The sequence below is a fragment of the Drosophila bipectinata genome, chromosome 2L (assembly GCF_030179905.1).
Source record: "Drosophila bipectinata strain 14024-0381.07 chromosome 2L, DbipHiC1v2, whole genome shotgun sequence".
Classification (NCBI taxonomy): domain Eukaryota; kingdom Metazoa; phylum Arthropoda; class Insecta; order Diptera; family Drosophilidae; genus Drosophila; species Drosophila bipectinata.
This window is the reverse complement of record NC_091736.1, coordinates 11,779,108-12,059,499: the sequence shown is the minus strand read 5'-3', so window position 1 is coordinate 12,059,499 and position 280,392 is coordinate 11,779,108. Positions and strand designations below refer to the sequence as shown.

General features: G+C 41.7%; 31 protein-coding genes and 2 long non-coding RNA genes across 73 annotated transcripts; 16 read left to right on the top strand and 17 right to left on the bottom strand.

The window, feature by feature from the left end:
* Positions 1-7,351: 7,351 nt before the first annotated feature.
* Positions 7,352-29,905, top strand: Ca-alpha1D (Ca[2+]-channel protein alpha[[1]] subunit D). Of its 17 annotated transcripts, XM_017241540.3 has the most exons (34): positions 7,352-7,498; positions 8,438-8,858; positions 9,125-9,980; positions 10,728-11,995; positions 12,064-12,283; positions 13,218-13,323; positions 13,569-13,708; positions 13,929-14,035; positions 14,380-14,532; positions 15,328-15,509; positions 15,684-16,203; positions 16,270-16,495; positions 16,551-16,761; positions 16,819-17,031; positions 17,093-17,208; positions 17,265-17,323; positions 18,221-18,338; positions 18,758-18,887; positions 19,048-19,214; positions 19,305-19,392; positions 19,951-20,058; positions 21,556-21,663; positions 22,564-22,616; positions 22,673-22,819; positions 22,878-23,349; positions 23,406-23,489; positions 23,547-23,609; positions 23,671-23,859; positions 23,915-24,163; positions 24,224-24,883; positions 24,972-25,420; positions 25,912-25,952; positions 28,360-28,490; positions 28,546-29,905. In XM_017241540.3, exons 2-34 carry the CDS (start codon positions 8,849-8,851, stop codon positions 29,068-29,070), a joined length of 8,169 nt encoding a protein of 2,722 aa, XP_017097029.2. In that variant the 5' UTR covers positions 7,352-7,498; positions 8,438-8,848; the 3' UTR covers positions 29,071-29,905. The 17 variants fall into 17 exon arrangements, 15 of the variants coding, with proteins under 15 accessions (XP_017097029.2, XP_070132945.1, XP_070132944.1 ...); XM_070276844.1 differs by lacking the exon at positions 21,556-21,663; XM_070276843.1 differs by lacking the exons at positions 18,221-18,338; positions 21,556-21,663 and adding an exon at positions 17,541-17,667.
* A 39,669-nt stretch (positions 29,906-69,574) lies between these two features.
* Positions 69,575-79,733, top strand: Ca-Ma2d (Ca[2+] channel Muscle-specific alpha2/delta subunit). Its single transcript, XM_017241685.3, has 11 exons — positions 69,575-70,354; positions 74,050-75,379; positions 75,442-75,615; positions 75,672-75,749; positions 75,810-76,186; positions 76,243-76,394; positions 76,460-76,965; positions 77,018-77,260; positions 77,320-77,413; positions 77,477-77,898; positions 77,965-79,733. Exons 1-11 carry the CDS (start codon positions 70,194-70,196, stop codon positions 78,073-78,075), a joined length of 3,648 nt encoding a protein of 1,215 aa, XP_017097174.2. The 5' UTR covers positions 69,575-70,193; the 3' UTR covers positions 78,076-79,733.
* A 320-nt stretch (positions 79,734-80,053) lies between these two features.
* twe (twine) lies at positions 80,054-82,383 on the top strand. Its single transcript, XM_017241700.3, has 2 exons — positions 80,054-80,368; positions 80,432-82,383. Exon 2 carries the CDS (start codon positions 80,440-80,442, stop codon positions 81,775-81,777), a length of 1,338 nt encoding a protein of 445 aa, XP_017097189.3. The 5' UTR covers positions 80,054-80,368; positions 80,432-80,439; the 3' UTR covers positions 81,778-82,383.
* A 58-nt stretch (positions 82,384-82,441) lies between these two features.
* On the bottom strand, positions 82,442-83,903 carry EndoGI (Endonuclease G inhibitor). Its single transcript, XM_017241701.3, has 2 exons — positions 83,678-83,903; positions 82,442-83,610 (listed from the first exon to the last, which is right to left on the bottom strand). The coding sequence occupies exons 1-2, from the start codon at positions 83,741-83,743 to the stop codon at positions 82,600-82,602; spliced, it is 1,077 nt and encodes a 358-aa protein (XP_017097190.2). The 5' UTR covers positions 83,744-83,903; the 3' UTR covers positions 82,442-82,599.
* A 4,342-nt stretch (positions 83,904-88,245) lies between these two features.
* LOC122321695 (uncharacterized) lies at positions 88,246-88,367 on the top strand. Its single transcript, XM_043212567.2, has one exon. It carries the CDS (start codon positions 88,248-88,250, stop codon positions 88,365-88,367), a length of 120 nt encoding a protein of 39 aa, XP_043068502.1. The 5' UTR covers positions 88,246-88,247.
* A 2,089-nt stretch (positions 88,368-90,456) lies between these two features.
* Positions 90,457-92,406, top strand: PRL-1 (PRL-1 phosphatase). The gene is made up of 4 exons (XM_043212566.2): positions 90,457-90,596; positions 90,660-90,826; positions 91,945-92,076; positions 92,137-92,406. Exons 1-4 carry the CDS (start codon positions 90,477-90,479, stop codon positions 92,246-92,248), a joined length of 531 nt encoding a protein of 176 aa, XP_043068501.1. The 5' UTR covers positions 90,457-90,476; the 3' UTR covers positions 92,249-92,406.
* On the top strand, positions 92,380-104,009 carry LOC138925707 (uncharacterized). Of its 7 annotated transcripts, XM_070276786.1 has the most exons (4): positions 92,380-93,835; positions 98,092-99,690; positions 99,750-99,863; positions 99,934-100,085. In XM_070276786.1, the coding sequence occupies exon 2, from the start codon at positions 98,199-98,201 to the stop codon at positions 99,624-99,626; it is 1,428 nt and encodes a 475-aa protein (XP_070132887.1). In that variant the 5' UTR covers positions 92,380-93,835; positions 98,092-98,198; the 3' UTR covers positions 99,627-99,690; positions 99,750-99,863; positions 99,934-100,085. The 7 variants fall into 7 exon arrangements, 6 of the variants coding, with proteins under 6 accessions (XP_070132887.1, XP_070132886.1, XP_070132885.1 ...); XM_070276785.1 differs by lacking the exon at positions 99,934-100,085 and adding an exon at positions 103,391-104,009 and having other exon boundaries at positions 98,092-99,863; XM_070276784.1 differs by having other exon boundaries at positions 98,171-99,863.
* LOC122321701 (uncharacterized) lies at positions 93,813-103,875 on the bottom strand. Of its 2 annotated transcripts, none has more exons than XM_070276779.1 (5): positions 103,763-103,875; positions 94,819-97,718; positions 94,603-94,749; positions 94,230-94,541; positions 93,813-94,169 (listed from the first exon to the last, which is right to left on the bottom strand). In XM_070276779.1, exons 1-5 carry the CDS (start codon positions 103,823-103,825, stop codon positions 93,932-93,934), a joined length of 3,660 nt encoding a protein of 1,219 aa, XP_070132880.1. In that variant the 5' UTR covers positions 103,826-103,875; the 3' UTR covers positions 93,813-93,931. The 2 variants fall into 2 exon arrangements, with proteins under 2 accessions (XP_070132880.1, XP_070132881.1); XM_070276780.1 differs by having other exon boundaries at positions 94,047-94,169; positions 94,225-94,541.
* Positions 101,652-102,700, top strand: LOC108125293 (uncharacterized). The gene is made up of 2 exons (XM_043212598.1): positions 101,652-102,505; positions 102,558-102,700. The coding sequence occupies exons 1-2, from the start codon at positions 101,720-101,722 to the stop codon at positions 102,603-102,605; spliced, it is 834 nt and encodes a 277-aa protein (XP_043068533.1). The 5' UTR covers positions 101,652-101,719; the 3' UTR covers positions 102,606-102,700.
* Positions 104,010-112,381: 8,372 nt separating the features above from the next.
* On the bottom strand, positions 112,382-129,783 carry milt (trafficking kinesin-binding protein milt). Of its 4 annotated transcripts, XM_070276778.1 has the most exons (6): positions 129,492-129,783; positions 127,571-127,825; positions 127,302-127,511; positions 116,757-117,035; positions 115,081-116,695; positions 112,382-115,015 (listed from the first exon to the last, which is right to left on the bottom strand). In XM_070276778.1, the coding sequence occupies exons 2-6, from the start codon at positions 127,731-127,733 to the stop codon at positions 113,935-113,937; spliced, it is 3,348 nt and encodes a 1,115-aa protein (XP_070132879.1). In that variant the 5' UTR covers positions 127,734-127,825; positions 129,492-129,783; the 3' UTR covers positions 112,382-113,934. The 4 variants fall into 4 exon arrangements, with proteins under 4 accessions (XP_070132879.1, XP_017097037.2, XP_017097040.2 ...); XM_017241548.3 differs by lacking the exons at positions 127,302-127,511; positions 127,571-127,825; positions 129,492-129,783 and adding an exon at positions 121,807-122,746; XM_017241551.3 differs by lacking the exons at positions 127,302-127,511; positions 127,571-127,825; positions 129,492-129,783 and adding an exon at positions 118,468-118,603.
* A 177-nt stretch (positions 129,784-129,960) lies between these two features.
* Caper (RNA-binding protein 39-like protein Caper) lies at positions 129,961-134,841 on the bottom strand. Of its 2 annotated transcripts, none has more exons than XM_070277765.1 (6): positions 134,771-134,841; positions 134,555-134,705; positions 132,150-132,301; positions 131,675-132,082; positions 131,074-131,617; positions 129,961-131,010 (listed from the first exon to the last, which is right to left on the bottom strand). In XM_070277765.1, the coding sequence occupies exons 2-6, from the start codon at positions 134,606-134,608 to the stop codon at positions 130,372-130,374; spliced, it is 1,797 nt and encodes a 598-aa protein (XP_070133866.1). In that variant the 5' UTR covers positions 134,609-134,705; positions 134,771-134,841; the 3' UTR covers positions 129,961-130,371. The 2 variants fall into 2 exon arrangements, with proteins under 2 accessions (XP_070133866.1, XP_070133867.1); XM_070277766.1 differs by having other exon boundaries at positions 134,555-134,702; positions 134,771-134,832.
* Positions 134,842-135,006: 165 nt separating this feature from the next.
* Positions 135,007-136,893, top strand: Rab30 (RAS oncogene family member Rab30). 2 transcript variants are annotated; one of them, XM_070277768.1, is made up of 2 exons: positions 135,007-135,352; positions 135,504-136,893. In XM_070277768.1, exon 2 carries the CDS (start codon positions 135,545-135,547, stop codon positions 136,220-136,222), a length of 678 nt encoding a protein of 225 aa, XP_070133869.1. In that variant the 5' UTR covers positions 135,007-135,352; positions 135,504-135,544; the 3' UTR covers positions 136,223-136,893. The 2 variants fall into 2 exon arrangements, with proteins under 2 accessions (XP_070133869.1, XP_070133868.1); XM_070277767.1 differs by having other exon boundaries at positions 135,007-135,456.
* Positions 136,894-137,039: 146 nt separating this feature from the next.
* MME1 (Mitochondrial Magnesium Exporter 1) lies at positions 137,040-138,529 on the bottom strand. The gene is made up of 4 exons (XM_017241708.3): positions 138,069-138,529; positions 137,571-138,003; positions 137,331-137,507; positions 137,040-137,263 (listed from the first exon to the last, which is right to left on the bottom strand). Exons 1-4 carry the CDS (start codon positions 138,186-138,188, stop codon positions 137,091-137,093), a joined length of 903 nt encoding a protein of 300 aa, XP_017097197.2. The 5' UTR covers positions 138,189-138,529; the 3' UTR covers positions 137,040-137,090.
* A 707-nt stretch (positions 138,530-139,236) lies between these two features.
* On the top strand, positions 139,237-141,648 carry LOC108125284 (putative mediator of RNA polymerase II transcription subunit 15). Its single transcript, XM_017241414.3, has 3 exons — positions 139,237-139,843; positions 139,911-140,347; positions 140,504-141,648. The coding sequence occupies exons 1-3, from the start codon at positions 139,790-139,792 to the stop codon at positions 141,072-141,074; spliced, it is 1,062 nt and encodes a 353-aa protein (XP_017096903.2). The 5' UTR covers positions 139,237-139,789; the 3' UTR covers positions 141,075-141,648.
* Positions 141,649-141,984: 336 nt separating this feature from the next.
* Positions 141,985-152,779, top strand: Gart (trifunctional purine biosynthetic protein adenosine-3 Gart). Its single transcript, XM_070276944.1, has 7 exons — positions 141,985-142,756; positions 147,476-147,723; positions 147,782-148,431; positions 148,491-148,716; positions 148,921-149,342; positions 149,400-150,455; positions 151,330-152,779. Exons 1-7 carry the CDS (start codon positions 142,580-142,582, stop codon positions 152,631-152,633), a joined length of 4,083 nt encoding a protein of 1,360 aa, XP_070133045.1. The 5' UTR covers positions 141,985-142,579; the 3' UTR covers positions 152,634-152,779.
* Positions 144,155-145,073, bottom strand: Pcp (Pupal cuticle protein). The gene is made up of 2 exons (XM_017241674.3): positions 145,038-145,073; positions 144,155-144,966 (listed from the first exon to the last, which is right to left on the bottom strand). Exons 1-2 carry the CDS (start codon positions 145,047-145,049, stop codon positions 144,445-144,447), a joined length of 534 nt encoding a protein of 177 aa, XP_017097163.3. The 5' UTR covers positions 145,050-145,073; the 3' UTR covers positions 144,155-144,444.
* Positions 152,780-152,805: 26 nt separating the features above from the next.
* LOC108125207 (dnaJ homolog subfamily C member 28) lies at positions 152,806-154,138 on the bottom strand. The gene is made up of 2 exons (XM_017241325.3): positions 153,966-154,138; positions 152,806-153,911 (listed from the first exon to the last, which is right to left on the bottom strand). Exons 1-2 carry the CDS (start codon positions 154,059-154,061, stop codon positions 152,919-152,921), a joined length of 1,089 nt encoding a protein of 362 aa, XP_017096814.2. The 5' UTR covers positions 154,062-154,138; the 3' UTR covers positions 152,806-152,918.
* Positions 154,139-155,234: 1,096 nt separating this feature from the next.
* LOC108125002 (essential MCU regulator, mitochondrial) lies at positions 155,235-155,748 on the bottom strand. Its single transcript, XM_017240969.3, has one exon. The coding sequence runs from the start codon at positions 155,671-155,673 to the stop codon at positions 155,476-155,478; it is 198 nt and encodes a 65-aa protein (XP_017096458.2). The 5' UTR covers positions 155,674-155,748; the 3' UTR covers positions 155,235-155,475.
* A 1,254-nt stretch (positions 155,749-157,002) lies between these two features.
* On the top strand, positions 157,003-186,943 carry uif (sushi, von Willebrand factor type A, EGF and pentraxin domain-containing protein uif). 5 transcript variants are annotated; one of them, XM_017241023.3, is made up of 14 exons: positions 157,020-157,050; positions 158,736-158,994; positions 167,107-167,268; positions 172,316-172,397; positions 174,762-176,192; positions 176,258-176,460; positions 176,528-178,018; positions 178,080-183,398; positions 183,462-183,837; positions 183,895-184,020; positions 184,169-184,264; positions 184,547-185,934; positions 185,998-186,108; positions 186,172-186,943. In XM_017241023.3, exons 3-14 carry the CDS (start codon positions 167,154-167,156, stop codon positions 186,201-186,203), a joined length of 10,770 nt encoding a protein of 3,589 aa, XP_017096512.3. In that variant the 5' UTR covers positions 157,020-157,050; positions 158,736-158,994; positions 167,107-167,153; the 3' UTR covers positions 186,204-186,943. The 5 variants fall into 5 exon arrangements, with proteins under 5 accessions (XP_017096521.3, XP_017096512.3, XP_017096503.3 ...); XM_017241014.3 differs by lacking the exon at positions 157,020-157,050 and adding an exon at positions 157,384-157,480 and having other exon boundaries at positions 158,733-158,994; XM_017241003.3 differs by lacking the exon at positions 157,020-157,050 and adding an exon at positions 157,387-157,480.
* A 1,380-nt stretch (positions 186,944-188,323) lies between these two features.
* On the bottom strand, positions 188,324-190,373 carry LOC108125109 (probable inactive protein kinase DDB_G0270444). The gene has a single exon (XM_017241155.3). The coding sequence runs from the start codon at positions 190,109-190,111 to the stop codon at positions 188,480-188,482; it is 1,632 nt and encodes a 543-aa protein (XP_017096644.2). The 5' UTR covers positions 190,112-190,373; the 3' UTR covers positions 188,324-188,479.
* Positions 190,374-190,564: 191 nt separating this feature from the next.
* Positions 190,565-213,024, bottom strand: LOC108125084 (cartilage oligomeric matrix protein). 3 transcript variants are annotated; one of them, XM_043212535.2, is made up of 14 exons: positions 212,959-213,024; positions 212,234-212,533; positions 206,176-206,353; positions 204,894-204,960; positions 204,516-204,831; positions 204,323-204,452; positions 204,081-204,221; positions 201,562-201,753; positions 201,286-201,403; positions 194,750-194,871; positions 192,519-192,841; positions 190,981-192,464; positions 190,789-190,922; positions 190,565-190,721 (listed from the first exon to the last, which is right to left on the bottom strand). In XM_043212535.2, exons 3-14 carry the CDS (start codon positions 206,258-206,260, stop codon positions 190,651-190,653), a joined length of 3,183 nt encoding a protein of 1,060 aa, XP_043068470.1. In that variant the 5' UTR covers positions 206,261-206,353; positions 212,234-212,533; positions 212,959-213,024; the 3' UTR covers positions 190,565-190,650. The 3 variants fall into 3 exon arrangements, with proteins under 3 accessions (XP_043068470.1, XP_070133865.1, XP_017096632.2); XM_017241143.3 differs by lacking the exons at positions 190,565-190,721; positions 190,789-190,922; positions 190,981-192,464; positions 192,519-192,841; positions 212,959-213,024 and adding an exon at positions 193,287-193,755 and having other exon boundaries at positions 212,234-212,500; XM_070277764.1 differs by lacking the exons at positions 204,081-204,221; positions 204,323-204,452; positions 204,516-204,831; ... (2 more) ...; positions 212,234-212,533; positions 212,959-213,024 and having other exon boundaries at positions 194,750-194,869; positions 201,562-201,692.
* A 2,633-nt stretch (positions 213,025-215,657) lies between these two features.
* On the bottom strand, positions 215,658-220,400 carry AkhR (Adipokinetic hormone receptor). Of its 3 annotated transcripts, none has more exons than XM_070277566.1 (7): positions 220,259-220,400; positions 218,970-219,188; positions 217,940-218,212; positions 217,681-217,780; positions 217,081-217,572; positions 216,685-217,007; positions 215,658-216,129 (listed from the first exon to the last, which is right to left on the bottom strand). In XM_070277566.1, the coding sequence occupies exons 2-6, from the start codon at positions 219,116-219,118 to the stop codon at positions 216,690-216,692; spliced, it is 1,332 nt and encodes a 443-aa protein (XP_070133667.1). In that variant the 5' UTR covers positions 219,119-219,188; positions 220,259-220,400; the 3' UTR covers positions 215,658-216,129; positions 216,685-216,689. The 3 variants fall into 3 exon arrangements, with proteins under 3 accessions (XP_070133667.1, XP_070133665.1, XP_070133666.1); XM_070277564.1 differs by having other exon boundaries at positions 216,694-217,007; XM_070277565.1 differs by having other exon boundaries at positions 216,694-217,007; positions 220,264-220,400.
* Positions 220,401-221,669: 1,269 nt separating this feature from the next.
* Positions 221,670-223,337, top strand: Aatf (Apoptosis antagonizing transcription factor). Its single transcript, XM_070276741.1, has 2 exons — positions 221,670-223,120; positions 223,179-223,337. Exons 1-2 carry the CDS (start codon positions 221,739-221,741, stop codon positions 223,279-223,281), a joined length of 1,485 nt encoding a protein of 494 aa, XP_070132842.1. The 5' UTR covers positions 221,670-221,738; the 3' UTR covers positions 223,282-223,337.
* Positions 223,338-223,386: 49 nt separating this feature from the next.
* Positions 223,387-227,281, bottom strand: LOC138925702 (homer protein homolog 2-like). Its single transcript, XM_070276740.1, is given in 7 exon segments — positions 223,387-224,972; positions 225,024-225,158; positions 225,226-225,498; positions 225,699-225,777; positions 225,845-226,281; positions 226,340-226,628; positions 227,122-227,281. Coding segments are annotated over 7 exon segments (1,611 nt in total). The 5' UTR covers positions 227,127-227,281; the 3' UTR covers positions 223,387-224,579.
* An 83-nt stretch (positions 227,282-227,364) lies between these two features.
* Liprin-alpha (PTPRF interacting protein alpha) lies at positions 227,365-235,280 on the top strand. 2 transcript variants are annotated; one of them, XM_070276739.1, is made up of 15 exons: positions 227,365-227,542; positions 228,021-228,322; positions 228,383-228,484; positions 228,581-228,928; positions 228,998-229,099; positions 229,184-229,351; positions 229,411-229,530; positions 229,780-229,908; positions 230,450-231,373; positions 231,451-232,082; positions 232,145-232,347; positions 232,412-232,519; positions 232,580-232,899; positions 232,955-233,071; positions 233,135-235,280. In XM_070276739.1, the coding sequence occupies exons 2-15, from the start codon at positions 228,074-228,076 to the stop codon at positions 233,222-233,224; spliced, it is 3,612 nt and encodes a 1,203-aa protein (XP_070132840.1). In that variant the 5' UTR covers positions 227,365-227,542; positions 228,021-228,073; the 3' UTR covers positions 233,225-235,280. The 2 variants fall into 2 exon arrangements, with proteins under 2 accessions (XP_070132840.1, XP_070132839.1); XM_070276738.1 differs by having other exon boundaries at positions 229,780-229,920.
* Positions 235,281-237,262: 1,982 nt separating this feature from the next.
* On the top strand, positions 237,263-241,219 carry LOC138925746 (tubulin glycylase 3B-like; the record flags this gene model as incomplete). Its single annotated transcript, XM_070276977.1, has 5 exons — positions 237,263-238,598; positions 238,654-239,462; positions 239,527-239,672; positions 240,719-240,854; positions 240,908-241,219. Coding segments are annotated over 3 exons (2,274 nt in total), but the record flags the coding sequence as incomplete, so codon positions are not given.
* Positions 241,220-241,484: 265 nt separating this feature from the next.
* TTLL3A (Tubulin tyrosine ligase-like 3A) lies at positions 241,485-245,883 on the bottom strand. Its single transcript, XM_070277728.1, has 4 exons — positions 244,518-245,883; positions 243,144-243,211; positions 242,638-243,082; positions 241,485-242,581 (listed from the first exon to the last, which is right to left on the bottom strand). The coding sequence occupies exons 1-4, from the start codon at positions 245,881-245,883 to the stop codon at positions 241,485-241,487; spliced, it is 2,976 nt and encodes a 991-aa protein (XP_070133829.1).
* Positions 245,884-248,403: 2,520 nt separating this feature from the next.
* On the top strand, positions 248,404-264,116 carry meng (serine/threonine-protein kinase meng-po). Its single transcript, XM_017241264.3, has 2 exons — positions 248,404-248,920; positions 261,943-264,116. Exons 1-2 carry the CDS (start codon positions 248,908-248,910, stop codon positions 263,304-263,306), a joined length of 1,377 nt encoding a protein of 458 aa, XP_017096753.3. The 5' UTR covers positions 248,404-248,907; the 3' UTR covers positions 263,307-264,116.
* LOC108125181 (uncharacterized protein ZK652.6-like) lies at positions 250,408-251,054 on the top strand. Of its 4 annotated transcripts, none has more exons than XM_017241289.3 (2): positions 250,408-250,549; positions 250,612-251,050. In XM_017241289.3, the coding sequence occupies exons 1-2, from the start codon at positions 250,533-250,535 to the stop codon at positions 250,973-250,975; spliced, it is 381 nt and encodes a 126-aa protein (XP_017096778.2). In that variant the 5' UTR covers positions 250,408-250,532; the 3' UTR covers positions 250,976-251,050. The 4 variants fall into 4 exon arrangements, with proteins under 4 accessions (XP_017096778.2, XP_017096787.2, XP_017096795.2 ...); XM_017241298.3 differs by having other exon boundaries at positions 250,423-250,549; positions 250,615-251,053; XM_017241306.3 differs by having other exon boundaries at positions 250,434-250,546; positions 250,612-251,054.
* On the bottom strand, positions 251,074-252,014 carry LOC108125174 (uncharacterized). The gene is made up of 2 exons (XM_017241276.3): positions 251,609-252,014; positions 251,074-251,550 (listed from the first exon to the last, which is right to left on the bottom strand). Exons 1-2 carry the CDS (start codon positions 251,947-251,949, stop codon positions 251,142-251,144), a joined length of 750 nt encoding a protein of 249 aa, XP_017096765.2. The 5' UTR covers positions 251,950-252,014; the 3' UTR covers positions 251,074-251,141.
* LOC138925781 (uncharacterized) lies at positions 254,343-255,965 on the bottom strand. Its single transcript, XR_011441993.1, has 3 exons — positions 255,793-255,965; positions 255,352-255,499; positions 254,343-254,849 (listed from the first exon to the last, which is right to left on the bottom strand). It is a non-coding gene; the product is annotated as an uncharacterized lncRNA (long non-coding RNA).
* LOC138925831 (uncharacterized) lies at positions 256,365-257,428 on the bottom strand. The gene is made up of 2 exons (XR_011442064.1): positions 257,205-257,428; positions 256,365-256,884 (listed from the first exon to the last, which is right to left on the bottom strand). It is a non-coding gene; the product is annotated as an uncharacterized lncRNA (long non-coding RNA).
* Positions 264,117-266,017: 1,901 nt separating the features above from the next.
* Positions 266,018-278,661, bottom strand: LUBEL (Linear Ubiquitin E3 ligase). Its single transcript, XM_017241167.3, has 18 exons — positions 278,500-278,661; positions 276,665-276,783; positions 276,403-276,604; positions 276,210-276,346; positions 276,030-276,158; positions 275,483-275,815; positions 275,028-275,312; positions 274,708-274,978; positions 273,408-274,652; positions 273,017-273,186; positions 272,710-272,958; positions 272,100-272,655; positions 268,297-272,006; positions 267,959-268,225; positions 267,442-267,899; positions 266,998-267,369; positions 266,762-266,930; positions 266,018-266,378 (listed from the first exon to the last, which is right to left on the bottom strand). Exons 2-18 carry the CDS (start codon positions 276,716-276,718, stop codon positions 266,343-266,345), a joined length of 8,643 nt encoding a protein of 2,880 aa, XP_017096656.3. The 5' UTR covers positions 276,719-276,783; positions 278,500-278,661; the 3' UTR covers positions 266,018-266,342.
* Positions 278,662-280,392: the final 1,731 nt, after the last annotated feature.

Here is a 280,392-nt window from a genome sequence, read left to right as displayed (position 1 = left end):
CAAATTAGCGTTAATTTAATGACTGACATTACCGCCCCTTTCGCGCAGTCTGGCTAGATTTATTGGTTTCTACAAAACCTACTTAGATGACAGCAGGTTGGGCTCGGGCTTTGAAAAGGTTCCCGGCCTTAAGTCGAGTCCAACAAAAAGACGATTTGGAGGCCATAAATTCTATTTGATTCTGCTAGTCAGCACCAACTGTTGCGTGGGCGTGGTATGCTGGCTTTTGAATGGCAATAATGGTGACAATAATAAACTTGTCTTAAAGAAGAGATTAAAGAGTAATACATATTAACGTTTTATTATGTTAGATTAACATTAGACATGTCTGGAATTCCAAAGCTATTCATTTATTCCAAGAAAATATGTTTAAATGGCTACCCATGCTTGAAGACCAATAGTTGCAGATAGATAGCGACTTATGTTAATGATAAATTCCGAATATATCGAGGTCTGTGGCACCCGGAAGTGGCATAACCTCCCTCAAAACTCCGCCACCTCCCTCTGGAGTGTAAATAATAAATCTGTTGCAACTCTTTGGACAGACAACCGAACGGGGCAAGCATTCCTAGACAGGCTGCCTGCATTTTAGATGATGCTCCTAGTGCTGCTGCCGATCCCCCGGAATCCCGATGCCCTGGCTGATGTTCTACTTAAAAATCGTGACTGGGCTACCATATTCATACATTTGACATGCATATATTAAACTTTGCTCTCTAGCCGAAAAATTTAATAACACATAAAAAGGAGAGAGAAAAAGAGAAAAAGAAAAACTAAAATTGAAATGCTACTAACTTTGAGTGAGGGGGATATTATTTTTAAAAAATAATATACGTTCGTACAAGGGAGAAATATAGAAGTTTTTGAAAGCATTTTTTGCACAGGTGTGCACAAAAATTGTTCGCACCTTTTCAGTTGCTTTGGCAGTTCCTTAGTTGGGCAGAGAGTTTGCCGCTCAGCTGACAGGGCAAAACCATCCACAAATTCCTATTTGTTTGCTGTTGTTCCAGGTTCTGTTGCTGGAGCTGCCCCTTCTGCTATTTTACTATACATAAGTTGTGTTTCCCTTTACAGAAAACTTTTGCATACAACTAATGTGCACTTCCGCTTTTTGCGAACGCCATTTTCTTTTCAGCTTCGGTTTCCTCAACTCCAGTTGCCGTGCTGACAAAGGGGGAAAAATATGCGTTGTGTACGATATTATTTCGTGCTTCGAACTTTTGTTCGCCAAGAAAGGTGGCGGGGAAGTGGTTGAGGATGTGCCGGATGAGTGCAAGGATGCATGTATTTATTGCCAAAGTTTGTGGAGCCCGCAAGGGATTCGCTGGCTGGACAGCCAAAAGAGTTCAATCGGAAATATTACCCGAAAAAATGTACATTCGAGCATTAGCAAGGTCTTTAATTATAATACAAGTTTGAAGCTTTTTATTAGGAAGATACGCTGCAAATATCTCAACTTATCGACTTAAATTGTGATATGTTTTATAGACTTTAAGCTTCTGTAACTGGCACATAATACTGTTAAAGCACGATAATACTGTTTCATAAACTCCGTCCAAATCAGTTCAGTGCTCCCATAAAGTAAGCTTTAACCTAACAAATCGTATAATTGGTGAATGCAATGGGAGGATAGAAGTACAAAACCAGAGCCATTGAGAATTAACTGCCTGCTGGCGTAGAAATTTGCCACCGGGAGGCGTTTGAACAGGCGCCAGGGGTGCAGCATTCGATGGCCGAAGGTCCATAAAAATGGACTCAGGCAAGAGCACATCTCCATATCCTTGGCTCCATGGGGCAGTCTCCACACCCAGACTTTTTGCATGTTAAACAAAACAATCAAGGCACTTCCTGCTCCGTTTATTCCCTCAATGGGGAATGGTCTTCTCCGGGGCCTGTGTGGTTAGTCAATAAAAATACTGCCCAAATGGAATTAACACGCACTCGACCACGCATCCCAGCTGCAGCAAACGAATCTCAGGTTTTCCATCCGCCACCACGCCCCCACTGCGTCCCCAGATCCTGTCTAGGCCGTTGGTGCAGCTGGTCTGCAATGTCACAAAACACTTTGTCTCACTTAATTTTTTGTCCGTCTGTTTTTCCTCTTTTTAGTTTTTTCCTCCGGTTTCTTTGCTTGGTTTTGTATCTTTTTTTTTTTTAGGTTTAACTGCCTGCTGTTGCGATGCGGCAAACAATTTCAATTTAAATTGCCAGCTTTGCTTACCTTTTTGCCATACTCTGGGCACACTTATCAGTGTCAATAAAAGTCCCAGGGGAGAGCTCCTGCCAAAGAAGAAACCGGTCCAAAACGAAACCAAAGGAAGCAGGCAGATGGCAAAGACAGATGTGACGCATCCTGAGGCGCAACAAAAAAATGTCCAAGTCGCAACATGGGGAGAGATTTTCAATGATAATGCTTTATCCTACTAAAGTCAATACAACTCTTTTTTTAAAGTGACAAAAAGAATTTTTATTAAAAATACGTTAAAGCTTTTATTTCACAAGAGTTTGTAAAGACTAGTTTTATCATTTCATTTAAACATAATCTAAAATCCGTCTGCCCATGAAATGAACAAAAGCCTTAGAATATCTTTGCTGTCTGAGTGCCTACCCTTTTGTCTGTCTCCAAGGTAGTGCTCTCCTCTTCCCCTAAATGATTCCATTCCAATCCCTTTTGAAAAAACAAAAACATACAATTGCTGAAACACTGAAACATTTCCATTACTTTTATATTTTTTTTCCTTCAGCCCATTGCTGGTGTCTTTAAAAGCAATATTGAAGAGCAAATATGTAAAGCAAAGGATTGAGGGCAATATGAAAACCGCTTGGCGATATTAAAAAGGAATTACCATATAAAGCTGTAAGAAACGATTAATATGGGCGACCGAAAATTTGAGCCAATAAAATGTTAAGCTGAGTTGAAATAAATTACTGCAAAATGAAAACTGTCATTGTGGTGATGCGAATGTAATTAAGCCACTTTCAATTTATTACTGAAAATTCAGTGAACTGTACTTAAATATCTCTAAAGACATTTTTATGAGTCCGAGCTTCTCTTGTAGTTGGATTTACAGAGCGTCCCGTTTGAGATTTGAGTGTTTTTACATTAAAACGAAGTAAACACAGTAAAATCCTCATTTTCAACACAATTTTCACATTGCAACACAAATTAATTTCCTTGGAGATTTGACTTTTGCGCAACTTTATCGAGTGTCCTGTGAGTTGGCGAATGGTCGTCCTTGCTGCAGTAACGTTTATGTATATTGTTCCCCCAACTACCCTCGACGATGGCCTCAGAAAACCAGAAAGGTCGCAAAAGTATGAAATGTCACTTTACAGTTAAAATGTCCAGAAAATTATCAACTTTAACATTTTGTTGCTTGTTCGTCCTGCAGTGAGAGATAGGAAATGTAGTTGGCCAGTTATTTGCTTGGTTGGGCTCCTACTGCCCCAGACGGAAACTTATAATGAAGTCCTCCCGGACAAGGATCCCCGAAAATCTCTCACAGTTATTTTAACGCAATTATCTTACCAATTGCGACTTTTTGGTGGTGGGTGGAGGAGCTTCAGAAGGTCTCTGGCCATGCTACAGAACGCATTTTGAATATGTTTTTACTGGCGAAAAATTCCTGATAACAAGCAGTAAAAAAAACTTTTAATTAGCCTCGCAACTTAATAACGTGCATACGCTACGTTGAGCCACCAAGTATCTCTCAAATAATGTTACTTAAACTCAACGGAAATGGTATACTTGAAAACTCGAACATGTGTTAACAATTTTTTGATATTATGGAATTAAGAAAGATACTCAGAATTTTGTTTAGAACAAAAACTTTTCAACATACATTTTTTTATAATTTTATTATAAATATTTTTTTAAATAAGCAATCTTTTAACGAACGAATTACATGTATATAGGGAAATAAGGCGGTTTACCTTATAAAATTTAATTCACTTTGCCATTATATGCAAACAAATGTACGGCAAAAGGAATTCTCGCCACATCCTACCTTATCCTGCAGCAGGGAAGGATATTCCTCTTCCTGTTGGCGGAGTTTTGCTTACAATTTTCCCTCATGAAAATATGCTACGTGTGCCAAACGCATACAGCCAAAAGTTACAGTTGTAGTTACACTTTTCAGGGTTTTGCCGACATAATCATACGTTTAAATATTGTTCCTGTTTGTTTGGATTTGTAATCCTGTTTATGTGTTTTGTAACTAACATATAATGGCTCTGTTTTGGGTTACTTGGTAAATGTGTATATGTTTTGCAGTATTGTTTTGTTAAGTTAAAGTTCAAGCCTTTTAAGTATTTAATTAAAAATAATACTCATACGCACTGTATTCTGAATCGGAAGATAAATATTTTTTATAACTTTTATGCACTCTTAAGTCTTGAAATAATTAAGCTAAACCATAATCTTGTAACCTCTTGCTGTCAGTATCTGCGTTTGGCCACCACTACGTATGAGTAATATTTTTAAAGACCTAATGAGATGTTTTTTATCTTGATTTTGACTAGTGAGTCAAAATCAAGATAAAAAACATCTCATTAGGTGACTCACTAGTCAAAATCAAGATAAAAAACATCTCATTAGGTGTTAATGAGTTTAAAGTGTTAATATTTTTAATATTATATTAAATTGAGGGGGCCCAATATCCAAAAAATACCCAAAATAATTTCCTAAATTTTCCCGCCACAGTTTCGGAAAAATACCGCAGCTTTCGTTCACCAACAGGCGAGGGAAAATACAGGCCGTTCACCAATCTGACAGTTCTCGGCTGATCGTTCGCGTGATTTGGTTTGGGTCGGACCCGCGCTGCCAAACATCGCGCAACGCGCCCGTGTGTGTTCAGATTTATTTTTAAGCTAACCGCAGAAAATAGTTTTTTTTCTGCGAAGAAAAATCTAAAAAGATCCGTGGTTTTACCGATTTTAGTGTCAATTTTATACATTTTCGATCGTTTAAAGCAATCTGCATAAGTGAAATATTAAATATTCCAAAGAAAATAAGTGAAAAATTAAAAAAAAGTGAAACAGCATACATATAGAATATATATATATCTATATTGCGTGAGAAAAATCTATAATGCATATTAAACTGGCACAATGCGAGCAGCTAAAATATATATAAATAACAGAAGGAATTAGGTGCCTAAAATAATACAATTAAATAAATCAACAGCCTTAAAACAATAGTAACTAGTTCATAGATCTGATCAGTGAAAAGAAAAAGAAATCTTCTTAAGCGAAACAAAATATATACTAAGCGAATGAGAAATATCTCCCAAAAAGTTTAAAAATATCAACGCCACGTATGCTGCCTTTGCCTTCTTGGCTCGGATTGTTGGTACGCACGACTGCCCCTCAACAAATAAAAATCGCAGCGTGTTTTTATTGTTGCCACGCGAGGGAGGCACCGACGGATCATCTTGTAAGTGAAATGTTCAACAAGCAGGCCCCGCAATTAACTAGATCAAGAGTATACACTATATGCACCAATATAGCTGTTTAAAAATAGCAATTAAAGTGTTCCATGTTGTTTCAAACTTTTGCATTGTTCTATATAATTCGGTATTGCCGAATTCAGGAATTTTTGATTTACCCAAAAAAAGCATTTAAAGTGGAATTAATATATTTTTATGTTCGGCAACAATTTTTGTTGTTTCTCTCCCGAGATGAGGCCACAAAAGAAACAACATTGCCGCATTGACAGATCCAACTACGTGTGCTTGATCCAAATATAGATGGGGCAAAAACGTCTTCTGGCCCAAAAGAAAATTACCGAATACCGAAGATACACTTTTCTCATCCTCTTCAGATTCGCCGTCCAATATTCTCTGACTGATTCTAAACAAAGAAAAAAAGGGTCATAATTCACTTGAAGTCAAATAAAATAAAAATTCGCATACATTGTAGTTTCGGCCTTCATTAAAAATCATGAACATTTTAATGACTTTAATTAGGAGTCTAAAAACAAGATCGAAGCGATCACCATATTCTTAAATATTTTTTACTATTTGTTTATAAGCTGGAAGTAAACAAATCATAAAAGGCACGAGCAACTGAACTCCAAAACATCATAATATCGTTTTAAAAAAAAACATTTAGGTGGAAACAAAACAAATTAGTTGACTAAAAGTTTTCCTAATTATACGACAATTTGAACACATATATTTTCACAGCGTGTTTGAAAATTCCAACAAATCACTTTGCCACTTCGCACCGGATATATGTATATTTGTATATCGTTAGCCAAAATATCCCGACAAGAAACACGCCCATCGAAAAATGAAATGGTATTAAACATTATGATATACAGCCGAGCGTCAGAAAAAATTTTGCAATGAGTCAGACAATCGCCGTGTAAGTGAAGTTCAGTCCGGTGGGTGGGAAAAGGGGGACCAGTATTGCCCGGAAAAAGTCTGTTTTTAATTTTTGACATTTGCTCTCTGGCCTTACTCTCTGAAAGAATTGACAGAAGCTCTCCCCAACTGTCAAAATCCCAGAACGCATGCGTTCACCAACATCAGCTGCTTGACAACAAATGTGAGTGCGAGTGGGAGAAAGATACAAAAAACTCGGAAAACTCGGGAAATCTCTCGCGATCTATTCATAAAAGTTGGGGCAGCTTCTGATAAAAATATCTATAGCCACTGAGGGCGAAAACAAAAAAGACCACAAACATACAAATAGGTGAAATAAAATAATGCTCGGTTCCTGCTTTTCATTCTTCGGCACATTTTAGTATTCGGTTTGTTTGTAAACAAAACGGATGCATTTCTTAAACTGAGAAATATCACTGGGGTTTCCCTGTCTTTGTATTGAATTCATGTAGTGTTTATGAAATAAATTCAATGGTTGTGCATTTAGTTACATTTTTGTTTAGGTATAGGTACCTATACAATGAGCTGTATATCATTTTTGAAATTCAAGTGTTAAGTGATCGGCTGAAAAATGTACTCCTAACTTTGGGTATGTTTTTCTAATAAATTTAAATTTTAAAATAAAATATGTTTACTAGTTTTATAAAGCTAAAGTGCTACATTCTTCTACGTTTCTTCTTATGTGCTACATTTCTTTAAAAATATACCCTTAAAGATAGATTTGGATTCTGGAAATTGTAATAAAAGAGTCCTTGTGTTACAAATTTGTTTATTAATAATGAAACTTTATTTAGAAAGCTCGTTCAACTTCAAAAATATATGTTCCATCCGATTCCAAAACCTTTATAAAGATAAGCAAGCTCAAAAATGTAAGCTTTTCCTGAAAGCCTTGGCTTTGGTAAACGTCAACATTTTCGTAGTTGCCTTTCTGAAAAGCTGTATTTTCCTGCACAGTGTGCTTTTGTTGCTGATTCCTTAAACTCGTTCGCGTTGCTGCTGGTCGCGTGTGAAAAAAAAATAAAATACAACATATAAAGTGGCCCAGGAAAATATAATCCATACAAAATAATATAGAACGCAGAGTGTAATGTCCAAGGATGATTGCAGACCAAGTAGGAATCGAATAGGAATACGCGGAAACTGCTGGGAAATGGAAAATCGCTTTCACTTTCTTCGCAGTGCGCGTTTGAAATTTTTCACATATTCATATGTGTTGGTGCTTCCACGACTGGGGTGTGCATGTGTGTGCGGGGTATTACATTTACGTGGGTAGGTCAATCGGTCAGTTAGGACCTTTTAGCGTGGCCAAGAGGTTACTGCTCAGACAGAATACAGTAGGTAAATGTAATCGCCAGGATAGTCAGCGCACAAAAGTATGCTCATTGAATTTCCCAAGCGTGCCATTAAAAGCCAATGAGCAAATGAATTTTTAGTGCCGAAAGCGCGCACTTGACCTCATTTCGTTGCCGTGGGTATTCTGGCACATTCCTGGAACTTATGTACGACTGTGTTCCTGACATTTAGTCACATTAATCAGTGACGGATTGGGTCGGGATGACGGGGACTACAGCCCAACACACAACCGAAAAAAACACTCACTCCCCGTAACCCCCCCGATTTGGGCAACAAAATAAAACGAGAAATAGTATTTTATCGCTTTTTTGGCACTTTCGAAGAAAGTCTTATTTTGTTTGCTGCAAAAAGCTTTCGCTGCAAACAAAGCTTAGCGGAGAGAAAGCGAGGAGAGAAAGGCTCTCTCGTCCTCTCGACCAAAGTTGATTGGCCATTTGACAGTTTGTGTCCCAAAAATGTTGTTGCGACAACAAAGGTAAAACGTAAACATTGGGATTGTTTTTCCTTTCTATTTTGATGCTCACCACACACACATGCGCCACCTGGGTTATATATAGAAAATGATAATCAATGATAATTTATTATCTCTAATGGGAAATTTTGGTCATTCACTCAACTGGAATTAATCTAATTCCAATAAAGTGTGCGCTAAAATAACAAAACTTTCAAAAGGATTAATTCAAGCTCGGGTACTTTAGATCTCAACTTCAAAAACTCAACTGAATGCCTAACGCAGACTTAATACAATTGCCAAATTTTTCAAACCGTCGCTTTAAAATCGTCCAAAAAAACAACTAAACCAAAAGAATATACAAAAAATATATTAAGCACCACCGAAATATTTCTACAAATTTTTCCGGAAAATAGAAGCTTTTATGCGTATTAGAAACCCATGCTCACCCTGAAAGTAATCGTCGGTACATGTGGGGGTGTGTGTGAATGAGACCAAGCACACCTGTTGCCGCAATGCTTCCGATTTGGCCGCCTTGCTGACCGCGTGTTTCGTATCGGCCATTTGGCAGGGACCTTTCTCCACCAAGAGGCGTTCTGAAAAGTGCATTTTGAATGACAGGCAAATCAATATTGAGCGACCGAAGGAAACTTCAAATATGAATACAGGTACAAGGTGGTGGAGGGTACATACAGCACATTCATTTCGCTATTTAGTTTATTATTTTTAGAAGAATACTTTGTTGGAAGTTAGGAAAGTTATGTCATCATTTTGAATCCTGACATTTTTGTTAGTCATTTTCCCTTATTGTTTACTTCAATCAAAAGTTATGATTTTGCTCAGCACGCCACATCTTGTGGCACATTAAGGGCCTGTCATACAGAGCTAATTAATTATCCTCTTTTCACGCCAACTATAATAATTTATCGATCAGGAGACCATAAAGAGAAAGCCTCTCAACAACAGCAACAAACGCAACAAATACAGCAACAGCCGCAGCAGCAGCAACAATTGCCGCAGCATCCAGACCAACAACAGCAACAGCAACCAATTAATAGATATGATGCCTTGGACAATTCTAGTTCGAATAATAAATTAAATCGTAAATACAATAACGATAAGGATAAGGATAAATCTAGCGATAGGAATCGGGAAGCGAGCAGGGATTCGTCGTTGTTGCCCGCCAGTGTTGTCATCATCGATGAATCATGCCCTGTGAAGAGCCAGAAATCACCGACCGGCATCGAGCCGAGCTCGAGCATCATGCCAAGAGGTGGCACCTCCTCCTCGCAACGACGCCGCCAATTGCAATTCCAGAGACAAAAGGAGGCCACGCTTTATGACCGTGGAGATGAGGCAACAGCCTCGTCCTCATCCTCCGCCCCGCCCCCAGCCCCCGGCTCCGGCTCCACCCAGAGTGTGAAGGGGGGCGGGGAGCTGGTGAATTGTATAGCCTACGATGACAACACCCTGGTTATCGAGCGCAAGCCCTCGCCCACATCCCCCGCCTCCTCGCGACGCTATCTGAAGGCGGACACCCCGACGCGTGGCAGTCGGAAGTACAACCGCAAATCCTCGGCAGCCAAGAGCGATTTGGAGGTGGTCATGGTCAGGCCGGAACACCATCACCAGCACCGGTCACCGACGATAACGCTTCCAGTGCCCACGACACCACTGACCACATCGGCATCGGCGGGCGCTTCTCCAACCGGAGCGGTATTGGGTTCAGGACTGGGATCGGTATCGGGATCAGGCACGGGAACGGGAACAGGAACGGTCCTGCAACAAAGGTACTTGCAGCTCCAACTGGAGCACGAAAAGAAATACATTTTTCAAGCAATGCAAGAGTTTGATTATATGGAACAATCTAGGAGCTCTAGGGCATAGTAAGTCAGCTCCAGATACATTTATACCCCAAAACTGAATATCGTATTCCTATCGTGCCTCAATGTTGTTGTCCATTGTCCTGTGTGCGTCGCCTATTGTTTGTGTGCCCTGTCTGTCAGACTGTCTTGATGTGAGAGTTAAGTCGCATGCAAATCCAAATAAATGTGTAATTTTCAGACAATAGGTTTCTCCCTTCTTTTATGGGATAAGCGAGGGAATATATACAAGAACTTTATATAATATCTGCTTCGTGTTTCAAAGCCTACATCGCATATGATGGATGTGCCATAAAAAGAGGAATGTGTTTATATATGTTCAGAGAAATTCACAAAATTTGTTTACAAAGACTTTCTAAACTTTTTTTGTTTTAAAGAAACAGCCATAGTTTTTACGACAAAACAAATTTTAAAATTTGAAGGTAGTTTTTGGGGCTACATGTCGTATGAGTAATGATCCTTCGAAGTATACACATATTGTTTAAATAAAATATTAAGTACATGAACACATTTATGCCAAAACCAGAAACAAACCAGAAATCCGCAATTCTAAATGCCAACCTTGAACCTTGTAGTCGTAGCGTAAATGATTGATGGCATGTGCATCTGGAAATATGAAAGTTTAACAATGCCCTTCTCTCTGCCCACCCACAGTTGCAGTGCCCTCGACCAGTCAGAGGACGCCGGCCAGGCCACCACCTCGAGGAGACGACCCACCAGCACCGAGCTCGCCCTCAGCAACGTCACTAGTCAGATTGTAAACAACGCCACCTACAAGCTTGACTTAAAACAGCGCCGCCGCAGGAGCAACAACGGGGCAAGTGACCCGGCGGCGGGAATAGCCTCCGGATCCGGGCCTGTTTCCGGGTCGGGCACCAGTCCGGGCCAGTCGGCGGGTCCTTCGAACGGCGGAAGTCGGCGACGCAAGTCGAGTTGTACGAGTTGCGGGGGCGGTGGCATTAGTGCACCGGGACCCAGGCTAACGCCCGAGGAGGCGTGGCAGCTGCAACCACAGAATAGTGTGACCAGTGCCGGCAGCACCAACAGCAGCTTTAGCAGCGGGGGAGGACGCGACGACGATAGCAGCTACAGTGCCGTTGGCGGCGACAGCAGCAGCAGCAATAGTTGCAATTGCGACATCACCGGCGACAATAGTACGTTGCATGGTTTCGGGGTCGGTGACGTCAGCAGCTTCATCGGAGACGACGAGTGCGAGGAGGACGAGGACGACGCTAACCACCCAGATCTCAGTTCACAGACTCTGCGCACCGCAGCCATTGTAGCGGCAGTTGCGGCAGCGGCCAAGGAGCAACAGGACCAGCAGGATCAGTCTCTGTCGCTGGGGGCAGCGGCCACCGACTGCGAGAGCTTTAGCGAGCGACGGCAGGATGCCGATGAGGGCGTCCGGATCATCCAGGAAAGCGGCGGGAACAACGACTCACTCGAGGACGTCGGCGAGGTCGATGACAATGCCGATGTTGTAGTGAGAAAGAATTCGCGCAACCGACCCTCGATCAGGAGGACATGTAGGATTACCGAAGAGGACGACGACGAGTTCTACGAAGACGATCAGGACCAGCAGGGCGACGACGACGAGGAGCCCGAGGGCACCACCATAGACATTGATGAACAGGGCCATCCAGACCAGGACGAGGACCCCGAGGACGACGAGGACGTGGACGAGTACTTTGAGGAGGAAGAGGACGACACTCAGGCCTTCTCACCCTTCTACTCCAGCTCGGCAGAGTTGATAGATAATTTTGGCGGCGGCGCGGGCAAGTTTTTCAACATAATGGACTTTGAGCGAGGAGCCTCCGGCGGTGGCAGTTTCTCGCCAGGGGGCAATGGACCCGGCAGCGGTGAAAACTCGGCCCGGTACGATGGCGGCGAGGCGGAGTTAGGCGGCGGCAACAACATAATGGGTAAGTGCTTTATGCTCAAAACTAACAGTCTCTTGCTCCACTAACACCTTTGCGATCCCGCTCTCTAGGCATCGACTCCATGGGCATTGCAAACATTCCGGAGACCATGAACGGCACCACCATTGGACCCAGCGGTGCGGGTGGCCAAAAAGCCGCCCCTGGTGCCGCCGGTCAGAAACGGCCCCAACGGCGGGGCAAGCCGCAACCGGATCGTCCACAGCGAGCCCTTTTCTGCCTGACCGTCAAGAACCCTTTGCGAGCCCTTTGCATTCGCATCGTGGAGTGGAAGTATCCTTTTGAACAAAAAAAAAATATGCCGATTTGCTTGTAGATTTAAATAGAACTTACTAGATAATCAATTTACAAAAAGTGTAAGGTATTCCGATCCCAAATCAGATCAATTTTTATATAGATACAGCCATTAGGGAACATTTTGGGCACTTTCCCCATTTTTAAAGAGGATCATACAGGAAATTTGACAAAAAATCTAGGAATTATTTTTTTCTTAGATTTTGATGCAGATTGCAAGAGAATCGGTCCAGAAATCATTTAAGGTATTCCGCTTAATAATCGGTTGACTATTTTCAAAGATATAGCCATGGCTGGGGGCCATATTATGCCTCCATGCACTTTCCCCGTTTTTGAAGGGGATCCTAAAGGAATTTTGACAAAAAATCTAAAAAATATTTTGTTCTTAGATTTTGATGCAGATTGAAAGAGAATCGGTCCAGAAATCGTTTAAGGTATTCCGCTTAATAATCGGATGAATATTGGCAAAGATATAGCCATCGCTGTGGGCCATATTGTGCCTTCATGCACTTTCCCCGTTTTTAAAGGGGATCCTAAAGGAAAATTGACAAAAAATCTAAAAAATATTTTGTTTTTAGGTTTTGGTAGAAGTTGATAGAGATTTGATATACAAATCATTTAAGGTATTCTGCTTATAAAGTGGATCATTATTCGGAAAGATATGGCCTTCGTTTGGGTCACATACATTTTCCTAACTTTTGAAGGGTATCCTTAAAAAAAATTGGACCTAAAATATACTATATTAGGTTTTAATGGAATTTTATAGAATAAGGTTTAGGATATTGGGCCTTTGATTGGAATAAATATTGAAAAATATATGGGCTTTGCAGTAGGTCAGTTTGTCATGTTTTGAATATAATTTAAACACCATAAAAAATTTCCATGGCTTTCCCTAACTGCTTTTACTTTCTAGACCATTTGAGTTCCTTATTTTGTTAACCATATTTGCCAATTGTATTGCCTTGGCCGTTTATACGCCTTATCCAGGCAGCGATTCGAATGTTACGAATCAAACCTTGGTAAGTACTTTTGTTGCCCAAACTAATGGGTTTATTGAGTTGAAATCTTATCCATGATTTACTAATGAATTTGAATTTCTTTCATGTATCTCTTATATCCACTTCATCCGCATCTGCACTGTGCATCCATTAAATTCATAAACTCATCATCGATTCGAATCCTGAAAACAATCCGAAACCGAAATACACGCACTCCCAAAACAAAAACTCCAAAACCAAAAAAAAAAAAAAACAAAACCAAACAGGAAAAAGTTGAATATATATTCCTAGTTATATTCACAGCGGAATGTGTTATGAAAATTTTAGCATATGGTTTTATGTTACATAATGGTGCATATCTAAGAAATGGATGGAATTTATTAGATTTTACAATTGTAGTTATAGGGTAAGCATACAAAATATTCCAGTTAAAAGCGCTTAGCGCCCAGGCCCATCCCCGGCCTCGTTTTAACCATTTTCTATGTTACCTTATATCCAATTCAATCAAAATTTACCCAAATCGGATAAAAAAAAAAGAAAAAATAGCGATGAAAATTATGAAACAAATATGTATAGAGGTCGAAACTAAGACACGTATAAACTTTGTATGCCATACACTTTTTCAGAGCAATAAGTACAGCACTTTCTCATTTGATGAAGGATGCCTTCGATGTGAAGGCCCTCCGTGCCTTTCGAGTGCTGCGTCCACTGCGACTTGTATCGGGTGTACCAAGTAAGCGCTTCTTTGCACCATCAAAATTTCACTAAAGCTACAAAATTTACTAGCCCTGAATGTTAAAAAAAAAAATCTAGAAAAAACTGCGGAATGGTTCGTAGTTAAATGCTGCACAGAAATGTATAAAGTTTGTTAATAAGGGCGGACTTTTATGGGGTAAATGATGTGTCTAAATGTTAATATTACAATTTAATATGTATAGATGAAAGATATCCTGTACATCTGTGCCGTATTTCCCTTGCATTTAATGTTCGCACTAGTTATTTTCCTGCTAAACAAACTAAGCACCCCAAGAACCCAAATCCAATCGATTACTGGCTTTTCATAACGCTATTCTACAGGTCTACAGGTTGTGCTTAATTCAATTTTAAAGGCCATGGTGCCACTGTTTCACATTGCACTCCTGGTCATATTCGTAATCATTATCTATGCGATCATCGGCCTAGAGCTCTTCTCGGGCAAGTTGCACAAGGCGTGTCGCGATGAAATCACAGGTAAGCGGAGATTCTCGCCCCATCGAATCGTACAATATTTATACGTTGTGCGAATATCATTCAATGTCTTGAATGCCACCAGATATGTCGCATTAAAAAATCAAAGTCCAATGGTTCTATAACTACCAGATTAGGCCCACTGGAATTTGGAGGCTACAAAATTTTTTTTTTTTTTTTATCAATCAATCAATAGTTATATTTAAAATCTGTCCGAAGTTATGGACAATAATTAAATTGTATAATGGGACCTTAACTTAATGAAATATTGAGTAGTACAATGTTTGCTTATCCTAGGAAACTAATTTTAACAGTAGACCTTAGCGATAGAATTCAAGTTAATTATTGTCGGGCCCTTTAGTGGGCCTTGTTAGTTTTTCAACTGCAGCTCAGTCCCGTTCGCCCGAGTGGCAGAGGTCCAGTGGGTGGGTCCGTTTCAGCCTCCTTGTGGTGTAGCTGTTGTCCAGAAGAAAAAATAAAAATATACAAAATATTCAATTAAATTTACACTACAATTTCTAAACACCTAAAACAGATAAGAAACGCCTCCATTTCCGACTAATCTGTTAGTAAATAAACCTATTGAAACTATTGTTTGGGACAAGTCAAATATGCCAAAGATGCGGCATATTCCGCAATGACAATTGAACACTGAAACTCATAAGAAACCCAAATGGCATTCCCTAAAACAGAAACCGTATCCCAACAATATCATCTCACATCCATTACATTTCATTCCAAACCTTCATTCAAATGCACAAACCTAAACAAAACCAATCCAAACGAACCGGGATCTAGGTGAATATGAGGATGAAATTCGGCCTTGTGGTGTGGGCCGTGCCTGCCCGGAGGGCATGAAGTGCTACGGCGGCTGGGAGGGACCCAATGACGGCATCACGAACTTCGACAACTTCGGCCTGGCCATGTTGACGGTGTTCCAGTGCGTCACCCTAGAGGGCTGGACTGATGTGCTCTATAACGTAAGTACTGCTTAAGCCCGGTACTTTCTAAAAGAATTCTTTAAATTATATTTTTTAAATTTGTAAATATTAATCAGTTAATTTTCTCTTTGTGCAGATTTTTTTTTTAAATATATACATTTTTAAATCCCTTATCCAAAACCACTAACATCCCTCAAACTTTTCACTGCTCAGATTCAAGATTCCATGGGCAGCGACTGGCAGTGGATGTACTTTATTTCGATGGTCATCCTGGGTGCCTTTTTTGTGATGAATCTGATTCTCGGTGTGTTGTCCGGTGAGTTCTCCAAGGAGCGTAACAAGGCCAAGAATCGCGGCGACTTCCAAAAGCTGCGCGAGAAGCAACAGATCGAAGAGGACCTGCGGGGCTATCTCGACTGGATAACCCAGGCCGAGGACATAGAACCCGATGCTGTGGGTGGTCTGATACCCGATGGGAAGGTCAAGCAAATGAATGAAATGGACTCGACCGAGAATCTGGGCGAAGAGATGCCCGAGGTCCAGCTGACTGAGTCGCGATGGCGAAAAATGAAAAAAGACTTCGATCGGGTTAACCGCAGGATGCGGCGAGCCTGTCGCAAAGCCGTCAAGTCTCAGGCCTTCTATTGGCTTATTATTGTCCTGGTTTTCCTCAACACCGGCGTCTTGGCCACAGAGCACTACAGGCAGGTGGATTGGTTGGACAATTTTCAAGGTGAGCTTTTGAAAATAATCAAACAAGTTCTTGAATTCGATCTTTTTAATGTTTTCAATCCCTCAGAATACACGAACGTGGTCTTCATCGGTCTCTTCACCTGTGAAATGTTACTGAAAATGTACAGTCTGGGCTTTCAGGGCTACTTTGTATCCCTGTTCAATCGCTTTGATTGTTTTGTGGTGATTGGTAGTATTTCCGAAACACTTTTGACCAATACAGGAATGATGCCGCCTTTGGGTGTTTCTGTGCTGCGTTGTGTGCGTCTTCTCCGTGTCTTCAAAGTGACCAAGTAAGTTAAAATACGAGTCTGTGAAGGATTTCCCATTAAAAACTCTTTTTTTTAGATACTGGAGGTCTCTTTCCAATCTCGTTGCTTCCCTTTTGAACTCTATACAATCAATTGCTTCGCTTCTGTTACTGCTCTTCCTGTTTATTGTGATATTTGCTCTACTGGGCATGCAAGTCTTCGGCGGAAAATTTAATTTTGACGGCAAAGAGGAGAAGTATAGGATGAACTTTGACTGCTTTTGGCAGGCTTTGCTCACAGTCTTTCAGGTTGGTATTAAGGTTTACCTAAAAGAATTCAATTCAAACTAAAACTATGGTGTCCAGATCATGACTGGTGAGGATTGGAATGCTGTGATGTATACCGGCATCAATGCCTATGGTGGAGTGTCTTCTTACGGGGCCCTGGCCTGTATTTACTTTATAATTTTGTTCATTTGTGGTAATTACATTCTGTTGAACGTGTTCTTGGCCATTGCTGTGGATAATTTGGCTGATGCCGACTCCCTATCGGAGGAGGTGGAAAAGGATGAGGAACCAGTAAGTGGACTATTCCTTAAAGAAAACCGATTTTCAAGAAACTTAATTATATCATTCCTAGCATGATGACTCAGCTTTCAAGAAGTCCCATAGTCCCACTCCAACAATTGATGGCGAAGATCATCTGAGCATCGATATAGACATGGAACCTCATGAGTTGGATGACGAGGAGAAGATGTAAAACTCACTCATATAGTTCTAAGACTTTTATTTATCAAAAAACTCTATTACAGGGATCATGAAACCCTTTCCGATGAAGAAGTTCGTGAAATGTGCGAGGAGGAACAAGAAGGTATCATTCGAAATTTATATTTAACCAACCACCAAACTAAGCCGAGACTAAGATCTCTACATAATATAAGGCCTGAAAACTTAAGTATTTTAGCTTATGCTTAGACCCACTAAAGACTAACAAGTATCGAAAACGAACAAATATTTCCTAAAAAACACGCCGCCGATGCCTATTTTACTTGGAAACCACAATCACACTCGTTAATATTAATCGAAAGACTCCCATTCTGAAGTATCAGCCCATGCCACTGCACGACCCCGGCGTTTATCTGAAGTCAGCATGAAGAAGACTAAAAAGCCCATACCGCGAGGCAGTGCATTTTTCATTTTCAGTTATACAAACAGGTAATTCAATCAAACAATCAATCAATCAATCATCACTGACCGACAATCCGCAAACACTCTCGCTCACTTTTAATAAATGGTTATGTGTCTTGTGATTGGAGTTATTTTCTTTTGATATTATTACCATTATTTTGCACACTGGTTTAGCATGTGACAAAAAATTAAATAATTATTATAAACTGTAATTTCTTATCCTTAGCTGTGTCTAATCCATATTGTAATATTGCAAAAATGTACATAAATAATTTGTTAAGTTTTTAAACGAAACCCCAAACCACATAGAAACTTTTAATGGTTTCAACTTGTTTTATTTCTCTTTGGTTTTTGCATTTTGCCTTTAGGGTCGATCGGTTATAAGTAAGATACTATTTATTTTTAGATTTTTAAACAAGGAAACTGTTTTTTTTTAATTAGTCTAGTTTTAAGATAGTTGTAGATTTATTGTACAAATGGTTTTCGGTCAAATTCTCATAAATGTGTTTATTATTTTTTCCAAATTGGCAATTTGCATATATATCCGTAATATATGATAAAATTTGTATTGCATATATAGTGGATGAAGAAGGCATGATTACAGCACGACCCCGACGTATGTCCGAGGTTAATACGGCAACGAAAATTCAACCCATACCACCGGGCACATCATTTTTTCTTTTCTCACAAACGAACAGGTTTTTATATTATAGTTTTAATTTTCCACGAATGTGAAAATCGAACCAAAAACACTTCTATTTTGTGAATGTGTGTGTGCACTGTGCGTCTGTGTAAATCCTTTTTACAAAAATTAAATAATAATCATGTATTTGTCTTTTGTTTAACCAACTTTTGTGTATTGTCCCAAGTAAACAAAAAGATCCGAATTTATTTTTAGTTTGGTCAGTTTTTAGAAAACCCCAATATAGTAGTCGAACCACGATTAGAATATAAACCCTAGATGCTTCTTATATGTTACTGTGTTTTAGCTTTTATAACGTGTCTTGTGAGAAATCTAACTGCCTGATCTGTACTCTTGTTTTGTGAATTTTGTTTTTCTTCGTTTTTGTAATCCAAACATAGTTTTCCAAAAACTAACTAACTTAATCCTCGACAGATTCCGAGTCTTCTGCCATTGGCTTTGCAACCACAGCAATTTCGGCAACATTATCCTATGTTGCATCATGTTCTCATCGGCTATGTTGGCGGCAGAAAATCCATTGAGATCCGACGACGATTTGAACAAAGTAAGTAGCTCCAGTTCCGATCGAGAGAACGGACAGAAAGGTTACAAAATTTGTAAGTTAAAGATGGAAGCTCAAATCGAGTGGAAATCGTTTATTTATGAGCTATGGTAACAGCACTCACATGTCACTCAATGTCCTACACCATTAATTTATTTTTCAGGTTCTCAATAAGTTTGATTATTTTTTCACGGCAGTTTTCACAATAGAACTGATTCTGAAATTGATTGCATACGGCTTCGTTTTACACGACGGAGCCTTTTGCAGATCCGCATTTAATCTATTAGATTTACTTGTGGTCTGCGTATCATTGGTATCACTAGTGTTCAGGTAAACAAACATCAGTATAACTACTCTAACCCAGTAGTTGCGATAATAATTATATCTTGAACATAACAATAACGTCGATTTCAACTGCAGTTCGAATGCGATCTCAGTCGTGAAAATTCTACGTGTGCTCCGTGTTTTAAGGCCACTCAGAGCTATTAATCGTGCCAAGGGTCTCAAGGTAAGAACCCATCCAAAACTCCTTACTCTCACACAAATCAAATGCTTCAATTAAAAATGGGTCAATTACTTTTTATTTGATTTCGATTTTATTAATTTTGATTTTTATAATTTTTTTACAAAAGCACAAAAACAATACTTATAATTACTTAAACAAAAACTTTTTTTAATAACATAAAATAAGTTCTTTCTTGGACCAACCAAATAAATCCTTGAAATGCTGGGTGTAGGGTGCACCGAAATAAATAAAAAAAATATATTTTATTATATACCACAAAATCAAGAAATGTCTTATCCAACACACAAGCGACAAAGTAATCTATCTAATTTTGAGCTTTAACACCTAACGAAAATGGGCGTGGAATAGAAATGTATGGGCGTGGCTTGGGCATAGATAAACCTATGTAATAACCGATAATACTAAAACACACGACCACCCATCTGTACGCGCAAATACATACTATAAGTTAAAAAGCAAACAAAAAATCAATTAAATTATGATTAGTTTTATCTTTTATAAAAGCAATACTATATCTATATATTGTCGATTCACATACAGCATGTTGTTCAATGTGTCATAGTCGCAGTTAAGACTATTGGAAATATTGTGCTCGTCACATGCCTACTGCAATTCATGTTTGCCGTGATAGGAGTCCAATTGTTTAAGGTATGATTTTATTCTTAAGTTTCAATTCAGCTTTGTTTCTAGCTTAGAGTTTAGGCTGAAATATCGAACAGAACCCGTTCAAATTCCATAAAGAAATTTCTGTAAATACCTTTACTCTTCTAAAAAGGGTTTTAAGTTATTCTTTAAAATATCTACCAGTTTATACTAAAAACTCAGTCAGATACCTTCGCATGGAACCTTAACTCTTGCTTCCTTTTAAATAATAAGTAACTATAGGTATTATAAATACATAAAATAGAGTTGACTCAGCTTAAAATAGGTTTAGTTAATGCAGATATAAGCTTGTACAAATTTTTACATTGTTTTTTTTTGGGTGCACACACATGCAACTTCAAAAAATCTCCTAACATATTGATGTTTAAAGTTACTTTCCGTTTCCGTTTAAATTTTTGCATCAACTAATTTTGTTTCGAAGTTTTGTTCATTTTTTATTATCCAACAATTTGTACAATTGGTTTTACTAATCTAAAGTCTATTTTCCAAGTGATTAATACGGATATGTAAATAATACAAACTCTTGCTGCCAAGTATTGCTTATTAATGCGCAGCACAAATCTCAGGAAATCTTACCAATGACAGTTATAGCCAAGAGCCTTGTTCTAGTAAAAATATTGTTTACAAACCAATGGGACGGGACTATCGGGGTGAATCCTATTTTGATTTCATTTTGGGTTCTTTGCCACAAATCTAACACAACTCACACGACTTAACACACTACACATATTAATTGTAATATCAATTCGTATATATTCCACACCCATTTTCTGCATTTGTCCACGTCTAAATGCAACAAACCAACAATAATAGGTAACCAGAAGCAATCATGCACATTTATTATACATTACATGCTATGTATTTCAAAAGCACACACTGCAGCACATAAACTTTGGGTCTTTTCCTCAAACAGCAATCCAACCTTGCACCCTAGCATCAAGGCTAACCAGTCTCAACCGAAAATAATATCCTTTTTGTAAAGAACCTCTCGAGTTACGGACCTCCTGTTAACAAATCCCCTCCAGTGTCTTATTTGGAAAAATATTGATAATGTAAACTTTCCTGATTTATTATTTTATATTATTTTTATTTCCCTTTATTTCAAATATTTCAGTTTGATTTTCAGTTGAATTCTTTTATGATTCGTAAATTTGTAAACTACAAAACCAATTCATATATTTAGACCTTAAAGACCAAATACCAACCCTTTTTTACAAAATAATGCCCCAATATTATAAATGTATTTTCTTCCTTTTTTTCTCTCCTTGAACGTGCTTCGGTTGTTTTGAATTGAATTTTGCAAACCAAAAAAAAAATCTTTTTAATATTAACATTGACACCAAACCGTTTGATTTCATTTAAAAATAAATTTAAAAAAAATGCGACAACCAAAAAACAAACACACTAAACCTAAACGTTACAAAAAATTCGCATAATTCAACCAATTGGCCTACACTGAAACAAATTCTCAAACTTCAACAGTATGTGGTCAAGTGCGTTGTAGTCGCAATAAAAACCATTGGTAATATCATGTTGGTGACATATTTGTTGCAATTCATGTTTGCTGTTATTGGAGTACAACTCTTTAAGGTAATTTCTTTTGAATTATATTTGAAAAGTCATTGGTAAAGGGTATTATTAGACTTTAAAGGCTTTAAATGTGCGCTTCTATTTTTAAAGGATCAAGGATAATAAATATGCTGCATTATATATGTGTGCTTTGAATTTTGATGTATTTTTTTCAAAATGGGTTTCATGTGGTTAGGATTATTTTACGGGTACTTCAAATCGAAGGTAACTATTTTCAATGCTATATCTCTTGACCTAAAGAGACCAATTCTGAGTTACGTTTCTTTTCCATTTTCCTTCTAACTGATTCAAGATGCTTTGCAAACTATTTTTGGTAAACCGAAAACAAAAAAATACGCTCAAGTTTTATCAATCGGCTTAGCTCAGTTTCTAGCTCCTCTAGACTAACCTCAGAGCAAGTGTACCATTGTTAGCCAGCTCCCCGCTAACCCCATGTAATATATATTCCGTATTCTGTAATCTGCATATCCTATGTACCTAACACACTTACTAAGTACTTTCAACCCAGTAACCCCTCGTTGGTGTTTCGTCTGTAAATATTGTGCCGTGAACAGAAATAATACCGTTTCGTCCATCCAATATTTTGCGAGCGTGATGTAAATGTGTTTGTTTATGAAACACCCTGTACATGTGTGCATATAATACTCGTATATATATTTAGAGCTAGTCTATCGTATTCTGCTCTATAATATATCATAACTAGGTTTTAGAAAGTAGTCCGTACAGTAAAGCAGTTTTAATGATTGTGATTTCAAGTTGGCACTCTCAAGCGAAGTATACTTCATCTTGAGGCTGCCATGCCTAACAAATACTCATGGCACCTTCCTTATTCTAATCTATAATGTTTTCCATTCATCACGGTCATCTACGATCCCTCCTCATTCCATATGCAATATTTAGGGAAAGTTTTTCAAGTGCTCTGATGGTTCCAAAATGACCGAGGACGAATGCTTGTAAGTAGATACCTCATTTTCTTAAACTCAGTTACTGAAGTTGGAATACTTTCTAGTGGCACATACTTGGTCTATGATGATGGCGATATTCACAAGCCACGCTTGAAGGAGCGGGAATGGAAAAATTATGGTTTTCATTTCGACGATGTGGCTAAGGGGATGTTGACCCTGTTTACGGTCTCCACCTTTGAGGGTTGGCCAGGGTAAGTTGAAATTTAAGAGCTTGAACAAGTAATAACTACATTATAATCCTTCTTCCAGATTGCTATATGTTTCAATCGATTCAAATAAGGAGAATGGCGGTCCAATACACAATTTCCGTCCGATCGTAGCTGCCTACTATATAATCTACATTATCATTATTGCCTTCTTCATGGTGAACATATTCGTCGGTTTCGTTATTGTCACTTTCCAGAACGAGGGTGAACAGGAATATAAAAATTGTGATCTGGACAAGAATCAGCGCAACTGCATAGAGTTTGCTTTGAAAGCGAAGCCAGTACGTCGATATATACCCAAGCATGGTATACAATATAAAGTCTGGTGGTTTGTCACATCGTCATCCTTTGAGTATACAGTCTTTGTGTTAATTATGATAAACACTGTAACACTGGCTATGAAGTTTTACAATCAACCCCAGTGGTATACAGAGCTTTTAGATGCCTTGAATATGATTTTTACGGCAGTTTTTGCATTAGAGTTTGTCTTTAAACTGGCCGCTTTTCGATTTAAAGTGAGTATGATGCTTTAAAATTGGTAGAAATTGTATTAATTTTTTTGTGGTTTCAGAACTATTTTGGAGATGCCTGGAACGTGTTTGATTTTATCATTGTTTTGGGCAGCTTTATAGATATCGTCTACTCTGAAATTAAGGTTTGTAACTGAATAGATAAAATCTACAAAATAATAACATTTATTTATAAATTGTAGAGCAAAGATACTTCTCAAGCATCCTGCGATATTGTTGAAGGTTGTAAATCTAGAGCCAAAGCTGTAAGTTTAATAAATTAATTAATTCTTTATAACTTCTTACAATTTTCTTAAAATATTTAAGGCTGGTTCAAATTTGATATCCATCAACTTCTTCCGACTGTTTCGTGTGATGCGACTTGTTAAGCTCCTAAGCAAAGGCGAAGGCATTCGAACCTTACTCTGGACCTTCATTAAATCCTTTCAGGCCCTGCCTTATGTAGCTTTGCTCATTGTACTTTTGTTCTTCATCTACGCGGTGGTCGGAATGCAAGTAAGTATCTAATAGAGCTTTATTAAAGTCAATATTTTGTAAAAATATTTTGCAGGTGTTTGGAAAAATTGAATTGGATGGTGGAGGAGCCATTACGAGCAACAATAACTTCCAGACCTTCCAGCAGGCGGTACTGGTTCTCTTCCGTTCGGCCACCGGCGAAGCCTGGCAGGATATTATGATGTCCTGCTCTGCCCAGCCGGACGTAAAGTGCGATCCACGTTCTGATTCGAAGGGTGAACTCTGCGGCTCCTCTATTGCTTATCCATACTTCATTTCCTTCTACGTTCTCTGCTCGTTTTTGGTAAGATGATCTAATACTGGAAATTCAACTTTCATAAATACTTTTCCAATAACATTGCAGATTATTAATCTTTTCGTTGCCGTCATTATGGACAACTTTGACTACCTGACGCGAGATTGGTCCATCCTGGGACCCCATCACCTGGACGAGTTTATTCGTCTGTGGAGCGAATACGATCCGGATGCTAAGGGTCGCATCAAGCATCTGGATGTGGTGACCCTACTAAGAAAGATATCCCCGCCGCTGGGCTTTGGAAAACTGTGTCCCCATCGCATGGCCTGCAAGCGGCTGGTGTCCATGAACATGCCACTCAACTCCGACGGCACTGTCCTTTTCAATGCAACTCTCTTTGCCGTGGTCCGGACCTCCCTGAGCATCAAAACCGATGGCAATATCGATGATGCCAATGCGGAACTGCGGGCCACCATCAAACAGATCTGGAAGAGAACCAATCCCAAGCTATTGGACCAGGTCGTACCGCCACCCGGCAACGATGACGAGGTGACTGTGGGCAAGTTTTATGCCACCTACCTGATCCAGGACTATTTCCGGCGCTTCAAAAAGCGCAAGGAGCAAGAGGGCAAGGAGGGTCATCCCGACAGCAACACCGTCACTCTGCAGGCCGGTCTGCGGACCCTTCACGAGGTCTCTCCAGCGCTTAAGAGGGCCATTTCTGGTAATCTTGATGAACTGGACCAGGAACCAGAGCCCATGCACCGGGTGAGTTTCTCTTATTGGTTTATGTATAAAATGGACCTTGGAATAACGCAAAAATAAAATTTATATTTAATTTTTTATGAATTCACAGCGCCACCATACTCTCTTTGGAAGTGTTTGGTCCTCTATCCGCCGGCATGGCAATGGCACCTTCCGGCGCAGCGCCAAGGCCACCTCCTCTCAGAGCAACGGCGCCCTAACGCTGGGCGGTTCCCCCTCAGGAGCAGTTGGGGTGGGTGGAAGCTCCCTGGTGCTGGGCAGTGCTGATCCGGCCGGAGACTACCTGTACGACAACCTGAACCGGAGCGTGGCCGACGGCGTCAACCACATCACCCGGAACATCATGCAGGCCCGCCTGGCAGCGGCCGGCAAGCTGCAGGACGAGCTTCATGTGGCTGGCAGTGGCGGAGAACTGAGGACCTTTGGCGAAAGCATCTCCATGCGGCCACTGGCCAAGAACGGAGGTGCGGTCGGAGGTGGAGTGGCTGCGGCTACGGTAGCCGGAACGCTGCCACCCGAGGCGAATGCGATATCTTATGAGTGAGTATGGGGTTGGGAGGAGAGCGTCAGTGGAGCGCATTCATTAGGCCAAAGTTGGAGTTGATCCTTTGGCTTTCACTTAGCCAAAAGGACGAAAAAAAAAGAATACACAACGCTCCATTACCATACTACATGTTATTATGGCTTGCTGTTTAGTGAGTTGATCAATATTCCTTATTGCCAACAATGGTCGTTTTTTGTTTTATGGCATTTTGTTTGGTCACCTAGTGAAGAGCGCCTTAAAGTTTGTAATGGACAAAAGGAGCTGAGTTTTAGCGACTTGGCACCACCCAAATACAAATACGAGTTTTCAATTAGTTGACTTAGCGATTCTAGTTGCAATCACAGAATACCTTTAAAATCATACCTGATTCAACATAAACTAGCCGATTAAAACCCATTTGAAAAAAATGACCAACCAGCAAAAGTCTCTTTGAGAAAAATGCAAACATAAACCAAACTTTTACTCAATCCCCGAACATTAATTTCAGCAACCGCAATCGTGGTATTTTATTGCATCCATATAACAATGGTAAGCCTAAAATGCTGCAAATTGCAAAAAAAATAATAAAAATTAAAAACAAAACGTAACATATAACTTCAGCAGTAACTACAACAGCAACAACTAAAATGCACAACACTTTATTCAATTTGTTTAATGTGTTTATGTTTTATTCCTTTTTAAGCAACAAAATTCTAAAATTAATTCTCAGCAAATCGGTTCGTTTGTCGTTTACACACACTTCAAAATTGAACTTTTAACAAAAATGCAAAAAAAAAAAAAAAGAAAATAACACTTCCATATCTGGTTGTTTAACATTTTATTTGTTTCGTTTAAACTCCGGTTATGTAGCTGCTGCATTAAAAATATCGCAAATATAAAATAATGTACAGACTCTAGTTCACCGCGTTCTAAAATTTGTTATTGCCTGCGGAATGCCAAAGTGTTGAAAACAAAAAATTCAGATTAAATTCAAATGCAACATCATTAACTAATCGGACAACTATTGTGACTACCTGGCTGCTTGTTAATCGAGATTAAGTCGCAACAATTATGTTTTCATAACATTCGTAGTAAACATATACTCAGTCTTTAATAGAACATATTTAAATTAGAGTAGAACAGATTCGTAGATTAGTCGATTTGGAGTGCAGCTTAAACGTACAGCTAAAAATTATAATGCTTTCACTGCCACTTAGTTGAAATCAAGCCAAACACATGAACACATATCTTTCGATCCATAAGCATTTATTTTCGAGAATATTTTACTTTCAGAAAGGGCTCTCTAACAGGTAAAACCAAAGGAATACTTTAAATTTATTTTAAAATTTCAAAAAAGGTTTTGTAACGTGTTAACCTCTAAAAGTACAAGTGCTAAGGGAACATATTATCCGCAAAAGTATTTATATCCTCAGTTTATTTTATTTGAAACATAGATGCAATGTATACATCTGACATTTGAATTGGCTGATCTATCTGTCGATACTTGAAACTTTTCTATCCCGGTCACTCTTCTTCTATTAAACACAATTCCGTTCTCCGAAAATAAAAATTAATACCCCGCTATAACTAATTAATCCCATTAATCACAGTGCCTTTGGCTCCTTTTGTAAATTACAAACTAACCAACGGAAGTAAACTATCGATGAATTCGGAAAATGAAACCATGTCAATTGTGTCTGTTAAAGTAATTCGCCTTTATAACTTTCTCTTACAAAAATCTTTATTGTAGCATAAGTGATTCGAGTTTAAAGACCACCGAGTGCTGAAAAATTCTAGCAGGATGACTGTCCCAAAAAAAAAGAACAATCTGGTTTCCTTTCTTTGAGGAAACCATTCCATAAATTTAGTTTTCGTTTTGTTATGTTTTCATTGAGTTTCCGATGGGAAGAAATATATTGACCTATCCGCTGTCGGCTCAGATTATATGATATTTTGTGAAAACGGTTTGAGAGTGGATTAATGACATAACACCTACAACAAGTACAACAAACTACAAGTACCAGAAACAACTTTAACAACAACAATGTTTAACACTCAACAACAGCAACAAGAGAGAACGTAATTAAAATCAAAACCAAAGCCCGATATCAATGTCTATCTATTCCATATATATAAAATAATTATATATATACATATGCTATATAAACGAACCGTGATGTTGTGCCCATCTACTCATAAGCCTTGGCCTTGGCTTTAATGAGCCTTGTCCCCCGAAAATGTGTTAATGTGTGCCTTGCGTCCATATAAACCACATCCAGTATAAAACTAACCCCAAATTCAAATATTCAACCGAAACTCTAAACGTTGTCTCTTATTTAAATATTCCAACTTGCCGTTGTACTTCAATGTCGCATTATCGTCGCTTTTATTTTCATTTTTGTGTGCTGGTCCCTCAGGTTTCAGATATTCTTTTCGTTACGAACATTGAACTAAATGTGAATACACTTACACTGAAAAAAATACACCAATCAATCATCTGAAGACTATACACGTATACATAGTCGGGTCGCTTGCATTGTTCATAGAACGCCTAGTTTTAGAATACGTATGAGTGTTATGCCACTTAGAAAAAGTATATACTTAACCAATTTGTATCGGTAACTGCTTGCTTTAGCTTATCGAAGTTATGATTTATTTTAAGTTCTGCCTACGACATTCATTGTAAATTAAAGGCTATTAACCAGAATGAGAGTATTAAAGTGTCATGTATATATTGCTTATATTGAATGCCTAACTAATCATTAACTGTAACTAATATTTGAATAAAAAAAAATAGGGTTGATGATCCAGGATTATTAAAAATGTAATAACGAAACAGTAAGAATATGTTCAGTAGCTTCTGGATCATCAAGACCTATTCCAAAATGTAATACCTGACAAAACTTAACATTTTAAAGAATTCTTTAAATATTTTATCTAATTTTGAAACATGCAGTCTACGCACCCAATGGTGCTATTCCTGGCCACGAACGCATGATCCAATCGACCCCAGCTAGTCCATACGATCAGCGTCGTTTACCAACTTCATATGAAATGAACGGCCTAGCCGAGTCATTGATTGGAGGGGTAAGTGTCATAGAAATAAACAAAAATAGAAGGTCTAGCTAATCACAAATTTTAGGTACTCGCCGCTGAGGGATTGGGTAAATACTGTGACTCCGAGCTCGTGGGGATGGCATCCCGCGAAATGCAAGAAGCCTTAGATATGACGCCCGAAGAAATGAATCTGGCCGCCCATCAGATCCTCTCGAACGAGCATTCGCTAAGTCTGATCGGCAGTAGCAATGGTAGCATCTTTGGTGGATCAGCCAGTGGTCTGGGTGGTTTGAGTGGTGGCGGCGGCGGAAGTAGCAACATTCGGAATGCCTTTGGTGGAAGCGGAAGTGGACCATCCTCGTTGTCGCCGCAGCATCAACCGTATTCGGGAACATTACAGTCGCCACCGATACCGGACAATCGTCTCAGACGGGTTGCCACAGTCACGACCTCGAACAATAATCATAAGTCCCCAAATGGCCAAAACAGAACGAATAATTTAAATAGCAGCCAAGTGACCATGTCGCCCACAATGCAACAGCAACCACAGCAACAACCGCCACAAAAATCGCCACCGCGAGGTCAAGGAAACCACACCTTCTCCTCTTAGCACCCACATTGTAATCTACACATACAAAATGTCTTCTTCATGGAATTTTAAACGTACATCTACTAGAATCAGTTCAATTCCAACTGATTGTGTCCTTTTGTATAATTTTTAGCGAACAAAAAACAACACTTTAGTCTTAGCAACGAGAATTGATCTATTTATGTGGACCATTCACGGGCGAGTGGATGATACTAGTGTAGAGGAATTTGTAAAACTTGTAAAAAGTAATCAACATACTGTATATTAATAAAACAATTATTCTGTTCATTTGATTTTTGAAAAGTCTATCGTTGGCTAATCGCCCTTTAAAAAGAGCTACAAACCAAACAAAAAATAATAAAAACAATTTAGCTAAAAATCATAATTTTTGTTGTAAGCAACAAGAAAATATGTATATTTTTTAAAGCAAACTAAAGATTAATATCCCAACTGATAATGCCTAAATTTGATTAGTAATGGACCTAAAAAAAAAAAAACAAATAAAAGAAACAAAAGATTAATGATAAATAAGCAGACACAAAAACATAATTGATTAGGTAATAATATTCAATAATAAACATAAATTAATATACAAGAACATTGTACTCACATTATTGAACGACAATGTAACTACCTATTTCGATTTAGACGCATTTTATTTTTTAAGTATTTAATATTTGAAAACTAATGAACGGATTTGTTTTCTAAACACGGCAAACAAATATGAAATGTATAAAATTAATAGCAAAATTTCAAGAGACGGGATACCCCCTTTAAAAACTATAAGAAAACTGAATTTTAATTGTTATGATTGAATTTTATAAATAAAGTCAGAGAAATTTGAGCAAATTAATAACGAATATTGTGTTTTCTTTCCGCCACATAGCCATGTGAGTTTTTGGTTATGAATTTTATGGAATGGCCGAAACACTTTTCGCCATTTTCAATCAACCAATTTGAAATCTGTTCCAGCCAGGTCTGGACTATGCAAATAAAGGAACTTCCAGCAATAAAGCGTTTAACAAACCCGGTTGGCAGGGGCGGTAAAAAAAGGGAGAAAAACAGAAGTTTAATTAAAAAACTGCAAATTGATTTTGCGTGTTAAACGATTCGAATAGATTCGACTCGGGCAACGCGAAGAAGTATTAAATTTTTCCAAAATATGTATGCACTTGGTATACTATACATACACACGGATATTCCAATTTGTATACATTCCGGTGGCAAGTGACCTTCTGACTTATCTTTATTTTTTCCAATAGCCCCGAGAGCTTGCACGTGTTAATCTGCCACACAAAGGATTTAGAGTGCCTCCTCCTCCACAAAGGAAAAAAAATATAAAACAAAAAAAGGGAACTATAAAAATAAACAAATAAACAGAACCAAGCAGAGGAGAACAGAGGCAAGTGGCTAACTTTTTTTCATCGATTTTCTGTCTGGTGCATTTTCTTAACAACATTTGCCCCAGTCGCCCCATCTGCCAAGTCCGCCCCATCCTCAGCCTTCTGTTGGGTTCTGCACGTTGCAATTTGGCGCTGCTCTTCGGTTTGCCAATGCCATTGTTTGACTTGGGCTAATACGAGTATGAGCCTCAGCTCTGTGGACGCTTCTGCAGCTGCAATCGAAGGAAAAAACAACAGAGGGAGCGAGGAAAGAAAGCGGGAGCTGCAAAGGAATGGGAATTCAACTGAGATTTCCAAAGACAGGACAGGACAGCCCTGGCACTGGACAGGACAGGACGGGACGGGACACGCCACACCACACCACGTCCCATGGTCGAGGATAACGCAAGAAAATGTTCTTAAATTAAATATTTGCTCGCTCCAAATCGGGCTCAGAGCCTCAAAAGCTGGAAACTGCGAGCTAGGAGCTAGAAACTTCTAGGATTCTAGGAGCTGGTACTGGTGGGTTAAGAGAATATGCAACTAATCATCATGACATCCACAATGCCCCTCCATAAATATTTCACATGCTCTCTGGCGATTTCCGTGCAAATATCCAACGAAACGCATTGTCACTGTATGTGCGGAAATCTTTTATCACGTAAGTGGGTTGGATGGTGGGATTAAAATAAAGTTTTAAATTCAGTTTAGCTTTTCAAATAGAGGCTACTAAGCTAACGTAAGTATTTTACTTTAAAACAAAAACAAAGTAAAAATATTTATGCAATATATACTAACTATTAAGCTTATTTTTATCCTCATAGATTGTTAAAATATTTTAATAATCAGAAATGTTAAAAAAAATAAGGTTATATGAACATTGTACGTACATACTTATATATATTGGAAATGTGGATATATTAATATGAAAATCCAAATAATGCCTCATTTCAAAAGCATCTAAATCTACTTTTAATTACACATTTAATTCAAATAGCTGCAACCTTTATTTTTGTTTTCCCATCCTGTTTTGTATGCTGAATAGTTTTTAAATGCGGTGTAGATAGTTTTCCCCATTTTTGTAAGCCAAAACGCGCTTATCCTCCTTAAAAAAAAATGTATAGAGAATATCAAGATAATAAGATATAAATGGTCAACGATTGATAATTTTTAAGTCTAAAAATGATGATACTGAATTAATATCTTATGAATATTAAAGTTTATTACATTATTGGCCCTCTTAAGTTTCTGAAGTGAATGCATAAAAAATATATTCCATGAATATTGGAATATAAAAATTCCACAATAATGCCAATCAACCAATATTGCTACCATAAAAAAAACTTTGACTAAACGACATCCTAGCTATTTTTAAGTTACAGAAAAAGGGATCAACATTCGGTCCAAGACAAGTCATAAGACGTAAAATGAAACTTGAGGCAACTCTGGCCATTCAAATTGCATTCGCTAGTGAAAAGTTCCGATCCAAATGTGGCCATAAAATGGCGCATTGCCAATTGCAGGAGGTCGCCAGCAAGTCTGGGAAGCATCAGCATAATCCAAGCATCAAATTACTGACAAACAGCCCGAGATACATTCGACTGCTGATGGGAGTTGAACTTAAAGCTGCGAACGCCAATATGAAGGGTTTCCGGGACTACCGCCGGGAGATTTGAGGAAGCCTGCCTATCCGTAATTGCGAGGGAGTGTGGATGTTGTCTGAGGGGGGAACGCAGTCTTGAATATTACGCATAGTTAGGCGGGCCATTACACAAACTGCACACGGCATTTAGTTTTTGCCTCCAGCCTAATTGGCCTCATTATGAGTACAAGGAACGGAGCTGCTCATCTGCGATTAACCGCACGTAGAACATAACTACAAACAAAGCGTGGGCTAACCCAAACAATAACAAAAAAAACCACACAAACGAGAGAATTCCGGTTGAAAATCAACGGTGAGTTATATGCCACCGTATGTGAGGCACGGAAGGGGTCTTTCCAGTAGCCCCTGGCAGTATCTTTTGTGCTTTTATCAGCACAGACAGACCCAAAGCAAACAGAGCCCTACCCAAATGTATCTCGTATCTCTATTAGAAAACGGCTAATTTGGTTTTGGGCTTGGGTGCTAATACTTATTCACCCGCCGGATGTTCAGTGAAAAAATCAACGACTTTCGCAGGAGAAAGCATTCAGCATCGGAATACAAATTACATTCGCCAGAGGGCCACACAAAAAAATGCTTGATAAATGTATGAAAATTAGTTGGGAAGTCAGAAGGATCCCAATTAAAGGAGTTGCTCAATTACACGTGCCTGTATTCTTACTTTCATCACATTCTGCATAATTATTTTATATTTTATACAAAAACTGTCTCATAACTTGTCTCCATATTAAAGAACGTAAATTTTAGGAATCTCACAATTTAACATATTAAAACAATAAACCGCCCGGGGGATGATATATGCAACAATTTGAGAAGAGCACACACGCTGACATTGTTTATAAGATTAAATAAAAAACGATTATAAAGAAAAAAAACGAAAGATACAACGGAAGGAGAATAAGCCACAAAAAATGTGTCTGGCTGGAATGAAACTTATCACGCAGCGGGTAAAGGAGGAAAATGGCTATAGAAATATGTCACAGCAGGCGAAAGTGAAAGACAGCGGCAAAATCCGAGGTGTAATATCCTGCTTGACAGTAAAAAAAAAAAACGAAAACAACTAAAGAACAGAAAAGTGAGGTTCGCGTTCCATCAGATTCTGAAGTGGAAAAAAATTTTCCAAAATGACAACACAGCGACGGGTGGTGGACCCCAACCCTAAAAACGTTACAAGAGGGGGCTTAAGCTTATTTCTGCGGTCCTTTATTAAATGGGATCCCCATGCCAGTTTCCACTTCTAGTGTCATCCCTTGACAATCGAAGCAATCTTAAAAAACTCAAGTCTGCCAGCTTTTGTATAAATATAAATTTAAAATGCAGTTTAAAACTTAAATAAAACGAAAGCCAAGCTTTAAGAAAAAATCAATAACAAAAGAAATGCAAAAGGACATTCTATAAATACTTGATCTATCATCATTCTGGGTCGACGTCCCCACCCACACGTTCAGGGCTCCAGACTAAAAGCAGCTGGAAAATAAAACAAAATAAATAATGTAAGCTGTTGACGCCATCGAGTCGGCCATTCCGACTGCACCAAGCGAGGCCTGGGGCCCAAAAGGGGCAGCCTGGGCTGCATCGGAGCCAAATCCGCTTTAACAGGCCGCCATGTAGACCAGGCCAACAGGCAGCCAAGAGCAGGAAGGAGCACAACTCTCCATTCAATTCATTCATCTATCTACTCAGGCCAAATGAGAACGAATGATGCAAAGTTGTAAGCCGAGATGGTTGGAATGGTAGCTAAAAAAGCCAATACGAGTAGGTAAGTAAGTCGTTTTTCAACCATTATATATGTTTACATATATTTATTCTTTGAAAAAATGTTAAGAAAAAAACAACAAGATATTTAGGTAAGGAATAAATCAAAGGTCACCGAAACTATCAAGAAATATTACTCATACGCAGTGTCGGCACATACTTCCCAAATAATTTTTATTTCATTGTATAAATCCATACCCTCAAGTAAATCGAATTAATACAACAATAATATAATCATAAATTTTAAATATTATAGTTAATACCTGAATTATCTAAAGATATCTGAAGTGTTTAAAAATATTACTCATACGCCATGGGTGTCTACTCACTTTGTAATTCAAAATGTAAAAAAATCGTTTTTTTAATACATTTAAGGAAGTCAAGCTAAATATGTACATAAATATAAAACTGCACACCAGACGTCAGTACTTATTGACTGCCACTTGCCACTTGACAGTCATATTTACGAGGGAGAGATGTCTTCTGGTTCAGTGGCCGTTTATCACATTTGCAACACTAAGTGACTATTCACTTCTTGGCTTGATAAATCAATTTTCTCGCTTTGATAAAATTTGATTTCTTGTAAATCCGAGTAAATCGTGTTTACGGCATTACGGCTGGCTGATGAAAGAGGAATTCTAATAGATTTAATGCATTTTCTGTTTGAATTATTTGAATTGCATCGCCGTGGCATTACATTAATCAGCGCATCCACCCTGATTTTCCACTCACTCCCATTTAAAAAGGACATGGCTCATTTCCGTTTGCCCAAAATTGTTGAGTGCATTAAGACAAATTTCTTTTACAATTTTCCAACGCGTTTCTGCCTCCATTATACTTTCAGCTTGCTGCTTTCGCCCTGGCACGTGAGTTGATTTAAGATTTGGAGGAAAAAGGTTTTTGAAAGTCAACGTGAATTTGTGAAATCAAAGGTAAAGGCAAATTTAATTTTAACGGAAAAGAATTTTTGATGACCAGAGATGGAATTTTAGCGCATGTAGGTAATAAGGTTAAAAACAGAATTTTACTTGCATGAAAATTTTGATGGAAAAGGACGTATTTAGCTTTTCACTCAAAAACTAAGAATTAAAAAGACAATCCTTCAATTAATTTCAATCAGAATCTGACCCCAGCTAAAGCCATTTTATTTTCTAGCTACTCTGCCGATAGACATGTTCTGTAATTTATGCTCGACTTCCATGGGTCAAACCCAATTTTCTGGCTTTTGACAGAAATGTGCGAAATTCCAAACTAATTTTTGGTGTTTCCGCCGCGCAAAGTTTTCGGGCATGTAAAAGCGTTAGATGGCTGAAGGTGGCTCTTCAATTTGGTCCTGGCCCAGGGATATGCGTTCCATTGGCCTGCCAATGGGCCGGAGCGAAGTGCTAATTACAAACATGTCACTGTTACATTCAGTCGGCCGGTCGGTCTCTATTTTCATGTCCGGGTCATCATTTTGTGGCGCAGGACTGCAGCTTGTAGTTTTATTTTCTATGCTGGGTTTGCTGGTCTTTGATTTGTGTGTTTCGCTTGCGGTTGAAATTACATTTTCAATCACCAAGCATACTGCTGATTTAGATAATTATGATGCATGGTCCGGGCTCGAGTCAGCATGAAGACCATTGACCTGTCTGACTCTCAAAATGTAGACAAACAAACAATGAATGGCTTTTGTTCGCATTCAGCAAGATGCAGCCATTGTTTAGAATTTATTAAGTGCTTCCTGAATTGCCGGCACTTAGGATGCACTTACAGATGTTACAACTTGAAGTCTCACATATCACACATTTCGGGTTCAAAGTTCAACATTTCACTGGTCTTTTCCCGCCCCCACATCGCCTCCGGTGTCATAAGCGTGTAATGGAAATATCTAGTCCAGTAATGGGCACAGTCTGCTGAATTTCAGAATGAGGCATATTTATGCCTTGACAGGGACTATCTCAAAATGTTTTAGTTTTTTTCCTGGAAACTTGACAGATTAAGGAACATATTTCGGCAGGATTCCGTAGATGAACTCAAGCCGGAAAGGGTGGACACTAATTGATTTATAACCCAAAGTGAGCATATGAAAGGGCATCTGGTTTATAGAATTCTATTACATGCAAAGGACGTTGGCATTTAACGCCATTATTAAGTAAAATTATAGGTATAATAATAACAGAATTAGTTTAATCCAAGTCAACACTCATTAAATTCAATTGGTTAACTTCGTTTTTGACTTTTCCTTATTATACAAATATTCATATTGATGGCCAATTAATGCCACTTTGAGACATATTAGTGTTTTCGTCCAATAAGCCAGAAAGCCAATGGCAAATATTTACTAAAGGGTAAGCCCAAACAATGTGTGTGATTTGGCCAGCTTCTCATGGTCTGTCACATTATTGGCGGGCCATATATATTTGCATTCTCGATTTTACTGAGAACATGAGTTGCTAATTAGTTGCTATTCTGGCTACATAAATTTATGTTCATTGATCATATTTGGTCAGATTTTGGCTTGACTTGGCAACATGGTATTCTGTGTTTGCACATTTATGGCCACAACTATATGATGACAAAAGTTTCTGGCCAACGCCGAACTTCCGGTTGGTTTGTTTCAGTTCAGTTTTGTTTTCCTTCCCTGTGCATATATTTTATGATGGAAGTCAGGATGTGTCGAGCAAGGGGGCTCGGGCCAGTGCAAATTTTTGGGGGGCCATGTTAAATTAGTTTAGAAATTGTTGTCGCAATAAATATGGAGATTTGCATATCTCCGTGTCCCTTCATGTGGCCATCCTTCTCCCAGTGCTCGTTGGTTACATGTGTGGACTAAAATGAATATAAACATAACCTATGTTTGTGGTCTCCTTTGAGTCTGCAGAGTCATAGTTTTTATACATTTTCAATGTCTATGTATCGGTATATTTCACTTGATTAAATCTTAATTTAAAACATAAATTCGTAGATCCGTTCATGCATCTGTAACGGCTAAAGGAATAACCAAAAGGTTTTCTCATTGAAACTATTCATTTTTTTTATTTTCCCTGTCGCTCCATAACACTTTATTTCACCGGGGAATATCCTTTGGACCTCAATCCTACACACGGACAATCCAACAAACTTGACACGCAATCAGAAAGCCACAAGCGCCTTGCAGTATGCAACAAGTTTTCCGCATTTATGCTCATATTACGCAATTATTTGCGCTACATTTCGCAAAACTTTCGCCAGCGGCAACTTTGACTCCTGACTGCGTGACAGCCACAAAGGGCTTCGCATTTCTTTTCCGCCGTCTCATTTCACGTGACTGACGCCGGAGCATGAGGCGTTGTCACGTGCGGTGCACTTAAATTGTTTTTTAGACTTTCCCAGGGAAAGTATCCTGGGAAATGAAGAGGAACTATAGGATTTCAAATGCAACATCGGGTATCAGCAAGCAAGAAATTGCAAGCTCCATATGTGTGTCTTAGATTGCAATGAAAAAAGATATTTCTTAATTGTTCTTGAATTTAAATCAGAAACTAAAAACACAATTTAATTTTGAAATTCAGAAAGTATGCAAATGGAAAAAGTAGTTTTTAAAGCTATATATATTTTAAAACTCAAACCGTATTATAAAATTGCTCTAAGTAATGACTAAGTACTCTAAGTACATAATTCCTCTTGGAATAAATATTAGTTTACAATATTGGTTAGTAATTATTATTACTATTATTAGTTACATTAGTATTCCCCTTTAGAAACTGCTTGTTTCGAGAAGATACATGACCCGTCCTAGTTTTCTATAGATTTTAATGTTTAGTATCTGCAACTCAACACACCAAGCAGTTGCCTTTTCGAATTTCCCCTTACAGGGGAAACCTATAATGCTAGTAGCCCCAAAGTTACCCCCAAGGACTCCAGATTATTTTGCTCTAAGCCGGCAACCACTTGTTGCTTTCCTGTGGTGAAATGCAATTTTCCGGAGATGCCCCACTTTTAAGGAAGAGACTTTCGCGCATGCCTGAGAGTCTGAGGACTCGGAAACAAGAGTCATACGCTTCGTGTCAGAATTTTTGTTGGCTAAAAAATGTATTTTCTCAATGCGTTTGTCACTTCGTGGCCGGAATTCGGTTACCATCGTCATCATGGTTAGCGTTGCAGTTTTTCAAAAGAAGGACCCAAAAAAGACAGACGTAAAATCAATGCCAAAACCAAACAACCAAATCAGACTACCAAAATTATGTTAGTGTTTAGACAACATTTTATTTCAACTCTGACTTGAGTCAACAGCATTTTGGCCAATCATTTAAAGCAGACAACTGCACTTTCTCCTCAAAAACTAGATATTTAAGCTATGTATTTATTTTAAGGGGAGAATGAAACGAAAAGGGCTGATTTAATCTCACTTACACACCCATTTATTTTGCAAAATCCATTAACAAATAAGTTTGAAATCCTCTTTATTCGTTCCATGAATCGGCATTTAATTATATTAAATAAAATGCACTGCATTGCAAAAGCATCAGAACCGAATTCGATCAAAGAGGATAATACAATTGTTATGCCAGGGTGTCATTTAGGAAAAAGTTTTCGCTTGAATGTGATTTTCCTCATTTTTCGAATGTTCTTTCAGCCTTTTCTGCAGTTGTTTTCCATTTTCTTATTTTTTTTCAGACAAACTAATGCAATAACATTCGATGCTGTTATTATTTCCCAAGTTTTTTTGTATTGGCCAAATTCGATTGTTGTTGGTTTAATTTTTCCATGAGTGTGTGCCCCCAATACTATCACAGTTTTGGTTTTATTTCGTTTATTTACTTCTGTTTGATTATTTTTTGCACACAAGATTTTCATATAGTGCCAGGGCTTTTTGTTGCCAAAATTCTTTTTGGATTGTTTTCATTCGGTCTTCTCGTTTAGGTGTTCTTTTAATCTCTTTACGCATTCCATTTCCATATAAAAGTCAACGATTTCGCATTTTCGCATCTTTTTTTCTTTAAATGTTTTTTTTCGTAATTTTTATTTGCCAATTAATGGAAATATTGTTTGGGAAATTGCGTCGAATAAAAACATTTGCCAATGGTGAGACTTAAATTTTTTTTCCAAGAAATTAAGTTTAACCAAACCGATGATATTTTATAGTGTCACTTAAAAAGTGTGGCTTATCCTGTTTTTTTGTGAGTCGACTGATTGGTATGTACTTTTTATTCGAATCAAAAAATACGTATTTCTTATACTTCTATATCCAATTAATCAAACTAAAGAGACCCAACCCTAATGATTAAAATCGCAATAAATCATGAGACATTAAAACTAGTTTTAGCCAAAGTTCATCAATCTAATGAAATGGAAACCAAATTACCAAAAAAAGGGTACGAAAAACTATCGAACAGAATAAAACCCATAGAAATGTACGAACCCATAGAAATATTCGCGGTAGTAATCGTAATCATAATAATCCTAATAATAATAATGGCCATTAGGCAGGAACAGAGCCGAGCCAGCCGGCAAAATGATTTTGCCATTGAATTCAATTCGTGCGGAAATTATTCATTATGAATGAGAAGTCGAAGACAAGGCAAAGGCCAAAGGGGTAACCTGTGATGGTCTCTGACCCGACCAACTCCCCCCTGGGGGCTACCGCAAAAACGCTCGCAAATCAATTCACGAAAACGTGAACGTGCCCCACGTTTTTCCTTCAGTTGCATAAGCCCCCAAAACCCAAAAAACCGTTCGGGGATGGTCCAAGGGGGAAAAGAAAAGCTGCCGGAAGGAAGGAAGAGTTCGAAGTATTTCTGGAATTCGGGCAACTCAAAGTCGTGGCCCCAAAATGTCAACAGTCGGAAACAAATGCGTGCTTGTAGCCTGTTAAATGCAAATAAATATATTCGTAAATTATAGGCTTCTTTTCAAATTAAAACGCAGACAATACCCAAGCAAAGAAAATAATTTTTTTTCTATAGTAGGATTACATAGACTTTAAGGAACTGAAATATTTCATAAACAAGTTAAGAAATTTTTTTAAATTCAGTTTTTTATAGATTTTTTTTACAGTATATTTATCCCACTATAAAACACACAAACTTTCAAGACGCAACATAATGAAATATGCGTTGGTTTTATGGGCCAATGTGGTGATTATTTATATTTAATGGTTTGAGAGATTTTTGCCAATACGACTTTATAAAATACTATATATGTACAACACTGTATACCAAGGCATCACAGGTTTTCAATAATTTAAAATTAAAAAACATAATATATAATAAATGCATATTTTTCAACTTTTTTTGTTTAAATAAATTGCTTGAATAAAATCCTTTATTTGTTGGTATTTCGTTATGTCGAGTTTTGAATGCCAATGGTTGGAGAGTAAAAAAAATCGAGGAGAAGTTTAAAGTGAGAGAGCAGGCAGCGGTTTAGCAACATTATTCGCAGCATAAGTCAGGATTATCACTTAAATGTAGCCCGCCCCCAGGCACTTCTAGAGCTGCGCTGCAGGCACTCGAGTGAAAGTCGCGGGAGAAACTTAAAAGAAAGCCAACGCGAAGAATAGGAAAATGCACCCCGAACTGTTGAATGCCAAGTTACAAGAGAAATGGCCCCGCTCGCATTCCTGGAACGTGTTGAGAGACAACGATAGGAAGTTCGCCAGGATGGCGAGGCGGAGGAAAGCGCAGACCCTTAAAGCCCGACAACTAATAGTCGAGGACAGCGTCTTGGCCAGGCCGTAATCATCATCGTTACAGCTCCGTTGCAGCCCACATCGCTTATTCTCTGCCAGACGGGGGAAAAAAGACGGTCAGAAGCTTTGGCTTCTTCACTTCATTTAAAGGCCACTTGTCAATGTTGGATTGGAACGGAATGTAATGGAAAGAGGCTATCAGGACAATACAGGATTCTGCTCCTGGCATTCGACTGCCGAGAACTTAACCCGCCGCTTGTGTTTCGTCTTAATGTTTTCCTTTCAGTTAACATTCCGTCTTTTAATCTGTTCTCCGCCATATTTATCCGCAATTACACTGTTTGCAGTAAATAATAATGATTTTCTTTTTAAGGAATATAAAAATTAAGCAATATATGTATATCATGTAATTCCATCTGCCATTTGCACACAAATTTTAATGCAGATACTAAAACATATAAAAAATAGAGCAAAGACAACACATTCTAAATGTAAACTATAAAAAACACAGCTTTGTAGCTTTGTAGCTGTGGAACAAACACAAGTACAACAAAAACTTTTCAGACCACTCTTGGCTTAAAGTGCGCTTTCGCCACACGACTTTACAGGCTCTCCTAGCTAACCGACACCAACACACACAATTGAATTTAAGTGTTTTTGCACTTAAAAGTTTAAAGTTTAATCCTTCAATAATATTTTTGCCAGAGTGCAAAGTTAGATCCGCCGGCCCGCACCTGTTTGGGCCACGCTATCCCCCGTCCTCGTTCCTTCCCCTAGTCCCATCGCCATGAAATCAATTATCCGCCAGGTGAGGAATTTGAGAGCGTGGAGCGCATTTCCAACACGAATTTACGCGGCAACTCGTTTCCCAAATCAATGAGCTCAACGAAAAATGCACAAGCGAAAAACAATATCGAGCTTTGGAAAATACCAACTTTCAGGGAGAAAGGGCAGACCTGTTGCCAACTAATTTAATCTAAGTTTAAGTCGACTTAAATTTAATTTCAGCTTTAACTGAACCCTGCATCCATCTCTCTCACGCTGCGGTTGCAATGCGCCATAATTAGCTAATTGATTTCAATTTGTGTTTCGCGGCTTTTTGCGACAACCTCGATTGGCTTTTTGCATCAAAATGTGGTTAGCTGAGAGCGTAAGCTTTAAGAATGGCTTTTTGCGGCCTCTCCAGGTAAGTGCGTTTATCTATAAGGATTCATCCATTTTTAAACAATCATTTTTAAACATCAATCATTAAAGCATCATTTTTCTCCACAGTCTTTTCTAACGATCATATGCTTTTTCCTTGCATTCCATTCATTTTAAAAAATTTTAAGAGGAGAGTACAATGGCGCTCGAGAATCTGATGACTTTTCAATCGGACGATTAACGGCAAAGATATGAACATCGCTGTAGGCCATATTGTGCCACCATGCACTTTCCCCATTTTTCAAAGGGATCCTACAGGAAATTTGACAAAAACTTTAAAAAATATTTTGTTCCTAGATTTTAATGCAGTTTGAAAGACAAACGACCCACAAATCGCTTAAGGTATTCCGCTCAAGAATCGGATGGCTATTGGCAAAGATATCACTATCACCGTGGGCCATATTGTGCCACCATGCACTTTCCCTATTTTTGAAGGGAATCATACAGGAAATTTGACAAAAAATGTAAAAAAAATTTTCTCTTATATTTTGATCAAGATTGAAAGAGAATCGGTCTAGAAATCGTTTAAGGTATTCCGCTCAAGAATCGGATGGCTATTGGCAAAGATATCACCATCACCGTGGGCCATATTGTGCCACCATGCACTTTCCCTATTTTTGAATGGAATCATACAGGAAATTTGACAAAAAATGTAAAAAAAATTGTCTCTTATATTTTGATCAAGATTGAAAGAGAATCGGTCTAGAAATCGTTTAAGGTATTCCGCTCAAGAATCGGATGGCTATTGGCAAAGATATCACCATCACCGTGGGCCATATTGTGCCACCATGCACTTTCCCTATTTTTGAAGGGAATCATACAGGAAATTTGACAAAAAATCTAAAAAATATTTTGTTCTTAGTTTTTGATGCAGATTGAAAGAGAATCGGTCTAGAAATCGTTTAAGGTATTCCGCTCAAGATATCACCATCACCGTGGGCATATTGTGCCACCATGCACTTTCCCCATTTTTGAAGGGGATCATACAGGAAATTTGACAAAAAATCTAAAAAATATTTTGTTCTTAGATTTTGATCCAGATTGAAAGAGAATCCGTCTAGAAATCGTTTAAGATATTCCGCTCAAGAATCGGATGACCTTTGGCAAAGATATAGCCATCACCGTGGTCCATATTGTGCCACCATGCACTTTCCCCATTTTTGAAGGGGATCATACAGGAAATTTGACAAAAAATCTAAAGAATATTTTGTTCTTAGTTTTTGATGCAGATTGAAAGAGAATCGGTCTAGAAATCGTTTAAGGTATTCCGCTCAAGAATCGGATGACTATTGGCAAAGATATCACCATCACCGTGGGCCATATTGTGCCACCATGCACTTTCCCCATTTTTGAAGGGGATCATACAGGAAATTTGACAAAAAATGTAAAAAATATTTTGTTCTTAGATTTTGATGCAGATTGAAAGATAATCTACCCACAAATCGTTTAAGGTATTCCGCTTAAGAATCGGATGTCCATTGACAAAGATGTAGCCATCACCATGGGCCATATTGTGCCACCATGCCCTTTTGACATTTAGATGGTTATTGGTTTAAATCATGTTTTCCATCCGATAAAATTTTTACATTTTTGTAAAAATTCATTCAAAAAATCTCAGAACTAGTTAGAAATCATCTTCAATATTTATTCTCAATAATTATTGTAAGACTATTATACCCATCAATTAAAAAAACTTTTTTTACTTCAGAGAATAGGTACTGAAATCAAGTCCTCCACAGTTTCGATTGCCTATCTGGTGACCTTAACGTAAGTGTTTCATTTTTCTATGCTGGTCCAACTGCAGTTTTGTTTCGTAGACGCAGAAAGTGCAGGAGCAGCGCAGGCTGCCTCCTGACATCCTTTGTGGGCTTTCATCTCGGGTAATCAAATGCCTTGGTTTGTGGCTACTGTTTACGGTTGGGCTTACAGTTACAGCTACCTGAACTTTACTAAAATTTCACTAGGTCCTAGGTCTGGCCAGGCCCAGGCCTAAAAGCAATCCTGGTTATCGACTTTCCTGCTCGGAGTATCCTTGCAAGGCTTCGAAAAGCCCTGGCAATGGCTGGCTATCAAAAAGCAAAAATGCGAAAATCGTCTTTGTCATCATATGTCTAACACTCGCCTCACTCTGACTGACTCCACTCTGGCCTCACCTTCGTCCTTCGGCAAATTTGCATAGGCGTTGATTTTGGTAGATCCTGCTGTTCTGTTCTGTTCTGTTCCCGCAGCTGAGACGGAAGGACGATGGGCGGATAGGTGTTGCGTATGGGTGTGTTCGGTGGGTGTGAGTGGGTTGGCCCGTGCTTTGACGTTACGAGCATCAATCAAAGGATTACATATCGAAAGTTGAAAGGCTCTTTAACACACACATGCCCACGTACTCGCTCCAACTACGACAAAAAAATATGTACAGGTCGTCCTGGAACGCCATTTGAATGTAAAATAGACTACCTACTAGCTGGGATCTCTCAATCCATCTCCCACTCTATCTCCCCATCCCCACCAAACATTAAAAATTGTATGTTTTCATGTGCACGAGGCTTAAAGCTTTCTTTTCGTATTTTTGGTATGTCACACATTTGAATAACAGACACATCAATCATCAAAAAAATACTGAAGCAAGAATGCCAACAACAACATAACCGAATCGACTCACTGGGCTAATGAGTGTTGACAGATGTCAGTTACATGGGAGCCACTAAAATGAAGCCAGGGGAAAAAGCGGTCCTGATCCCATCCTGGATGATTGTTAACAAGCCGACTGACGCAACCGCAATGAAATTGAGCATTCCGGGGCATTAATTAAAGCTTTTGACATTTACCAAAAAAAGACTCAATTGGGATGTTGTGTTTAAATGAGACATGAGACAGACATTTTGTTATTTGTTTTGAAAGCGTTTAATCTTCTACCTTACATATGAGTTATTAAAGTTAAAAGCTATTGTTTAGTTCTACCTTAGATAGATCGTCTATTACCTTTCCAGTAAGTTAATAAATAAAATCCTTAACTATTTATGTATTCATACCGGCTATATATTTTATCCTTTGCCTGCAAGACCATTAGTCCAGTAACTCTTCTGTAATTTCCTCTAATTTCTTTGAATCATAAACATTTATTCCTGGCATTTCTCAGGATCGGAGAAACCCACACCACACAGCCGCATCGTTAATGACAAATGTGTGGGGTGTGAATGTAGTTACTTGCCCAATGTTGTGTTGTATGAACTCATCTAGGACGGCGTCACACGCAGTTTGCCAAATGTCCAATGTCCTGCAGAACGGTTAGCAATTGCCTCGGCCAGACGCACTCACACGCACATGCCCACGCACATTGTGCAGTCACATTAATCTTGTAATTAATTAAACCAAAGTCCGGGCATAAGCACAAAAAGTGACTACTTAAGCCATTTTGTCTCGGAAGCCGGCAGCAGCACATGGCCTGCCCCACACACGCACAACCAGAGGTCAGGGGTGGGCAGGTAAGGTGCGGGGGCTGGAGCGGCAGAGACGTGGCAGCTGCTAACTGACATATGGACAAGCTTGTTGGACATTAACTTTGGCCGCACACACACTCACGATGAGTGACAGGCAGCGGTTCTTGGGTTTTGGCCTCACAGTTCCCTTTACCGAAACGGAGCAGCAACAGTAACGGTAACAGCAACAAAATGAAACATTAAGTGAGCGGAAACGGAAACGGCGGCCTAAGTGCGTGGTTTAGTTTGCTTCGGGCATGGCGGTCGTAAAGTGTGATGGCGAGGAGGCCTACTTTCCTGACCACCAACAGAGAAAATTTACATCAAAGCTAATTTCGCATGTAGTCTAATTGAGTAACCTGTTGATTATTCCAAATTAGGATTAATTCTTTTAATTGTTTTTAATAAAAAATAACTTTGGTGAAAATTAAATGCCTGCTTTGCACATTCAAAATTTAATTCAACATTCTATATAAAAAGAATTTTTCTTGCAAAAACAGAAGAATATGGATGCATGCAAATATTTCCCATCAACATATTCCCAAATTGCATAGTTGGATAGCCATTTTTATTTGTTTAATTTCAGTCCAGTCAGATGTATTATTTTCAATGTTTGAAATTCATTCAATTACCATTTTCACAAGGCACACGATAAACAATATGCCAAGACCTTTTTCAGCAAACTTTCTTCGTTTTAAGAAAAACACACACACCCTATATGTACATATGGAGTTCAGCTCGAATGCATTTTACATGTTGCATGCAACCAAAAGAAGGAAATGATAAACAGAAATGTTCGTGCGAATGCAAAAGCCCTTCGGAGGTCACGCCCAGCATCAGTGTCAAATGGGCATTGTGGGGAGGGGGAGAAAGGCAAAAAGATGGGTGGAAAAAGCTGAAAAGGGCTGCCATATGCAAATGAACTTCACCTGCGGACATCTGAGGTGTTACGTAGGCCTTGGCAGACAGTGCAGTCAGTGGGTGAGGTGAGGGTGAGGGCTGCCCCGGGTGGTAATAAATCGGACAATGATAGCCCTACAGGATATGGGCGTTTGGTTAATGCAAAAGAATTTTAATGAAATATTTTGACTAGCATCAGGATGAGGGAAATTAAATTCAAGTGATAAATAGATTGAAATATCCCAGCAATGTTGTAAGAGGAATTGTTCTTCAGGCAAAAGTTTTCAAGAACATTTAAAAGTTTTATTGATTTTATTGATAAATATTTCATTTTTTCTTAGCTTGATAAAATACCATTTCATACTCTTAATATATTATTTACTTTTGTAAATATTTATCTTTCATAAAAAATACCCATTTGCTCTTTTTAACTCAACCAACTGTTCAGTTATACACCTCTAGGCGACCCGCACTTACCGAACACAAGAGTTTTTTGTTTGGTTGCCCTGTCATCCCATTGAAATCAATTGCAGTTCACGTCCATCGGAGGCGTAAACATTTTGCTGTCGGAAATTAACACACTTTCCGTTTCCGTCACAGCCACATACACACGCACATGCATACGATTACCGAGGAAAAGGTGGAACAGGCATCCATTCCTATATGTAAACATAATTTATTCATATTCTGGCCACCGACGGTGCCCTCGTGCTATTTTTCTTTAACTTTGCTGGGGAAACGGCGATTTTCCTGTCTCTCCTCTCCAGTTCGCAACAGCCTTTTCTCTTGAAAATTCGCTAAATAAAAATTAATGACTGCCGGAAGGGAATTGTAATCAAGGGGCCAAAAAAACCGAAACAGGATCCAGGAGCAATAAACTACGCCCCGAGCAACAACAATTGAACATTAATGACAACAACAGCGGTAATAGCCAGATATATCCAGATCCATTATGGCATTCACATAACCAATCCTTCGATTCACCTTTTTTTTTATTGCACGTTTTATTCAATGTACATCTCATTTCCCCATCCTTTTTGTTACTCATTTCCGGTGGCCATTTTTTTATGGTCGTGTCAATCAATTTGCATGGAATATATTGCAGCTATTCAGTCACTTTTTCATCTATTGTTTGCGACAGATTATTATTTATTGTTCTCTTGTGATACACGGAAGAGCGGGCCTGAAATCTAAATTATTAAAAACTGAATAAACAATTACTTAATATATTGCCAGCCACGAAATCGATAAATTGAGAAGCAAAAAAAGACATATTTTTAAAGTTTTATTATTGGCCTAAATAACCATATGTATAGCCTTGAACTCAAAAGGACATTTGTAAAATATAAATAACCACTAATCGGATTAAACATATTTTTAGAAATGATCAATCAAAAATGCAAACAAATAACATCATCGGTAGGCGGGGCTGTGAATACAAAATGAATGCAAATGACGGCCAGCAGCCGGAACTGAAAACTGAACCATCTGTGGTTGACATCCATTTTGCTTGGCCATTTGATGTTATGGCCTTGAGGAGAGGAGAACGGAATGGGGAATGGGAGGATGGGTCCCCATGGCCAGAAAGCAAACCAATTGCACTGGCAATCGCTGGCGAGCGACCTCAACTTCAACCAGCTGCCATTCAAGTGTCCTGGCAGTGACTTCGGGCCCCGGGAACGGGGTTAATCCAACCTGCCAGCTATCCTTGGCCATCTTTCCCCTATTTCCCATTCCCCATTCCCCATCCCCGATCCCACATCCCGCATCCTTGGCTGTCGCTCAAGGAGTCCTTGCCTGGCGGTACTCGTGTTGATGTGCCAAGCCATTGTTATCGGGGCTATTACAAAATTCTAGCCAGCCAGTTTATGGCATGGCGATGGACAAATTGCTTTTAAGGCCACTTCTGAGTAGACGGATGTTAGGCCAAGGCATATGCAATTAGTTTAGATCACATTAGGCAGTGGATTTTCTAATTTGAAATGTACTTGGCAGCAGTTTGTCAAATAAGGCGGTTTTTCCTTTCAAAAATGTTTCAAAGCCAAAAAAATGTTTTCACTAAAAGAAATCAGTATTCAGCATGCGTCGCTAACCCCACGCAGTCTGCCAATAAAAACATTTATTGTCTCTGTTTATTTACTTAAGCAGGGAAAATGCAAAAATAAATGTGTTTTTATTGAGTGGAATTTGTGGTTAATGGGGAAAGAAAAGGGTTTACCTGGAAACTCCATCTGACAAAGGCGCGACCTTGAATAATAAGCAAGGGTTTTCAGTAGAGAGCCTTGAGGCATAAACTTTAAATTTGAATAATCTTTAGAGTAATTTAAAATTGACAAAAATTGAGAATTTTTAGAAGCAGCGTATAGAAAATAAATAAACAAATAAATAAATCAATAGTAGTCATTTTAAATTCAAAACAAATAAAAAGTGAGGCTCTAAATTACTCTTCAATGGTATTATTTGTATGAATGAAATTCTTTGAATTTATTCAAGTAAGACAAACACTTTATTTGCTTAATTTTATTAAAACAAAGACTTAAATTTAAAATTCTAAGGAGAGGAAACTAAACACGAAATAAATTTATTCGATTGCATTTATGATTATTTTATTTTAGTTTAAAATGTGCTTTTGGCATGACTATTAAGCATTCATTCATGCTGAGACTCTCAATGAAATTAAATCAAAATGCAAATAGTTGTGTTGTGCTACCCAAACGACCATAACCACGACCACGCCCACTTCATCAGCATGCTCACTCAACGCCCACAATCAGAGCCAAAAGCAATCAACAAATATCAAAAACTTCGCTCATTCGTGTCATAAACAAAAAGAGCAGAATGCAGACGAGCGACGAAACCAAAGGCCAGTTAGCAGTTCGACCTTTCCCCTCTGGACCCGGGGAGTTGGCCCAATCCTTCCCCTCGTGCCCTTGGAGCCCCTCTAACCAGCCCGCCAGACACCCTATGACCCCCTCTGGCCGACAAACGGCATGGCGGGTGTCGACGCACCAGGCCATGAATATTTTAGTAAATGCCGCGCAAGGCTTTGACTTCACCACTTGGTCACCCTTGGTGCCTCACTATTTACCCAAAAAAACCAAAAACAAAAAAAAAAAGGGTTGAGAGGCTGGGAAGCTGGAGCTGCGGAGGTGGCAAAGGGTACTGTTTCTGGGGAAACCAACAATTTACGCCATTTTTGGAAAAACTTTTCCTTCTCTGGTCTGCTTGTGTGAGTGTTTATTTTCAGCTGTGCTCAGTTTCACCAGTCCCCTCCCCCTCCCCCACAGTTTTTGGATAAAAAAAAAAAAAAATATGTGAAAAGTTTGTTGGTGTCGTCGTCTACGGGCATTTGAATTACGTTATTGCCTAGAAGTATGCTTTAGTATTTTGCGGTTGAAAAAGTTTCAATTGCGTGGGTCGTCGACATCGCGTTTTTTATTAAATAAATTGCAATGCCGCACCATTCCATCCACCTCTCACTTTCAATGTGCCCTGGACCCCGGTCCCCCTTCCCCGCTCTATTTGCCGCGCTCTTTGTTATGCAAAAAAGGGTTTTCAGCCCCAAATATCCCCGTGTCTGTATCCTTCCCCTGGGCCGGGCCAAGTGTTGAAGTGAAAAAGCCGACATTGAGTAAACAAGTCGAAAGTTTTTCATGCATGGCCCAAACTGAAAGAAACTTGTTTTTAACTAGAGCACCGATGTCAAACAGAAATGAAGAAAGGATTGCCGCGGAGACTTAAGTTCATTAATTAATGAAACGAAATTAATTTTTGGAATTCTGGTTTGAGGAATCAAATCATATTTTGTGCAAAATGTATTATTTTTTTGGCATAAGTTTATTATAAAATTAAATTATTTATTCAGAAGTTAAAGGCCAAGCAAAAGACATTAACACTTTAATGCAAATAACCCCGCCGGGGCCGACTTTATATATCAATTTGATAATCCCCTGCGCTTAGCACATATCCGTGGCACGGCATCAGGACCTCCGTAGGCATCCTTTGCGTGCCCAGTTTATTGCCTTGGCGGTGGTTTTGTAATTGTTGTTGTTTTTACTGCTACTGGCGTTATCCTTGCTGCAGTCGGATGTCGGCTTGTGCCAGCGCCAGTGCCAGCGACTGTGCCTTCGCAGACTTTTGCCCAACTCCAGTTGTTAGTCCTAATTAATTATCGCAATTAGTTAAATGCAGCCAAGAAACTGGCGGCACGGCGGCATGGCAGCATGGAGGGGGCACAGAAGATAGCGTCAGCTGACTGCGGCAAAAAATGAATTCTCCGCTTTCATTTGCACGAAATGCTCAGATAATTTTCAGTTTTCTGTCTGCGTGTCTAATTTTCATTTTCATTTCATTTGTTCTTCTTGTTTGCGAAAAGTTCGTCTTTGTTTTTATTTTGCTTGTTTATTTGTTGTTTATACTCGTAATTGAATTGTTTAGAAAGGCCGAGAGGGTCCTGGGATAATCCTAGACTCAGTACTCCATTCTCAATACCCAATACTTAATGCCTTTGTTTTTATTCATTTCTGTGAAGAAGACTCATATAACATTGGAGGGCAATCGAGTGGGGTAATTCCTTCGATTGGTCGTCTGATGAACCACAGACTTTTTCATTTCTTTAATATCGCGTACATTCATCAACCAACAAGCCAGAGCTCTGCAGAGGAGCCAGAGAGCCCAGAAAGGAAAAATAAAATAAAATAAAAATAAAATCAAGGCAATTCGCATCGGAAATTCGAGACACTGCAAGAAGCCATTGAAAATAACATCTAACATCAGTAAACAATCTGCATTTTCAGAAACAAGACAATGCATATAGAATTTCAACCGAAGGATACACAGACTGCCTTCAGGACTCTTCCACACATAGACATGGTAACACGAATGTGTGCGTGTGGCACTAAGGAATCTTATGCTGCACACATGACTGAGCCCGAGAAATGCATAGAAAGGGCGGCGAAGAGGCAACAAAGTAGTTGCACAATCTGCACTGATAAATAATAAATCTTCAACATCAGCAAGTAGTCCCTAGAAGGCGAGTCCGCAGTCTGCCATCCTGGTATCCCGTCGTCCCAGAATTCTGGTGTCTTAGTGTCCTGCCGTCCTGGCGACGATTCAACTCAAGCATAGACAGGCCAAAGTTTTGATATATTTGCATTTTGCTACAAAATGGCAGGCCAGACAATGCGGGAAACCTTTAGTAATGACCTTTAATGGGGTCGTCATAAAATATTCGACATATGCACAATGTCTTCAATGGGAATTGGATCCTTATGACAAGTTTCTTGTATCTTAAATTAGCTGACAAGATTAAATGGACAGTCTTACAGAAAACCCTTAATAAAATTAACTAGTTATATCAATAAATGCAAGATCCTTTTTCCGTTATGGAGTATCTGTGATACTCACTTGCAAACATTAATAGCTTTTCGGTGTTTGCTCGGTTGCTGTGTTTTGGCACAGATAAGAAAGCAATGGCATTCCGTCCTTCCTGGGCATCCTCCAGCCCGACAAACCGCTCCGTCACCAGGACGCCCAAAACTTTTTGCGGCCATGCTGAAGACACGCCAGAGGTCCTGCTCCAGCTCGTGTTTTGGACCCGATTCCTGGAACTGTTACTTTGCCTTTGCTTTGACACAAAGCTGCAAGGCAAGCGGAAAGTTTTCGGTGCACCAAACTTTTGGTCAATGCAGTTGCTGTATTTATATGGCCAGGGATGTTTTCGTAGCTCCGAGTTTTGTGTGTAAACTGCCCAGACTGGCGTGTAATATGAGCCGTGCGGGGTCAGCTATCCTGACCATTTTGCCTGGTCCTTTCGTGCATACACATATACCAGACACACACACGTTCGCTTATAATTAAGCATAATATGAGCCAGATCCTAGCGACCAGCCTCCTACCAACTTGGTGGGCATTAAGTGTTGGCATGTGGTTTTTATTGTTGCCAGGATTGCGTTGTCCTCTTCGCCTCTGTTGTGGTGGCTAGTGCTCTGCCATGTTCTGCATTTTGTTATTTTCCTTTGTTTAGGACTTGCCCCCCATACGAACATACAAACATACATCCGTATGAGTATGTCCTTGCGCTTGTTTGTTTGAGGCTTGTTGGTCGGTCGGTATTCCTTTGCAGCATAATTTGCACAATTAACATTGCAATAAAGTTTTTACGCCAACAATTAAACGATGGCGAAAGAAAAGTTTAATTGGCGAATATTCGTTTAAAATAATTATAACACCCAATTAAAAGAAATGACAAAAGTTCTGCGAGGAATGGCGCGGCCCGGCATACGTTTCTCCATTAAGGTAAGAACTTTATTAAATTTCGGTAGTAGTTGGACCTCCACACCTTTTTATTTGTGAAAACATCTTAATTTACTACTCGACTTGATTAAGTTAATTTCCGACAACTCACTAATAAGCCAGACAAAGCAAAGCATTTTTCATCTTCGCCTGGAAGCTCTCCGGCTGAGAGCAAGAAGTGAAACCATAAGGCATTTTCAGCTTATAACGGCTCATTTCACAGGCATTTCTGGTCCATCAACGTGGTGTGAGATAAAAGCGGGAAAACTCTGGGCAGGAAAAAAGCACTGACAAAGGAAACCAAATAGAATGGGAGTGAAGCCAAAGTAAACGAGCCGTGCAGCAGCCGGTAATGGACAATGGCTCAACAAAGACATGTGAATTATGTCATCTATTGTTTCTAGATTACAGCCAGGATCTAAAGCGCACATGGCTACTTTTGCTTTTTCGGTTAAGAAAAAATTCTCATCCCATTTGGTTCCCTTCGAACCACTCCAATCCCAACTCAGCCACTCTGCAGCGCTTCGTTTCGTTTCGATTAATTAAATTGTGTTTTGGTTCACTCCTCTTATTATTGCAAAAGCCAATTAAATCGGCAATGAACCACGAAGAGCGTTAAATGAGATTTTAAGCTTTTGACAGATTGACTCAGGTATTGAATTCTGATTGGAAATCGGAGAGCCGAGAGTGGAATTGGAATTGCACTTTTAGTGGGCGAATTGGCGACGGTGGCATTAATAAATTCCCAAGTACTTGAAGGACTCCTGTGTTCTGTATGTGCCTCTTGGTGTGTGGTGGCCATTTCTACCATATATTTTATGGTCTGGACCACGCAGAAGTGTGTGAGCCAAGTGTGTGTTGGACAAACGGGGGGCGCGACAAGGATATTGTCCTGCCGTGCGTGAGGCCATAAAACACTGGAGAGTTATGGTCCTCCTCGGAACTCGGAAGGCTAAATGCATTGGTATGCGTAGCGTAACGAAAAACAATTAGCTGCGGCCAAATAAAAGTGGCTAACATATACCCATACTCATTGTTGTGCGTTGTGTTGGTAAAAACTTTTATATGGCTCGATTGGCTTGTTTCCTGTCCTGTTGCAGGATCAGACCTCTGTGCGTCCTGCCAGCACCCACCGCGGTGGTCTTATCACTCTGTACTTTGTCTGCCATCAGCCTGAGCGGATTGTTTGGAGGCAGTCATGTCCTGAATGACGAATTCCAGCCGGTATTATGTTCACGACTCACTCGCAAGGCAAACGAAATCGTTCGTCCTGAATTGTTTGCATTTTACTCACTGATATTCAATTAATTGAAGTTTTATTTGGCCGATTGTGTGATTGGTGCCCCCGACTGAGCCCCCGTTAAGTGGATAACGACGAACAATAAAAATAAAGAAATTGATTGAACGCAGCTTGAATGTTTCAACAGGTATTTGGGGGGCTTATCACTTGTTGAATTTCTTATATCCATCAGCATTTTAATTTAAGTTTCCATCTTAAATAAGCTGATGACATCTATATCTCTTTGGCATATATTATATTGCTTTTAATTTCCTTTTGTCCTTCGGGCATTTTATATATATTCCAACTGGCGGCGGATGGAGGATATAGATTGCAGGTTGCCAATGTCCCTATTATAGTAAATTCCAAACTACGTAATCCTTTAATGCCCTTTTAGCCGGCACTGCAGGAGACTTCGGGAGACTACGGGTACTTCAGCTGCTGCTTTAGATCCCTTCAGTGCCGGTTGAATCTCGAATTCCTTATTTACTTTATAGGTGAAGGCAAAGTAAACCAATACCGAAGCTATTTTAGTCGCTTACCGTGTTTCCTCATTTTTTTACTTTTCTCGTTGCTTTTTTTTGTGCTTTTGAGCTTCTTCTACGGCTGACTTTAATCAGTGGCATTCTAGGATGCTTCGCTTCGCATTCCGGTTTTTCCTTTAGGTCCTTCGGCACTACCTACCCCTACCCGCGATGCCGTTGTCCTGCACTCAATTCGTTTTCTTTATTTTCCATCAGGCGGAAGTCATGTGTGCCGGCTGCACATCCTTTTTGCCGTGAAAAGGAAAGGCAGTGGAGCTGGAGCCGGAGCCAAAGCCGGAGCCGGACTCTGAACAGGAGTCGTCTGGCTGCAGCACTGCAAGGACTTCAGCCGGACGGACTAGACACACACACACACACACAGGACACACTCATTTTTGAGTCATACATACAGATAATCGCTTTACAATCAGGCAGGAAACTATTGCAAGCATGATTGTTTCCGCGAAACGTGTTTGTTACCGAACAGTTTCAGCCAAATATCAAGAATAAGGAAATACAACTTTAAATGGCTATTTTCGCTGAAGAAAATATGAGCTAAGACCTCTGGGGCTAACGCACCTTCAGACTCTTAAAATATACCCACTATATCACCTGGAAAATAAACTATAACTTCTGACCTTACCAGACCCAAAGATGTGGAAAGAAACCGCAGACCAAAACTCAATTTGAACTGTCAGTCAAATAAGAAAATGGCCTGACGGAGGCCAGACCGAAACCGCAAATAAATTACGAGGCCACGTTAAAGATTTGTTAATAAAGATAAATTTACTTATCGTTTATCTTGATTATGCAAAAAGCCTAAGTGAAAATTCAAAGACCTTTGGCGGGGGGTCGCAGCAAGGCATCCAGAACTCCGGGATGGAGGGCATTGGGAAGCACGAAAAGCCAGAGACGCCTCCGGCAATTGAACGAGAGCGGCCGAGTAAGAACGGCAGATGGGCCTAAAACTTTTTCATTTCCTCAAGCCGACGAGCCAACAGAATGGCCAACGAGACCAAGTAGGATGTGTAGTAGGATGAGGATGAGGCAGCCACGACCGGCGGTATATGGGCCATGAATAAACATAATACATATTTCAATGTTTTATACTAAATTAAATAACTTGCCGGTCGATCTCAGAGAGGCTAAGCAGCAATTGCTACCATCCTCCATCCAATCTTCTGGACTAAGCATATTTGACCCCGAGGCCAAGGAATCTTTTTCCACAAAATCATGCTGGCTAGTGTCATGGGCGCACCAAGTCCTGGTCCCGAGTCCTGAGCTCCTTGAATAGCTGCTGCCCCGGCACTGTCAACAGCTTCTGATTAAGTCCTTAACGGGTCCTTGAGCCCTAGCACAAGGAGTTTTCTATAGAATGGCATTGGTTTTCTTGTGGCAAGCGCACAAAGAATGTTTACACTTTGGCAAGGAATTAGTGGAATGGTGAAATATTGCAGGAAATTGCTTATAAATTATGGCGAATTCTTTGCTTTTGGCTGGGTAATTTGTTTGGGCTTTGAACATATGGAAATTATGGCAATCTTTTAGTTACCTTGTTTATATTCAGTATAAAAATATGTTTTTTAGAGAATGGTGAAAGTTCTCAGATAGGCCACTTGTAGTAAAGTGTAAAGTTTAGCAGAGTCCATCTTCATTACGACCTAAACCCATACAAATTCTAAAAATAATTCAATTTTGGGGAGCATTTATTATGCAATCTAATGGCCAAAACCAAGTGCAAATAGTTTGCTGACAAAGCAAAGGACGAAAGAAGGGATACCCTTGAAAAGCCAACAGCTCAATCAACGAAGGCAACTCGGCCAGGGCAAAGTTCAACTAACAATTTGTTTGCATCTACATCTGGGGCTATCTGTGGGTCATTTAGGAAGTGTCTCGGGCCAAACAGATTGGTGGGTTCGCTCGGTTACAGTTTGGTGAACACACTTTAAAATGTGCTGCTTGGCTTGTTGTTTTGGGGCCAGGCCAAAGGTTTTTATTTATTGGCATATAAACCACAAATAGCAAACATGCCAAGATGGCAACGCACCCACAAAACTTTCGGGAAACCCACAATACATAAATATTTCATGTCTTGACTTTCAATTTCAGTTTTTTCCTCATCTAAGGTTTTGTCCTTTCCCGGTTTCGTCCTGGTTTGTTTATTTGTTTCCTTTCGTTTCCCTGCGTTCCGATTCGAATGTGTTTGAGGGTTTGGGGAGTAGACCACTTGATTTAAAATGTTTTATTTATGCGCACGATTATTATTTTGGGTTCTACGAATATCTTTCGAGAATCCTGATCCAAGTCCCTCCTCTCCCTTGGTGTTTTTTTTTTTTGTTTGGGCACTGTGGTCACCTAAAGGCATTTTATCATAATCGAATAGAGAAACCGGATGGAATGGGTCGGAATGCAGTAACTGTGGTCATGGACTGCCTGATTGCTTCAATGGTTTCCTTTTCTTGATGCGGGTCCATTGTGCATATAGCCACATATCTGTAAGCACAAATACACATAAATATCCCTGTCCCACCCGAGGGAGCATTTTGTGTTATAGTTGTATTTTCTTGAAAACATTTTATTATCGTATTTATTGACCATCATATTTACAAGGATTTTATGGCATGTTAAATCGCTTAAAAAGCTGGCCAAATTTCAATATTTCGGTCTCCCCTTTTTATTGATCTTTCTCTCATAAACGGGACATCATTTAAATCAAGTAGGTATTTTGGAAATTTAATATTCGTCTTGGCTAATTAAATGCTTCCAGCAGAGAGGCTGCCGAGTTAACAATTAGAAGTTTACAAATTCCATAACATAACCATTTAATAAATTTAACGAACTGCTCTTTACATTAGCACAAATTCCATATCACACATTTTCATTTGACCATGGTCGGTTGAGTAGATTAAAACCGATTTAGTTTGAGCTTTACCAATAATTGGTTACTAAAGTACTTAATGCAATTATGAGACTCACTTCAAGCTTTGTGTGCTTTAAATGAGGATTTTGCCATTTTTGATTATTGAAATATCCTGGCTTTAGGAACTCTAGATTTATTTATTTAACTAATTGGCCAGATTAAGAAAGGCCAGATTGCATTCGCATTTTTAAATTTTAATTATTTTTGAAAGTACACAATAAAAGTAATAAAAAAAAACAATTTAAATATTCATTCACTCTCCCTCATACCAAAATAGAACCGATATCAAAGCAAAAATTAGGTCAATTGATTTTTACAGCACAATGATTGGCAAACATACATATGCTATGGGAGATAAATTTAATTTTTTAAATCTATTTAAATTCTTGACCAAAGGTATAAGTGCATTTTTCTGGTGATGGTTGTTCAACAGTTTGATAGCCTTTTAAGAACTCAATTTTTTCGTTGACAGGCTCATTAAAACTAATAACTCTTTTATGACTTTTGTACTGGACGGGCAGTGTGTGAAGTTTTTCGAACACGCGCAGCAGGCAACATATGCCAAAAGTTCATGAAGGATAAAGTTAGCTAGGTCTAAGGACCAAGGATTATCTGAGGCCATTAAACCTAATGACCATGACTAGACCAACTTAATGGCTGGACTTTAGCTGACTTAACGAGTCTCTGTGTTTGGCACTTTTTTTTCAATTTAGACTTTGCAGATATAAGAAATTTTTATCATTTATTTGTTCATATTCCGATTTAGATTCTGATTCAGATTCACATTTTAGAATGCATAATTCAACCGTAATCAACAGCCTACACTGATTTGTTTATTTTCTATTTGTTTTTTGATTTTTTCTTCTCTGATGTAATCGTTGTATTGCTGGATTATTTATGAATTTGCTAAGCAACAGCAATGCATTTGACTTTAATTATGCAAATTGAATTCCATTCATGCATAAATAGACTGAGAGACTCATACTCCGAGAGTCTGACTTTGTACTCGGTGACTGCCACTCACGATTTGCATTTACTTTTGAATTTTTATTAGAGAATTAGCTCTTATGTAAATTTTTTCGAATTTAACTGCCTTCGAATTTCATATTTTCCCAACGTGATACCAGAGTGATGAATATTAAAATGTAGAAATTTTTATTGCTGCAAGTCAGCAAGAAAATTGTTATATAGTTTTCAATTCATCAAAGCATACACCCATAAATATTCAATGAGAAGTTATTCAAGGAGAAGGTTTAGACTTTGGTAAGCAAACATAAAAATATTCTAAAGAAAACTTAAACTATAAAGTCCTGTAACTTGAAGGACTTTTTATTGGCCTTTGACTTTAAGAGATTTGACTCAAGTGCCTGGCATTTAACTTGTTTTCATCCCAACCGAGGTCAAGGAAATTATTTATATTTCAATGTTCTCTGGTGTCTTTTATTAAAATCATTGGAATTCCTCCTAAGCCTCTTAAGTTAAGACATTCCAATGGGTTACTTACAGCTATCCTAGCAATCCTTCACTTACCAAAAGTGTCTTTGAAAAGAGATCAGCTTGCAAAGTAATTAAAGATTAAAACTTTATTCTAAATAAATTTACCAAATAAATGTAATTTTAAACAAACACGTACGTACAAAATAAACTAATAATCCCCATTCCCTTTTATATTATTATTTAATGGGTATTCCATTTCACATTTTTGGCCAGGTTTTAATGAGTTATTATTTTAATGGTTATTTAATCGCAGAAAATGGAATATTTGTTAATTAAAGTTGAATAATTTTTGCATTTTTGAACTGTTTATTTACACACGGGAATTACAGGTATTTTCGTTTGTATTTCATTATCGATTTAATCGGAGCCCATTGACCAAATTAGGGAAAGTAGTCAGCTTTGGGTTTTTTTGTTTAGTTTGGAATTTAGTGACTCTAATTCAATGGAATAACCAGAGCATATGCTTCTTGATTAATGATGCAGATTAAATGACTCGCTTAGCACTTGTTTTTGTTTTCATTTTTGTGTGGCTCTGTTTGTATTAGATATTTGGAAATTCGTTTATCGCTTTTTATATTAGCTTAATTGCCATTGGGCTCTGTACTGACAAAACCGAATTTGCATGAATTAACAATGAAGTGGGCATAGCTTCAGAATGATGGTGAATTTATGGTAAATTTACGGGAAACAAGCATATGAATTTTTGGCAATTATTTATAATTCAACAAGGGTAATATCAATTATAATAACGAAACTGGAAAATGAATTTAAAAGTCTTAATTAACAAAGAGATTATATTTTTATTGAAAAAGTATTTGGTAATACATCTCTAGCCAAGCCAACCTATTTAGGCTCACAGCTAATTGGCAATATTCTAGACACGATAATTATTTGGCAAAACTTATGATCAAATTAGTAAGAGAGATGGACCGTCTGGTAAATTCAATTCATCTACGAAATTTTCTTCAGTTAAACTTGGCCAAATGCAATTAGCCTTTGTGCCGGGGGGATGGGAAGGAGATGTGGTCTGATTTGGTTTGGCTTTTGGTGGTCTTGCATAAATCATGAAACCAGAAAACAGAAATTTACAAACGGACTACAGATACAGATACATTTATGCCGCACAGACCACACAGACACGTGGAAATGGCGCATATATAATGGCTTAGAAATAGCTTGACACAGCGGACAAAACGCTCATTGTGTGCGTTCTTGGTGAAACTGCAACGCATAAATCTCAGAGATTTGAAATCTCATTGACAATTGGAAATGTGACCAAAATCATGCATTTCCGCATCCCAGTCGCCCTCTTGGGTACAGCTACCCAATCATCCCACCTCCCCAGGACTGGCCAGGGCCTAGGCCAATTGAAAATACATTTTACACAATTACAAATTGCAATGAAATTGATTTATCACGCACAAATGCACGAAGGTCACGCAATCCTCATAAATTTTGACACACCAGAGATGGAGCCCGGTTGGTTGGCTTGTGGGCCGATACTGGGACCGGGTCTGAAGCTGAAACTGCAACTGGATTCTGCAATTTGCCACAGTTTTTGGGCCCTCTCGGTCTCCACAATTTACATACATATTAGGCTTATTACTGGACAACCATCTCTCGGCCCCACCCACGCGGCTCTGGCATTCTATTTAACGCTTTTAAGTCCATGAATTATGCGCATTGCACTTTGCCACAAACATCACTCCTTGTGTCGTATGTTTGTGCCCCGGTTTGGTGCACATTTTATTATCAGCTGCATTAAATTTCATAAAATATGTATGTTTGTCTGTCTATGACTACTATGTGGGTGGGTGTTCCGGTGGGGGCGAAAGTTTTCATCGTCCGATTCAGATGGTATAGCTGCTGCAACTGCAACTGCCACTGCTGATGCCCATAAAGTATGCCGAGTAATTGGGGAGGAAAGGGGCTAGCCTACGTGACGCTCCTGCAAAAATTTAACAAAAATAGGAATAAATGGTGGAATATAACATACGAATTCCAAATGTTGGCTACTATAGAATTTAAGCTAAATTAAATTATTTCAACGAGTTAAGTTACTGGGGAGAGTGTCTTCCTCTATTTATACTCTACAGTGTGATACCCGGTACTTCATAAAAAATATCAGCAAGTGCCATAGCTATTAATTCTTATGTTATATTTAATTCAATATTTACTTCTTTAGTATACTACTTAGTAGAATTTCCTTAATTAAAAATAGTTCTTGCTTCCAATTTCACATTTTTCGAGTTGTCGAAATATAAAGGATCTGGAATGTCAACCCACTTTTTAATGAGTCCTTCCACGTTAATGCAATTAACTCGGACTACTCCTCCCCCCATTGAAGCCTCAACTTGAGTTTGTCCAGCTGCCAGTTTGTGGACATCCCCAACCCCAAGCCAAACTCAAACCCAAAAACTCGGGGAAAGAAAAGTCCCATGTCCCGGGTAAGACTTGAATGACTGAGTTGTGGAGTGTGTGCGAGTGTTTGTTGTAAATAAATGATAATCGCTGTAGTTGTGCGCTTCCATGACTCGCATGCATTCAGTGACGGACTCTCTGTCTGTTCCCTGACTACTTTGGCTGATTGTCGGACGTTTCTACTGGCGGACTGGCAGTAGTGTAATGTGCCTCCGCACTGACACCAACTCCATTTTCCATTTCCCATCTTCATTGTCATGACGTTTTATTTTTATTTTTAGTACGTGTTGCTGCATACTTGCAGAGAAATGCTATTTATTATTGCAAAGTATTTTGTATGCCTGCCAAGGTATTTCACCGGCATGTATGATGAATGTACATTGTTCATTCTTTATTTTATGTTAAAAAAGAATATTTATGCCCAAGAAGCTGATAATATATATTTTATTGCAAATTGCATTAAATTATAGCATGCTTATTGGGGCACGAGGCAAATTACTATTTGCTGCCTTAAGGTTTTTATTAAAATCGAAAAAATTATTAAAATAAATATTTAGAAATAAACTCTTCATAAAAATCACAATTAATAAAATAATCAAAAGCAATTACTTTTTGAAATTCGATTACCTTTTATTTAAAGAAAACATTAATTGATTTTATTGTAGGCTTGAGGGTATCTTGGCCCCTGGCCTCTTAATACACAAAACACTTGAATAACAAATTATTTTGCACCAAAAACTTATCAAATGCAATTTCATTACGCAACCCAGAATTTCATTTATATCAATAATGCCGCTTTAATGAAAAATAATTGAATATTTGTCATGCATTTCACCTGCAAACGCATTGACACACATGCCTCGCTGAACTTCCTGAAAACAATCAAATTGAGGTCATTTTTGTAAATTGTTGTTGTTGCTGTCATTGACTTTTGTTTTTGTAATTGTTATTGTTGTTGTTGTTGCTGCTCGTATCGTTGTTGTTGTTAAATCTTTTGTGTTTTTGCTTTCGAATGAACCTTTTGAAATATGCTCGATTGGTTTTCATTAAGCTTTGCATGCTGATGATAATAACTTTTATTTGGCTCTTGTGTCATTTAAATATAATTAATCGAAATTAGTTTGAATCGTTTTCTGTTTGTAATTATTATACAATATGCATTTATATGAATAGGAGTTTTATTTCCAATGGTCTTACTTAATAGTCTTAGTGCTTAAATAAGTTAAATATTTAAATATACTCGCCTCATAAAGATTTATTTCTTAAAGGACTATTTAAAATTTAAATCTATATTTTGTATATATAGTAACTATTTAGCGTCCTCTGTTGACACATTTGAAAAGTGGTTGATTCCTGAAAGCTTATATTTAACGAAAGCTTTTTCTTACAGTTATAACTCTGTAAAAGATGGGTAATAAAAGCTTTATGTCTGGGCTACTGTTATCCTTCACAAAGCTTTAATGTCCTTCCATTGAGTGACCTTACCTTTTAAAGTAAAATGTACACAAATTGTCAAAAGTGTTTTTAGTATGTCAGTAGATATTTTTTGAAATGATGATACAAAATATTTAAAATTAAAAATCTTTTAGAAAAAATATGTTCATCTTTTATAAAACTAAAATAAGTCAGCGGATTGTGGAATAGATAAATTTATGGGAATAAATATCTATAGTTTTTACTATTTTTATTAAATCTTAAAACTTTTAAAATTCTTTAAAAAAAATGTTCTATTGTATGTGAGCTTATTAATGAACTCCAAAAACTTACAGTTCCATAATAACTAATTTAATTTTTTTAACAAAGTCTTCTTAAAACCAAACTACCTTTATAACCCTCTATAATTGAACTCAAAAAGTTTCTTTTTTTGTGGCAATTCCCAGAAAACCTTTTAGCATGTAACAATTTACTTTTTTCTCATTTTATCAAGAATTTCCATATTCAATTATTCTCAAATCGATTTTACGGCTCTTTCTGCACAAACTCTTTAACACACAAGCCTCACATTTCAGCGGCAGTGGCATTGTCATCCATTTCGTTGGGCTGGGCTAGTTAAACTCGGGAAATCCACAACCCATTGGTATTGTTGTCCTTTGGCTGCTCCTGCTGACGACTTTGATGACGACGATGATGCCACCATGCATTGCATAATGCATGAGCGACGGGATTTTGACTAGCCTATGAATATTCAGGCCGGAAACCCACACCATGGCACACCTTCCGCACCCCACAACGACGCCTAGAGGGAAGCGGTTTGGTCAAGTGTTGACGATTGTGCCAATCGTCTCCACAAAGGCGGATGTCTTTATGAGCACTTAGCCTTTCTGGTGTGTAAATTGCCTCCTGCAATGGATAGTTATGGCCTGAGAGGGTCATGGAAAAGCCAACGAATAGCAAATGCACTATATTTCTTTAAAGAAAAATTTACTTCAACAATTTCTTTAAGAACCTCGACAATAAACCACAATTAACAATTATCCTTATTTAAGGTGCATATAACTTAAGTCTTTGATTTCTCTGTGGTCTCTAAGTCTGTCATTTTGGAACCCCTGCAGCGCAATTGCAGTTGCAACTCAATGTGGCAGCTTTGTTCCTTCCCCTTGTGCCTGCCATTAGCATTGTTTACCCTTTAATTAGGCTCACAATGCAAAGGATTCTTGACACTTGTCAACTGTCTGGTTTCTCATTCTCTTTTCGTCCTTTACTTCAGGACTTTGTGCAAATGTCAGGTGTCCCTTTGCAATCGGCCTTCTTAGGCTAATGGGAGGGGGCAATAAAAGTAGCTCTGTGGCTAGATGGTCAAATGTCGAATGAAGTAAGCAGGTTATTCTTTTTTTTTTTTGGACACAAAGTAGAGATTTTTGATGATATTTCTTTGCCAAATGTTAAAGTAAAAATATCTCTTGATTAAATCCACAGCAATTTCAGTCAAAAACAATTGGATAAAGTCCTTGTTTCTTATTGGATTTGTCCTAAAGATCCCCAAAAAGCTATTTTCCCCATTGTTGGTTTCGCAGCTTAACCATTTTTGGCGTTTGGATTTGATGCGAAAAGAAGTGGTCAGGTCTCGACGCTTATTTTCTTTTCACTTCCGTTTTAATTAGGCGAAAGAGCTTTAGGCCAGAATTCTTTGTTTGAGCCCCTCGGTCCAGCACTCTGCTTAATTTATCAGGCCAACTTTGGCTCGTGGCTGGACCATGTTCCATTAATTCGACCCATTTTAAAGTCGCTCCACAAAAAACCAATTTTAGGGAAACAAAAGGAACTTTTAATGAAAAAGCAGCCGCCACTCTAGCCCAGAGTATCTCAACCTTAATGGGAAATTGTTTCGACAAGTTCATGCTAATTATTTCAAAGCCTCGGGGGTATGGATAGAGTCCACCCAACCAATAAATCGATAATTGCTTTTGTCCGACGCCTGATTCACAAGCTCAATTACGAGGAAATTTAATTCAGTGAACCACAAATTAGTCCCCTAATTGATCATGAGGTAGATCTTAGAGCATTGCTGTCGGTTTGCGGCCACTCCTAATGAGAACCGACTCAATAGTTCATCATTGTCAGGCATTTACGCAGGATTCTTAATTAATTTCCTGTGACACAACATCCGAAAGTCTTGCAACATGGGGCCGGACTTTGACACTTGCCGGCGAGTCGGAGTCCCTTCTGAAGAATCCAGAACGTTTAACCTTGTTGCTCGTGACGCTGACAGACAACCGAGAAAAAATGTTCCCCAACCGCCCACCATCCATCCAACGTGGGCTTGGCTGGGCTTGCCCACGTCCCGGAAGGACACGTCCATTGTCCCGTTGACTGATGATGGGAGCCGTATGATTTATGAGAAAGCTGCACAACATGTGGAGCTACCTTATTCCTCGCTTTTTTGGCATACATTTTTTGGCTGACATCGAAAAACCGTTAACTGTAGTTGGCTTATAAGCCGCCCACAAAAAACGCTACACTTTTTTACTATTTTGGTCACACATTCCTTACAAAGTGAAGTTGCCTTTCTGAAAAAAGCTATCGGAAATTGATGAAATGTTTGTTCAGGTTCGTTGGGTTTTATTTTAAGGAGAATGGAGTTCACTTCAATGGATATATTCAATAGCTAGTATAATCAAATTAAAGGTAAACAATTTCACAACCAATAACTTTAAGCTTTAAACCTGATTTTAATTCAGACAGTTTGAAAGCAAACCACTAATTAGTGGCTTAGTATAAAAATACTAACTACAAAAGCCCCCTAAACGATTAATAGCAAATGTCAAACTGGCAGTTGGCAGAGTTATGATACCGGCAGGCAAAATAATACGAACAAATACTAATTAGATGAGTTGGCCTGACCTTAAATTGCATCAATTGTGCCGGGATGCTAATGAGGGCATTTTCGCTTCTGCCACATTAAAGAGACAAATGTGAATGGGAAAGAGCAGAGGCAAATGTATCAGTGTCATTGTCAGTCGGATAGAGTATAACAGAGGATGCCAGAGATCACGTACTGGGGCCGTAATTTACCGGGAAACAAGAGGCCATGAAGTGGGCGCCATAGTCCATAAATTATGGCACTGGCTATGCCAGAATGTGTTTGACACTCCATTCGAGGCGAGGCTCAACTGCTGGCATTGTGTGCTCTACCGTTCTGTTTGCATTTGGGGTTTTTAACACGCTCTGCGTAATTGATATCCAATTAAATCAAATGCTAAACACGAAAGCCCCATAATCCCCAAAGTAATTAAATCACAACTGAAAATCCTAAAAGCCCTTCAGTAAGCCGCAATTGAAATGGAAAACCAGTCGACCACCATTTTGTCAATTTCATTAAAAGATCAACGATGTGATACCTGATACTTTTTAGCGTCTTTAGATAAAAAAAAAAACGATTTTTTGTATTATTTTATATCCTATAAGTAAAGAATTTAAATTTTTAATTATATTGTATCGAAAATATAGTGAGTAGAAAACAAATCTACCTCTTTGATCCCCTTTAAAGGTGTCACGTTTTAAAAACATTGAACAGGACACCATCGTTATGGATTATTCGAAACATGGTAGCTTGTCCAAACTCTTAACATGCTCTGGGTGCCTGTTATTTCCGCTCAGTGAACACACATACATATATCGATCAGGACCCATACTTTGTTGGAGAGATACACACGTATTCGGGGACAATTTCGGCCGAAGGACTTGCGGTCAAACTGTAATGGTGCTGATGCGCTATTCGACTATAAACCGTAGCCAGTCATCTGTGAAAAAACAAGGAAACGGATACCAAAAAAAAAACTAGACAAAAAAGGAAGCTCGTTTTCACCAAACAGATTATGTTAAAGTTGAAATAGAGCCTTTTTTGGGTTCTCAATTCCAGTTTATTAATAGTGACACACATTTTTGGACCCGAACCAGAGTTAAAAGAATTTAATATATAATAGCAGCTTGAAAACACAAAAGGCCATAAACAAATGAAATATCCACAAGGACGCTGGCAAAAAATGTTGTGCACCAAATTGACATAAAGGATATAACAACAAAAAGCAACGAGCAAAGGGAAAATGTTCGCGCAATTGGCACCAATCCAAACAGTAAAATGGAAATGACAACTGACACTGGTGTCAACCTATTTTCTTTATTTATTTTTTCCCCTTGCTCTTAAAGTTGCAATGGTGACCGTAGTCAACAGCAGCGGGAGGTAAAGGAAAATTGCTTTAGGTCCTTACAACAAAAAATTTACCTTCATAGGGTGTTGCTAAAGGCAAATCCACTCTAAAGAGATTAAAGATAAACATCTTTTAAGCACTTGGTATTTAAAGCCTCTTATAGATTTTTTATGATACTTATTCTCCAAAAAAAAATGAAAAACAATCTCCATCAGGAACACCCTGTTATAAAGAAATGGCAAAGGAGACAAAAGTTGATGTTGCGAAATATTGCCGAAGAAATTGCCGTCAGGGGTCCTTGCCTGGCAAAAAGTTTCCAATTGCCAAAAGTTGATTATATGCTCCAAGGCGTTCGACTCGATTGGAAATTCTTTTCTGGTCTATCTGTCTCTAATTGAAACGTATTCTCCTTTCCTGTTGAAACTTCCAAGTTGGTACTTATCTCTCGAAAAACACTTTCCTGAAGAAAACGAATCGAAAAATAAATTGTACAATTTTGCGTAACTCATAATTTTATGCAAATGAAATGCACATTGCGAACAGTTTGCGGTTTTTCAGCGCCTCGCATTTTGCACACTTGAACCACCTAAAAAAATGAAGGGTCTTTGGGGTATACAGGGGCAGATAGACAACACTACCTAACCACACACGAGTTCCCCCGCCTTCTCATCCGGCAAATGTGTGTTGTACAGCTGCCACAATTACGTACATTATCCGGTGGCTGCGGAGAGCTCCGCGCGGGTCGAGGATGGCAATGTATGCCCTCAAAAGTATGCTCATAATTTTACCGACCTGCCGGATAGTAGGTATACCTGTGCATAAACCAACAAAAAAAAGACCTGAAATGCCACTAGTACGAACTTTTTGCGCTTGTCCCTTTGTCAGCACAAACTGCAAGCAACTGCACTCCACGAGTACCCTCCATCATGTGCTCCTCTACTTGTTGTTTTTACACCAAACACCCTCCATCCAAATGGGTATGATATATATTTGCGAAATTATATACAAAAGGTAAAAAACATATAAACGAAAGTATTTTTATACAGAAAGTTTATCGAATGGTTGCTATTTAAAATATATACCCTTTGATAGACCAAGGTAGAAAGACCTAAACGAGTTGGGTCTGTATTAAATAGGGTAAGGATTTATAAGGATTTATTTGTAAGGTATTTAAGTATCAACTCTTTGAACTTTCTTTCTTTAAGAACTTATTTCCATATCTCAAATTACCAGGTATACCAAAGTCGTAAAAAACACTGACATTACTGGCTTTCTGTGAAAAAGTAAAACGTTGTTGAGTTCATTAAAAATTTGACTAAGTGCGTTGTCATCATCATCATGGCAACCTCCAACTCGGTCTCTGATGCTGGCTCCTCATAAATGTCGGCCCAGCTTCATGTCTGCTGTTTCCTAGCATCCTGCATGTCCTTGTCTCAATGAATGCCCCTACATGTATATGTTGGTATATGTGTGATGTGTGGTAGGCGTACTTGAACTTTGTCGTTTTGTGTGAATATTTTTTTCGGTTTCTCGGTCGCCAAAATTGGATTTTCTTGCTAAACGCACACAGAATGTTTGAACCCGGATTATGGCAAGATGATAGTCCCCAAAGTCTGTTTTCGGGCTCATGAAATATGCAGGAGGCATATGATTGTGACTTGGCAATTAATACCGTACTGCCATGTGTGAAATTCAATGAAATGAAGAGAATCATTTGGATCTTTGCAATGAAAAGTAAGAAAAAAAAAGACAAAATGCCACCAGAAAAATTGGAAAAAAATTTACAAAATATTTTATTGGTAGGTTTTTATGAAAATTGATAGCGAATCGATCTACAAATCGTTTAAGATGAGGAATCGGATGACTTTTTGGGCCGTGTTGTGCCTTGATGCATTTTCAACGATTTTGAAGGGGACCCTCCCAAAACTGGACAAAAAATTGAAAAAATAATTTGTTTCCAGATTTTGATGCAGATTTATGCAGAATCGATCCACAAATCGTTTAAGGTAATCCGCTCAAGGATCGGATGAAAATTGACAAAGATAGGGCTTTCGCGGGGGGTCATATTGACCCATATGCGTTTTTTCCATTTTTGAAGGCGACCCTCCAGAAAATTTGACAAAAAAGTGAAAAAATAATTTGTTTTCCAGATTTTGATGCAGATTTATGGAGAATCGATCCACAAATCGTTTAAGGTTATCCGCTCAAGAATCGGATGAAAATTGTCTTAAATATAGCTATCGCGGGGCCCATATGCGTTTTTTCCCATTTTTACACATCTTAAACAAATAATTCTGGTAAAAAATGTACCAACCTCCACATAAATCTTATTTATTTATAAAAACGTTGCATTGATATCACAGAGTACTGCGAACAAAGAACAATCCAATAATGGTTTTGCAATCAATCATGATAAATGATTCAAATGATTGTAACGACCTTCGCGGAACAGCGAAAAAGGCCAAAATTCACGGTTTGGCTTAAATCTCTTCAGTCATCGGACCTAAATATGAATTTCATTCAGAGCCTTTGAAAAATATTTATTTAAGCTCACACTGAAAGAGTCTCTCGATAGATACTCTTCTCGATGAAAGACTCTTAAAAAGTTTTAATAAAAAAATAAAACTAACAGAGACTTTCCTCTCTGTTGTGAATATGCGGCCTAAAGCAGACGCGGAAAATATTTAACGGATTCCCTTGTGACAAAATCAATAAGTAAAGGAAAGTTCAACCAGAACAGCTGTTTCTTCACAAAATTGTAAACAAGAAGAGACTCCAAAAATAGGACACAGAAGAGCGGCCAAAAGAGCGCCGGAAAATGTCGGAAAATGGGAGAGAGAAGAGAAAGCATTTCGCTGGCAATCCGATTGGGGAAATCCGAATGGGAACATGTTTGCCCCATTCAGTTGTTCGCAGCTCTTCATCATTGGCGGCTCGTGGCACGGAAAACGCGAAAAGCGGAAAATTTGTAGCCGCCCCGACCGCTCACACATACAACCGCAGCCCGTGACAGTGTGTTCCATATGTGTAATCACAGAACGTTCGCAGCCCCGCCGCCGCTAAGAGCAAAAGTTTATATATAGAAAATTTCAACGCAGGCATCTGAGGGAAAACTAAAATACGAAAATAAATTACGAAAATCGTGGCCACTTTTCAGAAGCGAATGAATAGATTTGGGTTTTTGGCTGGCTACGTGGCCTGCAGGCGATAAACGCCGTTATTATTATTATTACTCGCATTACGCATACGCTCCGTGTACCGAGTCTACCGTGTTTGTGTTGGTGTCAGTGCCGCAGAGAGCGAGAAGAAACGCAAAAAAAAAAAAAAAGGAAAATAAGAAGAGGAAACCCCGTCAGTGCTGCTGGCGTCGCAGTCGACGCTGCGACTCCACCCAAAATTGTATATCAATTTTGAAGGGTTTTCCGAGTGCCGTTCTTGACCAAAAACGGGGCCAAATGCTCCGATAGTTTATACAACCAATCCCCACCAGTGAGAATCGACGAAGCACAAAAAACAACAGGGAAAATGCGAGAAACATGTTTGGTTTTTGCGAAAAGTTGATGACACATTTCGCTGTCATTTTGACCGCATTTTTTCTCTCCCAGCCGATATTGTTGTTGTTGATTTGCGGGCCGCATGGCGGCTTTATCCCCTCATCCTCCACCATTTTGGCGGAGGCCTCGGCGGCGGATGAAGCGTAAGTTATCAGTCTCCCAGTCCCCCCATAGTCTGTTAGTCACTAGAATATACGCCCTAGAACTGGATGCGTCCAGTCGAAACAACTAAATTAAGGGGCGTGTTCCAATCATCCTTGTTGCCACCGTAGTCACACCACCCCCAGGCCCCCACCCACTGTGTTCGCCTCGTTGTCAACGTCGCTCGTTAATTTTTTTTAACATTTTATGCTAATTTCCTTGGCAGGCTTCACCCCCCACGTGTTTTTTTTTACGAAAAAATTCCCCAGGGTACTAAAGGGGCCTAATGGACTAGTACTCACTCATGGCTGTAATAAAATAAACACACACTTACTCATACAATGTCCATATTATACTTCTCTCATATAATAATACATATAGAATCTTTATTCTCTTAGCATTATAATAGTTTTATATACAACCCTATAAATATCCAGATAGCTTGTTTATCTTAGACCTGACTCTTTAGATTTCGATTATGTCTAAAGATTATAATTTATTAGAGATTAAGATTATGTTTAGTATTTATTATCAAGTAGACCTTTAGATAAAAGCCTAATAATCCCTTTTTTAAGGTACTCCCCTCGTCGAATCCCCATTCCCAATTTCCTATCATCACATATTGCGTGTTTTGTCTTCTGTTCCCAACATTCTTTCTACTTAATTTTGCGTCAGCATTTTCTACCTACCGTTACTCATTTCCACCATTTTCCCTTCTCGATGTCTTGGGTTCTAGCTCGAGGGTCGCGGCATTTCACATTTTTGTTTTGGGCCCCAAACGTTTCATAAAGTCACATCAAGAAATTATTAGTCTGACATTCTGACTGGGCTAGGGGATGCGAACAGGTACTACGTACGTACGGTTGGTAGAAACTCTGGCGCCTATTTAGGCTTAATGAATATTTTATTGGACATTTTGTTTGGACCGCTAAACACGCTGCCGAAAGTTGTGCAATTAATTTAAGTAAACGTGGGTCACGCGGTCGCATAATGTATGTATGTATGGTTTGCGGTATTTATTTAATTTTTCTTTAAACGGCCCATGAATAAAATATTATCAAATTGATTTTAAATAGATTTTTTCAAGAAATAAATATATGTACATATATACATATGTATATAAAGCTGCAGCTGTTTTCTATAGGGAATATCATTTGATTAAACAACAATAAAAGCGAAATGAGTCACAAATATATCCAATTAGCAATCTCTAAGGCAGAATCATAAATAATCAAATATTAAAGACCCCTAATAAAAATCTCCTAACAAAATTAGCGCAACTTAATAGCCAGAGAATGGTGGCCTGGACCGAAAATCATTCGTTCGCCTTACAAAAATAATAATAAATGGGATGTCTGAACTCGGCGCAATGCGGCATTAACAGAATATGGCCATTTAAGCCCATGGGAACAGTAATAAAAAATCAATCTAAATTGTACGAGCAAAACAATGTTGAAAATTTCGTTTGGCACAAAAACACCACAAAATGTGCACGTTTTATATTCCGGTCCGAACGAAAACACATTTTCATTGGCAGACAGATTAGATTGTAGTTGTTGTCGAACGTGGATAACAAGGGACGTCTACAACAATGACAGAAGAGATACTAAAAAGCAATGTGGCCAAATTAATTGAACAACCCCTGGATCTAAAAAAAAATAAATAAATAGAGACCCTATACAGTGGATATTGGTTACAAAAAATTTATATTATTACAAGAGTGATTATGAACTTTGTATTTCATTATTAGAAGTATTTTTAGTGTGACCAAAACAGTATATTTTTGTAAAACTAGCCAACTGACTCCTCCTCCATGTCTTAAACTATTAATTCAACCTATCACACATTATTTTTAATTATTTTCTATACAAGTAATTTTATTTACTGTAGCAACAACAAACATTTTTTCGAGCACCGACCGGGCCAAAGCACTCGAGTGGGTGGCCATCAGTGTGTGTGTGAGTGAGTGAGTGTGCCAGCGGAATAACTGTGTCAAAGGCAACGCCGGCGACAGAAGTGAAATGAAAATGGCCGAAGCAGCGCCGCCGGCGGCGTCGGCGACATCAAAAGCCACATCAAGAGCGAAAGAGAGCGAGAGATGAAATAGTGCGGTCATGCGCAGGCATCGCTTATATTAAATGTTTATAATAAATGCTGGAAACCCAAAATCTAACGCCTGCCAGGCCATCGTATTTCCCTAGGAGCTGCAATTTTAATTAGGTTCCAAAGCCATCAAATTATTCACGTGCAAAGGTCGTCTGTCAAATACTAGCAGATCAGTTGGCATAAAATTTGAAATATTGGAAGCACTTAATCAGTTCATGCTTGGGTCTTGTGATTTGATTTCGGAAATTTAATTCAGTAGGGTTTGTTGATCCCTACTGTTAACAGACATTATTTCTTGAAGAGGTTATGTCTAAAGGCTTATAAATTTTAAAATTTTGTTTAATTGTTTACTTAAATATGGGGATAACAAGAAGGGAATTTTTAAAAACTTGTTTTTGTTTTTATAAGAAAAATATACATATTTATGAGAATTGGTATTGAAAATTCCCATCCACTTTTTATAGATTTTATTTCTCATCAAAAACTAAACGTATAATGGTTTTATTTCAACATAAATTTTATAAAGAATTTCCCAATCACACCGTATTTTTAGTAGTTTTATTAGCCCTGTTTAAAGATACATGTATAACCTTTTAATATACAGTACAAGTATTGAACAACTTTTAAGATTTTCCCATTAAAACCAGTTGTTTATTTGAAAATTTTAAGACATTTTAAACAAAAATTTAGTGTACATAGTAAATTTAATTTTATGTATCGGTAGTAAATTAAGTTTATATATTCGTAAGTTACTAAGTTGTAATTAGTTAGTAATTACTATTACTATTACTAAAATATTAAGTATAATAATAAAATAAATTACCTATTTATAAACTTGTACTAATTTGTTGCATGAAAATCATGTATACCTGAGGCTTAACTTTATTAACCAAGTTAGTAAAAAGTTCTCTAAAAACTTTTCCAAATCGTTCTTAACTTATTAAATTCTAATCGCTCCCATTAACTAATCAAATCACACGACGGCACGCTATAAGCTAAGAGAGGACTAACTTAAGAGTCCAAACGACAAATAGGAAAATTTTAATATAAAAGAGAGGAAAACTGCGCACGCAGGCACTTGTTGATTTCTCTCGACCAGCTGTTTGTGGTGAGACGCTGGCGTCACTGGCCATAGGACGACATTGTCCCCTCGCCCAGGTGCGAACACACCTTTATCGTTAACCCCTGCACGCCTCTGGCAAACATATGCGATAATTGAATTAGTGGAGCTCGGACAGGTGGTTGACACTTCGCAGGAGCAATTGTGGCGACAACAAAGAGTTGATTACTCGTGTCTTTCAGAGACAGAAATTGTTTGACAAAATCTGGGATTTTATTTGATTGAAAATTTACTAAAGAAATAATTGAATTTAAAGAAATTATAAAGCTCTATTCCCTTTATCCTTTATATATTAATCCATGAAAGTAATATTTTCCAACGTTGCGTATACGTAATATTTTAACAAATGCTAGTTTCTAGACTAGGCGTATACTTAATATTCATTGAACACCACTGCGTATACTTAATATTGTTGATTAATTATTATTCTTTATATACTAAATAATCAAAATTTTCCTCTTATTTTTCCAGCGTTGGAAAATGGGCCACCAAATTTGGCGACGAGCTGTTCCTGCTGGCCCAGAAGATCACCAAGTCGCAGGAAATCAAGGAGAAGTACAAGGAATACAATGCCCGTGTCGAGCTGAAGAACGGAACCGAGCTGATCCAATCCATCACCGATAATGTGGGCAGGATGCTGGCCCGTAAGATGGACGCGGTGCGGTGCATCCAGGAGCGGGCGGAGAGTGTGAACGAGAACTTCGAGTTCAACCGTACGTGGGCGGAAACAAACTTCACGTACATCTCCAGCAAGTACTCGACCTTTAATGGCAACAGTTCCGAAGAGCTGCAGCCGAACGAGGCCGAATACGAGTATATGTACCGGAAGATGGACCTGAACCAGGACACGCACTTCTACAACACACCGGTGGATACGGAGCACAGCTCGGTGCATGTGCCCTCGAATGTCTGGGACCGATCGGAGCGGGTGCTAAAGACGATACAGTGGTCAGAGCAGTTGGACGAAGTGTTTCGCCAAAACTACCAATCCGATCCGGCTCTATCCTGGCAGTACTTCGGTTCGGATACGGGCATTCTGCGACACTACCCGGCAGCCCAGTGGACGGATTCAAGGGCGAACAGGCAGGATGCCGACACCTACGATTGCCGCAAGAGATCCTGGTACATTGAGACGGCCACCTGCTCCAAGGACATTGTCATTCTGTTGGATCATTCTGGTTCGATGACGGGATTCCGCCATCACGTGGCCAAGTTCACCATCCGAAGCATACTGGACACCTTTTCGAACAACGATTTCTTTACCATTTTTCGCTACGCGGCGGATGTGGAGGACATCATACCCTGCTTCAATGGAGCCCTCGTCCAGGCGACACCCGAGAACATTGAGGTCTTTAACGAGGCAATCGAACATCTCGATGATCCCGAAGGATACGCCAACCTCACCCTGGCCTACGACAAGGCCTTCCGCCTGCTCCGGACCTACTACGACAGTCGGCACTGCAACACTAGCTCCACCTGCAACCAGGCCATCATGTTGGTCACCGACGGTGTGGCCGGGAATACCACCGAAGTTTTTCAGAAATACAACTGGGGCAACGGCGAGAACGGCACATCAGAGATGAACGTCCGCGTCTTCACTTACCTGCTGGGCAAGGAGGTGACCAAGGTCCGCGAGATCCAATGGATGGCCTGCCTCAACAGAGGTTATTACTCCCACGTCCAAACCCTCGACGAGGTACATGAGGAGGTGCTCAAGTATGTCGATGTGATTGCTACGCCCCTGGTTTTGCAAAACGACAAGCATCCGCCCACCTGGACACACGCCTTTACAGACAAGACGGTGGGTTTTTATATATTTTTTTAAAATTATATTTTTAATAAATTAATTTTAAATATTTTCAGTATGATCCTAAGGAAACTGATACGAAACCCCGCCTTATGATAGCCGTGGGCGTGCCCGCTTTTGATCGATTCTATCGCCACGAGAACAGCACGAACCGGAGGGCACGTCTGTTGGGAGTGGCTGGAACAGATGTGCCCGTGGAAGATATAGACAAGCTGACATTGCCCTACAAGGTTGGAGTTCTATCTGGAGAAGATTAAAAACAGTAACATCTATTAATATTTTATAGCTGGGCGTCAATGGCTACTCTTTTGTGGTGTCCAACAATGGCTATGTTCTTCTCCATCCTGACCTGCGGCCCCGTGGAGTAAGTTTTCTTGATCTATTTTAGTTCCTCTCTAAAAGTTTCTCTCTATAACTCAACCAGGAAAATGGAGTCATCAATCCAAACTATAACAGCATTGACTTTACGGAAGTGGAGCATCTCTTTGAAGACCAGAGTCCTCGCGAGCCTGGAGACTCCATTCTGATGATTCGCAACGCAATGGTGCGGCATGAGAGTCAAGAATTCAAGGATATCTCTGTGAAGTTTCACTACGACAAGATGCGCCGTGTATCTGAGGAGAAGCAGGACTACTTCTTCGCCCCCCTGCCCAATACTCCGTTTACCTTGGGTATTACGATGCCCAGTGAATATGGCAAGACCTGGATAAAGGTGGGTGAGGAGGTCCTCAAGAACAAGCACATGAAGGTCAATATATCGGATTTCTTCGTGGGCGAAAACTGGAAAGTTCATCCCGATTGGTAAGTAATACATCTCCCTTTTAATTTAGATATATTTTTTATAATTTATAATTCAGGGTCTACTGCAAATATCACTATCTGGAAGGGCATGAGTTCAACAATTCCGAGGCAGAGTTGCGTGCGTTCCTGGGCAAGATGGTCAAAAGCGATTGGAAATGGTCCGAGCAGTACGACGAGGACGAATCTGATAGGAATGGAAACATTGATTGTAAGTATTTCTTTTCTCACAATTTTTTTTATAAAATTATATTTAATTCTCCCCATTTTTTGCAGTGAACTGTGGTCGCAAGACTCTCAATGACGACGCCTACTACTGCAACAAGGAGCTGGTTCAACTGCTCATTTTCGACGCCAAGGTGACCAATTCCAGCTACGGCGAGTGGCGGTTCGAAAACGAGGAGGAGAAGAGGCTAATCCAGCGCTTTGGTGCCGATCTTCGGTTTGTGGCCACCATGAGTGGCCTCACCCGCTGGCAGTTCATCTTCGGGGAGGTGGAAGTGGAAACGGACAGGGAGTTCGGTGACTATCACAAGACGGCCATCGATGAGACCTGGTACAAGAGCGCCATCCTGCAGCATCACGAGGATCGCACTGAGAGCTTTGTGTACTCGGTGAAGTACTACGACGATCCCATGGAGAACAGCGAGCTGAAGGTCACCGCCTCCCATGCGATTTTCCCGCGAGACGGTGGCAAGGAGGCGCCCGCCTGTGTGGTAGGCTTCCAATTCTCACACGCCCTCATGTGGGAGCAGTTCTTCGCCATTACCTCTGTGGATCATGTAAGTAAAGGTATCTGTCTCCTTGGGATTTTATTTAGAAATTTCTTCTTAGTGTGATGGCTGCATGCCCATCTGCACAAATGATGATGTGGACTGTGTGGTCATAGACAATAACGCGTACATCGTAGTTGGCCAAAACATCAACACCACTGGCAAGTTTTTCGGTGAGTTCCACGGCGATGTGATGGCTGCGATGGTGGAGAGGGGCATCTTCCTGAGCATCGAGGTCTACGACTATCAGTCCCAGTGCAAGGAGGAGCCAGTAACAAATAGCGAAGGTCATGGACTGCTTCATGTGGGTGTCTATATTATTATTTAATGAAGGATCTTATAATATCCTTTTGATAATTGCAGCCCCTTCGTTTATTAAGCTTAGGCTGGAGATGGGTTGTGGCCCAGATCTTCTTCCAATATCAAAGAGTTCAGTGGTGGGTGGATGGTGCTCCATGTAAGTCTCATCTAATAATAATCTCTCAAAAAGAAATGTTTAGTTAACATTATTTTATTATAGTTATGGAATACACTGACGAAATAGAGGATGAATACGTTGCTGTGGGTGATGGCGGCAAGGCCTCGGCATCCAAGCCCAAAAGTGATGATGACGACGAGGACGCCCTATTCGATGAACCCGAACCAGATCCGGTTTACAAGCCCTGCGACATGCGCCGCACACTGTACGTCCTGCAGCCCAACTCCCTGGTGAGCATCAATGACCAAGTAGAGGCGCCATCGACGAGGCCTTTCTTCGTCAAGAAGATACCCAACTCGAACCTGGTGCTGGTGGTGGTCAATGTCCTGATGCCTTCGCGCAGTGTCCGCCTGACCACGGAGCCCCAGCGCATGAACTATCAGACTAACTTCCCCTGTTACAAGCTCAACATGAGTTTCTACGAACGGCGACGCATCGAAGAGTGCTATACAATGCACGATGAAGTAAGTATCAATTTAAAAATTATTTTTAAAATATTATATAATTATTTTCTTATATCCGAATAACAGGAGGAACTGTACACCTATTGCGGCAAAGCCTCGCGGCTGGGTTTGACGCTTCAGCTACTGCCGCTGACCATGATTTTGATGTTTTACTTGACGCGCTGCTTTATGCGTTAGAGGATATATACACACAACTACTTATATATTTTACAACTACTATATGCGACTACGATCGGTTTGTTGTTTATACTAGATGAATATATATTTTATTTTGTTTTCTAGAGATTCTGAACTATGCCGTAGTCCAAAATATATGTCGAATGTTTAACAACTACGCTAAAAACAAACAAAAAAACAGGCACAATCTTCGGAACTAAAAACCACTTTTAGCAACAAAAACTTCAACTCTTAGACTTAAAACCGCGCCAAAAAAAAACTTAAGGAAACTGGTCTTACTTTATTTTAAAAAATAAATAAAAAAAGATGTAGAAATGTTGATGGATGCTGCTTCTGAAGATGGCGACTTGAAGACCAATGAAACCCTTTTAAACTAATGAGTTTCCCCAGCCGCTCCATCAATAGTCAGTTTCATAGTGAATTAACGAAAGATAAGTTTTTATATTTGTACCTACCTAATGCCTATAGCTAAAAAAAACCCACATTTTATTGAATATTTTGATAGTTTAATATGGTAAAACCAATGCCAAATATTAAAAAAAAAGGAAAGATAAAATAGTAAAATATAGCAAAAATAATTCGAATGACAATTATTTTTGTAATTTTATAAAACTTAGTTGAGTTTTTACAACAACAATGACTTATAAATTTGATAGTAGGAGTAAAACGATGACAACAACAACAAAGCACACAGACAGACGCACTTATATTATGAATATTTCGTCCTTTGTCCCAATTGAAAATATGGATAAATTAAACCATTTGTTAAATTTTGTGTACAATTGTTCACATATGTATACACAGCTCGTTTTGTATAAAACTAATATAAAATGTTGAATGTTTATATAGCAAAGAAAAAAGTGTTTCCTCCGTTGTTTTGTAATTTGTAAAAAATTGTACGGTTTTTTAATGGAAAACACCTTTAAAACGCAACAGAAGTTTAAGAAACCACAACTATAGGACCACCTGTAAAGTATGCAATACTTTTTGAGTTTTTAGTTCAAATCCCGCCTAGTACATTTAGTTAAAGCTCCTTTCTTAGCCTTACTCTTAGTCGGAAAACTTTAGCAAGATTTACACGACGATGAGACGGAAAAACTAAAAACATAATAAATACCAAACCTAAATGCCTTTGTATCGTATTTCGAATGTGGAAACAATTTATGAACTTTATGAATTTATGCATAGAAACAAAGAAAAAAAAACAAAAAACATAATATTATGAATGATGAAGACAATTTAAATTAAGATTATTTTCAAGGAAATGAAATCAAAATGAGGACGGCGTGTTTATGCTGAGCTAGGAAGAATGGAAAATTGAAATGAAAACAGTTAACTATTAAATGTAATTTTTTAAACAAACTGAATTACTAATATAATATTTATTTTTTGGAGTGTTTAAACGTTGTAAAATGTAACAAAAAAAAACAAAAAACGGAAATATTATGAAATTTAATCTAGTCATAATGGTATACGTGGATTCTCTGCAATTTCATCGTCCATATGAGTTTCTAACTCCTTTCTAATCAAACTTGTTTCAATTTCGACACGTATACACATTATAAAAAAATGTCCACTACAAATTAAAAGAAAAATGAAAACTATAACCATTTTAAATTTCCTTAGCCAAATAAATGATCTAACCGTCGAGTAATAAATGGGCACATTTTTCATTTGGGAGAGGGAATATACTATTTAAATACTAGATACCATTTAATGATGGTGGCACGCACACCAACATACTTCGATCCATACCACCATTTTTGATCGAAAATTCAAAATGGCTTCCGCCGGTGTTATCGAACTTGAAGCGATAAATCCATAAATTAGTGTGGCCGGTCAGTGAGAAAGAATATCACTAAAGAGATGGCACCATTTTTTTTTTAATTCAAAAAACCTAAACTTTAATTTATTATTTAAAAATTTATGTATTATGACAAAAGGAAAATCTTTTAATTTTCAAACTCAATCTTCTATAAACGTTCACATTTCTGACAAACAATATTAAAAAAAAATGAAAAAATCTCAAAAGTGATAACAGATTCAAACAATAGATTTCCACCTCGATCAGGGGCGACTTCGGTGTGGTGAGTTCGCCTCCGAGTGGTGAGGTTCTGCGGCTCCAATGCGCTAGAACGTGATGGAGGAAGGAAGACAATAGGCGGGAATAGAAAAACCGCGAAAAGCAATACTCGGAAAAGCCAACCGAAATCACAAGTTGTACAAATTGGCTGCGGATTCGATAGTGAAAACCTTTATTGCCATTGATAATTAGGGGCGCAAACCAACCCAAGTGAGTGAGACGGAGGAAACCGGCTGGCTTTCTGCCTTTACAGCTGATTACAAACTTTTCCAGCTGCCGCCATGGCCAGCAAGCGGCTGATGCTCGAAGAGGAGGAAGAAGAAGATTTGTGCGGTTCCGAGAATGACGAGCAGCTCCAGGAAAATCCATCGGCCAAGCGCCACAAAAGCGGAGCCCTGGAGACTCTGATGCATCGCCTACTTAAACGTCAAATTCCGGCCGCCGGATCTGGGTGCAACACAATCCTTTCGCCCATTACCGAGCTCTCGCAGAACATGCGGTGTACAACCTTGGAGCCAGGAGGCGGAGCAACGCCCAAATCCACTCAGCGTAGCTCCAAGACCCTCAGCCACTTCAACAGTGTATCGTCCAGGACGCTGAGCAGTTTCGACAGCGTGTCCTCCAGCTACGATTCGGGAAACTCACTGGACGACGAGTACATGGCAATGTTCGAGCTGGAAGCCGAAGAGGATCCAAAGCTGGGGCTGCCCGGGGACCTGGAGCTGCTCATCAGTGGGCAACTAAAGACCTATCAGTTGCCCGACGCCGAGGAGCCTTCAAAACGGTCCGTACGTCGCTGCCTGAGCATGTACCCATGTGACCAGCAGCGCCAGGCTGAAGGAAAGGAGGAGTATCCCAGCACAGAGCACCTGGGCCACAAATCCCCGGGGCGGAAGCTGCAAAGAAAAACGCTCTCCATGAACGATGCCGAAATAATGACTGCCTTGGGCGACGAACCCGAGTTGATTGGAGATCTCAGCCGGCCGTGTGCCCTACCGTGCTTGCTCTCCGGCACACGACACCGCGACCTAAAGACGATATCGAGTGACACCCTGGCCCGTCTGATGCAGGGTGATTTTGCCGAGCAGCTGGGCAGCAAGGGAGGCTACCAGATCATCGACTGCCGTTATCCGTATGAATACCTGGGCGGTCATATACGCGGAGCCATGAACCTCTATACCCGAGGACAGATCCAGGATGCCTTTCCCAGCTTCGCCGAGCAGCTGCAGCGAACCGAAGAGCGTCGCATCTTTGTTTTCCACTGCGAGTTCTCCTCGGAGCGCGGACCTAAGCTATTGCGCTTCCTCCGGAGCAACGACCGCAGCCTGCACGCCCACAACTACCCGACTCTGGACTACCCGGAGTTGTATCTACTCCACAATGGCTATAAGGAGTTCTTTGGGCTGCATGCCGAGCTCTGCGAACCGGAGGGCTATGTGCCAATGCTGGCACCTGACCACAACGAGGAGTTCCGCTACTTCCGGGCCAAGACCAAGTCCTGGCAGTGCGGCGAAGGCGAGGGCGGTGACAGTGGCATCGGTGGGGGCGGTGGAGGCGGTGGAGGCGGTGGCTCCCGCACACTGAAAAAGTCGCGCTCTCGCCTGGTCTACGCCGAGTGATGGAATCCAATCTCCAAAAGAAAACCAAATACTTATCTAGGACGCAAATTTTTAGTTTCGTTCCGTTGCGTTGTCCAAAGTGTTATAGTCCTTTAGATTTAATCTATGTTGTATTCCGTACTTCAGTTATTAGTTCAGCGTTCAGTGGAAAGGATAGGGAAAGTCTAAGCAATGGGAACAGAAACGGAAAATGAAAGTTGTTCTCTAGTCAGTGAAAGTTAAAATTTCGAAATTTCATCTAGTTTGTATTTTTTGTGTTTCTGGCATTTTTTTTTTTTGGTTAAGTTAACAAAGTTATTCATATTTAATTTAAATTAATAAAAAAAAACAACAAATTTATAAAAATATTTAAACAATAAGTTAAAAAAAAAAAGGAAACCTCAACAAGAAGTCATTTAAGTTTAATTATCTCACCAAGTAGAAAGGTAAGATTGATTTAAGAATTAAGTTTAATTTTAGGAAAAAGACTTGAAGATTTGTGATTAATCCATTACCAATTATAAAATACTCTAAATATATTATATATTTTTAATTTCACAAAATTACTCTGAATAACATAAACAGTATATATTATATTTTAAAGAATTAATAAAAATTTAAACAATATTTGAGCATTTAAACAATACCTGTTAAGGACCCCCAGCAGTAAATAAAAGAAGAGCTATTTAGAGAATCCACTCTTAAAACATTTTATTCTCAAAAGTTTCTATAAGTCTATAATTCGAGATACAAAAAGGTTAAATTCAAAAAGCCTTAAAATAATACTGAATAACAAAAAAATTAATGAACATTTTTAGAAAACCAAAAACAAGAAATCAAATCTTAATCCTCGGAAGCTGCTTCGAAGGGCGCCTTGCAGCCAGCCTTTTCATAAAAGTCCAGTGGCAGGGGATCCTCATGGTCAAAGTAATCCGAATCGCGGGAACAACACGGTCCCAGCTCTAGCTTGACCATCTTCTCCCGCCAGAAATCCAACAGCTCCCGCTTGAGAACTTCATCCCGAAGCGTCACAATCCATTCATTAAAGCCCCACGGGCTGTAGAATCCCGCATCGCCCTTGTACTCTTGCAGGAGCTCCGCCGCCTTGTCCTGATCCTCCTTCGAGGGTGTGCCGTCGAACAGTAGCTTCCAGATGATGTCCCTGGCGGCCGTAGCCACCTTATCTACACTGGCTTTGTGCACCTCGTCCGGCACGATGATGTTGACCAGCACAAATCGTTTCATTAAGGTGCGGTATTCCTCGAGAGGATTTTCCTTGGTCAGCACGGCTTCAAACTGTCCGGTTAGAGCTGCCGTTTCGTCCGGAGTACGCTCTCCGGGTGTGGTGGGCTCCTGAGACGCGGGCTCCAGTGAAGCTTGATGTTGCAGGGCCGCACGCACCTTAAGGCTAGCCGCGAACGGGGCAGAGCACCCGGCGTGAGCGTAGAACTCTAGCGGTGGCTCATCATCGCCGTCAAATAGATCACAGTCCCGAGACCAACATGGTCCCAGCTGGTTCTTGACAATGGATTCACGCCAGAAACCGAGGAGCTCCCTCTTGAGAATCTCATCCCGCAGCTTCACAATCCACTCGTTGTAGGGCCAGGGCTCGTAGAAGCAGGCATCACTGCGGTACTGTTCCAATAGATCTGCCGCCTTCTTCTGCCGTGACTCATCCGCAGCCGTTGCATCGTCGAAGAGCAGCTGCCAAACGGCTTCCCGAGCAGCTGCAGCGGTGCGTTGGAAATTCCCTTTGGTGACATCATCATCGACTATTTCGTCGACCTGAACTCGCGTCTCGATCAACTTCTGATAATCTTTAACTGGATCAGCTAGGCCGATGGTGAAGTCATTCTGTCAAACATTCCAATCGTTATTATTGTTTACTAATAATGAAAGAATGTTAGTTTTATAAAAATACCTGTGCATCCTCTGCTGAAGCGGCCATAGTTTCTCCAGGAGTGTCCTGTGCTTTTCTCTTGGGCATTAGCTAGGGTATTATGAAAAGGTTACTTTGTTTTTTAAAATTTTAAGGTATTTTAATTGTGATGAGTTGATGAGTCTTGTTTTGGTCGGCGTTTAATACGAAAACCTATTAAATGAGTCATCATCGAGTAATTGTATAGATCACCATTATATCAGTGTGACCACACTTAAGAGAACAAAATTTAATTTCAATATTTAAAAATATATAACAATATATAATTTTTTTTGTACTCCATAAAGATAATTTAATAACATTTTTAAGATATGTTTAATTTGTTATGAAAACTTTTTTAATAAACACGTTTGATTTTTAGATAAAATGAGCAGTATAAATGACTGTAAATAAATTTTTTTATTTTGATTATTTTATTTATTACTTTTGTTTATTTTTTTTCTATTACTAAGTCGATAATATATAGATTTCACTATTTTGTTTTTGTGATAAGTTCCCCCCTAATCCTTCAGTGTTTCCACACCAAATTCAAATTCGAAATGCCCATCAAGAGCTTTGGTATTTTGTGGCTAACCAAATACAGCCACACTTGGCACAGATTTTTCGGGACAATTGTTAGCAGGTCGCTGAATGTTCTTCGATTAAACCTTGACATCTAGGAAATCTGTATTAATTGTGTAATTACGGCGTCGTTTTAAAAGCATATCTTATTCGCGTGCGCCCATAAAACAGCTCCTCGAGCCAGATCCATTGATATCCGCTCGTCTGCTGCGTTTTGCCTGTGTGTGTGCTTGTGCTTGTGAGTGTGTGTGACAAAGAAGTTTTGAGGTTAAGCAGTCGCTCACGGCAGACACGAATATAGCGTTAATGTCGCCCAAAACCAATCAATTGCATATAATATTCAGCATAAAACACTATTAACACAAAGGACAAGTGTCAGGTAGAAGGAGAGGCAGGACGACGTCTGGTTGAACAGTCGGTGGAATTGTGCATTCGTGGAAATTCATAGTGTCTGTGAGAGAGTATCTCGGTGACTATAACTGTGACTGTGTCGGTGTCTGTGTCTGTGCACGAAAGGCAACGAAAAAGCTTCAAAAGTTATACTCAAATGTGTATGGCAATTGTGGTAAGTGAATGTGAATGTGGGGTCTGGGTCTGGGTGTGGGTTATGGTTGTGGGTGTTGGCAGCAAAATAAAAAAAAAACCACAAGACTTTCAATTCAAAATCCAGTTACTGATAATCGGGAATCGGTGGAATTTTTGGCCAACTTTTCTATAAGGAATATATGTATAATGGCTAGGTTAATACCGCCTATTACCAGAAAATTCCAACCAAAAAAAATAAAATTGATGAATTTTTTACTTTCGTTGGCCCAGTTACCTGGTTAGGTCAGAGTTCACTAATTGCCTATGAAATGTCAGTAGCAGCTGACCCAGTTTATCAGTCCAAAGTGGAACTAGGACAGGCCACTAGGAACTGCGTTTTTGGCCCAGAAAATGCTCTACAAATTGTGATGATTTTTTTTTTGCTTTTGACCGTCACGTAGTCTAAAAGATATATCTTATCTGTTGGAAGAGACAGATTTATCTAAAAACCATACCACAGAGAGAGTGCTATTTGAAAGCAACATCAGTTTCCATTTCATCCAAAGCTGAAGAGGATGCATACAAATTTTGGTAAAAAATCAAAAAAAAATCATTATCTTTAAAATATTCCAGGTATCTCTACCTCTGATATGCTTTATCTCTCCAACTCTGTCATGGTCAGATACTTGAACTTTTATCTATATGGCAGTGTATACTATTAGATTTAATTTAAAGATAAAGCATATAATTGCGTCAATTGGAGTATCCATTTTGGAAAGTATTTATTTTAAATCCCAGCCCTTATCTTAACCCCTCTCTTAACCTTTTCTCATAAAAGCCCCTTGTCCTTGAAAAAGTTCAATGATTTTGCAAACAAAACACACTCACACTGTCTGGGTGGTTCTCTTATAATGCCTGTTTGTTTATTTTTAATAAAAATCGAGAGAGATATATAGAGATTTTATATGAAAGTAATATTACTTTGAGAGATAATTAAAGGAAATATTGAAATATTAATAAATAAAATAGGAATATTCCTTAGTATATTTCTCCTTTTAATAAAATTCCTTTTATTTATAGATCTTTTCTATATGTACATATGTTTATTTTGAAGAAATTTTCCATCTATTTCCATTTATTTTTTACTGTACATTAGTTTGTATGCAATAATTGCCTTTTTCTGGGCTTATCTGCTTTCAGCCAGTTTCTCAGGCCAATGTGTGCCATATTCCCTCTTCAGAAGAAAGCCCCAATGAAGAAGAACGTCTTTTTTAAACTGTCTTCAATTAGTTGCGAGGTCATTTGGATTTATTGAAATTTATTAGAGTTCAATTAATGGCTCCCTTTTATAAATCAACTTCCCTGCTTATACTTATATATATGGTTATATATATGTATATATCTGCTGTCACGTTTTGGCAGCTTGTGTGCAGAATGTTCACCAATACTTGTCATTTCTAAAAATATACTGAAAACAAACAACAAAACATGCAATACGATTTACAAACGTCAGTGAGGGGCCGTGGGCCGATAGGGGGATGGCCCAACCACCCAACCACCCTACCACCCACCGCCCAACCACCAATAGATTCTATATTTAGGTTCGATAAATGCTGGCAGGCTTGTCCTCAATAGTTTTGGTGGAAAACCAACTCAAAATAATAAGCTAGTCTTTTCTCTTAGCCTTGAAAGACATGCAACCGAGTTATAGAGTAATATTTTAATAATTGCAATAACAAGATTTTTTTTTTTATTATCAAAACAAACAACGTCAGCAGCTCTCACTCCCCCAACCCCCTCCTCGACTGGATGACGCATAAGAAACCCAACAGCGTCATGAAAAAAATTCAACCACTTGGCAACTAAAAACACGGATATATTCTAGCTTCCTGTGGAAGCTTCCTCCATTTCCGGCTCATCTCCATTATGGTGAAATGACTGCAGGACGAAAAGGACATTTAAAAATCAATAATTCGCAGACTTGGAGGAGGTTTTCTAACAATTCCCCATTTGTTTAGTCTCTCTAATCGTATATACATATGTATATATTTTTTTTAATTTCTTGTTTATTAAAGCCCTTGTCTGGGTTATGTCTGGGATATGTGGTCTGTTCAGCACTTTCTTAGCTTTCTTTGTTGACACCTGTGGCCACGAGCCTAGTCGAATTTCAGTTCCCCAGATTACATTTCTTGAAATTCCCAGCCACGTGGGATTGGAATTGGAGAATGGCAGTACCTTGAACTCTGTCTGGGTTCTCGAGTGGAGGAGAGTGTTCTTCCCTTATGGTTCCCTTTCTTCCTGCTGGAGTTCTTTGTTTCTGAGAGGTCCTTTTGTCTGGTCCTTGTCTCAAAAAAAAAGGAGTCCAATCAACTTTACCCTTAGAAGTACTCCTCCAGCTGCTGGGTTATAATATTTTTAATATAATAATATAGTAGAGTTATAATAATACCCTTTTAAGATCAAGATATGATCGATTATATAGATATAGATATTATTCATGGAAATAAAACCTCCTCTTAAGATAACTACTGATTAGATAAAGAAAAAGGCAACTAAACCAAGTTTCAAGTGCTTATATACTTATCAGACTTTTTAAAAAAGTATACTATTATTATGTTATATAGTATAAACTATAAACTATAGCTATGCACATACATTAATTGTGGTATTGGTTGGAAGTGGTTTCAACTGGTTGAATTATTGTATTTTTCAGATAAGGTTACCAACTTAAGTTACAGCTAGCCTTGATTAGCATATACATATAGTATATATTAAGCTTTGTTTATTTTCATTAAATAAACCCTGACCTTGAAGAGTTACTCAAACTAAGAATTATAAACTTTTTTTCATTTGAAACAATTATTTTATCCCCTTTTTGGATCAAAGCTGATAACAAAGAGCTTGTTTGATGCCATTTTGTTTATTTAAAATATTTATTTAATGTTTGTATGTATTTTTATATAATATATAAACAATATATGTATATAGTTTACACGGCAGACACTTTAAAGAGCTTTAAATATGCAGCAGACTGTAAAATGATGATTGTGGGTGGTGAGGAGGAGCTGCGAGGGAGGAATTTGCGTCATACAGAGAGAGAAAAATAAAATTATAAAAATATATAAAATAATTAAAATAAAATACAAGAAAATCTTAAAAATTAAAATATTTTTAATAACAATTTTTTATTTTTTTAAATTAAATTTTAAATAAAACTAAGTAAACCCTTGTCTGTGTAGCTACTCAGGCAAGTGTCATGACACTCTCCGGCAGTTCGTCACCGGCCCACCGCTCTACATTTCTCTCCCTCTCTCTCTGCCAAGCTCGCTCTCTCTTGCTTTTGGCAGTAAGTTTCCACCTTGTTGGGGCTTTAGCTTTCTCCCAATTTCTCCTACAGGTCGCCACTGAGAGAGCCCCGTACATATGACAGAGTATAGTGACTTTAATAGCCAGTCGATAGCAAAACATGAGAGAGGGCTCATCGCGCAACAGTTCGAATCTTAGTGTGATAATCGATCAGCGCTTGAGAATCGACACCTGTCGGTATTTAATCGAGATCCTGTCGCGTCGCATAACCGGCGATTAACGGTCGATTGATCCTCCCTCCCCCAATTTGAGTGAAAAAAACTCTCCAATTGAGAGAGAAGAGAGAGAGAGTGATTGTGGCATATTCTGAGAGCGGGTGGTGGTGATGAGTGGTCCATTTTCAGTCGCGATCATAACATGAGACAGAGCTCATCGAGGAAGAGCCTTCTTCGGATCGATAACTAATCTAGATCTTATCACCTCCAACCACAAGCCGTTTTTGTAAAATCGTGTCAGTGTTGATACTATATATTTGCGGGTTGAAAAGTATATAGCTGGTGTATAGCTAGCGTATTTATTTTTCGCATTTGTGTGAAAATTCAATTTCGCCAAGACGCAAAACACAAAAAAATACATTGCATAAGTCAGAAGCTAAAAGCCGTCAGCGAAATAGCATCAACAAAAACTGTGTGTGTCATGAGGTAAACAGACTCTGTGAAAACATTCATATGACTTATCTAGTATGTACTAGTAGTCTATTTAGTATATAGATCTCTCTATAGTGAAACTTTCAAGTTAGTCTAGCACTCTTTTCCTAATTTTTTACACGCGCCCGGCATAGTTCCTTACCGGCTAGTTGTCTACCTTTGTGTTTCAGACAAACAATGCAAAAATAAACACCTCCAGTGGCTATAAAAAGTCCAACTCATATCGCTCTCTTTTTTAGATATTTCTATATCTTATAGATATATCTGTATCTTTCGTATGGTGTGCGTGGGAATACATATATTATACAATCATTGTTCTGGTTCGTTTTTATTTGTAGACACGTATGAATATGAATATGCTTTTGTTTTTTTTTTAATGGCCAGAAACAAGCAAAATTAAAATAATGTAAATCTTGGAAATGAGTTCCCCCCCTCTCCAACAGCCTTTGGGGAAAATATTTTAAATGCTTCCGTTCCGTAAAAGTTGGGGACGACCCACTTATCGGGCATCTATAGATTTTAAAATATTCTTTTGAAATGTTTCTTCAAGACAAAGGAAATGGGATGTATTTTTGAGATTTTCTTTTTATTTTAGTTACTTTATTTTAATAGATATTTTATTTTTTATCTTTACAGCTGGCTAGACCTGTTCCCACATCTATGGAGTTTCATCTAGACAGTGCAGAATACTGCCAGGCACAGCACAAATAAAAAGTAAGTTTTAGTCTCTAAAAAGATGACCATTTTCCGCGTTTCATTTTTAATTAATTGGCTTGCGAGGGCGTTAGTGGGTGGTTGGTTTCTCTAAAGGTCACCTGACTTACACACAATGGAAGTATAAGCTCGGTGACCTTTCTGGCCTTTCAGGCCACTGAAACAGTGAAGCGTGTCTGAACGAAAATTGCAAAATTCTCAATTATTTTATTGCGTGTAATTGAGCTAAATTGTTATTTAGTTTCCACCCGAATTGTCATCAATTAAGTGAACAATGCGAGAACCCTTCATACAAAGAAGCCCATACCGATTAGAACCAGATTTTTCCAAGCCGAGACTAACTTTGGATTTCATTCCATTGCAGGTAATTGATCCTCAAACAAGGCGGTGGAAAGCCAAAGGTCGCCTCTTCGGACGTCGGAGCATTAAAAGCTTAAGGATCAGGAGCTGGAAAACAAAAGATCTAGCAGATCATATCACAGAAAGGATAAACATTAAATTCTAGCATCGAACTTGAAGAAGAAGCTACTTGATTGTAACATTTTCTACACCCCCCCGGGAATCATTTTGATTAGATTGTGACACTTAACAGGGAATACTACTATTGTGTGTGTGTTTACGTCAAAGAAAACAAATCAATTTTCTTTGTGATAGAAGAAAAAATCCAAAATTGTACTTAATTAATTAAAGGATAATTTTTGACTTAAGTAACTCTATAGAATTCTGTCTTGATGTAAATCCATTAAGTTAACGATAAGAGAGCGACTTTATTATATTTTTGTACGAAACGAAAATTTTAATTGTGAGCCACCACGAAATCGTGAATTTTTAAAATTAGAAATCAAACTACTTCCTAAAAAACTAACTTATTTTAGTGTAAAACAAGATTTGTGAAGGACAAACCGATACCAATTAATTACAACAAACACACACACGATCCTTCTCCTGTACTGCTTTTGTAATAGTTTATGAGCATCAATATGCGTCAAAAAGATCTGCGCCCCGCCCCCGCTCTAATCGAGTACAAGGGCATGAAGTTCCTAATCACCGATCGACCATCAGACATAACAATTAATCATTATATTATGGTTAGTATACTTACTATACCGATACTTTCTTTCACTTTCTAATCCGATATTTCTCTCTGGCAGGAGCTTAAAAAGAACAATGTCAACACTGTGGTGCGTGTGTGCGAGCCGAGCTATAATACCGTTGAGCTCGAGGCACAAGGTATTACCGTAAAGGACCTGGCCTTTGAGGACGGCACCTTTCCGCCTCAACAGGTCGTCGACGAGTGGTTTGAGGTCTTGAAGGATAAGTAAGTAATACAGATAATGGCACTATAATGTAGATTTGTCGACTCAGTTTTAGTCTCATTTCTTAAATGAGCTTGAGCCTTGATTATATTTATTTTTTGTAATTTAGAATCTTACTAAAACAAGGCTCTAGTTCGAGTACATACATTGCCTAACCATAGCTTAGATTTAAAAGTATTGTATTATTTTTTAAGAATTTAATTTGCAAAATGTCATAACTCATTATGCGAATTCTCAGCGAAAAAAAAAACCTCAAGTGATTTTTATCAATTTAATCAGTATTATTTATTGCAAAAGAATATGTTAAAAAATTAAAATAAAAGCGCTGCTAGCCAAATTCAATGAAGAAACTCAATTAAAATGTATAAAAAAATATTTAAAAAACACCTGCTTTTAGTAATCGCCGCCGCCTTAGATGCTAAAAATATTTATTATTTCCCCAGTTGCTGTACAGTTTTTATTTAATTTTTAAAACCAAACTCGGCACATCCCTCTATCTCTATCATACTTCTCGCAACCTTTTCGGTTTGTAAATTTTCGTAAATTTTAAATCCACAACCACCAAACTTTTGTATAAAATCTAGGAGATCTAAAAAAGAGAACTTACCTTACCTTACCTTTTATGATTCGTTTTGTATGTGTGCTACTTTTTTATGATACCGCTGCTGTGCTGTGCCCTAGTTTTAGAAAGTCCACAAGCGCTACACTATCCTACTACAAACATAAGCGTTTCTCGCTTAGACACATACCAAAAACAGATCCACAACCAACAACAACAACAACTATAGTAAATGCAACAACCATACGAACTTCAGCGACCAGAGCCAGTCTCTCAGCAGCATCAGGTCGAGCAACCGATACCCTTCCCCTAACAGCCAATGAAAAACTCAATGATAGTGGCGAAGCAACATCCGCAATTTATAATAATACTGCATTTGTTGATAATGAGACTTGTCGGTAAGCGTAGATCCAGAATAAGAGATCCAGAATAAAAAAACTAAAACAAGCTAGCCAAAAACAAGTAGTTTATTATTTAAAATTAATTATAAAAATATATGATATGTAGGAATAGCTATCTATAGATTGTATCTAATATATTTTTCTATCTATTTCCATTCAGATATCAACAAACCCCTGAGGCATGCGTCGCCGTACACTGTGTGGCTGGTCTGGGACGAGCTCCTGTCTTGGTTGCCTTAGCACTGATCGAATTGGGCTTGAAGTACGAGGCAGCCGTTGAAATGATCAGAGAGTAAGAGTCTTAATCTAAAATATATATAAATTAAATCTAATGAATATTTCATTTTTTTAGTAAACGACGCGGCGCCATCAATGCCAAGCAGCTTTCATTTTTGGAAAAGTACAAGCCAAAGGCGCGGCTAAAGCACAAAAATGGCCATAAGAATTCATGTTCTGTGCAATAGATTTCCAAAACCATTTGTATATTCCCACCAGATAAAAAGTGTTCATTTTTTCAAAAACAAAAAAAAAAAACAAAACAAAAAACGCAAGCATAAAGTACAGAAATATTGTGGGAGGATAGGTGCCGACATATTCTAGTACCACAGAAGAAGAAATTGAATCACAGCCCCAGTAACTCTATTAAACAATTAAACCTCCAATCTCAACTGTAAAATGTATTGGCATTCAATTATGTTATTTGTATGTATTAATTAATGTAACTATTATTATTATTTAACGATTTGATTTCGCCTAATCGCCACACCTAATCCGAAAAGCAAAGAGAATATTCGTTTTGTATCTAATGGCATATATATATATGTAAACAGACTTAAACACATAATTGTGTGTGTGCGGCCCGGATACCCCATAAAATGGTTGTAGAAGGTGCGCGCGACATCATTGTAGTTGAAAACTATTATTCTGGGTCAAAATATAATGGAATAAACCAAATACTTAAAATGCAACACATAAACAACACCAACACCAATCGTAAAATGAATAAAAAGATATCCAGTAGGAATCTAATCAGAAGCAAAAGTATAAAACGATAAAATATTAGTCGGTTCAGACGAACGGAAAAATGTACTTAATCGCATCTTAGTTCGAGCTCAGCACCCCGAGAGAAAGCTTTTAATATATTTTTACTGTTGATATTTTTTACTCTGAACAATCTTTAGCTATCAACGATGCAAAGCAGATATCTATATATATTGGTTTTTTGAAGAATACATATATACTTATATTTGCCAACTTTTTTAAAAATGCTAAACACAATGCTTATTTGAAGGATAACAGTACCAATCAGCTTGCACATATATACATAAATGGGTGTGCTTAAATATGTATATATGTGTAATAAGGGATTATATATATAAATCTATATATATGTATATGTATTATAGAACTTAAAAAAAATTTACATTAATGACTACATACATTCAAACTTAAAAACTAAACAGCAATAACCAAGAAAATAAGCAAAATTACTTCAACAGCAGACAGCAAAAAAAAAAAATACAAAAACAAAAATTGAGAAAATGAACATGAAAAAAAAAATTAAACCTTATTGTATACAACAAATTAACAAATTATAGTTTGTGTGAAAATAATAATGATGAAAAAAGGAAAAACAAGCCGAAAATAAAAACAAATATAATGCTTACAAAACAATTTATCCAAAATATTAAATTGTAATTTTTTAAAATGTTAGTCATTACAAGGAAATAAAAATGATCTATATTAAACATTTATCTGTTGTTTGACTTTAACTTTAAGAGTAGCAATACTTGAAACTGAAATCTTTACTGGATTTCTCTTCAAATAATATGGATACGCTTCGGGGACCTTAATCTATTCGATTTACTAAGATTTAGTTTAATTTTGAATAAAATCGTGGTTTAGTTTTACTTTTGCATTTGACAGAGTGCCACACAATGTTGAAATGGACACCATATAAGAAATCCCTTCTATAATCCATCCAGTACTAAAAGCCAGTGAATCCCAACCGGATCCGGTTAATATCCAACCGGATGATATCCTCCTATTTGGTGGGTACTTCTAGTAATCCATATCCATGGTACTACACTTCAAATTGGCGAATAATTCTCGATCTTGCTGAATTTTTGAATAATTTTTTTAAACATTTATTTATCCAAAAACCAATTCACTGATTTATTTAAATTAGCAACCGTTGGTAGACTGATATTTCCAATTTCATATTGGTCATAAATGTCCTCTGAGAGATTCCAAGGTTCTGATTCAGAAAAAATAGATTCATCTGTTGTTGTAGACTTGGTAGTAACCCAAGTAGTAGAATCCGTAGATTCTGAGTCATTCAATGGGAAATAGCTCGAATAATATTGATTTGTAAACAGTGGTGACCTGAAAATAAAATATTAAAAATATTTTGAAAAAGTAATACTTCAACTATGTATACCTTACCCAGTAATTGGAGTTAAGGTTGATTGTTCCAGATACGTTGTGTTTGAAGGAGACATGGATATCTTTTGAGATTTTTTGAAAGATCTTGAACTGCTACTTAATTTTAAATTGTAAGATCCACTTTTAATTTTTGTATCTTTGAGTAAAGTTTTAATTTTGTGTTTAGTTTTTCGAGTAGATGATTTTAGAGTGGGCTGTTTAATATTTTGCTGCACTGTGTTGGTTTGCTGAAGGAGTTTGGGATTTAAAGAAGTATTCTCTACATTTAATTTGGATTTTAATTCCATAAGTTCACGGGCTAGTTCTTTCCACCTAAGAAGCAGGTGGAATATGTATATTTTTGTTATTTAAAATTTTCTAAAAAAAATCTTACCTCCTTTCATTTATTTCTACTTGACTCCCGTATTTAAAATCCTCAGAATTTCTTAATTGGGTTCTTGGTTTGGCAATAGTTTTGGTCCTCTTGTTTAAAGATTTTACTTCCTTTAAATCTTGCATTAGTTTCATTATTTTTTCCATTCTGTCAAGAGTTAAAAATAAATATTTAGTTTAAGATAAACGTTAAGTGTTAATTAAATGCAAATTTTACCTATCTACTTGATCTTTTTTGAATGAATCGAAGTCATGATAGATTGCCATCTTCAACTGTTGGATTGCATCTACAATGGGCTTGAGATTTAGGTTTTCGGTGACAATGTTATTAATGTTGGTTGTATTATTTCCTGATGGTGCCCCAGAGGGGTTTATGGTACTTTGTGTGCTATCTACACTTTTAGAAGTTGTAGTGGGGTTCTCTGTTGTGGAATTGATTCTGGTTGTAGTAGTTTCTGTCGACAAAGAAGTCGTTGTTGTGGAAGTCCCTGTTGTAGTTGCTGAAGTCTCCGGTGTTGTTAAAGGAGTCTCTGTTGTTGTAGTAGGGGTTTCCGTTGTTGTAGTGGTGGTTAATGGAGTTACTGTTGTAGTGGTTGTTGGAATCTCCGTTGTTGTTGAAGGAGTCTCTGTTATGATAGTTGTTGGAGATTCTTTTATTGTTGAAGAAGTTTCTATTGTTGCTGTTGAAGAAGAAGTCTCTAAGCTTGTTGAACTAGTTGTTGTAGATTTTGTTGTCGATTCTGTTGTTGAAGGAAGCTGTTCTCCTAATAATTGCTGATATAACTTTTCAAAATTGTCCACAAGTTCAATCAATTTTTCCTTCGTCAAGTCTGGTCCCTTTGATGTATTTGGTTTCATGGTTGTAGAAAGTAGTTCCTCCAACTCAGCAGAGTCATTTTTTGTTAAATCTACATGGTTTGTTACGATTTGATTCAGCATTGATCGTACTCGCTCTATAAGGTCCGATGAAATCTTTCCATTCGACTTTTCGACTATTGTGTTCAGTATTTTGCGCAATTTTTTCAAAAGATCGAGTATTTTCTTAAGTTTTGATATTGAAGATTCATTGGGATTTGGAGTCTCCGTTGTTGAATGAGATGTGGTAGATAGAGGCTGGATAGATGTGGTGGATGGGTTTGTTGGTGTTGATGATTCTGTCATTTTGGTAGAGTCAGATTCCGTTTGTGTTGACGTAGGAGCTGTAGATGTTGAGGATGTAGTGGGACTACTGGTAGTATCTGGAGATGGAGATGAAGTAGTTGAAATAGAAGCGGAGGAACTGGTTGTTGTAGATGTAAGGATTTTAGTATCCAAGGAGATGGTAGTAGTTGTCGAGGAACTTTCCGTTGTAGTAACCGGAGGTTTATCAGTTAATGTTGAAGTAGACAAGGTGATAGTTGTAGATGAAGTAGTTGGAACAGAAGTCGAGGAACTTTCCGTTGTTGTATCCAGAGGCTTATCAGTTTTTAGAGCAGTAGCCGAGGAGATGGTAGTTGATGAAGTAGTTTCAGTAGAAGTCGAGGAACTCTCGGTGGTCAGATAGGGAGTATGAGTTGCCGGTATTTCTGAAGTTGTGGATGTTGTGGTTGAGCTTGAAGCTACTTTCTGTCCATTAAGATGTTCAATTAGTTCCCGCAGCCTCTTGATCAAGTTCTCCATTATTTCGATTTCACTGGCGTTGCTTTCCAGAGCTGGCTTTCTTTCCTCCGGCTTGAGGCCTGTTAACTTACGAACTGCATCTAAAAATGAATCGATTAGAGTTTTTTGGGTCTCTATCCACTTCTGAAGAACTGCGTTGACATGTTCCTTTGTTTCCTTACTCGGGCTACCATTTGAATTATTTTCCGACTTATGACTAGTATCTTCCCTTAGTTTTTTGATAGAGTCCACCACTTGCTTGAGCAAGTCCTCCATAACCACTAATTTCTCCTGAGGAACATTGTTACCTGGGCTGGGATTTACGTCGTGTGATTTCAAAATTTCAGTTATTGCTTTAGCGAAGGAGTCCACCATGAGGCGTTGACTTTCTGCCCACTTTTGGATCAGATTGGTGGCCTTTTCACGAACACCTAAATGTCCTTCCTGGGCTTTTTTACCGGAACGGAATATCCATCGTCCTTTACTTGGACTAATTTGTAGAACTGGATCTTGTGAGGTCTGGCTTTCGTTCTCTAGAGATTTATATTTTGTTCCTGTCTGTAAAGTTCTTTGTATTTTTAAAATATACTTTTGTGCTTCACGTATTTTGTCAATAAGATCCTTGTGTACCTTTGCACTCTTTTGGGTTTTATTGATGTTTTCTAAAGATTTAACTTTAGGAATCCTGTTTTCTACATTCAACTGTTCCTGAGATGGTTGGGCTGATATTTTTTCTAAATATTTCTTAAGTCTTAGGTTTTGGTGGATGTTTTTCCATTGATGTCTGATGCGATGATTTCTACGCGGTTCGGATATTCTATTATTTGAGATACGATTTCTTTTGGGAATTTCATGTACAGATGAATATCTATGATTATTTGGCTGATGTTGATTTCTATTTTGTGAAAAATAAATTTTTTGGCGTTTATTTAATTCATTTTTTCGCCGATTTTTATAGAAATTACGTTGATGGCGCTCCCTTGGAATTATATATTCATTCCAGTCTGGATAATATTGGTCTCTATTATTAAATCGATGATTTTGTTGTTTAGCCGCTATATCCTCATCTGAGTTGGTTAGTTCTTGTTCTTTGTGGTGATATTGATCTCGTCGAGTTATAGGTTTATAATTATGTACATCTTCCATTGATTCCGATTGATTTTCTTGAAATCCTTGCTCCTCAACGTTTTCCAATTTTTGTGGTTCATCCTGATATAGACTTTGATCAAAGTTTCTGTGACGTTGATGTCTTCGGTTGTGTTTCTCCTCTTCTAATGAATTTGGTAGATTTTCGGTCGATAAACTGTCGTATTCATTAAATACGTTTTGATCTCGATCTGTATCAGCTTGGTATATATTTTGACCTTCGTTTCCTGGATAAAAGTTCTCGTCACTATTATAATTATTTTTATTGAAGCGAATTGCATGGTCTCTTCGAGAAGGATACTGTATCCTTTTTTGACTATAACCTTGGGGATACTAAACAAAAGTCACATTAATCTATGGTAAACACGCAAAAGTGAACAATTTATGAAACATTTTCTCAGTTTCTCAGTTTAAAATTTAAAAAAACTGAGAGACTATGGTAATTTGCGTAGAAACTTACAGACAGACAGACGGACATGCTCATATCAACTCAGGAGGGGATCCTGATCAAGAATATATAAACTTTATAGGGTCGGAGATGTCTCCTTCACTGAGTTGCTCAATTTTGGAAAACATTATATTAGCCTCTTAAAAGGTATAAAAACTTAACTAAAGCCTTAGTAAAGCCCATGTTACTTTTTGTAAATTATATTATTTTTGTAAAATTATAAAGATAACGAAAATCAACAATTGATTGATTTTTAAGCTAGTCTAGTTCCAGTAATCCTTTACAAAGTAATACAGAACGCAGTCATATTGCTGTCAGTCTGTTTTCGATTCTCCAGCTGTCAAGTCCAAGCGAGCTGAATAAGTATGAGCGAATCGCCTATAAATGGATCTTCCTCGAGTGCAAAAAAGCGCAAAATCAGTGAAAATAATGCAGAAGATTCAACTGGGCACTCTTCAAGCTCCCAAAGAGTTCCATCCAAATCGTCGTCCAATATTTTCGTCCTGAACAACGATTGCTTAGAAAGAATATTCTCACTTCTGAGCTTAGAAGATCAGTTGAAAATTTCGCGTTCCAATCGCGAAATAGAACGCATGTTCAGGAACTACGCCCAGTGGAAGTACAAACACATCACTGAAGACATCACCGACAGCCTCGAGGGGTCTGATCTGGAATATCTAATGGAACAAGTCAACGAGCATGTGATCAGCTATGAGTCACCATTTGATACCTCCTCCAGAGACGAGGAGGAGTTGCGGTTACTAGGAATGCACTGCCCTATGCTGCGGCGCCTCTCGATGACTTTCAGCCGGCTCCAATGGGAGGACTTGAACCAATTGAAGAATTTACACACTCTTGATGCCTCTTTAGAATTTGGTAGCACTGATGACTATAAGAAGTTCTTCTTAAATCTATCAGAGAATCTACCGTGTCTGAGGAAGCTAGTCTTGAAAGCTCCCGACTACAATGGGAAAGGACTCCAAGTGCTGGAGAAACTAGAGCATCTAGAGATATCTGACTTTTGCGATTTAGATGCCAAATACATAATCAAATGCTGCATCAAGATGAAAAATCTGCACTTTCTTAAAATTGGAATGTTTACCAAAAACCTGACCAACGAAAACTTATCCGTGATTGTCGCGAACTGCCGGAACTTGGAAACGTTTGTGTTCTTCGATGAAAAACTCCCCAATGATATTGAATTCGAAAGGTTTTGTGAGCTGCCCCGCTTGAAGCACTTAATAATGGACCTTCAAAGACTTGAAAGGCCGGGTTTAATCGAGGGACTTGTACGTAGGACTGGCACTCCTCTAGAGAGCCTTATTCTGTTTGGATCGAATCTGTGTAAGGAGCAGATAGAGCATATCTGCGACATTACTTCTCTTAGAGAACTCTGGCTAGGCAGCGAAGACGATGATATCAATGTGGAAGGCTTTACGAAGCTAAAATCTCTTGAATACCTACATCTGCGTATGCGACGCATTACTAATAAGCAGTTGTTGGAACTGCTGCTCGGATGCCCACGCCTACGGGTCTTGAATGTGTTATGTACTTGCCCAAATATTAATTCCGATTTCCTTTCTTTACTAAATCGTTCTTTGAAGAAGCTTAAGGAAACAAATCGTGACAAAATTTCAATATATTTAGCAGACTCTTCTGTGGATTGGGAAGGAAACTCCAGCTTTAAACTCGACAACATTCAAATCATAAAAGGCTCTCTATGGGAAGCTCCTATTTTATACAAAAGGAGTTCAATACTCCATAACAATTATTCCGACGCCGATAGCTTTTAATATCAGTGAGGATTATTTCATTCATACCTGCAGCCAGCCCAACTCACAGTGAAATATTTAAGAAGTAACAAACATTAAATTACGCATTAAACTTATGGGTTTTTTTTAATGCCAAGACCTTAGAAACTCCCCAGACACTACCCGAAAGCAAGACACAAGCTCTTGGCAGAGAAAATTCAATTCAATTCAAGGGACCGGGACCGGGACCAGGCCATGGCAGAAACGGAAACTTGAAAGGTAAGCACCCGCACCGATCTCAACCACACCCGGGATGTACGACTAATTTTATATTCATATGCATATTTAGACCAACTGCCGGACGAGGATGCAGGATGAGGAGCCGGAGACCCTTGGAGAAAAGCAACAACCCAGAAACTATAGCCCAACACGTTTCAAAAATCAAATATCTTAAAAATAATGTTAGAAAAATGCGCCAAATAAATAATTTTTGTACCTAAACCCAAAGGCCCACTACTAGAGTACGAAATGAGGATGAGGATGAGGTAGGTTGGCCTTGGCTCTATGGAGTATGGGGATGGATATTATCCCCATTTTGTTGGGCAGTGCATAAACAAAGCCGGGAAGGCTCTTCTCCTTGTTAGAAGAGTGCGATGCCATGTGTGTGTGGTGTGTGGTGGTGTGTCTGTTGGACAGGATTTATTATCAAATGGATAATTCAACAATCTGAATTGAATTATATTATAGGATATAGTTGGCCGATCGTAATGAGAACTTTATTATCAAAACAACTTATTAGAATACCAAATTTAAAAAAAAACAAGAAAGGAAAGCAAACTTCGGGCGGAGCCGAAGTTTATATACCCTTGCAGTTAAAACCGGATATATATCGCAAACATCGGATATAGTTGGCCGATCCCTATGATTACATCATAATAAAACTAATTAACTAAAATAAAAAATCTAAAAAAAGTCCCAAACTTCTATCTTCAAAAATACGAAAGTTGGTATTTCTACCAAAAACCATTTCCGATCGTTCTTCTTAGTTATATGGCAGCTATAAGATATAGTCGGCCGATCGTTGTAAAATTTGGTAGGTCGGATGATCTGGCCAAAAATATAATCAGTACTAATTTCCAGCTTTCTATCTTCAAAAACACGAAAGTTGGGTCATTTACGATCGTTCAGTTATATGGCAGCTATAGGATATAGTCGGCCGATCCTTACGAAATTTGGCATGTCGTATTATTTTGCCAAAAATAATGTAAAATTTGAATTTCTCTAACTCTAAAAACACCAAAGTTATACCATTTCCGATCAATCAGTTATATGGCAGCTATAGGATATAGTCGGCCGATCCCGGTCGTTCCGACTTATATACTGCGTGCAAAGGAAAGAAGGGTGTGTGCAAAGTTTCAAGTCGATAGCTTTAAAACTGAGAGACTAGTTTGCGTAGAAACAGACAGACGGACAGACAGACGGACAGACAGACGGACAGACGGACATGCTCATATCAACTCAGGAAGTGATCCTGATCAAGAATATATATACTTTATAGGGTCGGAGATGTCTCCTTCACTGCGTTGCACACTTTTGACCAAAATTATAATACCCTCTGCAAGGGTATAACAAACAGGGTAGCGTTAAAGTAGAAAAGCAGCGTAGAAATAGACAGACAGACGGACATGCTCATATCAACTCAGGAGGTGATCCTGATCAAGAATATATATGTATAAGGTCGGAGAAGTCTCCTTCACTGCGTTGCACATTTTTTGACAAAATTATAGTGCCCTCTGCAAGGGTATGAACACTTAACTAAGTAAAGCCCATATAACTTTTTTATTTTTGTACCTTTATAAAGATATCGAAAGTCAACAAGTCAGACCCTTCAAAAAACCAACAACCTCACATATTTGTCATCACTGATTCTACCTGAAGCTACAAGTAATCTAATCTACTAATCTAATCTACTTTATATGTAGATGTCCACTCGGCAATATACAAACACAAAAGAAAAGTACCCACCTTTATTGCACAAAGTACATATACCAAATGCGATTATAATGCCGTCTCGGCATAGTCAGTCAGTCGGTTATCGAGTTTCCAGCTGTCGAGTAAAAGCGAGCGGAATAAGTATGAGCGAATCGCCTATAAATGGATCTTCAAGCTCCCAAAGAGTTCCATCCGAAGCCTCGTCCAATATTTTATTCCTGAACTACGATTGCTTAGAAAGAATATTCTCACTTCTGAGCTTAGAAGATCAGTTGAGTTTTTCGCGCTCCAATCGCGAAATAGAACGCATGTACAGGAACTACGTCCAGTGGAAGTATAAACACATCACTGAAGACATCACCGACAGCCTCGAGGGGTCTGATCTGGAATATCTAATGGAACAAGTCAACGAGGATTTAATCAGCTATAAGTCATATGTGTATGCCTCTTCTCGAGCCGAGGAGGAGTTGCGGTTACTAAGAATGCACTGCCCTATGCTGCGGCGCCTCAAGATGACTTTCAGTCGACCCTATTGGGAGGACTTGATCCAATTGAAGAATTTAAACACTCTTGATGTTTCCTTTTTAGAGTTTAGTAGCACTAATGACTATGAGAAGTTCTTCTTTAATCTATCAGAGAACCTACCGTGTCTGAGGAAGCTAGTCTTGGAAGCTCCCGACTACAATGGAAAAGGCCTCCACGTGCTGGAGAAACTACAGCATCTAGAGATATCTTACTTTTGCGATTTAGATGCCAAATACATAATCGAATGCTGCATCAGGATGAAAAATCTGCACTTTCTTAAAATTGGAATGAACACCATAAACCTGAGCAACGAAAACTTATCCGCGATTGTCGCGAACTGCCGGAACTTGGAAACGCTTGGGTTCACCGATAACGAACTTCTCGATAATGTGGCATACGAAAGGGTTTGTGAGCTCCCTCGCCTGAAGCACCTAATAATTTCCTTTCCGCGTCTAGGACCGTGTTTCATCGAGGGACTTGTACGTAGGACTGGCACTCCTTTAGAGAGCCTTATTCTGTATAACTCGTATTTGTGTAAGGAGCATATAGAGCATATCTGTGATATTTCTTCCCTCAGAGAACTCGGGCTAAGCAGCTGGAACGTTAATTTCAATGTGGAAGACTTTACGAAACTAAAATCTCTTGAATACCTACATCTGGAAATACGAGGCATTACTAATAAGCAGTTGTTGGAACTGCTGCTCGGATGCCCACGCCTACGGGTCTTGCATGTGTACAATTGTTGGAATATTAATTCCGATTTCATTTCTTTACTAAATCGCTCTGCGAAGAAGCTTAAGGAAATCAATCGTGGCAAAATTTCAATATATTTAGGTGAATCTTCTGTGGATTGGGAAGGAAACTCCAGCTTTAAAATTGAGAACATACACATCAAAAAAGGCCATTTAAAATCTCCTATTTTTTATTATAAAAATTGAGGAGCTCAAAATTCAATAACAAACATTCCGACGCCGATAGCTTTTAATATAATTCAGGATTACTTCATTCATACCTGTAGCCAGCCCAACTCACAGTGAAATATTTAAGAAGTACAAACAAACATTAAATTACGCATTAAAATCATGTTTTTTTTTTTTATGCCAAGACCTTAGAAACTCCCAGACACTTCCCGAAAGCAAGACACAAGCTCTTGGCAGAGAAAATTCAATTCAATTCAAGGGACCGGGACCGGGACCAGGCCATGGCAGAAACGGAAACTTGAAGCACCCGCACCGATCTCAACCACACCCGGGATGTACGACTAATTTTATATTCATATGCATATTTAGACCAACTGCCGGGCAAGGATGCAGGATGAGGAGCTGGAGACCATTGGAGAAAAGCAACAACCCAGAAACTAAAGCCCAAAACTTTTCAAAATCAAATATCTTAAGAATAATGTAATAATTTTTGTAACTAAAGCTAAAGGCCCACTACTAGAGTATGATATAAGGATGAGGATGAGGTAGGTTGGCCTCTAAGGAGTATGGGGATGTACCATATAAATATTGGGCACATTTCATAAAACATCTTTAAAGTTAAGAACAAAATTATAAAACATTTTTTAAACAAAATGGCACACCAATTTTATGGGTTTTTATGAAATGACATTTCAGAAATGTACCTCTAAATTTGTGTATTGAAATTCTTGATTCTCTTACCCCTGCGTAGATTGTAGCATGCATTATATTTAACAATAATATTGCCTTTTCAAAATAACACATATTATACAATTGGTGAGATAACTCAACAATAACTGGTTGCAGTTTAAAACGGAAGGAAACTACTACGAAAAAAAAAATTTAATTGCCGAAGTAATTTTCAACAAACTTTATAATTGTGGAACCGCAGCAGAAAATATCATTATGCACACTTCTTTAAAGTATAATTAAAAATTGTATTAGATTATTTTGTACATTGCTACTTATTTTGTCAGAAACTGTAGAAGCCGATTTTTCGTCCAATTTTCTAGAGGGTCCCCTTAAAAATCCTGAAAAATGCATGGATGCACAATATGGCCCACAGGGAAGGCTATATCTTGGCCAATATTCATCCGATTCTTTAGCGGAATACATTAAACGATTTGTGGATCGATTCTCTTCAAATCTGCATCAAAATCTGTCAACAAAATATTTTTCGTCCAATTTTCTGGAGGGTCCCCTTCAAAATCCCGAAAATTGCATGGGGCACACTATGGCCCACAGGGAAGGCTATATCTTGGCCAATATGCATCCGATTCTTAAGCGGAATACCTTAAACGATTTGTGGATCGATTCTCTTCAAATCTGCATCAAAACCTTTAAACAAAATATTTTTCGGATTTTTCGTCCAATTTTCTGGAGGGTCCCCTTCATCCTGAAATTCTGAAAAATGCATGGAGGCACAATATGGCCCACAGGGAAGGGTATATCTTGGCCAATATTCATCCGATTCTTAAGCGGAGTACCTTAAACGATTTGTGGATCGATTCTCTTCAACCCTGCATCAAAATCTGGAAACAAAATATTTTTCGTCCAATTTTCTGGGGGGTCCCCTAAAAAAATATTTTTCGTCCAATTTTCTGGAGGGTCCCCTTCAAAATCCCGAAAATTGCATGGGGCACACTATGGCCCACAGGGAAGGCTATATCTTGGCCAATATGCATCCGATTCTTAAGCGGAATACCTTAAACGATTTGTGGATCGATTCTCTTCAAATCTGCATCAAAACCTTTAAACAAAATATTTTTCGGATTTTTCGTCCAATTTTCTGGAGGGTCCCCTTCAAAATCCCGAAAATTGCATGGGGCACACTATGGCCCACAGGGAAGGCTATATCTTGGCCAATATTCATCCGATTCTTAAGCGGAGTACCTGAAACGATTTGTGGATCGATTCTCTTCAAATCTGCATCAAAATCTGTCAACAAAATATTTTTCGGATTTTTCGTCCAATTTTCTGGAAGGTCCCCTTCAAAATCCTGAAAAATGCATGGAAGCACAATATGGCCCACAGGGAAGGCTATATCTTGGCCAATATGCATCCGATTCTTTAGCGGAATACCTTAAACGATTTGTGGATCGATTCTCTTCAAATCTGCATCAAAACCTTTAAACAAAATATTTTTCGGATTTTTCGTCCAATTTTCTGGAGGGTCCCCTTCAAAATCCTGAAAAATGCATGGATGCACAATATGGCCCACAGGGAAGGCTATATCTTGGCCAATATGCATCCGATTCTTAAGCGGAATACCTTAAATGATTTGATAATCGATTCTCTTAAAATCTGCATCAAAATCTGTCAACAAAATATTTTTCGGATTTTTCGTCCAATTTTCTGGAGGATCCCCTTCAAAATCCTGAAAAATGCATGGATGCACAATATGGCCCACAGGGAAGGCTATATCTTGGCCAATATTCATCCGATTCTTTAGCGGAATACATTAAACGATTTGTGGATCGATTCTCTTCAAATCTGCATCAAAATCTGTCAACAAAATATTTTTCGTCCAATTTTCTGGAGGGTCCCCTTCAAAATCCCGAAAATTGCATGGGGGCACACTATGGCCCACAGGGAAGGCTATATCTTGGCCAATATTCACCCGATTCTTAAGCGGAGTACCTTAAACGATTTCTGGATCGATTCTCTTCAAATCTGCATCAAAATCTGTCAACAAAATATTTTTCGGATTTTTCGTCCAATTTTCTGGAGGGTCCCCTTCAAAATCCTGAAAAATGCATGGATGCACAATATGGCCCACAGGGAAGGCTATATCTTGGCCAATATGCATCCGATTCTTAAGCGGAATACCTTAAATGATTTGATAATCGATTCTCTTAAAATCTGCATCAAAATCTGTCAACAAAATATTTTTCGGATTTTTCGTCCAATTTTCTGGAGGGTCCTCTTCAAAATACCGAAAATTGCATGGGGGCACACTATGGCCCACAGGGAAGGCTATATCTTGGCCAATATTCATCCGATTCTTAAGCGGAGTACCTTAAACGATTTGTGGATCGATTCTCTTCAAATCTGCATCAAAATCTGTCAACAAAATATTTTTCGGATTTTTCGTCCAATTTTCTGGAGGGTCCCCTTCAAAATCCTGAAAAATGCATGGATGCACAATATGGCCCACAGGGAAGGCTATATCTTGGCCAATATGCATCCGATTCTTAAGCGGAATACCTTAAATGATTTGATAATCGATTCTCTTAAAATCTGCATCAAAATCTGTCAACAAAATATTTTTCGGATTTTTCGTCCAATTTTCTGGAGGGTCCTCTTCAAAATACCGAAAATTGCATGGGGGCACACTATGGCCCACAGGGAAGGCTATATCTTGGCCAATATGCATCCGATTCTTAAGCGGAATACCTTAAATGATTTGATAATCGATTCTCTTAAAATCTGCATCAAAATCTGTCAACAAAATATTTTTCGGATTTTTCGTCCAATTTTCTGGAGGGTCCCCTTCAAAATCCTGAAAAATGCATGGATGCACAATATGGCCCACAGGGAAGGCTATATCTTGGCCAATATTCATCCGATTCTTTAGCGGAATACATTAAACGATTTGTGGATCGATTCTCTTCAAATCTGCATCAAAATCTGTCAACAAAATATTTTTCGTCCAATTTTCTGGAGGGTCCCCTTCAAAATCCCGAAAATTGCATGGGGGCACACTATGGCCCACAGGGAAGGCTATATCTTGGCCAATATTCACCCGATTCTTAAGCGGAGTACCTTAAACGATTTCTGGATCGATTCTCTTCAAATCTGCATCAAAATCTGTCAACAAAATATTTTTCGGATTTTTCGTCCAATTTTCTGGAGGGTCCCCTTCAAAATCCTGAAAAATGCATGGATGCACAATATGGCCCACAGGGAAGGCTATATCTTGGCCAATATGCATCCGATTCTTAAGCGGAATACCTTAAATGATTTGATAATCGATTCTCTTAAAATCTGCATCAAAATCTGTCAACAAAATATTTTTCGGATTTTTCGTCCAATTTTCTGGAGGGTCCTCTTCAAAATACCGAAAATTGCATGGGGGCACACTATGGCCCACAGGGAAGGCTATATCTTGGCCAATATTCATCCGATTCTTAAGCGGAGTACCTTAAACGATTTGTGGATCGATTCTCTTCAAATCTGCATCAAAATCTGTCAACAAAATATTTTTCGGATTTTTCGTCCAATTTTCTGGAGGGTCCCCTTCAAAATCCTGAAAAATGCATGGATGCACAATATGGCCCACAGGGAAGGCTATATCTTGGCCAATATGCATCCGATTCTTAAGCGGAATACCTTAAATGATTTGATAATCGATTCTCTTAAAATCTGCATCAAAATCTGTCAACAAAATATTTTTCGGATTTTTCGTCCAATTTTCTGGAGGGTCCTCTTCAAAATACCGAAAATTGCATGGGGGCACACTATGGCCCACAGGGAAGGCTATATCTTGGCCAATATGCATCCGATTCTTAAGCGGAATACCTTAAATGATTTGATAATCGATTCTCTTAAAATCTGCATCAAAATCTGTCAACAAAATATTTTTCGGATTTTTCGTCCAATTTTCTGGAGGGTCCTCTTCAAAATACCGAAAATTGCATGGGGGCACACTATGGCCCACTGGGAAGGCTATATCTTGGCCAATATTCATCCGATTCTTTAGCGGAATACCTTAAACGATTTGTGGATCGATTCTCTTCAAATCTGCATCAAAACCTTTAAACAAAATATTTTTCGGATTTTTCGTCCAATTTTCTGGAGGGTCCCCTTCAAAATCCTGAAAAATGCATGGATGCACAATATGGCCCACAGGGAAGGCTATATCTTGGCCAATATTCATCCGATTCTTTAGCGGAATACATTAAACGATTTGTGGATCGATTCTCTTCAAATCTGCATCAAAATCTGTCAACAAAATATTTTTCGTCCAATTTTCTGGAGGGTCCCCTTCAAAATCCCGAAAATTGCATGGGGCACACTATGGCCCACAGGGAAGGCTATATCTTGGCCAATATTCATCCGATTCTTAAGCAGAGTACCTTAAACGATTTGTGGATCGATTCTCTTCAAATCTGCATCAAAATCTGTCAACAAAATATTTTTCGGATTTTTCGTCCAATTTTCTGGAAGGTCCCCTTCAAAATCCTGAAAAATGCATGGAAGCACAATATGGCCCACAGGGAAGGCTATATCTTGGCCAATATGCATCCGATTCTTTAGCGGAATACCTTAAACGATTTGTGGATCGATTCTCTTAAAATCTGCATCAAAATCTGTCAACAAAATATTTTTCGGATTTTTCGTCCAATTTTCTGGAGGGTCCTCTTCAAAATACCGAAAATTGCATGGAAGCACAATATGGCCCACTGGGAAGGCTATATCTTGGCCAATATTCATCCGATTCTTTAGCGGAATACCTTAAACGATTTGTGGATCGATTCTCTTCAAATCTGCATCAAAACCTTTAAACAAAATATTTTTCGGATTTTTCGTCCAATTTTCTGGAGGGTCCCCTTCAAAATCCTGAAAAATGCATGGATGCACAATATGGCCCACAGGGAAGGCTATATCTTGGCCAATATGCATCCGATTCTTAAGCGGAATACCTTAAATGATTTGATAATCGATTCTCTTAAAATCTGCATCAAAATCTGTCAACAAAATATTTTTCGGATTTTTCGTCCAATTTTCTGGAGGGTCCCCTTCAAAATCCTGAAAAATGCATGGATGCACAATATGGCCCACAGGGAAGGCTATATCTTGGCCAATATTCATCCGATTCTTTAGCGGAATACATTAAACGATTTGTGGATCGATTCTCTTCAAATCTGCATCAAAATCTGTCAACAAAATATTTTTCGTCCAATTTTCTGGAGGGTCCCCTTCAAAATCCCGAAAATTGCATGGGGGCACACTATGGCCCACAGGGAAGGCTATATCTTGGCCAATATTCACCCGATTCTTAAGCGGAGTACCTTAAACGATTTGTGGATCGATTCTCTTCAAATCTGCATCAAAATCTGTCAACAAAATATTTTTCGGATTTTTCGTCCAATTTTCTGGAGGGTCCCCTTCAAAATCCTGAAAAATGCATGGATGCACAATATGGCCCACAGGGAAGGCTATATCTTGGCCAATATTCATCCGATTCTTTAGCGGAATACCTTAAACGATTTGTGGATCGATTCTCTTCAAATCTGCATCAAAATCTGTCAACAAAATATTTTTCGTCCAATTTTCTGGAGGGTCCCCTTCAAAATCCCGAAAATTGCATGGGGCACACTATGGCCCACAGGGAAGGCTATATCTTGGCCAATATGCATCCGATTCTTAAGCGGAATACCTTAAACGATTTGTGGATCGATTCTCTTCAAATCTGCATCAAAACCTTTAAACAAAATATTTTTCGGATTTTTCGTCCAATTTTCTGGAGGGTCCCCTTCAAAATCCCGAAAATTGCATGGGGCACACTATGGCCCACAGGGAAGGCTATATCTTGGCCAATATTCATCCGATTCTTAAGCGGAGTACCTTAAACGATTTGTGGATCGATTCTCTTCAAATCTGCATCAAAATCTGTCAACAAAATATTTTTCGGATTTTTCGTGCAATTTTCTGGAGGGTCCCCTTCAAAATCCTGAAAAATGCATGGATGCACAATATGGCCCACAGGGAAGGCTATATCTTGGCCAATATGCATCCGATTCTTAAGCGGAATACCTTAAATGATTTGATAATCGATTCTCTTAAAATCTGCATCAAAATCTGTCAACAAAATATTTTTCGGATTTTTCGTCCAATTTTCTGGAGGGTCCTCTTCAAAATACCGAAAATTGCATGGGGGCACACTATGGCCCACAGGGAAGGCTATATCTTGGCCAATATTCATCCGATTCTTAAGCGGAGTACCTTAAACGATTTGTGGATCGATTCTCTTCAAATCTGCATCAAAATCTGTCAACAAAATATTTTTCGGATTTTTCGTCCAATTTTCTGGAGGGTCCCCTTCAAAATCCTGAAAAATGCATGGATGCACAATATGGCCCACAGGGAAGGCTATATCTTGGCCAATATTCATCCGATTCTTTAGCGGAATACATTAAACGATTTGTGGATCGATTCTCTTCAAATCTGCATCAAAATCTGTCAACAAAATATTTTTCGTCCAATTTTCTGGAGGGTCCCCTTCAAAATCCCGAAAATTGCATGGGGGCACACTATGGCCCACAGGGAAGGCTATATCTTGGCCAATATTCACCCGATTCTTAAGCGGAGTACCTTAAACGATTTGTGGATCGATTCTCTTCAAATCTGCATCAAAATCTGTCAACAAAATATTTTTCGGATTTTTCGTCCAATTTTCTGGAGGGTCCCCTTCAAAATCCTGAAAAATGCATGGATGCACAATATGGCCCACAGGGAAGGCTATATCTTGGCCAATATTCATCCGATTCTTTAGCGGAATACCTTAAACGATTTGTGGATCGATTCTCTTCAAATCTGCATCAAAATCTGTCAACAAAATATTTTTCGTCCAATTTTCTGGAGGGTCCCCTTCAAAATCCCGAAAATTGCATGGGGCACACTATGGCCCACAGGGAAGGCTATATCTTGGCCAATATGCATCCGATTCTTAAGCGGAATACCTTAAACGATTTATGGATCGATTCTCTTCAAATCTGCATCAAAACCTTTAAACAAAATATTTTTTTGGATTTTTCGTCCAATTTTCTGGAGGGTCCCCTTCAAAATCCCGAAAATTGCATGGGGCACACTATGGCCCACAGGGAAGGCTATATCTTGGCCAATATTCATCCGATTCTTAAGCGGAGTACCTTAAACGATTTGTGGATCGATTCTCTTCAAATCTGCATCAAAATCTGTCAACAAAATATTTTTCGGATTTTTCGTCCAATTTTCTGGAGGGTCCCCTTCAAAATCCCGAAAATTGCATGGGGGCACACTATGGCCCACAGGGAAGGCTATATCTTGGCCAATATGCATCCGATTCTTAAGCGGAATACCTTAAATGATTTGATAATCGATTCTCTTAAAATCTGCATCAAAATCTGTCAACAAAATATTTTTCGAATTTTTCGTCCAATTTTCTGGAGGGTCCTCTTCAAAATACCGAAAATTGCATGGATGCACAATATGGCCCACAGGGAAGGCTATATCTTGGCCAATATGCATCCGATTCTTAAGCGGAATACCTTAAATGATTTGATAATCGATTCTCTTAAAATCTGCATCAAAATCTGTCAACAAAATATTTTTCGGATTTTTCGTCCAATTTTCTGGAGGGTCCTCTTCAAAATACCGAAAATTGCATGGGGGCACACTATGGCCCACAGGGAAGGCTATATCTTGGCCAATATTCATCCGATTCTTAAGCGGAGTACCTTAAACGATTTGTGGATCGATTCTCTTCAAATCTGCATCAAAATCTGTCAACAAAATATTTTTCGGATTTTTCGTCCAATTTTCTGGAGGGTCCCCTTCAAAATCCTGAAAAATGCATGGGGGCACAATATGGCCCACAGGGAAGGCTATATCTTGGCCAATATTCATCCGATTCTTTAGCGGAATACATTAAACGATTTGTGGATCGATTCTCTTCAAATCTGCATCAAAATCTGTCAACAAAATATTTTTCGTCCAATTTTCTGGAGGGTCCCCTTCAAAATCCCGAAAATTGCATGGGGCACACTATGGCCCACAGGGAAGGCTATATCTTGGCCAATATTCATCCGATTCTTAAGCAGAGTACCTTAAACGATTTGTGGATCGATTCTCTTCAAATCTGCATCAAAATCTGTCAACAAAATATTTTTCGGATTTTTCGTCCAATTTTCTGGAAGGTCCCCTTCAAAATCCTGAAAAATGCATGGAAGCACAATATGGCCCACAGGGAAGGCTATATCTTGGCCAATATGCATCCGATTCTTTAGCGGAATACCTTAAACGATTTGTGGATCGATTCTCTTAAAATCTGCATCAAAATCTGTCAACAAAATATTTTTCGGATTTTTCGTCCAATTTTCTGGAGGGTCCCCTTCAAAATCCCGAAAATTGCATGGGGGCACACTATGGCCCACAGGGAAGGCTATATCTTGGCCAATATGCATCCGATTCTTAAGCGGAATACCATAAGCGATTTGTTAATCGATGCTTCATCAATATTTATCAAAACAATTTTCAAATTAAGGAATTTTGTAGTATGTTTTAGTTTACATTTCCCAGAGCCCAGGCTGAAAAGACTAGAAGAAATAAATACGTGGGTTGTGTTTAACGATGTTCTCTTTATTTTGCAGATATAAATAAATATATTCGTAATTAAAACTAATAACTTTTACATTCTGTATTCCGCTTTTCTTTAAATGTACTGTTTGAGGAGCACGTACTCAAAGGAACAACATCCTCATATGCCAACTCCTTTTCAAAAAGACTTTGAACAAAAATCCTCAAAAACGCGTAGTTTCTTTAAACGTATGATAATTATTGATGTATATATTAGATTTCTTATTCTTGATAGTTTCGTTTCTCAAATGAAAATCATAAAAAGTAGGAAAAACAAATGAAAAAAAAAAGAATTCATTTCGATTTTTGCACCTTTAAGATGTGGAAATCCAAACAATAGACTGCCACTGCCATAGTGTGTTCGTGTTTCAATAACATGTGTCTGTACTTTAATGCTAATGCTTCGATAGCCTTCAGTGCATTGCTCTACTGAACAGCAGTAATATATATTTTTTACTGGATATTGCTGTTGTCTTCTCTCTAATACGCTATACTTTCACACAATTTGTTCAACGTTGTATCTTTTTTTTTTCGAGTGTATTGTGCTCCGTTTATCCGAAACTATGCTTTACTATATCCGCATAGCTAAACGAGCACTAACTGACCCAGAAAAGGACTAGAAAAATAATAGTTTCTCGGTAGATTTGATGTATTTTTTTCGTATGGCAGTGCAAAAAAAGCACCAAAATAAAAATTGTGATTCAAAGCGATAAGTATTTTGTGATTTATATATTTTGGATTGGAGTGTTGTGGGCACGTCTCTCGTTAGTGGAAAGCAATAATAGGAAACTACTACGGGTGTAAAAAAATATATATATATATACGTATGTATGTATGTACCTCTTTGCTTAGCCACTTTCCAATCAAGTTACAAATTGGTTGCTCCTCTCATTTTATATACAAATTTGTTTGCATCTGCTTCGACTCTATACATAAATCATTAGCCCATTTAGGAAAATTATATTAAAATAAATGTATACACACGTTCGAGGTGTCGTTTAAGTCGTAATAAACACAGGAAAATAAATACAAAATTGGCAAAGTATTTTTTTAAATTAATAGTAGCTGCTTTGGAACTCGGTTTTTCAAACTGGCCATCGTTATGTTCTTGTTCCTCAATATACGTAGTATGCCGGTTGGTGGTTAAAGCGAAAAGAAAATAATAATTATAATATGCAAAGTACTTGATTAATAACTACTAAATATAAACATTCCTCTAAATGTATTTACAAATCACAGCTACGAACACTAAAACATCCTTCCAGTGTTACTTAAGGTTGCGATGACAGGCATTTGTGGGGCTTTTGAAACGGCTGGGGGCGGCAAATAAAAATATAAACCTAGTATACAATACACACGATCGATCGATTACATTACAATTCGTTATTCAACTCGTTCCGCATTGTGCCTTAAAAATAAAAACTAATTGCATCTTGCAAAAGGCGCTCTCCTTTAGATTAAAACTAAACTCTATATAGTCACCAGCAAGCGTTAGAATAAGGTTGTGAATGTGATCTGATCTCAGCACCCAATCTTTACAGCCAACCGCCCTTGCGGCCGAACAGCAGGGAACTAACTGAACCCACAAACGCCTGTGTTATGCTCTGTGGCGCCGCCTCCTCCTCTTCCGGCGCCTTCACATCCTCCCGCTTCCCAGCCATCTTGCTGCCGTCCGACACTCTTCCCAGATCGGGACGCACTCTGCCGCCACCTCCGCCGCCGCCCCCACCGGCAATCGTGCCCAGGTCGGGTCTTTGGCTAGCCATGCCGTTCTTCAGCTGCCTTCGGGATTTCTGGCGCTGCATCTGCTTCAGTCGCGTCTCGCTAGCCGTGGCTCCAGGTGCCGCTCCAGACGTTGGCTGACTTTGTGCTGCCGCTGTTGTGGTTGGGGTCGAGCTCTTCGCCGGCTTCATCTTCATCACCAGGCCCTGATCGTCGCTGTCGTCGCTATTGTAGGCGCTGGTACTGCTGCTCGTGGATATGGCTACGCCTCCGGCAGCAGCACCTGGTGCTGATGACGATGCTACAGGCGTCGGCGACTTCAGACCGCGATGCAAGACACCCTTGATCTGGGCCCGATCGAAGTGTATGTCGTCCACAATGCTGTTGGTGCTGGTGTGGAGACTCTGCAAGCTGCCACTGCTCAGTGGCGAGCTGCTCCTGTTCGCGATTCCTGCGCCCAATCCGCGCTGTGCGCTGATTATGTTCTCCAGTCCAATGCTCTCCACCTTCTCAATCAGATTCAGTGATCTTAAAGCCCGCCTCTCCAGGTGGGACAGCATGATCTTCTGCTGCTGCTGTTTGCTGAGACTGCTGCGTTGCTTCTGTTGCTGCTGTTGGTGTTGGTCGCCAACGATCTTGCGGCGGAGTAGATCCGCCCCAGAGGACAAAAGACCAAAGAGCGGCTCTGGCGACTGGGCACGCGGCGGTGATCCCTCGGGACTGTTGCATGGCGTCACCGTGGGCGAGTAGTTGGGACCGGCGGGCGTATTTAGGGCACTGGGCGTCACTGCCTTGATTCCACGCTCATTCAGCATTCCGGCGAGTCCAAGGTTCACCGAGAACGTGGAGCAAGAATTTTTGCGCGAAAGTCCACCGCGTGGCGTGGCAGGACAACTGAAAAGAATCGGAAAACCAACTATTATAGATCCATAACCTTTCACCAACTACGATGGGCTTACCTGGGCTGTCTCGATGTCGATGTTGAAGCCATGCGCGAGGACATCTGGGACTGGGAGAGGAAGGACAGGTCGTTCACGAAGCCATCGTCCGGATGCATAACCATGCTATTCGTGTAGGTGAAGGTGCAGCCGGGCGCATCGAACTGCTTGCCGGGCAGGTCCTCGCTGACGTCTTCCTCCACGTCCGACAGCGTGTAGACCTGCATTCCCAAGTCATCCAATCCCCGACCACCTCGAATCGTGACGCCGGGTCGCTCGTCCAACAAACCGCTCAGGGTTGGGGTGGCTAGACGCGACCAGTGGTGCAACGTTTGGGAGCCCTCCATCGGTTTGATGATCTGCAGCTTCTCGGGCAGACGCCACTGGTGCGACATAGAGGCGGACATGTGATTCGACGAGCCGGACATTCCGGACGAACCCGTGGACATAATACTGTCCGGCGTTCGCACGCCCAGCGGCAGGTTCGAGTTTCGATCGTGTCCTGCTCCCCCAGCTCCATGGGTCATGGGCTCGTCATAGTTATAGGTGCCGGCTGGGGCGTAGGAGAGCATTGCACGGCGGGCGAGAACCTCCGCTGGCGTCAGCCGCTTGAGGGCCGCCTCCAGCTCCTTGGCGCCGGGCGCTCCTGGCACACCAGAGGGCTGGGCTGGATAGCCGTCATCGGACTGGGAGTTGAGACTTTCGCTGGATAGAGTTTTAACGCCCAGCGACTGATTGCTACCGCCCCGATAGTACGAGCCCGCTGGATACGCCATAGAGGCCATGCGTGATCCCGAGGAGCTGCTCATCGACATGGCACCCAGCTGGGTCATCGACACATTGCCGCTGTCCATGTAGTTGCCGCTCTTGCCGGCACATCGCACGGTGTCGAACACCCGCTTGTACGGCGGCACGTTTCCGGCGCCGGCATAGATGCTGCCGCCCATTCCCGAGGAGCTCATGCTGCCCGGCGGCATCTGCATCATCATGCGGTTGATACGGTCGGCCGACCTCTGGCTGTCGCCGGATATGCCCGAGTCGAGACTGTTCTCCGAGTACATCGACGACTCCATCAGTTCGCACTTCAAGGAATCGGCCTGGAAGAAGCCACCGCTCATGCCGGCTCCGCTCGTTCCCAGGCCCCCCAGGAAGGAGCTTCTTGCCTGCGGCTGGGATCTCTTCCTCTGCTGCTTCAGTTGATCCTGCGCCGAGTGCAGCAAAGCCAGCACCTCCTCGTACCGCTGCTTGAACTCCACCAGCTCCAGGGCCAAAGCATTCTGGTTCTCCTTGGTCACGTGCAGCAGGGATAGGTGTTCGTCATTGTCCTGCGTCAGCTGATGCAATCGCATCTCCGCCTCCGCCAAGCGAGCGGTCAGACTAACGATTTGCTCATGCTGCAAACGATTCTCCTCCCGCTGCCTCTCCAGCTCCAGACTGAGGTTGTCGTACTGCGAGTTGGCATCGTTCAGCTGGGCACTGATGTCCGCCATCAGCTGGCGCTCGTGCTCCTCCACCTCGTCCGTCTTGTGGGCCAGCTGGGTGGCCTCACACTTCAGCGACTTGTTCTCATCCAGCAGGGTGTTTACCTTTCGTTGGAGCAAGTCCAGGGTAATGGACTTGGACATGGTGGGAGTGTCTTCAAAAAAAAGAAAGGGAATTTAGTTAATTTTTCCAAAAGAGACTCCAAAGGCACTCACCTGCATCCGTGCCATCATCTGCATCGTTGGTCAGCACCGAGATGAGCTCATTTTTCTTGTGCAGCTCGTGGACCAACTGGGCCCGATCGTCGTTGGCCGACTTGAGATCGGCCTCCAGGTCGGCGACCCTGGCCTCAAGGCCATTATTCTGCGTTAGTAGCTCCTTCCCAATCTGGACTGTTAGCTCCAGATCCTTTTCCTTCTCCTCCAGCAGTCGCGTCACGGCTTCAATATCATCGTACGCTCGAGTCATCTGGCTAACGCGGTTCCCACATAGAACTATACATAAAATATACAAAAATGGGAAACTCTGTTATAACAATTGTTTATAGTTAGGAGTAATATATACTGATAGTTGGAATAAAACTAGATATATTTGACAGAGGGAGAGAGTTATCGATCATCGCCATGCCAACTAAGGGCACCCAGTAACCACCTTCCATTAACAACTGCTCGTTTTGGTGTTCTCCGGATGTTAGAGATTCCATTGGCACTGCTCCTCCTCCTCCTGCTCCACTGTGACTGCTGCTGCATAATGATAGCTCATCATCGTACTCAAGTTCATCGTCCATGATGCAGAATTCTTCGTGTAATTCCGACCAGCTCTGGCTCTGGCTCTGACTCTGACTCTGGCAGGCCTCAAAGGCAAAGTCTTCCAAGCAGGTTATTGTTGTGGCAGTTGCAGCATCCACCACATTGGCTAAAAATCGATGTTGCACCTCACTGCCGGCAGCAGGCGCCACACTTGTAGTCTCTATCTCTTTCTCTCTCTCTAGCTCCATCTCCATCTCCCTTCTTCCTTTAGCATTGTTTACGTGCGTCATGTTAGATTCTCTTCTTAGTCACCGCGCTGCTTAATTGCAGCATTCTTTTCTTGATTTAAATTAGAATTAAATTTTTAAATAGCTTTGTTAGTGCTACGGATGCGTTCTCTGTGCTATTTCCTTTTCGCTTTGTATTATGTAATTTTTAAAGGCATTTTACAAATTTCTGTCAAGGCACTTTTTCGCATTTTGTTTCGCTAGCAGGGCTAAGGGGTGGAATTTTTTAAATATTCCCCATTGTTGGTTCTCTTCCGATATCCGTTATTCCCCTCGGGGGTCACATGATCTTGCCCCTTGCCGTTGAACACTCTTTTTTTTTTTTAATTTCAATGATAGTCATAAATGTAAACATTAAAGTTTAATTGCTAAATTAATGCGAATCGCCGAGTCACAAGAGAAACTGACTGGCCAGCCAGCCAGGCTGTCATCTACTGGCGCCGCTCTCTCGCCTGTCACTCTCTCGGGCTCTCTCTCTCCACCCACCAGCTGTGGAGCATGCGCAGTCGTTAGTTTTTTTTTTTGGGGAGGGGGGGGCTTTTTGCCGAAATTACTCGCTTGACTGGTCAATGTTGTCTTTTATTTATTTTTTTTTATTAATAGCCATGAGCGCAGCTTGAAACACCACCACTCTCGCACGACACACACACGTAGACTGAGGGCTGCGATGCTGGCAGCGGCAGAAGAGAGCCGGCAGAGCAGGCAAGCTGCTGCATAGGAACTCAAACAACAACAAAAGACTCAAACAAGAAGAAGAAGAAGGCTGGCTACAAGGAGCAGCCGCATTCAAAGTAAAAGGCGTTTTCCCACCACATTGCCAAAGTGAAAGGAAAAATGGCAATAATGGAAATGGAAATTCTTGCTGAAAAAACCATAAAAAAAAAACTCACATGTTTAAAAATAAGCTGCTTCCTCTGTGTTTCACTTCACTTCACAATAAGTAAAATACCAGCAAGACAAGGCTATCAAAGGTCCAAAGGTGAGAGGCATCAGCGCCACAACAGAGAGATACGAAAAACGCGAAAACCTCCAATCTTAGCCGAAAGACGGAAAAAGCTAGCAATAGAAAAAAAAAACTGCGCTCTAAAAACTCGTGACGAACTACAACGCACACACACACCACCACCAAAAAAAAACACACGCACAAATACAGACGCCAATTAAGTTGCTCTTTGGGGGTTATTCTTCCTCTTCTTGGTCAGCTATTTTGCGTGCTGTTTTGCTTAGTTCTTTGTTTATTTCATGTACTAATCACTAATACACATACTTTGGCACTCTATTCCTTGACTTTGGCCACTTTCGCGAATGGCTATGTAGCTGCACTTTGAATTTTGCACAAATTGTGTAATTTACAGATTGCAGATACTCGAGAAACGCGAAAAGAGAGTGAGAATTTTGATTAAACTGTTTGTTTGAGAACACCCTGTGTGCAGAGGTTTTGCAGCAAACGCCCTGTGCGAGAGCACGCAAAGAGAGAGAAATAAATAGTGTTGCCAGCATATAGAAAAAGTGTAACAGGGGTCGAATATTTGATACTTCTTAGTTAATAATTAATTAAATAATGATTAAAATTAGTTCTTTAAAAAATGTGTTTAATTTTTTCAAAAAGCATAAATAATTTTTATTTATTATTTTTAAACATATCTCATAATATTTCCGACATAGGTCTAGAATTTTCCAAAATTTCCATGTTTTTCCAAAGCGTTTCCCAATTGTTTTTATGTTTCCATAACATATTTCCTCCTTTTTCAGGTAAAAGCCATCAATGCTATTGAAAACTTCAACCTAAAACCGGAACCATTTTCTTTATAATCCTAATCCCATTCATGAATAGGGCGCGAAAAACTACCCGTGGAATTTTCCGCGTACTTTACAGATACAAAATTCCGCGAATTACCCGAAAAATACAATAAATCAGGTAAAGATACTTGGAGTAGAATGAAATCGCAGGGATTAGGGATACGTATTCAATTTTATGATAACTTCAAACTACGTTCTAGACCCGAAATGGAGTTTGTGAACTTAAAGATCCACTTAAAGATTTACAGCACGTGTCGGCCAGTCATAAAAATCGCCGTAAAAACTAATTTATTTTAAGTCTGTGGTTAACTAGCATACTTATATAATTGTTCTATATGTTATAAGAAAATAGGTCTTGTAACTATCATAAAAATATAAATAGAATTCAAAGAAATAACACTTGTATTAATAACCAAAATATAAACCCATTCTATAATGTTATCTAGGGTCATAAAGATTTTGAAGAAACGATCCTATCAGGTACTTTATCTATACTACAAGTCTGGAATATTGCTTTATAGAATTACCATCAAGACATGATAATCATTAAAGCCTAAAATAAAGCTCCAAAAAAGGCTAACTACCTCAAAATCATAAAAGTGTTAATTAAACTTCAATAATGATTAGTAACGATCATGTGTTTTTGGCCATAAAAGGCAGAGGTAGAGGCAGAGCTTTCGTCTGATTCAGAAATCAATTACTCAAGATAGTTTGCTCGCCAAACACATGATAAGCAATCATTAAAAGCTTCTCCCGATCATTAAAATTAATACAAAATTGCGATGATAAGTGCCGGCCCTAGGAATATAAGCCCCAGACGCAAGATGAGATCATGTGCTATTTGCTTTCTTCTCCCCTACGACCCTCCGGGAACTTGATAGTTTTTTTTTTTTTTCTAACGAACTTGCTAAAAAGTCGAAACACCATCATGTTGTGCAAATATCGAAATGGCAATAAAGACTCTAATGATATAGACGCACGATCAACATATAGTATATGGAAAACAAGTAAAAAGTCTGAAATACACCCCATAAAGTAAATAAATATAAAGAATATTTTCAAGCCTATAGCTCCACTCTAGGTAGTCGTGTTTGTTGACACGTCGTCCACAACAAAGGAACTTTAACAATAAATAAAGTCTATTAATTGCAAGTATACTAAATCCATCGATAAGATAGTAAACTAAGGTAAAGCTAGTACCAGATGAGTGGGCCAAAGCCTAAAAAAAAGGCCAACTTGCAGGCTGCACTTGAGTGATAAGAAATCGATTTTTGAATTAAAAGTCATTATCGGAAAGTCTTTATCGAAAGAGGCTTTTTTTAGGGGATTTTATTAAGACACTGAGCGAAATGGATAATGAGGATTATAATATATAACATGTATATAATAATAAACCTTTGTTTACTTCCTCAGGCTTTACTTTCATTGATGAGTGTTGGGTTTAATTTATTGAGTGATTCATTTTATAAATAAAGGTCTCATTTTCACTTAATTTGAAGTACATTTACGTTTTTTGTTTTCCAAAAATACATCACATTTCGTTAATAAGTGATTAAAGTTCATTATCTGATATCCCCATTATCCATTATCTTATTTTAATGAGAAGACTTCCATTCATAAATGTACATATCTGAACTATTGAGGTAAGCTATATATCGCAAATATCGGATATAGTTGGCCAAATCTTATGAGATCTTCATATTAAAAACAAAGTTTTTCAAGAAAAAATTAAAAATAAAGAGTCTTAAGCTTTTATCTACAAAAATAACAAAGTTCCGATCAATCTGATGTATGGCAGCTACAGGATATAGTCTGCCGATCCCTATGAAACTTGGTATGTCGTAATATTTTACCAAAAATAGAATCCATAGAAAATCCCAACTTCATAACTCGAAAAACACCAAAGTTATGGCATTTCCGATCAATCTGATGTATGGTAGCTATAGGATATAGTCGGCTGATCCTACTGAAACTTGGTATATCGTATTATTTTGTCAAAAATAGAATTCATATAGAATCCCAACTTCCTATCTTTTCAAACACCGAAGTTATACCATTTCCGATCAATCTAATACATGGTAGCTATAGGATATAGTCGGTCGATCCTTATTAAATTTGATATGCCACATTATTTTACCAAATATAGAATCCACAGAAAATCCCAACTTCCTAACTCGAAAAACACCAAAGTTATAGCATTTCCGATCAATCTGATGTCTGGTAGCTATAGGATATAGTCGGCTGATTCCATCCATTTCAACTTATATACTGCATACAAAGGAAAGAAGGCGGTGTGCAAAGTTTCAAGTCGATAGCTTTAAAAGGACATGCTTAAATCATCTCAGGAGCTGATCCTGATCAAGAATATATATACTTTATAGGGTCGGAGATGTCTCCTTCCTCCTGTGCTCCCTCGATCTCTGGCTTACCTTTATTAGTCAGCAGACTGCGCACAACCTTTAGACAATTCTTGCCATCGACATTCTTGGAGGCGTAGTACATCAGCTCCCCGGAGTTGGCGGCCTGCAGCAGCTCCAGCGGCAGCTCGAACTGTGGCGCCTCCAGAGGACCAGCGATGGGACTGGGTGCTGGAGTACCCGGTGTACTAAGACCACTCTTCCGTTCACCCTTGGCCGCAAAATCGTGCAAGAGGGACAACATGGGAACTGACACCCCCAAGGGGGGATCCTTTGCCTTCGGCCCGGAGAACTTCATCTGCCGGATGATGCAGCGCATCCGATCCACCGCCTCCAGTTCGAGTTCCAGGCGGGTGGGCGGCGGCGTAGTGCCATTGACGATGGCCGACATGGAGGAGCTGGTGCTCGAGATGCTGTCAAAGTCACTGCCCGACCGCTGGCCCTTACAGTCCAGGTGCTGGCCCAGCAGCTTGTAGGTGTTGTCGAAGTGCTTGCTGGAGTTGGAGGGCTGGCTGGTGATCAGGGTGGTGGTGTTGAGTGACTCCTCCGAGGCGTTGGAGCACAACGAGGAGCTGGACTTGCTGGACACCATAGAGTCCGCATCATGGCAGGTGCTATTCAACTGCCCTCCGTTCTCAAAGTCTTGGGCATACTCGTCCGCCTCTTGTTCCACGATGATGGGCAAGGAATCCAGCTTCTTGGAGGGGTAGGCGGGCGGTAGAAGCTCATGCTCCTGGTTTGGTTCTTGCAGATTGGTTTTATTTCTCAGCGAATTGTTGAAAAGTGGCATTTTGGTTCAAGGAGCATTGTAAGCTTGACCTTTAGTTCTTTTTTTTTTTTTTATTTTTTATTTTTTAAATCACAAAACAAACACTTAATAAAGTTAAGACGAAGAATTTAAAGTTTTTGGGGTTTCTGTGTGATGGAGTTTATTAGTTAAAGGTGTGAGCGAGTGTTGTGTAATGCGGCAACTGTCAAAAGTTCAGCCGGGCAGTGTTGGACAACTCTAACGACCGGAATTGCAATTATCGATATTCGCCACTCTGGAAACTCTATCCGAATTATGAGGTAAGCCAACCGGAAGGTTTCAAAAAAACGAAAAAAAATAATAATAATACCACACCAACAATAGAAATTTTGTAAACATGTTGAGAGGCCACACATAATTCCCAAACATTTACATACAATGCTAGTCGAAAAATAAATCACAAAAATATTTCAAAACTGGTATCCCAGACTGAAAGATTGTTGCTATAATTTTGTGGCTAGCCAACCCTATAACTAGTTTCAGAGATGGGCTCTCCAACATGGCCAAGATCACGTAGGTTGGCCCAGAACTCTTTCAAATGAGTGGGAAATGGTGCACATCATTCCCTCTATGGACCATCCATGCTCTCAATGGCCATTCGATCATAATTTATATGGCCACTAGCTGGGAAGCTGAAGTGAAAGAAAATTGAGCTGAACCTAGATAGCCGAAGATGCTAACGGTTGTGCCAAATGAACGGTAATCATGAAGATGACCAACATAAAATCTGGCCAAAACAAAAAGCCATCAGATGATTCAACCAAAGACCCAGCTATGCGTTTTTTTGCGCAAAAAAAAAAAAAACATTTAAATCCCAGTTTCTCAGGTTCATCGACATGCACAACTCGTACAAAATCGTATGCATTTATGAGTCATGTGTTGGGGCCTTTAACGACCCCATCCGAGTCTCGAAACTTTAAAATTCATTCAAAAGGTAAGCAAAAAAAAATATTATCGAATAGATAAACAATATGTGGCATATGACAAAATGGGCTTCAAGAATAAACACACACGCCACTTGATTGGTTGATTGGATGATTGCCTGATTGACCGATTGGTTTTTTTTGAATAAAATTTAATAAAGAGACAGAAGACAGAGGGGAGGATAATTATGTAAAGAAAACTGAATAAATAGCTGAGGGGAAAAGCAAGAAAAAACATCCCAAAAAGGCCAATCAATTCATACACGCGAAAATAAAACGAAAATGGCAACTCTGTTTTCAAGTCTTTTTTTTTCGATGTATTTTTAGTTCACAACGACTTAAACTTTCACAAATGTTGTTTGTTTGGTAATTAATTAATGGCCAATGTTTGGTGCATTTTAATGGTCAGTACAAGATCAGCATGATGGCATTTGAAAAATCAATAAAAAATACATACAAGATTATAGAGCCATTCAAGGAAGTTCGATGTCCGAGGCAATTGTTGGATCACCTGGCAATTAAGTGGAAAACAGACTATGAGCCACATTTGTGGCACTAATTAGTGGCAACAATGTGAATGTCCTACTCAATAGGCCAAGACACACAAGACACCGTCTGCAGGTTGCGTAAATGACGCAATGAAAGTATGTCAATCTTAACAACAAAAAGAAAAGCCAACAAATATTTGCTAAAAAAAAAAAAAAAAGTGTAGCATGACCAGTGGGTCATAATCGGCTTTGCCTAGTTCGCCCATCTCTCGTACATGACACAAATTTCGAGTGCCATTTCCATTTAGTTTGGGAGAAGCTTAGCGCCAATAAAAAGAACAATTGCGAGACCGATTATGACTGGCCATTTAACGTGCCTGATAGCTAATACCATCCATACCATAGCGGTTGGTATACCTCCATACCCCCATACCATGGTATCCAGCGGAACACCAACGGAACGCTCTCTGGAGTCTAGATAAACCGGTGATTGATGCGGAAGAGCCACTAGATGATAATGGCGATCAATCAAGCCGAGCCATCAGAGTACAGTAAGCACTTGCAGTATAAGAACACAGTGATAACGGGTCAGGTCTAGTCAGATGAGTTTAAAGAAATTTTTATTACGAGTTTTAATAAAAAAAAAAAATATGAATCATACGTTTAAACTGGGGAATGCATAATATATTTTATTTTTATTAATGAATCATTTCTAGTCTCTGGGTAGTGAGGTATTTAATAATCAAACCTCTATAGGTTATTATATTTATTTATAAAATTAGTCTGAAGGCTCTAGTGCACTGCCTAGATAAGCCACAAATAATTGAAATTAAATAAAGATAGTATATCTTTGAAAAAGCCTCTTAAAAATTAGTATTCTCCCAAGTGGAATACTTTAACATTTCTTTTATTTATTGTCATAATTTTAATTTTTATTACCCCTACTTCCATTAACCCGTGAAATTGTCCAACATTTCCAGTTCTATGACCTTCTAATTAGCCAGAGATCACTGTAAACCGGCTGCACTCCAAGAACTGGACGGGTGGCATTCGTGTAACGGTACACACCCAAGACAAACATCGGCAAACAGCTGGCTGGAATAGAAGAGCAGGACAGAGAATCGAAACAGATTGGGGGGAGGAGGAGGGCAGGAAATTCCGATAGAGGGCTAGGCCAGACTAGGCTATAGAACGCTTATCAGCGTCTGAAGCGAAAGACGGAATAAAGACGGCATGGAAAAGTGATTATGTAAAGAGTGGAGGCGACAAAAAATAAAAAGACGGCAGAGACAACAACTGCAGGCAGTAAAGTAGCCTTACAAGGGCGACCCCTTTAGCTGACAGGCAAGCCCTGCCCGTGGCCTTAGCCCACAAACCACCCACTGCTCCCATTCATTAATCGCAATCCCTACAAATATGTTTACAACCGAAACAGTTTTCGTTTTTCATAAAGAAATAAAGTTTAGCACTCGGATACAAGAAACACACACACTCGCCCACTAGTTGTCCTAAAAATAAATTCAATTTGTATGACGGCACGACCGAAAACACTTGGAGAAATTCCAAATGTGTATGAATAATACACTACAAGTATTAATAATTTTGCGTTAATGATTTTCAGTGGCTTTCAGTTTCGGTTTCGGCACACATATTTCTGTATATTTTTGGCGAATTATGCCAGACGCGCACGCACAATTTCACTGCCAACAAAACACATAATTGTATTTTTTTTTTGCTTTTCTTTTCCCGATCTAGTTTTTGGGAAATTGCTAAACAGCGACCGCTTACATTTTTGTTTGGCACACAATTTCGCGTTTATTTGAGGGGCGACGGCGCGGCGCTAAGAAATACGCTTTTGAAATCCGCACACATGCTCCATCATTTCCTTTCTTTTCCCCACCGGCGCGTTCAACAGACAGACTCAGTATTGCCGGTTGGCCCCCAAGTACAAAACGCCACACAAAGCGCGTGGCAATTATGATGTTGCCTGGTCTCACTACCATTAGTTGCATCTCTTTTTGTCTTGTGTTGGAGCTGGTCAAACAGCTGTTTGGGGGGGATAACAGCTGTTATCAAATGGGCAGCTAACAACACTGGCCAAGCAACAAGTGTTGAATGGTGGCATAAATAAGACATTTCGGAGTTATAGAAAGTGGGCGGGAAAATTTAAATTATCGATCACTCCGAAAATAAAGTTATAGAAATTAAAAAAAGTAGTTACAAAATATGAAAATAAATTGTCAGTCAAAGACTATTTATAATCATTTTGAGGAACTTTTTTTTTTTATAAAAATGGAGCAATGTTTTCCAAAATATTAATTTTATATGGAAAATAAATATTCAAAACTTTGTGATACATAATACAAGATAATACTACTTCAAAGGCTCGTGCCAGATATATAGAATATTCTCATTCCCGACATAAACAAAGAAATATATCATCTTCCTTTTTTGTCAACTCTTAGTACATAGCCTTTGAATTATTAACAAAAATATTGGCACAAAGCTTAGCAAACAACAAAAAAAATCTAAAATATTTTGCATGTGATACAAAAAATTCAGAATATAATATATTTGGAAATGTATTTTTAAACTGTTTGCGTAGATAAAAGAAAATTGCGTTTTTCTTCAAAAGTGAAAGTGGATAAACAATCTGAAGAATACTTAAAAACCCATAAAATTCAAACGAAGAAAGTATTATAACAAGGGAGATGACAAGCGGACATGTCCATGAATACACTGGCATATATATAGGATATGGAACCAAAAGATTGAATAACACTCTAGGGGAATACTGGCCTCTATAAAGTCTGCTGATAAATTTGTAGTAATTGAGCAATTTTATGAGCAACGCTAACCACCAGTGCTATAAAAATATATCTATTAGGAAACAACCCGTTCCCTAAAAGGCTACAAATGGGTTTGATTGCCCAAAACTGTGGTTGGAATAATGAACAACTTTTAGGTTTGTTTCACCTTTTCTTCAACTATTTTAGAAGAAATAGGCCCTCGAAGTTAAAGAAACATGTTCTTAAAATAAAGAAGCTCAAAGCACTGGCTTTGATTCACAATTTAAAGCCTTTAAATACATTATTCAAAGTAGATTTTCCTATATTCCTATTCTTACAGTTGACAGAACATCAATCATAGCTAATTCACGCAAATAATTGAGTCATTTTTTAAAACGAAAACAAAATATAGGTTTCTCTTCATAATAGCTTACAGATACAGGTCTTAAAATTAAAATTAACATTTTTACAATATCTTAAAAACTAAATATAAACTTACGAAAATAGTTGAGGCACTCTCTGGTCTGTTCCTTCGTCAATCCGAGGCCCTCTGCCGGGATGGGTAAAGCTGGAGCCGGAACGAACCAATCCTCGTTAGCATAGCCAGAGAAGTTGGTGAGGAAGTCGTTGCGCACCTTGTACTTGGGTATCTGCTCCTCCAGCAGCGAAAAGATCTCCACTTCGGGCAGGTTCTCGCTACTGCAGAGCTCTAAAAAAAAAGGTTTATAGTTCGAATATTAGTGTGAAGATCTTAATTAGTTAGCTCACCCGTCAGGCAACTGGCATCGCAGGTTTGGGGCTTTGGTGCTGGGGAGGCCTGCATCAGACGCTTGGAGGCCTGGAGGCGCGGCAGATGCTTGCTGAGCGTCGCCTGGGCGGAGGGACTGAGCGGCTGTGGGCCGCCATTGGCCCCCAGTGTTGCAGATAGCATTAAATGGTGAAGGAGTTCTGTATTGTCGTCAATTGGTTGCACTTTTGATTGTGGTTACGGGGGGTAGGGGGGATCTCTGCTCTGCTGCTTAACTGAAATATATAGACAAACAGAGAATGAGTGAGAGAGAGGCGATAATTGTCTGGCAATCACATGGAACTAATAAGCCAACTGCCAAAGCTACTTTTTTCCATGAGTATATGGGGGTTGGGTATGAGTTCATTGTAGCTTATCTTTGCTGATAAAGTCGTCGGTTGAATGATGATTATTAATACTATAAATATTGGCGAAATGTCAAAGGACTTATGGCTAATATATATATCAACTACCAAACCGTAGAGGAAGCTCTAACCACTAACGATGTTGGTCTACTAACTGGTCTTGCCCCTCTGATGATCGATTGAGCCGAAGAGTTTGTAGGAGCTTTCGAGGTCGGAAGCTGGCTAGAGAGTCGGAGGCACTCGAGATCCAAAGAGATCTGGCCCGAAAATAAGTGAAACAGACAGAGTACGTGCCTGGAGGCGCGTTGGCTGCAACGCCATGGTGATAATAACGCGGAGGCGAATGAAAATGTGTGTAATTGGGCTATAAACATGATACGATAGTGGGGAGGGGAGGCGGTTTGGGGGTGTGAATTGGAGTTTTTAATTTAAAACTTTGTGTGAAACACAATGACGCACAAAGAGCAGAGTCTTGAATGCAAGTGACGTTGAAAAATAACCTTCTAGTGGGTGTTCCCGCGATATGATAACACGAGGAAATCAATGGCAAGTGCTAGTCGCTTTCTTTTTCCACCTATTTGGCTGCAATTTGCCGACATCGGGGTATTGCGTAACACAAGCAAAAAAAAACCAAAAAATATATAGAAAACTAGAAAATCGAAAAGCTAAAGCTAAGAGAAATATAGCTTGGGGGGGATATAGCCAGAAATAACAACAAAACACACAGAATTTCGTGAATGGAAACCGGCGGATGGTAATAGTTTGCTGCTACTGCGCTGCAACTGCGACGCGATGACGCTGCCAACTGTCAAGCAGACTTGACCCCTTACCCTTACCACCACCGCTCTCTCTCTTTCAAGCACTCATGTAGCGGAAGGCATTTTTCATTCCTGAGGCGTAAGCCCGCCAGAAAAGAAAAAAAAACACTAGAATGGATGGCATAATGCTCTAAAATTAATTTCGAATTTCGAAGCAACGCCAACCCTCAGAGACGCTTGCCAAAAAAAAAAAAGCGAAAATTTGTTAAAGTTGCCGCGTTCCTTGTCGAATTGTTTTGGCTTTGGTGGATGGCTGATGATGGTTCTGTTGTTATTTTGGGCTATTTTAACGCCGCACATACGCACACACACACTTTCAGTCCACTTATATAAGCCGCAATGTTTGCTGCCAGTGGGGCAGGGTCATTATACGACACCAATCAGTGGAGGGGCAGAGCTGCATGAATCAGCTGGATGATAAGACGAGACGGGGGGTGCGGTGGGTGGATGCCGTGGGGGAGGTCAAAAATGAAAACACACACTCTTGCGTGGGCGCAGCTGAGAGGGCGCGAGGGGAGAGAGGGGAGGGAAATTATAAAACACTGTCATACTGCCTCAAGTCCTCTCACATTTCATAATAGCTTTTCGCTCTCGAAAAACTAACCTTTCGAGGGAAGAAGAATAAAATCAACCAAGGCGTCCGTCCGATTATTGAATTTTCTAGTTGACCCTACTACTCATACTATTATTGTTGTTGTTGTTTCCACTCTGGTACCTACATTTGTTGTATTTGTGCGCTTGTGTTTGCCATTTTTTTTTTTTCGTCGTGCTGCTTTCACGAACACACTCGCACACACACACACGAAATGGTATTGATGGGGTCACATGGATTTTTCATCTATTTCGCGCCACTCCACACGATCGTCAACGATTGGAAAATAATTTTAAATGGTTCAACTTATAAAAGATAAACGCCGAGGGTCTGTGTGCGTGCCCAATGGCAGAGAATTCAATTAAAAACTTTAACTATGCTCCCGATTTAACTAAATTTTGGTTACAGTATGACCAGATTGGTAGGAGCCAAATATACCAAATCCATACCAAGTTTAATATACCAACAGTAATAAAATACTAACTTGCGAAAAATACCAGAATCGCAAACCATACCTTGAAATTTAAAATCATTTTTGTTTTTTTTATTTTATTAGTCTTTTTCTAAAAATATTAATATAGAAAAACTACAGAGACTTTATGATTTAAAATTTTACTCATTTTTATACTTAAATAGAACCCAATATTTTCTTTTATTCCTACATTTTTGGCGGTCAAACAGAAAAATAAAACTTAGATCGGTAATCAATAATAAATTCAATAATTTGCAGCATTTTCAGGCGATTTACAAAAAAATTTCAGAAAAAGTTCAACAATGTGAAGATTATTTGGAAAGAAATACCCAATAACAGCGATTTTGCGTGTTAGGAATGCCTAATTTACATAATTTTTGTTTTGTATATATTTGTATAGGTATATTTTGTATCTTAAGATGTGCCCCTAATTTTTCAGCTTGCTTCGAGTCTTTAAAAAAATTATAAAAAAGGTGTTTTTTCGACCAAAAAGTATTTTTGCAACGAATAATAACAATTTCCCTTCGCCTGCCGCCTAGTCGTCGGTGTTCTTACGCGTGGATGCAATTAGGTCGGCGGCACTAGTGGCTTCCGGAAACATGGAGTGGTAGTTGACAAGGGGGACATACGCCGCTGTTATGACCCGTCCGGCGAACCAGCGTCCATGCAGAGCGTTCACCGCCAGTACAGCCGTCGTGGTGCTCGGACATTTCACATAGACAGTGCCTGTCGGCGACACGGTGTCCACATGTATGTGCAGCACACCGCCATGCTTGGCGCACTCTTCCAAGACGTCGTCCCGGATCTCAGCATCCCAGGTGGGGTTCGTCTCCGTGCGTGGATCGAACATGTTGGACAATATGAAGCACTGTGTAGCTATCGATGGTGCCTGCTGTTGTTGCTGCACTGGCGCCGGTTGAGGGGCAGTCGCCAGCAGAGCGTTGGCAGCAGCCTGTGGCACCGCAAGTCCGGCACCCTCGGCCAGTTTAAACATCAACTGGAGTCGTCCTGTGGCGCCCAGGTCGATGCCGGTGCGGTCCATTTCGTCAGTGTCTAGCGAAGATGTGTTCATGTCCAGGCGTTCAGTCACGTTGCCCACCTTCATGAGGCGGCCGGCCAGCTCAAATCCGTTCAGTTGTTCCAAAGCCTTTTTAGCATCGTCAGCATTGTGGTACTGCCATAAAAAATTACATTAAATATTAAACTAAAACTTAAATATTTTCTTAAAAAAACTAACCGTAATAAATCCGTAACCCTTGGAGCGACCTGTCTCGGTATCCATGATCAGTTGAATTGCATCAATCTTGCCAAACGGTTCAAATATACCCCTCAGCATGTCCTCGGTGATGTTAAAGTGCAGCGATCCCACATAGAGACGCATGGGTCCTGTGTGGCTCTTAGGCTGGAATGCGGGAGCAGCATTCTGGAGACGATTCTTTTCAGCCTGCGTATGTTGTACCATGATCGGTACGCCCAGCAATCGCTGGCCCGAAAGACCCAAAGCCAGAGCCACTGACTCTGGGTCTTCGAATTCAATGTAAGCAATGCCTTTGAAGCGCTTGGTCTTGTTGCAAAGGATCAGTCGGACATCCCGAACCTTGCCCACGCTGGAGAAGAACTCCTCCAGATCCCGGGCTCGAACTCGTTGGGACAGCTGGATGCAGAAGACAGTACGGGCATCGCGCTCCTCAGGGCTGAGCTCGGTGGGAGGAGTTCTATCGCCACCAGCTCCATTGGCTGGTGAGCGGCGGCGGGGAGAGTAACTGCCTCTCCGGCGGCTGCTGTAATTGGAAGAGGATTACTTTATGTTTGAGAGATGGTTTAAAATATATCCTTACTTTCTATCCTTTGAGCGAGAATGGCTACGTTTACGTTCACGGATGGGACTCAGCCGTTTGCGTTGGTCACGAGAGCGGCTTCGGCGACGCCTGTCTCTAGACCGATCCCTCTGCATGGACTTGCTACCGCCGCGACGGTCTCTAGAGCGTCGTTCTCTCTCCCGATCGCCATAACGCATGCGACGATCATCGCCGCCGCCGCCGCCCCTTTCATCGCGGGATCTACTCCGGCGAGATCTGTCGCCCCTGTCGCCACGCTCCCGCTCTCTGTCGCGCTCTCGATCTCTGTCGCCGCCGCCAGCGCGCTTGTCGCGATTTCGGTCTCGCTCTTTGTCCTTGTCCCGGTGACTGCTGCGTTCAGTGCCGCGATCTCGCCGGGATTTGCCATCACGCGACCCACTGCGACTGCTGCAAGGAGATAGACATATTAGCCTTTGGTTAAGGTGTTCTATTTGGAGCATAGTGAGACACTTACCGGGATCGCTTGGTATATTTTTTGTTAGAACTGCCACTGCCGTTGCGTGCTCCACCGTTGTTCTCGGCATAGTCATCATCATGGCCACCTCCAGGACTGTTGCTGCCGCTGCGCCGGCGTCCACCACGTCCCACGCTGCCCGCACTGACATTCTACACAGATAGGTTTTGGTTTGTTCGGGTTTGGTTTTTGGTTTTTTTTTTGGGATTGGATGTGGATTGAGGTGGGTATAGAGGAGGTGGGTTGACCACGTCAAGCAATAATTTACATACAAACACAATTGAATTATTGAAGACGAAGGCGAAGGGGAAGACAACGGGAGGAGAGTTGATCGTTCGTTACGATGTCGTTGATGTTGGTTGATTTTTCGATTATATCATTTGAGTTTGTTATGATATATTTATAGTTTCAGTTTCGTAATTATTTTATACGTTTTTTTTTTTTTTTTTTGAATAAGAGAAAGCAAATCAAAGTAAATTAGTTAAATTTTGGAATCTGCAAGTACATAAAATAGAAATGCTTAATTCAACAATGACCATGAGGGGATCATTGCCAATTTATAGCAAGTTGATAATAGATAGATAGAGAGTATATAGAGAGATATCTTATACGTATTCTTGATTGATCAATATATATAGATTAGATATATAGATATTGTATATATATATGGCACACACACAGATGGTTCACGACGACGAGAAATGTTGTCTCCACATGGGCATGGGCAAATTTCTCATAGGCTCATTCTCATTCTTTGTCAATCAGTATTGGGATATGTTTAGCGCTGGCTAGTGGAGTGGAGTGGACTGGACTGGTTGATTGGACTGGTTCTCAAAAAGACGTCGTCTATATATATATAGGACATAGACATTATATAAGTAAGATTGTAATAACTATATATAGTTTAAGAATTGCTTATTACTTTTTTTTTTTTTGTTATTATTGTATATATTTGATATTTGATTTTTCAAATAGGTTTTTTTTGGCTCTCTGACTTTTGTGTTGGTCATTTACTTTCTGTTTATGGTTATATGGTAATTTTTTGCTTTTAATTTTTGAGCGATACTTTCTTTCTTTCTTGTCTGTCTGTGAGTGAGAGTAGAGTAGTAGTGCTGCCTGCTGCCCCAGACAAGTTAGGAGGAGTTTATCTGAAATTTAGTGCACGTTCAGTTTCATTTGTTTACAAAAAAGAAGCAGTATAGTAACGGAATTCAATTGGATTGTGTTTCATTAAAAAAAAAACTCAAACATAAACAGATTATATGGAATACAAATGCCTAGATATGTTTTGGTTTTTTTTTTTTTTTTAATTATATTTTGTAGGTTTTTTTTTTTTGTTCAGTTTCTGGCACATTCAAAACTTACCAAATGGTCTCCAGCTTATTGTGTTTAGAATGACCAAAACAATCTCTAGCAACAATATTGAGCTTATACGATTCTCTGCAAAGACATTTTACCCTTAAGGATTATTCTAGCTTTTTGTTTTCTTAATTTTTTTTTTTAATGGTGATTGTGTGAGGGTATTTTTTTGATTGTTCTAAGTGAGACAGCAGAGAGGGAGAAATAAGAGCATTTAACTCAAATATTTGAAGATTTTGGGACAAGTAATTCAAAAATTATACTATTTTTTTGAACGCAAATGTTGTGTTTAAGTTATATGTGATGTTCAAGTCGGTAATTAAACCTCAATCGGACTATGATTTTTCCGAGAATCATTTTAATAATTAGTAACAGCTCTTTCTTCCAACTAATATTGTTTTAAGCTATAAATAATTGTGCTAAATTAATTATTAATTATTAATGAACGCAGCAGAGTCTTGAGCCAAGCCATCCATTATTTTCCACGAACGTTTGCCTTATCTGTGGACCTAACCTTTTGCCACCCACTGTACCCACCCACCCTCCTTTAATCGGATACCTATCTGGTTACCTGAACAAAGTAAACAACGTGCCCCGATGCACAGAATACACACACAAAATAGACCTTTCGACCACCGTGGGCTTGCCGAAAATTTTTCGCTCGCTCGCTTGCGTGCTGGTAACAATTGCAAAAAAAAAAAAAAAAGAAAAACCTACGACGACTTAATTCAGCAAGAAATTTAGGCTAAAAATCGATTCAAGACTGGCGGCCAGAAATGCACTTTTGGTGTGCACATACATATGTATGCATGTACATAAATAAATAGGTTTCGGCGTGTGTGTGCCCCAGACGACTTACATACAAACACAAATGCACGTACGACGGCGCGCGTGTGGGTGTCTATGTGGAAAAAGTATACAAACAGACATATGAAGTAACTGTTTTTTTTTTCTTTTTGCAGCAAAACAACCGCATTAATTGGTACAAACCACTTTTGGACTTAATTTAAACATAATCACCTGATTCGGTGGAATTGGAAACTTACATTCTTCTGGTATGGCGCCTCTAGCATCGCCTCCACATCAAAGTCCTCGGCCATGTTTGATTTCGGATCGTTGATACTTTTTCTTTGCTAACCAACCTTCCGCTTGGGGTGCGGGGGGGGGTGTCCTTTAAAAGTCTGGTCTGTCCGGCTTCTGGCACGTTTTGGAGAAATCAAAAAGTGGTCGAGGTGCACAGCGCTATTCGCAGATCCACTTACGAGCTTCGTTTACAATGATAGCGCTTATTAAGTTGCGATTCTTCAACTTTTTCACCAGATTTTTTCTATAGCGTGGCTTCTTGTTTTTGGCTTCAGAGATGCAATGAAAACTATCGATTTATCGGCATATCGTTAGGGGTGGGTAAGAAAAATACTGTTCTAATCAAAACAACAGTATTTTACGGTATATCTTTAAATTATGATACTAGCGCGATAACATTTACTTTGATGGAATCTTATATCCGTGAAATGGCTACACTAAGTCCAATACCATCACAAAAATCGAAAAACGGCAAAAAATTCTGTTGGTAAACATATGCGCAAAAAACGTTGGCAATTAATGCACCAGCATGTTATCAGTCGACTTGAGTGAAACACATATTCCTAAAGCGACCGAGGCATTTTGAATGGATTTCTCCGATTTACCTGTACTGAGATACGAGAGATAAGCGCACCTGCAGCTGCCGTTGAGTCATCAGCCAAATAAGCCAAAAACAAGAGCAACAGAGCAGCCTTGGCGCCGTACGTTAGCACCACCACCCGCCTCCAGGAAGAGAGCAGGTGTTGTAGTAGTAGCCCCAGGTGAGAGGCAAGGCGTAGTCTCCAGTCGGATGGCGTAAGCCGATCCAACAGCCACCCCACCGACAAAACTCATAACTATCTAACGTTACGCGTCGCTGACTAAGGTGTGTCTAAACTCCGAATTGGGACCAACTATCGTCTACGTTTGCAGCTCGAGCTCGAAAGCGCAAGCACAGACAGGGAGGGTTAGAAATGGAAGACTACAAGTTCCTCTTTAAAATCGTCCTAGTGGGAAATGCTGGCGTGGGGAAGACCTGCCTGGTGCGACGGTTCACTCAGGGACTGTTCCCTCCGGGCCAGGGAGCCACCATTGGTGTGGACTTTATGATCAAGACTGTGGAAGTTGAGGGCGAGAAGATAAAGCTGCAGATCTGGGACACAGCCGGACAGGAGCGGTTTCGGTCCATCACACAAAGCTACTACCGATCGGCTCACGCTCTGATCCTGGTTTACGACATCAGCTGCCAGCCCACATTCGACTGCCTGCCCGACTGGCTGCGCGAGATCCAGGAGTACGCCAATTCCAAGGTACTCAAAATCCTCGTGGGCAACAAAACGGATCGGGATGATCGTGAAATTCCTACACAGATCGGTGAGGAGTTTGCCAAGCAGCATGACATGTATTTTCTAGAGACATCCGCCAAGGAGGCAGAGAACGTGGAGCGACTGTTTTACGAGATCGCCGCTGAACTGATTGGCCAGGCGCGGAGTAAGGACGGCAGCAGTGCTGCTGCAGCGGCGGCGGCCCATCGACAGTCGGAAGGCAGTTCCATAGGCCTTGGGAGTTTCAGTGCCAAAGCAGCCCAAAGCAATTGTTGTGGCGGAGGTGGAGCTGCAGGCGGTGGCTCGAGCTCTAGTCAAGCAGGCTAAAGATGAGGCCAAAACTAAGAACCCTTAGAGTATACATAGTTTAGACTTAATCGTGATATTCCATTGATCTTTTAAGACCCACTCTTCAATCTCGCCTCTATTCTAGATACCTTATCCATGTTGCTAAATATTATATATTATTTTTAATCAGAGATTAACTTACAGAACTGGACAATTTAATTTTTGAATTCCGATTCCGAATATCACGATTAAATCCACTCCAAAACTAAATGTCAATGACTATGGATGCTAAATATTTGTGTTAAAAAAAAAGAAAACAAAAAACTCCATTGGATGTGTAGACTTAAAGCGCCTGATTTTTATGATTAGTATTATTAAAAAAAGATATTGATTCCAATTGTGGATCAGATACCAAGTGAGCATCACACGCAGTGCTTCAATGAATTTATGATATCAGCAATGCTATGCACAGATTTCTGTTTTATTCAAATTGTTTCCTAAGTAGTATTGTATATTTTATAAATTGTATTTTTTTTTTGATACATAACATATACATTTTTTGCAATATACATATTTATTTAGTTATTTTTTTAAATGTTATGATTAATGTGCAATTTTAAATGGTACTCAGAATAGCAATTAAGGTGATTTTATGACATTCCAAAAATTAAATATGTAGTTGAAATTATGAGATAGGTCATGATGATAAATGGAAGAAAAGAAATAAAAAATAACTTCTATTGTAATTGAATTTTTTAAGTGTTTTCTTAGTTTAATATTTCAGTTTACCTTTTATAAATCACCAAAAACCTCCATGTTTCTAAGGGAAATGAAAGTAATCTATATATTTTAGTAACAACATTATTATTCTATAAAACAGCCTCTCTAAAATATAAAATTTACAAATCTATGCTTTCAAAAAATCATTGGCCAGCTCCACACCAAAGAATACAGCAGCGGTTGATGGAAAGGCACGTAATAATATTGGCAAAATGCCTCGAAACAGAGCTCTGGGGCCTTCGCTAGCCATGAGCTTCCGGAACACACTGCGAATGCCGTGCTTATAAGTGCCTTCGGGTGCTGTAAATCGAGAATGATTTATTAAAACACTGTAATTATCGGAAAGTCTGATGAAAAGCTGACTCACCTGACTGGAGGCGACTTTTAAGTACGTCGAACGGAACGGCCAAAGTCCAAAACACCATACCAGCTGTACCGCCAGATAGAATAGTGGATGCAGTGCTGATCTTTCCCGTTTGAGACTTCTTTCTGGCCAAGTCCTGTAGGAACTCGTAGGTCACAAAGTAAAAACCAGTTGGGGAATCTGAAAAGTGATGAAATTATTTAATAATTTTTCTTAAATGCTACTAGAGAGTAGACCCCATACCTCTAAGAATACAAGCACAAGTTCCCTTAAACAAGCTCCTGATGCCTCCCTGCCTGTAGAGCTTTACTGCGGTGTCTAATGTGCCATGATAGAGCATGGGTCCACCAGAAACTGTTTGCGTTTGCAGGAGCACCTTGATTCGATCGGAGGGCACGGTGACCAGAGCGGAACAAACCCCCGCCAGAGCTCCCGCTACGAAGATCTGGGGATAGGTGAGGGCTACATTGTCGTCCGTTTGAAACATTCGCTTTCCCGCTGCATAAACCGCAAAGTCAACAGCGTAGATGGGTGTAACCCCCATTAGGGGAGCGGAAATTCCTCTGTAGAACCCTCGGATTCCTTCCTTTCGAAATGTCTGGACGGCACAATCGGCGACTCCTTTGTATCTGGGAGGTTGTCCTGGTAAAGGCATTGGCATGGTTTGAAGGCGAACCTTGTTTAAAAAAATAAAAAAATATTTTAAAAAATTAAGAATTATAACTCTATTTTTAAGCTCACTTTAATCGTGTCCAGCGGATGGCCCACAACCACGTTACACATCCCGCCAAAGCCTCCAGCAATAAAGGACTTGACGGGATTGGCCTTTTGGGCTGAGGTCTGCGTGGTGTTTTCCATCATTTTGTAACTGCGACTATTTACGTAAACAAAGCAGCTTATCCGTTGGGCGCACGTGTACGGGCTTCGAAGACTCTCAACTGGCGCCTATGTTATCTTTTGGCAAAGCGTGAGCTGACCTATGCTAATAGAGTTGGTTTCGGCTGGCAGTAGCGCTACTTCCATGATCAGTTGGCGGAGCTGTTATCTTTTTAAATATTTCATTTGATTCCATGGAAATTGCAGCGGCTACAGACCTGCCAACCCAGGCGAAAATTCAGAGGCCCACAGTCTCCATTAAAAGTTTTGGTAGAGAGCAGGTTTTGTATTCAAAACGGAAATTTATATTTTAGCTTGCTATTTTTCTTATTTTACTTCATACATGAACTTTTTATTATATTATGTTACTCTCTTATTATGAAGAAATATTATGGAATTGTATTATTATTATGAAATACTAGATATTTATATGTATATGTCCTACGATATTAGTAATTTTATGTGAAAGTCGCATCCTATCCAAAACTCTTAGTATTTATTGGCATTATTTAATTTACAAATTTAAATAAATCTGGTTAAAAAAATATATCTATTATAGTCTTATGTTTCTCTACTATTATGAAGAAATATTATGAAATTATATTATTATTATGAAATACCAGATATTTACATGTATATTTTCTACAATATTAATGATTTTAAATGAAAGTTGCATCCTACAGAAAACTCTAAGTATTTATTGGCATTATTTAATTTACAAATATAAATAAATCTGGTTAAAAAAATAGAAATGTTTTAAAATCTAAGAATAAGTGCTAAGAAATATCTTTTAAGAAGTTACAGTCTAAGAAACTGAAATGCTGAAATATCTTTCTTAATATTCTGGAATCAATATTGTGAAATTAAAGAGTATATAAACATAATGCGTCATTTTGGCTATTTTAAAATTATATTCAACTATAATAATTGATCGATTTTTAGTTGGTAAAATTATTTTAAAACATCGATAGTAATTTATTGCCTTTGTCCTAGAAGGCGATTTAACGAGTTGTTATCTCTTACTAAAATGCCATCGCTAAGATACAAACGATAACCCTATCGATATCTTGTCATCCCCATGCAGAAAAGGAAGAATGTTTTAAAATTAAAACTGAATGCAAAACAATTGTTTTCATCTGAGGAGCAAGTGTAAGAATACGTTCGGCATCACGCATGCTGCCGTTCCCGCCGCTTTCGTTTATCCAGTTGCTATTGAAAACATCAAATTCCACTGCCATTTGGTGCTGACGCAGAGGAAGAAGAAGCAGCTGAATACCAACAAAAACAACACGAGCAGCAGGCCAAATTGTTGCGTATTGTTTTTTTCATTGGCTGTCGGGAACGGATTTCGTGCAAATAGTGGTGTCCAGCATATGCATAACTTATGTCTGATAAAAGTGCGAAGGAATCATGTATCAGTCGTAGTGCGATCTGCAGCAGCAGGCGCAAAAGAAGAAAGTGAGGCGTGGAGTAGTGTGGACAGCGAGGAGAGATCGAAAATCAAGCAACGTATATATATTGAAGCGCTAGCAGGCACGCAACGTGTTCTGACTGCCATCAGTCAACTCAACGAGCTGTGTTAAACAATGACCCATGTCGAGGATGTGCTAGACAACTGGGAAGAAATCGACGAGGCAGGGGTAAGCGAGCTACTGCATTCAAAATGCGAATAAAACTTAAAAAATTTTCGATATATCATTATTTCAGCTCTCGAAGACATTGCAAACCAAGTTACAGACAAGTGACGAAAGGCCCGCTCCCAAAATGAAATTGCTCCAGCGCCCGCAGAGTCTCCAGGAGAGTAACGCCAGCGGCAGTGCCAGTGGCAGCAATCCCTCGCCAAGGCAAATAACTATTGCCCGCAAACCGCCTGTAACGCCGCAAGAAGTTGACCAGCCGGCTCAGCCCGTCGTGATGGTGCTGCACAAATCGTCGAATGAGTACGATGCGGCTACCTACGCCACTCCCACAAGCAATCAGACGGTGAAGATTCTGCGACGCCCCGCGCAGGCTGAAGAGCGCAGGGACCCGAACGGCATGCGACCAAAGCAGCCGATTAAAACGCTCAAGCAGCGCGAGCAGGAGTACGCCGAGGCTAGGCTGCGTATTCTGGGTGCGGCCAAAAATCCAGAGGATGACAAACCGTTAGTGATTTTTATATCTTAGACGTTATTCCTTTTCTTCGCTTAGACTTTGGAAGTGATTTGACTTCCTTTAGTTAACATTTGCATGCTTTACCCTTAATTTAAGGTTTTTTCTAATTAAAATAAACCATTAATGAAAATTATGGTCTATTTCAGAGCCACCACTAACCCCCCAGCTGGTAACAATGGCCCCGCAGCTTCCGTGACCGCGATGCCACCTATCCCTCAACCTGCAGTCAGCAGCAACAACAACGTGAACAACAACAACGGCAGCCATCCGGCCTCTGGAATGCATCGATCTAGTTCGGCACCCAAGATGTCCCAGGTGTCACCCATGTATAATAACTACAACAACTACTTCCCGGGGCCGCACAATCAGCCTGGTCTGAACTATTACTACCCGCAACAGCAGCCACAGCAGCAAGCACCTTCGCCGCACTACAACCAACGTTTGCCGCCGTACGGAGTTGGGGGCGGGCCTGTGGGAGGCGGTGGGATGCAAGTCCAGGCACAGGCACAGAACGCGCCAAATCCCCAGCAGAGCTGGTCGCCCGTGGTGGGTGGCAGCGTGTCGGCCGCCTTGCTGCGTCAGCAGTCGCTGCAATCGCCACAGCAGCAACAGCAGCAGCTGCTGGCTCAACCTTCACATCCCTACAACGACAATGTCCTTCGACTGCCTCGAGGTCCATGCCCAAATGGATCTATTGGCTTCCAGATGCGTCGGTAACAGACTGCAACAGACGGTAACAGAATGTGGTGTCTCTAATTCAAGAACTTCTATTATCATCTTGGTACATTGATTCCAAATGCATGTTTTTACATAAAAACAACCGAAAAACCACCCAAAAACAATTCATTTTGAGATTCTGTGGCGCTAAACAAGGAGAGCGTTATACGTATGTGGCGATACGGTGTGACGTTTAGTCGATGGTTTAGCCACAGGTTGCAACCAAGCATCAACAAACTATCTAAAACAAATTTTATGACGGACTATGGTAGATATTTTGTAAATTTACAACTCACACCACACAATTTTTGTATAATGCCTACTAATAAAATAAAATTATTATTTTAAAATATTCAGTTGGACGTTGAACCGATGCTAGCTTGAATTAATTAGTAAAATGATGATGAAATGACAAAATAATTAGTATAATTATTCGGTAGAGAGTATGAAAAGTAGTTTTTAGTTTTTGTTTAAATTTAAAATGAAAATATTCAATTGATCTACAATAACTTTCGATTTGTTTTTTTGTTTTGTATCCTAAAGAGTATTAAAATTCTGTGAATCATCGAATATATTTTCCGCCTTTCACGAAGTTTTGATTTGTTTGGGACAATGATCCCTTGAATTCTTGACCCCAGAATTTGATCTTGTTTATTGCCTTTTTTGTATTCGATGCCTAATTAATCACAATCTGTTGTGACTGAGCTTAAAATATTTGATAAATACATAAAAAAGTAAGTATCTAGACTTGGTAGATTGTATCTTTTTTTTGAAAAAGTATCTTAGTTCTGGCCAGTGTGACCCTACGCTAGAATTTATCGAAGCTTTAAGCCTTTCTCAAATCTTCTGAGAGTAGCTTTCACCGCCAGCTGATTAGCCAGCAACAGTGCTACTTAATTCTAGAATCTAGATCTTTTCCAGATCCTTTACTGATAAGGACTACTCCTAGCAATTACAGTTACATTTACCCCCAGCGATCGTTCGGTGTTTTTTGGGGTCTTGGGAGGCTATCGACGTGTTTTTGTTATTTATTCACAATTTCCACAATCTGCCGGTTGGAAAGGAAAATAACAAACTGCAATCGACGCCCATGGAGACGGGCTCTTATCAGCGCAAAAAAAAAAATTGAAGCAGAAAAAACAAACATAATCGGACGCTGACGTCGCAGTCTAGCGACTACCTAGGCCTAGGCGATGGCCCACACATGAAAATATATTCAACTCGGATTCCAGATTTCAGTTCAAAACGAGGCGTCGAGCGGTGCGGTTTATTTAATAAAAAATTTGAACAAAAAACTGGGATCCAAGACAAGCATAGTCGTCCAAAACATATACATATCTCTCTCAGTTTGAAGCTCTCTCGCGGGTGTTTCGTTTCTTACTCACTCTCTGGATTTAGGAAAGGCACGCTCAACACGTGGGCGCCGATTTATAAAGAAATTATAATCATTTTCGCTTTGGAAACGTGATTAGTGCGATAAGTTATTGTTGTATCCGACCCGAAAGATGTCGCATCGCGTGTTGGTCATTGGCAGCGGCGGCCGGGAGCACGCCATTTGCTGGAAACTCTCCCAGTCCCCAAAGGTGGCCCAGATCTTTGCCCTGCCCGGGAGCTACGGCATTCAACAGGTCGCCAAGTGCCAGAACCTGGATGCCAAGACCCTGGATCCAAAGGATTTTGAGGTATGTCCAGCAGCTAGTCCTCGCGTCCTTGTCTCGACCTTCACCTGGAGCTTAAGTTACAGAAGTCCGGTGTCTGGGTTCAAGTTAATTAAATCCCCAGTTGGGGCGAAAAAAAAAGATGTTTGTGTTTGGTTTCTTTTTATTGCCTCCAGTCTGCTTTTTATGGCTTCCGATCTTAATGAATATTTTATGCTGGCTGAGAATCTTAAAGTCACTATAAATCCGCAATCGAGATGCTGGGAAAGCGATGCAGTTGCTGTGGCTTAACCCTTTGGTAGACCTGGGGGCTGGCGATTACGAAATGTGCTCCATTTACTGATAATTCCACTGATTAGTGAGTTGTGGGGGCTATAATCTTGAAGTGAAATCTTATTTCCATGAAAATGTGCAACTGTGATCTTGTAATATTTCATTTATTTTTAAAATATTAACAGTGCTTTTATTTTTATGCTTCTATTTTTTCTTAAGTTCCTCATAAAACTTTAAAGTTTTTCATATCTTTAAAAGTGGCAAAGTCTTTAGTATGTTAAAGATTTAATATAAATACTAAATGGATTTGTTGCTTTACATTTCTTTAACTTTTATATCAAATTTGTGTTTATTTTATTTATCAAACTTTAGAAAGCAAAAATTCCTTGTTTTATTTTTTTTGTTAGTTATTTTTAACTGAAATAAATCTTTGTTGAAACAAGTTTTTGAAGTTTCATTTACCAGTTTTAACATAATTAATTGCACCCAAATGCTTGGCGACAGCTTCAGTTACAGGTGCTTCAAAAAGACAAAAAACTTTCATTTTTTTTAATATACATATATTAAGAAATTTAATATATTATCTGTCCTTCTGTTGAATAAGTTTCACAATGAGTTTTAAAATAAGTTAAAATTTTAACCAACTGGTTCAGCTCCCTTCCTTCATAATCATTTCCGTTCCTCTAATTTTTCCATTAAATTTTTAAAATATAAACAACCCAATTATGATCTTCCGTTTGTCTTCCATATAAAAAGGTCAATAAAAAATATTGATATTTTTAGTAAGATTATTTTTATTATGCGGAATTTAAACATCCACTTTTATTACGTATTAAGTTCTCCCTAGATGGCTTAAAGACTCAAATGAAAATCTGAAAGAACTTATTAGGTTAAAAATGTAAAATGGGCTTAATCCTTAGTTTTAATATTGTCCAAAATTGTATGACCTTGGTAGTTTCCCTTACTATTATAGGAATTTCATGGAAACTTTTTTTAAACTCCTACAAAACCTAATAACCTCAACCAATGTATTGTAATCTACACTAAACCGTCTCTGTATTTTCACCTTAAGTATTTCTATAACAATCTTCGGATAAACAAAGAATGTTATGATTTATTACTTGAGCAGTAAAACCAAACGACTTCCCATATGAAACGTAAATCGATCGAATTTCATAAACAAACACCACTTTATCGTGATCAGTGATTCCCAGTAACATTCCAGCAGGTTGGCTAACAAAGACCGTCTATTTTGTTCATCTTCACACTTTAGCTTACGTTTGCTTAACACTTCTATTTATTGTTGGTGGCTTAATTAATTGTTTAGATCAAAATTCACAGATTCGCACGGTGGTTTGGTAGGAGACCGGCCCCTGACCCGCCAAGTGACAATAGCGACGCCCGGCCATCAGTCATCAATGTCGCGAGTAGCTCCGTCTCTAGCGCAGAGGTCGCAGCGTTGTCGTGGGCGGGTGGGTCAGGTAGATGGTCTTGGGGGTGGTGCTGGGGCGGGAGCGCGGAGTGGTGGCCTCCTGGAAGTTGCGGGTGTACACATTAAAGGCGGCCGCGTCGTGCTCCACCGTCTTGAGCTCCCCGGTGTAGTAGTCCTTCACCTGGTAGGGATGCGTTCTGATGTACTCCAAAGCGCGCAGGATGTAGTCCGGCACTTGGGGAATGTGCTGGCCCACCGGATGGTATCCGTACTCATCGGCCACGTAGTTCACACTGATCACCTCGCCTTCGGGCGAGGTGTAGCTGGATCCACCCTGAACGGAAACGCCGCCCAAGCCGGCCTGCGAGGCGGAAATGCCGTTGGAGGTCTCGTAGGCGTACCGGTAATTGCCATCCCGCTCCACCTGCAGCTCATTCTGGAGCGTCCGGGTATCCCGATCCGAGTCTGGAACGTAGGAGGCCGCCTGCACCTGCAGGGTGACTAGCATCACAACAACGATGGAATTCAACTGCGGGGGTGGACAAGAGACATCGATTATAATCCATTTTGGGGAAGTCCCAGGCGACTTGATGGTCTTACAAGCAGATACATTTTGGAGCTGCTGCCGCGTTCAAGTTTGGTTCTAAACTGATTGCCTGCTTCTCGGACGCTTTCGTTTTTATATCCATCCGCTTGGCAGCGAATTTTTGGGCAATTTTTCGACTCGGAAACCCAGTCGTCGTCGCCGCCGTCGCCATCAGACGTCTCCACCATCAGCCCGTCGTCATCATCTCCCCATCATCGCCGCTGGTTGCCTTAGTCAGTCATAAATAAAATGATTTTATTTCTTATAAGTATTATTTTATATAGGTATCAACGACGTTATTTGTCGCTGTTCGCCGTTGCAATTCCTAAAGTGTGGGATGGTAAAAACCAACAAATAAAAAATCAAGACCCAGTAAAGAGTCAAAGTAGAGTCAAAAACATAATGAAATGATTCGTGAATGGTATGCCCTACCCGAAGGTTGGGGCACTTACAATATGATCTTGAAAACTCCATACTACCAGGCTTGGCTTACATTCTCAAGGAACTCTAAATACCAAGCCGTTCACTGAACCCCAAAAGTCGTAAACAGTCGATTTTAATTTTTAATTGAATTATTCTAAATATGCATTTTATGTTCTTACCATTTTTACCAAAATTTTTGTTAAGAGTGTTCTACCCCAAAATGGAGAAAGTGTTTACTGCTTGGACATTAGGCGGTTACTTTGTAAATTTGTTGGGTTTCGTAAACTTGTTTTATGAGAATAATTATGGAAAATTCTGGTGCTTAAAAGCTTTGGATTAATGGTGCTTAATTATATTTTAAAGCCACTCCGGCGTTCTGTCGCAGTCTTTGTTTGTTTGGTTGGATAATTTTAGAAATTGCATAGTTCAATCATTAAGCTCGGCTCAGCATAGTTATTCTGATAAATGATCTCTGAGTTGGTATCTCTAAGCATATAATTCAATCGTCTCGCAGAGTCTTTTTCTTAAAAAATTTCAACAAACTCCCAGCTGTCTCCAGCTTGATACTTTTTTTTGGCCGATTCCCCAAAAACCCGTCCGACTAATTCAGCAAAGCGTATCTAATTCCTTAACTTATCCGCAAACAAATGTGGCAGCATTCTTTGGCAGCCTCGCCGCCCCCTCCAGATCCCATACTATCACCCACTTAATTTGCATATAATACAGTAAATCATGAGCGCACTCTGTAAAGCATAAAGACGAAAACGTTCTAACCAAATTTGGCAAGTCCCGGCTAAAAAGAAACAACTCAAATCCAGTATAAAATGCTGTTGATCTTGCTCCATCACCTACACCACCACCACCACCTCCTTCCTTCCCCCTTTTCTCGTGGCCAAAACAGCCCGTTATAGGCCAAAAGTATTTTGGGAAGCCTTTCGCTTCTTCGCAACCTTCGTTACGGGAAATTAAAGCCTTGGCCGGGTCTTAATTCGGAAAGCCAAATAGCTCAATAAAAACGTCATTTTTTGGACATTATCCACCGTGATCGTGCGAACGTTCTTGAACTCTGAGAAATTCTTGAATCAGTCGGGGATCGGACGGGGTTTGGACGTCAGGTAATCGGGATGAACCTCGCCAGGTGCTAAATGGTCTGGAACGTAGTCCAGTGCACCTGATCTGGTAATCCGCGTTCTGCGTTGGCGCCAATTCGAATTAGAGCTGAGTAACGATATCGAAGTCACGCCAACCACGAAACCGGATGAGCCAGCTCCAAGCTGGAGCTGTAGCTGTAGCTGGGATTAACTTGGTTTATTGACATGACTTGGTCGGCATAGCTGGCGCCTGAGTCAGTTGCTTGGATTCACCCGGTGGTGGAAAGACAATGCACCCACCGAGACCGAGACCCAGTTTAATGGCAAAACAATTAGGAAGGCATTTAGTATTTTGGCGACAAATTGGCGATGGAACCGGTTGAGTACTTAGAGGAGTGTTATCCCCCCACTTGGAATGTGGTTACAAAAATCAAAACAACCCATCGGTTGTGCCAAAGAAATCGGCACAGGCTTCTGACCCGGTTAGATGGGAAAAACCAATTATGATTCCAATTTCAAGATAGTCTTGTAAAGATTTGAATGCAATTTATAAGATTTCAAAGTCTAATGACTTTAATAGGTTCATTCAAGACTTAATAGCTATGTATTTTTGACAGTGTAGAATTTATTAAAATTAAAATCATTGCCAATTAAGTAATTTGAACGCAACGGTTCTTTCATTATGATTTTAACGCTTGCATTTATATGTCTTAATTATTTTTAAGACTTTGGATATTCCCGATTAAATGTTTTGTCAGATTTTTGCGAAACTGTATCACATTCCACATAAAGTGATGAGGTTATAAGTTGAATTAATAAAAAAGACACTGATTAGTGCTTCTTTTTTTTGTACATTGTGTAACTCCGTTTCTGGTTTTAAAAAATAAAATAAAAACATATACCATTAAAACTAATACTTTATGTTTCTTAATTTTTAGGCCATTGCCAAGTGGAGCAAGGACAACAAGATCACCTTGGTAGTTGTGGGCCCCGAGGATCCTTTGGCTCTGGGCTTGGGCGATGTCTTGCAGAAGGAGGGTGTGGCATGCTTTGGACCTGGCAAGCAAGGTGCCCAAATCGAGGCTGATAAGAAGTGGGCCAAGGACTTTATGCTGCGCCATGGTATTCCCACCGCACGTTACGAGAGCTTTACGGATACGGACAAGGCCAAGGCTTTCATAAGAAAGTGAGTCTAACCTTAACCCTATTTATTTTGATGAAGATTACAAAAAAAACCTTTCCAGTGCTCCCTACCAAGCTTTGGTGGTCAAAGCAGCCGGGTTGGCCGCCGGAAAGGGTGTGGTGGTGGCCGCCAATGTGGAGGAAGCCTGCCAAGCCGTCGACGAAATTCTGGGAGACCTCAAATACGGCCAAGCTGGAGCCACGCTTGTGGTTGAGGAGCTGCTGGAGGGCGAGGAGATCTCCGTGCTGGCTTTCACGGATGGCAAGAGCGTACGTCCCATGCTCCCAGCCCAGGATCACAAGCGTCTGGGTAATGGAGACTCCGGACCGAACACCGGAGGAATGGGCGCCTACTGTCCATGTCCGTTGATCAGCCAGCCTGCTCTGGAACTGGTCCAACGGGCTGTTCTGGAGAGGGCTGTCCAGGGTCTGATCAAGGAGAGGATTAACTATCAGGGCGTCCTCTACGCGGGACTCATGCTAACACGCGATGGTCCCCGTGTTTTGGAGTTCAACTGTCGGTTTGGTGACCCGGAGACTCAGGTCATCCTGCCCCTACTCGAAACAGATCTATTCGAAGTCATGGAGTCCTGCTGCAGTGGCCAGCTGGAGAAGCTATCTTTGCAATGGCGCAGTGGAGTCAGTGCTGTGGGTGTGATTTTGGCCAGTGCTGGTTATCCGGAGACTTCTACCAAGGGTTGTGTTATAACGGGTAGGATTTAAAGACTCTCTGGTGGAATCTCTTAATTAATATTTCATTTCTTTTTAAAGGACTTCCTGCTGAAAATACTCCTACACAGCTGGTATTCCACAGTGGCCTGGCCGTCAATGAGAAAAAAGAGGCCCTGACCAATGGAGGACGTGTTCTGATCGCTATTGCCTTGGACGGAAGCCTGAAGGAGGCTGCTGCCAAGGCCACTAAACTGGCCGGCAGTATCAGCTTCTCCGGCACAGGAGCTCAGTACAGAACGGACATTGCCCAGAAGGCTTTCAAAATGTAATGAAAAGTTAAAGAATTCTTACTAGGATATCAAATGAACTTAAAGACCATAAAATATATATTTTAATCTGAAATTTAATAACAATGGAAACTCATTTTATTTGCTAAAGACTTGTCACTAAGGGTTTCTATTAATTTTTCCACCTCCTACTGATATCTACTACTGATCTATTTCTTTTTCCATCTATTAATCCTAAATAGAGCCAAAACCAATGCTCCGGGCTTGAGCTACAAGGACAGCGGGGTGGACATCGATGCCGGGGATGCTCTGGTCCAGCGCATCAAGCCCCTGTCGCGCGGCACCCAGAGACCTGGCGTCCTCGGGGGTCTTGGTGGTTTTGGAGGGTTGTTCCGCCTGAAGGAGCTTAGCTACAAGGAGCCCATTATCGCCGAGGCTACTCAGGGAGTAGGTGCCAAGATTCAACTGGCACTGCAACATGAACTCTACGAGAACGTGGGCTATGATCTGTTCGCCTTGACGGCCAACGATCTGCTGGAGGTGGGAGCTGAGCCAGTGGCTTTCCTGGACTACATAGCCTGTGGCAAATTGCTCGTTCCTTTGGCCGCCCAACTGGTTAAGGGAATGGCCGACGGATGCCGGGATGCCCGGTGTGCTTTAGTAGGTTCGTTGGTACCTTATAAGATTTTAATACCTGTTATTAAAACCAATTGCTCCCCAGGTGGCGAGACAGCAGAGATGCCTTCTCTTTACGCTCCAGGACAGCATGACATGGCTGGCTACTGCGTGGGAATCGTGGAGCAGTCACGGATTCTACCCCGTTATGATCTGTACCAGCCGGGGGATCTGCTCATCGGTCTTCCATCGTCTGGCCTCCACTGCGCCGGCTTCAACGAGATACTAACCCAGTTAACCGCCGCCAAAGTGAATCTCAAGGAACTCTCTCCTGTCGAAGGTGGAGAGGACGGCCTTTCCCTAGCTCAAGTCCTTGGCACGCCCACCCGATTGTATGTAAAGGAGTTGTTGCCACACCTACAGAAGGGAGGCGAGATTAAGTCATTGGTGCAAGTGACACATGGTCTTATCAAGGACGTGCAGCGCCTCTTGCCTGAAGGATACGAGACAACACTGGACTTTGGTGCAGTTCCAGTGCCAAAGATCTTTGGTTGGCTGGCCGGAAAATTAAAACTAAGTGCCCAGACCTTGCTGGAGAGGCACAACTGTGGCATAGGCATGGTGCTTATCCTTCCACAAACCAGTCAGCTATGGAGGACATCCCTGCCGGGAGCCAAGGTACTGGGTATTCTCCAGAAGCGGGCAAAAACCGCTTCCAGTGGCTCACCAGTGCAGGTTAAAAACTTTGTGGAGCAAATACAGTCGGTGGCCACCAAATTCGGCGGTCCCGGTGAACGAATACTGCCAGAGGAACTGAAAGAGCTATCGGCGAAGAGCTCCCCAACTACTCCTCGCGCAGAGTGCTTTGAGAATGCCGCAGGACGAAGACTAACTCGCATTCCAGATAACTACAAAGATCCCATTCTCATCCTGGGCACTGACGGCGTTGGAACAAAACTGAAAATAGCCCAACAAACTAATAGAAACTCGAGCGTAGGTATCGATCTGGTGGCCATGTGTGTTAACGATATCCTCTGCAACGGAGCCGAGCCCCTCAGTTTCTCCAGCTACTATGCTTGCGGTCAGTGGCAGGAGGAATTGGCAATAGAAGTGGATGCCGGAGTCCAGGAGGGCTCCCGTCAGGCTAATAGCAGCTTTATCAGTAAGTATACAACTTAAAAATATATTTTTTTAAATTAAGATTTAGACGAAAATTGATAGAAAATAGAATTATCATCCGTTAAAAGTATTGCGCTCAAGAATCGAATAAATATTGGCCGAGATATAGCCTAATCTGTGGGCCATATTGCGTCTCCATGCATTTTTCGCATTTTTGAAGGGGACCCTCCAGAAAATTTGACAAAAAATCTTAAAATTTTTCAGTTTGTATGTTCTAATAGAAATTGATAGAGAATCAATCTACAAATCGTTCAAGGTGTTCCGCTTAAGAATCAGATAAGTATTGGCCGAGATATACCCTTCGCTGTGGGCCATATTGCGTATCCATGCATTTTTCCCATTTTTGAAGGGGATCCTCCAGAAAATTTGACAAAAAATCTTAAAATTTTTAAGTTTGTATGTTTTAATAGAAATTGGTAGAGAATCAATCTACAAATCGTTCAAGGTATTCCGCTTAAGAATCAGATATGTAAGTATTGGCCGAGATATACCCTTCGCTGTGGGCCATATTGCGTATCCATGCATTTTTCCCATTTTTGAAGGGGGCCCTCCAGAAAATGTGACAAAAAATCTTAAAATTTTTTAGTTTGTATGTTTTAATAGAAATTGATAGAGAATCGATCTACAAATCGTTCAAGGTATTCCGCTTAAGAATCGGATAAGTATTGGCCAAGATATAGCGTTCGCTGTGGGCCATATTGCGTCTCCATGCGTTGGTTGAAAATCGATCCTCGAATCGTCTAAGGTATTCCGCTTATGAATTAGATGGTTATGGTCAAAAATAAAGACTTCACTATGGGTTGTTTTGTGAATATATTGGAAGTCATCCATTTTAATTCATTTTCTATTAATTTTAGGTTCCCACAGCGCAGCCTTACCTCTTCTCTATGAGCCAAAGGTTTATGACTTGGCCGGTTTTGCTCTGGGTATTGCGGAACGCTCCGGAATCCTGCCCCTCTTGGATGCCATTCAACCGGGAGACGTGCTCATCGGGTTGCCTTCCTCAGGAGTACACAGCAACGGCTTCAGTCTGGTCCATGCGGTTCTCAAACGCGCTGGTTTGGGACTCAACGACAAGGCGCCTTTCAGCGTGAAAACTCTGGGAGAGGAATTGCTGGTGCCCACCAAGATCTATGTCCAGGCCCTTGTCGCACTGCTCACACGCCCAAATCACGGCATCAAGGCACTGGCTCACATAACCGGCGGAGGACTTAGTGAGAATATTCCAAGGGTTTTGCGAAAGGATCTGGCTGTTCGGCTGGATGCCAACAAGTTCCAATTGCCGCCTGTATTTGCCTGGCTGGCCGCAGCCGGAAACATCAGTTCCACAGAGCTGCAACGCACTTACAACTGTGGTTTGGGCCTGGTCCTAGTGGTGGCTCCCACCGAGGTGGAGAAGGTTCTCAATGAGTTGAGGTATCCTCAGCGTGCCGCCGTCGTAGGAGAAGTGGTTGCCCGAAAAGATCCCAAGAAGCCACAGGTCGTGGTGCAGAATTTCGAGGCTTCAGTGACGAGGACCCAGAAGCTTTTGTCCACACCAAGGAAGCGAGTGGCCGTGCTTATCTCGGGAACCGGCAGCAACCTCCAGGCACTCATTGATGCCACGCGGGACTCAGCCCAGGGAGTCCACGCCGACGTAGTTCTAGTGATTAGCAACAAACCTGGTGTTCTTGGACTAGAGCGTGCCGCCAAGGCGGGCATACCTTCGCTGGTCGTTTCCCACAAGGACTTTGCCAACCGCGAGGTCTACGATGCTGAGCTTACGCGAAATCTGAAGGGAGCCCGCGTGGATCTCGTTTGTCTGGCCGGTTTTATGCGAATCCTGAGCTCTCCGTTTGTCAAAGAATGGCGTGGCCGTCTCATCAACATTCATCCATCCTTACTGCCAAAATACCCCGGTCTTCATGTCCAGAAACAGGCTCTGGAGGCGGGTGAAAAGGAATCTGGCTGCACTGTTCACTTTGTGGACGAGGGCGTTGACACTGGCGCCATTCTCGTCCAGGCTTCGGTACCCATTTTGCCCGGCGACAATGAGGAAGCCTTGACGCAACGGATCCACAAAGCCGAGCACTGGGCATTCCCGAGAGCTCTGGCACTGTTGGCCAATGGCTCAGTTCGCCTGAGTCCAGAGGGAAAGTGTCTCGGCAAAGATGGCCAGTAAATCCGTTTAGTTTGTAATCTTGTAATTGTATAATCTTTCAAACCCTATAGGGGTTAAATCGGACATCACAGGAATGAATTTATGTATAACTATCTTTTGACATTCTCATTTTGTTATAAAAAGATTTTGGCTAAGACTGCACATGATTTTTTATAAATATCAATTATTTACAATATTTGGCATTATTTTAAGGGGTCAACCCTACATTTTTACTATTTTGGGACTACTCTTTATCAATTACTAATTTGGGGAATCTACAAACTAATATCACGATTGGGTTCCTCATCACAAGAAGTGACTAAAAAGTGAAAACAGGCTAGAACCGGAAGTGGCCTGTGTTTCCACCTGTTGACTTGACTTTGAATCCACCGAAGGCCGCTTGACATTACGCTGCAAATCCGGATCATTGAATATGGGCTCTGCCATTCTGTCCAAGTGAAGCCGAAAGAATTGGTTTTGAAGGACGGGTACAATCAGATTGTACTTGTCGATGAGCTTGTTCAGCTGCTGGATATCTTCCTGGTGCTTTTCATGAAACTTTTGCCAAGCAGCTAGCTCTTCGAGACTCTGCAGTGGCCATTCTCCGTAGTATATGCGCTCCTGACGCAGCTGCTGCTTGAGCTGACCCGCAGCATCGCGGATGTCCTTGCTGAGGCTGATCCACTCCGGTGTGAATCCATTGTCCAGCATTATCTTGTTCAGCTTGTGGGTGGTAAAGTCCAGATATGGATTTTGCGACTGAAGGGTGGAGAGGGGCTTGCCAGAGCCATCGAGATTATTAAAGTCGCCCTTGGACATGGCCTCCTGGATAAGATCCTCTACGACGCGCTCGATGCCGTACTTGGTTTTGATGGCATGCTTGCGAAAGTGATTCCCGCCCTTAGACATTAGAGTTTTCTCGCCTGCGGCGGCCTTGTCGATGCGATGTTCCAAGACCCTTTCCTGTGCCTTCATGGCGCGCACCTGTTGGTATTGCTTTTGGCGCTGGAAGGGCGTGCCCACGCCGATACCCTCGTTGGACAGATACTGACGGTGTTGTGGAGCTGTGTGTTTGATGTCAAACTCCATGGCTTCCTCCTCATCCTCTGAGATATTACGTCGCCCCTTAGCGAACTTCTCCTGCAGCACTCTGAAAGCCTCGTCCACCTGTTGGAATCGTTCGGCGCTGGCCTCCTCGGTTCCAGAGTCCGGGTGCACCCGCTTTACCAGATCCAGGTATGCATGTCGTACGGTGTTCTGATCAGCAGATTCGTGCACTCCCAGGATGCGGAAACATTCCTACAAAATGGATGTTGCATAATTGATTTAAACAGAGGTAGATGCGTTACTCACCAAATAAACCTCCCGGCGTTTAAGGTGCAACAGGCGATTGGATCCCCCGGCAAGTGTTCGAATGGCCCCGAAAAAAAGGCTTCCCGTTAAAAACATTTTTCCTTTTTGAAAACGTTAGATACTTTTTCCTTTTCTGATCTGAGCTGACATAAAATTATTTTATATAAGGTTGATTTTTAATTTTTGTAGGTTTTTGATTTTACATATCCGATAATATCGATCAATGCTGGTTTTTAAGGACCTTTATTATAAATTAATCACGTAATAAACAAAGATCAACTAGATAGTATCTGAAGATACTAAAAATATAAACAAAAATCAGCTGATGATTTGAAACAATGAAATCCACACCACATTTGGTGTATCTGGCAGATACAGTCCACAATCCCATCTAGTGTGTTTTGGTATTTTTTTTAGTATTAATCGTTTATTGCAAAAGAAAAATTATATAAAAATATAAAAAATATAAAAATTATAAAGATATATTAAACGTTGTTTACTCTATTTTGCAAAAATTTACTATTCAGCAAAACTAAATTCAATTAAAAATAAAAAACTTAATTTTAAGTACTTAGTTTTATATTCATTTCTTTTTATTATATGTACATATATTTTGCTAACGCAGGCTAACACAATTTTAGTTATTTTAGGTTCAATTTTATTTATTTTTGTCAGTTTTTATTAGTAGTTAAAGTGGTTAGCCTAATAATGTGTTCCCCATATCCTTTACGTATTATTTTTTTAGTTTTCTTGACAATTATTTGGATATTAGAATTGTTTACCAAAACATCTCGACTATTTTGGATATAATTATTATCAAATTAAACTTGAACTAATTAATTAAACACTCAAACAAAAAAAAAATTAAAAAGGGAATTTGGCCTACAAATTTATTGGAATGTGCCAAAGCTTGGAAAGAAATAATGTATGTTAGAATGAGATTTGTAACGCGTGTTTATTTCTCATGATTCTTTAATCCAAATCCATAATTTAACTTCTACTTAAAAATATTTAATAAAAATATAAAGAGTGTCGATTATAAAATATTTAAACAACCTTCATGCTCTGTTTAATTTGCAAACAAAAAAATGGTAACATTTATTATCTTTTTTATATAAATAATAAAAATTGCAATATGTGTACCTGCCAGCCAAAATTAGAGCACGAAAGTGGGCTAAGTGGGCTTTGGCTAAATGCACAATTATCAAGATCAAGTTTTACAAGATTATATTATCAAGAACTACTCTAAAAATAGGAAAACGGCTGTCAAATTTGTAAAGTTTATTACGAAATCCTTGACAACTTATGATTTTGGATGTTAAAATACAAGAAGTGATTTATGATTCTTGGCTTGACTCGCATTATTTGTGGCATAGAATATTTTTTGCAGCATCCCGTTTGGCATGTTTGGTGTGGCACATTAGCATATATAAAAACAGGATGGGGACAGGCTTGCTCCAAATTCTCAAAGTTTATCATGCCACATCAGTTGTTCTGTGCCACATTGCATCTAGTCGTCATCGACAATATCGGGCGTGAACAAGTTGCAGATTTCAAGGAAATGAGCCAGTTTCTTGCCAATATAACCACCCAATAAAATGCCTGGTAAGATCGTGACAATTAGACCAATTCGCGAATATTTGTTTCGCCTGCAAACATCCCTGACTTCGATGTAGTCAGAGTGCTGATCATTGCGACCCCTAGGCATATTAAATATTTTTCAAAGAGGTTTTTGTTTTTATTTATTTTTTATGAAATGACATACAAAAGTGTTCTGATGGAAATGTCAAGACTTTCTCCAACCAAAAAGGGACAGGCACGCCCCAAAACCTAAACTCAAACCCGAACCCAAAACCCTCATCGAGTATACGTGCCGCTAGAATATTTGAGTGTGCGCCCTATATGGGACTTCCGTTCTGGTGGCCCAGCCGCTTGATTTTGTAGTCTGTCTGATGGTAACTCCTCAATTGTCTTGCAATTGTCTACATTTCCCCCTTGGAAGCGGTCAATTTTAGTTTCAATATTTGGTGTCTTGAAGCCGACCAGCAGAAGTCAGTCTCCACAGACCGTGGAAAGGATGGTCGAAGGTAAGGGATAATGGTGTTTCCCACAATGGGATGTGCAATTAGAGGAACCACTCGTTAGAAATTTACTCCTCGTGTAGTTTCAAAGTCATTAGTTAGAATTTGTTCAAGGGTTTGTCTATTTCTTCTAACATAATCACATAAATTGGTGTAAATCACGTTTTTTAAACCAATTTCTGAGCAAAGAGGAAGTAAAATGTGGCATAACATCTTTGAAGATTGATTGATGTTGTTTCCTATTATAAGGTAGGTTAAGTACTTTCATGTGTAAAGTGCATCATTTAATCTAATTCATATTTGATATAGTTGAAGAGAAATCATAATTATGATTAAGAGAAAATGGAAACGGAAGAATTCAATTATTTGTAAAAGATTATCTATTTTGAAAGGTACTTATATAGTCAATTTTATTTGCTGGAGGAAATTCATTGCATAAAACCTTTTATTGTTACCTTAAAGCTGGCGTCAGGACACTTGATATTCTAAAAACTACAAATCCCAAGGAGTAATAAAGGTCTGTTAGGGGTAAGTGTAACAACAAAGCAAATTTTATGGCCCAACCCTTTTAGCAAGTTCGTTGCTTGAGTCTTTTGATTGCCCCTTAGTGGATTCCGCTTCCGTTTGCCATTTCACAGTTTTCCGAGTTTATGGCTCCGTTAATGTTTGAAAACATGTATCGGGGGAGGGTAAAACCCACCTAGATAGCGCACATGTCCCGTGCAATTAGAGGGAATTTCGTAGGAAACAAGGACGACACCGCGACTAATCCACCGGCAGTGGGTAAGCCCACGTACTGGACGAATATGGCGAATCCGTTAGGTAGCTGTTCTGCTAGTTCGCTGTTAAATCGACTGCCGGCTAAAAACTCCGAGCCGTCTTTTAAGCCGAACGATCGCCGGCAGCCGGCTGGAAGACATCGGGAAGCTTTAACATTTCAGTATGCCTTCGACTGTGGTGGACGACGGTGTTGAAAACGGCGGATAAACGGCAAACTCGTAACCGTATGTATCATCGATCTGCAACAGCAAAAGCAACAGAAGAAGCAGTAGCTTAAGTGTGAGTGTATCTGTGTGAGGCTGCCCGAAAGCCGTTAAGAAGCCGTCGTCTGAGCCGTCTGAGTGGGCAAAGACATACTCTGTAAGCCGTGCTGCCACAAGAAAATCTGTAAAACGGGCACGTTGAGCTGTTTTATTTTCTTCGCTTGCCTCACATTTCTACCTATTTTTCTGCCTTGGCTCTACCTTCTTTTTCTCTGTACTACCTTTTTCTCTTTTACCTTTTTTGCTGTCGTGTCTTCTGGTCTTTAGTGGCACGGTGTGTGTTCATGTGCCTGAGATTGTGTGCGTGGACTGAAACTTCAGGTGCAGGCCGCGTTGATTTTTCTTGAACAAGTTTCAGTCTGAGTTTGGCCTTCGTGTGGTACAGTACATGGTACAGTAAACGCTCTCTCTATCGGATTTTTACATCTCTAGATTTAAACAATAAGTGCCTATGCCAGTGGCTGTGCCTGTGACTGTGCCTTTGCACTTTTGTGAATGTATTTGCCTTGAAACTGGATTTTATTCAATTGTTTTTTCCAACCAATGTGATTGATTTTGTGTGTGTGCCGCAAAAAACAAAAAGGATTTCTGTGCATTTTAATCGAGGCGCGTGCTGAGATCGTGTGTGCAAAATAAGGAAACTATCCATTAAATGGCAAAATCCAAGGAATTGTTATAAAAGTGACTGCAATATTAAGAGTGACTCTTCAGGACAAAATCCCTTTTTTGAGAAGACCACAAGAAGACTATTCAAAGTCGTACAAGCCAGAGCCGCTATTATATTCTTTTTTGTGTTGTTTGTTAGTCAGCCAAGTTAGTTGAACTTCTAGTATAATTTCTTCTTACCATTTTCTTTGCTTCTTTATAGTGTGGCTGCTCGGTTTTTACCACTCCATTAACTTGTCTGTGCCTTTTGCACTTTACTTTGTAGCTGACATTAGTCTGCTGCCATGGAGCCTACCATAGATCAGAGCATATGTGGTACATCCATCCATAGGGAGTAACACACTCTGGTACTCACTTCACATGCCAGGTGCGCATTTACGCTCCCATTAACCGGGTAGAAATAACAAAGATTTGGGGTAACAAGAAGCAACAACCGATATACAGAGCACCAACTGGCCAGCAAGTGTTTTGCGCAATGGCCAAAAAGAAATGGTGCGGCCAACAAAAAGCAACAGCAGACCACAACACACAACAAGTTACCAAAAAATAATTAGGGATACAAAATTGCAGTGTTGCGGTTGAAGTTAGTCCATCAACAAGTGCATTTAGCTTGGTTAGGTAACTCAAGCCCCACCAAGTTTGCGGCCTAAGTCTTTCGAAGCACAAAAATCTGGAATAGGAATTTTTGTTGGTTCCCCTCTCAGGGGACAGGGTTTCACCTAATTAACATAACTATTTCTTCGAAGATTTTGGTGAGCTCAAAACCAAAATGTTCCCAACACATTCCGAAGACGTGCTTCGACTTGAGACGAGAACTCTTGGCTTGGCTTGGTTCGGTTGTCTTCCACGGCATACATAATTAAACAGACCCAACCCCGATAGGGAAAATATAGATAGAGTCACTAACCAAACGGATCATAAATTACTTTTATGTGTCGCGTCTCTTCCAACTTTTAATCAACTCAAATATCTCCCAGCAGTGCAACACTGGCCTTGTCCACTAAAAACTTTATATAAATATTAAAAAATAAGCACCGAAAAGTTGCCATATAAAACGGAAACCGAAACCGACCGAGTTGTCGGGAAAGGGAAAAGAAAACGCCGTCGTTGTGGCTTTTGTTGACCCCAAGGATAACCAGCTGACATGCCACATAAATTGGAATACTAAGCATTCGCGAAACGATACATAACGCACCTATAAAGTGGTTATATTTATACCAACAGCTGCATTCATAAGAGGTGAGTTGCATATTGAAATGGCGGCGAATGAGCCGGTATAAGATGGACGAGTATATAACTGGGGGACTTTTGAAAAGTACAAGAGAAAGAATCGAGCTTTTTCATATTTTTAGAGATAATGGAGACTGACATCATTATCTACAAAACAATAAGCTTCCAACTATCAATCAATAATCAATAAAAACCACAAACTACACTTCCAAGCCACGCCTCGTTTTGAATTCAGTCATTGCGCAAATATTCGATTATAAACAAACGAATGCTTTCGTTTACGCCAATGATTTGTAATTAAACTTTGCTTTTATTGAGTTTATTAATTGATCGATTCCTGCTATTATTGGTAATAGTGTAGGCCACAATGCAGTCCCACATTAACCCATAAAAAGTAGCACACACACACATCAGCCGCACAATAAGAACAATTTCTTTTACTTTCTATTAAACAAAACCCGAAAAAAAGCTTCGATTGTCTGTCGGCCGTGTCTGACGCGCCTTTGTTGTCACATTCATTCAATAAAGGCCAAGTCGGCTTCCCTCAACTGCCGCCCCACGACCCCGCGGCACTCTGGGGGAGTCGAAAAGCGAGAGCTACCAAACAGTTAACCTCAATTTCAAGACGCACTCGGCAAGCTGTTGCCTTTCTGTTGTTGTTGCTTAATAACAGAAACCGAAACAGCCACAATGCCGCATAGAAGTTGTAAAAAATTTCACTCAAGTTAACTTAAAGTGAAAAGCAGAACAAATGACGTACAAACCAGCACAAAATCCCACTCATCCGATCTGTAAACAGCGCACAAAAAATAGCTTTTTTTTTGGCAAAGCTATTTGGCAAATATAAATAAACTCGTTTCTATATGGAAATTTATGCCATGATTAAGAAAAGATCTCTAAAGAAATGAGTTCTACTTAAGTCATTTCCATAACTCTGCTAAAAAGTATCGAAACAAGTAAAACGTGTTTTAGCGCGTGCTTTATGGCTTAAATCGCTATGGCTTAGTCATAACTACATTTTTGTATTGGCATTTTACCTTAGAGCATCTAAACGGAAGTTGGGGCCAACATTTTAAAGTAGGGAATGCAATGTTTGCTTTTTTAAAACTTTAAATGCTTGCAAGTTTGTTGCCTAAGTCTTTTGATTTGGCTTGAGTGTTAAGGGAGTTAAACATAAAAGTAAATGTTACCTTTACCCCATTATTTACAGCAATATAAAAAAGTAAAGAGGGTTTCGAGTTTCCTTCAAGCCACTGCTCTGGGATGATCTAATCCTGAAATTCAGAGAAATCAAAGACAAAATCAGATCTATGGGCTATGATGAGTATTGTACAAATTCTTCGACCTTTTCCGAGGGTTTATAATTGGCAGTTGACGCCGATGTGCCGGCAGGTAGATATACACAACACACCCTAAAAAACACAATAATAGCAGAAATAAAAATCAATTCACCAAATTCCCAGGTAACAGGCTTAGAATGGATCCATTTTCAAAACTATTTTGAAAGTGCGAGAAGTCATAAGAAGTCAGAAGACGGGGTTTGTTGTGAGGCTCCTTTTTTTAAGGATTAATGGAGCCTGAATTACGGCTAAGTAGAATGATTAATCTCCTGCCACAAATCAAGCCGCCATTACAAGAATGGAATGCCAGGGCGTGGTTGTGTTAATCTCAAGGGAAATCCATCAATGAGGTACAGATGGTTCAAATCTTTACCGACACGCGAGAAGCTTTTCACAGAGACGCATGTCTCGCGATCATCAAATTATTAAATAATTACTACAATTTGATTGGGTCAATAATTTTCTAATCAACAACTTTTTCTCGGTAACGAAAGTTTTCATTGGATGTATTTTTTGGATTTTGTTTTTCAATTTTGTTATTTTCAAATTCTCAACTTCCGCCTCATCAACAGTGAAAGTCCGCACGAATACCAAACTCATACTAAAAGCGAATTAATGGTCATCTTTTCGCTCTCTATTTCTGTCTGAGGAAAAAATACAGAAAGCAAAAAAAAAAAATAAAAGAGCTTGATCATGTTGAAAAGCAGTTGACAATTTCATAAGTTTTCCAAGGTGGGCGCTTTCACGGCGCCATCATCCATTGCCCGTCGATTAGTTACAATTGCCACAAATTTTCTTTATTTTTTTTTTCTATTTCCATCGGCAAGTGCGAGTGCGTTTTCTGTTTTCTTCTTATGTTTTTAATTGTGAGAATTATTTGGAAATGTGGAGCTCTCTCGCTGGGAAAAGCGAAACAAAACAAAAAACATTTTACACTGTCATTGTCGACAATTGTTGGAAATAAAAAAAAAAAGAAGTGATTAGGCTTTGTGAAAGAGATCCGATGTTTTCAAGACTTGTAGAGTAGTCTTTATAATCAGGCCGCACTTCTTGTTGGCAATTCTTTAAAGTCACTCACTCATAATTCCCATTCACTTTCAAGATTATCTTCTGCGTTTCCTGAGCTGCCGAAACTTCAAATGCTAACTCAAAAAATATTTCACATGACTTCTTCGCACTGTTTGTGTATCTCTATGTATACGAAGCTTCTTTAAACTCTAAGGCAGACTGTCTGACTCTTGACTCTGGTGTGCATATTTTCGTTAACCTGTTTTGGGTTTGTTGCTTTTGCCTTTTTGGCTGCATTCTTGATGGCTTCACGTCTTCGGGCCACGCAGCCAGCGTCTTCAGTTTCAAAAAGTCGTTAACAAAAGCAACAAATAAAGAAACTGATACTTTGGCCTGAAGGGTTTTGGTGTGCGATAGTGATACTCTTTTTGGTAGGGTGTTTGGTATTTTTGATAAAATAAAAATTCTTACTGAAAAGTAAACAAAGGAAGTTTGAAGAAGAAATAAGTTCGTAAACCATATTATACGTTTTCAATAGAGTATTTGGCATTCGTTGTTCTTTTTAATTAAAAATGTTCATCATTGTTTTGAATTATATATCCCAAGATATCATGGGAGTGCCTTTCAGCCCTGGTGGTTGTTTGACGAGCCGCTGACTTCATTTTGGCGATTCGAGTGCTTTTGTGTCGGTGGGAGTAGCTGTGAGGTGCGGCTGGCTCTTGCATTTCAATTTCTTTGCTCGACCAAGTCATTTATTTCCAGTTACAAAACCATCAGCAAAACAAAACTTTTCCTTGTCTATTTACGAATTAAATATTAATTGCACTCGGCACCCACTTTCGGCCCCCCGCCGCGCTTCTTTGCGTTTTTTGCTTGTGAAAGCGTTGGCCAGTAGAAATCACTTGACCATTTTGTGCCCAGCTTTCGTCGGCTCTGGCTCTTGCTCTGGCTCTAGCTGGACATGAAAACAAATGGATGTTGTAGCAACGCGTTGCTGTCGGTGGCAAGTTACCCGAAAAAGATAAATACAAATATGAGTATAGTGAAAAGTGTTAAGTGGTCAGCCAGACAGGCTGAAGGAAAACACCAATTTCGATGGAAGATCAAACAAGTTTATCAACTGCCAGTGATAAGGAACCAATTTTCTTGTGGTTAAGTGCAGTTTAGTGGCCAACCGCAGGTCAGCCTTCATAGCTCATTAGGCCCCTTTTTTATTGGCCTGGCCGATAGAAACCCCATTAAAGTCTCATTGGTTTGGCCGCAACTTTGGCCACAAACACAATTCATGTAACCCAAATACCAAGGCATTCAAAAAAAAAAAAAATACAAAAAAAATCAACTTACATGCCACAGGCCCGAAACTAGTTCAATGGGTCTCTCCACCGATCGGGCCAGCTGCCCCAGCTGGTTTTCTCTCCACAAGCTCTGCTCCCTGCGGCTCCAGCTACCTGACCAACAAAATTAAACACAAATTTTTATGTTCGGCCAAAAGATCAATAGCAGCAAGAGGCAAAAGAAATCACGAAGCCCAAAAAGAACATTAATTTACATAAAGATCTGGTTTTCTTCTCCATGCCTCCTCTCTCTTTCCTTTGTGGCATGAAATGATACCCATAACGGTGGTAAAATACTGGATTATGGAAAGATCTTAAATCCAATGAGAGTGAGTCTGATTGGAGAACAAAGAAGCCGACTTGATAGTCTATATAGTATATATTTTATCCAAGTAGATCAAACAACTAATTTCTTCTAATCAAATAGATCACGAAAGTAGTGAAATGTCTTGATTATTTCATTAAAGTCAATCACCATCGATCTGAATAGTAAATTGATCTTTTCTCCTGCTTAAGATTCAATTAGATCTGAAATCTAAAGAAAATCTGTATTTATCTTGCATTAAGCTGTCTAGTTCAGATCTATCTAGTCTCTTGAATGGCTGTCTGCAAATTAAATGTTTCTCCGACTGATCCTCATTGATACACAAATAGCCATCGAATTAAAGCCGGACACTGATGCTCTCTCCCGCCATTTACTAGATGTCCCAGTTTCTCTGCCACGCCATTGCCATAAAAAAGCTTAACTCAATTTGCTGGAAATGGTAAAAAACCAATTGACCTTCAGGCCAAAAGGAAACCAAAGTAAAATAATATTTGGTCATTAGTTGGGCAGACACTAAAAAAACGTGTTTTCCAGCATCGATTTGTGTGGCCAATATTGGCAAAAACAAAAGAAAAACCAGCTAAGAAGAAAAAACACGAAAAAGCCAAAATGATCGGCAGACAAGTGCACAAGTGAAAGTCTCTGGTCTTTGGTGGAAAACTGTGAGCTCGTGTGAAGAAATGAAAATGGAAAACTTAAGCGTTGGCCATAAAAGGCAAACATACCGGCAGCAGCGGCAGCCTTAACAGCAGCTGCATTTCCAATCACCTAAAATCGAAAACCAGCAGCACAAAAAGTTCACCAAAAATTATATGCACTCCGGTTGACTTTTACCATTTGCTCAACTTAGTCATCATCTTCAGGTTTTCGTTTTTGAGTCTTAGGTTTTGTTATTGTTTTCGTTTTTGTTGTTGGTCTTTTAACCCGCTAAATGTCGAAGGTGTCATCAATGGTGGCAGAGCCAGGTATAACGAAAACCGGTTTGGTCACAGATCGTTCCGTTTCTTGTTTGATATTCAGTTTGCATACACACATGTGTGCTCAGGAAATATTTGAATTTTGATTGCAACTGATGCAGCAGTGATGCTGATGTCGATTGCAAAATCTCTGCATTGGCGGATGAAAGAGCTTGTCCAAGTCTTTTGTTCTGTACGCTTCTCTTCGACGGTGGCTGTCAAGTTCGTTTCCTAAGTCATTCGTTTTCTGCCGGTCTAATATTATTTTATCTGCAGGAAAGTTAATTAATATGAGCATTTATCTAACCACCTTACCTAATAAGCTTCCATTTGCCTATCTGGGGCTTAATCAGCCTCTTAACGATTTCTGTCATGGGAATTACGAAAATCCACACGAGACAACAGCTTCCCATACCGCCCATTTTGATGCAAATTTTTGGGGGAATCTTTCGAAATGATTGTTAAGCCATTATGTTGGGCGTCTGCATAATAAAGACACACACAGACATGTAATCAAAGACAAATCAATGGGCAATAAACCGTAGACGCTAAATCAAATAAAATGCTGCCATCACAGACCTTTCACTCTCGTCGTCGTGCTTTTGCTTATTTACATGCTAAATGGCTGTTCATTTTACTTTTGTTTATTATTATTTATTATCCAAGACAACATTTGCATACATTGTGTGTATGTCGAGTGCAATCGGTTGCAGTTTGCATTTTTCAGTTTGCAGTGAAGAATGGAAAATATTGCTTTGCTTACTTGTGCAAGGCTTTTGGTTCGTATCGTGCTTTCGTCATTAGTCGTGATTATATAAGGCCCTGATATTTTGGCCACAAATTTTGGACTGCATTTTAGCCCCACAGGCTAGCTATCAAGAAATTAGGAGCCTAAAAGCATCCACTATTGCTGGTATTATGATTAATGCTTTGAAATTTAAGAAATTATTCTATTAAACAATGATGATGATGAAAAATTATAATCTTAAACATATTCAATTTTAATGAATCTTCACCAAAAGCATCTCGTGCTAATGATGATGCTGTTTAACCTTCAATGAATTCACAAATTCACAGTCTTCACAGACAGCTAATGACAATGCTGTCTCTTGGTTGGGTCAAAGCCTCCCACCCACGCCCTTGCCACCGGCCCCCGGACCGTCCCCTTTTGGCCTTTTGTGTGCGCTTCATTAAACAGCAAAGTAAATAAATACTGGGTAAAGCTGTATAATTTTTGGCGCCTTTCCGCTGAATGCTACCAGACATCGAGTTGCCTTTAGTTTGGTTTGACTTTACGCGACATGGTTAAGGCAAACAATGCCAACTTCACCCACACACAAATATCTTGAGTCGCTGGACAAGTAGATAAACAACGAAAAACAGTTAGCCATCGAACAAGTTTGTGGTTTGGCGGCTGCAAGTTGCTTTCTGGGCCAAACCGCATAGCCAACTAATTGCACAAAAAATGTGGCATGCCGCAGCCGCAGCAGCAGCAACAGTGTGGCAGGCAGCTGCTGCAGCTAAATTTTCAAACTCTAAACTGGGAAAATGCCATGCGAAAGAAAACAACAACGCATTGCATAATTCGTTGCCCTTTTGCTTATATTACTATGTATTTTAATTATAATTTCTGAAAGACGAGAAAATTATAAGCTAAAAAACAAACAAGAGCTGCCATCGCTATTTTTCTTAATTAGTGTCGAGAGGTGCGTGCAGTCTTGGGTTACTTGCAAATTTATTTAGCTGTCTTTTTTTCTTCAATAAAAGCCGCCAAGACCTGTCTGGAGTTTAAGCCGCTTTTCAATGGCTTTTATTCATTTTTTTTTGGCCTAAGCCTCTCGTTCGCATGCAACAAAGTTATCTAACATAATGTTTCGCTTTTGTTGATACTTCTCCTGGCGATGTTGATGTTGCAGAGTCTGTGTATCTTATTGCAAATGAAACATGTGGCAGGGCGTTTGCCTTCGCGTTTGACTAAATTTTAAGCCAAGATTGAGATTTCCCCCACAGACAATTTCCGGATGTTGTTAATGGTTTTTGGTCCGAGACTGGTCTATGACTGGTGTGTTTTATGGTTTTGTATTACAAATGCAATTGTGAAATATGACTTTTGGTTTATTAGAGACATTTAATATCTTTATTAAACTTTAAAAGGTTAAATCATAAAATTTGATGCCTGCTGACAGTCTTCAACCCCAATTAGACTAGCCTTAACACAGCCTCCACCTCAAATGCCAAGTTAGTTAACAAATTTCAATAAAAAAGTGTAACAACAGCAACTGTACATCTTGTGTTAGCTGGTCTATAATTACTTGACAATAACGGCAACCTTGCGCCTCGATCTCCGTTTTCAAAAGCGGTAAAAGCAATGGCAAGGGGTTGGGCGGTTCAGACACGAATATGCCTCACCCGAGACACCTCAGAAACCCCAGACAGACTGTATCTAGCTTTGGATATGAATGAAAAGTCACACACGCACACCCAAGCACACTACTGAATGCAAACGAGTTTGGACAAATAAACGCAATCGTGATATTTGACAATAATGTGATTTAAAAAAAAAAATACGAAAAAACCTTAAACTTTGTGTCAAATATTTAATTGCTAATTAGAGAGTTCAGTGTAGTGTGAAGTTGAAACCTAAAATTAAATTTCTAAACACATCCAGCTCTTGTTTGGAATTTCCAAATTAATTTCTCTTGCTCGAAAGTCATCTTACACGAATACCATTTTCAATTAAAAAGCAACGCATTAAACTAAGCATTAACATTATTTATGGCACACACTGTGTTAACAATCTTTAAGCGGTGAGGCTAAGGGGAGGTGTAGAGACAAGTGTATGCAAATTCTTTAGCTAGCTGCGGTTGGCAGACTTCTCGAGAAACTTTCTAAAACCGCATTCACTAAACGCGAAAGGCCGCAGAAACACGTGCTCAGATCGCTGGCAAGGCGGCGTCTGAGTCATCTTGGCATAAATTTGCTAATCATTTATTTTTGTGAGTGAGGTGTGAATGAGGCAACCAGTTTTTATCGATTCGAGGCCATAAACTAATCTCCCATCGATTATTTCGATCGATCTAGGATGTTGAAAATGACCGAAAATCAAATGGCATTAAAATAATATTTCTTTTCCCTTTTTATTTTTTGCTCGATTTCAGATTGGTAACCAAACTCTGGGCTTAATTGGGATTTAAATCGGGCCAACATGAACCAACCGACGGCAGCCAATTCGCATTGGCTGGCCGCTTTGCTGTCGTCGTTGCTGCTTTTCAATTTGCTGCACTCGATCGGAGCCGACGAGGCGTTTTCCTGTCCAAATGGTAAGTTGGCCAGCTAAGCCTGGCTTTAACCCTACATCTACCAATAACCGAAATTAAGTTAAAATTCCGAATTGCATTCCGACAAACACGTGCGTGGCTAGCGGACGCAGGTGTGGCAAACCAAAAATCTTTTTGGGCAAATACATAAATCAAAAGCGAATATAATTAAAGACAAGCCAAGCTGAGCCAATTGGGTGTCTGAGTTGGGTGTGCTTCTACCACTGGCAATTATGTCTTTAAGAATGTTTTGTCTTGTCTTCTATAAAAGCTTCTAATTACGTAATTGAATCTGTGATTGTGTGTTCGAATCGTGGTATGATTAACAATTTCCGGTTGTTAAAGTGTCTAAGGAAAATAAAAAGCTAGGAAAGTCTTGGCACTTCTAATAGCCATCACTATTGATTTTTTCTGTTGAGAAAAGTTTATGATAAACAAACGGCCATAAAATGAAGTTTTCTTTATAAAATTCTTTAATCCGCTTAATTTTATAAAAATCAAAACAAATTAATCATACTTAAGACCATTATTTGGATTTACACACCTCAGAAATATTCCCAAAATACTTTTCGTCAAGTCATTAGTATTTCCTCAGTGTAGTTCTTTCCATATTTGTGTCATAAAGATATCAGCATGCGTTTTGGCCATAAAAATTCTTAGGCTAATGACAAAATCCACAAAAGCCAATAAGCAACCTGCTAAACGGGTTAACACTCAACGATACCAACAGAATCCCATAAAGAATAACAATTCAGTGAGCTGAAAAGTTTGCAGAAAATGTAGAGATGACGGAAGTTATGGCCAAGCTAATCAATCAATATGTGTTGGTCTCTTTGGTAATGGATTGGGTGGTCGGGAGGGGGGTGGTCCTCCCGTACTACACATAACACTGCCTTTCACTTGGCTTTGCCACCTACAACACCTGGTGGTGTGAGATATAGATAACGGTTATTACATATGCCAAAACTTGTTTCTCTCTTGGCCGATTACCATGTTTTCTTCTTCTTCATCTGTAGAATTCCATGACAGCATATACTCGTATATAGTAGAATGCTCCAAAAGAAGAATTTCCAACTCTAGACCGCAAACAAGATTTCTTAACGGTTTTCCGCTGCCGCTTTTGCTGCAGTAGTTGCTCATTTTTTTTACTTTTTCCTCACTTGGCCGACTGAGTGAATGAGTGAGTGAGTGACTACCTCCAACTGGCTCTGGCTCTGGCTCCTGGCATCTCTTAACTATCTGCAGCCTGCTTTACTGATTAACACTTGTGCATGCTTGCACACACAAAGCCAACAAAGGCGCACACACACGCATACTGTGCCACCGCCAAACAAGTTCGTTGCCTAAGTCTTTTATTTTTTAAATATTTTTTTTTTTTTCATCGCACTTAAGTATTTTCCATATGCAGGTGTCTGGGTATCTGTGACTTGTTTTTAGGTGCAGTCAGTTGGTACACACACACACATAGTGTGGCTCAAAAAATAGGCCAAACTCTTGCCAGTTATTGCAGTTTTCCTCACCACACCATATTGCATATTGATCGTTGCTAATAAACCGAAATCGACCAAGATATGGGCCAAGAACCGATATTTATTTTGATTTTGTGACTCAACTAATGGAATTATGATGCTTAGCTATTAGTTGGGTTGTCAAATACGATTGCCATTTGGCGGGTGACAAATGGTGATGATATTATGGCTAAGGGAGTCTTGAAAAAATTAATTCTTTTGCGTGTCTTGAAGCATTTCCCAACTAATTTCCAACACAAACAGAAGTCTAGCGCTGCCATCGGCCTTTGTCGGCCACTTTGGAATCACGCCTAACTGTAAAAGCCTCAAATTGATGATGACCAACCCGACTCAGCTGACAGGCTGAAAAATAGAAAATAAAGAACATAGCTCACGGCAATGCGGAGTCGATCGTGAAGACTTAGAACAGCAACTTCCACATTTTTGGATACGCTTGAGTAAACGCTGCCAGGCGGCCGAGAGTTTCAAGCCAATTAAGTTAGCATCTCTCTGGCTCCCTCCCTGATGCCTACACTGCCAGAAAATCAAGTCGATTTGGCGTTTGATACAACATTTTCTAGGTCGGTGAGCACACACCAAAGTGATTTATGGAATAGCGACAATGTGTTACCACCTTATATGTAAAGTTTTGTTTTTCGGTTGGAGGTATTATTTATTATATTGAGGTATTTAGTAAATCATAAAGCGTGAAATGCGCGTGCGCTTGGGTTAGATTAAACAAAATTTTGTTTATTTTTCGGTGGCATATGTGTTTTTTGTCGGTTTGTTGGTTTGTCGGTTGGAAGTCAACGCTATTTCACTTGACTGACTTCTGTGTGAACCAAACAAATGTGGAAGTAATGTAAACAAAATGAAATGCATAGGGATTTAACTAATCAAAGACCGCATAGAACTTCCCAGAATCTCTGGCTTAAGTGCCCTTACTTTTCCACCAAGCTTTCTACGCACTTACTAAAATTGAGATCTCATTTCGTAGAGATTTAATGTGAAAGATACTGGGTAGCTATGCCGGCAATGGGGTTAATGAAATGAGCACAGAGAAGAAGATTTATTATTGCTAACCGCAATCAGGTTTTCACTTTTTCTTTTCCTTCAACCAACAGAACTACTGCCATTTCGAAATGAGTAGTTGGCCAAAAAACAGGGCATGGCATATTTATGTTTTCCAAAAGTGGGTAATAAACCTGGTTGGCCAAAATCTGATATGCTTATAAAATTACACGATTAGGGTATTAAAGCCTTAAGAGTGGAATAAAACGGAAGAACTGGTTAGCTCTTTTGAAATTCAATTACCATACCAAGATTTTGATTCTCACACCTTGACATGATCCAAAAAATGCCAATTTGCTGATGTTCATTAAGCCATTAACTTTGACAAAGTGAAAAATAGCAAAGGCCCTAATACACCTGAAGAAAATCGTATGCATATTAGGCTTAATACACCCAAGAAATAAAATCCCACGTGCTGGTAAATAACTAGATGATTTTTACGTAAGAAATTCTCACATTATTAATTTGGTATTGTTTTCACAAGATCTTTCCTATGCTGCAATCACTGAGCTTTGCTCTGCAAATTATATATCCACATATATACCCGTATACTATATAGACAATGATCGGGTGAAGTCAGAAACAGCAATGGATTACCAAGACAGAGACTGAGATAGAGAGGGCGAAACACTTGGCCAAGTCACGCAGCAAACATTTGCATAGGTAATGGAGCAAAAAGCAGGAGAAGCAAAGCTTCCTGGCAAGAATTTCAAATATCTGGCACACAATTCAATAAAACGAAAGAAAAAACACCAACCTGGCTAATGCAAAAGCCAAGGCACAGTCGCGGATGGAGTCTGCAACAACAACAGAAAACTGGCTAACCTTGTCCAGTTTCTCGGGCTGCACCCAAGTGGTTGAAGACCAAAAGAATTTCCGAAGCCAATTGGCAGTTACGTGGCTTTAATTGCCCTCCGCAAATCGAAGCACTCCGACGAAGTTCTCGGCTGTCATGTCACCGTGACATGGCCCGAAGGTGCAGAATTCAACGCAAAAGCTCAAGAAAAGTATCTTGGCCGTAAAGATGTGTGAGATATTCGGCGAAGTGTATTTGCAGCCATTAAAAACAATTACGTGAGGCTTCTGCGCTGATTTAGATTTCAATTGAAGCGTGTTAGGTAACCCAGAAAATAACCGCAATTCCCCCCAAAAAAAAAGAAGTCCAGAAATGTCCATGTCTTCCGTCTTCGTCTTTGTATCCACCTCCACCCCCGCATTTTCTCTGCCCCCACTTGTAAGTGGAACACCTTACAGTTAAGTGTGGTTATTTTGGCATTGAAGCATGGCTAACACAAAAATTGGTAGTGGTAAATGGGCAGACAAATAAATAAATTCGAACAAATTGTGTGGCAAATAGCGGTTCACTCGACCAGTTAGCCAAACAAATAAGCCACGAAAAGAACGTTGACTAACTGTAAACTGGGTGGAGCTGATTATAAAAATTGGTAACAGCCATAAATTTTTTGGTAAGATCGATAAGGTGATTGGAAGAAGAATTTGTTGGGGCGTAAAAAGTTATATGATAAATTAAAGAAAAGTAATGGTTATGATAGGATCTATTAGACCTGTTGTATTATTAATTAATGAATATTTAAAAATACAAATTTTCTAGTGGGCTTGCCTTATCGACAGGATATACCCATCAATTTGGAAAGCCCGCCTTTCATTCGAAATCGTCACGGAAATCGTGAAAGTCGCCTGAAATGATGTGTGGTTTTTGGCACCCATACGAATTACAGTGCCCCGAGACAAGGCGGCTTTTCTGAAAAATCTGTAACAACTCATTGGTTAGCCACAGAAGAGACCAAATATGCACAGCTCCTTTGGCAAAGACAACATTTTCCGGCGACGACTGCGACTTTTAAATGCTGGCGCGTGCTTGTGCACATAAAAACCACAAATTGCTTAAATACTTTTGCTTTTTGTTTTGGTTTCGCTTTGGCTTTGGAGCACATATATTTGTCGATTTGATTTTAAATGAAAGCTGTCAATCAAGCTGACTGCGAGGCGGGCCGTGTCCACGACTAGTGTGCAACTTTCCCATTTTTTTGTTTGGAAAAACTCCTAAAACACTTCTGCAGGAAAATGAAAGCGACAGATCGTGGCCCAAACGGGGATCAGGTTAAGAGTGCCCACAAATCTAATCGTGGGGATCACAGCTTCTCTACTAGACAGTTGCTGGAAATTCTTGTTCTCATCGAAAAACTCGAATGAGATGCAAAACAAGTTTAAGCACCGATTGGGGACACCGATCTTTCTCTTTCTCCAGTGATATATAATGATTAAAAGCATTTAATTAAATTTCCATAAAGTCTCTAGGGGGTCTGTAAGCGGTTTAAGATTAACATAACTTAAGAATTCAGGTGGTCCAGGAATTATCAATCGTGTAATAAGGGGAAACACTTAACTTTAAGAATATTATTTCCAAAATTCTTGACTAATTTAAAAATATATTTTTCCTTATGTTTCAGGCTGGGAACTGCGCGGCTTAAATTGTTATAAATATTTCAATATTAAACATTCGTGGGAGAAAAGCGCCGAACTGTGTCGAAGGTGAGTGGAATCACAACCATAACTATATGATAATTTCTGTAGCCCAGTGAGATGATGATAATATTTTTGAAGAGGAAGTGAATGGAGGGGAAGTCTATACGCCAACTTGTGTTCCGCTCTTAGCCAACAATCGAACCAGAGAATAAGGCAGAAAAAGCAATCAAGTTTGCTTTTTTTTCGCCATCCACGCTTGAACAAATGCGCTACCTGTTGTTCTTGATGGATAGAGATGGCTGGATCGATGGTTGGTTGGTCAGATATAGATATATATATGTTCTTGTTCCAGCAATTGCCGTTACACCACCGCATTGCATTTCCGTTGCCGACAGTTAACTGTCAATGCCAAAGTGGGCAGCAGTCAGAGCCAAAAAATAAAAGGCGAAAGAAGAGAAACAAGTCTTTGGCGGCTTTGCTGACCAAGTTAGCAATTGCTTTTCTGCCCGACTGGGCAGGCAGGGCCATCAATATGCCAAATCGATACTTGGGTGATTCATAATTGTGTTTTCCTTTGCCGGCAACTCCCTCCATAAACTTCGATCCAAAAAGAAAGTCGCTGGAATGCTTCCGGCAACTTGTTCCAGGCTCGTATAATTTTGTTTTTTTTTTGGGTGTTAACCTGCGCTGCTGACCCAAATATTTGTGGAGTGTGGATTGGTCCACCTGATCAAGAATCGCCCAACCCCCCGGAGTGGCCCCTGGAAATTGAGAGTGTTTTGATAAGAGAGCTTGAGATTTCTGGTTGCGGCTTAATGAACGTGAGAATCGTGATCTGGCCCGCAGGGCGATGAGTGTGTGGGGTGAAAGTTTGGCTCTCCCGACTCCGGTTTTTTGTTGGCTTGGCTTGACCAGTTGGTGTTTGTTTGGCATAGACGGAAAATATTAATAAAGCTATTGGCGTTTGGCGTTTGGATGATTAACCCCCGGCGAATGTCAATGCCCTACGCAATTTCTCCACACCATCAGCGGCGTTAAATGCCACTTAACTATGCCCGGCACATCGTGGCTCCAAAGACACCACTCTGAGCCGACTTTGCCACTCGAAGACCACTGCTCCTAATGTAATTTACATGCCATAGACCTCGCCCCAGTCAAGTCCACTGTGTTTTGTGTTCATTTGAATGCCAGCAACGTGGCTACTTGGGTTCAACAAACGTCAGCTAGCCGCCAATTGTTGGCTCTGTTTCTTCAAATGGTCGACTTGCCAAAAAGTTAAGTGTAAGGTCTGGCCAACATCATATGGCCAGGAGTATTGTGTTTATCAGCGATGGGCGATTGCGTTGACAGGTGTCATTGGCCAGTCCAAACTGTGAAATATTTCCGTCCTCCACCTTTGGTACTTTTTTGGTGAAATTTCTTTTTGACGTGCCCAGCATGAGAATCCATGAAAGCCTCTGAAAAAGGCGGTAACATTTCCAGTTAACGGAGTTGAAAAATAAAACTGTTGGAATGGCCCTCAAAGCTTTTTCACTTTTTTAACAAGGCTTTTAAAAGGCAACTTTAATAAAAAATAAATAAACTAGAGAGTAAACAGTCTCCTAAAATCTTCCTTAAGTTAAGCGTCTTGTCCAAAAGTTTCTTAAAAAGAATTTCAAAAGTAAATACACATTTTTGCTAATTAAGAAATTTCTTTTGGCGAAAATCGTAGAACTACGCAAGTCGATAAATGGTTATCCAAACAAATCTTATCCGATTTGGCTTACCTTTAAATCACACCCAAACCCATATATGTACATATAAAAAAAAATGTACAAGAAATAATGTTGACTTATGGGGCCGCGACTGAAGTTTTCACTCTTGTGTGGCACGCAACGGGTAATTGATAGCAAGGGAGTGTCTCACATACATAATTTTGTATGATTTTTTTCCTCCATTTTTGTTTTTTTTGTTTTTTTTTTGGCATGCCACAGCTGCAGCGAATAGCCAAAGGCAGCCACGTCCCACGTGGCGAATGCGTAATGTCGCAATGGGCTTCGGAATGGAAACTCGTTTTTCATTCGATGGGCTTGCGCAGAACTTGGAGTTATGAGATTGAAATCAAAGAGAGTTTTGCGATTGGAAATGAAAGTTTTACTTGGTGCAGTGTACTGTGTATATTGTGTGCTGGATTTCCCCTGATCCACATGGAGCACCATAATTGAGATAGAAACCGAAAATAGAAAGTAAAGCGCAGCTGCATAATTGAAGTTGCATTACGCCCGGCAGCGGAAGCTTGGTCAACACCAGCTTACTAATCGTTTACATCCTGTCTTGGTTCGAACATTATGAAAAGCATTGTATGGAGTAGAATATACTTTTCTGATAGACATGTCCAATAGACTATTTAATCTCTGAGAAAATGTATCTAAACATGATTTTTCTTTACAGATACGGCGCCGAACTAGTGGCCATCGATAGTTATGCGGAGAACAACGAAACCTTGTCCATTGCCCGGGCCAGTGATCCCAACCAAAGGGCTTCGGACAAGTACTGGCTGGGACTGGCCTCCCTCGACGATCTCCGCACCAACACCCTGGAGTCTGCCTCCGGGGCTTTGATCTCCCAGTACTCCGGCTACTGGTCGCTGAATCAACCGAATGCCGATTCCGGCGAGTGTGTCGCCGCCGGGTTTGCAGGAAAATCACAGAGCTGGGACCTGGGTACGTGCGAGTCCCTGCTGCCCTTCATGTGCCGCGCCCAGGCGTGTCCCCAGGGTGCCCTGCACTGCGCCAACGGAAAGTGCATCAACCAGGCATTCAAGTGCGACGGCAGCGACGATTGTGGCGATGGAACAGATGAGCTGGACTGCCCGGCCCAGTGCCACTTCCACATGCAGTCTGGAGGAGATGTGATCGAAACCCCCAACTACCCGCACAAGTATGGAGCTCTGAGCAAGTGCAAGTGGACTCTGGAGGGCCCGTTGGGCAGCAACATCATCCTGCAGTTCCAGGACTTCGAAACCGAAAAGACCTTCGACACCGTACAGATCCTCGTAGGCGGACGAACTGAAGACAAGTCTGTGTCCCTGGCCACTCTGAGCGGCAAGCAAGACCTGACCACCCAGCCCTTCGTTTCGGCTTCCAACTTCATGATTGTCAAGTTCACCACGGACGGCAGTGTGGAGAGGAAGGGTTTCCGGGCCACTTGGAAGACGGAGGCCAAGAACTGCGGCGGAACCCTGAAGGCTACCCTGCAGCGCCAGATCCTGACGAGCCCCAACTACCCGAAGCAATATCCCGGCGGCTTAGAGTGCCTTTATGTGATCAAGGCTCAGCCTGGTCGTATCATCTCCATTGAAGTAGACGATCTGGATGTGGCCGAAGGACGCGACTACCTGCTGATCCGTGATGGGGAATCGCCCATGAGCCGCACCATTGCCAAGCTGACCGGAAAGACGGCCCAGAACGAGCGCGTAATAATCTCCACTGGCAATTCCCTGTATCTGTACTTCAAGTCCAGCTTGGGAGAGGCCGGCAAGGGCTTCAGCCTGCGCTACATCCAGGGCTGCAAGGCCACGATCACCGCCAGGAACGGCACAGTCACCTCCCCTGCCTTCGGATTGGCCGACTATCCCAAGAACCAGGAGTGCTACTTCACCATCCGAAACAGTGCTCGTGCTCCACTCTCGCTGAAGTTTGACAAGTTCACGGTTCACAAGAGCGACAATGTCCAGGTGTTTGATGGATCCTCGACTTCCGGACTGCGACTGCACTCCGGCAATGGCTTCACGGGAACTGCAGCACCCAAACTCACCCTGACTGCCTCTTCCGGCGAAATGCTCATCAAGTTTACCTCCGATGCCCTTCACAATGCAGCTGGGTAAGTTCTATAGAACCTATTCTTTAGTTAAAAGCCCTTTCTAACTAGCCTTTTCTGGATTTCAGTTGGTCCGCCACCTTCTCGGCGGATTGCCCAGAGCTGCAGCCTGGAATCGGAGCCTTGGCCTCCAGTCGCGACACCGCTTTCGGTACGCTGGTCAGCTTTACATGTCCCATTGGACAGGAGTTTGCCACCGGCAAGACGCGTCTGGTTACGGAATGTCTGCGCGGTGGCAACTGGAGTGTCTCCTACATACCCAAGTGTCAGGGTAAGTCTCGAATGATTCATTTTCTGCTCAAAGATCGATTAATATAACTTGTTATCCCTTAACACAGAGGTCTACTGCGGTCCTGTGCCACAAATCGACAACGGCTTCTCCATTGGCTCCTCGAACGTGACCTACCGCGGCGTCGCCATGTATCAGTGTTATGCCGGATTCGCCTTCGCCTCTGGTGCCCCCATTGAGAAGATCTCGTGTCTGCCGGACGGAAAATGGGAGAGGCAGCCCAACTGCATGGCCTCCCAGTGCGCCCCGCTGCCGGAGGTGGCTCACGCCAATGTGACGCTCCTGAATGGAGGTGGTCGCAGCTACGGAACCATCGTCCAGTACGAATGTGAATCGGGATACGAGCGGAACGGTCATCCGGTGCTGACCTGCATGTCCAACGGCACCTGGAGCGGCGATGTGCCCAGGTGTACACGCAAGCGTTGCTACGAGTTCCCCGACATTGACAACGGATTCGTGGTGGACTCCACCAGGGAGTACCTGTTCGGAGACGAAGCCAGGGTCCAGTGCTACAAAGGATACAAGCTCATCGGCAGCAACATCATGCGCTGCAGCGAGGCCCAGAAGTTCGAGCAGCCGCCGATCTGCGAGGACATCAACGAGTGCAGCTCCTCGCAGTGCGATCTGACCACCACCGAGTGCCAGAACACCAACGGATCCTTCCACTGCCAGTGCCGTGCAGGATTCACAGCCACCACCGAGTGCCGACCAGTCGCAGATTTGGGACTAGGAAATGGTGGCATTCCCGACGACAGTATCACCACTTCCATAAGTGAACCAGGATACAGCAAGACGCAGTTGCGATTGAACACCAACGGCTGGTGCGGCGGCTCCTCGGAGCCAGGTGCCAATTGGATCCTCATCGACCTGAAGGCCCCAACCATCCTGCGAGGCTTCCGCACCATGTCCGTGCAACGACCGGACGGCAATGTGGCTTTCAGCTCCGCGGTGCGTCTGCAGTACACCAACGATCTGACAGATGTGTTCAAGGACTACGCCAATCCTGATGGTACTGCCGTGGAGTTCCGGATCTTGGAGCCCACTCTGTCCATCCTAAACCTGCCCCTGCCAATCGAGGCACGTTACATCCGCTTCCGCATCCAGGACTACGTCGGTGCCCCTTGCATCCGCATGGAGCTGATGGGATGCACCCGTCTGGACTGTGTGGACATCAACGAGTGCAGCAAGAACAACGGTGGCTGCGACCAGAAGTGCATCAACTCTCCCGGAGGATTCGCCTGTGGCTGCAACACTGGCTACCAGCTGTACACCTCTAACGGAACTGCCGGCTTCCACCTGGAGCGCTCGGAGTCGGGTGAACGTGACGGAGATACCTACCAGCGCAACAAGACTTGTGTGCCCGTCATGTGTCCCGAACTGGATGCCCCCGAGAACGGCCAGTTGTTGAGTGACAAGAACGATTACCATTTCGGCGATATAGTGCGCTTCCAGTGCCACTTCGGTTACATCATGAGCGGCAGCTCGTCGGCTTTGTGCCTGTCCAGCGGTCAGTGGAACGCTAGCGTACCAGAGTGCAATTGTAAGTATTTCTTAGGGATTCTTTACGGTTCATAAAATTAAGGGGTTTATCCTTTTTGCAGATGCCAAGTGCGTTTCCTTGCCTGATGACAAGCTGGAGGGTCTTACCGTGGCCCGCCCCGATCCCGAATCCGTGCTTGTTCCCTTCCGCGACAACGTGACCATCACCTGCGGCTCCGCAGGTCGCCAACTGCGTGCCACTGCCTCTTCTGGCTTCCGTCAATGCGTCTACGATCCCAAGCCTGGTCTGCCGGACTACTGGCTATCGGGAATGCAGCCTTCCTGCCCCAGGGTAGACTGCTATGCCCCTATGCCCACGCCCGGAGCTGAATACGGACAGTTTGTGGACACTCGCTTCCAGAGCAGCTTCTTCTTCGGCTGCCAGAACACCTTCAAATTGGCCGGCCAGACCGGACGCAATGACAACGTGGTGCGATGCGGTGCCGACGGCATTTGGGACTTTGGTGACCTGCGTTGCGAAGGACCCGTTTGCGAGGATCCTGGCCGCCCAGCCGATGGTCGCCAGATTGCCCGCAGCTACGAACAAAGCTCGGAGGTCTACTTCGGCTGCAATCGTCCTGGCTACATCCTGATCAACCCACGACCCATCACCTGTATCCGCGAGCCCGAGTGCAAGGTCATCAAGCCCTTGGGTCTGAGCTCTGGAAGGATTCCCGACTCTGCCATTAATGCCACTTCGGAGCGACCCAACTACGAGGCCAAGAACATCCGCCTGAACTCGGCGACTGGCTGGTGTGGCAAGCAGGAAGCATTCACCTACGTGAGCGTGGACCTGGGACAGATCTATCGTGTCAAGGCCATCCTGGTCAAGGGTGTGGTCACCAACGACATTGTCGGTCGCCCCACGGAGATTCGATTCTTCTACAAGCAATCCGAGAGCGAGAACTATGTGGTGTACTTCCCCAACTTCAACCTAACCATGCGCGATCCTGGCAACTATGGAGAACTGGCCATGATAACCCTGCCCAAGTACGTGCAGGCCCGATTCGTGATCCTGGGCATTGTGAGCTACATGGACAACGCCTGTCTGAAATTCGAGCTGATGGGCTGTGAGGAGCCGAAGAATGAGCCTCTTCTGGGCTACGACTACGGCTACTCCCCGTGCGTGGATAACGAGCCTCCAATCTTCCAGAACTGCCCTCAGCAGCCGATTGTAGTCCGCCGGGATGAAAACGGCGGAGTGCTGCCTGTCAACTTCACCGAGCCCACGGCTGTGGACAATTCCGGATCGATTGCTCGTCTGGAAATCAAGCCACAAAACTTCCGAACTCCCAGCTACATATTCAAGGACACGGTGGTCAAGTACGTGGCCTTCGATTATGATGGCAACGTGGCCATTTGCGAGATCAACATCACTGTGCCGGATGTCACTCCTCCGCTGCTTCAGTGCCCCCAGAGCTATGTGATCGAGCTGATAGATCGTCAGGAGAGCTACGACGTCAATTTCAACGATACCCGTAAGAGGATCAAGACCTCCGATGATGCCGGAGAGGTGAGGCTGCAGTTCATTCCGGAGAGAGCCACCATCAAGATCGGAAACTTTGAGAATGTGACTGTGACGGCCACAGACAAGTTCAACAACCGGGCCTCCTGCCACTTCCAGGTGTCCCTAAAGGCCTCGCCCTGCGTGGACTGGGAACTGCAACCGCCAGCCAATGGAGCCATTAACTGCCTGCCAGGAGACCGAGGAATCGAGTGCATTGCCACCTGCAAGCCCGGTTTCCGGTTCACGGATGGCGAGCCCCTGAAGACATTCTCATGCGAGACATCGCGTTTGTGGCGTCCCACCTCCGTGGTGCCCGACTGTGTCTCCGAAAACACGGAGCAAGCCGCCTACCATGTCACCGCCACCATTACCTACCGTGCCAACGGAGCCGTAGCCCAATCCTGTCTTGGACAGTACCAGGATGTCTTGGCCCAGCACTACACCGGACTGAACCAGCTGCTTTCCCAGCGATGTTCCGCTGTTAATGTGAACATGAACGTTACTTTCGTCAAGTCGGTGCCCATGCTGCTGGAGGAGAATGTGGTCAAAATGGACTTTATTCTGTCCATTCTTCCAGCAGTTCGCCAGCCGCAGCTCTACGACCTTTGCGGATCTACTCTGAACCTGATCTTTGACCTGAGTGTTCCTTATGCCAGTGCCGTGATCGATGACCTCTTGAACATTGCCAACATTGGCAACCAGTGCCCGCCCCTGCGAGCCTTGAAGTCGCAAATCTCTCGAGGATTCAGCTGCAACGTTGGTGAGGTTTTGAACATGGACACCAGTGATGTGCCTAGGTGTCTTCATTGTCCTGCGGGCACCTATGTGTCCGAGGGTCAGAACAGCTGCACCTACTGCCCGAGAGGATACTACCAGAACCGGGATCGTCAAGGCACCTGTATTCGCTGCCCCGCCGGAACTTATACCAAGGAGGAGGGCTCCAAGTCCCAGGCCGATTGTATTCCTGTTTGCGGTTATGGTACCTACTCTCCCACTGGTCTGGTGCCTTGCCTAGAGTGTCCACGCAACTCTTTCACTGCCGAACCCCCGACCGGAGGATTCAAGGACTGCCAGGCATGTGCTGCCCAGACCTTCACCTACCAGCCCGCTGCCTCGAACAGCGACATGTGTCGCGCCAAGTGTGCTCCGGGAACATACTCTGCTACTGGACTGGCACCTTGCTCGCAGTGCCCCCTGCACCACTACCAAGGATCTGCAGGATCGCAGAGCTGTAACGAGTGCCCTAGCAACATGAAAACCGACACAGCCGGCTCCAAGGGCCGCGAACAGTGCAAGCCTGTGGTCTGCGGAGAGGGAGCCTGCCAACACGGTGGACTGTGCGTGCCGATGGGTCATGACATCCAATGCTTCTGCCCGGCTGGATTCTCCGGACGTCGCTGCGAACAGGACATCGATGAGTGCGCTTCTCAGCCTTGCTACAATGGAGGCCAGTGCAAGGATCTGCCCCAGGGCTACCGTTGCGAGTGCCAGCCAGGATATTCCGGCATCAATTGCCAGGAGGAGGCCAGCGACTGTGGAGCCGATACCTGCCCCACGCGGGCCATGTGCAAGAACGAACCTGGATTCAAGAATGTGACCTGTTTGTGCCGCAGCGGATACACTGGAGACCAGTGCGACGTGACCATCGATCCGTGCACGGCCAATGGCAATCCTTGCGGAAACGGAGCCAGCTGCCAGGCCCTGCAGCAGGGTCGCTACAAGTGCGAGTGCCTGCCAGGATGGGAGGGCATCCACTGCGAACTGAACATCAACGATTGCTCCGAGAATCCCTGTCTGTTGGGTGCCAACTGCACCGATCTGGTCAACGACTTCCAGTGCGCCTGCCCACCAGGATTCACGGGTAAACGTTGCGAACAGAAGATCGACCTCTGCCTGTCGGAGCCGTGCAAGCATGGCACCTGCGTGGACCGCCTCTTCGACCACGAATGCGTCTGCCACCCGGGATGGACGGGAGCTGCCTGTGATGTTAATATCGATGACTGCGAAGGCAGACCCTGTGCCAACGAGGGCACCTGCGTGGACCTGGTCGATGGCTACAGTTGCAACTGCGAGCCTGGCTACACCGGAAAGAACTGCCAGCACACCAGCGACGACTGCGCCTCCAATCCTTGCCAGCACGGAGCCACCTGCGTTGACCAACTGGACGGGTTTAGCTGCAAGTGCCGACCCGGATATGTGGGCCTGTCTTGCGAGGCTGAGATCGACGAGTGCCTGAGCGATCCTTGCAACCCCGTCGGCACTGAGCGCTGCCTGGACAAGGACAACAAGTTCGAGTGCGTGTGCCGCGATGGATTCAAGGGCCAGCTCTGCGAGACGGACATCGACGACTGCGAGGCTCAGCCTTGCCTGAACAACGGATTGTGCAGGGACCGCGTAGGTGGCTTCGAGTGCGGCTGCGAACCAGGATGGAGTGGAATGCGCTGCGAGCAGCAGGTGACCACTTGTAACCTGCAGGCTCCTTGCCAGAACGATGCGCGCTGCATCGACCTGTTCCAGGACTACTTCTGTGTCTGTCCCAGCGGCACCGATGGCAAGAACTGCGAAACTGCTCCGGAACGTTGCATCGGAGACCCGTGCATGCACGGAGGCAAGTGCCAGGACTTTGGCTCTGGCCTGAACTGCAGCTGCCCAACAGACTATTCGGGCATCGGTTGCCAGTACGAGTACGACGCTTGCGAGGAGAAGGTTTGCCAGAATGGAGCTACCTGTGTGGACAATGGCGCTGGATACAGCTGCCAGTGCCCACCCGGATTTACTGGACGCAATTGCGAGCAGGACATTGTTGACTGCAAGGACAACTCGTGCCCGCCGGGAGCCAGCTGCGTGGATCTTACCAACGGCTTCTACTGCCAGTGCCCCTTCAACATGACCGGTGACGATTGTCGCAAGGCCATCCAGGTGGACTACGACCTGTACTTCAGTGACCCGTCGCGATCCACTGCCGCCCAGGTCGTGCCCTTCGCCACGGGCGAGGCCAACAGCCTGACGGTGGCCATGTGGGTGCAGTTTGCCCAGAAGGACGACCCCGGCATCTTCTTCACGCTCTACGGCGTGGAATCCGCTCGCATGACCCAGCGCCGACGCATGCTGCTCCAGGCTCACTCTAGTGGAGTCCAGGTATCGCTGTTCGAGGACCAATCCGATGCCTTCCTGAGCTTCGGGGAATACACATCCGTGAATGACGGCCAGTGGCATCATGTTGCCGTGGTCTGGGACGGTATTTCCGGCCAGTTGCAGCTCATTACTGAAGGATTGATCGCAAGCAAAATGGAATACGGAGCGGGAGGATCTCTGCCTGGCTACCTCTGGGCAGTGTTGGGTCGCCCGCAACCCTATAGACTCACCAACGAACTAGCCTACTCCGATGCCGGATTCCAGGGAACCATTACGAAAGCCCAGGTGTGGGCTCGTGCCCTTGATATTACCTCTGAGATCCAGAAGCAGGTGCGCGACTGCCGCTCGGAGCCGGTCTTGTACCCTGGTCTGATCCTTAACTGGGCCGGCTATGAGGTCACTTCCGGTGGAGTGGAGCGCAATGTGCCATCTCTGTGCGGACAACGCAAGTGCCCAGTGGGCTATACCGGTCCCAATTGCCAGCAACTGGTCGTGGACAAGGAGCCACCAGTGGTGGAGCACTGCCCTGGAGATCTGTGGGTGATTGCCAAGAACGGATCTGCCGTGGTTACCTGGGATGAGCCTCACTTCAGCGATAATATCGGTGTGACGAAGATTTATGAGCGTAATGGACACCGCTCCGGAACTACTCTGCTCTGGGGCTCTTATGACATCACCTACATTGCCTCTGATGCTGCCGGCAATACTGCTTCCTGCAGCTTCAAGGTTTCCCTGCTGAGTGAGTATTATTATCCTCGAAATCCGGTTTGTATCTGAAACTTACTAATTCGTTTTTTTACAGCCGACTTCTGTCCAACGCTGGCCGATCCCGTGGGTGGATCCCAGGTGTGCAAAGACTGGGGAGCAGGCGGACAGTTCAAGGTCTGTGAGATTGCCTGTAACACTGGTTTGCGCTTCTCGGAGCCTGTTCCTGAGTTCTATACCTGCGGAGCCGAAGGATTCTGGCGGCCAACTCGTGAGCCCTCAATGCCACTGGTCTACCCCTCGTGTTCGCCCTCAAAGCCCGCCCAACGTGTGTTCCGTATCAAGATGCTCTTCCCATCGGACGTTCTCTGCAACAAGGCTGGTCAGGCGGTGCTCCGCCAGAAGGTCACCAACTCGGTGAATGGCTTGAACAGGGACTGGAACTTCTGCTCCTATGCCGTCGAAGGCACAAGGTATGTTCTCTTTATATTCATATCCTCTTCATTTATTAATGGACTTTATTCTACCAGGGAGTGCAAGGACATCCAGATTGATGTCAAGTGCGACCACTACCGCGCCGCCCAAAACAATCGCGTCCGTCGCCAGGCCAAGGATGGCGGCGTCTATGTAATGGAAGCCGAACTGCCAGTGGTCAAGTAAGTATCGCATGAAACGGGCAGGTGACCCCCGAGGGGTCAAGCATGTCTCTTGTCTATGTATTGTTGTGTGTGCACTCTGTGTATTGTATACATATGTTACATGTTACATGTTATATGTTTGTATGTTCGTTAACACAATTTGCAGCGAGGATGATGATGATCTGACATTGACGGGTCGCCAGGGACGCCAACAAACTGGCGGCGATACGTATACCCTGGAGATAGCCTTCCCGGCTGTAAAGTATGTCTAGCTCTTGTTCGTTCGTTCAGCCTACGAATAACACCAAATCCTCGACCAATTGCACCCGATCTGCCAAGCATCAATTCTGCACCTAGTACTACCAACTACCAGCAACCGTCTCAGTCTAATCCCAAGCCCATAAAAGCAAAAACACCAAACCAAACTAAATCTTATGCTTAGCTAACCTCACATTACATGTCCTTCGTTCTAACCCAATTTGTTTCTCAATATTCCATCCAATCTCTTCAAACAACTAATTCCCACACTTTCGTTATCCTCCAGTGATCCTGTGATCCACACATCGACGGGCGAACGTTCCAGCGTGAAGCAACTTCTGGAGAAACTGATCCTCGAGGACGACCAGTTCGCCGTGCAGGATATCCTGCCCAACACAGTCCCAGATCCAGCCTCGCTTGAACTGGGCTCGGAGTACGCCTGTCCCGTGGGCCAGGTGGTCATGATCCCCGACTGTGTGCCCTGTGCCATCGGCACCTTCTACGACAGTGCCAACAAAACGTGCATACCTTGCGCCCGAGGAACATACCAGTCGGAAGCTGGCCAGCAGCAGTGCAGCAAGTGTCCGGTGATTGCCGGACGACCGGGAGTCACGGCCGGACCTGGAGCCCGTTCGGCGGCAGACTGCAAGGAGCGTTGTCCTGCCGGCAAGTACTTTGATGCGGAGACCGGACTGTGTCGCTCTTGCGGCCATGGATTCTACCAGCCCAGCGAGGGAGCCTTCGGCTGTGAACTGTGCGGCCTGGGCCAGACTACTCGCTCCACGGAGGCTACCTCCAGGAAGGAGTGCCGCGACGAGTGCAGCTCTGGCCAGCAGCTTGGCGCTGATGGTCGCTGCGAGCCCTGCCCACGAGGAACTTACCGCCTGCAGGGTGTCCAGCCCTCTTGCGCTGCCTGTCCACTGGGCAGGACCACCCCTAAGGTGGGCGCCTCCTCGGTAGAGGAGTGCACATTGCCGGTGTGCTCGCCTGGAACGTATCTGAACGCCACGCTGAACATGTGCATCGAGTGCAGGAAGGGCTTCTACCAGTCAGAGTCACAGCAGACTTCCTGCCTGCAGTGCCCACCGAACCACAGCACCAAGATCACCGGTGCCACCTCGAAGAGCGAGTGCACCAACCCATGCGAGCACATTGCCGAGGGCAAGCCGCACTGCGACGTGAATGCCTACTGTATTATGGTGCCGGAGACCTCGGACTTCAAGTGCGAGTGCAAGCCAGGATTCAATGGTACTGGTATGGCCTGTACGGATATGTGCGACGGTTACTGCGAGAACTCGGGCACTTGTGTCAAGGACCTGAAGGGTACTCCCTCTTGTCGCTGCGTTGGTTCCTTCACCGGACCCCACTGCGCTGAACGATCTGAGTTCGCATACATCGCTGGCGGTATCGCCGGTGCTGTGATCTTCATCATCATCATTGTCCTGCTGATTTGGATGATCTGCGTTCGGTCCACGAAGCGTCGTGATCCCAAGAAGATGCTGACCCCGGCCATCGATCAGACAGGTTCTCAGGTGAACTTCTACTATGGCGCCCACACGCCCTACGCGGAGTCCATTGCACCCTCGCACCACAGCACCTATGCCCACTACTACGACGACGAGGAGGATGGCTGGGAGATGCCCAACTTTTACAACGAAACGTACATGAAGGATGGTGAGTAGATCATCAGATCTAGCTTTTTTTTAAGATTTTAATGTTTATCATATTGAATTCCAGGACTTCATGGCGGTAAGATGAGCACATTGGCCAGGTCCAATGCCTCGCTCTATGGAACTAAAGAAGACTTATACGATCGACTGAAACGTCACGCCTATACAGGCAAGAAGGGTGAGTTCATTACAGAGACCTAGTCCTAGTCAAATAATAAAATTATTCTGTTTCCGATTCCAGAAAAGAGTGATAGTGATAGCGAAGTGCAGTAAACAACAAAATGCGCCTATTAGCAATGATAAATTACGGATAACCAAGCTGCTTTAATGTAAAATGTGGTCATAAACAAATCGAAAAGGAAAGGAGGGAAAATACCGAAGTGAAAGCAGCTAGCACAGCACTGTCCATATAAGCCGTGTTCCACGAAAGCACTGCCGGCGCCCACAAATACTCACTGAATAGAGCCTTGCATTGAATCAACGTAATAGCTGTGACAGCTCTATTCCGGTCCGAACTTCAGTCCCAATCTCGGATATTACGTGGCTTAATGCAAGGCTTTGGGAGCTGCTCGAAAAAAAAAAATAAAAATAACTTTAAAGAAAGACGCAAGACCTTAAGAAACCTTTAATTAGTAACTCCAACATGTGCTCTTTAGGTATGCAAACTAAATGAAATTAAGTCGAACTTATGCATAATGTAATGAATGAAATATTGTTTTAATCTTAAGTATTATTTACCTATACAAGATTATCGAAATTTCCCTGCCTGACAGGGTACCAAATTGCAATACACATATACTTATATATACTTATAGTAATAGATTTTTCGGACCACTTCCACTTTGTCAAAGCTTGTTGAACAAATTCGCGAGTGCTGTAAAAAGCAAATCAAATATAGTCGTTATTTTGTAATTTAATAAAAGCAATTTAATTATTATGTATGACACTTAATTTTACAAATTCTCTTGTATAAAATAAAATAAAAAAACAAACGAATCTAATTAAACAAAAAATAGTTATTTCAATGAATTATTTTATTCGGTTTAGTCGATGCTGTTGCATGTTTCATTGGGAAGTTTTTGAAAGATCACCACGTTCTTGGAACCATTTCTTTGGACTTTCGATAGCGAATCAAGCTGTAGATCCTGTTACCATTTCTGTAGTCCTGTTCGGCTATAGAGTCTCAATCGTCAACTCGTAAAAATTAGGTCAGATTTTACATGGTTGTCCCCGGTTTGATATAGAATTATTCTACTCAAAGATCTAAGATCAGGAAGGTATATTATTCAACGATCAGATAATCGTTGATACAAAATGTATTTTGTGAGCCTTGTGGTCCAAGTTAATATCATGAGTGGCCAAATATACGAACATTGTTAGCTTCAACTGCGCTCAAAATCAGCTTTTTATTCTTGTAGCATACTTTTTGGGGCCGCGTAAATCTGATGTACCATCTTACAACAGCTCCACCTTGCGGCAGGCGGTGGAACACAATGAAGCGCGTTATTCTAAATACAAATAATTAAAAATTAAATATTTATACTTTATTAGTTCCGTTCGCTCTGGTTAATATTGGGCCTCCATGCATTTTCCTCGGCTTTACGCTCCATAAAATTCGGCTTTAAGGGTACCCTCCATAAAATTTTACAAAAAATCTAAAAATTATTCTTTCTCTAGATTTTGATGCAGATTGAGAGGAAATCGATCTACAAATCTTTTAAAGTATTCCGCTTAAGAATCGGATGGTTATAGGCAAAGATAAAGACTTCGCTGAGGGGCATATTGGGCCTCCATGCATTTTTCTCGGTTTTGAAGGGGACCCTCCATAAAATTTGACAAAAAATCGAAAAAATATTTGGTCCGTAGGTTTTGGTGCAGATTGAAAGGAAATCGCTCTACAAATCGTTTAAAGTATTCTGCTCAAGAATCGAATGATTATTGGCCAAGATATAGTCTTCGCAGGGGGCCATATAGGGCCTCCAAGCATTTTCCTCGGTTTGGAAGGGGACCCTCCATAAAATTTGACAAAAAATCGAAAAAATATTTTGTTTCTAGCTTTTGATGCAGATTTAAAGAGAATCGATCCACTAATCGTTTAAGATATTCCGTTCGATAATCGGATGAGTAATGGCAAAGATATAGACATCGATGTGGGGCATATTGTGCCTCCATGAACTTTCCCCATTTTTGAAGGGGACCCTCCAGAAAATTTGACAAAAAATCTAAAAAATATTCTTTCTCTAGATTTTGATTCAGAATGAGAGGAAATCGATCTACAAATCGTTTAAAGTATTCCGCTCAAGAATCGGATGATTATTGGCAAAGATATAGACTTCGCTGTGGGCCCCATTGGATATTAGGAAATTATCGGCAAGTCTACAATTTAAACAATGTTTTGGTTTAATTTTGAATTTTATTTAAAAAATAGATATATTTTGAGCAACCCAACGCTAATAAGTTCGTGCGATTTTGATGTGTTCGATTGGTCGTAGTATTAAGTGCGGAACTGAAGAATGTCAGGTTGCGTTTTACTTAAAGCCTTAAAGGTTTTAAACCTTGCGCGAGAGATAGATCAAACTGATTGCCAGGCCACAAAACAGCAAGGGGTAGCTGATTCGGGCCATCTTATTTCCTGCGAGACGTTGCATCATGGCGAAGAGGTAGCTGGATGGTTTTTCAGTTTCGGAATCAGCCTTCATCATTTCCTCCTCCGTGTTTTCGGATGCCACCTCGTCCCCGGTTACAATTTCATTTTCGTTTTCGTCCTCGTCGTCGTCCTCTTCAGTCGCGATGGAATCCGTCTCCTCACTGTATGCCTCCGTATCGGTGATCATATCGGATGCAGCTTCATCCACATCGGGTCCACCCTGGAGTAGTTGACGCAGCAGCTCCACATTACGTTCGGCATCGAGCAGCTGCTCCAGGCTCACCATCCGGCGGTCACTGCCTACTGATCCATCCATGTGGCTGACCTGCGATGGGCGCTCCACCAAGGCCACCTCCGAGGTCGCGGACAGGTCCTCATCCGCAACCTCCGTCGATGCCACTTCAGGCACAACTTCAGTGGCTCCATCTGCCTGTACCTGGTGGGGGAACTTCTGGCCCAGGAATCCGGCTGGGCTTGCCGGATCAGAGTTCTCCAATTGTTCACGTTTGAACTTCTCCTCGTCAGTTTCGGGTGCAGCCCGCAAAGCCACTTGCAGCTCTTCGATTAGCTGTTTTGCCCGCTCCAGGCAGGGATCCACAATCGACTCCTCCACTGACTTTTGCAATTGCTCCTCGATAAAGGATTTTGGAGGGGCTCCTCCTCCAGAGGTCGTTGGTTTCTCGGTGGAAGCTTCCGAGTCCAACTGCTCAAACAAGTCCTGCGATGGCTTGAACTCCTCCAACTTCACTGATTCCTTCGATGCCTCCTCGGCTGCTCCAGGATCTGGCTCGTGCAGTGACTTGAGCTCGGCATATCCCAAAGAGTTCTGGATACCCTCCTGGTTGGCCTCTTCGACTGCCGCCTCCACCTCTGGCAGTACCTCGAAGATTGGTTGTTCATCTGAATGCGTTTCATCTTTCTGCATTTCCTCTAGATCGTCTAGGGCCACTTCGGCCTCCATTTCAGCGACCACACGTTGAAGTTCCTTTAGAGTTTGCTGCTCGGCTAGCTCCATTTCCAGTTCACTGGTGGTGGTCGGAATCGCTTGGAGAATTGTCTCCAGTATGGGACCACTTTCCCCGGAGCACGACGGCTCCACGTCACTTATTGAAAACTCCATGTTTATGCCGGAATCATCGGTGGTGTTCTGGCCAGAACCGTTGCTTCGATTCTGATCGCGTTCTAGATCTTTTCCACTTGCCACCGAGGTGTGGCTCTTGGCCAGGCGCAGGACGCTGCTGTAGTGGCGTTTGGTAGTCTGGATGAAACTTCCGCTGGGTCCCGGCAGTACCGGTCCAGGAATTTTGGTCATTTTTGCGGTAGAACTGACGGATCGCACCTCACCCTCCGATATGGGCGACGGATCCGTTTCAATGGCCGCCGCTGCAGCCAAAGCCACAGCCGCTGTCATTTCATCTTGGGAACTGGCTTTGGCTTGGTCACGTTCCTCCGAATTTTTAACATTCTTGATTGTTTCTTTCTGCTTTAACTCCTCCTGGGAGGGAGAAGACTGCACATCGCAGCTGGCCATCATAGCTATCTGGACGCTCCAATGGACTCAACTTAATTTTGGAACAACACTCTCCCGCTGTAGGGCTCTGTTTTAACTTTACCCGTAACAATTTCTAGCGAGACTGACGGAATTTTATTTGGTTAACGAGTTGACTGCTATGTGTAGGGTGTTTTCGTTAAAAGTCTGTTTGGCTTTTTTTTTTAATCAGAAATCAAAATAAAATTTCCCTAGCTGAGGTGTTGGTTCCTATGCAAATATAGGCTGGATGAATAACTGATAGTGACATTGTTTGCCAACACTATTGCCCAATCCCCTGGCCTACTCAGAAGAATAGTATTTTGTTTTAATTAAAAAGATTGTGTCGACCCTAGTAAGTTCCTTATTTAAACCTTAAAACATTCTGTGTGGAAATATTATATATTCTCCCATAAAGAAACACTCCCCCATATTCTTGGGCAGTTATACCTTTTTTTTTTACTTAGTACATTATTTAGTTAAATGTTAAATAGTAATTTGGTTAAAAATGATGGCAAGGGAGGCTCTAGCCCCTGAAGGCATCTTCAGTTCTGCAACTCAACTTTCAGCTTGAGATGATCAGGCAGCTCATTGTAGATGAAGGAGTCCACATGGTCTGTTTTTGAAGGATGGAAGGGAGTACGAATGTCAATCTGAAGGGCTAGAGACTCTTCTATACTCACTGTTGCACTTGTAGTTTAGATTCGACCATATAATCATCTCCTGGGAGAAGCAGAACACGCCCAGTCGTCCGCCCTTCAACGTGGAATCGTAGACGTTGCCCGAGTCGATGATTAGCCGATGGCCCTCGAACATTCTATGGGAGATGGAGAATGAGTATTATGGGAACCTGTCATAGAAAATGTATGACTCACTGCAGGCGGATGAGGCCGATGGCCGGGCGATGCACCAGTGACCAGCGGTAGGGGGTGCGCTCTTTCCAACCGGTGTTTCGCGGCTCCTTCCACAGTAATCGCGCCTCGCCAGGAGTATCACCTTCATGCCACAGGCTATTTCGCATCCTGGACCCCGGGCCCGTGAGGCTATCCACCAGCTTGATCTGGATGCCCGGGGAGGCGGACGCAATGAATGGTTCCGCCTCCCAGTAGGTCTGGGAGCCCTTTTTCCACTGCACCACGTAGTACTTGTGGTTGCTCTGATAACTGAACACAAACCCGGCATAGTCATCGTCTGTGTCATCGTTTACGTAGAAGGTGCCCTCGAAGTCCACGCCACCGAAGGAATCGCGACCCACAGCCAGGCCAGGATCCGAGTTGAGGGTCTGGACGATCTCAGTTCCATTGGCATGGACCACCCAGTTGGGATCCTGCTGCGAATCGCCATGCGGATCCAAGGCGATCGTGCGGAGGGTTCGGAAGTCCGTGTGATGGATCATCGAGTTGTTGGGGCAATTGTCTATAATGTTTGGCACACCGTCATCATCCTCGTCCTCCTGGCAAAGATCCCCTTTGCCATTGCGATCAAAGTCTAGCTGCTTCGGGTTCTTCACCAGCGGGCAGTTGTCCCTGTAGTTGGGAATACCGTCGCCATCCATGTCGTCATCGCAGGCGTCGCCCTTGCCATCCTCATCAGTGTCCAGCTGATCGGAGTTGCTTACCATTGGACAGTTGTCCTCCGAGTCCTGGATGCCATCGTCATCGCCATCGATGCCACTGTCACACGCATTGCCCACAAAGTCCATATCGCGATCCTCCTGAGTGGGATTGGGGATGGTGGGGCAGTTATCGCAGCCATCGCCCACGCCGTCGTTGTCCACATCCGCCTGGTTGGGATTGGCCAATAGTGGGCAGTTGTCTTCCCCGTTGGGTATCGAGTCGTTATCCGCGTCCTCGTCACACTCGTTGCCCCGCCCGTCTCCATCGGCGTCCTCCTGGCGGGGATTGTGTCTGTGAATGCAGTTGTCGCACACATCGCCCACCCCATCCCCGTCCGAGTCCACCTGTTCGGTGTTGTACCTCAGTGGGCAGTTGTCCTTGTTGTTCAACACAAGGTCACCGTCAGCATCTTCGTCACAGCCATCGCCAAAGCCGTCCAGGTCGGCGTCCTCCTGCCCTGAGTTGGGCAGATCTGGGCAATTGTCCTTTCGACAGTGGAGCTCTGGACAGGAGAGTGACTGGTCCGGCCAGCCATCCAGATCCCGGTCCCTTCCACACACCAATCCGTTGCCCGCCCAACCCACACTGCAATGGCACTTGAAACGCTGGTTGTCCAACAGAAGGCACTGGGCATTGCGGTCGCATATGTTTCCATCCGGACAGACAGCCACAGAGGATCTCTCCAGGCAGCTGTAGGTGCCGTTCTTCACGAAGCCTTCAAAGCACTGGCATCTGTATGAGCCCTTTGGAAATAGCAATCGAATATGATTCATAAGACTCTTGATTCTAAAACTCACAAGTTCGTTGATACATAAGGAATTTTCAGGACATCGAAAGAATCCTGATAGGCATTCATCCACGTCCTGGCAGGTTTGTCTGCGGTAGTCCACCGAAAGATGCTCAGCATAGTAACCATGGACATGCACTCCATCATAGCCGGGAGGACAGGGACCACATTGGAAGCCAGGATTAAGGTTAGTACAGATTGTGCGCTCATCGCAGGGATTATACAGACGGCACTCGTCCACGTCCCGGCAGCTGGTGCCATTGATCTCCTGACCCTTTTGGCAGGATATGCATTGGAAGTAAGGCGGGAAACCCACCTGGAGACACTGAGCACCTTCAGAAAATATAATTTAAACATTTTAAAGGCTTTGTCTCATCTAGATTATTTTCAATTTTGTATAAAGAGAGAGAATATGTTTTTTAAAACTCCTTAAATTTTTTTTAAGAAGTCTACATGTATATCCAGCTATTAAATAAAATAGTATATTAATGGTGGTTAAGTTTGGTTAAGTGGTTTAATGATTATATTAATGACGAATATCTAATAACACTGAAAACCCCCTCTATACTAGAGAGAATGAAATGTAATTATCCCATCCACTTACCCTGATCTTTGTATCTTTGAAGGCATGACCAGAAAATGATAGTTTATAAACATGATGATGTGATAATAGCAGTGAGGGGATAGGGTGAATGATTTCAAAAACAAATAAACAAATTTTTGTATAGCCAATGGTTGAGTTTATTTATTTAATACCAAAGAATAACAGCGTACACGGTTTCATATATTTTATATTTTATTACAATAATTGGGAGATTTCGGTCCAAGGGGGAACAAATTTCGTTACACGTTTATAGACTCCACTTTCTGGGCATTTAATTTTCAGTTTTTAATGCATACTCTATTCTATAATTGATTTCCAGAATATATATATTTTCTTAGACAGTGTTAAGTAGCAAAATGAATAATTATTTAGTTATTTTTTCGTGGATTGCTAATACTTTGAATTCCGCTGTTTGCCAATCGTAGAGCTTACAACTTATGACTATTTTATATAGGTAGTTATTCAGTATGTGCACTTTCTGGATTCTTCTGTTTGTAATATATATTATGTATATATCTTAATAAAAACGTTGTTCTTGCTTCTCCCGCTGTGGATTAGTTCGTTACGACCGAGTATTTGCGGGCCGTGTACTGGCTCTGCCTCTGATAGTGTTGCACATTATGCGAGGGCACTAGAATGTTGCCTAATACAAATGAGAATGGTATATTAGTAATCAGATAATTCATTTGTGATGTGCCCCATATGAGTGTGCCGACTCAGTCCGCCTACTGGCACTCTGCACTTTGTGCTTTTGCCGCAAATCAATTAGCCAACTTAACATATAAGGCCCCAACATTCCAGCACGCCTCAACCAACCAATGATGACTCTCCGGGTCTGCAACTTTGGACCTTACTGGGCATCCCAGCCCTGATTAGTCGTTTTGTTTCACACATTCGCGGGAAGACAGAAATTACCCACAGGTACCATATAATTTTCAAGGGTTTTTTATTCAATCAAAAGGGTTTATTGGCCGGAAAGTCCTCAGAGCCCCAAAGTTGCCCACGGTGGCCATTAATAAATCAAATAGTCGTGTGAATTGAGTACTCTACATTGTATTGAATGTGGTATGTTTATACTATAGATTGTGTGAGGGGTTTATTATATATATTTTTTTTTTTAATTTTCATTTTTAAGCTTTAATCAATTAATTCCGATTCCATAACCCAAAAACATTGTTAGCTATAAGCATTAAATATTTACAAAACAAAGCCATCCGACTGGGTTTAAAGCTAGGTCCTATTATTCGTTATTATGTTACAAGTCTCATAGTATTTTTGAAAAATAAAACCTAATACTTTAATTCTTAAAAGTCTTTATAAATGAAAAAAAACCTATCAAAGTTTTCTTATTCAATTAACATTCTTTTTAGCTTACTCCCAACAAAACTTCTAATCAAATTAAACTCTCTAACAACTCTAATTTTGTTGGGAACTCCTATATGGTTCTACGTCTGGCAATCAACCCACTCACAACTGAGTTGATGGCACGACAAACCCAAATTAGCCATAAAATCAATCGGTACCCGAAAAAAAAGAAACTTCACATGGCTAACCTGAAATGGGATAAAGACTGGGCTCAAAACAAGCCCAAAAGAGACCACTCCAAGCCAATTGATTGGCTGGAGAGAGGAACTTACCTGAGGGGCATGGGGTGTCCAGGCAAGGATTTCGTAGGGAACATGTGCGTCCATCACCTTCGTAGCCAACCGGACAGGAGTCACACTGCGCCCCATTCACGGTATCACGACACTGAACGCCTCTGCAATGGAAAACGACAACACATATTGTGGTTAATGCCGCCGAGGATGGGGAGGATATTTGCTGGGCATATTGTTTATTATTATTAATACCGACAGGCAGGAACAAACAGCAACAAAAGGCTGTTAATGTTGGGACACGGTCTCGAGCATACAAAGGCATATTTATTAATGATGTTTAGTCGAAACGGTTACACAAAAGCCATTCAGCCAGTCAGCGGTGAAAAGAGAAAAGGTTACAGTCGCCGGGGGATCACGAGGGTGGGAGGGATCAGGGCCATCAGGGGTACCCCTGGCGAGGGTCACAAAACACCGACAAAGCAACAAGACATGAGGGATTCTCCGTCCCCCATACCCCCCTTCCTCCTCAGGTGGATTTTCGTACAGGAAGACAACAGAAGATTCCAAAAAGAAAACAAATTACAATTACAAGAAAATCTTATTAAAAGCCAGCGAAACACAAATAAATAAAGGAAGACCAGAGGAGACGGACTGACCAGGCCGGTGTGTAGGCCGGATAGCCGATGGCCAAAACAACTGCATTGCATGCATGTAAATTTCTCCCCAGCCGTTCCTTATTTATGCTCCAGAGTGTGGGATTGCTTATGGCTTGCAAAATATTTACATATCATGACATGGTCATTAGTTCGCCAGAGTTCGGGGTTACAGTTACTGGTCTGGTCCTCCGGTTGCCATAAGCTGACCATTTGGTCGATTTTGGCCCATCTTCATCCAAGACCAAGTCTGCAGTTTGGCGGTTCGTTTTGCTTTCCACTTTGTCAGGACATAACTCATGACAGACCAATTTTCTAGGAAAATCACCCATCTGCCAGAACTACCGTGCCCAACTGACCCAGAAGCCATAGTTTCCAATATTTTATGACTAAGCACACAGAGTGCCTGCTCCTGCCGGAAGTTTAAGTCGTAAGAGGTCTTTGGACCTGGCCGAAACAACACAAATTTTAAGTTGGGTTGGAGTAGAGGATTCCAGTAAGACTAAGGGAATACCCTTAAGATAATCTCAAATTTTATTTTAGTTTGTAATAGATACTAGTGGCAGAAACTAGTTTCTTTGTTGAACTTCTAGAGGTATATATTAAACATTAATCAAGCCAAATTAATGAAATGTAAAATAAGTAATTGGAAACCAATCTATAGATTATAACAACAATTCAAGGTTCAACACTACCTTGTTATTTTAAAAGAAACTTCTATAAATATCATACTTAGGATAAAAAACGCCCCCTACAGAGTATTAGAATAACATTAGATGTACATGGCCGTTCGTAAGTCGACTTATATTTTTGTTATTTTTTGGAGCTGTCAGTCGATGGGATCCATCAGCTCTTGACTTTGGCATACCCACCGGTGGCCAACCGTGCACACTTGTCAAGATCCACTCGGAGTTTTTGGGTGGAAGCATTTCGGGGCTTGCCTCCAACTGGTAAGGCGCAATTAGCCAAAAGTGTTAAGTACTTAAGTGGCAAGCGTTCAGTTGGGAGTCGAGGCGGAGTACCTGGACATCATCCGAAGTTGCGTAGGGGTTTTCGCTTTCCGGCTCCGTTCCCAGGTGCCTCCAGCTCCTTCTCCGCAGCATCTATTGGCCCTCCCGCTGGCCATCACTTTGCACTTTTCTGCTTTGTTTCAGTTCATTCGACCATATTGTCTGGGTCTGCCGCATTGTGGCATCGCGGCATCGTTTGAGTGCTGGGAAAATATCCAGTCAAGCGCAGCGAGGAACGCATTAGCATTTCAGCCACTGACCCTCCTCCTACCTTGTTGGCATGACGGACTTAGCCCTGTCTTGACTGCCGTTCTCTCTCGGGACGTTCGTTTTATTAACCACGCATTCATAATTCATAATTCCAATTTGCTGGCCCTATCCTCCCAGCCTCCGTTTCTCTGATCCTCTGAGCCTTCGAGTCGAAAACCAAGTCCAGTTCAAACACTGGACCCAAGAGCCTTAGAAGGAGGGCAGAGCCCTGCTGGTCCCGAGAAGGAGCACCGTCTGAGTAATGTGTGAACATGGTTGTGAAGCATGCAAAGGCTTTTAGCCATATTCCAGACAAGTGCTGGTAGGCAGGGGTTACAGTGGTAACAAGAAAATAATATATAATAACCCTAAGATGTAATATTATTAGAGGCCATCATATATTTAAGCTGGAATAGTACTTATTGGGATAGTTTTATAGTCAATTAGCCATTCGACTGGATCGTAACCCTTATTCTTGTGGCGTACTCCCCGAAAATTCGCTCCCCAGCCATTAACCTCTCCCAAACGGCTTCTAATGGTAGCGCATGCCATGCAAATGCCCACCAACAACAAAAGAGCCAGCAAACACTTGGCTGCCACTCCAAGGAGCTCCCTTTTTTCCATTTCCAAGGGCAGGGAGTGGGGCCAGAGAATGGGACTGGGAAAAAGCAATGCCACCATCCTCAATCTTCCACAATCCTCGAATGTGGCGCACGCTTTGGACAAACTGCAGCTAACTGCCATAAAGCGGCGTTTATTTTGCCACAGGCCACTTATCTATGCGGTTGGGGCTCCAACTCTGACTCCATCGCCATCTCCATCTGCAGCTCCAGCTCCAACTCAAGATCTTGGCTCGACTCTGGGCCCCTTTGGCTCGGGCCTGATCTCGGCTTGGCCTGTGCCTCAGCCTCAGCCTGGGCTTGTTTTTGTTTTCATTGGTGCGCCTGAGCTTGGCCAAGACAACTGGCGTGGCAACAGCACTGGGCCAACATAAAAAGTTTATGCGGCATTGCGGATTATTGTAGAACTCTAACGTGGGATGGACATCAAGAAACCCCATTAAGGCATTAACTTAATGGCTGTAATTAAATTAAATCAGCCATATGAATATTGCACTTAATGAATTAATTTCTAAATTAATCCTAGAGGTTTTACTTAGAGCAGCTACTAACTTAATATAGTAGCTAATTGTTATCAGGTCTAATACTCGGCCTTGGCCTTAGAAAACTTTGTATTTGAAGTTATCGTAAACTCAGCTCAGGTATAAACGTGGCCCGAGTTCGATTCGCTGCCAGTCAACTATTAATTTGAATTCAAGCAGTCCAACGCGAAGTCAACAGCCATGGCTACAAAAACAAGAAGACAACAAAAATAAAAAGAAAAAACAACATATCCAGCGAAACGGCTTGGAATCAATGGATCCACTTTTTTCCAATGCGTAGGCGAACTTGATTCACACTGAGATATATGCGTTCCACCGAACTTTGATGTTTCGAAGCTGTGAACCAGCTCTCTGCTGCTTCCTTTCTTTCGGTTTCCCGCTTTTTAAACGTTTTGTTTGGGCCAACAACCGCCGACTATGGCCGAGGGGCCTAAGGGGGGATGAGGCCAAGAAAATTGTGAAGAAGAAAATTGAGATTCTGTGGGAAAGTTGCCACAATTCAATGGTATTCTGTCGCTGCATGGAATTCTGTGTCCAACATGCCCGAACACATGTTGCAGCTGCCATGGGCCTAGGAATCACACTCCCAATCGTTATCTCCCATCTTAAGATGGTAATATAATCTCTCTTTTGGCCCAAAGTCTGAAGCTTGATTGCATTGCTGATTATTTCATCATATGCATAATTTAAATTGAACAAAAAAGTGTGCGCAGTGAAAACTTTTGGGGCGGAGGCGCCCCAACTGTCATCGGCCTGGGGCCAAGTTATGATTGGCTTTTCAGGTGGTCGATTAGGTGGTCGGACTCACCTGAGTCTGGGCTCTTGGAAATGGAAAGTGCTGTGGGAATGCGAAAAGCAAATACTTGTAAAGGGTTTAAGGCAGATAGTGGTATACAAAGGCAATTTGTATTATTTGTTTTAAGAATTCTGCTTGGTTTTGAGAACTTAAGCTGGTATGAAGGGAAACTTGGATGGGTCATACTTTTGGATTTAAGCTTAAAGTCTTAAAAGCCAATAGGACACAAGGAAAAGAGTGACTATCTAGCTCATAGAAGATGAAGCTCATAAAAGTATGCAATAATGTGGTGTATCTTCTATCTTAGTCATAGACTTTCTCCAAAAACCTCTCCCCTCCATTTTTCAATTAAAAGTAACCTTTTCCAAGGTTTTTTATTTTATATACCTTTCCTGGAAAATATAAGAAAAGTTTCATTCAATTTAGAACGCTACCAAAAACCCCTAGAACGTTAAAATGATTTCAGATATCACAATAGAACCCATAAACAGCAAGACCAATATCCAAAGGAATATTTTCGACCTAAAACAGTGGATACCCCCATAAAACACACAATATCTGCCACAACAAAGGATCAACAGGTGTGCATGTCATTAGCGCAAGTTTTACGACCTTTTAATAGAATCGATCGTCTTCCAGGGTCTCCAAAAGAATGGAACTCGAAATCGAACCAAAAAAGACAAAGCGCTGACCATGTTAGCCCATGACGCCGCATTTGATTCAGATGACAGTTGGTGGGTTCTAAATTAAAATGATTGGAATGGAGTATCAGTTTTGGGCCTACCACACGCATCGGGCCACATTTCATCGATAATGAAAGATGACAGTAACGAGTCGGCGTCGGCCAGCGTCGTCGTGACAACATTTAAAACAATTTTATGCAAATTAAAATACGGTCAGCCAGGGGCACACCTTGCCGGCAAACAGACAGCCGGGCAACCAGTCAGCCCAGGCAAACCAATCGAAAAAGCAAACAAGCCACAGTGGGGCCATCCGATCCCTAGACACCTACAATATACCCGGTTCTATAGGTTCTTCTTGGCCGGTCCGGGGGCTCTTTTCAATAATTTACACAAATTTATGGTCGAATGCTTCCTATGCGCGTGGCCAGGAGAGCCTAGCATCTCGCATTTCCCCGGGTCCCTGGTGGTCAGAGACCAGAAATAACAGAAATCACTTTAAGTGTTTTGACACAATGAAGTCAGTCAGTCCTCAGATCTGAAGAACCCGAGCGTCGGAGTTGTGGGGTTTCGTAGTATCGGGGTTCCGTCGAAATGGGTGCGGGTTCTTTATTCCGGATCACATTTAACTAATTTATGCGGCTTTTTCAAGTGCCATTTGTGGTCCAGACCTCACAGCTTCTCGTTCTGGATTGCCAATGGTTTTGTTGCATTTTGTAGAACAATATCCACTGCGGTCTCTGCAGCTCCGTTACATCGCATAACTTGTTATAGTTTTGTTTAACATATTTATGACGTTTTCGTTAGCGCAGGCCGTGAGCTGGGGAACTCCCAGATATAATGTTTTTATTAGGGTCCCCCGGGTTATATTTTCGACAATGCGGGTCGCCAGTCGACAATATTGCCAGCTTTCTAAAATCATAAATGTCTTAAGAGGTATTCTAAAGTATGCCAAAACACACAGCTTTTCTTATTACGAGTATGATTTACAGTAGTTGACATTTTATGAATATATTTCAACTATTAAATGTGTAGGTAACTATTACTATTAAATGTGTAGGTTTCCGGCTGTGATAGACTCTTCCGGTCTGACACCGACAACTTCATACGATTTTGTGGGTGTTTGGTAAAGTTATCATAGTTAATGAAAGGTTTTCCTTGTGAGGCACAGTTTTGATGTTTAAATTATGTCAGCAGGTGACCGGAATATGAATCTAAATTGATTTGACCAAATTTCTACCTCTTTCTTTCTATTTCTAATCTTAAACACATCAAAGAGATCATTTGCCAGATAAGACCCCCTTCTAAGAGATCATTTGAATATTTATCTTTCGACTTCATTGGCCTAAACAATCTTAGCCCGTCTTGATAAAAAAAAAAACGAAATGTGTAAGAAATGGAAAAACTTTCAATGTGACAAGGGATTAGGAAGTTGAATTGACATATCTACGATCTCCAAGTATCTTATCGGATGGGGAGAGGTGAGAAAACTGGTTCCAGAATCACTCGCATGACTCACTGCCATTAAGCCCAATCCACTTACTTGGTTCTGGGTAACCAGCTTAAGGCCACGGCTCCTTGTTCCCATTTATTCGTAGAATTCACTAAGCGAATAAAGGCCTAAATGTGTCTTCTCAATATGGCCATCACGTGCTTATCAATCACAGATATAGATATGCATATGACTGAGTTCCGACTTTGAGGTTCCTGTCAAGGAGTTACACCAGGGCCGGTCTAGCCGTTGTTTGGCTAGATCATCAAACCATAAACAACATCAAATTGCCATTAAGGCCAAATGCAAATAATTGCACAGTCAGGCAGGGAAGAAGGAGCCTTTCGGACGGCGGCGCTTTTCAAGCCCTCGGAGTCCCAGCATGACAAATACAATTAACATGGATGCGCTGCCACGCCCTTGACGCCATTAAAAAAACTCCACAAGCTGCGTTAATTTTCGAAAAAGTTGCACAAAAGTGCAAGCTCAACAGTATATATATAGGTATGTATAAGGATGCAGGAGAGACTTACGGATAGCACACCAGTTGGGCGCAGGTGACGCCCGGCTTGCAGGTCTTGCCATCTCCGAAGAAACCAATGGGACAATGGCCACATCTGGGACCAGACGCCGAGTCCAGGCACTCCACTCCTAAAAGGAAATAGGAAAGATAGCAAAGTATTGCCTTTAAATGGAGTAATGTAAGAGTAAATAAAATCTTTCCTTATAAAAGGCATAACCTTGTCCCACGTAACTTGCAGATAATTCCAAATTGAATTATTATTTATTTTTGGGAAAACGTGGCTTACCTGGATAACAAGGATTCGCGTTGCGGCAGTCTTCGAGGCGCAATTGGTTATCTGGACTCAGGGGATTCTTGCAGCCGGCACAGTTCTCCAAGAGCATCCGCAGGTAGGCTATCTCCTGGCGCTGGTGGGCGACGTCCTCGCGGAGGAGCTTAACCAATGCCAGTAAATCGCTCAGCGAGCGTGCGAGGGCGTCTGTTTGGAACAATGAGCACAACGTGCAGTTTAGCGTTAAGACGGATTCGAGTTTAAAGGGGATGGGGGTCCTCAGATGTTCGGGACTTTAAATAAAGCAACAATAATTCACCAACACCCTCCACACCCTCCCCGGACTTGGCGAGTGGCATACGGAATACGGCATATGGCAAATGTGTGTGGGAAGCGTTCGAGCGTCTGACAAGATTAAGGTCTAACCGATGCGAAAACAACAAACGAGATCGCGCTTGGAGAGAGGATAGTGTGTGGAACCTCTGATTGCAACCTAATCCGCTTTGTCGCTCCAATGGACTCCTGCCTCCGGGAGTCGGGGACTCGAACAGCTGCTAATGCGTTTGGCGTTTAAGTGCAGCTTAATGCAATGAGACAACAAAGCCTGACTCTCGATTCCGATTTTCCGGCTCCCCTTTAGAGGTGAGTCAGTGTGCCAATTGATCGAGGATTATGGGTTTGTTCAGGATATATATACCTAGTGCGTGGGTTTTTGCTAGGATGGGCTTAGCGATGAATGAGTTACCTCATGGATTAAGGTAACTTAAGCCTATAGTTTTCGATACTCAACAGTATTACTGATTCCTCTTAGTATCCTTGCCATCTCTAGACCCCTCAAGATGTACAACAGCATGTAAGACACATTGTAACAACTAAACTAGTTCAACTTCGTGATCGGTTCCATAAGCACATCTGTCTGATTTTGTCGCTCTGGTCCGGGCCCTGAGTGCCTCAATGAGTTTTGTCAACATTGAAAATGCCGCCGCCGCCTTAACGCCCAAACGCATCCGTTCCAAGTCAGATCTGGGGCCTCTAGATCTGCTCCACGTCCTCCCCTCCCGATCCACGATGCCTGGCTTTAGAATGCTCCAATCTCGTTTTGGTTACATTTGACAACCTTCGCTCGTATCTGGTTGGTCGGCGTAGCCACGTAATTCATTCATTACGTTTTGCCGTTGCCATTGCCTTCGCCTTTGCGATTTATAAGCCGCCCCGTACTCGAATCATATGCACTTGAAAAATACTCTTAATATTATAGATACAATTTTTTATAAGATTTTAGAGCTTGAAACCACTTTGAAACCACATTCGTATGTCAAACCCTCTATATTATTTATTAATAGCTATTTTTTCAAGTGCATCGAGTCGAGTTTCTTACTATGCATATTTGCAGATTGTGTGGGTACAGATCAGAACGGGCTACCAATTTGGTGTCTTTGCTCTGAGCCAGATAAATAATAATTATGCCGGCTCGACACCGGGCTCAAAGCCCCCAACGAGTGCACAACCTAACACACTGCGAACAGGGGCTTTGTCGTATCTCGGTGTTCATTAGTGTTGTCGCACTGTGGGCGCCTCCTTCTCCAGCCCCCGTACACTCTCCCTCATCCCTCCAACGAGCACTTAGCGGCGACTTATTGGCCAGAAAGTGACTTCGATGAAGGTATTTATGGCTATATCTCGGCACAAACCTAGAGGTGCGTATGGCTCGTTATTAATTGCGTGCCAGATTTATAAGGCATTAGCGGGTTAAGTGAAGATAGGTTATTGCAGCCTAATGAAGACCGTAATGCTCAAGGACAGGCACAAATTGGTAATGGCAACATCGGATTACAAGGGTGTTAGCCCGGATGCTGGCACTACGTATAAGGAGCTTCGTGTTACTTAAGGCCAAATATTCTTGCTATGAGGTTTTAAGGCAAGTATTTTGTTGCCCATTTTGTATTTTAGCCAGCCCACATATTGGCAATCTTGAACATACTCAATCAATGTCAAAAAATTTAATTATTCTTAATGTTTTTTCAACAAATTCTTTTTTTAAGGAAAGTATAAATAAACAAGAACTTTTCTTAACATTCTCATAGTTTGTTTTTTATTTCTTGATTTTCTGTTGCACTTCGTAGAGGTCTTTTCCAATTTTCAAGGCCTTGTTCATTCACTTGCACATGCCATTGAAGTCTCTGGCCCCCACTCAGTGCAACAATCCCCCGATTATTTAGTTCCCCAACCTACATGCGTACTCCGCTCCGGTTCAGGTTGTTCCACTACATTTGCCTAATTGAATTATGTTCCTCGAGTGACATAAACGCCAACTGACAAAAGCCAAATAATTTCATCAAAGCCAACATCTACGCCAGCCCAGCCCTCGGTTTCGTGGGAAGCCACCGTTTTGGGTGGGGCCACGCCTTTGGGGCCAAGATCCGTTGACTGGTCCGGGACTACCGACTGTCAGGCGATAATAAACCGACTGCCAGTGGGTAGGGTGATGGGTGGCTGTCTGTCTATGTGGTTGGGAAAGGGACTGGGCCACCTACCTTCACAATCGCCATGCAGAACAGGGATATCACCACGCTCCACCTCAGTAGGCACCTCCTGATGTCTGTGATCCTCCCGGACTCTATCCCCGGCGATCGTTGGCTCATTCCAGTAACGGACATCACGCTTCTTGTTTTTCTCTGAAGTGATAGAGGTATAAGAAAAGAGTAAAAGTTTTTTGAAATACATGTAAGTCTTCAGTTTATAATAATATTTATTCCAAAGGTGGGTTGCAACTTACCACGTTCTGTGATCTTGTTGCGCAGCATGCGGCGATTGCCCCGCCGATGGAGACCCTTCTGGCAATTGGCCCGCTGCAGGGAATGCTCCATGTCCCCGTCGAAAAGCAGGGGATACTTGCGCTCACGAAACTGTCAATAAAGAAGGTATTTCTCTCTGTCTTATCCAAACCCACCACCTGGGTCTTGACTCACCAGCTTAATCACCGGATCGTCCATTTGGGTGTACAACTTGGCCAGGTTCATGTCAATGTCGTGATGCGTGCTCGCCTTGCAGTCCACATAGAGGGTTATGCGATTCTTGGAGAACTGCAGAGCCAGGGACCTGATGGTGCTGGTCTCGTTGATGTTGGGTATCTCGAAGTTGCGCGACTCGGTGGCGCCGTTGGCACTGATGTCCAGAGTGACACGCTGCTGTTTGCGGTCCAGGAAGAAGGACATCTTGTGCTTCAGCATGGGGAAATCAATCATGAAGAGGGCCTCTATGGAGATGTGTAGCTTACGACGAGGTCTAAACAATAATACTCTTTATAAGTTTTTGTTTAGGGTTTTGGAGAGCCTGGGGTTCCTTACCGTATATGGCGTGTTGATATAACCACATCTCCTTTTCGTATAAACTGTTCCAGTTCAGCTGAAGCAACTGTTGATAAACAATATTTTTAAGTAATTAAGAGTATTTGCTTATAAATATATTTTCTTCATTTTATCAACTGTCAGGTTTATAAATCCACATTCGTGCCTTATCTTTGTTCCATTTCGGTGATCAGTGGAATCCCTTATTCCAACCGTTAAGAACCACTTCCGTTCTACCGAATTCAAACAGATTGAATTACCAAATCAATACAAATAAAGATTAAGATTGGGTCATGTTTGTCAATCTCCACGCGGGTCTTAGCCACTTGCTCTATTTATCCACAAACATTGGCAATCGGTTACCACACTTCGGCCACACGGAACATGGAACTATTTATTTTGGTCACCCAGCGAGATCGCCCCTAATGCCGCTAGTCGTGTTAACCCAAATAAATACAAGCAGTATTTGCACAATCCAACAAGGCCTAGGAATCCATCCCGCCAACTCTATATAGAATTTCACGCATTTGTGCGGTTATTTGTCATACTGTCTTCGGGCTGTATTTGACAGGCTCATGCCAGGTGACCTTCCCCCACATGGATATGGCTTTGGGGCATGTGGCTTTAGGACACGGGCATAAAAATTGCATTCGTGATCGGACACCACCAGCGCCATTTACGGCACGGGGAGGTCGCCAAGTCAACGACTAGTGACCCGAGCTGTCGGCCCGGCGACGTTTGCATTGGGATTTCAGTTCGAGATTTACATAAATCGCTAAGTTGGTAACCAAAAGTTTGGCTTTCGGGCGTTTCTCGGCAAATATTGACGTTTGGGGCCTCGTGCGATCGTTTGTATTCGCATGTTTAACCATAAAAAACGGTAAAAATGTATGCTTGAATGCACTGAGGGAAAACTTTGGAGGAAACATGTCATAGAAAGAGTTCTTATGAACAAAATATATAAGAGGAAAGTCAAGAAAAGGCCTATGATAATGAAGCAAGTTACATGACATTACGATACCTAGTACTTCTGGCAATCATAAGCCATAATCACATGCTTTACTCTTTAAAGTTTAAACTAGAAAAATTAAGCCCCAATTTAGTAATACCATCAACAAAAAATTATAAAAAATTACAATTTCAAAGCTCATGCTGAAAATCGACTTTTCTTTTTAGTGTTTGGACCCACAATCATGTCGCGAGAAAGAGTTTAGCGGATTGGAGGTATGGTAAGTCGGTTGTCTTGAAGTCATTCAGTCCATGTTATGATGTGTGTATGTACCTGGATCCAGTGAGAGTGATGCAACCTCCACGAATGTCAGCGCCAAGGCGGTCAACCCGATTAGCAGCACGCGCATCCAATTCATCGTTGGGCCTTTTTTTTCAAAAGTCTTCTCCGCTGTGGTGTGGGGAGCCCGAGTGGGGCTGGTGGGCTCTTCACTCCAATGTTTTTCCGTCCACTGCAATATAAATAAAAAAAAAGAATGAAACGATGAAGTAAAAAAATAAGATCTCGGCCCGCAGCCGGTGGTTGTTTATTTACGTTTAAAAATAAATCTCCTAGTTAGAGGCATTGCTTGGAACTCATAGAAAGACGGAATAAAATCGCATAAAATAATAAATAAAATTCAAATCAAAAGACTAGAAGGAGGAATGAAATTAACAAAGACAACAAAGACTGATCGATAAATTTTTGGCAGCATTTTTTGAATATCTAACATGAAGATTTATAAATTCCCCCTTTTAGTTGTCGGTCCCCTCCGCGCCGGAAGTACTTGGTCGGGTATCACCTAGGTATATCTATATAAATATACATAGTTCCATGGACCTTCTCCGCCATATCATTCATCTTATGGGCCATCTGTGGGCGTCATGATAATAAAGCATTTCGGAGCTTAAGTTTTATATTTCTTTTTGTAATTTCCTTGTGTTCCCAATGTGGATAATTTGAGCTGCCAAAGATTTATGTTGGATTTTTGCAATCATGCTTTCTGGCCTGTCTCTTTTTAACTTAAATAAATGTTTATTTAATGTGTGCGTTCAGTTTTATTTTCGCCTGCTCTGTATTTTCAGGTGCTTCGCCAGCGGAAGTTCCGCGGAAAGGTTGATGGTTGAAGCTCTACACTTTTTGGAATTAAACAGAGGAAAAGTTTGTAATTTTTTTTACATTTCCCAGAAGGTAATAGGACCATCCCGACAAAATATAATGCTTCCAATTTAGGAGGTTCTTACATAACTTTCCCGGGTTAGCTTCTACCGTAGACACATTTTTCTCTCAGCTTACATCTCTTTAAGTGATCATAAATTCGGTTTAATACACAGATTTAACGATCAATGAAATAAAATAAAATGTAGTAAGATCTGGCTCGTATAATTAAGTACTCACTGATTGGCATTAAACAAGCGTCGATCGTAAAATGGATTGAGTATTCCGCCCCCCGCCACAGAAAAAAGAAGAACTCGGTTGCAATTAGGCATTTGGCTCATCACTAGAGCAGCCACAAAACCGTCAAGAAGTGTTATAAACTGCATAACAAACAAATCCAATCGAGAGAGTGTTCTCGGCCAGGTCCGATGCCATCCTCGACCAACCTGCAGCCATTACACAACTTTCATGATAAAGTAAACACACAAGAAATGTGGCCAAGATGCTGGGGCTGCGGCTCAAAAGGTGTCCCAGGAATGTTGTAACGGTCGCAGATGCTCCAGGCAGCCACATCGAGAGTTACAGTCCGAGTCGAAGTCACAACCAAAAGCAAATGTCGTTATGGCCATACAAGACACGACGACAACTCCACCGATACTGGTTCAAAATGTTGACTGACAGTTATGGATTTATAGTGGCAGTTGTTATTGCTGTCGGGTTCTCGTTCTTTTGGCTACAATGTCACCGAGTTGGATCGGATCTATACCATTTATGGGTGTAATCGCAATTACCAGAGTCCCAAAAGCCCAGCATCGTCACCCATCCAGCAGTAAAAGTAGAAAAATGGTTGCCTTGTCCGAGATATCTAAGTGCTTTCTTGTTAGTTCTAATATTCTTAAGGTTTTATAATCATTTCAATAATTAATTCAGTAGATTTATTATTCAACAACTTTGATGGAGATGCTAAGACTTTCATATATATCTCAGAAGATCTTCTCAAAACGGAATCCTATCAAGGTCCCATAAGTTCTTAAGTCCATTCATCCATTTCCAAATCCGAGAAAGGTTACCAAGAACTTAACCCAAACATAATACCCAAAAGATCTGTGCCAAGTGTTCATTGAAACGTTTATTAATAGCCAGTTAAGATGGTCCATCGGCTACCGATCCCAGAACATTTCCCACAAAGTGTCATCCGAAGTAATCCCCCTCAAAATATAAAATTCAGAAGTGGAACCACCTTCCCCATGTACACCTAAACACATAATCCTCAGGCCTGAAATTTATTAAATACTTTTTAATGCCATTGGCTTGGTATAGATCATGCCTAGGCCGGGCATCTGTACATCTATCTTCTCTGTCCAGCACCCACGCAACCCAAATAGAAAAATCCACGCCACAGAGACGCCAGAGCGACAACCGCACTCGTATCAACATCACCAAGACGAGACGGCATCAACTTAATAAAGCGGACTAATCAGAGACAAAGTCGGTTGCCATAAAGCGATGAGTACATTGATTGACATTTAATTAAGCAAAGGCAAATGCACACGGAAGCCGCAAAGCGATCAGCCGGCCGCAAACCGCAACTCTGGACATCAAGGGGGATTGGATCAGATGGAATCCTCACCCACTAGCCGGGTTAGACCCAACCGACCCCGTACTGATCTGAGATGAGGCGATTGAACAAGTTTGGCGTCCCCGACATAGCGACGACTGTCACTCTCGCGTAGTGACAAAGGCGTTTCTGGTCCATCATCAAAGGAAATTTGATGCTTATCGGAAAAGTCATTTTCATCAGATTGAATGGCCCGTCAGCCCGAGGCGGCGGGGCAGGAAACCTTTCCGAGAACCCCGGGTAGCGAGGGTTGCTAAGCCGATTGTGCTTTGTGGATTTTATGCATAAATAAACATTATAAACAAAAAACTCTTTCAGTAATAGTTAGATAAAGCTTAAAAGTTTTTATTAAAAATAAAGTTCTAGTTATTAGCTAAATCTTATAGGATTTTTGCCTTACAACTCAATTATCTGAATAATTTCTAACTTTTATGACTCACTGGCTCACTCTTGTGCCGGCCCTCGGTTAGTATAATATTAGAAATTCAAATATTTTGACTCTTTCCTTAACGTTGCACCAGCATGCAGCATGCAACCGCCGTGTTGCCGTCCCCCAGGGCGTTTAAAACGGCGCAAAAATTAAAACGAAAAGAAAAACGCTTGGTAAGCTACTGCGCATGCGCGACTTTTTCTACTGCTAGTTGTTGGTGTTGCTGTGGCTGCCGCTGCTGTTGATGTTGATGTTGCTGTTGGTATTGCTGTTGTTGCAGCTGAAGCCCCGACTGAAGTCGCGTGTGGGCAGGACAAGTTTCGCGTCCACCGCCGCCCCAGGCGTCGTGTCACTGAAATCAAATCAGCCGCGCTTAAATGCTCAGCCGAAAACTTCGACTTCAGTTCGAGTCTCAGCTCGGAATTGCTGGCAAACCTGCTGTCAGTCGCTGGTCTGACATGAAAAAAAATCTATGACGGCGCCTACGCATCTCGAGTGGCGTGAAAGAGTGAAAAGGAGGCAAGTCGAGAGGGGCAAGCTCCGACAGAGAGAGAAGGCAACGCATAGTCCCAACTAAGCCACTTAGGGAAATTCTTCAGCGGATTTTCATTTGCAACAAACTTTCTTCAGCCTTTGTTCAATCTCTTTTTCCAGCCAGTCCATAATTGGAGGCAAAAAGTGACTGAAGACTGAAACGCTCTGAACTGAATTGATTTGGTGTCGGCTGATAAATTGGTTTCATCATAATAGACTTTGTATAACTTCCGGCGCAGTCTGTGGCAGTATGCGTGAAAGGTGACACGATTAGGATTTGATTCAATAGCGATTTCAATACTCCGGACTCTGGAGCGGCACTTGACGTCCTCATTTTATTGATTTCTGTATCTCAATCGATCGGTCTTTTTGTCGGATTTCTCTCATTCACATTTTGACTCTTATTTGTTCATAAACAGATAGTAGTTGACAGCTGAAATGTTGACCATTCAGGTGCTGGCACACAGTGTCCTATTTCATAATATTGAAAGGCCTCTCAATGGCAAGGCGGGTGATGGAGATGGGGATTCTGGTATGGTAATTGCCACCTGCCAAGTTGCTCAATTCCAGCAACAAAGATGATAAAATTATAGAAATATGAAAAGTAATAAAGAATAATAACTATCATACATAAGTTAAATATTCAACTGACTAGAATATTAAATATTCATTTATGATGAATAAATTATAAAAACGCAAAATGGATTCCTTAAATACGTCTTAGCCATAGCCAGCAGCTAGAATCTGTCCCAAATCATATTATAATGCCATAAACAAGCCAAGCATATGCCCGCCATATAATTAAATGAGTTTTTCAGGTGTTTGTGGGACCACACCTCCAACTTTGGCTCGGCTATCTTTGCAGAATATCAAATTATACATATCAAACATCTCCGTGGTCCAGCTGGATCTAATCAACAGGTTATAAATGATACTTTTATGCCCAGCCAGGGTTTATATTTTGGCGCAGGGTTATTGTTTTCTGTTAGCGATCTTGTCAAAACGTTTCAGATTGTATTTAATCTATCATTAGGCCAAAAACCGAAACCCCATTAACTTATGCTGATGAACCATTAAAACGAAGCCGTCTTCTCCATTCGGCCTGAAACAGTTTTGACGCCGCTGGTCCAAACAGTCCAAACAACGCAAACAAAAAGCCTCAACTTTTATTGTGTGAGTAACGTATATATTTGAATTGCAAATTTCATTTCGAATCAATACAAAGCATTAAAATTTGTAAGACCAATTCCCCCTATAAGGTGTCTGAATGACTTTCCACTGACGATGCGCTAATTTGCTGCTGCAACTATTTTCCACTTCATTTGCATTTGTTTATGAACTCATAACTCGCTGCCCAGCGGAAATTCCAATAGACATACCAACAATAATACCAACATTATTTATGTTTTAATAATATCAAAGTCAGTGTCTATATATGGTCAATGCAGGGAGATTTATATTATATCAATGATAGTGAGTGGTTCAAGGGAGACAGGGAGTGCTTACCCCTCTTAATATGGGGAATTCTTACCAATCTCTTCCCTAAAAGTTACTCAACTTTTAAGTTTAAACTTTAAAGCATATTTATCAAATTCTCATTTATTAACTGCTCTGATACCCCTTTCGGCCAAGACGCCACTGCCGTTGAGTAATATATTCAAATAGTAAAATAACCGCAAGTCTTTGAGACATCTTGGAAAGGCAGTTATAAATTGTTATGGAGATCTTGGCTGTGGGCGTCTTTTAATTGAATTGCTTGGAATAGAGTAGCAGCAGAGATCACAGACCCAGAGTCCAGTAGAAACGGACTGCCCGATGGGGAAATCAAACCAAATAAAATGAAAAATATTACCACAAAATGTATTTAACGTCTTTGGGGGAATCTAGCCACATTTGGGCAAGAGCACTAACAAACTGGAGCTGCTGTACAGATCCGACATTCCAATTCTTTATCTCGGACCTTATATGATCACATAATCATAGTTCTCATGGAGCCAGAAACCTCAATCTGATCTTTTAAATATGTGTGGAAAGTCCAGTAATTAATAAATTATGACTAGCCGCTGGTATTTATGGCGCCTATGCAGATAAGACCAAGAGATCCCCCATAGATTAATGTCGGTCGGTGTCTGTGGATGCCACAGGCCGCTTCCACTGCCCGTTTGCGGTTGGATCGGGTGTGGCTAATTAATATGTATCGATAGTATTTGAGTTACAATAACAATTAGCATGATTTATCATCCGATACGAGAAGGCGGTGAAGTGTCTTGTAATCTTGCGAGGCGCTTATGAAAAATATTCATAAATTGTCAACGATTATCTTGCAATAAAAAACGAATGTAAATGGGAGCTCAATCGTACAATCTCAAAAACAATCAGTGCTAGAAGTAGACTAACCAGAATTGTTTCCCTTAAGACCTCTTTTAATATGACTTGAGATGTAACCTAAAGAGTTAAGTCATTCCCTGTTATTAATTTGGAATGCACTTCGCACCTGACTACTTTTTAGTCTTAGCCTAGATTTTGGCCACACAACCATTGCTTATTTATAGCACACTCTTCAGCGCCCACAAAACCACTCTGGCGGTCTGGGTGGTAACCTTAGCACTCACCTCCAAGTCAAGGACGCTTCTCGTGGCTCGAGAGGCTCCCCCGGATGCTGGTGTTCCGGCGATCTAAGTGAATCACTCGCGTAGACAGACAGCTGGAGCTCCTTGGGCTCTGGATATGCCACTTGCCACTTGTGGCTGTCAACGCGGTATTTAGAATGGAAGCAGCGTGAGTTATTTTTATGAGTATTTCCACACTTTTCCGCTGCTTTACTTTTTTTTATTATTATCTATATAGGTATATATAGGTTTCCTTGGGCCAAGATCAAACAAATCGCACACTTGTAGACTCCACACTTCACACTAAAAGAATCGATAACGAAACGGATGCATTAGATAATTTAAACCCTTTTCAAAGTCCCACCAAATCCAGGTGAGTTTAATGGATCCGCGTCGAAAGGGGGGGGACACACGCGACGGACGGAGCTGATTTTATGGGGGAATATAGAGGTGGGGCGCACGCGATGCGATCCTCCGGCCACGGCAACTGCTCCACAACTGAATCTCGTCGTCGTTAGTGCCAATAAAAATTAAAACACTCTGGGACCATTAAGGCAAACGCGACGCGATCTCGAACCTGGCTGGAGGATGCTGTATTGGAAGAATACTATGTTGCCAAAGGAGTTATTCGAAAAAGAAATTAATTATTTGAAAAAGACACTCTACAGTTGACCTGGAATTCTTCCCGCGTTGGAAGAATTGGTCAATTTGTCTTGAGAATTTTTCACCTGAAAGGTGATCCCCGATATCTGATCACTGATCGATAATCTGTAAACTTTGGAACCCGTACCACGTACCGTCTCGATCAGCGTGCCAACTAGCACTAAACGCCGCGAAGGGAGCTGCCGCGGCCATGGTGGCGATGGCGCTGCTCTGCTAGCTGCCACTGCGACGCCGGCAGTGACTGCGGCAGCGACAACTTGTTGTTGCCTTAACCGTGTTACCTGATTGCAGTTTGTTTTGTTCTCAGCTGTTGTTGTTGGGATGAGATGCTGTTGACTTGTTGCTCTGCTGCTGCTGCCGGTTTCTGGGAGAAACGCTGCGGCGTCGCAGCAGCATTTTGTCTTCGTTTGTGTTTCTTTTGACGCGTGAGTAAGCCGAGGACGCCCACGTGCAAAATTTGCGTAAACATCGACAGTGTGGCCAGGTAGGAAGCCTGCCACTTTATAAAGGTTTGGCCCCCAACAATAATTGAGGAAGTGGAAAGTCGGTAATGGGTTTTTCGCGATATCGAAACTTTCTTGACTTGCGAGTGAGGATATAGCTTTTGATAACCAGTGATAGCCGTTATGGCTAAGCATGGTCAAAAATAAGCAGTTAAGAGTCGAATTATGGAAACAAATCTTTTATATTGAGTGTATAAATAGATTCTGTGTAGATATGGTTAAGATCCTACACACTCCTGTTAAGATTAATGCATGAAACGCGACCCACATTGCGTATACTTGATATACTTGATGATATAAGAATACTATTTTGATAATCAGGTCAATTGTAAATAACCAACTATTATTTTTCCCTTCTTGTGTTATTTTTCTTTTAAAAAAACATAAATAAAATAAAGTTAATAAATAATGTTAAGTTCCATAACTTTCTTTTCCAATCAATATTGCTTAAAAACTCAACTAAAAATTAAATTAAAGCCCATTATTATGGATGAGGAGTACTCTTCCCCAACTACATAGCCCCAAATCCACATTGTTTTAAGCCATTAAACGGAAATTTAATTCCAAAACAATCTTACATTGTTGCTCTGTTTAAGGCCATTAAATCGAATTCATGTGAACCCTTTTTTCTTTAATGCGTCCAGCCTTGTTGCCAGACCTCCTCCAGCTCGTCGTCCGTGTGATCCTCAAATCGGAAGGGAGATGTGTCCGCCACTCCAACAGTCGACACAGCCGGCAGACACTCTTCTGAAATGGTGATCGTAAATAAACGGCACGCTCTGAAGGCATTTCAAGTAACCAAAATACTCGTAAAAACTAGACCCCAAAACGATATGCACATGGCACCTATTAATGGCTACTTATGCACTACAAGTGTCTCCTATTTTCCGAGGCGTCCGTCCCTTTTTATTTTTTGACACGAGACTGATGCGTAACACGACAGTAGCATTGCATCCCGTGCCCCCGTAGGCGGGGGCAACATCACTCCCTCCCTCTGGGCTGGAGTGGCGGGAGTGCTGCCCCTGCCAGTGCCACGACCTGTTCATCATTATGTCGCCGGCATGTCAGCGGCCAGTTCGCTGCTGCATTGTCCACATCTGCATATATCATGCAGAGAATAGCATACCACACCCTGCGATGAGACACTATCCCCCATCAACGCTGCATATTTTTGCTGCTTTTTTTCGGACAGCGGCGACCACTTGCTGAAATTTCGTTATGTTCGTGATTTATAAATAAGCTTCACTGCCTCCGACTCCTCCGACCTGCACTCCATCATTCCGATCCTCCTCAAGCTCTCTTTTAGCATCTTGAAGAGGTGCACTGGAAAGATTTTATAATATCAGATACATCTTATAATCCTACAGTCTAGGGAATTAAATTTTCAGATAATTTTTCTTTAAGGTCTACTATTTTTTTCAGTGCATGAGGTATATGCAGCCCACGCACTTTTCGTATGCGTTGCAGCAAAAACAACAGCGATATCTTGCATGTTGGACGTCTGCTGCCTTTCCCCACCCATCGCACTCAGCCCCTGTCCCACACTCTTTCCCTGGTTCCAGCTCATTTCGTATTAATCATAAAATTGTATTATTAACATGTTTATTTTTCGATCTTCAAGATTCGGTTACATGCAATCTTCCTGCTTCACTTCGATCTTAGTTGTGTGTCTGCGTTGGTGAGTGCTTTTTTTCGCAGGGGACGTGACTTTGTGGCGCAGTGTACGTATGGAAAGTGAGCCACTTTCGAACATGGGCTTTCAATTGCATTAAAAATATTGTCATTTTATGTCTATGTCGGCTAATTGGGTTAACTGGCTAATGACTGCGGTTGCGGACCAGATGTCCCCCACCTGGACATTGTGAAGGCGTAGGTGGGATATCGGCTTAGAGGCAGTTAATTGGGCAACTGACAGGAGCGTCGAGTAATTTCCTGGGAAAACCCGTCCAGAGGAGAAACCAGGCTTATAGCGAATGTTGATCAATCCATAATAATTAATAAAGATTAGCCAGTGATCTTAACTCAACTATATCTTTAGGATCATATATTAAAAGTCATTGTAACAACTTAAAGGTCAATCCTAATATGAAACTGGTTAGCCCAGCACCAAGTCCAATATAATGAAATAAATATTGAAGAATCCATTCAGACTGTGACATACACGAGTGTATAATTAATGTTTAGGGCTTTGGCTATAAAGCAAATGATTAACGCCGTCTTAACAATGGATCCAACACAAAACAGACTTTTAGGACAAAAGATGAGGGGATGCTTTCGTTATTATTTCATTTTCCATAAATTTTTATTCGATTTCCGTTTACTTTGACTTTGTTGACTTTGTTATGAATAAATTATGATAAATTAAGCAATAATCCAATAAACTAGAGTAATCTTATAATAAGCATTATTACGTCTTTGGCGTATTTCTTGTTTTACAAATATTTGATGGCCTAGACCAAGACGATTTGGAATCGGAATTTTGACCTGTCCTGGGCCAAGTTAGTTGTCTTGACAACATTTTTAATTTGTCGCTTAGCTAAATGCAAATGCCAAAAGAATTTATGATGAAAATCCCAAAACAAAGCTAGTTAGCAAATTAAATGCCCTTTGTTCCAAGCCGACTTCTTCTCCAGACGAACAGTAGCAGATCGCTTAATTAATCCAGTTGCTCTCGCAGCTCCATTTGTTATTGTTTATTTAACCACACTGGTCATTTCGATGGAGTCGCCACAACTGAAAATATATACAAAATCTATTTAGACCTTGCCGGAGACGGAGTTAAAACTTCGATGGGTTGACTTTGAATCGAGTGTGTGTCGGTAATGGATCTTTTGTGGCTCTATGATGTAAGACTGCATTAACCCAAATAAGTTAGAGGTGCTTTCAAGATAGGATAGGTATGGAGATAGATGTTGCTCAACTCTTATACAATTTATCAGAAGAAATTAATTAAACTATACTGTCCAGCATAGGGTGCCCACACCTTATTTTGAAACCCTAGTTATCAAAGGTAAAATCATTAAGGTTAACCTCATGGTATAAACTTTAGGGACTTATCTATCCTAGCCATAAATTTAAAATTTTCTTTTGTCCATAGTCCTGAAAATCAATTAAAATTGTAAGCATTTAGACCGCAACATAAATTCCTCAGTTTTATGGCGACAACTGTGCGAAAATCGAAATCGAAAATGGAACATCTCCCCGAGTTGTAAGTCGTAAAAAAAAGAGAAAAACAGGATGGACGATGGGAGATGATCGGTGCTGAGAAGTTACAAAAGGTGTAGAGACCGAAATTACTTCTGGCAGATCCTTGGCGGCTCCTGGCATCTGATGGTGACCACACTTAGGCTGGAGTCTTCGTTGGCTTCGCTGTCACTGGCCAGGGGAGCAGTGAGATGGCCTGGAGAGGCCGGGGGCAGTGTAATGCCGTTCGAATTGGCGGTGCTCTTCAGACCCACTACGTGGGCCAGCTTCGTTGTGGCAGCCACAGCGGCAGCCATCACCTGGCCATGTCCGTTGGCCATCGAGGAGTTGTTGGCAAGCGGCTTCTGCACGAGCTGGTTGGAGGAGTCCAGGCGATTCGAAAGTGATGTGTGCCTGTTGTTGACCGACTGTTGAGAGGAGAGATTGTCCATTAATACGATGAACTTCATAATTGAAGAAAAAATAGAATAGGAAACCCACCGCATTGTTGTTGTTATTCATGCGACCTCGGATGTTGTACAGTCCATAGACCAAAGGATTCATACAGGAGTTGGTGGAGGCAAATATGAAGAGGGCCTTCCTCACCAGGGAATTCACTTGCGAGACAGAGGACTTATCCAGCGAGTACCATATGACGATGGTGTAGTACGGAGTCCAGCAGATAATAAACACAATCACAATGGTGATGGTCATCTTAAGAGTCCGCTTCTTGGCCCGGCTGAGGACATCATCGTTGGAGCGTCGGAATCGCTCGGCAATCACGTCCTTGAGGACCCTCTGACTCTTTCGGTAGATCTCCAGGTAGATGGATCCGTAGCAGTAGATGAAGACGATCAGGGGAAAGGCGTACATGGCGGTCATTGAGGCGATCTGATAGAGCCTGTTGTCGAATTCGTTCCTCAGAGTATGGAATGTGACGCACTGAAAGTAGCCTTTAACGACGGGATGCTCCTCCACATGGAAGAGAAAGGCCTGTCGAAGGATGATATCAGTTAGGCTATCAGTTTTACACAGAAAATAATTAACACTTTAAAAGTTTTTTTTAGATAAGAATAAACTGATTTGTATTGCAGTGTATACCTGGGGAATGCTGCAGACGATGGAGCCCAGCCAGGCACAGGCCAACATGACGCGTCCCCGGTTGTAGGAGCGCTTCAACGGCTTCAGGATGGCATAGTATCTGGCGATTAGGAGAGCAGGGAGGTGCAGGTGATGAGAAAGCTGGAAAGCCAGAGAGATGGCTGGCTAGCAGGCGTCAGCCTGGCATCGATTGACACATCGAGCCGCCTTATCTGGCTATCAATTTGGTCCATTAGCGACAGTCAACGGATGGACTCACCTGTCGAGAGATATGCAGACCATCACGTAGCTGGAGAGGTACAGGCCGAAGACGCGAAAGAAGGTCATCAGGCGGCACATCAGATCCGTGGAGCGCCACTGCACCGTCCAAGCCCACACAATCTCCAGTGGCATCAGTAGGAACGTCACCATTAGATCGGCGATGGCCAGATGCATTAGCATGATATCAATCCTCAAGGGACCCCGCAGTCGTCGTTTGGTCAGCAGATATAGCACAGTGCTGTTGCCAATTGTTGAGATCACAAACAGTATGCTGCACCGCAGGAGAAGCCATTTCAGAATCAGCACAGACCAAGAGATGTGGTGGCGGGGAAAGTGGTGGCAATGGTGGTGCAAAGGTGTGGGTAAGGTTCAACAGCGATTAAATTGGTGAGTGGGAAATTAAAGAAGTTCTAGTGGCGGACGACAGTGGGTGTTCGTGTGGGTGCCACGTGATCGGTAAGTGGGTCAGGAAAGTGCAGTTGGGAAAGGTGAAATTAATTGGGCGCCAAAAGGCTCCTGGGCAGCCAACTCAGACAATCAGAGATTAGCTTCAAATCGATTTCTTTTTAATGAAAGAGTCTGACCCATAATGAATTCTTAAGTACCTAACGAGTAGCAGTTCTAATTGTTACTTTATGTGTGTTTTTATGTCTGGAATAGCCAGAAGAGTCATGTTAATCAATCAAGCAAATCTCAGCAATTTGAAATGGTGAACCCTACGATGAACCCCGAAAGATCAAATTCCAAGTGAAAATTTCAGAGTCTCAGACAGATAGCCAGACTGAGGGCTAAGGAGGGATCAGAAACGATGAGGCTAGCATGATTTATACCTATTTATAACAACATTTACAGCTACGTATAAATGGGGATTCGAACACCTACACCTCCGCATCGATTGATAGTAAAAGTCAAAGCTTATCATCGGCATGACTGAGTTGTGAGAATAAAATTTTAATAATAACGTGGGTGGTGATCTCGAAAATTGGGCGAGGGAATGAATAGGGTGTGTCACCCACTATTTGACTCACCTGTAGACTATGATGGAAAGGCGATGGCCATCATTGAAGATCATATCCTTGGACAGGTGTGTGGTTCCATTTGTATTGTTGATATTAAGGTGAGACCAATCGTTCAAGATACGATGATCGTATTCGTTCACTTCACTAGGTTGCTCCATTTTTAATAAAATCAATTTCTTAGGCTTTTAGTTTTCTTTTAGACTATGCAGATTCCTCAATTCTGACACTCTAAAACATATATACAATTTTTTAAAACTCATTAATATTAAATTACTCATAATTAAAATTTGGTGAAAACCGGAAATTCTAGGTCGTGATAGAGGTCTTCTCGTATAATCGCTTTGTTTGGGGGCCTGTCTATTAATTGCCTAGTATGTATAATATTTTGTTTAATTACTATATGTTTTTCTGCCTCTTAGGCCCCTTGGGATTTCACTCAATTAACTGAAACAATTGCACTCGTTTCAATAATTTACACTTTTGCGATTTCTTATTGCTTGTAAGGTTCAAGAACATGTTTATTATGATTTTGTTTTGATTTTCGTTTTGTTTGGTGCACACGAGGATGACCTTGAGCTAATTACAATCGAACCCCACTGGAATATTTTCATTTCCAGTTGATAATAAAAATTCCACTTATGCTGAGGCGTCTTCAACAAACTCACAGGCATTACAATAGCACAGGAATATTTACACCAGAAAGCTGGCTCTCTCGCTGGCTTATTAATCTTTTAATCGATTGTGCTCAATGGAACAAGTGTTCACTCAATTGAAAGGCATTAGAAGCATTTAGAGAGAAACGGTGCCCCATTAATCCTTGAGTTGAATGTTTGTTTGGACGCGCCTCGTTTGATGCCCTTTGAACTTGGCATTGGAATGGGCGCAAAAAAACAAATAATTATGGATGTTTTTAGTACATAAAAATAACATAAACCAAATGGTGCTAAAATATATAAAATAGAGTCTTTTAGCGCCACCTTAGCCACCATTCTACAGCAGTTCTATAGATCAAAGATTACCTAGCATCTCAGCTAGTCCCCCTCGATCCCCAGCTAATCGATCTTGTTTCGTATATATACTAATTGTAGGCGTAATCAATGATTACGAATGCGCGTACGTGCTATATAATTTCCTTTCTTCAAATATATACAACTATATCTCTGGCTATATATACATTTTTTTTCAATTTCCGTTTTGTTTTCTGTTTTCTAAACACGCGGACACACCGTGTTTCCCGATTATACTATAAATCCACAAGATATTTTCAAATTCGTAGTATCCTCTGGATTTTCGCACACCTTACAGCATCAATATGGGGTCGGGGGTGGTCTTGCGCCACGCCCACACGCGGTGTTATCGTAATCGCATTAACGGTACACGTATTTAGCGGATCGAGCTAATCTATCGGATCGAGCGAATCTAACGGTTCACACCGGGCGGCAAGCAGGAACTGACTGAATCTACTACTTGGGATAATACTAGGGAGGCTGCTGGTGCTGCCGTGAAATCGAAATCTCCGACAACAACTGATAATCCAGCTGGAGGAATGGCGAAAAAGTGCGACACGGGCGATAACAGAGCTCGACCTCAATTGTGTATCTGTGTGGGTCGGGGGGTTTGAGTGTCTGTTCAGGTCCCGCCCGCATAAATTTCACGTTTATCAATGCGTGTGTGCGACTCAAAGTTCACAGGCTGAGCAACCAAAAGTCTGAGAGCACCAAGTATAACGATCCCTTATCACCTCGTCAGTCTCACCCAAAAAAGCCATTAAATTGGCATTACTTATAGGCCTTATCGGTGCGTCTGCCGGATGGCTTTGCCTTCCCTGGCGGCTGTCTGTTGCAGATCTCGTTCGCCGTCTATCCGTATCCTTTTCCGTATTGGTGAAGCCTCCGATCCGGTCGCGAGTCCACTGACTTCTGGCACTGGCCACGGCCAAGGTTGACATTTTAACCCCTGAATCCGAGTCCGTCAACACAATTCATTAAATTTAATGAGCGACCAGGAACAGAGTTCGACAAAAGGATTTCAAGTTCACGTTTACCGACGCGCTTTTGTATGCTAGGAATGTGTGTGCCTGGTGGTGTCGTGTGTGCGCTCTTATCAAGATGCACCTGGCCCACCTGATAAGACGCCATTCAGTCGGTCGGTCAGCCCTAATGAGCGGGCATGTGGCATGTGCATTAGCAACTGCAAACTGCAGCTTTAATTGGAGTCTTTAAGTTAATATTAGAGTTTTGTTAACAAGGTTTTTTGGATAAAAACAAGATTTTTTGGATAAAAACAATGACATTGAACAATGAAAAATTTGATAATTATATTATTGATTTAATTTTATAGAATAATTTCAAGTAAATATTCAGATAACTAAAATAGAATAAAGTTAAAAATTATTTTCTTGTCCAAAATTTAAACTAGCTTTTTATGAAAAAAACACGTACAAATTATTACTGTTTAAAAAATTACGCGATCTGATGATTTAAATATTCCATTCTATTAGTAAAAATTCTGTCCAATACATATAGTTTTATTGCTTGAATCCTTTTTATGAAAAATTTAAACTTTTTTTAAAATTTTTTGTATGGCGCCTCTTGTGGTTTATAGAGCAACTATTGGATTACCGCCATCTTGCGGAAAATGCGGAAACTAACAAGTGCAGTATATTATCGGTATTTTTTAGAAATTTTTGTTGAAGTCTATGCACCTGGTTACATTAAAGTCCCATGTGGGTCTGAGCTCCAATTAATTTTTTATTTTTTTAAATGAAAACATAAAAGAATGCTGCGAAAATCAAAGAAACAACCCCAGACTGTGGCCGATAAGGTTAGCAAACTGCTGGCCCATCCAAATGAGAGCGACAGCGCTGAGGACTCGGACTTTGACGTGGCCACTGGGCCCAAGCTAGCCGATTTCGAAGAGGGCGAATATGACTTGCCGGATGCACGGAGCACCTCCTTCCGAAAGAGGAACGTGAAGCTATTGTCCGAGGAGAGCAGTCGCTACAAGGGAAAGATCAGTAGTCGTAAGGAGCTGGAAGAGGAGGATGAAGACGAAGAGGATTCTGAAGGCGAGGAGCAGAATGATAGTGAGGAGGAGGAGGATGAGGAAGCGGAGGATGAGTTACCCTATGAGGAAAGCGATGATGAAGAGGAGGATGATAGTGCTATGACTGCATTTATTAAGAAAATAAAAGCAGGAAAAGACACAGCTCCAGCCGAGGAAGTAAATGGAGACTCCGAAGACGATAGTCTTCCTGATCCTGACGATGACTCCGAAGAGGACAATTCCGATGAAGAAGATGGGGAAGAAAGCGACGAAGAGGACGACGACGATGATGATGATGATGATGAAGATGAGGATGGAGAAGATGACACCATCAAACCCTCAGATGTCATGTCCAAAACGAACCACGAGGCTGAAATTAAAAAGGGGGTATGTGTCCAAAACCAACTTCGCATCTGGGAACGTCTTCTGGAGTTGCGGATCAATACCCAAAAGTTCACCAGCAAGGCTAACCAATTGCCAGCACCAGAGACCCTGAAGAGTCTGGGTAATGAAAACCCGGAACTTCAAACGGTTTTGGACGAGGCTCAGGAACGCTCCTCGAAACTGTTGCAGCAACTCCTGGCCCTCCAGTCGGCACTCCACCAACAAAACTCAGAGATGAGAAAGTCGGTGAAACGTAAGCAACCCGACGAGAATGAAAGTTCACCACCAAAGCGGTTCGGTAGTGTCTTGCAAAGCAACTTCCAGCAGATGACTGGCTACCGAAACGATGTCCTGCTCAAGTGGGATGACCGTACCAAGCTCTTGACTCCGGGAGCGGGTGTGAAGCGGAAGTCCGTCCAGGAGGACTACGACATCATCAAGAAAATCGACAGTGCCTTGGCCAACAGGGAAGTGCTGGTGGAAAAGTCACAGACCCCAAAGAACAATCAGCCAGAGCAGCAGCTCCAGGAGAATGCTCCACCGCAACGGCTGACCCACATCTATGACGATACTGACTTCTATCACCAGCAACTGCGAGAGCTGATCGAGTACAAAGCCAGCACCGCGTCCAATATGAGCGAGATCACGAAGCAGTTCGTGGAGCTGCAGAAGCTGCGTCAAAAGATGAAGAAGAAGGTGGACACCAGGGCCAGCAAAGGTCGCAAACTTCGGTAAGTGGGCTTAGGTGGTTCTGATAATTTTTAATAAATAAAATATATTAATTTTTAGTTATGTGGTGCACAAGAAGCTGGCTAACTTTATGGCTCCAAATGAAGCAAGTGACTGGACGGATAGCGCCAAATCCGAGTTGTATAAATCGCTATTTGTTTAGAGAAATACTTAAAAATATAATAATAATATATATAGTTAGTGAAACAAATAAAATAAAATTATTCTTGAATATCTAAAAAACTTCTTAAACATGAAAACACATAGCTTTTGAATTTGACTTTAAATTATATTATATATTTATTTATTTATGTATATTTCATTTTTCGTTTACTTTTAACTGCTAAATTGTATTTTCAACATTTCATTTTCGTTATTAATTCTTATTTTGTTCTCAACTGGATAATTTATGCATCGGGTGCATAACAATATGGCTTGAATATAACCGCAAACGTTTGTAATTACCGCTTCATAACCGTTTCGTTTAGTTTTTGTGAGTGGGGTGGTTGGTAATTAAGCTGGCTTATTCCAAGTTGCGTCTTTATCTTTATTCGATATATATATACGTACGCATATATATGAATTACAATAATTTTTTAAGATATTAAACTAGTTTTTTCACTGATGCTCATACTTGACTCGTTATTTTTTTTTGTTTAATATTTACTTTGCTAGTCTTGTATTTTACTTGGGCTTTATTCAGTTTATAATTTTACTTTCAGTTGATTTATATTTTTTAAACTGCGTTAGTGTGTTCGTCGTCTAAGTCATTGTTAGTTATGAAATGCGTTTATTATTTAATATTTATAAATATCATGTATAATTCTAGTAAATCAGTGCGTAACTGCAATAAAGGTAGAGCCATTCGAAAGGGGGATTTAAAAATTGAATTGCAATACACCGATTGAAATAAGGTAGAATAAATAATCACTATAAATTTAATGACTAAAATTTGGAGAATACAATAGGTTTCATATAAAAAAAATACTATAAAAAAATTCGAGCACGTTTTAAAAGGTAATCAGCGTGTCAATTGTTCGATAGAAATGCTTGGATTATTCTTTGGGAAATGATATTTTGTCAAGTCCTTTAAAAATTAATTAACAATTAGCTGAAGGTGAATAGAGCACATAATATCATTCATATACTATAGTTAAATGTATATTGCACTTGAATGCGCACAAGAATTGATCGATTCAAAGCCTACAAAAGTGCCACGACAAGGACGTTGATGAGGAAATACTGGGCGTTGGTTTATTCTATTCTCGAATTGAAGTTACTAAAAGACGGTACAACACACAAATGACGATTATAAGCTTGCAATCAAGTAGGGGGGGAGGGAGACTGGGTGCGTGGGGTTTCTCATTGCCCTGTCCTTGTTTACAAACTACCAATATAAAGATTACAAAAATGCCGCTGTCTAATTTATCTCACTTTTTGTCGCACTCTTTGATTTTTTCCCTAATTGTTAATGGAGTTCTTCAGCAACAGGGGCAGCCCAGTTTTGGTTTTTGATTTAGAAACGAGTATAGTGGCAGTTTTAGCCCCTCCCGATCCGGCGGCAGCAGCTGCTTCAGCGGCAACGGCAGCAGAGTTGCGTCTGGGAGCCGCTTGCCGGTGATGCAGCTCCTGCAGCAGGGCGGAGTGCTTGTCCAGGGCCTTCAGCTGGGCTGTGTTCTGGGTCTCGTAAAGCGACGACTGCAGCTGGGTGTGGATAGAGGTGACGTTGGAGAGTGTGCCCTCGGCTTCGGCTATTGGATAGTTGCTTAAATATCGTTTACTAGTCGTGGTTGCTGAAGTTGCCGATGATGTCGTTGTAGTGTTTGTCATTGTAGACTGTTCCTGCGCTGAAACCTGTAACGAAAGTGATTAAAATGGTGATTATGTTAAGCGGAGAGATCGCACCTTTCCCAAAACCGCCATCTCTGTGTCTCAAGTGCACTTAGCAGGATGTATAACGTTCTCCATATCCTTCTGCACTGCATAAAGTTCCGAAAGCTGCTTGGCGAACTTCACATTTAATTCGCTCAGCTTGGCCAACTGAAAGGGGTGTACATTTGTAATAAAATATAATAGAACCCATTAAAGTCGATTAAAACTTGCGTACCGTTTGATCATTGCACTTTTCGCGTAAACTTATATTGGCAGATTTAAGCTCAATTTCCTGTTGAAGCAATTCTGTTTGCAGTTGCTCTGTTCGTGCCTTCAGAGTGGCTACCTCGCGGCGCAGCTCGTCTTCCGTTGCGCCACCACCGCCGGAAGCGACACCCACTCCACCACCGCCTACTCGCAGCAAGTCCATTTCACGCTTAAGTCGAATGTTTTCCTCCTTGTAAGTGTGCAATTGGCGCTTCCATTCGTCTACGTTGGCCGTGGATTCCTAAGAGAATGATAAAGAAATATAAAGTTATTATTTTCTCTTCTTAAAAAAAATGTCTATAGATAATTAATTATAAATAAATGATGAAAAATGACTTTAGATAAGGGTCTACCCCAATAAATCATTTTGTAAAGTGATTAATAAAGCCTCCCTGAAGCCCCAAAATAATGGATGAGACAAAAATCAAATTTGAAACTCACCTGGAGCGCGCTGGTCAGGCGTATGTTGTTGTTCTTCAAGGTGGCTAATTCGATTTCCCACTTCTTGGCGTTGGCACAGCTGGAAGTAAAAGGAAAACCATAAAAATACTTTACTCGATTAATGGAATGTTGTTAATAGACCTTACCTTTGCGCCAGGGCCATTTTCAGGCGCTCATTCTCGTACTTGAGCTGTTGTTCAGCTGTGGCGCCTGCTCCTGGACCCGTGTGCATGCCAACAATGCTGCCACCCGAGGAGATGGTGACACCTCCGCCTCCGCCAGTACCAACGGTGGGCTGAGGCGACGGCGTAGCCGATCCGATTTCCGCTTTTCCGTCGTTGGTGTTTAGCAGCTTGTGGGAGGGACTATCGGGATTGGCGTTCTGGGTGTTAGTGTTGCTCATGTTCGGCGGCTCTACGGTGTGGGGATCGATGGCCGTGTTGTCATTCTGCATGGCACCAATCGCCCGTCCAGAAATGGGCGATGTGTTGGCCGAGGTGGTGGGCGTGACAGCGTTAGAGCCGTTTGCCGATTTCATTGCGTTTTTAGTGGCCTCCTTGACCTCCTGGAACTTTTCCACAAACTGCAACGGTAGAAAGATGGTGTATAACGATTCGTAAATGCAACTTGTTGTATCATACCTTAGTTAGCTCCGCTTCGGAGGCGAATCCCAGTCCATAGACCGTGTTTGCCCTGACATCACTCCACTGGCCGAACTTCTGGGAGGTCTGTGTGAATGTCATGTTGGGCGTGATAGTAGAATTTATAACCGCCTTGGAGCCCTCGACGCTGATGATGCGGTACAGATTCCGGGAGTTGTCGTAGAAAAAGCTCACGTTGACAGCCTTCATGCTGGCCGTGATCCAGGTGCGCTTCGTCTTCGGATCGATGTGGAAGACGTGCGCCTGGCAGGTGAAAATCGGTTGCTCGCTGAGGGTCATAAAGGGATTAAACACGGCACCAGGTGTGATTAATTAAAAATTCCATTTAAATTTTGAATTTTTAGGAGTTTAAGGCTGCGAGTCGTGCTTGTGTGGGTGCTTATCTATTACCTGTCCGCCGACATGGCCCCTGTCCTCGACACTGCTCGTTCTTGGTTCTTCCTGTTCTTATCGCTGACGACTGACGACCGCTGACTAAATTGCATTATGTGCTTAAACCTCTTTTAGTAGCCTTGCTTTTGATTTTGTCTCAAGCGTGCACATACACCCCCACAACCAAGCACACACCCAAATAATTGGCCTACCCACGCATGGGGCAGGTGGGGCCGGGGCTGGCACATATTCACGCCGCCCGCTACACACAGAACGCCAACAACAACAACAACAGTAACAACATGCAGAAATTTCATCTAGTACGGCGTCGATTTTTCCCACACAATTTGCACTTTTCGCTGCGATATTACACTTTTTTTTGGTCTTACCCCATGGTTATCGTTGGCTTCAGCGCTTTGGTGAGTGGTATGGCAACGGGTTTACCTTATGCTAGGTGTTTATACTGCTAAATTTGTCGATTAAAAAAAATAAAACACAACGCAATGTCTAGTGTTAGAGCTGTGAAAACGTCGATGTCAACATTGATACCATCGATTATTTTCTTTCGCTCGATACACCACCCCTTTTCGATAACCGTATATCAAACTTCGATAAGTGCGTGCCATCGCTGATTTCACGCACCCATTCCCATCTCTAGTTTCTTTACATTAGTAAATTTTGGGGAAAAAAATCCGGAATTTATATTCGCCGTGATTAAACTAAACCAGCCGGATACATATGCAAAGGCCAGTCAGCGGCAAGAGTTGTTGTTGCTGCTGCTGCCCTGTCGCAGTACGATCGATCGCTGGGGTACGTCCAAAATAGCCGATTGGAGGGGGAGTTTTTCTCACAGCTTTTTTTTTTTCGCACAAAAGCCGTCCCCCAAACCGAATGTAAAGGTGAAAAAGGCGTCTAAGCGCAGTGAAAAAACGCATTGAACTCGCACCTGCCGAGCTATTGGCTCCCATTCGGACATTTGTTGTTACAAAATGCGCCAGCGACACACCTAGAGCATTAAAAATATGTCAGTTATGCGAAAGAGAAAAAGTGCTGAGCCTGTTTGGCTGTGTGTGTGTGTGTGTGTATGTTGGATGGCTGTGGTAGTATTTGTGTAGAAAACTTGTTATCAATGCGGCGCCTATGATAAAAGTCTCATTAGACATGTTTCTCCCACTATGCTGGCCATTCCAATTGGAGTCGGTGTGACGGTGTGTCGGTGACACGGTGTATGTGTGTGTATCTAACGATTTCTCCCCCCCTCCTCTTTATCTCTCTCCCCTCCGGGCAGTCTTGGATGCCAGTGTATGTGTGGTGGCGTGCTCTGGCGGCCCCAACTAAATAATGTGGAACATGATGTGCGACGTAATGCCCACTATTTCGGAGGACAGCATCTCGCAGCGGTCCTCGCAGTTCAGCGGCGAGGATGCCAACTTCGAACAGCTTATGGTATCCATGCTGGACGAGCGGGACAAGCTGATGGACAGCTTGCGGGAGGCGCAGGAAAGGCTTGGCGAGACGGAGTCCAAGTTGCATGACGTTGAGAAGGAGCGGGATAGCTTGCAGCGGCAGATAAACGCTAACCTGCCACAGGTAATGCTCTAACCGGCAAGTCTTATGCTCGAAATCCACTAAAGGTGTGTGTATTTATAGGAGTTTGCTACACTCACCAAGGAGCTAACTCAGGCCCGGGAGACTCTACTGGAGCGGGATGAGGAAATTGGCGAGTTGAAGGCGGAGCGTAATAATACCAGGGTAAGTATTGTTAAACTGTTTAATCCAAAATAAAGTGCCGTTTTAAGTGCAGGGCTTGATTAAAAAAATATAATAATCATCCATTCCTTTTTTCAGTTACTTCTGGAGCATTTAGAGTGCCTGGTGTCCCGCCATGAGCGCTCCTTACGAATGACCGTGGTTAAGCGGCAAGCTGCTGCCCAGAGCGGAGTCTCCAGCGAGGTGGAAGTACTAAAGGCTCTTAAATCCCTCTTCGAGCACCACAAGGCCCTGGACGAGAAGGTCCGTGAGCGTCTGCGTCTCTCCATCGAGAAGAACAATGTCATGGAAGAGGAGCTCAATGCCGCCAAGGAGGAGCTGGCCCAGTACAAGGCGGGTGTGGTGCCGCAGGGTGCGGGAAGCGGCACGGGAGCGGGGAGTGCCGCAACAACGGCCGGAGGCACTGAAAACGGGCTCAAAGAGAAGGTGGGCTCACCCCTTGATAAAATTATTCAACCATGACGGTGATTAAATGTATTTTTTGGTCGACTTTAGATGGCCGGCGTGGGCGGAGGTGGTGGCGTCAATGGTGATGCGAATGAGCTGAACGATTATGCGGCCAAGACCCATGAGCTGCAGACGATCATCGAGAAGCAGGTGAGGCACAGGGAGACATCCCCAAAAAAGACATCTGTGGAACATGTGTGTAACGCTTAAATTCCCATCCCCCCCTCTGTTTAGACCGCTGAACTCTCGCAATGGCAGCGTCGCGTCTCTGATCTGAATAACAAAATCAGCGAACTGGAGGAGAATATGTCGCGAGTTCAGAAAGATCACTGCAAGGCCCAAGACACGTGCTCCAAACTGCAGCGAGATCTGCGCGAAAATGTGGCTCAGAAAGAAGATCAGGTTAGTTGGTTATAGTGGCTGGTATTCTATGGTTTCTAATTACATGTTTTCCTCTTCAGGAGGAGCGCATTGCCACGCTGGAGAAACGCTATTTGAATGCTCAAAGGGAGTCTACCTCGTTGCATGATCTAAACGAGAAACTCGAACAGGAGCTACGGCACAAAGAAGCGCAACTTAAGGTGGGTAGAACCAAAGAAGTAGACTGGGTTTCAAGAAAAGGCAAGATACATCTTATTGGATGAATATATTTTATGAGTCGGCCCAATCAGCTCTTTAATCGTGCCTAAGCCTTCTCACTCATTAAGCTCCTTTAAAAGCGTGACTAATATATTGCATTTACATACTCCACACCAATCCCTGACAACTAATCGAACCCACCCGCCCCAAACACGAACCTCCAACGAACTTTGTCAAATGGCCAAATTCAGCTGCATGAGGAAAAGATCGGGGCCATCGAGGAGAAGCTGGAGCTGTCCGAGCAGAAGCTTGCCCAGCACGCCAAACTTCAGCCGGACATGGAGGAGCAGCTGAAGGCGCGCATGGAGGCATTGACAAAGGTAGGAAACAAGGTATGCACTCGAACTAATATGCGCGCCGGACAGGTTCCATATGACAAGTATCTCAATTATATCCTTAAAATTATATATTTGTTTTTATGTAACGCTCTCTGTTCTTTGTTTTTTTTTACGTACTTTCCACTACAAAAAAAACTACTAACAACTCTACAAGTCTCTTTTTTGTCCTCTATTTCTTCAACTGTACTGCACCGAACTTTCTACTCTGAAGCACCCGAATCCACAACAAAATCAGACCAAACAGAACCCCTCTGCCGATTACAGAATACAAGTTGTTTAAGAATATATTATAATCTTTATTTTAAGTTTAAAATTATAGAAGAAAAAACGTACCTCTTTGGTATATTGAGTTATTATTACCTATAATTTGTCTTCAAATCCTTAAACAACTCCTGTACTTGGTACTCAGAGGCTTCATTCACTATTAGCTTTCATTACTAAAACCTTTATTACCTTTCTTCATGTTAACATTTAAATAAAAAGAACAAACTTAATGAACTGGCTGGCCCAACCAATATTTCAGGCTCAAGAAAGGCACGGTTCTGCCGAGGATCGCATCCGGGGACTTGAAAATAACCTGGACGAAAAGACTGCTGAGGTGGTAAGACTGAACCAGCGTCTCAAGATGAACGAAGAGCACAACCTTCGACTCTCCTCCACGGTGGACAAGCTACTCTCCGAGTCGAACGAGCGATTGCAGGTGCATCTGAAGGAGCGTATGCACGCTTTGGACGAAAAGAACGCACTCACGCAGGAGCTGGAGAAGGCGCGTAAGGTGGCGGAGGAACTGCATCACGAGAAGAGTGAGATAATGAAGGAGTTGTCGAAGACGCGACTGGAGATCGAGAACTTCAAGCGGCAGCTGCTGCAGCAGGAGATTGCCTATAACATCCAACAGACTGAGGCACTCACCCGTAGCCTCTCGCCCAGCAGTGTGGTAGATCCCAGCGGCGCTTTCTCTCGGAGTGCATCGCACGCCAGCTTTGAGACGCACTCGCTGCGTCGCCAGAGCAAGCAGCGGCTCTCCGAGGAGAACGCCCTGGCCCGCTCCATGGCCGAGCAGGAGTGGGAGAAACTGCAGCAGGCAGCGCACGCCCAGCAACAGGCATACGAGTTGGTGGCGGCTGCCGCCGAGTGTGACGACTCCGATGCCCTGTACGCAGCGGCCACGGCTGATATGATGTCTCCGTCGGGCCATACGGACGCCCAGACGCTTGCCATGATGCTGCAGGAGCAGTTGGATGCCATTAATAATGAGATACGCTTGATTCAGGAGGAGAAGCAGTCGACGGAGGCGAGGGCTGAGGAGCTAGAGTCGCGGGTGGGCAGTCTGGAGCACGTCAACCTGCTGGCCAGGGGCCGATCTATGGACAGGCAGAGTCCCCCCATGAGCGGACGCAGCACGCCCAATAGTCCACAAAGGGATTTCATGCAGAAGTACCACACGGTGAGTGGATGAGTGCCACGATCAAGATCAAGGGCGATCAAGACTAAACTTGGAACCTTTTTAAATATCCTTTCCAGCTCAACTTGCCAGTAATGTCTAGTGATGCTTCGAGAGAGGAGCTTCACGGAGGCATGTCCACCACCGGAGACTCGAGCTCGGGAGGGGCGGCCTCACCACTGACCGCCCGTTCTATGCGGTTGGAGCGCGTGGCTCAGGCTCTGGCCCACAGCCAGGAGGAACTGCGACGGCGCTCCATCGGCATTAATCCCAATGCCCCCAACCAAATGCCGCCCAACCACAGCGGCGGCCATATGCCGATGAGCAGCCATAGCTATGGCCTTTCGCCGCTTAGCTCCCGGTACGGTAGTCAGGAGTCACTGCGCCAGTACAACATCATGGGCTCCATGTCCATGCTGCAGACGCCTACTTCGGGCGTGTCTCGAGATGCGGCCGCGGCAGCTGTCCAAAAGAAGAAGGGCATTAAGTCCTCGCTGGGGCGATTCTTTAGCAAAAAGGAAAAAGTCAAGGGCGTGAAGGACACACTACCAGACGGTTCGCCCAGCATGATGTCCATTGGCAACCTGTCGATTGGACTGAGTGAGGTGGACTCTAACTACGATGCCATGAGCATGACCGGCGGCATGATGCCGCGCATTGCCAGTTCTCAGGGATCCAAAATAAGCAGCGTAGACTATGGCCGTCAAAAGAAGTAAGTTCCACGGCTATTTCCATCTTTAAGAGATTCTATCCTTACTCCTTTTTCTTTTCCAGGGAGCACGATTACCGCAACGATTTGTTGGGTGAGGCCATGAAGGCTGGTACTCCATTCGCCCTATGGAATGGCCCCACCATCGTGGCCTGGCTGGAGCTGTGGGTGGGTATGCCCGCCTGGTACGTGGCCGCCTGTCGTGCGAATGTCAAGTCGGGTGCCATCATGAGTGCGCTAAGCGATACGGAAATTCAGCGGGAGATTGGTAAGAATCGTAGTTATGTTATAAAGTTGTTGCAGACTAAGTTGTGTATCCTCTCCTCCAACAGGAATTAGCAATCCCCTGCATAGGCTCAAATTGCGATTAGCCATTCAGGAGATGGTTTCACTCACTTCTCCCTCGGCGCCACAAACCTCCCGTACCACCCTGGCGTTTGGTAAGAATATTTTAATATTTTTAAAAGGTTTTTTTCCTCTAATCCTTTCTTTTAATGCAGGCGACATGAACCATGAATGGATTGGCAACTACTGGTTACCCGGCCTCGGCCTACCGCAATATCGCACAACCTTCATGGAGTGTTTGGTGGACGCCCGTATGTTGGACCACCTAACCAAGAAGGACCTTCGGGGTCAGCTCAAGATGGTGGACAGTTTTCATCGCACTAGCCTGCAGTTTGGCATATCTATGCTCAAGCGCCTTAACTATGATCGCACGGAGCTGGAGCACAGGCGCAAAATGAGTGAAAACGGGTTGTGCGATGTGCTCGTTTGGAGCAATGAGCGGGTTATTCGCTGGGTGGGCAGCATAGGATTAAAGGTAGGTCTAGGTCTTAGATATTTTGTATATTATTTACTATAATCATTTTTTTAAGGAATACGCTAACAACTTGCTCGAATCTGGGGTACATGGGGCCCTGATGGCTCTGGACGAAGGCTTTGATGCCAATGCCATGGGCTTGGCCCTTCAAATACCCACACAAAATGCTCAGGTAAGTTTTAATTAATTAGTATTTAAATAATTCTTAATTAACTAAACTATTTAAATTATTTAGGCTCGCCAAATACTCGACACAGAGTTCAATAACCTGCTGCAAATCGCCACAGATCGCAGGCCGGAGAACGAGCAGCGTAGTGCTTCCTGATGCAGTTATAGTCCACCCACAACGCCAGTGGATGAGTGAACCCTAAGAAACCTGAGAAGGAGAAGGATCGACGACATAAGCAACCTAAAACAATAAGACCGAAAAGACCAGGGGCAAAGTTTCCTAAGCCGCAACTAAAGTAATGAGAGATAAAAGCTAGCAGCAAATAAACCACAAAAACTTCTAACAAGAAAGACGCAACGCAAGAGACTCCCCAGCATGATGCACGTCTAATCCGCATATTTAACATATATATATATATAAACACACATAGTCACATAATCCATAACAAGACAATGTATACAAGACATAGCACATACTTTTCATAGGACATTTGTAGTTGCAATGGCGCCAAGTCGCTGCCGCTGCCGCTACCGCTACCGCTGCCCAGGCGTGTACAAGTTTTAGAAGCTAATCAGTTTTCGATTGTATAATTATTATTGTATTTTTTTTTTAGTGTAATTGGGCCTGCAATAGACTAACAGTATTTTGTTTTAGATGATGCAGAGGTGGACAGAGATGACAGCTTGCTTCGAACCAAATTCGTGACCAAACTTGTTTGTTATATAATTTTTATGGCATTTTGTACAGTTTTTATTTTAATCAAATATTATAATTTTTTTTTAATTTTGATATACATACAAACTAACATACGCTTTACATATGACATTATCGTGTTTCTGTTTAGGTTTTCGTAGTAGGCAGAGACGGCGTTCCAATTGAGTTTATGAAATGAACAACATGCACAACAATCAGGCATACATATATATTAACAGCTGCATATATACGATCTATATATATATATTAAAATAAATCTAATTATAATGGATTATCAAGCATATGTGTAACTAACAAAGGAAAGTATTAGAAGTGAATTGAGGGGAAGGGAAGTTGGAGAAGTCGCAAGCGCCCACTAAAATCAACTATTTACGTACATATAAATACGAAATCATTTATTAACCGAAAAGCTTTAAAGGCGAATTAAACGTAAACCTAGACTCAAATCGTAGCCCTTGCTTAAGCCCTTAATAAAGGAATTCTTAACTCATTGTCTGAAAGAGGGGGGAATCCCATTTTCGACACCGAATAAACTGTTTGAAACCTAAAAACTATTCATAAAATGTAAAAGCATATCCACTGTTTTTCAAAACAAAACAATCGTAATAATTTCCCGCTCCTGTTATGTTGTTCATTAAGATTTGTTGCATGCACGGCAAAGAGTTCTTTCTTTTGTTGAAATCCTTCCTAACTAGTAACCTTATTCTAATTTGGATGTACTTATTTGTTTAATTTCGTGAAAGCACTAAAACTGCCACAAAGCATATTCACATTCAATCAAACATCTTCACATCCACGGCATCTTACAATGTTAGTTTTTGGGGTCTTATGTGCATTATTTTTAAGTTTTTAATTATTTGAACAAAAACCAAAATCGCAACTAACGCTTGTCTTTAAGTTGGAATAAATATGAAGATGAAAAAATGAAAAAAAAAAAGAAAACAATCTTAAAGAGAATATAAATCTAAATTAATTTATACAACTAAAATATATATAACATATACTAACAAGAAAATACTTAATGAAATTATTTCAACTGTATTAGCAAAATTAAAACAAATCAAATGCGTAAACAAACTTAAAAACTCTAAACAGAAACTTATTTATGTATGTAACTGTAGCATTATCTAAGTAAATCCAAGATTAAAGCAAATATTTATGATGTGTAACCTAAATTTACTAAACACTAATGCAAAGTATCTAAGTTAATTTCAACAAGGGATTGGTTTTATTGTTGACTTTTGTTGAAAATTCCGCGAAAATAAGTTGGAGAACGAACTTAACTAAACTAAATGCATAACAAACATAAAATTGATTTTGAACTTACACATATGTAAATATATTTATACAATATTGTGAAAATGAAAAGAGAAACATACAAATTGAATACAATACCAGCATCTTAGGTAAAAATTCCGTATAGGAATTTTTTTATATGTACCATATATATTTGAAAAAAGCAAACCACAAAAGTAAAATGAAACAAATATAATTACAAATTAAAATTTATTAAAAAAATCCCATTTGTGCATTTTTAAACATTTTTACAATTATACATTAAAAGGACATCTTCAACAATATGAAGAACGCATGGGAGTGTCAATATGACCCACAGCGAAGGAAATAACTTTGTCAATAATGATCATATTCCTATTGAATCATTGAATCTGTTTCAGAATCTCAAAATCAATTTTTTTTTTTTAATTTTTTTGAGGGGTGGTCAAATTCAAAAAAGTGGAAACTGCATGGATGCCCAATATCGGCCACAGTGAAAGGCATAACTTTGCCAATAATCATCCGATTCATGAAAGGAATACCTTGAACGATTTGTGGATCGATTCTCTGTTAATCTGCATCAAAACCTAGGAACAAAATATTTTTCAGATATTTTGTCAAATTTTCTAGGGGGTCCCCTTCAAAAAAGTGAATAATGCATGGATGCCCAATATTGGCCACAGTGAAAGGCATAACTTTGCCAATAATCATCCGATTCATGAAAGGAATACCTTGAAGGATTTGTGGATCGATTCTCTGTTAATCTGCATCAAAACCTAGGAACAAAATATTTTTCAGATATTTTGTCAAATTTTCTGGGGGTCCCCTTCAAAAAAGTGAAAAATGCATGGATGCCCAATATTGGCCACAGTGAAAGGTATAACTTTGCCCATAATCATCCGATGAAAGGAATACCTTAAACGATTTGTAGATTAATTCTCTATTAATCTGCATCAAAACCTAGGAACAATATATTTTTCAGATATTTTGTCAAATTTTCTAGGGGGTCCCCTTCAAAAAAGTGGAAAATGCATGGATGCCCAATATTGGCCACAGTGAAAGGTATAACTTTGCCCATAATCATCCGATGAAAGGAATACCTTAAACGATTTGTAGATCGATTCTCTGTTAATCTGCATCAAAACCTAGGAACAAAATATTTTTCAGATATTTTGTCAAATTTTCTAGGGGGTCCCCTTCAAAAAAGTGGAAAATGCATGGATTCCCAATATTGGCCACAGTGAAAGGCATAACTTTGCCAAAAATCATCCGATTCTTAAGCGGAGTACCTTGAATGATTTTTAGATTGATTCTCTGTTAATCTGAATCAAAACCTAGGAACAAAATATTTTTCAGATATTTTGTCAAATTTTCTGGGGGGTCCCCTTCAATAAAGTGAAAAGTGCATGGATGCCCAATATTGGCCACAGTGAAAGGCATAACTTTGCCAATAATCATCCGATTCATGAAAGGAATACCTTAAACGATTTGTGGATCGATTCTCTTTAAATCTGCATCAAAACCTAGGAACAAAATATTTTTTAAATATTTTGTCAAATTTTCTGATGGGACCCCCTCAAAAATATGAAGAATGCATGGGAGTGTCAATTTGACCCGCCGCGGTTGCCATATTAGTAGTTTGGATCGAATTCTATAAGAGAATTGTTTTTTAAAATATCAAAAATAGAAAGAAAGCGTGGAAAGAAAGTTTGCGATTTATTGTTTTATATATTATTCAATAAATTTTTGATGATTTAATAGTCGTTGATAAATTTTTCCGGCATTAGTTACTTCCATTGGATGTTTCAGCAAGCTCTGAGTTGATTTTCAATAGTTGTTTCTAGTTAATTTCGCACTCGTTTCGTCAAAGGTTTTCTCTTTTTGGTCTTAAATTTTATTGTCTATACAAAGAAATGTTTTATAAATCTATAAAGATTTTTCGTTAGTACATGCGATACTGTTAGAAACTGTTTGGCTTCTGCTTCAAAATTTCACGTTAGTTGCAAGGAGCAATCGACAGTTTTGTCGAGTAGCCTAGCCACCCACCCAACACACACCGGACGCAGAAGGGAGGGAGGCCGCCGAGGACGGTCACCACGCCCCAGCTCAAGCAAACGTACAGAGAAACGAAAAAAAGAAAGACCGAAGACAGCCGGATCACCGTTGGAGACGGAGAAGGAGGAGCAGTAGCCAGCAGTATGACACAGAGTACGCCGGGCGGATTTTCCGGTCCATGGAAGCCGCAACTGCCACTATCATCCTGCCTCCAAGATCCAATCACTCATCCATAACCTTGATGCGGAACTGGTGCAGCTCTGCAAGCAGTGCTCCGTGCCAAAGCCCTTGACCAACAACAATGGCAGTAGTAGCAGCTACGCCCATAATTACGCGCATGGCACAGGACCTCTGGGCTCCGGCACAGTCACCAGCTCCAACATTCCCATGCATGGCGGCTTCAGCAGCGGTCAGTATCGACCGGAAAGTATCGGCAACTTGCTGGCCCGAGCCCGTTCCTCCAGCTTGACAGCCCGGCCGCCAACGACCAGCTCGCCGATGGCCCCGGATGCACACAAGCGGCAGATGCGCAACGTTTACCGGACACGGGTGATTGACGCGTACCGAAATCGACGGATCTTCACAGTGTACGGGAACTACCACACGGTGAGGCGGGCATTGATGCGGCGCGGTTGGCTGGAGAAGCTGCCAGCGGCTCGCCACGCCAAGTTGCAGAACATGTCCGAGGACGCGCTGCTGGAGCATGCCAGGCGTGGCAACGATTACGAGGCGGTGGTCATCTCAAAGATGATCAATCATTTTCCGGCCTTCTTCATTTGGCAGGGTAAGGGTCAGCGCGATCTTTGCGCCGAGGTGCGTCCTTTCCGGAATCGGGTGCGCCGCAGCCAGTTCTTAGACTTCTCCACCAAAGTGGGCTTGGTTGGATGCGCCGATCAGGAGAGATGGTACCGTGAAGACGGCGTCTGCGGGATGAGCTATCCGCGCTTCTACAGGCTGGGAGGAAACAATCTTGAGGAGCGTATGGCCTTCATCGAGGACTACCAGCAGACCCAGGCCCGCTCTTTGCTGCTGTACATAAAGGAGCACCGCCCGTCTGAAATGATCAGCGATACGGGAACTATATCCAGCACTACCATCGACTTTGCCCTGGCCAAGGTCAAAAAGATGATACGTCAGGCGGAGCACTACTCCCTGGACGATGCCCGCATCAAGCCACCCACTCCCGCCGAGATTGTCGAGAACCAGACGTTCATGGTCCAGTCCACAGATCTGCTCAAATCCAACGCCAAGTTTAAAGTCAGCGAGAAGGTGATGTCCGAGTACGCTCGTCTGGCGGGTATCTACCTCGATCAGATTGAATCGCTCCGCCCGGACTACCGCTGGGACGGAAGCCGCAACCTTTGGATCCTGAAGCCGGGCTACCAGTCGCGTGGTATTGGTATCGTGATACGCAGCTCTCTGGACGACATCCTGCAGTGGACGTCGAATAATCAGAACAAGAAGTACATTGTCCAGAAGTACATAGGTGAGTTCCAAATCTGTGGTAAATATATCTATCTATTTCTAACTTCCTTCCCTAGAACGACCTCTCCTCGTTTACCGTACCAAGTTTGACATCCGGCAGTACATGCTACTGACAATCACGGAAACGAAAGTGAGCATCTGGATGTACCGCGACTGCTATCTGCGCTTTAGCTCCCAGGAGTTCACCATGGACGATCTGCGGGAGTCGATCCACCTGACCAACAACTCGGTTCAGAAGCGTTACAAGAACAAGCTCAATCGCGATACCCGGCTTCCAAAACACAACATGTGGTCGCTGGACCAGTTCAAAAGCCATCTCCATCATGTGGGTGCGCCGGACGGGACGTGGACAAAGATCTACAACGGATTCAAGCAAAATCTGGTGGCAGTAGTGATGGCTAGTATAGACGAGACGGAGTTGGTGCAAAACGCTTTCGAGCTATATGGGTGCGATTTTATGGTGGACGAGCATTATAATCCCATTCTGATTGAGATTAACTCCACCCCGGATCTCTCACCCTCGACGGAGATCACAGCCAGGATCTGTCCCATGGCCCTAAAGGACTGCATTCGTGTGGTAGTGGATCTGCCCAAGAACTCTTCTGCGGGGACCGGACTCTTTGAACGCGTCTTTGAGGTCAACTACAGTATAAACAAGGGGTCGGATGGAAAACCGCTAGAGCTTAATGGCAAACAGATGACGCTCTTCGAAAATCTTCCAAAGATGAGGAACAGCCCGAGGACACGGCTTCTGCGGAAAATATTAAACAATGTGAAGACCTCCAATAGCCGAAAGCTGGATAAGATCAAGGAACCCCAGATAAAAGCCATAAGGGGCATACCTATCAAGACTGCCAGGAAAAATGTATGTCACCGGGCTTAGATTTCTTAAAATTCTCATCTAACATAAAAAAAAAAATATTTTATAGAAAGCTGATTCGAAAGCAAGTTCAAGTGCGCCCTCAGCACAGCCTTCCTCACACAATGTGTCACCCAAGGCTATCCTGAATCCAACAACACGTGAAAATCTTGCACTTCAGTACACCGCACCGAAATAAAAATTGGAAGAAATATGGTAAATATATTTTCAGCTTATATAGTTATATTTCTTTTTTATACCCTTGCAGAGGGTATTATAATTTTGGTCAAAAGTGTGCAACGCAGTGAAGGAGACATCTCCGACCCTATAAAGTATATATATTCTTGATCAGGATCACCTCCTGAGTTGATATGAGCATGTCCGTCTGTCCGTCTGTCCGTCTGTCCGTCTGTCCGTCTGTCCGTCTGTCTGTCCGTCTGTCTGTTTCTACGCGAACTAGTCTCTCAGTTTTAAAGCTATCGTCTTGAAACTTTGCACACACCCTTCTTTCCTTTGCACGCAGTATATAAGTCGGAACGGCCCGGATCGGCCGACTATATCCTATAGCTGCCATATAACTGATTGATCGGAAATGGTATAACTTTGGTGTTTTTAGAGTTAGAGAGTTCAAATTTGACAAGAGAGCTACTTTTGGCAAAACATTACGTCATGCCAAATTTCATAAGGATCGGCTGACTATATCCTATAGCTGCCATATAACTGAACGATCGGAAATGACCCAACTTTCGTGTTTTTGAAGATAGAAAGCTGGAATTTAATACAGATTCTATTTTTGGTCAGTTGACCCAACCTACCAAATTTCATTAGGATCGGCCGACTATATCCCATAGCTGCCATATAACTGAACGATCGGAAATGACCCAACTTTCGTGTTTTTGAAGATAGAAAGCTGGAATTTAATACAGATTCTATTTTTGGTCAGTTGATCCAACCTATCAAATTTCATTAGGATCGGCCGACTATATCCCATAGCTGCCATATAACTGAACGATCGAAAATGGTTTTTGGTAGAAATATCAACTTTCGTATTTTTGAAGATGGAAGTTTGGGACTTTTTTTAGATTTTGTATTGTAATAAATTCGATTATATATTCCTATTCCCATAAGGATCGGCCAACTATATCCGATGTTTGCGATATATATCCGGTTTTAACTGCAAGGGTATATAAACTTCGGCTCCGCCCGAAGTTAGCTTTCCTTTCTTGTTTTATAATGCACCTTTCATAAATAATATTTCACAGGACTGTATTAGTAAACACTTATAAATTCTTCTAAGTAATAGCCACGAACGCTCACCCCCCGAAGATATAAAAAATAAATTTAAAAGCTTCTAAATCATGAATTCTGTATGAAGAATGCTGTGACGACTTATAACAAGTAAGAAACATATCTATTATATTGGACAAGTAACTACAATATTTTTAATTTAGAATATGGGACTTGACGATGCTATAGCTTCACCATCTGCGTCTGCAAGATTGCATCAACAGGGCAGTGAATATCAAGAATATGCAGACAAAGCTTTATTTAAATGTATCGAACAGAAATTATTTATTATATTTTGGAGTCGCAATATCGTTCCCGACAGATTTCCCAAATATAATCTCACAATCAATCGGTATTCCTGAAAAATTCTGCCACCCAAGAAAAAGAAAATGCTGGTTTTGGATATTGGAACACCCATCAACATGATGTCATACATCAAAATATAAATGTAGCAATAAAATTCGATATGATCTTTATATATTCGTCGTTTTTTTCGACATTAACATTTTATAATATTATACATTTTTTAGTTTGGTTTTAATTTTTATAAATTAACATTTATTTAAGTAACTATATAACTTTATTGCGAAAGACCTTCCTGTCATTTGAAACATTAGTTTTAATAAGAAGTGTTTAATATTAAAATTCAATTAAAATTCTTCTGTTGAAAAAGTATAGAAAAATGAAGCTAGAATATAATCAAAACTTTTAAAAGATTACAATTAAGAAAAATTGGCATTGTTAGCCAACCGGAAGAGGGGGTATTGGAACCGTAAGCGTTGAACTGTTTAGCTTACTCGCCAGTGCCGTTCGGGGAGTCATCATTTCGGCCTGGGAAAGCTGCAGCTCACTGGTGGCCTGTTTCAGGGCCGCCACGATGGGTTCTCCCCGGTGCAGAGCCTGCACAGAGATACTGATAGGCAGTCGGGGTCCGTTTGACTTCCTGCCGAAGGTCCTGCCTATGGCATGCATGCTGGCCGTGCTCTCGATCTCGGACTTGGTGCGGACGAACCGCCTCGTTGGCAGTCCCGGTGCCGGCAGAGGCAGTCCTTTACAGCGCGAGGTGGAGCTTGAGGAAACGGCTGTTGTGGCCGTGATGTTGCGGAGACTGCGCCACTTCCTTTCACTTATGACCGGAGCCGTTGCTGCTTCCGGTCGCGAATCCTGAAGTGACTCGTTTCCGCCGGCTGTATAGTTCTTGATGAGAATCTTAAACTTCTTTTCGGTACTCTCCACCGGATTCGTGGAGGTGAGCCGGGGTCCGCAGCTACGTTGCCGCTTGGGCGGCAGAGCAGTGCTTTGGATTGCCTCACCTGAAACCGATCCCGCCGTATTCCGTTTGTGAGAGGCGCTAAGCAACTGGGTGATGGAGCGACCCGCCTGCTTCAGCAAATAGGGACAGGCGGAGCCGGTGGCAATTGACGGTGACTTTTGAAGCTGATGCTGATGTGTCTGCAGTTGCTGCGTGGACTGCTGCTGACTGCTGAGGCTGCTGCGACTGCTGCTCAGAGGCTCCACCATGTACTTCTCCATGTACTCGGTGGCATTGAATGTGGGCATGGCCCGATGTATCCTGGACATGCTGGTCGCTGGATGCAAAATGGCCGACCTCTGGCGGTAGACGCTGCTCGTTGCCAAGGAGCGCTCCCTGCGCTGCTGTTGGTAGTAATAATGGTGGTGGCCATGTCCACTGCTGTGGTTCACCTTTTGGATCATCTGCTTGCCTTTGACGTACAGGTTGAGGCCCATGTAAGCGGGCGTGGGAGGAACCACCTGGCGATACGCCAGGTCAAAGTTTCCCATGTCCGCCTTAGGATCCGTACGTCGATCAATAACAACTGTAAATAAGAGTATTTTCAATGCTTTAAGTACTTGGACTTTCGGGAAAACTAACCCTTAACCACATCCTCCAGGCACTGAGGACACATACGTGCCGTCACACTCGTTGTGGCTCCCAGATCCGGACTGGAATTGATCTCGATCAGCCACGGGTAGAAGTTCTCACAGATCATGAAGTCGGCGCCGAAGAGCTCGAAAGTGTTGGGTCGCCGGTCCATGTTCTCCTGGGATGCCAGCATACAGCCCACGATGGCCTTGCGCATTCCGGGGAAGATCCGCTCAAGCCACATGTTGTGCTTCCCGATCTGGCGCAGGTACGCCTGGAAGGAGTAGCAGTCCCACATGTTCTCGCTGGGCAGTCGCTTGTCCCGCTTGCCATTGGTATACTTTTTCTGGATCGCATAGTTGGTCAGGTGCACTGATTCATGATGGTTACTTAAACTATACTCCTGGGAGCTAAAGCGCAGATAGCTTTCCCTATAGAACCAAACCACCAAAGGCTGGGAAGGTAAAGAATATATTATAAATCGTTTGTCGAAGGTTTTTATTTGTAGAACTCACCTGGGTATTGGTTATAAGAAACCACTGACGTATGTCGAACTTTGTTTGGAAAAGGATCAAAGGACGTTCTGAAAAGATCATATCATAAGTTATCTTACAGTCAGATTAAAGTCCTTTCAGGGGTTTTTTTAAGCAAAGTTTCAGTTTGATAGGGTCATGACCCTGTTTTGTTTGTGTGGAGAAACTTGCAATTACTTTTATAATTAAAGCCGTCACTTAATAAAGGCAGAGAGTCATGAAACCTACTCCTAAAACGACGTGCCGTGCTAGTTGATTTTAATTATTGTTTGAAAACTATTCGTTTATTACTATAAAAAATGATTTCTCATAGAGCAGCTCAACAAAAACAATACCTATTATAAAGGAACCATAAATAGCTACATCAGAATCAGGAATTTAATTAAAACCGCCATCGCTCCTATTGACTTTATTGTTCAATTGAAAATAATTATATAGGCTTTTCAGGTCGAATTAGCAATCAATGGTACGTTCACCTGTTGATTTATTTCAATGCATACATCCCACATCCACATAAGGTGTACTGATTTTATTTGATTTCCCCATCATTTGCAATCTGGACTTACTTTTCATAGCTGAATAAGCCACTTTACTGAAAATATGATAAGGCCCGTCAATAAACCAAATATGCCTCGGCACAAAAAAGGACACGTGTGCACATATTGGAATCGGAAATTTAATAAAAACTGCTTTCGCCGTTATTGCCTCCATACGAGTTCATTTGCAATTACATTTCCATATTGACAAACTGGGAAACTGCCTCAGAAAACGGATTTCCAGGCTGAAATTAAAATCAATAGTCCTGCTACGGTCCCCGGCCAACCTGTTGCACAGTCTCGAGGCAGACAGAAACCGTAAAATAAATTATGATTGCTGCCAGAAAACGAGCACGACTACGACAGTCATAGTAGCACCAACCCAGAAGCAATGATTGCGTTTTTAGGCCAAATATTTATGCACTCTCCGTAGGCATGGGATCAGAGGTTCTGCCAGGATGTACGTGCGTGCATGTAAGCACCACAACTGACGTTTCGAGCTCCCCCGAAAAACAGGGAACCTACAACTTTGAGCAGCAGCGCTACATAGTACCACAACTTTGGCACCGGCCTGATTTACGACCTAGTTTCCGTGTTTTTGTTTATTTCGTTTGCTTGCCAAGTACTGGGTACTTTTCTGGGACTGCACTTAAGATGCTTTATCCGGGAATCGATTTGAAAGTATTTAATTTTGGGGAAAAGTTTAAAATAAGGGAAGTCCTGCTTTCGAAATATGGACTATTTTGAGTAACTTAATAATATAAGAAAATTATGTATTGTTTAAATTATAAAGTAATTGGATTTCTTGGCTTTTACTCACCTATATACTTCTGCACAACGTAGCGACTTTTCGAGGCAATGGACGGGTTGACGACACCAAGAATTTTCTTCAGGTTGTCCATTAGGAGGATGCCTCTTCCCCGGCACTTATTAGCCGGCTTGACTATCCACAGGTTCTGGTATCCATCGAGGCTGTACTGGGGCCAGTGGATCTTCATTTTGTCGATCAGGGAGAGGCAACTCTTCACCATGGGATCCAACCGCTGCCCGTCGTGCTGTATCCGTCCATCCTCGTTGACCAGGAGCTGGTGCTGGAAGAGAAACGCGTCCCAGTCGTGCTCCCAGATCTTGGGCGGGTCCTCGAAGTCGATGTCGTTGTGTTGGCAGCTGTCCAGGTACTCCACCAGTCGCTTGTAGGCAAAGTCTATCGACGAGTAGGGTATCTTTCCGCTGGTAGAGAAGACGGAATCGGTCCCCTGCTTATGGTATTTGCAGAGCATGGCCCGCAGAAAGGCCACGCAGGCCGTCAACTTGAAATTGTCTATGAACTCGCCCAGCTCCTCTGGGCTCCAGACATTGTAGCACCGCGGGAAGTACATTTCTGCAGTTCCCTCTTCGAAGAACCAATGGAAGTCACGCAGCTGATTGCACAATCCCTCCTTGGAGGTGAACGGGGCGCGGTGGAACTTATTTATGGTCATCCCGGGATTTTTGGCCTGGTCTATGTAATCACACTTCTCCTTCCGATTTGTCCACAAAAAATCTACGGGCATGTGCTCCAGGAAACGTGACATAATGTTGCGTTCGCATTTTTGCACGTACTGCCGTCGGGTTTCTCCTGCTTTCCGCTTGGGCAGCCTCTGGGTGAGATCCTCGTAGGTCATCTGTCCCGCCGGCATCACCTTACGGTGCACGTCCAGCTTCTCCACCCATCCGCGCGCCAGCAGAGCGTTCCGTACCGAGTTGAAGCACCCGCGGATTGTGAAAATCTTGTTTTGCTTGGCCGCCTCCTGGGCTTTTCGGCGGAGCTCGTTCATCCGGTCGGTGGTGATCCAGGTGCGTCTAGCCACATAGTTGGTGGGGGCGCCCAGAGGAGTAGTCTTTCCCGATGGCGGTGGCTTTGTGGGTAGGTTCTCCTTGTTTTCCGGCAGTGTTATATGAACAGGAGCCTGCTTCTCCGGCGGTGCCACCTTCACAGGGGTCTCGCCCTGGGCGGGCGTAAGCTCGATCAGCGGAACTGTGAGCGGCATAGCTCCTCTGCTGGCCGGCGTTGGAGGTGGTGCCGCCGGAGGCGTGGCTGGTTTCTTGGCCAGCGTGGCACTGGCGCACTTGGGCACCTGTCCCCTGGCCCCTGCCTGGTCTTGCACCTTGCTGCGCTGCGGCTCACTGCTGGGACGCGTCTGCATGGCGGAAGCGCTCGCTCCAAGCCTCGCCAGCCGACTGAATTTCGCGCCTCTGGGCCACTGGGTGAATGGGTGAACGGGTTGTTAATTTGCCGAGCTCCCTGGCAACCAAATGGGCCAGAAATAAGTTCACAAGTTCACTTCGGCAACGACTCTATTAATAGTAACATGCTCAACTTGGTCGCTTCCTTGGGTTAGCCTTTGCCTTTAGCCCTGCTCCAAACACGCTCAGATACAGACACAAATAAAATACGAGATATATAGATACATTTGGAGGACTTGTATTTGTGTCAGAGTTTAGGAGCATAGTTTTTGCACTTTTTACGTTGGGTTAGGTCGAATGACGATGGGTATTTGGAGCCTGTTTCCTGGCGATGTTCGATGACATAAATATGACCTACAAAAATTTTTTTTTAACAAAAGATGAGGTATGTTTGAGAAAAACTGAAGAACAAGGCATTTTATAATATTCTAGATTAAGTTTAAAATATTTTATATAATACAATTTATATAAAAGCTTCTTGACAAGAATGGTTGCTTCAGGTTTTAAATGCTGAGTAAAATAATTCGATCAAACTTTAAAGGAATAGCTCCTAACTTTTTTTAATCAGTGTTTTTAAGTTATAATAAATAATACCAATGATATAACTACTTGGCTCAGCGTAGAGCACATACAGTTACCCAAACGCTAAACAAAACACATGCTCTTTGGAGCCAGAGAATCCTCGTCATGTGCCATAGAGACTCCGCTTTAAATGGTGTTTTAGCACGATACTTGTTTGTTTTCTCAGGTTGCTGGCGGGTTGGATATCGTCGTCATCCTGACGTTGTTCCACGCTTCGGTGTTGCTATTGCTGACGGTGTTGGTGTCATTGCTGACGTTGTCGTCACGGGGCGGAAGAGCTTACCTTTGAGCCAGAGACCCGAAGAGGTAGTGGGTGGGCGCTGGGGTGCGGTAATCCGGTTGATAGATGTACTCCTGCCTGCCACGGCTGTCTTGTCTCTGCAATTTGTGCAATTTTCGCAATGGCGAGGAAAAGGAAACTTTTCAATTATTTGGAAAATAATCAAGTTAACTGCCACCACAATCAGAGCGGGGGCTGAGCGATTGCTTTGTTATGCGACCATACCTATGAGGGTAGGCCTTACGTCAGTGCCATGTGCCATGTGGCTAGGGGCTGAGATTCGCCAGGATCTACCGCCCGGTCTTGTCTCCTCGTTTGCGGGGTAACTGGTTCAAGGACAATTCAGCCGCAAAACTTGATTCGTAGCGGTTTATAGCACGGGTTGGCCGGAGTTGCGGAAAAGTTGTTTTTGTGGGACGCCCAGGACACGGCACATGGCATACGGCAACACCTTCACCGAGATCCGGGCTCCGGTTCCTTCGGCGTCCTTGCGTGCCGACAATGTTGAGACCGCCTCCGACTGTCTTTGTCTCTTTTATTTACATTTTATTAAAAATTGCCTGGCATTTAGCCTCCCACAGCTCCCACAGACAGTTGTTCCTGCAACTGGGGCGGTAATTAATTTCGTTTGAATGGCGAGGATGTGCGGTGCGGTGGTTTTCGAATGGGTTTATGGCCTGGTAATTTGAGGTAATGCGCCAGATTAAGTTTATTTGCTTCAGAGGCGGTGCCACCCAAGGAATTTACATGATCGGGGTCAGGAAGTTTGATATGAGATGAAAGTGATAGGCTTGAATTGTGGGTCTACTTTTTTTTCTTTTTTTGGCATGTCGAGAAGGAGGCTATAAATATATATAATTCAGGCTTAAATGAATGCTTAAACCAAACAGATTAAGTTGATGGGACATTTTGTTTCGTTTTTGCGAAAATATTAAACCTTGAAATGGAATACAGGGCGTATACGTAATATTTCTTGTGGAAGACTTATCATTCATATTTACAAACGCTTAGAAATAAAAAACTACTTTGACTTCTATTTAAAATCTTTACACACAATCTTTTTAGCAAACAATATTTACTTACTAATATAATCAACCTATATTAATTATTATACATATATGATTGCACTTCCTTAACGCCATTAAATAGGCAATACTTTTTGTTAACCGGAAATGGTTATGGTTTTTGTTAATGGTAGTTCAATGAAAAATATGAAACTGTTTTGAAAAAGAAACGAGTATTATCATTAGTTAATTATAATTGGTTTTCATCTATTATTAGTTAATCCCCCTAGCTTATTTGATTCCGCTCCTGGTAAAGTTAAAGAACTTTCCCCAGGATGCATTGAACTCTAAGTGGCTTCCAAGAAGTAAAATTACAACAAATCTTTGCAGTGGCAGGGGCATCGACGAAAGCTTTTCCCTCCCACTTGTAGAAGCTTTTCTCCAATATGGAAAACCGAGAGAAGAAGAGCGAAAGTGAGAGAAAGCGAATCGAGCCGAAGTCGAAGGCGACGACGATGGCGAATGGCGATGGCGAATGGCGACCGCCTTCGGATTTCCATGCAAATATAAAACCGTTGTGTCTGGGAAGCGCGAAATCATTCATAACGGAATATTCCTGACGTTTGGATGTGAAGTGCCGTGATTTTGTTGATTCGTTGATTTCTGTCGCGTCTTTCGCTGCTTGTGTTTGGTGTGTTATATTGTATTGCTATTATTCTTTGGCTGCCTACCACTCTACGCCTCTACTTAGTATCCGTTCGCGAAAACATAAAAAAAAAAACAGAAGAATATTCAAAACACCTCGAGTATTCCCCATTCATCTTGTTCTGCCAACTTATTTCTAATTGTGAAGCAACCTTGAAATTTCGACCGCACGCTGGAAATTGCAAAACAATAACAAAGCCACATAAATATATTGTTTACCGCAAAACTAGTCAATTATTAGCAAATATTCATATTTGCAATGTGACTTTCTAAGTGTGATCGCAGCTTTGTTGAAGTTTCGTTTTTGAAAAGAAGAATTGATCTGGGAGTGAGGATTTTCATTCGACTACAAAGTTTTGGAGATTACGGATCTTATTTTGGATTACTCGTCGAAGCAAATAAAACTGTAAAAAATGGGCACTATCGGTAAGTAAATGTGAAATAAATAATGAAAGACCTAAAGCTACATATAATAATATCCTCTAAACTATAATTACTGAGCTCTCTTAGGTTGTAATTTGCAAATGTTACTCAAACAATTGCACAATATCCATTCTTTGATTACATGTCATTCAATCCGATCAACTTTTGTTGGCTTAGGCCGACTCCACATTCGACCCTCTATTCGACTCTATATTTATGTAAATAATCCCTTGGATCCCTCGGCCAACGTGCCGAGATTCTTTTCAAATAGACAGGATGCGGGCCTGATTCCCCAGTCAACGCCCTGCCCATTTCCCTTTCCATTCCCCATCCTGCTGGGCTGTGTTGCTTGCTTTTCAATTATCCTGGCTAAAAATAGTCGAGAAGCACGAACACACCCACACGAAGAGAGCAATCAACCCATGGAATACTGCTTGTACTGCTTTCAACACCAGCCCAAAAAAAAAGTGGAAAAGAACAGAAATAAGACCAAGCGACAAATGACAACGACGTCATTATCATAAACATGGTCTCCTCGGCTCGGCCCGCTAAATTCTATGAATTTTGTTTATCCAAAATGTATAAAATAAATAAATCGCGGAGGGGCCAGCGGCTGGGGATAGACCCTACACTCATAATCGAATGACGCACGAGATTCTAATTTTCTCTATACATAATAATAGCGTGGCGGTGTTGATGGGTCTACTACCATCCGTCAGGTTGTTTGTCCAGCTTTATATCCTTGGGCCTAGCCAGAGTGGTTTGTCCTTTTGGGAGCGCCCAGCTTGTCTTTGCCACGGTCACAAATGCCACAAATGCGCTCTGATTGCCATCTAGCCGGGTACAGACCCGGGCACTTCTGCCTCAATGAGTTCATTGTGTGGCCCCGACCGACACGATGGTTGCATACACAAGTGCCACCTCCGGCGGCGGATCATCATCTGAGGGTTTGCCTTTTTGAATGCCATTCCATTGATGTGGTCGTAACCGGTCGTATTAAACACGCTTGACATGCCCGACTTTGAATCCTTGTGGGGAATTTCTTGCTGGCGTTTGCCAAAAAGTTCAGAGGTGAATAAAACCACAGTTAACTGAAACAACACTGTCTCTATATTTGTGCAAGCAACCAAATATTCAGCAAGAAAGTGTAACAATTTCGTAAAGGTCAAATTGGCAATTTATTTTAGACTGGAAACTTATGTTGCCAAATATCTAAACATCAAAAGGCTTGCAATATAATAAGAATATGTATATTATATTCCATTCCACAATTATTTTAAATAAGGTTTATTACTAAACAAAAATAAAATTGTTTAGATACTTCCTCCAACCAGAATTATGAATATTTACTTCAGAAATGATTTGTGTCTTGTTTATACAATATTTATTGCTGCTATTTGCGAAAAATATTGAAAGAAATATGTTTTTCCTAAGATTCAAGGCTATGTTGGAAATTTAAACATTATTAGTAATCATTATTTATGGTCCCTGGTTTGAATTACATTTAATGTTTTTATTATCATCACTGCTTCATTGGAAAATCCTTTATCAAAATCGATTCAGACATTTCAATTAAGCTTACAACAGAGAAGACTGAAAACGAAAGTGCCGAACAATGGAAAACGATAAGTAGTAATTGACTAAAATTCCTCATTGCATAAGATTCCCTATCCTAATCCATGCATGTGTCACAGTAGCGAGGAACAGTGCCACATCGGCTTCACCTGCAACGGCTGTCAGCGTAGGAATTTTCCGGGTCACCGGTTCCATTGCCTAACCTGCCTGAAGAATTTCAATCTATGCAACGGTTGCTATGCTCTGGACGTGACCACCGAGGACCACAAGTTCGATCATGCGATGCACGGCATCCCTTCACCGGCAAATCTGGCCTTGTTTTACACCGCTAACGGGCGCACGCGGGGCAAGTTCCCACTACTAATCCGTTGTCCCTACTGCAAGATAAACAATTTCACCTTGGAAGAGTTTGAACAACATCTGAATGAGCTGCATCCTGACGCAGATCCCGACTTGCTGACCTGTTACAAGATGGTGGCTTAGAAATAGGGTGAAATTTGGGTCGAACCGATTCAATAAAGTCAATTATCTTCTAAGGCTTCGCCCCAAAATAATATTAGCTTGGTTAACTCTAGGCAATTAGTAAAAATGGTGTTACCGCAGAGGGGCTTCTGTTTATTTTTGTAGACCAATACTTGCTAGAGTCTGACTAGATTCGACTAACATACTTTAAATTTTTAAGGTTTTGGTGTGAACACTTCAGTTTCAAAATGGGGCAGGTTTGCTTCGGCAGCAGGCACTTGCAGTACACAAAGCGCGTATTCAGATACTCGTCGAACTCCTCGCACATGGCCTGGGATTGAAGTACGTCCCGGTAGTCCTCGACGCTCTCCAGGTTGACAGGATCCAGCTGATGCATGTAGCACTTCAACTTTAGCACCATGGCGTGGAAGTAGTTGAAGATGTCAACGACCATTATCTTGTGGTGCTGAATGTTTCGGTGGTGATTGTCACCCAAGATAAAAGGCGTTGCCTGGGTCTTGTCAAGAGTGTCGTAGACGGCGTAGAACTCCTTGCACTCTTCCAATATCTCCATCAAGGCAATCTTTATTTTATTGCTAGGAAAGAGGGTTTTGGAAATTAGGGGTCTAGAGATCAGAATTCAATTAAACTTACTTGGAGGCGCGGATAACTTCCAGCTTCTCCTCGTACTCATTTACGATGGCCTCCTCGGTCGACAAGGTGTAGACCTCCGGATATCGACAGCCCTGTTCCGAGCTGATGAGGATCAGATACCGCTGGGTCAGCAGCCATATCCGTTCGATTAGTATCCGCTGGGCCTTCATTTCGCATAAAAACAATTTATAGTGTTCCCGAAAGCGGGTCTCCAGATTCAAGAGCAGTCTCAGAATTTCTGCCTCCTTCTCATAGTGCTCCTTCAGTTGGGGCGTCAAGTGCGGCTCTTCATTCTTGCTGTCTGCTCTGCGATCCTGTTTAAATTCCCCTTTTTGATCCATTTTGTGTGTTCCAGTTGTGTGTGTTTCGTGTGTGTTATTAGTGTTATGAACCGAACCGACCGAAGTGCTGCAGTCAAGGCTAAGTTGATGTGCTTAGACCCAGGGGGTCTTAATGGCCAGCCGATTCACCCCATCACTTTTAATTCGCATCTCTTTCGTCAGGGCCCAATTAGATCTCCGAGGCTAAAATAATTTATTGGCCAACACAGGAAAAATGATCGCAGAATTGATTAAGAATCTCTTCTAATTAAACTCAGATCAAAATCAATTGGTACTTACGCAACCATCATTTTTCACAGAAATCGATTTAAAATAGATTTGTCTACCGAATACAAATCACGAATACGTCATGTTGGACGTAAAAAAGAAATCATCTTCTCGATCGCTGCAAAGCATGTGATAGTCAAATGAAAATATACAAAAATATTATATTAATATTCCAAGAGCTAGAGCGATTCAAGCAAGAAATATATGATTTTGATTGATTCCATTTTTGAGCATTTTTCGGTTATGGGATGCATCGAAAACGGAAATTAAATTAGGCGAATTTAGCATCGCCACTGATGATTGCAAATTTGGTTGTAATTTGAATTACGCGAGTGTCTCATAGTTTATATATGTATGAGTTCTTATTCAAATGCGTTATTGTTAATTTTTGTAGTTTCGGGGCAGCCGCGTATTTCCAAAGTGCGAAACGAAAATTTCAGAAACAGACAGTCCACTTTTATGCACGTTCCAAAGAAGTGAAATATATTCATTGGGGTAATTTGAACTCGCCCAGAAATCACTGGTGCAAATAAAGATTACCAATACTACCCAAATAGACACAATAAAACGAGTGTATTCACACCCTGTACGCACGAGGAGGCGCCTTAATTGAAAAAATATGTTGAAAATATTCCATAAATATTTTATATACGGTTTTTAAATTTAATTGTTGAGTGAGAAGCACGGAAACATTTCAAGCGATACATTCAACTGCAATTTGAGCCGAGAATAATACGAACAAAATAAACAAAAACTGAAACTTTATTTTATTTAAACAACTTTTTTATGACTTTTGCATAAATCCACAGTTGGCTCGGCACTATTGTCAGACATAAAATTTTCTTTTACCCAAATGAGACATTAAAAACGGCTTCAAGACGATATAAAAATTGAAACAAAAATATCCATTGGCAACGCACACTTTGCACATTGTGGCTTAACTTTGTTTATGAATTGCCCCCAGCGGCACACGCTGCGTATACGCGATGTCTTCTTTCTGGTGTAATGTGTTTAGGCTATTTTGGACCAGACAAGTGTTCCTTGCGTGTGCTCAAGATGTGTTTTCTCAACACCGATCGGCTAATGGGCTCCTCGCCTTTCCCTTTCCCATTTCAGATCATTTCTCTCTTTGGTTTCTTGCGGTTTTGCGGGATCTTTTCAATTGTAGCGCTTTCGCTGGGCTATTTTATGTAATTATTTCTCAAGAATTATGTTCGTATTTTGATAGTGTTGGCATGACTTATAGGAAGGTGCAATGAACCTCTTGAGGCAACTAATTGCATATAGGGTAGGGCTTGATGGCCATTCAAAATGTGTGGCTATTAGCACAAATAAAAGACTATTTTTGAATAATCCTTAGCTTTTAATATTAAATATCTTAATAGCTAATTTAAGCAATTCAGAACTACATAAATCACTATGAACTTTATGCTAATTCGGTTTCTGTGAGCAAAGTACATTTATAAACTATATAAGTACTATATCCAAAAATAGAAAGAAACGGGAGGAATAATACGCTGTCATGAACATTTTTAGTTTTCATAAATAATAGACAACAGTAAGAATATGAGTTTCTAGTTCAATAGCAAGAAATAAAGAGATATTTAGTGAGAAATATATATTTTGCAAGGCAGGTTTCTATTATGGCCTATGATATTAGACCTAATAGATTTCAGAGCCTTCAATTGGGCATTTCTATGATTCCAAGATGTCTGCTCTAATTTAAATTTAATTTCTTTATTTTTTTAATAATGCAAATTAAAGAGAAGCCGCCCGCCCCAGTTCGGGTTGGTTTATTTCATTCCGATTTGATCTCCTGCTGTCCGTTTTTATGCCTCCAATTTTTTCGCTTTCTACGCGTTGAGCCGTGGGACAAGGTCGTGCCGTCGTCTGTCGGGGCGAGAAATATTATGGCTAACCAGAAGATAAAATATATAAGTATTCCCAGCCAAAGATGTAGACATTCATGTGAGGCAGACTGCACAGGTTTCCGTTGGCTGTGTTCTGTGCTCCGTGCGTTTGTGACGCGCTCTTTGCCATTGACACGCAATAAAAATGTGTACTTAAAACTTGTAAGAACTCATAAAGAGCGCCTATGGCACTACAACCAAAAAGACAAAACAAACTGAACGGTTAAACAATATTATTTATGCAATTTAAAATGAACAACATAATCAGTTCTAAAAGATATGTAGCCGCACAATTTGATCTTCATTAAGGCTGCCCTTGCAGATGGGGCAGGCACGATATCCAGAGGCCAGAGATTCCAAGATACACAGTTTGCAGAAAACGTGCCCACAGAAGGTGGTCACCGGTTCCATAGGATTCATAATGCAGATGGGGCATATGTATTCACTGAAATCCACGCGGTGCCCACGGGCCATAACCGGCGGGCTTTCGTTTGTCAAATCTACTTCCTCAACGTCCGAAGTTAGATCGATTACTTCGTTGGGCAACATGTTTCCGGCGCTTGTACGTCTATTCTCCGTTTGCTGTGATCTCCATGAAAATATACTTTTTAAATGAGAAAACATTTCCAATGAATGTAAGGTATATGATACAAAGTTTTAGACAGAAATTGCAAGGGTTACTTTGTAGGACCTTTTTTCACCTTTTCGTATTAGAGAATCTGTCTGTGGGGAAACAAAAAAATAAAAATAAATAAATAAATAATAAAAAAGACACACACACGTTCCTATACAAAAGTATAAAGAGAAAGCAAAATGAAATGCGTGGGATGGGTGTTCTCTGAGCTCCTGCATGCCCGATGCTAAGGAAAGCATTTTATATTCATTTTTGTGGATATACGTATGGAAATACGTCTGTAGTATTTAATAAATTATTAATTTTTGCTACGCCTTAGCCGCTCAAACATCACATGAATCGTCTATACGGTGGGGCCAATAAATGTTTATTATATAAATGGAAAATATTTTACGCAGATTGTGTATATTTGTGAACGTAGCCCAACATTTTGATTGAACATTTTGGTTAATTAATATATCTTTTTAAAGGAATCGATTCCATCATGGTTTATTTTAAAATATTCAACAGAAGAGATATTTTCATAACATGAAAATTGAAGATTATAGGTTAAGTAATCAAGTGGTTTCAAGAGGGGAAGTCAGTTCTTACCAGTTATTCGTTAAAAGTGGTCTAGACGCAGTCTCTTTGTTTATACTAGGTACACGTGATGATGATATTGGCGTTGTGCTTTCTCCTGGGATGCTTTTGTTTTTGTCTCGTCGGCGGAAAATATTTTTTTCACTTTCTTTTTTAATTTCTGCGATGGGAAAAATGGAAGTGGAATGACATTTTGTTTGTTTACCGAGTGTTTCAATGTGATAATTGGTGGGGAAAAACAAAAGTACAAATTGAAAGATTTAAAAGCCAGATATCCTAAATCCAATATCGTTTAACCAAATGATTAATTTCCGTTTCCCAGCGGCATGGCAAAAGACCACTGACTATTTCACTCAACGGATCTTTAAATTTTCAACATGTCTCGCCATCACCATGCGGGTGCTCTTCCTTCCCCTAGATTTTAGTGCAAATATTATTATTAACATTACTTACAATTATTTACGAGCGCTTTGAGTGTTCCGCGAACGCATCCTCCAGACAAAAGCCCGCATGAGCGAAATTAAACAGCAATTGTTAACCCGTTGCCGCCTCCACAAAAATCTTTTCAAATATATGTATTTTTTCCAAGCTTCCTATTTAGAACTTTACACTAGAGCTGGGATAAAATCGATGTCAACATCGATTCTTTTCTTTAGAGTCGATTCGGTTTGAAAATATCGATGAATCGAATCCAAAAAAAAATCTCACCACTTTAAAAAAGAAGAATAAATCACGTTCGAATAAGGGTTTTTTAAAAAAATATATTTAAATGTTTATTTTCTTAGTATTTTTGTAAGTTGGTGGATTAATGAATTGGCGTCAAACCTAAATCGGCAAACAAGCTTATTTTTGATAGTAAGAACCTATAGATTATAGAAATTTAATTTTTTTTACGTTATGATATGTATTTTTCATTTTTGTTTTGTTGAAACTTGTATAAAATGAAACAATAAAAATGTGTACTTAAAACTTGTAAGAACTCATAAAGAGCGCCTATGGCACTACAAACAAAAAGACTAAACAACTGAACGGTTAAACAATATTATTTATGCAATTTAAAATGAACAACATAATCAGTTCTAAAAAGACTTGTCTTAAATTTGTAGCCGCACAATTTCATCTTCATTAAAGCGGCTCTTACAGATGGGGCAGGCACGATATCCAAAGTCCAGAGTATCCATGATACACAGTTTGCAGAAAACGTGCCCACAGAAGGTGGTCACCGGTTCCATAGGATTTGAAAGGCAGATGGGGCATATGTATTCACTGAAATCCACCGGCGGGCTTTCGTTTGTCAAATCTTCTTCCTCAACGTCCGAAGTTAGATCGATTACTTCGATGGGCAACATGTTTCCGGCGCTTCTACGTCTATTCTCCGTTTGCTGTGATGAAAATATACTTTTTAAATGAGGGAAAATTTCCAATAATTGAATGTAAGGTCTATGATACAAAATGTAAGTCAGCCGGAAAACTATTCAAAGTTTTAGAGAGAAATTGGAAGGGTTACTTTGTGGGACCGTTTTTCACCTTTTCGTATTAGAGAATCTGTCAGAGGGGAAACAAAAAAATAAAAATAAATAAATAAATAAAAAAGACACACACAAACTTGTTGAAACTTGTATTTTTGATTTCATAGAAAAGAATTTTTGTTTTGTTTTCTAAATAAATAAGATTAATTAGTCTCAATACATATCAAAAACATATTTTTTTTTCGATTTAATCGATGTAATCGATGTTTTGTTTTTAAACATAAAATATAATCGATGCCGAGAATCGATTTTTTTCCCAGCCCTACTTAAGACCCGATATGACCCCGTCGAATGGCACACTTAATTTATGGATTCTGGCAAGGAATATTGCCTTACCTTCGAATGGGACAAACTATTCGGATATTATTTATGGGTTCGTCCAATCGGGCATTATTCATATCTCAACATTTTTCCAACATTTTTTATCGGCGAGGCGACACTTGATAAATGATCTTACGTCGACACTTGCCTTGACCTTACCTTCAGACTTGTCAGCTACATGAATTTTTTACACGGCATTCTCCGATTTTTTTTTCTGTCGTGCGTAATTACAAATTTCTTGTCTGTTCACGGGTCTATTTATAAAATGTATTTACAAAAAATATATATTCTTACAGATATAATTTAAAATATAGGCGAGCCAATTGAATAGTATGTGCTGTAAAAGCGGAACTATTAAAATAAATTATGGAAATCGTGGCGTGGGCGTCGACCGTTGCCACTCACTGTATACCTTTTCAAATGCACCCACTCGGGTAGTGGCCTAAACACCTCTCGGCCTCTTCTACCCCTCATTAGCCTGGCCCGAAGAGGTCGTCAAGTGGTCCTCAGGACGAAGGTCGCTCCTTGGGCTTTTCGCCTTCGTCATCCTTCATCCTTGATCCTTAGAGGTACTTTTAAATCCTTTCATTTTGGCCACCTGCCGGCTCGTGCTAGTCATGTGCGCAATATTCCAAGAGCCGCTGGCCCCGGCCGGTGGGTTGTCTTCAAGAGTGCTGCCGTATATCAGTATTCAGTAGACCGGGAGGGAGTGGAAGTGAACGGACCAGACCCACGCCTCTTTTTCTATAAATATCCTCCGTGGCCGAAAGATAGGGAAAGCTTCTCAAACAAATCTAAACGCGTTTATAAATACAACAAAAAATAAACGCTTCTATCAGAAATGATTCTTTCACGTAGACGGAGAATCTAAAAAAAAAAGTCTTAATATTTTTGTTCATTAAATTTATTTTTCTTGTGTACACTTAATATATACGTATTCCTATACGTGTATATAATTTTATTTCTTTTTGTTTATTTTTGTTCTTTTTGTTCTTAACTTTTGTTTGTGGGCGCAGCGGAAATTTTCTTTCAAGTCGTTAATTTTTATTGAATTGTTGTATAATATGTTATATTTTCCTTCGTCAAACAGTCAGTGAGTAATATGACCTAGAAAATTGGCAAACTTTTCTTGGAAAATTAAGTAATTATTTACTACAAATAATAGGACGTATTAATAATAAAGTGTTCATATAATTTAGTTATTAATGCATCCGGGATAACGTCGAGAGGAAATCCAAATTCATCAATTTATAAACACTTACAAAATCTTTAATTTGAAAACTACAAACTGTTTTCACAAGTGTGGTTTATCGGGTGTTGAAAAACATAGCCATATACCATAACGTAGGTTCGCCCTTTTAATGATCCAAACACAGAAAACTGAATTTGGTAATTGTAACAATACTTTTCTGACCCCAATTCAAGTATTTTTGTAAACATTTCCAAGGAAATCGTGGAAGCACTTATGGAATCGTACTACTCCCAGTACCCAGAAATCGAATTTGTATTTCGAGAGCAATGAATTGTCGTAGGTCCCTTCAACTCGTACGTCATTGCTCGTTTTCCAGTTGGTATAGGTCCTGAAAATGGACATCAAAGATTGGGGCATTAAGTGCACAAGTTTCCCCTGATTGGGCAATCAATTCGAATCAATTGTTTAAAACGTCCATGGAGGGGGCCAAGCAGCGGACAGACAACCGGTCGATGGTCTCCGGCGAATGGCTGGGCAACCGGACCCGGACAATTCATCATGGCCTGAGCCACTCAGACGGGCTGGATGGCCGCTGATCTAAAAGTGTTTGCATTTTATTTTGTAATATTGAGAAACTTACATTACACATTACTCGGTGGAGACGCAGACCCCGATGCCGCCGCCGACGCCGACGGGGCTGCTGCAGAATCGCTGGCCTATAGCGGCAATATCGTGGAGGGTGTGCGAGTGTGTGTGGGAGGGGCAGGCCCAGGGTTGGGGGGACTCTCTCTGTGCTTGTATGTGGCACGCCGACCGACAACGACTTGCCGATTGACGTCAGCAATGCCCCCAAAGTCGCGCACAGTGTCGGGCGGGTTGCCAAGCAGGCGGGAATCGGGACACGAATCGCTGTTGGAGCCCGGGCGACAAACGCGGGCGGTGAAAGACCGTGTGATGGGGCGGGGGGTAAGGCATCAGGGGGTTGCGGCTGGGGGGCTGGGGGCACAGAAAGGGGAGTAGCCGAAACGTTCATTTTGTCAGTCACTCATACAAGTGTTGGAGGCTGCCTGGCGCATCTGCTCTTTAGTCAAGGCGAGCGTATTGATTCTTTCTTCCTTTAAAGCTTAAAAAATATGGGTTTTAATGAGTTTAAGTTGAAGTACCATCTATATGTAGGAAATAATGAAGGTTAATTTCAATGTAATAAAAAATAAGCCACTTAAAATTGTTAAAAGTATTTCCTTCCTGCCCGAAAGGCTTCATTATAAATTTTATAGCTTCTTGGCTAACAAAGACTTATCTGTGGGAAATCTGAAAACTTTAATTAGGTATTATATTTTCTAGGGTATCCCCATGTTCAGCTTTGTCATCTATCCAACATATATTTTTCAGCTATCGTCGAAAGAATTTGTTTCCCTTTGACAGGGCGATCTGCCTCCTGGCGCCTTTGTTGCAATTGCATTTCGCAATTTTCGCATTCGCCCTGGGCCGGTGGACTGTCCACGGCGGTGTTTGTTTATTTTGACTCACTGTTTACTCGACTCCCATCAGCTGTGGCCGTTGTTGCTGCCTCTGGCAGATAATTTCCACGGAAAAACTGGCTTCAATTTTAAATATAGACCGTCGAAATGCATCTCTCAGAATGCCTGCTGACCCTTTTTGGCTCATTTGTTTGTTCTGCTATTTTTGGCATGCAAAGTGTTTTCGCGGCAAATGAGATTATCAAGATGAAATGGCCATAACGAATATCATTTGAATTGGATGAGTGGCAGTAGGGGCGCGGCTGTGGCAGGGGTAGGGACTGGGGCACGAAAGTGAAAGTTTTGATTTATGGCCACACGCAGGTCGCACGGGATTGGTACGTCTGTTTGATGGTTTTTAATGGTTTATAATTAGTTTCCCTTTTCTTGTTGCGGCCTGTCGAGCAAAGCTCTCGTTTATTGGGGATCTCACTCCGGTTCGACACTGGCCACCTCTGGCCGCGAGCCAATTTACTTCTGGAACGGAAATAGAAATTTGTCGGCAAAAAAAAAAAAAAAACTACTCAGGACCAACTTGAATATTAGATTTACTGCCGGATATTTACTCTCTGAGCTTGTATTCCTTGAGTAGCTGTGAGGTCAAGGGTCTCCAAGAATATTTTCTGCCCCCACTTAGTCTTTATTGCTGACGCAGGTGGTTGGAAAAGTGTCTCTTGGTAATGGAATAATAAAAGAAGCTGTTATAAATATTCAAAAAATCTCAACAGACAGTTTATAGGAGAAAATATATAAAATTCTTTAGATATTAATTCAAAATCAAATAAATATTCTTACATAAAAGCGCTGTATATCTGCATTTACATTGAAAAGTACTCGCCTCTTAGAATTTTACAATTTCCCCAAAAATGCATTTTCCGCATGCTTGAGTGTAAATTATTTTCCGCCCCTCCTCTGATAGTAATTTGTCTAAGCTACAAAATATTTTTCATGATATGTAGTTATTAATTCGCCGCCCTCCACCCGCTCAGAGACATTTAATGAAATACGAGCATGAACAGCGATTTTGATCGTTCGTTATGGCTGCTGAATTTAGTGTCAAAAACAAAAACAATTCTCGCGAAAATGGCCAGTGAATCGGGAAATCACATCACGCCCTATAAATGTTTTTGCTTTAATTTGATTTGCTTTGCGTTGGTGCGATTTTCCAGTTAACGCATTCTATCTATATCTGGCCATGTCCCATACGACTGCAAATCAAATGAGTTTTCGCGATTTCCCCGACTATAAATGATATCCTACGTAGGTAGTGGTGTTGGGGCTGGCACTACGCAGATTGCGGATACTGATTCCAAGAGGCCAGGGCAGTCTTTAGTCAGTCAGTGCTGACTAACTGCTGACGTCTTTGGCGGAGGAGTCCATATATAACCCATGGAACCCGCCCCTCCGATCTACGCAAATAATCTGCACTAACTTTGTCACAGACAATTTGGCGACGACATCGCCGTCTGTTTCTCCGTCCTGAGCGCGGGCGTGGGCGAATCTTCGCACCCCCACTTGGAGGGCTGTAAAACGCTTTTCAATGTTCTCCGCCGGCTGATAAATTAATAATTCGCCTTGTGGAAAAACAAATGGACACATAAAAGCCCCAGAAGCACCACATCAAACGTTAATAATAAATCATAAATAAAAAATTCATAAAAAAAGAGTCCCAATTAAAAATGTTCGAGTGACACGATACACGGTGTGTTTGTAGTTTTAAAAATTCGCAAAAGGTGAAATTTTGGTTGCCAGGGGGTATTCAAATGATTTTTTTGTGGATTGTTATTATGTGTTTAGTGGTTGTTTATATGAAATTAAGCCCTTTTATCTCTTGATTGTCGTGCAATCATATCTATAAGAGGTTGTAGTTATATCTATGGATAGAAGATTTCTTCTTAAGATCATAAGTTCAAAAAACTCTTTCAAGTTAGTGTTAGTTCTTACAAAATCCTAGTTTCTTATCCTAATCTTGTAAGTTATATATATTTCTAAAATAATCTAGGATTTTTCGACTAACCTATTTCTCTCTTCATTCTTTCAGAAAAGGGACGCTCATTCTCCTTCAGGCTGCGCCGATCCTTCGGCGACGGTGGCAGCACCAACAGCCGCAACAGCAACAACAACAGCAGCACCTGCACCAACCACAACAACCAGAAGCGATGCAGCACACCGCTGACACCTACCAGTACCAGCACCGGACGTCTGGAGGTACCGGGCGCCGCATCCGTCAGCCGGCGTAGCAGCATCTACAAGAAACCGGACAAGAACGACGGCGGCCAGATCCACTTGATTCCGGACGTCGATCTGCCGTTGATGACATTCGCTGATCAGTACAACATTGAGAAGACCCTGGCGGAGGGATGCTTCGCCAAGATCCTGCTGTGCCGGCACAGACCCACCAACACCCTGGTGGTGCTGAAGGCCGTGCACGCCGAGCTGACCACGATCAAAGAGTTCCAGAAGGAGTTCCACTACAACTACGAGCTGTCGCACCACCACCACATCCTCAGCGCCTACGCAGTGGCCTTCCAGACGATGGACTACTACGTGTTCGCCATGGAGCACGCCCCCTACGGCGACTTGGCCTCCAACATAGGGCCGAACGGACTGCATGAGAATGCTTGCAAGCTGATCTCGGAGCAGCTCAGCTCGGCCCTGGGCTTTATGCACTCAAAGAATCTGGTCCACCGGGATCTGAAGATCGAGAACATTCTGGTCTTCACGCCAGACTTCACGCGAGTTAAGCTGTGCGATTTCGGAGCCACCACCAAGAAGGGCCTTCTGGTGCACAAAGTGAAGCACACGTGGACGAGCTGTGTGCCGCCAGAGCAGCTTGAGCTGATCAAGAACGAGCGCTTCCAGTGTCTGCCCGTCAGTGATTCCTGGCAGTTTGGAATCCTCCTGTACAACATCCTTACCGGCAACCCACCCTGGCAGTCGGCTGACTGGGTCAAGGATCAATCCTATGCCAACTTCATGAAGTACGAACAGCGCAAGACGACCAAGGTGCCGGACAACTTCCGGAGGTTCTCGCCGCGCCTGATGCGCTGCTTCCGAAAGTATCTCAGCCACGACCCGGAGGATCGTTGCAAGATCACCGAGGTGGCCAAGTACATGAAGGACCGGTGGGTGGAGTGCCGCATATCCACGTCCAAGTCGGCCACCCTCATCTCGCCCACCAACCACGACCAGGACTCATGCATCTATCTCAACCAGCGGGAGGGAAGGCTCTCCGGGGACGAGAACAAGCTCCGCTTCAAGCGAATGATGTCAACCTACGGCCTGGACATTCCCATTGACCAGGCCATGGTACGGCGACGGGTCTGGGACTGGCTCTCCACCTGCGACGCCAACTTTGATCCGGAAGTGGAGAGCCTACACGCCCTGGACATGGCTGTCCATTAGACCCACAAAGAAATCTTTTAAGTGTAAGGAGGACCCCGTCATTTACTGATGGGGTTATATTTAAGAATGGTATCTCTCTTTTTTTGCCAAATATCTGAGCAAGATGAGGATGTGCATCAATATCCTAGACAGGAACTGTTTGAATTTGTGGATCTATGAGATCATTTTGTAGAGCAGAGAAGCAACTTCTCAAAAGGTTTTCTTTCTGTTGTTCTGCGAGTGCAAAGCCCAGAACTGAATTATTTATTTAAAATAGATGGAATTTGTTACGATAAGTAGTAGGAATTTGTACGTTAATGAACCCCCCTAGAGAAAAAAAAACCAAACCAAAAAAAGAACACGTCAAACGGATAACTTTCCACTAGTGTTACCTTTCTAGTCTTCCGCTACGATGATTTTTCTATACATGTACTCTGTATGTATGTAGTTTTATGGTTACCTACTATAATGTGTGATTTCGAGTTACTTATTTTACGTGTACGAGATACCAACTAATGCAATTATATAGACCATAGTAATAAAAGAACACTAAGTACCGCCAAGGGCGCATACACGACCAATTATTAGACGTTTAAGTTCTGTTGTATATTTGTAATTGATAGTCTATGTATTTATTAATCTTTAGTTTCATCCAATCGATGTGTAGAAGCCCATTATCTCGTAGGCGTTAATCTACAATTTTGTACATACTATTTAATTGCATACGACTTTTACAATATATACATGCATACACATATGTATTTGCGAGTTTATATATCCTATGTATACCTAAAAAAAAACGCAGAAATACAGAATCGTAAACTGAGTTCAGTCGGAAGTGTTTTTGTTCCATTGAAGACTATCGTAGTGTCCAGTTCCGCTCCCACACACGTCCATAAAACAGAAGATTAGGTAAACAAACCGATTGAATTCTACATAAAAGATTTGCACAATAATCGCCTCAACAACATGGATAAGCTTTGAACATAATCGTAAATATTTATTATTTAAATTAATATTTATTATTGTTTAGACTCTGCTGATGGCTTTGCTCGCACACCGAGTTGGGGGTTTGGCTAATTATATTTTGCTGTTCTCGAAGGTCGGGAAGATGATGATTTTCTCTTGTTTATGGCGTCGATGTTGAATGTCACGGGTAAATGGAAGCAATGTACACATCACACATCACTCCGCCATTTCGTAGTTGTTTGCAGTGGACAGGATGTGACGCCTCTGCCGTAATGCTGTCTCTAATAAACAAGCGCTAAGGTTAATTCAACAAAGGTGAGGTGGTGGTGGGCGGACTCATTGTATTCACTGCAAGGCCATAAAGTAAAATTAAATAATTCCGCCGGCCGCCGTGAATCAAATGCCAATCCGATCGATACCCGGTGTGATTGATTACTGCTCCCTGTTAACCTTGAATTAATGTAAGCACTTGGGGTCAATGTCGTTTCACCTTGACTTTGTTTCATAAAAAAAAGTCAAGCCGAAGACAATTTTTTACGAGGCGCATGCCAGCACTTAAACCATTTTTATGGCCACGAACCCGGCATTTTTTTAATTTTGGCTAGACAAAGAATGTGAAAGTTTTATTTATACCACCTGAGGATGAAATTATTTTCAACATATTCTAAAAGTTAGCAGGATGTGGTTAAAGCCGGAAGATTTAAATTTAATTTTTTGGAGATAAATAATGGAAATTGGCTTACTTTTCGCATAGATGCAAAATTAAATGGATCTAATGGATACAGGAATAAAACTGTGAATCAGAAAACGATTGGTAATAAATTTCTCGAACTAGGAAACGATATATACTATATTGTATTCCATAGAGAATTCAGCTGGCTAATTTTGACGGCTGTCCACGTGAATGAGAAGAAAATAACTAAATTGGTTGGATGATCATAAATAACACTGGCCATGTGATTTGCATAGTTGGATGCCACGCGCATCCAAGCCGTGAACTAAAAATGGGAGTACGGGAATGCTGCAGTTGGCTAACCGAGTTCAAAGCAACCTCTAGGACGAGGTGATCGTTTATGGATCAATAAATATACAATTTATCCCATTTAATTAGTTGCTATTGGTGTAAAACTGTCTGAATATCAAAACATGTTGTGCCGCGCGCATAAATTCGTTCCAATCGCCCCGAAAATAGGTTTTTACGATCCCTCCGTCAACGGCACTGTCCCCCTCTGGCTGTCCCCAGATATATAACTTTGTCCCGACGCCGTCGCCGATTTGATTTTCCACCACTTACTGTATTGGCCTGGCTGTTATTGTTGTTTCGGGACATAATTTATGGGTCGCATTTGCCTTTTTGGCAATATAGCCAATGGTCAAGATGAAGCGTGTATGTATATTTGGTTGTGGAATTACGACTTTCGAGATACTTAAAGATATCGTTTAGTCCGTGCGTGTCAGGCAATCATCAGCAGCTGAAAAGTATGCAACAGTTTTCATTCGATGTGCGACAGTCAAAGAATACTCATACGCCCCGTGGACATATATTAGTTCCTCCTTCCCAACTAAGCATTTGCAATCAGCAAAGAATCCAAGAATGACTTTTTAAATAAATCAATATACAATCTGGAATATTTCCAAATTGTCCGATGATTTAATTTTTCATCGCATTTATTGTTACAAATCTTTTCAGGTTCAGTGCCCTTAATGTAATTACCATTCTGACAGAAACATCTGGAAATATTTGTCTAAAAAAAACATATAAATTGCATTCGATTTTCACACACAAGGTTTATTGGATGCAGTTTGGTACACGTGCTGATCTTGGGGCCGATGTTTTCAATCTCTTAGCAACTAAACAAGATGGGATGCTTCTCAAAATGGGTGTGTAAGTGAGCTGGTGCAAGCGTACATATAACTAATATCTAACGAGCTGTCTAAGATGTAAATTTTCTTTGGTGTATGGGTAGAGGTCTATGAAAATGTCTGTATAAAAAGAACTACTATAAATCATGTCGATGAAATAATGAAAAATTGCCACAGTCGAGCGCTTCCAGAATATCTTGTACTCCTTCTCTCCCGGGCTTCTTCTTAGGCCGATTTCAGGGGAATATGCTTCTTGATCACCTGCAAGTAAGATTGAGATTGAGGGATGGGTACGTTTATAAACAATTGAAATTCGAATGCGGGAATTGTTTACAATTAAATAATAATAAAACCAATATCAATTAAGACGCGTGTGAAACACGTCAGACGGCATCTAAATTTAGTCGGCGGTTAAATGATTGAGATTTCTCTATTTTGGTTTTCGGTTTTCCACCTTCATCAATCCACGGGGGCGAAGACTGAATCACCCGGTCAAAACAAATCGCCCCCGGCCGCAGGAAACTCGTTTTCCGCGTATGGCAATGCCGATAAACGAAAATGGAAAACCAAATCCGATGCCGATTCGTGCCAAACAAATAAAAGGAAATCAATAAACCGATTAATTGATGATAGCCAGAACTCACCTCCGAGCACATGTTTTTGTAGATCTCGTCGGTGTCCCAGGGGCCGCGCTCGGGCAGGGCGATGCCACGCCTACGCAGCTCCTGGACACAGTCCGTCAGATCGAAAATGGGCAGTGGATCGATGCCAGCTTTTGCCACCTTGGCTGCCAAATACTCTACGTAGTGGGTGCTGAAAATTAATCGGATCATATAGGATTAATTTGACTTTATCTGAATTTTCTCGTTCCTGAACTTACCGACACATGCCGGCGTGCTTGTCAGGCACCTCGGTATTGCACACCGTATCCACCAGGCCCTGGGGAGTCTCCTTTTGCAGGGGAATAGGACACCGAGCTTGTGCGCGGGCTTTCGAGGAACTGCTCGACTCGTCCTTGGTCTGTATGGGTTCCGTGTCGAACTTGACCTTCTGTTCCTTCAGCAAGAACTGCAGTTGCATGGGAATCTTGTCGCGCAGGTAGAAGAGACAGTTTCGGGGATGGTGGGCGTGCAGGCCCAGCTTGGCGCAGTAAGTGGACACAGTGCACTTGGCGCCCATCATGAAGGGTCGGGCACAGCCGTAGCAGAACTCGAATTTGCACTGAGTGCAGGTGAAATGCATGCAGCCGCCTCTGAAAGGAAATCAAGAAATACGTTTAACATTTTATCTGTGTGGCTGTGGCTTGGATTAAAAGTAAACCCACCTGGCCAGCGAATATCGGAACTTGCACTTGGGGCAGTCAATGCCGTTTTGCGCAAGATGCTCCTGAACCCCTTGAGCTTGCAACTCCGGGTCGTTCTCCCGCTTCCACTCCAGGTAGGCCTCGCAGCTGCTTCCCTCATGCTGGCGCTCCCAAGGCTTACGGCACTGGGCGCAGGTTACGGAGCCACAGTCAGGGCAGATGAGACGCTTCTGCTTTGGCCGAGCAAAGAATCCGGAGGAGCACTGGATACACCACTTAAAGTTGGGGTCCTGCAGGAGTGTCCTATCGCGGAGCTTACGCTGGAATAGCTCATGAACGTCGCCGTCGAGGATGCTCTTTAGGAAGATGTCAAGGTTGGAGAAGTACTCCAGGTGCTCGTCCTCATGCTGGGCTTCGTTGCTCAGCTCGGGCAGTTTGCAGAAGGGGCAACTGCAATCGTTGATACTGCGATCGGTGATCTGTGGATAGACAAATACTTGATATACAAATCCTTGAGAATTTTCAGAGGATTCCTTACCTGCACTGTGAAGTAACTTTTAGCGCATTGCTTACAGCACTTGTGAGTGCATTTCAGCATGGAAACTATTTGATTCATCGGATAGCTGTTCATGCACAGTTCACACTCTTGCTGGAGCATGGCAATGGCCTGGTCCAGGTCGGAGCACTCCCTGGCTGCCCATAACGCCACGTCCTCCTGGAACTTCATGTTCACCAAGGTGGCCGCAATCTGGGCTTCGGCAATAGATTTCACCAGCTCCTGCTCCACATACTTTCGCGCCAAGACCTGAAATGAGTACGGACAAGCAATCCAGTTTTATTATGGAATTGTTTGCGTTACTTTTGACTGGTACACACCGCTGGTTCCTCAATAACCGGCTCTTGGACACTAGGATATGCCCGGAAGACGGGCATACTCAGCTTACGCTTTAGCAGTTCTGATTTCAAGGGCTCAGCCTGGCTCTGATCCTCCTGCTCCTCCTCGGTGGCCGAGGTCTCGTAGTCGTCGTCGGAGAAGCACGTTTCGTGGTACTTTTTCTTTGGGATTCGGGGCTGGGATCGTGGCTTCAAGAGAGCCGCTGCCGCCGCTGCTGCACCACTGGTGCTGGGTCCATCCGAGGAGTTGGAGTTGAACCGGCTGATGGCATCGCTTATGGACTTTTTGGTAGTCGGAGTGCTCTTGAGCGGCACACGACTGGCCGCGTTAGTAGTTTGCTTCTGAAGGTACTCCTGCTGGATGCGCTTTACGGATGAGATGCCCATGGGCGCCGAGAAGGACTTGGACCGGAGCGGAAGCTTCTTGTTTACGGGAGTGGGTTCAGTAGTGGGCTTGGGTATCTTACTGACTGTGGACTTAACTGTCTTGGGTGTGGTTCCCTCTGTGTTGCCTGTGGTTTTGTTCACTGTTTTGGCTTTTGGGCTCGGGGTTACCTTTTTGGGCTCTTCCAGCACCGTCTCCACGGCCAGTTCCACGGGTCGGGACTCTGAATCGACAATGGGTGGATCGGATATTATGGGTAGGGCAGCAGGTTCTTCGACTGATTCCAACACAGCTTCTGTGGGAGTTTGTGCTTCGGGTACAACGTCCTCTACTACTTCTGGCGACTCTTCCGCTGGAAGACTTTCCACTTCCGGTGGGGGCAGAGATTCGGCTTTGGTTTCTTCCTGAACATTTGCCTGGGGTAAGGTGGTTTCCTTTGGAAGTAAATCCCTTATCACCGCTGGAGTGGTTCCTGCGGAGGAAACAACCTCAGTCTCTGCGACTGGATCAGCATCATGGTTTGTGGGCGTGACTGATGAGGAGGGCGGGATGACTGGTTCGTGAACTGGTGCGGTTTGTGTAAGATTCGCGTCGTCTTCATCCAACTGATCTTCGTCCTCCTCCATGATGTCTTCAATCTCAGTGCCTTCGTCCCCGGTGGAGGCCTCTTCGATAAAGGATGTATGCTCGTTATAGGTATTCCCATCCTCACCCTCATAGTCTCCCTCCTCTTCGCCCTCGCTGTCATACCACTCCTCTTCCTCGCCTTCGTCGTACTCATCCGAGTACTCGTCAGAGTACTCATCCTCGTCCGTGGATTCGAACTCATCCATGCTGATCTCCTCGCGCATCTGCTTGATCAATCGCTGAGTGTCCTCCACAAGCTCGCTTAGATTTTGTTTGGAGGGATCACCGGACGGCACGAATTCCTTGAGCACTATCTTGGATGTTTCCGATTGACTTGAATTGGACCCAATGCTGGCGTTGCTACTGGTCCTAGCGATTGAGGACTCCACTTGGGATTCGTCTTCTAATACAAGCAGCACCTCGGTGTTGGCGGTTTTGGTTTCTGTTTGATGATCATCACTTTCCATACTGTAGAGCTCGGTATCAGAGGTTCCTTCGTCGTTTGGCTTTGTGCCCTCACTGCCACTGAACTCGGGGGCATCCTCAAACACTTCATCAGAGTGGGAAGGGCTTACGGCAGTGGCTGTCACAGTTGGGGCTTCTGTTTCTACATGAACTGGTTGTAAACTTTGTTCTGGGAGTTGGGATATAATATCTTCCTCATGACTTGCCGTAGGTTCTTCATGAGATTGAGCTTCCTTAATATCTACATTGTCTTCTTGTACATTTTCAGGAAGAGGAGTATTACCAGACGTATTAGCTGCTTCAATATTTGTAAGTAATCCGTTAGCTGTTTCTGGTTGTGTTGTAGTTGCTTCATTTTCTACAGGAGACTCTTCTACTTCGGGTGTTCTGTTGCTGGCTCTACTTTCACTTCTAAGACTATTACTACTAAGGGTTCTCACAGGAATCTTTGAGAATCGTTTTGGGCTTCGCTTCTGGTCAAGGGATATTCCCGAAGTACTGGTTGGTATAGGGACTAAGGATTCCTCGCCTTCTGTTGTGGTTTCTGCAATATTTGAAGGTGTGATGAGCATTGAATTATCTTCGTTCTGAACCATTTTTATTTCCGTTGAAGAAGAATCGGTAATTATTGCCTCAGGCGCCGCCTCTGAATTTAAATTTTCTGAAGACTGTGGAAAAGTCTTGGGTACCTCCATAATTGTGGTAGACTCTCTGTTAGGTTCTGCAGTATTTTTATTGACAGCGTCCTTTGAACTTTCAACTATTGTACTAGTGTCCAAAGCAATAATATGTTCAGGAACTGGTGAGGAGGTTTTTTCTTCAACCAATACTGAACTAGTAGTGCTTACTGTATCCTTTTCAGGCTGTACCTCAGCAACAGAAATATCTTGATGGGAAGCTACATTATTCGTCTGAAACTGAGCATCATTTATTGAGTTACTGGGAACTAAGACAGCCAGAACTTCCACCGTATTTTGTTGAGCAACATCTTCGGGCTTCAAATTATTTATTTCTGGTTGTAAAGGTACTTCTTTTGGTAACTCTGTCGTATTGTTGGTTTTCGCATCTACACTTTGTGGTAACCTTACTCTATTTATAGGTTTCTGACTTTGTTCTCGGGATCTGCCTTTCTTTTGCTGCTGCGAGCGTCTATTTTTCCGACTGGCTTCTCTGCTCGTGGAAGGCTTGTTATCCAAATCGGCTTGGGTTTCTAAATTATTTGGCTGTTTTTTGATTGTCAGAGGTTTTTCCACACTAATTACTTTTTCCTCCTCCACAGCAGTTTCTTTGTTGTTAGAAGTCGCAGTAGAGGGTTCAGATGGTATTATTACTTCCGCGTTTTCAGTCTTTTGCTGAATGACACTGACTTCCGGATTGGATTGCGGTGCAGTTTCAGTTGAGACAGATTCTTCTGCAGGTTGGATGGTTTCTTTTTCTGGAGTCTTCTCTTTTGGCGCAATGAAACTTTTGTAAACTATACGCTCGGCATCTTCCAAATCATCGAATTCCCATTCCGCCTCATGAAGCCTCTCAGTGCCTCGATCGAACTCTAACCTGAAATTAGCTATTTCCGTGGCATAGATGAAACTAGGAGGCAGTTCCTCATGAAAGGAGGCTTCTCTAATGTTTGGCTTTATGAACTCCTCCATTATGTAGGTGCCAGGGTCGGGGGTTGGTTCCGGTTCAGGTGGTGGCTCTGCATTCTCCAGCTTGGGCTGAGTGGCTTCTACTGGAGCCTCTGGCTCTGTTTTCTCCATGAGCTCCTGTTCGACCTGTTGCACCAGGTTAGGCACTATATCCTGGATGTGCTGCCAAACAAAGTTCTTGACGTCGTCAGTGGACTTATCTTCAATGGGACCCGAAGGCTTCAGAGTGCTGATGGGACTCTTGGTAAGAATGCGCATGACTTCTGGATCCGTTTCATATTCCAGCTCTGGCTTGCCCTTGAAAGTCTCCAGCATGCTCTCGATGGACCGGAGCACCTCTTGGTTTTGCTTGGCTTGGTTCTGCTCCATGTTGCCGATGAGGATCTCCAGGTTTTTCAGGGTACTGTCCTCCATTTGGTAGGGACTGGGGGTGGCGTAGGTGGACTTGGCCGGGCTATCATCGGCGGGGATGGGATCAAATGGGTGGGCTATGCCCGGACTGGGACTTTCTCCGGCCACCGGGGGCTGTAGGCAATCCAAAGCGTGGCTGTTCAAAAATTCATGGATATCTGTTTTGGGCAAATGAACGTGAATCGAGAATAGAGAGAGAAATATGAGATATTATGGTCTGCGATTGTCTGAAGCGCGATCTACAAACTAACCCGACTTGGTGTCAATGGCCACACCACTATCGTTCTCAACGCCATTCGGCGAGCCCCAGATGCGCATTAGGAATGGCTTGAGTTGCGTGCGATTCAGCTCCAGCAGCGCCTGCTCCACATTACCTTGGTGCGCTGTCAGCGCGTTGACGATGTCATCCCGCAGAAAGTTTCCCTTGCTGGCCAGCTTCCTGTACTTCTGTTGCCGCTGCTGGATACAGTCGGCCACCGCCTGCCATACGTTTCCTCCAGAGCTGCGCAGCGCTTCCCGTGCCTCGTTCTGGGACACTGTTCCAATCGTGTTCTCGCCCCGCTCTTGGCCGTACTTGGTGGACAAGCTCTGCACCGTCTGGACCAGCTTATGCCAGTTGTCGCGGAGCCACTGAATGGGATGGGTATCGGGGGCACAGTACTTGACAGCCGCCTCTAGCTCCTCGATGGTAAACTTGTACAGTTCCAGCTCCTTGAGAATAATGTGCATTTCTGTTTCCGGATCTCGTGCCGGCTCGTGTTTCAGACCATAGGATTCATTGGGCAGATCAAAGGGAGAGGATGTTTGCTGAAATGGAGGACCATTTTGAGAAGGATCTAGCTATTGCATTATCAAACTTACATGTTGCAGCATTCGAAGTTCGTTTATAAAATTGGGTCGCCTGGTGACCTGACCAGCATTGTAGGGATCCAAGCCGTAGCCATCATGAAATCTAAGATCATTGGCACTGCGATACCGCTCACTCTCCAATGGCAGCTGCGAGTTGCTGCGATAATGTGGACGGCGTTCTAGATTAATTGGTTCCGGGGTTCTGAATCGATCTGAAGGTATCTCTTCCTGCTTTTTGTTAAATGGTAGAGCATCATAGGTCTGCAAGAAACCGATGGATTAGGACGAGGATCAAAATACTACCAGGTCTTTCATTTACTTGAGTGGAAATGCTCTGAGGAGGCGGCGAAGTTCCCATTTCGACAGCCGCTACTTCCCGGGGCGGAGTGCCGCCACAGCCCGTGGACACCTTCTGGGCCTGCTTGAGTACCTTTTCCGCCTGCGCCTGAATGCTCTCATCCAGCGTATTCCAAATGTTTTCAACGGACTCTGGAACGGATGAGAGCATTAGCATTTGGGGAGGGGGATAACCAACAAATCAAATTAAACAAACTGAATGCGGTTTTGGGTGGTGGTCTGGTTCTGTATTTGGATTCCATAAATGCGTTAATTGTAGTGCTTACAGGTCTTTACTAACTAAGTTTAGTCTTGAGTGGTTTGGTCTCAGGCCTTGGTGCCTTCGAAAAATGAGATTCGCTTTTGTATCCTACCTTTGTGCAAGAAGCCCTTGGACATGGCGTTATCGGACTCGTTTTCGGATGAGTTTTTCAGTGTTGACTTTGAGGGTGTTGGAACAGGAATACTCGACGTGATCTTTGAGGTTTTAATAGGTCCTACAGAGTGGTTTGAGCTTGATTTACTGGTGGGCTGAGCTATTTTCGTGACTGGGACAGCGGTGCTGGTACCACTGCTTATCTTCTGGCTGGGCTGCTGGCTCTTCAGCGAGGACTTTCGCACCAGCTTGACTTCCGGCTGGGAAGCCACCTGGGTTCTAGCAGGCTGTTGAGATTGGGTTTGTGGTTTTGTCTGCTGTGGTGGGATTTCTTCCACCTTCTTGGCTTTGTTGGCCTGAGCTGGCGGCTTGCTAGGCGTCTTGCAGCAGATGGAGCAGATCTTAATGTTTGGCTCGTTGACAAATGTACAGAACTCGCATTCCCATTCGTGGTCCGGCGTGGAGGGTGGCGGACCCAAGTCATCGGTCTCAGCCTCTGCCGGTACCTCCTGGCTGGGATCGAGCTGAGCCTCGGCTTCACTCTCTGAAGCTGTAACCTCCTCCACTACCTCCTCATACTCCGACGCGCTCTCTTCTTGAGCTTGTGGTGCCGGTGGCGCCTTGTGTACGACTGCCGCTGCCTGTGTGTTCTCATCCTTCATCTCTGGCTTGCGTTTGGGCTCAACTTTCTTGGAGGACTTGTGTTGGTCGGCTTCCTGGAGCTTCTGTTGGATTTTTGCCTGAACTAACGCGCGGGCACCTGAGCCCTCCGACTCCAGGTCCGAGTAAATGCGACTGGTGCGGGCCGAATCCGTAGCTGGCTTATTTCTCGTGAGTGTTCCACCATTGCTGGTCTGGGAGTCTCGTCTTTCCGGTAGCCACTCACTCTGCACTGACTTTGCGACCGAACCGCGCCTATCCCGTATCTTGTGCTGCCTCGATCCATGCCGCTGCTCGCCATCCAGCTCATCGTTGGCGATTAGCTGAGAGGCACTGGAAAGGCGCCTCTGGCGGGGCTGGTGATGTGGCTGCGATCGAGATGCACTGGTCATACCAGATCGGGTTGAGACCATAGATCGGCGATCGTCCTGGTCGGAATCCTCGTCGTCGGTCAGCTCATCGTCCACATAGTTGGTGCGCTTTCTCCGCAAGGACAACGACTTGCGACTGGGCGTGGGTGAGGCAGCGTAGCGGGAACGGGATGTGGCCCGGGAGGCGGCTGTTGGTGGCATTCCCATGACTCCTAGACGAGAAAGATTCTTTTGAAATAATCCACAATAAAGTTAAAAAAAACATACCTGGATGCATTATGGGATAGCCAGGTGCTCCTGGATACATCATTCCTCGTTGGGTCATAAAAACAGGCGGCGGGTAGTGGGGATGCTGATGTGGATGGTGCTGGGGCAGGTAGCCAGGACCCAAGTTAAGCGATAGATTCGAGTTGTTGAACTGCTGTTGGGAACCAAACTGGGACCACTCGTCCGGGTGCTGGTGGAGATGCTGGTGCTGCCAACCAGGAGGCTGCTGGCTCTGGCAACCAGCGCAGTTGAGCTGCGCCAGGGATTGGGCCTATGGAGGTACTTGAGTCGAAGTTTTCCGAGGTATGTCTCTAACTTACCTGTTGCATCCGTTGGTTGGCCAACCAGGCCTTGCCGTTCTGCGTCTCAGCCAGAGGGCGGCGGGGGGTGGCGGTGTTGAGGTTGAACACCGAGGTGCTCATCTGGCGCCGCTGGGCACCCGCCGCCTGTCGTTGGAGCAGCAAGGAATTGTGAAAGTTGTGTGAGTCATCCGAGAGATCGAAATGGGATGAGTTCAGACCGGATGACATGCTGCCGGAACGAAAATGCGATGGCGATGGTGAGATGGTTGACCATGGCTCGAAGCCGGCTCCATTCAGCAGATGCTGCGGCGGGGGAATGACCACGAAAACACGGAGGCACCCACAGATAGAGATAAAGAGAGAGGAGAGGGAGAAACGAGACGAGACGAAACGAAACAAAGACGAAACGAGACAATCGATGATGAGGGGAGACATTTGATGGCGATGTGGGGGGTGGGCGGACCGCCACTCACCTGCTCACTGTTGGCGCTTAGCTCCTGGCGCGCCTTCTGCTGGCGGTACCGTTGCTGCAGAATGGCCATACGGTCCAGCGTGGCGCTGGCCTTGCTCTTAATCTTCTCCAGCTGCACTGAAGGCGGCCGTTGGATGCCATCAAACACGGACTTTGGGGTTCCTGACCTCGAGGATCCTCCCGCCTCGCTGCGCGGCGGCTCTGGCAGCGGGCGGTTGTTCATCTGATGATGTGTTGTTGCAGGAGGGGGTGGTGGGGTGACTCCACCCCCTAGTTGTCCTCGCCAGCCGCCCAGAGATTTGTGCGAGGGCGTGGGCGAGGGCGGCGGCAGCATCTGGAAAAAAATCGGGTTGGGTGCCTTGTCGGTTTGCTATTTAAAGAGTTTTCATAGAGACTTTGTGGTTCTCTGGTTTCTAGTTTTTTTTTGTTGGGAAGGCATTTAGGATTTTGTTTATTCAAGCATTCAAATCGAATTTTACAAACTTGGTACTATGAGTAACCTATGTCGGAGCTGGCTTATGGGTCTAGGAAATCGTGCAGTGGCGTACCTGATCCTTGCGGCCCAGGAACGGGGTCAGCAGACCACGTTTGCTACGACGCGGTGGCGCCACTGGCGGAGGAGCTCCTCCTCCCGCCTGCGCCTTGGGAGGAATGGGCGGAGTGCCCTGCTCGACGGCCTGAAAGAAGGTGATACACTAAAGGGTAATAGATTTATGGAGAATCCTTACCTTTCGCATGTGCTGTTTGCGCTTGGGATGCTTGTGGAACATGTCATCGCAGGAGGCGCAGAAGATCTGGCCAGCGCACTCCGAACAGGTCACCCAGGGGTTCTGGGAGCCGCAAAGGGTGCACTTTAGCTTGTTGTCTGGAAGATGAATTCAATATTATCAATACATACATATTTATATGTTTATAAATCACCTGGTGTCTTGGTCCTGATCACTGTGGTCTTCATCGGTTCATTGGAGTACTGTTGCTGGTTGGAGAATTCAATGATTTCGTAATCTGGCTCGGGAGTATTTTTCGCTTTGGGAGGCAAGGCCGGGGCCTTTGCCGGTCCACCCGCCACACCATTTGGCGGCGTGGGTGGCGGTTTAGGTCCAATACGATCATTCGCCTCGTTCTAAAAGTGAATTTTTCTAAAAATCAATAACTTCTGGTAGTAAGAGATCTTCTTATTTACCACCCAGTTGGGCATGTTTCGAACATTCTTGCTGAGCAACTGTGGGGTCGTCATCTTTGTCGAATGGGTTGTCAGGAAACTGCCGGTTCGTTCTCTTCTAGCTTGTCTTCTTATTTAATCTAAATTTTAAATAGAAGTGCAGGTAGTATCCTTTTTATCAAGTGAAGCCTTTTTAAATTAAAAATTCAAATATGTATTCTTTTGTTTATTCTTAAATATCGCATAATAAGCAAATTTCCGCTCATTAACAAGGCACTTCAAACGACTTCATATTCCATTAAGAGAACTGCCAAAAATGTGATATATAAATATGATTATTTTTAGCTGGCTCACCCAATTTCTGCCAGAGGCACAGTCCTAGGAGGCAACTTTTTCGAAAATGCAATTTTCGGGGATTTTGTGCGCAACACTAAACGCAGCCAGAGTTCGATCAAGAATAAACTTGCTAAATTTAGGCTAAAATATTTCTCTGTGCAGCGAACACAGAATTCAAAAAGTTTTTGGCAAAACATTTCGGGCTTGTTTATTTATGAAATGATGCGAAAATGCGAAAGAGGGAAATGTTGTTAGTGACTCAATCGGCGTACGCTGTCAACGCGGCTAAGTGGCTGAGATATTGGGAGACTCTGAGAGAAGAATTCACGAGAAGAATGAGAGAAAGAGTTAATTATAAAATTAATTAAGTTTTTTTTTTATTTTTTAAGAGGGAAGGAAACTATTTTCTGTTGTAATAAAGAGTAAAGAACATTTGAGAAAATTGAAAGCAAAGAGACTATTTTAATTTAAGGTAAGAGAATAGGTAGAAAATTAAGAAACTTGTATGTACATATTTTTTAATGACGCAGGTGGGTATGAAAAATAATATATTAAAAGTGTCCGGTCTAATTGATGCTGTTCTACAATTCTTAAGTTTAGACAGGCATAAGGAAAATATTTAAAAATGAAAATAGTTTCTGTATGATGTTATTGCCAGTCTACAATATTCTGTACTTAGTTTACGACTGCAATTTTTAATAGATTTAAAAACGAAATCTTTATCCAAAAATATGTACATATAAGAATTTTAAGTTCATTTTACAATATTTTTTATAATGATGTTTCTCTAGACTTGGCATTACTGGCAGAACGCCTACCCCAAATACTTCTCAAGCATTGCGTATACGCAACGTTGTCTCTAAAGTCCCACACCGCCATGTTTCTCGCACTATTTTTGAAAACTTCTGCAGCCTGTCCGTAGTTTTTTTGGGTCAAAAATATGTCACACAGTGAGACCATATTCAATAAAGCCGCCTGCAGTGGTTTGATGAGCTCGGGCTTGTCGACTCTCCCGCCTCTCCCTAGTATCCACCTCCACGGGCATCTCCGCCCGGCATCTTTGAGATACAAATGCCCTGGGAGGCAGCCACCGAATCGAACGCAACGCCAACTCACACACACACCGACACACAACCTTACACACGCACTCACACAATGAGGGAAAAGTTTTTATTTTTATGGGAGAACGGTGGGCAACTATTTTTAAACATTTCTTTGGCTTGCCTATATTTGCGTTTTTATGCACAATTATTTTACTTTCTTCTTGGCAGATTAACGATAAAAAAAATATGAAAATTAGCATGTTTATCTTTTCATTATTCATCGAAAGTATACGAAATGCCTTGAACTTTCGCGTGGAACGTTCTGTGGTTAAAATTAGACCAGTTTTATATTTAGCCCACTTTGGCTACACTTCACTTCACTTCGATTTAATTGGCATTTCCATTTGTTATTGTTTCGACTCGGATCGATGGGTGCTTGGATCGATGGATCGATCGAATAGTGGAGAGATCACTTACATAATTCGTTTTCACTTGACGCGTCGTGCCGCACTCAAAACTGCCACTGCCAGCTGGTAGCACATGAATATATATAAGGGTATATATATATATATTTCTAATGTCTAGCCACGGCGCGACATGAATATTCTGCTACGGTCTCGTTCGGCGATCGTCTCCTAGCAAACTGAAATCTCTATTGGATTCTAAACAGCATTTTTACTGCAATCTTCTCTAGTCTCTAGCTTCTAGTCCACAGACCCCGGTCCCCAGTCCCAGCCGTTTTCGTCGTCGAGTAGGAAGAAGTCAACGCAGAACTGAATTCTCATCTTGTCTGGTTTTCCTATCATTTCCTCATATCCCCGCCTGGTGTCTCTTCACTCAACTATTTTCAGTATTTTCGCGTTGTTTTATAAATACAACGCAACATCGTATTCGATCTTTATAAAAACACTGACTGCCCGACCACGTCGCGTGTATGAATAACATCAATTTTTCACCATTTCCTTCGTATATATTCTTTTTGTTGTTAAACATTTTGCAAATCGTACGGATTGTCTCTATAAGTTATTACTTGATTTTGCAGAAAGCATTTTTCGACTTGTGAATGAAATTTAATTGTAAAAATGTGACATATCAAACACATAAAGTACCAGTACTTGTTTCTTCAAATTTTAAATACTTTTTAGTGGAAAATATAATACATTTATGACCAAAACTGCTTGATTTATTCTTAAATAACTCGATTTCTGAAAGTCATTCTTTCAAAAACCCATCTGACTTATGAATACACAGTAAATGGCTTCCAAGGATTTGTGGAAATCGTTTATCGGGGAACACCTCATTAATAAGGTAGGTTTCAACCTGCTTTAAACCAAGAAGCCCTAACAAATTTATAATCAATTTTTCGCAAACAAATGAGTAACAATAGAAAAAATGTAAACAACAATAAAAGTATCGCCACGCACCACCTGCTGGCCGTTGAAAGTGCAAATCAAAAAGCAATTTCTATAGATACAATACATATTTTTGGCATAACGGGCATTATGGCAATAAGGACTCCCCACAGCGTTCGATAATTCTGTTCTAAATATAAATTCAATGCATAATAAATTGGCAATGACAATGGCAAAGTTCCATAATTGTGGGCACGCACATTTTCTAATCGGCCCCCCGCCGCCGGCCACCCACCTTGTGTCCTTGGAGGTCCTGCCCCGTGCAGCAGATTTCCCTGTTGACGCAAGCCGATGGCTGCTTTGCTCTCGCAATCAGTCAGCTGTTTGCCAGCTGAGCGTAAACACTCTGCATGCCGGCATTTTCCTCTCTCCGGCTGTGGCGCTTTGGAAAAACTTTCTGAGAGAGAAACGGAAATGAAGGTATGTAGAATACGTGTCAAAATGGCGGGAAAAGCTTTTACATGGGGAATGTATGTCACAAGAATGTAGATATTAAAAATGCAACGTTTTGACTATTTTTTCAATATGATATTTTAAGATAAATATATATTAGTGCCAGTTAGTATGCGCCAGATTTGATATTACGTATACGCCTCATAATCCCACATTACAACCTTAAAAATTCAAGCAGCTTGGATTTTGTTAATAAATTATGATGTTATACCAAAGAAAATTGTAAATTTTAAGAAATAATGACCGATAATATAATTCATCAATGCACTTTAAATATTAATTCCTATTAAAAAACCTAGTCAAGACCGTTCATAAATAAAGTGCTTTCGAGCCGATACCCACCGATACAAGGTGGCAACAAATGGTAGCGGAACTCGGCTGTTGGCCAGCAGGTTGCGGCTGCATTCGAGCAACGTCGGTTGCAAGCTATGGACGCGGGTGGAAAAGCTGTGGAAAATACTCTACTTACCCCAAGCCTCGCGCCACAACGTTGCGTGCGAAAAAG

Coding starts and splice junctions, on each gene's coding strand:
- Ca-alpha1D (XM_017241540.3), top strand. Junction 17,324..18,220: donor GTGCGAGGAGGAACAAGAAG/GTATCATTCGAA, acceptor TTGCATATATAG/TGGATGAAGAAGGCATGATT. Junction 24,164..24,223: donor ACGTTCTCTGCTCGTTTTTG/GTAAGATGATCT, acceptor ATAACATTGCAG/ATTATTAATCTTTTCGTTGC.
- Ca-Ma2d (XM_017241685.3), top strand. CDS start 70,194: ATGTTTGGTTTTTGCGAAAAGTTGATGACACATTTCGCTGTCATTTTG. Junction 75,380..75,441: donor ACGCCTTTACAGACAAGACG/GTGGGTTTTTAT, acceptor AAATATTTTCAG/TATGATCCTAAGGAAACTGA. Junction 75,616..75,671: donor AGCTGACATTGCCCTACAAG/GTTGGAGTTCTA, acceptor AATATTTTATAG/CTGGGCGTCAATGGCTACTC.
- twe (XM_017241700.3), top strand. CDS start 80,440: ATGGCCAGCAAGCGGCTGATGCTCGAAGAGGAGGAAGAAGAAGATTTG.
- EndoGI (XM_017241701.3), bottom strand. CDS start 83,743: ATGCCCAAGAGAAAAGCACAGGACACTCCTGGAGAAACTATGGCCGCT. Junction 83,611..83,677: donor CTTCAGCAGAGGATGCACAG/GTATTTTTATAA, acceptor AATGTTTGACAG/AATGACTTCACCATCGGCCT.
- LOC122321695 (XM_043212567.2), top strand. CDS start 88,248: ATGAGAGAGGGCTCATCGCGCAACAGTTCGAATCTTAGTGTGATAATC.
- PRL-1 (XM_043212566.2), top strand. CDS start 90,477: ATGAGCATCAATATGCGTCAAAAAGATCTGCGCCCCGCCCCCGCTCTA. Junction 90,597..90,659: donor CAATTAATCATTATATTATG/GTTAGTATACTT, acceptor TCTCTCTGGCAG/GAGCTTAAAAAGAACAATGT. Junction 90,827..91,944: donor TTTGAGGTCTTGAAGGATAA/GTAAGTAATACA, acceptor ATTTCCATTCAG/ATATCAACAAACCCCTGAGG.
- LOC138925707 (XM_070276785.1), top strand. CDS start 98,199: ATGAGCGAATCGCCTATAAATGGATCTTCCTCGAGTGCAAAAAAGCGC.
- LOC108125293 (XM_043212598.1), top strand. CDS start 101,720: ATGAGCGAATCGCCTATAAATGGATCTTCAAGCTCCCAAAGAGTTCCA. Junction 102,506..102,557: donor ATAATGTGGCATACGAAAGG/GTTTGTGAGCTC, acceptor TTCCGCGTCTAG/GACCGTGTTTCATCGAGGGA.
- LOC122321701 (XM_070276779.1), bottom strand. CDS start 103,825: ATGTGTTATTTTGAAAAGGCAATATTATTGTTAAATATAATGCATGCT. Junction 94,750..94,818: donor AAAAAAGATCAAGTAGATAG/GTAAAATTTGCA, acceptor AACTCTTGACAG/AATGGAAAAAATAATGAAAC. Junction 94,542..94,602: donor GTAGAAATAAATGAAAGGAG/GTAAGATTTTTT, acceptor CCTGCTTCTTAG/GTGGAAAGAACTAGCCCGTG.
- milt (XM_017241548.3), bottom strand. CDS start 122,584: ATGCCACTTTTCAACAATTCGCTGAGAAATAAAACCAATCTGCAAGAA. Junction 116,696..116,756: donor AGATGATGGCACGGATGCAG/GTGAGTGCCTTT, acceptor TTTTTTTTGAAG/ACACTCCCACCATGTCCAAG. Junction 115,016..115,080: donor TCGACATCGAGACAGCCCAG/GTAAGCCCATCG, acceptor GATTCTTTTCAG/TTGTCCTGCCACGCCACGCG.
- Caper (XM_070277765.1), bottom strand. CDS start 134,608: ATGGCCGAGGACTTTGATGTGGAGGCGATGCTAGAGGCGCCATACCAG. Junction 132,083..132,149: donor AAATATACCAAGCGATCCCG/GTAAGTGTCTCA, acceptor ATCTCCTTGCAG/CAGTCGCAGTGGGTCGCGTG. Junction 131,011..131,073: donor AGGGTTACGGATTTATTACG/GTTAGTTTTTTT, acceptor TTTTTATGGCAG/TACCACAATGCTGACGATGC.
- Rab30 (XM_070277768.1), top strand. CDS start 135,545: ATGGAAGACTACAAGTTCCTCTTTAAAATCGTCCTAGTGGGAAATGCT.
- MME1 (XM_017241708.3), bottom strand. CDS start 138,188: ATGATGGAAAACACCACGCAGACCTCAGCCCAAAAGGCCAATCCCGTC. Junction 137,508..137,570: donor TTGTGCTTGTATTCTTAGAG/GTATGGGGTCTA, acceptor ATCACTTTTCAG/ATTCCCCAACTGGTTTTTAC. Junction 137,264..137,330: donor TAAAAGTCGCCTCCAGTCAG/GTGAGTCAGCTT, acceptor CTCGATTTACAG/CACCCGAAGGCACTTATAAG.
- LOC108125284 (XM_017241414.3), top strand. CDS start 139,790: ATGACCCATGTCGAGGATGTGCTAGACAACTGGGAAGAAATCGACGAG. Junction 139,844..139,910: donor AAGAAATCGACGAGGCAGGG/GTAAGCGAGCTA, acceptor TCATTATTTCAG/CTCTCGAAGACATTGCAAAC. Junction 140,348..140,503: donor AATCCAGAGGATGACAAACC/GTTAGTGATTTT, acceptor GGTCTATTTCAG/AGCCACCACTAACCCCCCAG.
- Gart (XM_070276944.1), top strand. CDS start 142,580: ATGTCGCATCGCGTGTTGGTCATTGGCAGCGGCGGCCGGGAGCACGCC. Junction 147,724..147,781: donor GCCAAGGCTTTCATAAGAAA/GTGAGTCTAACC, acceptor AAACCTTTCCAG/TGCTCCCTACCAAGCTTTGG. Junction 150,456..151,329: donor GGCTAATAGCAGCTTTATCA/GTAAGTATACAA, acceptor TATTAATTTTAG/GTTCCCACAGCGCAGCCTTA.
- LOC108125207 (XM_017241325.3), bottom strand. CDS start 154,061: ATGTTTTTAACGGGAAGCCTTTTTTTCGGGGCCATTCGAACACTTGCC. Junction 153,912..153,965: donor AACGCCGGGAGGTTTATTTG/GTGAGTAACGCA, acceptor TCCATTTTGTAG/GAATGTTTCCGCATCCTGGG.
- LOC108125002 (XM_017240969.3), bottom strand. CDS start 155,673: ATGCCTAGGGGTCGCAATGATCAGCACTCTGACTACATCGAAGTCAGG.
- uif (XM_017241032.3), top strand. CDS start 167,154: ATGAACCAACCGACGGCAGCCAATTCGCATTGGCTGGCCGCTTTGCTG. Junction 183,838..183,894: donor TATGCCGTCGAAGGCACAAG/GTATGTTCTCTT, acceptor TTATTCTACCAG/GGAGTGCAAGGACATCCAGA. Junction 186,109..186,171: donor CGCCTATACAGGCAAGAAGG/GTGAGTTCATTA, acceptor TTCCGATTCCAG/AAAAGAGTGATAGTGATAGC.
- LOC108125109 (XM_017241155.3), bottom strand. CDS start 190,111: ATGATGGCCAGCTGCGATGTGCAGTCTTCTCCCTCCCAGGAGGAGTTA.
- LOC108125084 (XM_043212535.2), bottom strand. CDS start 206,260: ATGAATTGGATGCGCGTGCTGCTAATCGGGTTGACCGCCTTGGCGCTG. Junction 204,453..204,515: donor ACGATCCGGTGATTAAGCTG/GTGAGTCAAGAC, acceptor CTTTATTGACAG/TTTCGTGAGCGCAAGTATCC. Junction 190,923..190,980: donor ATCGGCCTCATCCGCCTGCA/GTGAGTCATACA, acceptor CATCTCCCATAG/AATGTTCGAGGGCCATCGGC.
- AkhR (XM_070277564.1), bottom strand. CDS start 219,118: ATGGAGCAACCTAGTGAAGTGAACGAATACGATCATCGTATCTTGAAC. Junction 217,008..217,080: donor TGAATAACAACAACAATGCG/GTGGGTTTCCTA, acceptor TCCTCTCAACAG/TCGGTCAACAACAGGCACAC. Junction 216,130..216,693: donor CCGCCAAGGATCTGCCAGAA/GTAATTTCGGTC, acceptor ATATATTTTCAG/TTGTGGCGACTCCATCGAAA.
- Aatf (XM_070276741.1), top strand. CDS start 221,739: ATGCTGCGAAAATCAAAGAAACAACCCCAGACTGTGGCCGATAAGGTT. Junction 223,121..223,178: donor AGCAAAGGTCGCAAACTTCG/GTAAGTGGGCTT, acceptor ATTAATTTTTAG/TTATGTGGTGCACAAGAAGC.
- Liprin-alpha (XM_070276738.1), top strand. CDS start 228,074: ATGTGGAACATGATGTGCGACGTAATGCCCACTATTTCGGAGGACAGC. Junction 229,531..229,779: donor ACAAAGAAGCGCAACTTAAG/GTGGGTAGAACC, acceptor GGCCAAATTCAG/CTGCATGAGGAAAAGATCGG. Junction 232,348..232,411: donor GGAAATTCAGCGGGAGATTG/GTAAGAATCGTA, acceptor CTCCTCCAACAG/GAATTAGCAATCCCCTGCAT.
- TTLL3A (XM_070277728.1), bottom strand. CDS start 245,883: ATGCAGACGCGTCCCAGCAGTGAGCCGCAGCGCAGCAAGGTGCAAGAC. Junction 243,083..243,143: donor TTCTTATAACCAATACCCAG/GTGAGTTCTACA, acceptor TTACCTTCCCAG/CCTTTGGTGGTTTGGTTCTA. Junction 242,582..242,637: donor CCTGGAGGATGTGGTTAAGG/GTTAGTTTTCCC, acceptor TCTTATTTACAG/TTGTTATTGATCGACGTACG.
- LOC108125174 (XM_017241276.3), bottom strand. CDS start 251,949: ATGGATCAAAAAGGGGAATTTAAACAGGATCGCAGAGCAGACAGCAAG. Junction 251,551..251,608: donor GAAGTTATCCGCGCCTCCAA/GTAAGTTTAATT, acceptor CCTCTTTCCTAG/CAATAAAATAAAGATTGCCT.
- LUBEL (XM_017241167.3), bottom strand. CDS start 276,718: ATGACGACCCCACAGTTGCTCAGCAAGAATGTTCGAAACATGCCCAAC. Junction 273,187..273,407: donor CAAGGGCTTCTTGCACAAAG/GTAGGATACAAA, acceptor CATCCGTTCCAG/AGTCCGTTGAAAACATTTGG. Junction 267,900..267,958: donor AAAGTTACTTCACAGTGCAG/GTAAGGAATCCT, acceptor GTCTATCCACAG/ATCACCGATCGCAGTATCAA.